Source organism: Sinohyriopsis cumingii, chromosome 12 (assembly GCF_028554795.1).
Source record: "Sinohyriopsis cumingii isolate HCF-2022 chromosome 12, ASM2855479v2, whole genome shotgun sequence".
NCBI lineage: Eukaryota > Metazoa > Mollusca > Bivalvia > Unionida > Unionidae > Sinohyriopsis > Sinohyriopsis cumingii.
The window spans coordinates 122,729,646-123,017,918 of NC_142972.1; the positions used below are offsets into that span (position 1 = coordinate 122,729,646).

Below are 288,273 nucleotides of genomic sequence, written 5' to 3' on the forward strand. Positions count from 1 at the left end.
GCTCGATTTAGTCCGTTACGTACCCCTGCACAACGTGTCATGCCTGTCCTCAAACTGATACGCCGTAAAGACAATCAATGGCGACGCGTTCCAGTATAAAAAAGGCCTGTGACCGAGTAGGATATCAGTGTTTTTTGGTGCTCCTGAAGACTCAAAGATGTCACCCTCCAGAAAACCCCAAGGAAAGAAAAGGAAAGGACTGCCACCACGTTTAGCCAAACATGGGGACATGTTATCTGTCCTGTCCAAAGCTTCTCCACCCCTACGAAAAAAACTCATTCAAACGGCCTCCAAAGAGGTCATCGATACCGTGTGCGAATGTTGTTTGAACGTCTTGAAAGGCACGATCCCTTTGTCCAAACACCAGAAACAATGCTTAGGCAAACATCGTCACGTTCTTCGGAAAATGGTTCAAAAGAAAATTCCCATTCGTCAAAAAAAGAAGATGTTGGTCCAACGTGGAGGCATTTTACCTCTCTTGTTAGGCCCCATACTGAAAGGAGTCTTGGGAACCATGTTGGGAGGACTGGTGGGAGCAAGATAAAAAGGCCCTCGGAAGTCCCAAGATCTCAGAATCGACCCCTGACAACCCCATGGAAGGACGAAAACTAGCTTTAGTGCCTTACAAACGATGGATGGAATACCATCGGTGGCAAGAACAACGCACCCCGCATTTACCTCCCAATCCCAATTTGAGCGAGATGTCCCAGTTACAACACGAATTGCAATCCTTGATGGATCGCCAAGATTTGTCCGAAACAGAAAAATCGCAAAAGTACGGTCAACTCTTGCAAAGACTGCAACTCTTTCACCAGAAAGCTTTAGACGAAACAGCTTTACCCACTCTGAAAGATTTTAAGACCTTGATGAAAAGTCCAGCACCATCATCATCATTACCACCACCACTACTGTCATCCCCAACCGTCACCAGAGATGCTACCCCACAAAGACCTGAGGAAGAAGAGACGCGCGAAGTGTTTCAAACACCGTCAGCAGCTTCCATTTCTAGTAAGATTGCAGCATCCTTGTTGACCCCGTCCCCCACACCCCAACGAGAAGAAATGAAAGCTTGGGTTAAAAAGATGATGTCCACACCTCCTTCGACAGAAGTGAAAAAGAAAGAAGGGAAACCAGAAGCGAAAAAAGAAAAGAAAACCAAAGCCATTCCATTGCCACCTCCACCACCACCACCACTACCTTCGACTTCTACTCCCGTAGCCCATCGGACACGTAAATCCGTTTCCAAACCACCCTTTCGACCCACCCAAAGTAGCATCACCGAAGAGTGGGTGACTTATTAACACACCAACCAACACAAAAAAAATGGAAAAAGTCTTAGCCAGCATTTACTACGATCCCTCCCATCCTGCAGGTTACGCAGGAGTTCAAAAATTGTATCGTGCTGCCAAAACTCGACTGAAAAGTCTCCGTTTACCTCAAGTGCAACGATGGTTACAAGAACAAGCTACCTACACTTTACACAAACCCATTCGACGCAAGTTTGCCAGAAGTCGCACCCGAGTGGAAGGCATCGATCATCAATGGCAAGCCGATTTAGCCGATGTCTCTCATTTGGCCAGCTACAATCGCGGCTACAAATATTTGTTTTGTGTCATCGACGTCTTTTCCAAATTTGCCTGGGTCGTGCCCTTGACTTCCAAATCGAGCAGCGAGTTAGTGCGAGCCCTGCAACGGGTGTTGAAACAAAGCGGTCGTCGCCCTCTTCGATGGCAAACGGACAAAGGCACCGAATTTCTGAACCAAGCTTTCCAAAAAGAATTAAAGAAACGTGACATTCATTTTTTTACCACCGAGAATCCCGAAACCAAAGCCAGCATCGTGGAACGTTTTCAACGTACTTTGAAAGAACGCATGTGGAAATATTTTACGCATCACCACACTCTGAAGTACATCGACATCTTACCGCACCTGGTGCAAGCGTACAACCAATCTTACCATCGAAGCATCGGACGTGCCCCGCAAGACGTGACTCCCGACAACGAAGTGCTGGTGTTCGAGCGCCTGTTCGGTACGTCCCCGACGAGGGCTGTCCCCAAGAAAAGTGGAGAGTTGACCGTAGGAGATTGGGTGCGCATTGGCAAAACCAAACGCACTTTCGACAAAGGTTACTTACCTAACTGGACGACCGAATTGTTTCGCGTCACTGGACGAGTGCATGGCCGTCATCCTGCCGTCTATAAATTGGAAGACATGAACGGAGAAGTACTCAAAGGAACGTTTTATTTGCCCGAGTTACAACGTGTGACCAAAAAAGAAGACGACGTGTACGACATCGAAAGCATTCTCGAACGCAGAACCCGTAAAGTGGGCAAACGACGTGTCAAAGAAGTCAAAGTACGTTGGAAAGGATATCCACCCAGTTTCGATTCTTGGATCGACGCTTCGCAAGTCATCGACTATAAAAAGAAGAAGTGACCATCATGCCCTTTCACACAGCAGACGCAGCTACGTCGACCACTCCTTCTTCCCCTAGTTCTTCTGTGCAAGATTTACAAAAACAACCCTTGTGGGTGTGGTGTGGAGAACGTGTGCCTAAAACGCAAATCGTCTTTTTCTGCCAAATCTTCGTGGTGTATTGTGTCATCGGGGCAGCCATTGCCAATTTGAGTTTGCAACAAGGAGACAAACAATTGTGGACCATTTTATTGAGCAGTTGCATCGGTTACCTGCTTCCCAATCCCTCCCTGAAATTCTCCTCGAACGGGAACGTTGTGTCCAGTGCCAGTGCCAGTCACCACTCCAACAACAACCACAACCAGAACCCCATTTTGGGCGGAGACACACCTCTGACATCCACTAATATTCCCTCGGACAGCCACAGAACTCTGGAATTATGAGTCACCAAAATCAATTTTACTTAACCTTACCCAGTGACAGTTCCATGGAGGTGTTTCCCAACAACACGTTGTGCTGTTACACGGCCAAATTACCTCAAGCCATCCCCTTAGATCACGAAGCCCATTGGGAAGTGGCTTTAGTGGAAATGATTCACCCAACCCAAGTCCACAATGTCATTCCCAATCAAAATTATTTTAAGGTAGAAGTTCATGACAAACAATTGCAAGATGAGTTGGATAAGATTGGCACATATAGCAATAAAACCTATGATGAGAAAACTAAAACGTGGACCTACAACTTGTCCATTCTCCCAGGCTATTATTTCAGTGGTCATCATTTGGTCAGCGCCATAGCCTCCAAGTTTAATGGCGTGTTCCATAAAGCTTTGGGGAATGTCCAAAAAAGTGTCACCCTGGAATACCACAAAATAGCTCGTCGCTTTCTGATGAAATTTTCTAAGGGGTCCAAAAAATTCATGTCTTTCTTATTTTGTCCTGAATTGTTTGACATATTGGGCGGTGACATGGAGATGAGGAAGATAGGAGAACAAAAAAAATCCCCCGAATTACCAGTCATTTATGACAACGACTCTTTTGCCAAGTATTTTCGTTTCCCGGTAGAACTGAACCAAGGACTGAATTTGATCTTTGTGTATTCCGATGTAGTGGAATACAACGTGGTGGGACATACCTCTGTGCCGTTACTGCGTGTCATTCCTTTCAAAGTGGATTCTGCCACAAACGCTGACGAGGAAGGTGGAAACACTTATCACGTCCACCGCGAATTTGTCCATCCTCACTATTTACCTGTCAGCAAGTCGTATTTGGACACGGTCAACATTACTATAAAAGGAGATTTGGGACAAAATATTCCATTCACCAAAGGAAACGTCACGGTGAAACTCCATTTTCGAAAACGGTTCTCTCACGATTAGTAAGTAAGTCATGTATCCAGTGTACCGAGGGGTGGCTCGACAACGAGGACACGGTTTAGGAGACATGTTAAAATCGGCCTTTCGTTCGGTGGCCCCAGTGTTGAAACCGATGGCGACACGAGGATTGCACGCCTTGAAAGATGCGGCACTGACACAAGGCAAAGAATTTCTCCAAAATGTCATCATCGACAAACAAAACCCTAAAGAAGCCTTCATGAGGGCAGGCAAAAATGTCTTGCTGCAAACGGGCAAAGACATTTTGGGCCGACGAGAGACACCTATAAATGCCCTGCACGCTACCGAGTCTGGCATTCAGCAAGGACAAGGCAGAAAGAGACGACGAATAAGAAAACACCCTTTCACCAGACTTCAAGCGAGAAAGGCCAAGAAAAGAAGAACCGTTCGAGACTTAGACGTTTTCGATTATTGAAACACAGAACAAAATGATGCACCGAGAGTCTTGCGCTTGTTCCAAGACGGAACTGGATCTGTTTGCCATGCCCCCTACCATGATGACGATGCAAGAATCCCAATGGGTGGAATTTAATCCCGTCTCCTCATTGATCGATTCCGCTCCCATCGAGTTTGAAATCAAAGGACAGCCCGAAGATTACATCGATCTGAATAGCAGTTACTTGTACTTGAAAGTCCAAGTTCTAAAAAATGATGATAAAGGAGTAGAAGACGCTGACGAAATAGCTCCCGTCAACAATTTCATGCATTCCTTGTTCAGCTCAGTGGATTTGTACTTGAATAACAAACTAGTCAGCAGCAGCATGGATACTTACCCTTACCGTGCCTACTTGGAAAATCTCTTGACGTACGGAATAGATGCCAAGGATAGTCATCTCAATGCCTGTGTGCTGTGGGTAGCTGACGAAGTGGGCAAGTTCGAAAACACAGATGGAAGCAATGAAGGCTTTGAGGCAAGAGAAAACAAAATCCTAGGTAAAAAGAGTTTAGAACTGATGGATCGTTTGCATTTGGACATGTGGTTGCAAGAGAAATATTTGCTGAACGGGGTGAATGTCCGCTTGAGACTGAATCGCAGCAGTGCCGCTTTCCATTTGCAGGCTGCTGATCCTGCTAAGGCTCCTAAAAGCAAAATCCTAGAAGCCAAACTCTACGTACGACGCGTAGAAGTGTTACCCAAAGTAGGTAACGACATCAGTCAAACGTTGAGCAGAACGACCGCCAAGTATCCCATACGACGTGTGGAAGTGAAAACGTTCACCATTCCCGCTAACCAGCAATCCATAACCGAAGATCATCTGTTTCAAGGACAGCTACCCAAGCGTTTAATCCTTGGTATGGTCTCGAATTCAGCCTTCAACGGAGCCATCAAAGAAAATCCTTTCAACTTTCAACACTTTTTAGTGAAGAAAATCGAAGTCAGTAGGGATGGCAAGACCTTGTGTACCCGACCTTTCGAACCTGACTTTAAAGAGAAGAATTACTTGAGATCGTACTTGTCCCTGTACGAAGCCACCGGCCAGTTAGGAACCAACACCAGTCACGGCATTGAGTACGACGATTATGAAGGAGGCTATGCTTTGTGGGCTTTCGATTTCACTCCAGACCAAGGCAGCGACGAGGGACATTTCCACCCTATAAAATCTGGCCAGATTCGTGTGGAACTTCAGTTTGCAGAAGAACTGAAACAGACAGTGAACGTCATCCTGTATGCAGAATTCGATAATACCATAGAAATCAACAGTTTGAGAGAAGTCATTCTAGATTATTAGAAGCTATGGAAGACTGTTATCCCTCTTTACCTAGTGGAGAAACTTTGGAGATGGAATGTGAGGAAACTGTGGAAGAAGAAGTGATCATGATGAAGTCGAGATGGCCAGAACAAGAAGCCCATTTAGTCTCCTGTTTTGCCAAACACTTGGTCGACAAAATGACGGAATTGATCAAGAAAAATTGCTATGGATGTCAAAACGATCATCCCAGTCAAATTCAACACGATAAATGCCTGATGTTAAGTCAAGAAGAAAAATTGGACGAGTATCTGGACGAAGCTTGGAGTCTCATCTCGGACAAAGACGTGTTGCACCAGTGGTATAAAGACTTGCGTGAACATTCTTGTCCACCATTAACCACTCAAGAGATCCATCGTATCGAAGCTCTCCTGAATCAGAGTGAGGAAACAGAACGAATAACCGTTTATTCGTCAGACATTTTCAAGCAAAAAGTCAGGATCGAATTGACGACGTATTATTACCTGTGAAGAAGAAAAAAACACACAAAACAATGGATACCTGGGAACTTTATTACCTTTTGAACCACAGTTCGTATACGTCTTCTTGGAATCCTGTCGTCTGTGCTAAAGATGAACTCCCTCATCGCAAACCTAAAGACCATCAAGCTTACGTGATCAACACGGACGACAGTCATCTCCCAGGAACCCACTGGGTAGCCGTCTACTTTCCTCAAGAAGGATGTGTGGAATATTTCGATTCGTACGGATTGCCCCCTTTGGAAGACGATATCATCGACTTTATGAGAAGAAATGCTCAAACCACCCGATTCAATAACGTGAAATTACAAGGCACAGATTCCTTGGTGTGTGGACAGTACTGTGTGTATTTTCTGCATCATCGCAGCCTGGGCTATTCCTTAGAACATTTAGTGACTCATTTCGATCCTCGTTCTTCTGCTAGAAACGATGTGAAAGTAGATCGATGGTTCTGTGACCATTATGCTTATCTTTTGTCTCAAGCTAGGAAACGTAGTGTCCATCAATGGCCTAATGATTTCCAACAGTGGAAATCACAATTTCATTCACAACGTTGTCAGCCCTGTTCAAAGTAGATTGTCCATTGAGAAAAAAATGTTTGTGATTTGAAAAATAATTGTTTGATGTTATAGTGTTGGATTATTGTTAAAAAATGTTAGAGTTGTTGTTGTTTAGTGTTAAGTGATTTTTGAATAAAAAATGTTGTGTTTTGAAAAAAATGCCTTTGTGGTTTGTTTAGCTATAAGAATGTTGAATTGATGCTCTTTCATTTCTTACTATCCCTCTCATGACACTCACTGAAACGTTGAGACTAGAAAACCGTGTGGGGGATGTTTTCCTTCACGTCCGCGCTTTGACTTTAAGAACCGGGTTGTTCCCAGTCTAACCATCCATTGTCGACTCATCCTCCTACGAAGATGTGCTCCAAACTAGCTAAACTCAACGAAGCCTACGTGAATTTGCATAGGGTCAGACACAGTCTGATACCGAAGCCAGAAGAAATAGAGAATGTGAGAATGTTAAAAATCACTGAAGACCTGATAGAAGAGCTCTTCAGAGAAGAAATGAACAGGGAAAAAGAAGAATGGACAGAGAAGTACAGACTTCAGAGACAGCAGCAACAGCAGCAGCAGCAACAGCAACAGCAGCAACAACCTGAAGCTGACAGAGGCTTTGTCGATTGCCGTATCGACACGAAAGAGTTCTTCTTCTCTTTTCGAAGAAGCAGACCTATCGCCAGAAAGTCTATCCTCAGAGGACATCGCATTCTTAGAAACTAAAAAAGAATGCCATAGCAAAACAAAAAAACAGCCCTTTTCAGGGCTACCCAATACTCTAGAAAAGAAATAACGATTAATTTGCCAATGTGTGTAGGTAGAGTAGTGTGAAAATAAACACTAACTCTTGCTTTTAAAAATGTGAGGGTATGTGTTGGTGTGTTTGTGTTTGTAAGAGCTCAAGTAAGTTGGTGTGGATAGTAGATTAAAATGATGTTTTTTGGTGTTTGAGGTGTATATTTGGAGTTAGATTGAATTGCTTTGACTATGTGGATAGTCTATTGAAGTGATTTATAAAAATTTTACAATAGTGATGGGTAGCATAAAAAGTGAGTGAGTGTTTCTTTTAGGTCCGCGCGTTGTTGTTTTTTTTTTGGTCATGATCTAGGTAAGATGAATTTTATGTTATTAGGGGGATGTTTTCCATCACGTCCGCGCTTTCAGTATAAATTGAAACTCGTTCGGCAGTCCAGCTACCCTTGTTGATTGATCAACACAGCCAGAAGAATGACTAGCAGAATAGTGAAACTGTTAGAACTCCAGATGCACCTGGAATATGCCAGGCGCATAGTAAACGAACTATCAGCGGAGGCTATAGTAGAAGAAGCAAGAGTAAAGAAGGAAGAGGAGGAGAGAAGAGAGAGGGAAGAAGAGGAAAAGAAAAGAGAAGAGAGGATGTCGTTCAATATTCCCGAGACAGAGGATTGGGGTGTTGAAGCGAATCATCCTCCCTCTGCGCTCCCCAGAAGAAAGGTGAAAGAAGACTGGGGAAGAAGATGCGTGTGTGGCGCAAGGCCAGGACGGTGCAACCATTAGATAGGTGCATCAGGAGTTCAAAAAACAGCCCTTTTCAGGGCTACCCAATACTCTAGAAAAGAAATAACGATCAATTTGCCAATGTGTGTAGGTAGAGTAGTGTGTATATAAACACTAACTCTTTTTTAAGATAGTGTGAGGGTATGAGTTTGTGTGTTTGTGTGTTTGTGTTTGTAAGAGCTAAGGTATGTTTGTGTGAATAGTAGATTATGGGTTTCTTAGCGTGTCTGAAGAGTATAGTTAGGGTTATATTATATGAAATGAGAAAAGTAGGGGATGTTTTCCTTCACGTACGCGCGTTGATGGGTCATGATCTAGGTAAGATGAATTTTATGTTTTTAGGGGATGTTTTCCATCACGTCCGCGCTTTCACTATAATAACCCACAGTATTCGTCGTTCAAACCATTCTGCAAAGAATAAAAAGAAGATGGCGTCAAACCAAATGGACAAAATACAAACCTTGCAAGACGTTTTAGACAACTTAGGAATAATGGAACAGATGCTATTAAGACTGGTTGAAGACCATTATTCCTATAGTCCCCATCGTGTGAAGATGGAAATTAATAACTTAAGGAAAGCAAAGGACAAGATTAGTGGTGTAATGAAAGAGATCAAGGAGGAGAAGGAGGATGAAGAGGAAAGAATAAGAATACGCAATTGGAACGAAAAAATTGAAAAAGAAGAAGAAAATGAAAAGAGGAAGAAAGAAGAGGAGGAAGAGAAGAAGAAAGAAGAGGAGGAGGAGAAGAAGAAAAAAAAGAAAGAGAAGAAGAGTGTAGGAGATAAAATAAGAACTTGGTGGAGGAAAAGAAGAAATTAGAAGAAGAAAACCCAAAGACCCTTTTCAGGGCCAGCCATATTTCTCGAAAAGAGATAGTCTTTGAATTGCCTACCCCTTTTTTTAAAAAAAATTTAAAAAAAAAAAAATCCCATGTTAAATTCCCCTTGTCCGTAGAGTGACCCACGATTTATCGCCATGTTAAATTCCCCTTGTCCGTAAAGTGGCCCACGATTTATTCCCATGTTAATTCCCCTTGTCCGTAGATTTGCCCACGATTTTTCTCCATGTTAATTTTCCATTGTCCGTAGATTTGCCCAAGGGGTTTTGTAATGCTAATTCCCATTGTCCGTAGGGTGCCCCCTTTCACTACTAAGGTGCATGCCTTGGAAAAAGAAAACTATATGGCAACACGTGCCAATTCAGGTGCTGGGCCACTCCTTAAACGTGCTATCGAAGTTCAATCACACAATAATATTTGCCGGACATGCGGATCTATTCGCAAGTATTGTCACGTTTGTCGAGACAGATATGCTAAATATGTGATTGCAGAAACACTCGACGCTGCTGAGAAAATAGACACAGAAGTAAATTAAATAATAATCAAAATTGAAGCGATTCAGTTTCTGATCCTATTAGAGTACAAAATTGAAACAATTTATTGACGAAATTTGCAACGAGAGAACGCTTTTCCTTTATATATAAACAAAACGACTGTGATTAAAAATAGATAAATCGCGCAAGCGCGTGGAAAACGAATACTAAGTCGCATGCCAAAATCCATCATGCTTGTGTTATTATCATTTATACTTCCAGAATTACCCCTGGATAGTTCACAACCGGTTGTAACGGTACAACAACTGCAGTAAGTTGCACGCGAGCGTAATAAATATATACCAAGAGGTACAAGGAAAGCAGACGTACTTGCATTATTAGGTATTACAGCTGAACCGCGTGAAATTACCCCACAAGTGGGCGAGGATTAAGAAAACCGTCGTCGTATTGTATTTTCTAATGCTTCAGAGGCTGCTGAGTCTGTTAGTGAACAAGAACGACGTGGCCATATCACATACACCATTACTACCGAGGGGGCCACCAAAACACAACAATTACAAGTACCCGAACTTAAGTTTCACAAGCGCAGTCGTGATTTTGAAAATTATGCGGCAATCATCCCACACACACACATAAACCAGGCAAGGAAATTTGACAACTTTTATCAAATATGATTCCTTGAATCATATCGGTGTTACAACGCTCTGCTACCTCAGGAGTCAAAGTGGATATTGCTCTTAATGAGCATTTAATTATGCCGCTTAATCCTGATAAGGATGGATTTAAAATCACAACACCTGATTCACAGTGGTTTGTGTACAATCCTGAACTGTAAAGACACCGAGGCTATCAATGCTGATCTGTTAATACTTCTCTTTTCCTCACCCACTTGTATCGCTCATCTGTCAATACTTCTCTTTTCCTCACCCACTTGTATCGCTCATCTGTTAATACTTCTCCTTTCCTTACTCACTTGTATCGCTCATCTGTCAATACTTCTCCTTTCCTTACTCACTTGTATCGCTCATCTGTCAATACTTCTCCTTTCCTCACCCACTTGTATCGCTCATCTGTTAATACTTCTCCTTTCCTTACTCACTTGTATCGCTCATCTGTCAATACTTCTCCTTTCCTTACTCACTTGTATCGCTCATCTGTCAATACTTCTCCTTTCCTCACCCACTTGTATCGCTCATCTGTTAATACTTCTCCTTTCCTTACTCACTTGTATCGCTCATCTGTCAATACTTCTCCTTTCCTTACTCACTTGTATCGCTCATCTGTCAATACTTCTCCTTTCCTTACTCACTTGTATCGCTCATCTGTCAATACTTCTCTTTTCCTCACCCACTTGTATCGCTCATCTGTTAATACTTCTCCTTTCCTTACTCACTTGTATCGCTCATCTGTCAATACTTCTCCTTTCCTTACTCACTTGTATCGCTCATCTGTCAATACTTCTCCTTTCCTTACTCACTTGTATCGCTCATCTGTCAATACTTCTCCTTTCCTTACTCACTTGTACGATTTAAATTCAGATTTTACAGATGTTACGTCATTGACAAGGTCAGCAGAGTCGCTTTCAGTTTTATCAAACTATTGCTAAACTTACATCGTCCATGCTAAGATTTTCGGGTGTTAGATGTTTTCGGCAACATTACTCGCTTGACGATATTTTTTTGAGACAACAACACCTAATATAACACCAAGTTTTTCTTGTAATATTTTATATTCTTCTGTAAATACCTTTTCGATTTCGTTGTAATAATTTCTTACTGACAATTCTCTAGAGCGTCTTATTGTTGGTAATGGAACATCGTCTTTTTTCTTGTTGAGTTTAATTATAGTAGCGTTCGCACAATTGTGCATGTGCCACTTTTTTCTGACTGCACCGCAGCCTGCTAGTTGTTCCTGGGGAAGGGATGGTGCCACCTCCCCCAGGCTTTGATGGATTCAAGGAACCCTGATAGTTTGGCCTCAATCTGTGGGTCCATAAAGGTCCCTACAGTTGAATGGTTGGCTGTCATTAGTGGGAAGGAGAGCTCAGGAACGGTCCTGCTTGCTTTACATCGCTGGTTTCTTGTTGCATTTGCCTTTTTTATTTATTTTTTTATTTTTTTTCGATTTTTTTTTTTTTTCGAGATTTTTTTTTTTTCTCTTCAAAATGTTCTAAAAGGAGGGGGGATGTTCTATGCTGTTTATAGAGGTTCTTAGTAGATATCATGTATGAAGAGAGATTTTCAAGATTATTATGGTATTACTAGTCGAGGTGTTTAGGGTGTGTTTCCTACGTTATGTTATTTATAAGTTTTTAGATATTACCTCTTTAAGTTATTTATTAATTGATGTTTTTAGAGATTGAATGTTATTTATACTTTATTTAGCAAGAGACCGGAGTCCTAGCCGATTACACGGTTCGTTAAGGACATCTAGGACAGGAATCCTAGCTGATTACTCGGTTCGTTAAGGACATCTAGGGCATCCGATTTTGCGGTTTCCTTAGTTTTTTATAGGTGCTTCGTAAGTGAATTATTTATTAATACTTTTATAAAATTGAATGATATGTTATGGTTTTTTATGTGGTGGCTTCTACATTTATTTAGCTAGTTACTGGGTCTTTTGGTTTTGTGGGGATAGTAATTATATTTTGTTCCTAAGTCCTGCTGAGTCTATGAATTGATTTATATTTTTATATGCTGATTGTTTATTTTTATTAGAGTCCATAAGTAACTCTGGGTATGTGTGTGGTAATCCAATCTCTTTTTGGTTTTTGATAAATATTTTCCGAGCGAGTTGATATTTTGGGCATATATTGAATACGTGGTGTAGATCTTCGGTGGTGTGCCAGTTAAAGCAGTTAATGGTTGCTGGTTTGGGTCCTATAAACCTTCCAAAACTGCTTGCTAGTTTAGTTTTTCCAGTTATTATCCTGTTTATGGTTTTCTGTTCTAAATAGGTACCCTTAGGTAGCTGTATGTTCCTATCTACGTTTTTTTTTTGGGTTTCATGGTGATTTTTCCCTTTTGTGGAGGAGTTCCAAAAATCTTGCCATGTTTGGTCTATATATGTTTGTGCGAAGCTTATTGCTTCTGTAGAGCTATAGTTAAGCTTGATAGAGTTTTGATCTCCTAGTTTGGTTTTTGCAACTTTGTCTGCTGTTTCGTTGTCAGAGATTCCAATGTGCGACGGTATCCACATGAGCTCGACTAATTGATGTGCTGTGGTGATATCGTCGATTAATTGGCATGCTCTGTCGAGGAATTGTTCCCTAGAGTGTGTATTGCGATTTTGGATCGATTTGATAACGCTTAGGGAATCGCTTATAATGACTGCTTTAGGTATTTGGTTGTCTTTGATCCATTATAGTGATTCAAGTATAGCCCAGAATTCAGTGGTGTAAATGGAGCAATAGTCAGGTAATCTGGATCCCGTTTGTATATTGAATTCACGGACGACTATTGCTGCTGCTGTTCTTGGTGGGTTGTTTGTTTTTGATCCATCGGTATATATTTTAACATAGTCCGGGTATTTTTGGTTGATTTCGTTTACCAGTACAGGTTTTAGTAAGTTTTCTTGTCCTTCTTTATTGCCTAATTTGGTAGCTTCAATGTTAATCCTTGGTGGTTTTTGTAACCATGGTGATTTGTTCTGGTCTGTATTGTTTGTTACCTGTTTTTTTAGTAGAGGTATCTTTTCTCTTAGTTCAAGGATTACTTTGCCACTTGGTGTGATAGGTATGATTTTGGGTTTGAAGACAACTTTACACTTATTTATAGCTATTTTGGTGGGATGGTTGTCTGGGTGGGTATCTAATCGAATGGAGTATCGGAGGAGCAGTTCTTGCCTACGTAATTTTAAGGGTAGTTCTCCTGTTAGTGTTTGTAGTTCGTCTAATGATGTTGAGGGGAGTGTTCCTGTGCATAATAGCAAGGCTTTTCTCTGGATAGTGTCAAGTTTTTGTAGTACAGGCTGCTTAGCCGAGTTATATGCTTGGCAACCGTAATCCAGTTTTGATCTAATTAGGCTTTTATATATCGTTAGGAGGGTTTCCTGGTTGGATCCCCAGTCAGTCCCTGTGATGTTCCTGAGTAAATTGAGATCTTTGTTACAATTCTGGGTGAGTTGTTCAATGTGCTGTTTCCATGTGAGGTGGTTGTCAAAGAACATTCCTAGGAATTTTACTACTGTTACGTATTTGATTAATTGATTTTGTATATAGAAGTTTGGATAGACTAGGTTGTTATTTCGTTTGGGGGTGAATATGATTGCCACAGTTTTTTCATGAGATATTTTGAAACCCCATTTGTCCGCCCATCTCCCTATGTTGTCTAGGCTCTGCTGGATTTCTTTAACTACTGTGTTATTGGCAGGATTTCCATTCCTCCATATGCCACTATCATCTGCAAATTGTGATAAGTTTATTTTTCTGGAGGCTACATTGAGGTCAAGGTCGTTTACCGTTGGGTTAAATAGTAACGGACTTATTACACTGCCTTGCGGTGTTCCATTTTCAAGTGAAAATTCTTCCGAATGGGTGTTGCCTATTCTTGTGGTAATTTTCCGGCCTGTGAGGAAATCGCCAATCCAGTTGAACAAGCGTCCAGTTATTCCAAATTGGTTTAATTTGGCCATTAGTCCATTGGTCCATACTAGGTCGAACGCTTTTTCTAGGTCTAAAAAAACCGCTATGAGGTTGCGATCGGTTTTCCTATGTGCGTTAAAAGCGAGTTTGATGTCTGTTTCCAATCTGAGAAGTTGGTCAGTTGTGGACCGTTTGTTCCGAAAGCCACATTGATTTATGGAGAGTAGGTTATTGGTTTCTAGGTGGTGTTTTAACCTATTTGCGATTATTGTCTCCATTATTTTCCAAATATTGTTTGTAAGGGAGATGGGTCGGTACGAATTTATGTTGTTGGGATCTTTACCTAGCTTGGGGATTGGTATTACTATGGCCTGTTTCCATTTGGTGGGTAGTTGGCCTTTATCCCATATCCTATTAAAGAGTTTGATTATGGCTCTTGTTATATTGATAGGTAGTTTTTTGTAGATAATGTAACCTAACTGATCCTTACCAGGGGATGTTTCGTTTTTGGATCGTAGGGCTATCTTCTATTCATGTACTGTGATGTCGCTATTTAGGTGAGATTCTTTTGTTCCTTGGTCTTGAAACATTTGAGGTTGGGTTCCCTCCATTAGTTTTTTGTGTTCTTGAAAGTTTTTGGTGTGATTATTGTTGCTACTCATGTTCGAAAAATGCTTCGCTAGGAGGTCTGCCTTATCTTTATTTGCTATGGCATTTTTAATTTTTGGGGCTGAGGTAGTTGCTTTCCCTTTTATGGCTTTTATCTTGTACCATATTTGTTTTGAGTTTGATTTTAGACTCAGTTTAGAGCAAAAGGTTTGCCATAGATTAATTTTAGCAGTTTTTATAGTTTGTTTTAGTGCTTTTTCTTTATCTTTATATTGCTGGAAGTAGATAGAATTTTTGGTGCGTTTATATTTATTTAAGGCCCTTTTTTTGTCTTTATGTGCTATAGTGCACTGTTTAGTCCACCATGGTACAGGGTTTTTATTTTGGATATTAGTTGTCTTTGGTATGCATCGGCTAGCTGCTTCTATAATTGTGTCTGTTATGTTATCATAATACATGTCAATACTTGGGCTTTCTAAGTTATCTGGATTTACTCTAGCTAGTAATAACTGGAATTGGTCCCAGTCTGCCTGTTGGTACCTCCATTTAGGTGGGGTTTCGTTAGGAATGTGTTGAGTTTTTGTTTGAATATTGATTGTGATGGGAAAATGGTCACTTCCTAACTTATCTTCCTGATCCACCCACCAATTTGTGATTTGAGCCAATTTTGGGGTAGTGATGGTTAGGTCTATGGCTGAGAGAGCGCCATCCTCAGGGTTTAATATAGTGTTCGACCCGTCATTTAAGATGACCAGATTGTTCTCAGTTATCCATTTTTCAACCATTTTTCCTCTTTGATCTTTCTTTTTACCTCCCCATAATTCACTGTGTGCGTTGAAGTCGCCACAGATCATTAGATTGTTGCTGTTGTTATTAGTGATTGCCTTTAGTGAGATTAGGTTGGTAGGGCAGAAGGTACCACCTGGGTCGTATGCGTTTATTATTTGAATGTTTGTGGTTCCTATATTTATCATTACTGACATTATTTCGATGCTATTATTGATGTTTAGGTTAGGGGGTACTTCTATTACTTCATAGTAGATTAGTGTATCTATTAAAAAAATTGCTAGTCCACCCCCTTTCTGCCCCATGGGTCTGTTTTTAAAGATTCCCTGGGTATAGCCTTGTAGTTTGGGCAGGCGTTTGTGTTCTTGTGTTATGAGGGTTTCCTGTAGGCAGATTACGTCTGGTTTTATGGCCGTATTATTCAGTTTGTTCTGCAGTTCTGATAGGTTTTTAAAGATTCCTCTGCAGTTCCATTACCAGATGGTGATTTTATTATTTTTTGTACTATTCATTTTTGACGTTGTCTTTATCTGTTAGTCTTGTGGTCCAATCAGCTAGTATGGTGAAAATGGTTTTGAGGGTTCTGATTATGCTACTGAGATCTTGCATTATGGTTCGTGTTGTTAGGTTCATTACTTCCTGTATTAATTTTGTGTTAGTGTGTGTGTTAGATTTGGGGATGTTTGGGGTGACAGTTTTGTTTGTATCTGGAGTGTTATCAGGGTGGTCATGGTTTGTTACAATGTGGGTTGTAGTTTTTGGTTCTTTTGTTTCCTGATTCGAGGGTATGTTTTGTGGTGCAATGTTTTCCCTTCTGATTCTGCGTGGAGAGTTTTGGTGCTCATTGATTGTTTCAGAGGTAGATTTTGGTGTGTTGGAGTTGTTTTTACAAATAATGTTTCTGGCAGAATGGTAGGTGAGGTGTTTTTCGTTCATTAAGTCCACTATTTGTTTCTCTTTTATTGCAAATTTGCATTCTGCCGATCTAGGATAATGATTTTCTTTACAGTTAGCACATTTTTGATTAATTGTGTGGCATTCAGCTTTGTGTTGACCTCCGCAGTACTTACATCTTGGTTTGAATCTACATCTGAGGGCATAGTGTCCCCAGTGCAGGCATTTGGTGCAAAATCTTGGCCTATTTATGTAGTTTTCCAGCTTATGGTACACTCCTGACTGTCCTAGTTTTATTATTGAGGGTATTGGCTCGGTAGCCTCTATAACTGCTTTGTTTGTTCCTTGTCCCATGTGATTTTTAAGACGATATACTTTGGTGGTCTGTGTTCCGTTTGCTGTGAGTTTATGAAGTAGGAGTTCATTGCTTATGCCCTTGTTGTATCCGTTTAGTGCTATTACTTTTTTAAAGATAGTGGTTTTAGTGGGTTCAGCCAGATTAGTTGTGGTTTCACTGTGTTTGGAGTTCGAAGTGACTCGTGGTTTCCTCTGAGTGCTATGGTGTCTCTCTACTTTGATCTTTATTGGGCCTATAGTTTCAATTAGGATGAATTTTTCCACCTGTTGAATTGTGCTGCATTGGACAATGAGGTAGTTTCGCCTTGGTCTTATCAGATTGAATTGTCCAGTGTGAATTTTGGCCAGTGCTGTCATAATACTATTGGTACTTAGACTAGTAATTCTGTTGCACCTGCTGCTTATGTATATGGTGTGTTCGATGGAATGATAACTGTACATTTTGTTTTGGGGGTTATGTTGTTGTTTTATTTCCTGTTTTGAGTTAACCTTACTTGTGGGGTTTTTTGGGTTGTTTTGGGGTTTTAGCGGGCCCTTGCCATTACCTAGGTATGTGTTTTGGGTTGTTTGGGGTCTTTGGGTTGCCATATTAGTGATGCTGCTGGGTCGTTTTGTAGTGTCTAATTCATTGGATTTGTTCCCATAGGTTGGTGGTTCCCTTGCTGTTATTATCCCAGATGGTCCAGGAGTTTGGCTTGAGTGTCTAGTTTCTTTCCTAATGTTTTGATTTATTGTTGTTTGCTTGATTTCCTTTTGTTGGTTTGTTTGCATGCTTCTAGAATTGGTTATTTCATTTTTGGTGAATTTTGGGGTGCTGGTTATGGTTATGTGGTCTAATTGTGGGGAGTTTAAGGTATGTAGGTTACTGTCAAATTCATTTGTTAGGTTTGGAATAGTGGTGTCTATATCTTCATTTGTGTTTGGTTTTTCCGCTTCCTTGAAGAGGATTGGCGATAGTATTGGCATTGTATTTGTATTGTTCCCTGGAGTGTAGTTTTGTATTTCTAGTAGTTTCTGTTGGTGGGGTGGGGGTGTTAATTATGTCTGCTGGTTTGTGGTTTGTTTGGTCTGTGTTTGAGACCAGAATTTGGGGTCCCAGTGTGATGTTGGTTGAATTCGAGTTTGCTGTGGTTGGTACTACTTGCGTTAATCTTGCTTGTTTTACATGCTTTATTGGTGCTGTTTGGAGTTGTGATACATCCAATATTTTTACTGATTTATTGATAGGGTTGTTTGGTGGTTTCTGTGTTTGCGTGTTTGGATTGAATACAGCCATTTGTTTGGACCTAGTTTGCATTCTTCTACTTAAATTGCGTATAGCATTGAATGATGACTTATCTTTTGTTTTTGTCCTAACCCAGTCTGCTCCTCTGCTAGAAGTATCTCCTTTGTTTTCTGTTACGTGTTCCTAACGTTCCTTTGTTTGATAGTTCCTTTGTTCTGTTCAATTCCTTTGTTCACGGCTTGGCGGTTTGCTAATCGTTTCCTCTTCTTGGTATTATTTCTTTGCTCTTGTTTTCCTGTTCCTTTATTCTATTTTAATCGGTGATGGTGGTGGCCGCACTCAGTAGAACTTTTAAAATTATACACGAAGCCGGTTTTACACAGTAAACAAATCAAGCAAATTCGAACATCGTCTAGAATATTGTAGTATGTTTTGATCATGTCGTGAACCTTTTTTCTCAGTGTCATCATAACCGTCAATAAGCAAATCAAGTTCCTAGATCACTTTAAATTATTTGTTGACATTAACTGGATCAAACGTTAGTCTTCATCAACAAGAGGTAATATCGGATTAGCGTACGAGTTAAACATTCGTTTAGCATCTGCTCCATCATCTACAACTTCGAGCAAAGTTTTTTCTCAAGATAATCCATACCAAACTCTAAAAATATTTGACGTTTACTAAATCGCTAGTTCAGATTAGGATTTGTTGATAAATTTTTTTTCCTTGTTTTATTTACCAAATCACAAAGTTTCTTATGTGCTCGCGTTATCAGATTTTCTTCAGGTTTTTTTCTCTCCATGCGCTCGCTCTTTTACAAGATTCGATTAAATGATCAAATCAATATTTTCTTTGCTTACTTCGGTTAATATTTTTTCATTAAATCTACTTTTTTCTGTTTTTCTCGACAGTCATCTGCATAACAGCATTTTCTGATTACGTAAAAATCCTTGATAGCTTTTCTAAGTTGTGGGGCTCTCATTCCAAGTACGCGAAGAAAATTGTCTGGGATCGCTGCCAGATCAGTTATTTTTTTAGCGGATTTGATAAATCAAAGAACTTTTTCATGTTGTTGATTTGGTTTTTAGCGTTTTCTTCTGCTATTTGATCGTCGGATAAATTACTAAGATTTCTGATTCCGATATCATTTTTGCTTTTACAAACATTATCATAAAATTCTTTTGCTGCAGTCATAATTGGTGGGTCTATTGTTGTGTCTGACATTATTCTTCATTGCATGATTAAATTTCAATCATAACGATCACATTTGATCCTCGACAGTCTATATTTGAAATGCAGTCAGACCAGGATACGGACTTTCCGCATCAACAGCGTATATTCGAAACTACAAGTACTTGTTTGCAGTTTGAATTTGAAAATATTGCTCTGTTGCAATACATGTATTTATTGTACTATACAAAGTTGTCCAGGTTACATTATCGTTTGACCCTTCTAGCCGCCAGTTATAAATACGACCGACACCGGAGTTTAATCGGCCGTGGAAATGAAATTGACAAATAGATACCGCCACCGGACATTTGATTTTTAACCAGAATTTGCGGTTTCTCTGTTTGTGGTTCACTCTTGACCACCAACACCGACAAAAGTAAAAAGAAAAGCACGATTTGGGTTATTGCCAGAATACTGAGTTGAAGTACTTGCAGCAAATCCAATTCGATTATCAGATGCCTCAACTAGTGTTGGAATATATCCGATATTGTTTTTGGTTCGCTTTACTACGCAACCGGTGATACTATCGATATCTTTTGTTTGTTAAATCTTCATTGGCGGTCGGAGTATATGTTGACGTTATTTTGTTAACACCCATTATCAATTCACCAGACATTTTCTCGCCGCTCAATTTGACGAAATTACTTTTACAAATTTAACATTAGTCAGCCAATCATCATTGGTCAATGTTGCGTTGTCAAGTTGTGTGTTATAGATTAACTTACCGCCCATGTCAATCCAGCCGGTCATTGTTCCACCAGACAAGTGAAAATATGACGTAAGTGCTCCTTTTAACTGAGCCTAACTTACTGCATCAGTGTCATCAGCCGGTGGTTTACTCATAACCGAATTACCTTTGCGATGTTTGACAAAGTTAAATTGCCGGACATTGTATCGCCGGTTTTCTTTACCGCAGCGTCATAGACAGACCTTAATTGGTTATAGCTTGCTGCTTGACTTGTGTTCACATTTGCTGGCGGGAAATCCTATTCCAACCCAATAATCTTTTCATACAGGACACATTAATGTTGCCGATAACGGTACCACCGGTCTTATCTAGTTTGATCTTGTCGACGTATTTCAAATGCAGCCAACTTACTGACTGAGTTTGATTTAATGTTGCTGGCGGATATGCAGTTTCAAAATTTATTATTTTTTTACTTGACATGTCCAAATCACCAGTCATTGTTTCGCCAGATTTATCTAGCTTGTTATCGTCAACATATTTGAGCTGAGCATAAATTACCGCTTGTGTTATTCACATTTTACTGGTGGGTATGTTATTTCAAGTCCTAACACACGCTGATTTGACATTGACAAATTACCTGTCATTGTATAACCGGACTTCTTTAGATACCCAGATAAATTAACTGTTCCATTTGTTGTCACGGTATTGGTAGAAACCGAGCCGCATAATGTTGTTCCGAATTTCGTGTAGTAATTCTTTGCTTCTGAAAGCCGCACAAATTTGCGATGTCCTTACAAAAAAGTGTCTGTCCTAAAAATATAACAATGTCAGTATTAAATTTTGATACTGAGTGATTAGTCAAGCATAGACATAACTATGAACTTACCGATTGTCATTATCTTATCGTTGTTCGTTCTGGATCTGGCAAAACAAACTTGCTAATGAATCTTTTGCAAAATGGCAACTTTAGTTACGATCGGGTGTATATTTACACAGTTAATCCACAACAAGACATATATGATTTTTTAAATGATTACGATGACATATTACAAGATGAATTTGATGCCGGCGAAGATATATTTTTAAACAAACAACCAGAAGATCTTTCTCCTGTAAACGAACTTGATTCGTCCGAACAAAACAAAAAATTGTGTTTGACAATATACCGTTAAATAACAGTGAAATGAACAAACTACGATCTTATTTGTCACGTAACAGAAAATGTAATGCGTTATATATTGCGCAAGGTTTTAATAACGTAGAAAGATTTATACGACGAAATACAGGATGTTTTATACGATTTCCCGGACTTAATGTCACCTGTTAATTCAAATGTGCAATTTTGCTGCATGCCAATCTTTCCGGAACGCTCCTGTGTATAATTTAGACACTTACCGGTATTTTGTAACAGCTATATCTAGCGCAAAATTCATAATGGCCACAGGACAGAAGGTTGTGCTATTCCACGTGGATTTAGAAGTCTCCAAACTCAGGAAATATAATGCACATGTCACCAAAAGAATCCTTCAGCTCACACTAGCTCCACATACGCGAGAAATACCGGTAAACAAATAAAATGTACACCGATGTATGCAGATAAAATTGTCTGTCTAATTTTGCAGGTTTTAATGAATAGGCGATATCAGCCCCTAAACCACGGTAAGGGGCTGATTAAGAGGCCTTCACCTTGGTGACCTTTTCCGCGCTTGCTAATTATTCAACAGTAGCTTCACCCTTAATATATTTTGATTAATGTCCGCTCAGAAACTATGTTTGTTTGTATCAATATGTTTTACCTCGTTGACTCCAATGAGTGGATTTTATTGGCTTCTAAAACAATCTTCGCCTTCAAATCGCCTTTGATGATCCAGTTAGCGATTTGTTCTCCTACTGTAGGATCAATTGCATTTAAGTAATGAATATGATTTATATCGGCACGTTGACGTACACGAATTTTAAGAAGGCACTTCAATCATCGTTGAGTGGCAGTGCGTCCATGGTTGACTTCTTTTCCACAATTGACGAAGCTCGTACCATTGACGACCATGATTAAAAGTGAAAATAATCTTTTTATGTACCATGATGTGATGATTCTTGAACACCAAATAAATACCCCAAGAATATTTTTCCGAGGCCGGTCTCAAATGTGTCAAGATAGGGTACAATCAATGACAAACTGTTCGAGAGGACCGCACTGTGGGCTTCAAATAAACATTTGCACCGCTAACGAAACCAACAAACATATGTAGCGAAAAATGTGGAACAAACCATGAAAGTCGCGGAAACCATTGCAGCACAACCTGGTCCGATAATTCGTGCACCAGGACAATTAGAACAATTCAAAACATGTTAGAGGACATGAAAGAGGATGTTGGAGAGACACTTGGAAATCTTTCAGAACAACAACCACCAGAATACCAATTAAAGCTGGAAACACCAGTTCAAAGTTTGAATGAAAAGGCACGGCAGATCATCTTTAGCTATCCACTAGACATTGCCGCTAATATAGCTGACCTAATACAATGAAAAGAATATACGTTGGAGCGGTAAATACCATCGGATATGCGACCAGGTTACATCAACAACGTTGGAATAGGATGCATGGATATTCAAGCAGAGGACTAGATCAGAAAAAGTAATAATCCTATGTGGACTGATTTTCAGAAGCCGCAAAGCAAAGGTGCAGAAAAGACCAAACCATATTACGATAATTTTAAGCGAACATACGAAAAATTCTTGCAAAGAATCTATGGGTTTGATTGACTCAGCAAGAGGATGTGCCTCCTAAGAAAGAAGAATAGTTCTACCCATCAGACGAGAAGTATGGAAAAGGCCTTGGTAGTAGTCTACACAAATGTAAACGTAAAACAACCAAACCCGTAGTGTTCTAATACCTGTCTGTAGACCAACAACATGTATATGAACTCGTGGATCTGTTGGAAACACGTGTGGGATCGGTTCCTGCAGGAAACAACGCACCAGATGTCAGTGACAAAGCCACATCGATTTTTTGTCAGTGATTGCTCACCAAAGACAAAGAAAGAAAACGCTTCGTACGTTGATGTATGAACTTTTTGAAGATATCGATGATGCATATAACGACATCGATGATGAATTGTGAGGTGATTGAGACGTTGCGTGTTGTACATGAAAATTATGTTCCAATGCAACATGTTGTAAATACAAGCCAGAGCGTTCACTGTCTCATCGACAAAACCAAACAGTGATATTACTTTTTCTACACAATTACCGCCAGGGAATCGCGCACACTTGATGTCGCACTAACGTCGTTACGAGTTTATTACAGTTAGCCTAATATCCGACAATGACCATTTGGTGGTCTTGGTATGAATAACTAATTTATGGTTTCGGCAGATAGTGGCACCTCTTGGAATAATATTGAACTTTCTGCAGGCACGTACGATATGGAATCGATCAATGAAGAAATTCAACAAAGAATCTCACTGTTAACTGGCGAATACTTTTTTTTTATACGTAAACACGAGCCCACATTCACTTCTGTCATTTCAATCGAACCACATGCGATTGACATTAAACGCTCGTTCGTAAGAATAATTCTCAGTTGGTCTGAAAACATCCCACATGACAAACTAGTTTTACGCATGGGATATCATATCGCGCCAAATATTGTTAACATTAACTTAATAATTTTTCAAATCAATTAAACCTGTGACGCTATCAGTGGCAGTTACGAAAGCAGCTCTGAGACGACAGGCATAGCGTCGCAGGGTTATATTCTGTTTGGTTTCTCACTGTGGAAAACAGATGATTTGTTATTGATTATTCCCGTGGCACCTTTGTATCTTCCAAATGATAACAGTTGGTTAACAAACACTCGTTTGACTCTTTTGGATCAAGATGGACACATTTTAGATCTGCGTAGATAAATATTGAGAATACAGCTGTACATTAGAGATCAACATGACATTTAAATATAATGACAGCCGTATGTGGACGTGTGATACCAATGCATGCTGTTAACGCGATAAGACGCTTTTACATCACATTTTACGGAACTGGTTTTGGTGATGTTGTCCAGGTATTGTGTACAGGGGCACCAAAGGTGTTCAATGCCTTCTCATCGCGCGCTGAAACAATCGCTAAAGAAGTTGCAATACTAGTCGTTGACATCATCAAAAACGTTGCTGCAGATCGATTAAAGAATTATTATTAAAAGTGTTTCAATCGATTCGAGATGAACTACAACGATTAGTGATTTAACAACCAAAGGTTGAACTTTTTGCGATTACACTGCTATCAACTGAAAACATGCCAGCCTCGGTTGGTAAAATCATCAATGAAGACGCTCAACAATGCAAATATGGCAATGGGGAGCGGCACTGAAAAGCGCCAAAGGTATTAGTCAAAACCACTAATGTACAGACAATGACCCATTTCGAAGGTAAATCTGATATAGCATTTTATATAGGATTGATAGATCAAAGCAAAAGAGATTTTCAGTATTGTTCATACCTGATTAAAGACATTAATATAAAATTTAAAAAAAATTACAAGTGCAGGACACGTCTATGTTTCTTCTTCCGTGTGAGGCGTTCTTAGAAAGTGAGGGAAAACTAAGCAGGACAATGAAATTATGGTGCCGATGCCCAAGTTTGATTTGTCAACAATGATATCATGACGTTGTTCAACAGCGCACGTTGTTCCATTGGTGGAAAGGATATCGAAGCAATTCTCGACAACGTTGACATTCCCACGACGATTCTTGGACTTGCCAGATACAGTGATAATTATGCGATATTAACTGGTCCAACTGTGACATTTTTATCAAGGATTCGTCAAATTATGCTGATATTAAAATGTATATTATTCGAAACGTTATGAACGTAGCAGAAGATGCTGGAATGCCCGCGTTAATTAACATTACCAAGAATTTTAACCTTGGATTTCTACAGTGACAGCTATGACTTCATAGAGACTCACTGAGGTTTTCATGTGCGATTTCTCTCAGTCACATATTTTGGGTTTTGCAGAGATGTTCCCAAGTTTGTTTTTGGAGCTAAACACAGTCATATTAGTTTCTAAGAACAGCGATGCACTTTGGTGTACAGGTTGTTAACCCCAAAACAACTTCAGCAGTCTTATGCGACCAAACGAATACTTTAGTGACATTAAACAACCCAAATAAATAAATAATGGAATATTTCCATTGCTCTCAACGAATCCAGCTTTGTCAAGCGGTTGCAAAGCGTTAGGGGTTGTACGAACATCATCCCGATGGCTTTAAAAAGACGGTTGGTGGACGTATAGCACAGCGTAAACAAATAAAAAAGGAAGGCCATCGACTACTAAGAACAAATCGCAGAATACCATCAGGCCGAGGTCTTAGATTACTCGATAAAACTCTCCAAATATCACGTGTCCATTAACCAATTGTGATTTTCTTGCAATCGTAAAACGAGGTGCTTTATGGCGAGTGAACTTCCATCGATGGTGCCACGCACACGTGCAACCGGTATTGTTAACCTGGGTTGACAACAGGACCTGCAACCGGTATTGCTAGCCTGGGTTGACAACAGGACCTGCAACCGGTATTGTTAACCTGGGTTGACAACAGGACCTGCAACCGGTATTGTTAACCTGGGTTGACAACAGGACCTATCACCAGTTGGGTTGTATACGCGGCGACACCCAAAGATTTATTTTATTTTTACTTGTATGGGCTTGCACCTCCATTTGAAGTTGTTGATTATTTAAGCAGAAACGCTAGCACCCACTGCGGACCATTTTTTTTATTCAACTATACCGAAGGTGTTGTACAGGTTGGAGTTCTGTTCCTGCCATTTCTTCTGGAGTTGACGAGGTGTGGTCCCTCGCCTTTCCTGCAGCACGGCGATTAAGCAAAATTCTTGGGATGATTGTGCTGGTTATTGACAGCTGGTTGTTGCAGAAGTGTCTGTTGCCGTTCCTCTTGTACACGTGGACGACGAATGCATCCTTATACTCCTGGGGATTCCACAGATATCCCACACTATCCCACAAACACTTCCCACACACATTCAAACTAGTATACATATACTACAGGATATATATTTTAATCATTTTGAAGCGCGCAACAGTTTGAAATAACTGAACAATGAAACTCCAAAATCTAATTTATAAGATATAACAGCAAATATGCATAGAAAAATTACTTTTTCAAATTTTATATGTAAAAGCAACATTGTTTCCAACTTTGCTTTTTATCTTTGACAATACAATTGTTGCTTTCATTCTGCCTTGTGGACATATAATTAGCATGCTTGGTTATTGTGGAAGCGGCCGTGAATTATTAATCAAATTGTGATTTCAAACAAAGAACAAATAGGGAAAGAAAGTAGGGCATACATGTACGAAATGAAAAAGCAAGCAATAAACATGGTTGATTCTTCATATTTCATATTTTAATTAACTTTTCTCTCGGTTGCTGGTAACCTAACTTTATGAAAAATTAAATTATATTAATCTGGTAAAATAAATCAGAACTAATTGGCCGTTTGCAGTTTATCATTCAACATAGAGCGAGTGTACATTTGCATCGAGTATACTGTCAGGTCGATTTGGCAAAACTTGATTATGAAAAATGCAGAGTTTTGGGTAGTTCATTTAAAAGTGTTTAGTTGAAAAAAATCGAATATTTACACCTTGTATTTCTTGAATAAAAATCACTGGCTCGGGTATAACTGGAAAAATCAGTTTATTATACTGTGTGCTCAATATGCAATTTGCCACTAACTGACATATCCGACTGGAAAAAATGATACAAGTATTTTCAAAACAACTTTAGAAAAATAGCTGATGATTGTGAGCTGAGCTAGATGCTAACATTAAGAAATTTGCCCGTTAACGCCAAAACGTGAAACGATTAAAGATATGCATGATTAGGCGAATAAAATGTCGCCAAAAAGTGAAATTAGTCATGAGTAGGCAAACAACTTGTCAAATATGGTCTAAATCTTTTTTTTATCAATGAACTTATGCAAGATTGCTAACGGAGAGTTCCACTGTAAATTGTATTAATATAATTAAACAAAAACAAGATTGCTAACGGAGACTTCCACTGTAAATTGTATTGATATAATTAAACAAAAACAAGATTGCTAACGGAGAGTTCCACTGTAAATTGTACTAATATAATTAAACAAAAACAATATTGCTAACGGAGAGTTCCACTGTAAATTGTATTAATATAATTAAACAAAAACAAGATTGCTAACGGAGAGTTCCACTGTAAATTGTATTAATATAATTAAACAAAAACAAGATTGCTAACGGAGAATTCCACTGTAAATTGTATTAATATAATTAAACAAAAACAAGATTGCTAACGGAGAGTTCCACTGTAAATTGTATTGATATAATTAAACAAAAACAAGATTGCTAACGGAGAGTTCCACTGTAAATTGTATTGATATAATTAAACAAAAACAAGATTGCTAACGGAGAGTTCCACTGTAAATTGTATTGATATAATTAAACAAAAACAAGATTGCTAACGGAGAGTTCCACTGTAAATTGTATTAATATAATTAAACAAAAACAAGATTGCTAACGGAGACTTCCACTGTAAATTGTATTAATATAATTAAACAAAAACAAGATTGCTAACGGAGAGTTCCACTGTAAATTGTATTGATATAATTAAACAAAAACAAGATTGCTAACGGAGAGTTCCACTGTAAATTGTATTAATATAATTAAACAAAAACAAGATTGCTAACGGAGAGTTCCACTGTAAATTGTATTGATATAATTAAACAAAAACAAGATTGCTAACGGAGACTTCCACTGTAAATTGTATTAATATAATTAAACAAAAACAAGATTGCTAACGGAGACTTCCACTGTAAATTGTATTGATATAATTAAACAAAAACAAGATTGCTAACGGAGAATTCCACTGTAAATTGTATTGATATAATTAAACAAAAACAAGATTGCTAACGGAGAATTCCACTGTAAATTGTATTAATATAATTAAACAAAAACAAGATTGCTAACGGAGAGTTCCACTGTAAATTGTATTGATATAATTAAACAAAAACAAGATTGCTAACGGAGAGTTCCACTGTAAATTGTATTGATATAATTAAACAAAAACAATATTGCTAACGGAGACTTCCACTGTAAATTGTATTGATATAATTAAACAAAAACAAGATTGCTAACGGAGAGTTCCACTGTAAATTGTATTAATATAATTAAACAAAAACAAGATTGCTAACGGAGAGTTCCACTGTAAATTGTATTAATATAATTAAACAAAAACAAGATTGCTAACGGAGACTTCCACTGTAAATTGTATTGATATAATTAAACAAAAACAAGATTGCTAACGGAGAGTTCCACTGTAAATTGTATTGATATAATTAAACAAAAACAAGATTGCTAACGGAGACTTCCACTGTAAATTGTATTAATATAATTAAACAAAAACAAGATTGCTAACGGAGAGTTCCACTGTAAATTGTATTAATATAATTAAACAAAAACAAGATTGCTAACAGAGAGTTCCACTGTAAATTGTATTGATATAATTAAACAAAAACAAGATTGCTAACAGAGAGTTCCACTGTAAATTGTATTGATATAATTAAACAAAAACAAGATTGCTAACGGAGAGTTCCACTGTAAATTGTATTGATATAATTAAACAAAAACAAGATTGCTAACGGAGAGTTCCACTGTAAATTGTATTAATATAATTAAACAAAAACAAGATTGCTAACGGAGACTTCCACTGTAAATTGTATTGATATAATTAAACAAAAACAAGATTGCTAACGGAGAGTTCCACTGTAAATTGTATTAATATAATTAAACAAAAACAAGATTGCTAACAGAGAGTTCCACTGTAAATTGTATTAATATAATTAAACAAAAACAAGATTGCTAACAGAGAGTTCCACTGTAAATTGTATTGATATAATTAAACAAAAACAAGATTGCTAACGGAGAATTCCACTGTAAATTTTATTGATATAATTAAACAAAAACAAGATTGCTAACGGAGACTTCCACTGTAAATTGTATTAATATAATTAAACAAAAACAAGATTGCTAACGGAGAGTTCCACTGTAAATTGTATTGATATAATTAAACAAAAACAAGATTGCTAACGGAGAGTTCCACTGTAAATTGTATTGATATAATTAAACAAAAACAAGATTGCTAACGGAGAGTTCCACTGTAAATTGTATTGATATAATTAAACAAAAACAATATTGCTAACGGAGAGTTCCACTGTAAATTGTATTGATATAATTAAACAAAAACAAGATTGCTAACGGAGAGTTCCACTGTAAATTGTATTGATATAATTAAACAAAAACAAGATTGCTAACGGAGAGTTCCACTGTAAATTGTATTGATATAGTTAAACAAAAACAAGATTGCTAACGGAGAGTTCCACTGTAAATTGTATTGATATAATTAAACAAAAACAATATTGCTAACGGAGAGTTCCACTGTAAATTGTATTGATATAATTAAACAAAAACAATATTGCTAACGGAGAGTTCCACTGTAAATTGTATTGATATAATTAAACAAAAACAAGATTGCTAACGGAGAGTTCCACTGTAAATTGTATTGATATAATTAAAGAAAAACAAGATTGCTAACAGAGAGTTCCACTGTAAATTGTATTAATATAATTAAACAAAAACAAGATTGCTAACGGAGAGTTCCACTGTAAATTGTATTGATATAATTAAACAAAAACAAGATTGCTAACGGAGACTTCCACTGTAAATTGTATTGATATAATTAAACAAAAACAAGATTGCTAACGGAGAATTCCACTGTAAATTGTATTAATATAATTAAACAAAAACAAGATTGCTAACGGAGAGTTCCACTGTAAATTGTATTGATATAATTAAACAAAAACAAGATTGCTAACAGAGAGTTCCACTGTAAATTGATTAATATAATTAAACAAAATCAAGATTGCTAACGGAGAGTTCCACTGTAAATTGTATTGATATAATTAAACAAAAACAAGATTGCTAACGGAGAATTCCACTGTAAATTGTATTGATATAATTAAACAAAAACAAGATTGCTAACGGAGACTTCCACTGTAAATTGTATTGATATAATTAAACAAAAACAAGATTGCTAACGGAGAATTCCACTGTAAATTGTATTGATATAATTAAACAAAAACAAGATTGCTAACGGAGACTTCCACTGTAAATTGTATTGATATAATTAAACAAAAACAAGATTGCTAACGGAGACTTCCACTGTAAATTGTATTGATATAATTAAACAAAAACAATATTGCTAACGGAGACTTCCACTGTAAATTGTATTGATATAATTAAACAAAAACAAGATTGCTAACGGAGAATTCCACTGTAAATTGTATTGATATAATTAAACAAAAACAAGATTGCTAACGGAGACTTCCACTGTAAATTGTATTAATATAATTAAACAAAAACAAGATTGCTAACGGAGAGTTCCACTGTTAATTGTATTGATATAATTAAACAAAATATGAATGGTATTAAAATGCTTACAAGTCATACAGATACTCTAAGTGAAATGAACCGTAAAAACAGGGAATATCATTTAAATCTGCCGATCGTCAAACTCAGCTGCTAAAGTTCAACTGCAATTTAATTAACATAGTTGTTGTTGTTGTTGGGTTTAACGCCATTTTTCAACACACGCTAGGCTATATATGGCGGCCAGTATTAATGTGGAGGAAGAACCCGGGAAAACCCCAGAAAGAACCACCGACCCACGAGAAGCTACTGGCATGCTTTCTCACATACCCACATTGGCTGAATCCGAGACTCGAACCGGCGCAGACAGAGGTGAGATGGCAGTGATCCGTAACGGAGAACGCTTTAGACCACTTGGCCACTCGGGGCCCCTAATTAACATAGAAAATAATCCATAGCTGAAACTTCAGAGCAAATTTAGTCGTATGGATGAATGGGTAGATGACGTTTAACAGTACATAAGCACAATCATGGCTATGCACTACCGAGAAAGTTAAACTCTTATCACTGTAGGGTGCATCTCCTACCCCGCAATGGGCTAGTGAGATGGATGCAAATTTAGAAACAAAATCACCCACCCACCCATCCACCCCAATCGATACCAAGTCTGAACAAGTCATCTGGTAGACCAACAAGTAGAGGTAACGTCAGATAAAAGCGGAGATAAACTTGTTGGTCCAGTCATCTGGATGCCTACCCTAAGCTGGGCAATGATATGGCTTTGTACCAAAATTCGTTGATCATCGAACTTAAGTTACAACTAATTTAACATTACTGCACATTTCATGAAATAAAAAATAAAATAGGAATGCAGGAGCATTTGAGATTCATCTGTATTCATATTATACAATCTGCTCAACGAAATCATCCAAGCTGTTCGTTGGCCTATGGAGAAAATTCACATAAAATCTGGCTAAAATCAAACATGAAACAAATACGATACACATGCAGCTTGTGTTAACAAACTTGTACACGGACAGACATGTATTCGGACACACCAACGGTCGGAAGAACGGACGCTGTTTCCATATCTCCAAGCCTATGCTACTCGGGAACCGTCAACTTTTATTTTCAATTTCAACTGTTCCAATTAATTAACTCGTATCATTTGACAAAGTCAAGAAATTTATTGTGAAGATATGTTTGATACTGGAATGGATTAGCATATATTTTTGTTACATTAGCAACCGATCCTGAAAAATGCTTATAAAGTGATATTTTGTGCATATACATCAATAGACTAAACAAAATCAAAACAAGTACGATAGAAACAAAAAGACTAAATAAATTGAAAAATAAGCTAGAAAGAAAAGTCAGAATGTTGAACCTCAACATTTTAAACAAAATGTGCGCCAGTATTTGTACAAGTCTATTGGGGAGGAGGGATATCATAATTATACAGCCGCCCGTACGTGAATATAGTTGGAGCCCATGGGGGGGGGGGCAAGGGGAAATACTAAGTTAAATTTGTCCACATGAATAACATTGGGGCTAAATGGTAAAATTGCTCCAAGTGTCTGACTGTAATTGGGTTACATAGTATCATTGTTAGAATTGACCTCAACATGCGCCACTCCAGGTACTTATGGAAAATCCTATGTTAAATTTGGCCGTGTGTTTAACGTGTGAATAATATATTATATGGACAAAAGTGTTTATAAGAACAAGGGAAAATATAATGTTAAAATGGTGAAGGGGAAAAGGATCGACATTTTGTAGGGAAAAGGGAAAATGTAATGTTAAAATGGTGAAGGAAAAAAGCGTGGACAGTTGATAGGGGTCTGGGAAATTGTAATGGTAACTTTAGGATCGTTATAGGATGAGGACGTAAAGGAAATGTTAAGTTGAAATTTGTTATTACTTTCCAAACACATCACATATACAATCCAGCACCTGCCCTATAATTATTGTGCAAACACACCGCACATACAATCCAGCACTCGCCTTTTGACTACTGTGCTACACTAACAGGAATCAAAGATAATTTTAAATGCGGGGGGGGGGGGGTAGAGTCAAGTTTATAGCTTCAAAAATGGTGGAAAGTGTTTGACGGTCTATGAGAATTTAACATGCGCATAGTAATCTATTGTCCAATTACTTAGATATCTATCATCCGATGATTTGTTCACTTCTATCAAAATGTTTAATAATCAACTAACCAAAACCCGTTACAAGCTATCCAAATCGCCTTTCGTAGTGTCTAAACCCACACCACCATCCACCACACACTATAAGACGAAAAGAATATCATGTAAAAGAAGGGGATGAAATCACAAAAACATACTATCCAACACACTACCGATACCATCGAACACGCTGTCCAAATCGTCGTGCGTAGTGTATAAAATCCAGACTCCTACTATCAAACGAAACTGGTGTGCTGTAAAAGAAGGGATGAAATCAGAAATATTCTATACACATTATACATAAGAACACGTATACTCTGCAACATCCTATATACTATCCAAAACGCCTTGTGTATTATCTAAATATCGACACCTACTATCACACGGAAAGAGTATGAAATAAAAGAAGGTGATAAAATCACAAAACAAACAATCCAACACACCACCTATACTACCAAACACTTTTTATATACTATCCGACAACAATATTTGTATTACTATCCACACACACTCAATACCACGTTTGAGTAATGTCAAACACAAACTTTATATACTATCCAACACCCACTTTTTATACACTATCCAACAGCCCCTTCTTGATTACCGTCTAACACGCTGTGATGGTGATCAATACCCGTTACACTTACTAATCACTGAAATGAGTAGGATAGCTTTACACATTAACCTTACATACACCCACAAATCAAGCATCATATACGAGTGGTAGGATGTAAAAGGAAACGACATATATTCAGTTTAGTACACATGCAATGGTAAAATGGCTATTCTGTCGAACGCACAGCTCCAAATGGAAAAAGCAAGAACAATGGAAAACATCCCCCACCCCGATTCGGAACGTGGAAGTGAAGAAAAACATTGCCATGATCGAATACTGTGAAATAGCATGTTACTACAATATTATTTTCAATAAAATAAACAAATCAAAACAACATTTCTTTCTAAAGAGTTAACATATTTAATTATAATATGAAGCTTCACCAACTTAATACAGAAATACAAACAAACAAGCAAACAAACAATATTTACTATGAACATATTTACAATGCTGACAACGTTGTGAAGTCAAATTTAAGTTCCGTTGATCTAATGCACTCTCGCGTTGCCATCGACGCACACTTCGTTTCTGAGCTAAAAGATAAGAGATACCCATAATAATCACAAAACCATCTTTCTAGTTTACCATAATTTCCAGAATAATCACGATCAAAACAGGTCAGAAATGTTCTAAGGGAAATTTCAGACTGTGCTGACGCAGAAAATATGCACAATAATGTCCACACACTATAGAATCTGATCCCTGTAATCTCAAATTATTGAATCTAGTCGATACAGCATTTCTTCTCATTAAATCAATGATGGTTTCTTCCAGAGTGGGTAATTCATAGGAATCTAAATAGCCCACACTGTGATCCTTGGGAAAACAGACTTTTACCCAATCGGTTCCTGGTCGATGACTGTTGCCTGTGTTAATGATATAGGCTTGAACGTCTTTAGGTTTGCAGTAAGGAGGTTCATCTTTAGCACACACCACATGATTCCATGAAGCGAGATGTGTGTGAGAACGTAATCAAGTCCCCAGGTATACATTCTTTGTTTCTAATGTACTACTTCGATTCAGTCTAATGCGTATATTTACTCCACTGAATAGATACTTGTCTAGCAATCAGATGCCGAAATGCTCATGATCCATTAGTTCTAACCTGCGTCCATTTTGTATGTTTGTTTCAATGGCCCTTAAATCAAAAAGCGTGACATGCATCATCATCTGGAATCATCGTTCAGCTTAATTAAAGTGTCAAGTTTCCATACGAATGAAAAATCTAGATGTGTGTTCTTGGCTTCTTTTCAGTTATAAAGCACATACTATCTCGTAACTTGTCTTTGATGTCACGTGATTGGTCTGAGCTGATTTTGAAAATAAATCAGTGACGCAAAGCAAATATTTTGTAAGTATGATTGTATGCTGCCAAAGGAGAGACATCAGCAAAACCTACTTGCTTTGATAATCGATACCAGCCACTTTGGTCTCACTTTTGTAAAGTTTTCGTCGATTGGGTTTGTGTAACATGTAAGTCGATTGTTCCTATAACCATTGTCGCACATCTGGCAAAAGTACACTTTTAAGTTTGATGTTAGCAGTATGATGCAATTTTTGAACAGCCCCGTAACCAGTAGCATCTCTGGACTGTAGTAAAATGGTTTCCAAAAGTGTATCACTCCGGGGTTCTCTGTCCACGCTCCTTAATAAGTCACCCACTATTGGCACTATTCTTATATTCGTGTGTATTGATTTGGACTATGATTGACGTGTCCAACAAGCAACACTAGTAGGAACCGGTTGAAGAGTGGTAACGTTTTCCTCTGTGTCTTTGTCACTTGTATCTTTCATTCGCTATTTTTACCTTCTGCTGAATAAAGTGTCGACACCATCTTTTTGACCCAAGCTTCCATTTCTTCTCATCTGGGAGTAGGGGGTGGTGTTAACAAGGAACTGGTAATCTGACTTGTTTTTGGAGCAGATGGAGTCTGAAAAACTTCTCATGTGTCTTCTTCCATCATTGCGGCTGTGTCTGTCTTTGTGACTTTTGTTTCGCTTTTCATGATCGCCTTGAAGTCTCTCAGATTATTTTTAGCTGTTTCGTCTAAAGTTATGTGGTAAAAAATTGAATACATTGCAATACTTAGCCGTACTGTGAAGATTCTTTTCTTACTTATGACGAAACGGATCGATCCATCAGCGATTAGAATTCTTTCTGTAACTGTGAGATCTCGATGGAATAAGGATTCGTATGTAAATGAGGTATTCATTGCTCGTATCAACGATGCAGCTAGATCCATCTTTTGTATGGAATTAAAGTGAATTTCGTCCGTGCATAGGATCAAAAGGATTATGTGTGCTGTCTTTCTTATATTCTTTTTATTCCTCTTTGTCTTACGAATCCCCCTAAACGTGCTCCATCAATTGATCATAAGAAAGGAGTTGACACTTTTAACAATAATCTTATTATCATGGGTAGAAAGTATTATCGCTGAACCTAATAGTTCTTTTTGTTTCTTGGACAAAGGGAATTGTAACAGGGTTGACCTGAATGGAAGCTTGAATGAAATTACAGCATAACACAATGTGACGAAAGATGGAAGTTTATGAAATGAATTAATAAAAATATGTATATACTCTACAAATACAGTATGATTCTTTCACGCTCTAAACATACGACTCATTCAATTACTTTACACAAACATTCACAAATGGGAAAACAAAAATGTAATACATATATTCAAAAATGAAGGTAAGATTCATATAATCTCATGTAATGAAAGTAAGATTCAAATAATCTTATGTAATGAAAGTAAGATTCAAATAATCTCATGTAATGAAAGTAAGATTCAAATAATCTCATGCTATGAAAGTAAGATTCAAATAATCTCATGCAATGAAAGTAAGATTCAAATAATCTCATACAGTGAAAGTGAGATTCAAATAATCTCATGCAATGAAAGTGAGATTCAAGTAATATCATGCAATGAAAGTAACTCAGTTGTACTCAGCTGAAACAACATCATTAATTGAAACAAATTTATTCAGTTGTAATCAACATAACAATTGTACCAAACATATGACTCGTGACTCATTCATTTGTACAACCCGTATGATTTACAACCTTGTAGACCGCTCCGGTGGCCTAGTGGATGGAGCGTCCGCTTCGGATGTGGTAGGTCGTGGGTTCGATCCCCGGCCTAGTCTTTCCAAAGTCTTATCAAAATAGCACTAACAGCTGCCTCGCTTGGCGCTCAGCATGAAGAGGTTACTGTTACGACTGGTCGGCCTGGTGTCACGATAATGTGACTGGGTGGGACATAAAGCTACATGTCTGAAGCATGATGCCCCAGTGCTAGACATCACTATAAAATGTCACACTGTAGACATCGTAGCGATATGACTGAAAAGTTGTTAAAGCTATGTTAAAAATCCAGATCACAAACACACACGCACACAACCATGTATGACTCATAAATACTTGTAAAAACTTGCAAACAAAACATTTTGACCTGGTTCACGTGTCTATTGTCAAAACACACATTTCTCCTGAATTCTAGGGTTGGCCCTCACTTGTATTAGCTACACACACCCATCATGAATCCAACATGCGCACAAGTTTACAAATCAGTAGTTCCGTCCTTGTATGGCCTTGATGGTCACACCTGCTTTCACCCCCATACCATATACAAATGGCCAGAACGACAGCCTGATATAACGCACACACATACGCACAGCTAAAATAAAACCAAACGGGTCATAATAATAGGTACGGAATTAAAATATATAGATACATGCTACTAAATTAAACTCTTAATAGCAACTTGTAACAATTCAAAAGTTCACAACGTTTCAAATCCGCGTAGTGGTAAAGCCAACATTTCACGCTATGACATTAAACATTGAATATGCTTCACATATCAAATAAAATAAAAATTTAACACTTACCCCTATGGCTGGAGAACAAAAATGGAGAACGTAGGCTCCTTGACGAGATCCAAAAGACCAGTGTGTCAATTAGAGAAGAAACTTGCCTTAAATCTACAGGAGAGTGAGTATTAGTAAGGGTAAAATACCCGTGCATACCGTACTGTTTGTGTGTCTCGCCGCAAGCGATCTACGACGGGATACGTGCTAGTTCAGTCGCTTAACTAGAAAAACGAGTATCCACCCTAGATTACGTTGTACGCATGTGCGACAAAAATGATCAAATCGTTCTAAGGCGAAACCAAGTCATTTCTTGCCTTATTCTGTGACAGGAATGGTCCTTTCAAAACAAGCAATCAACACTCACATACGGTATCGGTGATTTGTTTGGATGTTTTTTGAATAATGTGTTGTCGAATCGGGTGATTAAGTTTATTCAGTACAGACAAAACGCACTAATGTATCGCTAACCGACGAAGGAGTCCCTTCTTTTCCCATTTTTGAAATAAGGTTGTCGTGCGATGAAGAGGAGGGTGAAGGTATGCACCTCTTCTTGGTGACATCGTTTCTTTCAGGAGCAAACAAAATCACTGAAGGGAATCTTATCGGACGTTTTTTTATACTAGAATTCGTCTTCACTGATTGTCGGCTCGTCGTATCATCTTCGTTATGGACTCGACCATGAGGTGTTTTCAAGGGAATGGATCGTGGCAGTTCTTGTTTGGATACATCCAGCAAACTTTGTAACATTCCCGTTCTGTCTTGACTTTAGTTTTGGGTAAGGTCACTTTTTTAGTTGCAGCAACAGAGACTAAAGAAGAAGAGTAAGAAGACATAGTCGTCGCCAGAGAAGGAAAATTTCATTTAAAATGGATTTCCATTTGTTCAACATGTTTAGAAACACGGGTGTTAAATCATGTATGGCAGGCATCCTCCTAACAGCGAAGATGTGGAAGGAGTAGAAGACACCGACACCACACTTATTTGAGTCTTCTGCGTCTTTCAAGGAATTGAGCTTTTCTCTTCTCTGTTTTAGCTTCGGCATTAGCATCCAATTTAAAATCTAACAACTAATGACACTTCCTACGGATCAACTTCCACCAGGTTTCAAAATGACTTCTTTCTTGGTTTGAGTATCGCTTCTTGAATCTGCCAATTGTGACAACGTTACTTTATGGCTTTTTTTTATTTTATAAAAAGCGCTTGGTTTGAATCATCCCTTAAAGTAATTGACCTCCTGTCAAAGGAAGCTAACGTGATATTTCTTTAAGACTGGTATCTAACAAATGTGACAGGATTTGTGCATTCTTTTCGCGACTGAAGCCATATAGTGTACGAATCAATTTGGCAGGAGGAAACGATTGAAAGGAGGCCATGTCGGATACTGTTTGCAAAAAAAGAAGTGCTGGGTGTTTTTTATTAGTTTTTCTTTCCTCGGATAGACGCCAGAGGGGCATGTAAATAACAGGACATCGTTCTTCGAACCCATGGTAGAAAAAATTGGTAAAAAGTCTCAAATAATCGGGAGTGATGGGTTTTAAATCGTTGCGTAAATACGCAATAAGTGTTTTTGAGTGGCATCGTAGGTTAACACTTGCACCTGATATTTGTTTCTAAAACTTTTAAATATTATATATTGTGCACTGAGACTGATGGTGCAATGTGCTTTACTTTGTTGACATAAATTTTGTTCAATATAAATGATACTGATATTACAATAATATCATTTTCGTGTTTAAGGTTGATTTTCTTCTTCGTTTTCTCTTAACATGTCACCGAAGATGACAATATGTGTTTGACAAAGGTCATACACTACCCCATCGTCTTGGCAAGAAATATCTTCTACCAACGATTCTCCTTGACTTTCTAGCAGTATTGTATACGCCGATTGCTACTCTTTGTAAAACAGCACGTTACGATTGGTGGACGATCAAACAAGTTTGCTTTGTGTTCATTCAAACGACTGCTTAAATCGCTCAGACCAGCAATCAACATATTAAAGGAATGGCGAAGATACAAGGCCTCCCAGCTTTGACGATCTTACTTTTCCTCACTTACTTTGAGAGAAGATGGGGAGGAGAGGAGGGTGTAATCATGACTATAATGATGAGAATTATGAGACAATTATGAACGAAGCAAGATATTTGATATCTTTGCCTCACATTTTGTTTATTCAAAAAGTGTACATTTTAGTGTATGCATCAATGTGACACAAATTCAAATGACCAACGATTCACATAAATATGTCAGTGTGCAATATTCTCGATCTATGCTACTATTTTTAGATTAAAGTCGCGTGCACCATTCGGTATGTGCGACTGGTTGGTTTGTACACGTTTGTGTACTATTTGATTTTTGCAATTCACCGCTATTAGTACAATGCCTTCCAAGCAAGCAACGGATACCAGGGCTCCAAAAAGGGCACCTTACTGCTTCCAAGGCTGCCACCAAGTATACTTTACGATAAATATTATTTCAAATCTATACCCAGTTTCCGAATTTGTCGGGCAGTCCCTGACTTAATGCCAAACATGTAAAAGTCACATCCGAGTCAGATATTCCAGAGTTGTGAATTTGCATATTGTTCAGTGATATAATTTTCGTGTACAGTGCGTACTTGTGTTTTCCAACAAAAAACAATTCCAATCGGTTTGGCTCATAGTAGTCATGCCATTTTTGTGATCTCCATTAGGGTCGCGGTTCATGAGTTATTCAGCAGCTTGCCAATCAGGATCTTTTCAGGGCCAGAGTTTTCGCTTTAAAGGGCTTTCGGGGTTCAGAATGAAAGCCCTATGTAGGGATTTCGCCCCTAAGAGGCAATTTTGATTATGTCAGCAGTGTGAAGGTATTTCGGCGGTTCTCATAGTCCCAGGTTTCAGCCGCTGTATGTTGCTCCTGATACGTCTTGTGGTTATTGCCTCATACCCATACGTTTCTGCTAACGCTTGGGAAAAGTTCACCAGGTAAGTGAGCGGGATTCCTCAAGGGCATTTGGATAATACTGCGATAGTATAATTTGAGCGAACAACCACTGCTGGGGATAGGTTTTATCTTCTTTCTAAGTGACCTCCAGGCCATGTACTTTACAGAGCTAATAAAGTTCTTGGCCTTTTTGGAGTCACTTAGAGTGTCCTGCAAGCCTAGTTCTTCTGATCGCTGATCAATCGTAGTCTCCTCTCCGTTATCCTCACCAGTGTTTTTTTTTTGCCGCTGTAATAGTAGTAGCATCCTTGGTGTAATTTCCTTCTGCGTTTCTGCGTCCTTCAGGTTTCTTTGCTGCTGACTGCTAGTCTGGGTAGCTGTAGACATTCTAATTATTATGGGCGCCTGTGTCGGGTGTTGAAGTCCTTGTTTTCCGCTTCAGTTAGTAGCCGGGGTATCAGAGTGGCTAGCTGGTTTAAGCGCGGGTTTCCTCCTCTGGTTACGTTTCCTATTTCTACTTTTCCTTCTGGCTAAAACATGAGACTTGTTTTTTTTTTTACCAAGAGCCTTAATGGCTCTTAGCGCTGGAGCAGGGATTACTGTTACGGCTGACAGCCATCTTGGCACCTCGCCTTGCACGCTTTGTTTCGCAATGTTGAATCTCATCACTGTTGTGCTGTATAGCTCGGTCAACGTGAATCCTCTAGAACTACATCTCTCTCATGAAATATATGTAAATGCACTATTCTAGTTTGGGGTTGTCCATAAAGGACGTGCAAAGATAATACCTGTTTTCCTACACCACTCCCCATGTCCGCTTTTGTCCGCATGTGGCTTACACCCACCCCCACCCCACCCCCGCTGTGGACGTCCCCATCTAGCATTAAAAAATTGCTCTATGGTCTGGCAGTGTAATAGCTGGTACTCTCAAAATACAACGCTCACTGATCTCATCACAACATGTAGCTGAAAACAAAGAAAGAAATAAACAGAAGGTTACTTCTTTAAAAAAAGTCTTTATTCAGGACATAGAACTAAAGTCGTCATCTCACAGAAAGCTAAATTCGATAGACTGTCAATGTATTACTTCACTTCAACAAACGCAGAATGTAGCCAGTCAAATAAGTTATGAACAACTTGCAGACCATCATCACTGCTTTCAGATGCGGCAGTTGATGATGCACTTGACAGAATAGCGCTAGCAGATTTAGGCTCCACAGCGCCGACGTCTGCCACTTCAGCTTGTGTGCTCACTGCTATTACGCTTCGCAGCTTGAGATGGAAAGTACAGGCCACACGGATTACAAAAGCGCTTCTCAAAATCAGCAGTCACCGACGGACAGTAGAAATCAAATGGCATCCTCAAGAAGTCGTGTGAAGTCAGAAGATGTAAAAGAGCCAGTCGTTGATAAAGCGATCAAAACGTTCCACTGTTGCTGCCAACTGGTGCATAGGTAATCCCTTTATCTGTCATGTAGTGTGGAACAGGTGGAAGTAAAATTCGTCCAGGAAATATATCATTGTACTTAGTGAGACGCTGACCACAGCATGATTTACTGTTGCACTGCACAATCTGCAAGCAATACTACGACTGTTGAATGCGACGATTTGACCACTCATCTGACGGTGGACTGATGTCCATTTTTCCTGCATCACAGGATACAAAAGATGCGACCCCATCAAATCCATCAATAACCGTTGAGGTCCAGATTTCTGCCAGCACTTCACCGGCCTTCTGGAAATAGGCCCTTTCGGCTCTACATCGCATGTCTTGCCATTGTTGTCCAAATGAGATCCATAATGATTATAAGGCAGGATCAATCCTGATAGGTCGCACGACAGAGGAGCAACGCGTCCTTCGACGGTGCTGTAGGTAGAGTTCCCTGGCGCATGGCACGCAACAAAAATCTCATCCAGGTTGTTGTAATGGAAGGCTAGATAGGCTGCGGCTAGTGTTTTCGGAAATCGAGGGTTCTCATCCGGACCGCCATCTGCTGTTATGACCACAATCGGCTTCACTGATCCATTAATGCACATAACAGGCTGAAAATCAGGAAGTTGTTTGAGTTCTTCAAAATCAGCAGCGTGTGTCATTGGTGTGCTACTGTCATGTTTCCCACTGCAATAGAAGATATCAGTCGGCCCTGAATACGATACAGCCCCTGGTTTTATAACACATGCAACATAGACTGATGAGATCAGTTTTGGCGTTCAGCAATAACCCAGTCGTGATCTGTCAGCTGCACACGATACTCTATGTGCATCAGAATGGGCGCCTGCTTATTTGCTGCCAGTAATCCTAGTGGGACACGTGCCATATCAGCTGTCCACAGTCCAGTGTTTTTACCTGTAGAAGACTAGCCATTTGTGCGTTGACAGATTCTAACTCATTGCTTGCGGTGTCTTGTGCTGGTGTAGAACATTGGTTTCTTCTTCTCTAGACATGCTAGTTCTGTCGTTTGCATCTCGGCATCCGTCTCTCTTGCTGTTACGTCAGCAGAAGATGTGTCTTCCACCTCTGACTGAACGTTAATATTTATTATCACCACAGTTGACGAAACGTCCTGAGATGATGTGGTTAAAGTCGAAGTAGTTGAATCTGATCTTTGGCTTAGACTAGTCTTAGGTGTGGCAGCTTGGGCCCACTTGCTCATCAGACTACTTTTTCTTTCTGATGCTCTCGCATGCCAAACTCAAATCAAGGTTTTGAGTTCTTCCTTATTTCGTTTACAATTCTATATGTGCCCGATCTGCCTTCAGATCAGGGTTTGCAGCGATGAAAGCATCCTTAAAGTCGCTATACAGTTTATAACGCACATCCATTATTAGCATCGGTAGTATAAAGAATATTCTTAAATAATATATAATATTAGCTGGAAAAATATAAATATTAAAAACTCTATTAAAAAGTACGTTGCCTATGTCACTGATTAACACACACGTGTGCGGAAGGCAGCTGAAGTCGATGCTTTCAGATGTACTGTACGTAGCAGCAGTGTAGTGGTGGCTACTGCAGCCAGCCGCCTGCTTCAAGGCCAACCCATTCATATAAAGTATGTGGCATGAATCGTACAAATTAAAATTAACAAATAATTTATACTTAAGGATGTCTGCAAAAAATACTGGAATACACGCAATAGGCCTAATGCAGGTGTTCAACACAGAATATCATAACAAAAAAAATAATAGCTTGCGGACATCCGCAAGGTTCTTTACACCCCTCCCCCTTGTCCGCAGTTGACCGCATTTGAACAAACCCCTTCCCCATCTTTGTAGACGTACTTTATGGATGATCCCTTCCGACAAAATTCATCGTCTCTAATTTCCCCGGGAATGTCCTTTTTTCCTCCCTCGTTCTTTTCTATTTCTTCAACTGTACTCTCGTGGACTGTTAATTTTGTTTTCCTCTGTTTCGGGTTCTTCTTCTTCTACCACATTTTTTAAAATTATCTTTAACTTCATGTTCAATTCTTGCACTGGTGATGAGTGAACTTCTTTTCTTGGAATAAGACACACAATGTCTTTGGCTTAATTAGCCACTTCTTGTATCCAAGCATCGTAGCCAAGACATTTCCAGTCACGTACATCTTTCCCGTAGTGAATTGGATTGTGTAATCAGGTAGCTTTACACACTCTTTAGCAAGAATCAAGCGTGGATAAAGTTAGACAAAAGTCTTCGCCCAAAATTGAATAGAACCGTAGGTGGTGAAGAACGCTCTGGTAAAGGGGATGGTAATCCTCTAAGCCTTGAACACTTTCACTAATGAAATTTGTTATAACACTGAAGGCAAACTTTGTGGCATGTGAAGTTTTTATATTAGTCCTTCAATAAGGTTACTTTGAGGTAAAGAGTGGAACAAAAAGATTTTAGTCACTAACTCACATACTACACGTCTTGGAGTAGTTTCGTTTTGAGGCGACACTGCCTGTAAACAAGTTTTGTAATCCTGTAGGTCTGCATCGTGTAGAAGAATCCTTTATAGTGTTGAAACATTGCAACAGGATTACAACATTGCAGATATAAGTCATGGCATCCAAATCTTTCTGCGTAGCGCGTAGCTGAATAATGTTTCACCATTTTACACATTTAAGTAGACGAAACCGGCTCGGACTAACGTTTTTTACTTGTCATTCCTTGGATGTCTTTGGGCGATTGTTTTAATAAATACACATTATCGAACTTGAAGTCTGTTGAAGGTCCCTCACTTGGTTGCTTTGTCGAATTACTCATCATTTGTCTAGATCGGCGTTGGCAGTCACAATGAAGTGTTGGTCCTGAAAATTTCCCCTTATTATAATTGGAGATCGGCGTGTCTGTATGATAAAGTGTTGTGGTCTGAAAGTCACGTGCGTTTCTGGTACACAATTTGATGGACTTTTTCTAAACGTCGACAGACGATTTGGTGGTTTTCTAAACGTACAATTTTGTGTGGACCTTGAGTTGTCACGAGAAAGTCTTGATTTGTCCGGAATGTAATTGTGGGGGTGTAGTGGTTGTCTAGGGGTGGGGTTCTTCTTATAGACTTTAACAAATTATGAGAAGTTCCCCTGGTCCTTATTCAGAAGGTTAATTCTGGACACTATATTATTTATTGACTAAATATATTTATGGCTACGAGCCCCCAGTCAGCAATGCCGACAGTTAAATTAAAAGAAATACAAAGATGAAATTTAAACAATAACAATTTAATAAATGAAATTTAAAAGAATTTAAAGTAATCAATGTCTCTCTTTCACCCAATGATCCCTTTGATCATCATTTGAGTTCACAGTGTGAGGAGATTTTTCCCTTCTTGAGTGCTACTCATCTAAATCTCTTCGTTCCCTTGTCTTTCTCTCCTTTCGTGATCTCCACTTCCGCTTCCTCTTCTATAATCCTTGTTCCTTGCCGTTATCTTGACTTCCGGTTCCTCTTCTAGTATCCGGAACCCTTGACTGTATCCCTTGAGGTCACCCGAAATTCACTCGGTATCTCTCACCGTCACCCGAAATTCTCTGAACTTCTCTCGTCCCCCGAAATTCTCTGAAATTCTTTCGTCCCCCGAAAGCTTCCTGATCGAAGCTATTTCATGAATTTCCTAAATTCCGCCAATTTTTACGAATGGCTAACGGAGTGTGTGTCACTGCGACTCTTAAACACCAACTGACGAATTTCAGGCTTGTACAAGTCTTATGCCAGTTTCTCGAATCAAGTCCCACCTACAACGCATCCCGATTGGATGGCGACGGACTCTGGTCATTTGATCGAACTGTCAATCATAAAAATGTCAGTCTGTGTGTCCCCATGTACTGTCCAGCCTACCATTGTCGGCTTCCGGCTCTTTGAAGTTGTCTACGTCACGTGTTCCCATGTACAACGATTCCCGCCAGATTTCCACTCAAGAGCTCAAACAAAGACTGGATTACGTAAGAGGATTAGCCAACTTAGGTACTTGGAAAAACAAAGCTTACCTGGCTCCACTTACAGACTTATAAATACATGTATAATACAAGGGGTTGGGGTAAAACATCACAGTAATGCTTCTATCAGCACGTCAAAGGTTAACCACTTGACTCAATCGATAGTTGAGTGTCATAACTTGGACTTTGGTATTGGTATGAGTTTCTCCCTGTCGGTCTGTATATTGGTAATCGTAATTTGTGGGACCGACGCTAGAAAAATTAAAATAGTGTCTACTGGGTGCTCGTCCTTGCACGCATACAGTCTCCGTCGATGTTTGAATGATGGTTGTGGAAGCGATGGATGTAGATACAACTGTCGGCATTAAAGTAAAGGACTCCACCTCCTAAATATTCTCAGCCATGCAATTTTAAACGGCCATTGGCTGTCACGGTGACATTTCCAAACGATTCCGTCAGTGCAAACTCTGTCGCTTCTTCCGATGTGCTACGCACAAATTAGAGATGTGAATCCCAGTCTCTTGCGTGCATTCAAAGTAAAGAAAAAGATACAATCCGCTTGTTTCTTTTTCTTCTTGTGCTGGTCGTTTTTGTTATTTTTAAATCTTCTTCTAGTTCATTCATATTTTTGGATGTAACACTGATAATCAAAGTCCATGATCTGGTCACAAAAACGACATCTTTTCTTTCCTGGACAATCGTGTGCCTTTGAATTATTGGTTCCAATAAGATGTCCACAAGTGGAACACAATCTTAATTATCTGCAAGCATTTTTCTGTTGTTAATTAACCTGTTTCATGAGATGTTGCTAGTGAAAAGTCGGTTTGTCAGCAAGTCGAGCAATGAATTCTTATTTCTTCCTTGAGGAATGTATAGTTTTGGCGCTAAACATCCCCGACTTCTCTATGCAATAAATGTACTAGTTCTGACTGAAAAATCGTTGGTGGCCCCGAGTGGCCGAGTGGTCTAAAGCGCTCTCCGTTAAGGATCACTGCCATCTCACCTCTGTCTGCGTGGGTTCGAGTCTAGGATTCAGCCAATGTGGGTATGTGAGAAAGCTTGCCAGTAGCTTCTCGTGGGTCGGTGGTTCTTTCTGGGGTTTTCCCGGGTTCTTCCTCCACCATTAATACTGGCCGCCATGTATAGCCTATCGTGTGCTGAAAAATGGCGTTAAACCCTACAACAACAACAACAACAAAATCGTTGTTTACATTTCTCAGACTAATAATTGTATCAAAGAAATCCCGTGACACTAGTAATAGCATCAAAATGCTTTTGATAATGATACACGTGAATGTATTTTCCGTCTGGGAAATCAGGTACTCGAAACAAGAGAGCTCCTCGAAGACTTGAGGATACACTTTCAACGTATATATAGGAACCAACACGTCGTCAAGTTTTTGTATGTCAGGAATGCCACACACGGTCTCTTTGGATGCTTTAACAGAAGAGTATGCGTCTCTTCCTTGCTAGGCTCTGTCCGATAGTCAAATGCTCTCGCATGCTTTTTTCTATTCTGCGGTTTGATCTTCTTGGCATGCGTTCGCCTCACAACGATGAAACGGACTAATCACATTTGGTCTTATAAGTTTTCTGTCTGGACGATACTGCGTTTAATACTGCAAAAGATGTCCTCCAGTAACACTTTTCTACGTGACCCACTACCTCTTGGAGGTGAAAATTGCGTCATTTGAAGAGTGGCATTTCCATCTGTCATGTTAAACTCGTCTTGGGGTTGTTGTACATGTTGAATTTTGTCGATAACTTTGGACGGTGTAAATTCCAGGTCCCAACAAAAGACTTAACGATGTCGTGAGTAATGGATCATTTCCTTTATCTTGGCATTGTTATTTCAATAATTCTAAGAAGGAATTCCATGAATCTGAAATGAAACCTGCTGCTTCTTGGGTGGCACTTCAGGCTAGAACTCTTTAATTTCCATTGTGTAGGTGTAAGCCGTGGTTCTAAATTTTCTTGCCGTCAATTTCTGCGAATATGATAATATTTTCGTGTCTTTCATTCATGGTGGTTCTAGAATCTCTCGGTCTTGTAGCAGATGATATAGAGGATATTGTTTCAGGTTCACTCATGTCATCTTCGAAATCAATGTCATGTACTTGGGCTAACACTTCAGTCGTCGTCGCCTCTTTGTTTCTTCTTCTTCTTCCTGTTTCTCGCTGAACAGTGTAATTCCAAATTTTGATTTAACAAAGCTTTACACATACTCGTCACCAAACAAAGTGAGAGAGCTTCTCACCCTAAGAGTATATAATATAAACCCAGCTTTCTAACTAAAAAATAAGACGGAAGAGTAAAAGCAGACTGCCCTTTTCATCAGAGATTTACATAGAGTCGTTTGAAAGTATATTTGAGATAAGACTACGGACTACTTCTCTCGGAAAAAAGTCAAGATACTGGCTGTATCTGTCAAAAGAAAGAAAGAAAGAAAGAAAGAAAGAAAGAAGGAAAGAAAGAAAGAAAATATGGACTTTTATTATATCTTATGAAATTGTCATTGTGATTCAAGAGATTATACCAATAGATCTGTCTCTTTGTTTTCATTTATTATAGAATGGAAAAGTTACACACACACACACACACACACACACACACATTCACACCATCGAATCATGGTTGAATAGTAACAAAAAAGTGGGTGTTGTATAGTATATAGACAAGTGGGTGTTTGATAGTACGGATGAATTGTTGGAGAGTATGCTTGTGTGATTTCATCCCTTCTTTTACCTTATACCCTTTTTCCTTCGATGGTAGGTTTGGACATTTTTAGAAACAATACACAATGCGTGTTGGATAGTGTGTGGGGGGTGTTGGATAGTTTACTAGTGTGTTGGATAGTTTACTGGTGAGTTTGATATTATGTATAAGTGATTTCACCCCATTCGTTTATATTATATCCTTTTCGTCCAATAGTATGCGTGTGATTTTGGCTGTACGCAAAGCGTTTTGTACAGTGTATGGGGTGTTGGCTAGTAGATAACGGTTTATTGAATTTTATAAAACTTGCTGGTTTTCGCTTTGTTTAAGACTATAGAGTCGTAATATTGGACAGTAATCAAAATCGCATACGTTTCTATAAAATGTTCGCTTTCTATTACAGGGATATAAACTATTCATTGAATTTTACAAAACTTGGGGGGGGGGGGTTTCTTCTCTCTTTTATGTTACTTAGCACAAGACATTAGAGTCATAAGATGTGAAATAAAATCACTATCCCCAGCTTAGCATTGGAGATACTGTGAAATACTTGTCTCTTCGTCCATCTATACATCTGCTGTCCGTAACTCTATCTCCCACTAAATTACCCTCCTGTGGAAATATACTAAACTTGAGAGAGAAGTCGCCCAATCGTAACCATGTGCGAAAGGTTGATAATCTTTGGCCTCCTCTCCTGTGATCCCTGAGAAGCAGTTAAAAAGATCAAATACACATAAAATTAAATTCAGTAACCTTTTAATATTAGACACTGTACATCAGTCATAGCAGTGGCACACGTTATATATAGCGGATTCTGCGTCTTAATCAATGAGTCACGGGCCTGGGAGATGGTGAATACTATCTATTCATGGGTGAGGGTGTAGTCCTACATGTAAGACATAGCACATGTTGATTTTGTTTAGGTGCCATGTCTTACTCTCCAAATAACGGCCTTGTATAGCGTGTTCCGATGTCGTTGACATCGGAACGAGTAATCAAAGTTTCAGGAACATCTCACACACTTGGCAGCCTACACAGACACTCTTCCACTAATGTATGTGTAATTAATATACTTACTGCACTTTCATTATCCTGGCGGAATGAAAATATGATATAAGCAAATGGACGCATTTTTACATTCCGTTGACATACATTTGAATTTGTTGCAATGCGACAGTAGTCGAGGTATGCCGAAGTAAGTTCCAGTAGGTACATATTGGGGATAAGTTTCTTGAACGAAACGAACCGTTACTTACAGTTCCAATAGGCATGATATATTTTTATTCGTTTCGTTAAAGAATAATATTTCAACTTAACCCAATTTCGGCATTCCCGGCTTACTTCGCCAACTCAAATGTAGGCCAACGAAACTTGAAAGTAGGTCCATTTCTTTTGTGAGAATTTTAATTTATAAGAGAAAAGACATCATAGTAAGTAAAGTCTGAATAAAACATTATGACTTTACTTTGTAGAAAAGCGTCGTTATTTTAGTTGCCATTTGTTTGAAATATTCCTGAAAATTTTAACTTTCGTAACGATGTTAGTCGACATAAAAAAGCTACACAGCTCCCATAGTTAGGCTGTAAGACATTGACGCCCACAACATAAATATCAGCGTCAGGTCTTACATGTAGGACTAGGTGAGGGTGCGGATATTTAACATAAGGATGGGGACATGCCTTATTGAGTTGCGGAAGTAGCTGTTCATGCTAATATGCATCAGTTCCACTTATTTCATCCCAAATTTTATCATTTCCTGATTTTGTTAATTTTAATTTTAAAAATTAATGTGTGTGTGTGTGTGTGTGTCATTTCTTGAACATGTTTGTTCTCATACTGCGGACTGTGGTCTTAGAGAAAAATCTAACATGTGGAATACATTACCGCTTTCAGATAATCTTTTTATTAATATCCATTAATGTCTACGAATCATTCACAATAAAAACATCAAGGCAATGCTGCAAAAAAAGTTGTATTAAATATCCATGTTAGCATGAAAGGAAAACGTGTGTGTGTGTTGAAAGTCAAAGGGGGGTCATTATCTTTGTGCGGCTTTTAGATTGTTTCCCCTGATTTCTTTTTCAAACTACTTGTAAATGTAAGTAGATAAAACGCTATGCATCATTATCCAATTATATACCATAACTTAATAAAACATTAATGTCTTACAAATAACATTTAAAGATATATTTTGAACATGTCATGCGTAGATTCGTAATTTTGATATGTGAACATTTAATATATTTGATGTGTTTCTCAACATTTAAATCTACACAGACTTACAGCTGCGGTTTTATTTATCCTCTTCATTAAATAGGACTCGAATGGTATGTATCATTGCCCGAATGAACCTTAGTGGTCTAGGGTGCAGGCTTCAAACCTGTAGCTGACTAGCGTCAGAGTGGTTCAATTCCACCTTTCGGGCGGAATTTGACCTTGCACACTGCAAGATATACATTTTGTTGGCAAATAATGCTACGATAGTATTTGATACAATGGTCACCATTTCACAAATTCCCCACCTGTGCCTCTCAACGAATGTCCTTGTCGAAGTCGAAATATCCGTAGCACTCATTCAGTTGTTAAACAACTCTAATATTAAATAGTAATGAGATTTCGCGGACGTTCGTCGTCTTGTAAATTTCCCCCACAGAGAGCCTCGTTGTAACTGTCTACACCACACCGTCAATTACAGTAGTGACCCCTAAAATCGTAACAATATTGGGAGACTTTACATAGAAAACTGCATCCCTCCATGCACCAATGGACTTGAAAAATTTTACGTTTTTTTTTAATTTTTTTCTTCCGCGTTTTAGTTTTCGTACATTAAAACATAGTAATGTTGCACCTTTTGTTCTTGGTGTTTGTTTATTATGAAACAGACGGGAGCATAGCACCCAGTAGGGCATATACAGTAGGTTTGCTGGAAGTAAATTAAATTGTTATTATTGATCTACCAAGGGACTATATCAAAACAAAGAGGTATTCGAACCGCAAAATATGAATATGGCGTCATTTCTGTTTCGGGTTTCTCAGTTCTAATCAAATTTGGCAAAACTGGTGGATAGGAGTGGTTAGTTTTGCTACTCATAGAAAATACGCAAATTCTAGTAACGTAACAATCCACGAGAGAAATTCACACGTCAAAGGTAAAGCATCCTAATTTTATTCTTTAATTAACCTATAAAGGCTTTAGAAATTAAATAAGTTATTCCACAAGGGTATAAAAAAGGAACTGGGGGCAAACAAAATGTGTTGCATGCACGCGCGTGTAAGTAGTGGCGTTTCCCTTTCGCCTTGTGTAACTGACCACTCTTCAAAAGACGTATGGGAGGGTGGTGGTGGTCGGTAACTGGCATAAAACTGTTCTGTGTAGCAAAGCAGGTGCGCCACTAAAGATAATTTCCCCGATGCGCCTCGAACCCTCACGCAGCCACTTAAAGATTGACTTAAAAATAATAAAATCATAAATGTATACTACTATGGATGTGCACGAGGGGTAAACCTACAAAATACAGTATCTTTTCAATTTGGCTTTGTCCACCCCCACCCCTCATCCGACACTCTTTTGATACGCCCATTGGGAAATATGGCAAGGATCAATGATAGGGGTGGAGATGTAAACCGGGATTCTATAATCTTCATGAGGTTATATAATTGTATGGACATTAAGTGTTTGAAAATTAGAAACTGAACGTGGACCTCATAATCCATGATATCATAGTACTACACCGTAACTATAAACATGTTAGATTAACAGCCTTTAAAGTGTCGAAATTGCGAACAACTTCAATTCAACCATACAAGGTGTGTGTGTGTGTGGTGCTAAATAAACACGTGATAAAACGCAATAACAAAGTGAGTGAAAGCCTGTTACCCAGATGCGATGGGGGCGGGGGGGGGGGGGCCATAAAGCTTAAAGGAGCGCGCAAAAAACCGTAAAATAATGCCGTTCCCACGGCTCTACACCATTGCTTTATGTTGTCGAGATGAACAGCTCTGGCTCCTAAATTCAATGGTGTTAATTGATATTCAACAGTAATAAATAATAATTATTAAATTAATAGTATTTCCCTTCTTAGACAAGCATGACTATATATATATATATATATATATATATATATATATATATATATATATATATATATATATATATATATATTTTCCGGTATTTTATTCTCTCTCTCTCATTAAACTCATTAAACTATTACGAGAATATGCAGCTAGCAAGCAGTATTTTTAAGTATTTAGTCCTGCTACGATTGGCACTCAGCATTAGGAGGTTAGTGTAAGGACTGGTCGGCCTGATGTCAGGATAATAGGACTGTGAGACAACATGCTGCATATCTGCGGCCAGTGCCGGATTAAGCCCTGTGGAGGCCCTTGGGCCCTTAGACAGTCGACATTTTTGAGGCCCCCTTCGCAAATTATCTCTTAATATATATCATCAATATTATTTTGATCCATTGTCGCGGGGCCCCTAGACCGGTGCCTACTCTGCCAGGCTATTTGGTAACTCGGCACTGTCTGCGGCATGGTGCCCCAGTGCTTGACATCACAATTAACTGTCACACTGCGGACATCGTAGCAATACAAATGAATTTATGTAGTTGTTGTTGTTGTGGGGTTTAAAGCTACGTTAAAAATCCAACACACACACACACACTTAGTCTAATATGTCCAGTTTTCACTTAAAGTTGCAGAACGTCCGACTATAAAACACTATAATAAAACCCAGTCATTGCCATTTTTGTACATGTATAGATTACCAGTAAGTATGCTAGACACACTTGTGCTTCTGAATCGTGAAACACACATATCACCACTAACAACAACAACAACGAAGAAACAGGAAAATGGAGTGTTTTCTTACCAGGGTGAGTGCGGGTGGTTTATTTTCTGCGGCAGGAACTGTCTGTGAAAAGGGGTGAGGGTGGTTGACTCTAAAGTGCAAATTTTACACACACACACACACACACACACTAGTTCGTTCATGAGTACAATCCTGACTGTCGATCTGGTCTTCCAATATGAAGTAAACATTTCAACTCGGGATATAAGCACATTTCAAACCAAGACCGAGTAACCGGATGATTAAAAAAGGCGTGGCGAGGACCTGTTTGTAGGCACCATTTGAATGCCCTGGTATCGATGGAAAATCTTGTCAAGTACAAGTCGTGACATGTCACACTGAAAGCGACATTGTCTATCCTACTCCATCCCCACCTCATGTCGTGGTATCTTCACTTGCTTCCTCGTTGTTGTATTGGTAATATAAGGTAAATCTGAAAAACGATAGATGGGCATAAAGATGTAAAGATACCACTGGCTACTTCATCAAACGATCTCCTGCTTTTTTGACATCCCGCACCCTCCCAGCCCCCGTTTTACCCAACCCCTATTTCTTTAGAGAGAGACGAAGAACGTCAAAGCAAAACAAACCACTTACAATGTCCAAACCCACCTTCTTGTGCCGTCTCTTCTATTTTATTTATAGCGAAAAGACTGAATAGAAAATGGCAAGTAGAACATTTTATAAATAAATAAAAGTTATAAGTTTGAAAAACCGTGCGTGTCAACAATTCTCAGACACAGAACTATTGATGGCATAAAGCTTCCAATGCAAACGAAGCACTATATGTTAGCATTCATTGTTATGCGATCAAGAACGCTACCCCCTGTGAGGGCCCCTTTTGTGCATATGTATTTGCCATTCCGAGTAGGCGATCGGGATCTATATTGTGTACATGTAGCTAACTCTATCCGAAAGGCCGTTAATGCGTCGGTGAACTGAGTGCTGTACTGCAGTCGATGTTCTGGAAACTCGCGTATGAGTCATGCGCCGTAAGTGTGGCATTCAACTGACCTTGAGGTAACAATTCGCAGCCATTGCAAGTCGGGAACTCGAGCAGAAATAGGTCACGCGATCGCAACCTTAATTTGTGTTTCCTAATACTGTATGTTCTCCTCACACAAATAAATAGCACATCTTTAAAAAATATTTCAGATAACTTATTTGTAGGTATGCTTGTGTCCTATTGTATCACTGAAGTGAATAGAATGACCTTCACGTAGGCCTTTCAGAGACATGCGTAGTAAACTCAATGCTAACTATGTTTCAGCCTGCACAAATATCATTTGTTTGAAAAGTAAGAACATAAAAACGTTTTGGAAGGAAACTGTTGAGAATTATTTTTTAAAGCTTAGTTGTTGTTTTTTTATATAACATATTGTGTTTCACTATTGTTAACTAGTGTTATGTATGATAAGTTCCAATAGCAACTATGTGGAAATACGAAAAATATTTAATCATTCGTCCCGGTTCGAACGTTTTGCAGACTTAATTTTGTTTATGATCGTTGATGGACCATCAGTAACGCAGTGATTGTTTGCGCGGGAAGAAATTCACGTAAACGACCAGTTTTCGCGAAAGAAAAAAAAAAAGCATTTTTGTTCACCAAGAACGGTTTTCATTCGCGACTTTGTCTCAGGCTATTAATCTCATAATTCTTTTTGAAGAAAGTGACCACTTAATTTCATAAATAGTTTTATACTCGACGAAATCTGTGAAAGATGAAGTCATTTTTCCTGAAGATTCTTTGCCATAGGAGTCTTCTTTCTCCGCCCCAAAGCTGCAATTGTCATGAAACAATAATATTTCTCAATGAAGAAAATTACTGTTTGCGAAGATTTTGCCCTCTGCGTGAATAACATGATAACGTGACTTATTTTCACGAGAGAGTTCCTTTTATGAAGACTGCTATCCATGCTTTGTTCTGAAGAAAAAAAAGTCAACAAAACAATCATATTTCATCCTAAAAATCTTCACTTTTTGCTTCACGAAGAATGCAACTTTCTTCGGAAAATATTTACCCCGAACATGTTATTAATTTTGTCAGTGACAGATGTTTCCACGATATTGCTGACGTTATTAAATATTACAATATTTTTATCGTATTTTGTCGGTTGCATATAATGCTGCCAAACCATCATTCTAAATATATTAGGCAAATAAAATTTAGTTACACTTAAAAAGCTAGCACCTTTTTATTTATTTATTTATTTTCCTTCGCAATGGTTGGATATATTTTGGGAGAAGACATGGAGAAAATATGGATACTTGTAATAAAATTATGATCTTCCTGTTCATCTTACTCGTTATTGCAAGTTTACAATTAAGAAATATTGGACTAATTTGCTGCATCAGGCCCGGATGTGCGAGGCCCAAGGCAGTATGCGGAGCCCCAAGGCAGCAAACGATGAGAGAGGCCCCAACCAAAACAATTGCATTGAGGATTTATTTCCTGAAAGCTCGGGGCCCAAGGGGGTTGCCTCGTTCGCCTTGTCTTTAGGCCGGGGCTGTGCTGCATAGATTTGAATACAAATCTTTAAAGAAAATATTGATTACGTACCGTCAATCTTCGTCGTAGAATCCAGTTTGCTTTTATTAAAGTAACTTTTATACTGTATATAAAATATTTGAGTATATACGTAAGTAGGAACGTTTCAGTTAAAGGTCGGTATTCACATTCGCAAAATATATCCAATGATCTTCACTGGCTGATGAGCATTTTCTCGTGTCCCCAGAAATATTTCGCGTAAATTCCTGTACAATATATCAATGGTCAATTCACTGTAAACAAAACAATATCACAATTTCCGAAAACAAATATTTTTCTAATAGAATTCATGCTGTATATAATTTCAATTTTTAATTTTTTTTTAAATTAAAAATATAAAATAATTTGGATATTTCAAACGGGCTTCAGAGATTACCAAATTATACATGCCTCGGATTGTTATTTGAATACAGTCCATCAATGTTGTTCAACAATATAGATCGAAAACACCTTTCTACCATCACTGTCAGTTGTATGTAATTGCAGTAAGGATGTCGAAAAATAAAATACATTTTATGATATAATTGAATACATGATTACGAAATGTAAAGTGTTAAATGGAAAATGTTAAAATGTTAAGAGACACTTATCATACATTTATATGAATCAGAAGGATTATCTTGCGTTAAAAAAAAAAATTACAGTGGAAAAGACGAGATAGAAAATATATACAACTCTTTCAGATGAACTGAATAAAGGAAAAGAAAAGATGTTTCTTGTTAAATATCTTTTTGGAGATGGGTTCGGTTGTAAACGTTTGTTCTAGTGATGTTCCGGATAATTACCCTCTGTACTCAATTAATGATTTAAAGATCGAATGAAGAAACTTTCGGAAGGTGCCGAGCTTTGTTGTTAATACAGTGGACAAATTCAAGTCACAGATACAATTAGATGTTTCTGTTTTAAAAATCATCACAATCTGACCTTGAATAGTGAGTTGATACATAGTTTTCATTCGTATCTTTTATATCGTTTACACACACACACACACACACACACACACACACACAGATATATATATATATATATATATATATATATATATATATATATATATATATATATATATATATATATATATATATATATATATATATATATATATATATACATACATACATACATACATACATACATATATATTCACACACGCACACACTTCTGGAGCGTATACATGAAATGTGTTTTCATTATTGATATTTTATAATGTTAAATTAATAAAGACATACATTATACTAATCCCGGGGCGTGTGATCTTATTTTTTATTGTACGTGGAAGAAACCGTATAAAAATGTTCATTTGAAAACGGTCTCATAACTACTTCCTATCTATAAGCACGCCGATCTGTTTCCATTGCCATAACGGCTTTTATATCACCCTTTGCACGAGCAATCCGTGCAATGGCTGAAAAAAAAGTGCTATCAGGTGCCCATAACTCTGGTTATTTCAATTTGGCAAACTTAAGTATCTACAAAATAGAAATATATGCCATATATATTCGTACTGACGTTCAGTGTGCACATTTTACTGTTTTAAATCGTCCAATTCGAGCAGAACTTCTTAAATGACGTCATTTTAATGACGAAAGAGATAAAAAGATGTCACGTGACTTATTGTGCGTCACTACAGACTTCTTGCCCGTTTATACCAACTTGTAACCCCCTAAACAACGATTGGACAGAATTTTTCATTATGCATGACGGGCCTATGACGTCGCCCTCTTGCCAGTCACGTGAGCAACCGGTCGCCATTTTGTCGACTGGAACCTCAATCACCTCACGAGGGAAACCGAATGTAGCTCAGGTCTATCTTATACTTTGCAAAGTTATCAAAGGTTTTAACTAAAAAAATTTTAAAGGTAAGGTTATATCGCTAACATTTACAAGTTTAATTGCTTTCTAGTATAATTCAATATGGTAAAATTTTAGTTTTTTTATGTTTAAACTGGACTTCCCCATTGGAAGTGCGCGGTCTACTGAGCGATGCATAGTGGGTAATGTACAGCACAGTACGTTACAACAACTAGGCTACAGTCGTTAGGCTGTACGGGAAACGAGGGGGTTGGGGTGCTAAAAGGACATATTATTGTGTCCAGAATTCAAGTGAAATAATCTTCTAATACCACATTGGATATGTAACTTATCTATGTGTAGAAGCAGCCGTATGTTTGCATTGTGTCTGAATTTCGCGGGAAATGAAGGGATTTCCCACTTTCTCCATGTTGAGGACATGGGGGTTCCCCTTTGTTTTGTTGAAAGTACTCAGCATTTCTCTTATTCATAAACAATTTTCTTTCATGAAAAGTAAATAGAAGTGAAACCTGCATGAGATGATTTATTTTAGAATAAGATATTAATAAAAATAAAAAAGCTTGACAGATTAAATTTTACTTCATAGTTTTTGCGATTTATATTTGATGTGATTGTCTTAAATGGAGGCAGTTTGAGTACATTATATCTCAATAATTTCTTGTGTTGTACATGTTCATATGTTTGGTGTATGCTAATGTTCATTTGACTTCATGACATTGTTGTACTGAAATGCGCAATATAAATGAAACAAGAATGAAGATTAAAGGTTAGAATTAATGGGAGCAGCAAGTCTGATAGTATAAATTCCTAATTACAATTGCTAATGAGACAAGAAAACCATGTTTGAATCTGGAGTAAGTTTGACACGCGTAGATGAATTGGCTGCCCCAAAGAAATGTTTAAATAAAGTATTGGACATCAATAATGAAGTAAGTTTTTGCAACACAACCAGCTATTTCATGGGATGAAAATTATACAGGTATTGTAAGGGAATAGTCTTGCATTGAAAATTATTCAGTTAAGTAAATTTAATATTTCAGAGAAGAAAAATTAACACCATCTTGTGTATCAGAATGAAAATCATATTTGAAATAAACTCGCGAGAAATATCTTACCAAACTGAGTTTGACACAGTAATGCTGGTGACCTACTGTGCATGAAATATTTGAGGGATAACTTAGTCGATGTAATTTGCATATGGCTGACAGTAATTTGCAATTTCCTGAAAAGCCAAGTATGACTCCTGAATTGAGATTTCATAATAAAGGCTAACCAGAAATATGAACCAGACATTGATAAATTCAAAAGGGTTGGTAGCTTAAGCCCTCTTTATGTCTATTGTTACTGTTTAAGTGGTTAGAGTGTCTTGGATGCGGGAGGACACTTGTTTGAACCCTGGCTAAGTCATACCAAAGACTTTAAAACAATGGTATTAGCAGCTGTCTCACATGGTTAGTATTAGGACTGGTTGGCCTGGTGTTGGGATAATATGACTGGGTGGGATCTGATGCTGAATGCCTGTGGTGTGCTAGACATAAACTTCCACTCTGCAGACATCACAAAACAGCAAACAGTTTAAAAATTGTCAGGTCTTTTAATCAAACAAACTTAACAGTTCATTCCACGGGCCACTTAATTCATAAACATTTGTCCGGACACTTATTCTGTCTGGTTCAAATGTTCTAGAATTCCAGAAAGTTCAGATTTACATGAAAATATACTGTAAAAGCAGACATTGATCAGGAGCCTAAGCGGCAAGAGAAATCAGGAAGCCAGAAACTGTTATGTATCCCGACAGCCCAGTATCTATCCAAATACCATATTGCTCTTAAAATTGCACTACCTTCTATTTTCTAACTTACTGGAACAAGAAGAATAAAACCTGACAACATACATTAAATTGCCATCGGTTGGTGGTTTTTCCTTCCTTCACCAGTTATAGTGTTTGCCAAGTATAGCCTGGCATGTGCAGAAAGATTAAACCCACAACAACTACAGCTGTAATCACAAATTTGATATGAAGTTGTTAACTACATATATGTGGTTGAACCACTAAGGCCTAGATGATTTTTAAGACATGTTTGAACTATGGGGCCATCCATTTAGTATGTACACATGGAGGGGGAGGGGGTAACCCAAATGCTTACACTTTCGTATGTGGGGTCTACTGATAATGTACGTATGCATAGGTAACAGGTTGGTTGAAATCTCGATAATAATTTGTATAATATGTCACTTGTTTGACTGGGCTCAGTCAGCGTTTGAATTTTAGCAGACACTACAGGACTCAAAATTAGCGGTAGTCCGCTAGTCCGATGGGCTAGTAAGTTTCGGTTATCAATAATCAGCATTTGTTTATGCCGTTCCCTAATAAAGACTTGACTTAGCAGATGTTCTGTAGAATCAAAGCAGTGGACATTGTAAACACAGTCATAAAATATTAACATGAGAAGATGAAGTCAATTTCTGCCTCGGAAAGGTGCGTTTCTATAACAAGAATCCATCCGATTTTGTGCATTTCACTTAACAGCAAATTAAGGTCCTGTCATTAACAACAGAAGTTTGGTAAATTGATCCCAATTAATCTGATAACAAATTAAATGAAAAAAATGACGTATCACACTTGATTCACTTGACCACAGTAACTAGCTACAAAGTGGTATATCACACAAAAGAACATGGCAAAAACTATTCAAAGAAATTAGTTTGCATGTTTTTTTTTTTTGCTCGCAACCCAAACGCTCCAACAGTCACAAACAGGAAACGACATATTTTACATTTCCATCGAAATAATTATAAGAATTAGATCAATTTATTATGATTATGTTATTACACATCCTTTCCATACAACTACCTTTTCTATGAGGGGCCCCGAGTGGCCGAGTGGTCTAAAGCGCTGTCCGTTACGGATCACTGCCATCTCACCTCTGTCTGCGTGGGTTCGAGTTGCGGATTCAGCCAATGTGGGTATGTGAGAAAGCTTGCCAGTAGCTTCTCGTGGGTCGGTGGTTCTTTCCGGGGTTTTCCCGGGTTCTTCCTCCACCATTAATACTGGCCGCCATATATGGCCTATCGTGTGCTGAAAAATGGCGTTAAACCCTACAACAACAACAACAACAACAACCTTTTCTATGATAATAAGAATAGCTTTTATATTTTTCCCTTACAAGAATGAACAAATAATTGAATACACGTGGAGATATCCAAGCAGAATGCCTTACATTTGTTGGGAATTAAAATCTCTGAGCATAGGCATCTAAGATTTGAAAATTTTCCGCCTTATTATTAATTTCAACAATACGTTGAGGTTCGATTAATTAGGAACAATTACCAAACTTATGACTTGTGATACCGTAATTGGAGCTGTTAAATACAACGCGCCGAGTGTCAGATGGATTCGTATGATGGGAACACACCTTTCCCAAGCTGAAACTAACACAGTCTTCTGATGCTAATATTTTATAACAGTGTTCACAATAGCCACTGCTTTGATCATGCAGAACATCCACTGAAGTTACATCTTTGTTAGGGAGAGGCCGTTTAACTGTGGGAGGGGGCAAAGACAAGTGTTTTGAAATGGACAAAAGACAGGGAATGGCTGAATTATGACGAGGAAAGGAATGCTATGTAGTGTAACTGGTGTACGCAATTCGCAAAAGCAAACACACAGAAAACATCCAGTTTTGTTGTGTGTGCACTAGCCAAACTTTTTAAAGTTACGCAGCTCATTTCTTTGATGCAGCCAGACATTCAACGTCGGTGGACTATGTTTTATTAAACACGTTAATATTATTACTCCTTGATAGTTTTTGCTTGGATTAGATATAGGCAGTTCTATGAATTTGGAGATGTGTGTCAAGCGTACTTAGGTGGGGTAGGGGTAAAAACGCACATGTACAGGGAGGAGTCAAGCTTTGCCAGATTTTTGTGTACATGCTAAATGGATGGTCCCTTATTTGTAAAAAAAACAAAACAAAGGTACTGGTGAAATGTGATTGTAATTTTACCTCTATTTGCACTTGTAAGTATGAATATGATGAAATTAAATATGACTTAATGCCAATAATAAAATTCAGATTTAAATGATTTTTCATATAGATTTTGTATATCTGTTATTTACATTAATTAAAATACAATCTCAAAGCAGAGGACATATGTTTTTCTTTTTTCCCCAATGAATGTAATTTTTTAAATTGTTTGAAGCTCATGCCAGTTACTGACTTAAGGAAAAAATACTGAATGTAATTGATATTTTAAAGTACTTAAAGCTCATTTCCAATCACTGAATTAAGGCAAAATTAAATTTACTAGTAACATGCATCATGTATTATACTTTTTCTTCATAAATACAGTCCTTCACACATATCCAAGTAAGAAATATGAATTGTCAATTCTAATTTCTAGGGAATATAGAACACACTTATTTTTGTATTGCTTGATTCAGTTTTTAGTTCACCAGTCTGCAAGGCTAAATGTGTTTTGCATTCAGCAACTTCTTTTTCAGCAAAAAAAAAAAAATGTGGGACCAGTTTGAACTTGCAGATTTTACATAAATGATGTGAATCCATTGTAAAATATACTGCCATTACTGACGAGACAAATCTTGAGATGGCTTTTTTTCCCACTGAATAGACTTTTAAAAAATTGACACAGTGCCCCCCCCCCCCGTGCATCCTGGTATAAAGGGCTTTGAAATTTTTACATGTGATGCCTATCTGCATTCAGTTACAGCTGCCATTGCTAAGAATTGCTAAACTTGTGAAAGATCACTGAACAGAATTGGACCAAAATTGTCAAAAGTATGTTGACTTGAAAGGCTTTCAAATATTTCAAATGATAATTTGCTGTTGGTTATGAAAAGCCATTACTGAAAATATAAAAATTACTAAATTTATATTTAAGACAGAAATGGGCAGGGCTTTCTGATTTATATAAATGCTACTAACTTGCCATCTGATATGACCACTGTTACTATAAAAAGAAGAGAAAAATTCTAAACAGCTGCTTCTCAACAAATGGCTGGAATAATTTGACTAAATTTTCTAGACAGTATACTGGCAGTGAAAGATTTTAATTGTATACAGAGGTTGTTGATCGACCATTAATACATTAACCCCTGGACCTTTTTGTCATTTTTGCCTGAAAATCGAGTAGGAAACACATTTTGAAAGCTATTTCTGAATAGACTCCAAAACACCAAATCCCCAGTCATCTTTCAATAACATACTGCCGAGTGGTGTTAGAAACATCGATTTTCATTGGCTATTTGACTCGTGCATGAGCAGAAGGGTAAAAGTTGGACTTCTCTTCTTTTTTTTGTTGCTAAACGGAGCCATTATTTTTGTATGGAGACCACTCTTTATTCCATATGCCCATCTTATCCTACTTTTTGCAAAGGTTCATCTGTCTGTTTGCAGTTCATACCAGTTTTCCTTAGATCTGAGACCAAAAAGTCTAAAGTCCAGACACAAAAATCGGATTCCGACCAGGGGCAAATTTTGGGTAAATAAAAGTCAGGTCAAAAAAAATGAGGATTTTCTATCTGTATTTTGTAGTGCAACTAGATATTCCAGATTATTTGGTATCATTGTAGAGCTACATCTGTCTACCTTTCTATAATACCACCCACTTTAGTGTATCGTGCATGACCATGACGCTACAGAGCTCAGCAGTAGGCTACTACCTCCTGCCCTGTAAAGTTGTTGCTAGGGGTTAATGTGTTAAATATGGCCAGCCTGTTTAAAAATTGACCAACTTTAATGACTTGTCAAAATATCAAAGAACAGAATATTACTAAATTTTACTAAAAGCAAAGTGACATGAGTTCTGAAATTTTGGAAATTATTAAGATCCACAATTATAGCCACCATTAAAAAAAATATAAGTACCTTTAAATTTTTTTTTTTTTTTTTTTAACTGCTGTGCAGAATTTGACAAGACATTATTGTTAATTGACAGCTTTCAGTTTTGTACTGTACAGATCATGCCAATCCAGCATTAAATATAGCCACCATTATCAAAAATAGAAAATCCTTTAAACAATAGAACCCCTCTGTAGAAGTCGACCAGATTTGAAGGAAGACGATCTTTTTACGAATTTTTACGAGTTTGACAAGGATAAAATCAGCATTGGGTGAAAGGCTTTGAACTTATTACACAAGATGTCATTACCATCACTGTCACAGTGTAAAGCCTTATTGATAGGGCAGTCAACGGGTACCCGGGTACCCGACCGTATTGAAAAACCCGGGTATTGAAACATAAACGCGGGTACCCGTAAAAAAAAATCGCCACACTCGCCAACCACTTCAAACAGGTGTGACAGCTATGGCTTTAATTAGAAACCAGATCCCTGCTTAATATAAATAAACAATACATCAGAGAGTCTGTTTGGATTAATAAAATTCATTGGCATTGTGCAACAGGACAAACCGTTATCCCCGAGGCATTATATACCAAGGTTAAAACATAGCATTGTTCTACAGGTAATAAACCTCTTTGTAGATGATAACTATTGATTGTGGGTGCTAAATGATCGGTACATTGCGTACTCTTTTAATGAAATCCAGATGGATACCTTTGATTTCCAAACACACATGTCGAAGAAATCCCACAATTTATATTATGAACAATTATCACCTAGACACCTTGAAATCTTCATACACACACACACACACACACACAAAGACGGTTTTAACGCATTACTCTTGACATGTGGTAAAGCTGCTTTACACGCATGCGTGGGTAATTCAAATCTGCGGTCAAAAGCCGATGATTAAACGTGGTCTGTTCTAACAAGGACTTATACTTTAAAAAAAGGTGAGTGTTCTAAAGGATTTAACACGGCTGATCACAGTGATCATTAAAAGTTGGATTATACCTACCATCTGTGTACAAAGGTCATTCTAAATAAATTTATTAATTAATAGCGTGCGGTCAGATCATTCGCAGCTACATCGGTGCGGACGCATCAGACCGAGTAGTGCATTACACGGTTAGCCTCTATCGCCATATAAAATATTAAAGAAATGGGGATAACAATTAGTTGGTCTACGGTTGTACATGTCATTCAAGTGCTAACAGGTACCCGTTAAATTTCGCAATGGGTACCAGGGTTGGTTTTTCTTGATTTTTGACAGCCCTACTTATTGAATTTGTTATTTTTGAGATAAATTATTTTTGATATTGTAAAGTTTGCATTACACATAGGAAGCTATATTTGGAAAATGAACCCCATAAATGAACCTAGTCGGTGAAGTGGTAGATAATGGCTTGTATTATACATTCTTGACTTTGCAATGCATTCCTGCAGCAAAAGTCATTGAACTTGTTTAGTGTTTATACACTTTACAAAAGGCTCTAACTTTATAACTAAGTATGGGGGACGTTGGTCAGTTACTTTCCCCAGATAATGAAGGTGGTGCTTTAGTCAAGTAGGTTCCTTCTGGTTTACTTTGTCTTTGTTCAACCGATAATCATGACTTTCTGAAAAGTGACTGTCATGGCTCGATGAAAAAACTAGTTACCTATATGTTAGGCATTTCCATAAAAAAGATTATCAAATGATCAAGATGTGGATGTGGTGTTTCAATTTAAGTGACTATATCTGTCACTATAACAGCTTGCCTATGTTAGCTCTAGACTACAATCATTAAAAAAATATCTTGTTTTGTGTATTTTTTGCTGTTGTTCCAGTGCTTCTATTATTGTTACTGTTGCAAATAAGCCTGATATTTTTTGTCATAATTGCATGTATTAAGTTTGGTTATTGCTGCTGTTATTCTTTTTTTCTTCTATTTTTTAAAATTTATGGTCACTACTTAATGTTCATGTTGTTAGAATGCAAATACCACAATAAAACAATTGTATCTTGAAAACAGAAATAAATAAACATATCATGATAGATTACAGTTTCATAGTCCTCCTCGGTAAACTGTTGCTTGCAAATGTAACTAAATTTTCATGGTGGTGACCACTTTTTAAACCCTGCTCTGCCACACCTTGTTGCTTGTATCCACACTTTCCTACATTCTTTATATTTCAGAAGTTATGCCTGCCTTTTGCAAAGAGTTTGGCATGACACTTGTCATTTCAGGTATGAAGTTATACTTTTTGTTATTCAAATGTTAAATGCTTATTACACAACAATAGAGCTGTGATGTGAGATAAAATCAAAAGAATTTCATGCTTTATGGTCTCTATTTATGTAAAATTGAAGATTGTGTTTACTGGAACATACTATATTTGTTTTAATAAATGTTAAATATTTCTGGTTGTAGTTTATTTTTTTAAAATAATATAATTTTAGTGGTAAATATTTTGCACAAAAATAATGAAATAATCAAAATTTGTCTGGACATTGTTTGTTGGGGCTATATTGAAAGCTTGACTTGTAGAACTTGGATTTTTGATCAAATAAAAATGTCTTGTGCTGCCAAATTCACTAAAGTTTCAATCCATTATGTAACATAGTTGGTGTACCAAAAAAAAAAGAAAACAAAAAATAAATACAAAATTTAAAATGGCATTGGATGACGACAGAAACTGATACATATTAAACCAATTAAAAATAAAATTGAAGAGATGAGCATGTAAAGAAGGAACAAATTAGCACAAGACGGTCTCTGTACATAGACCAAAGTGCATATTGGTTTATGAGGTTAACTTTTGAGAAATCCCTCAAATATTTTAATAACAGCAGAAAAGGACGCAGTCAGTAAAAAGTATCCTGCATTGGCCTATTATAGTGCAACAGATAGAAGACCAAACAAAAGAAAAAGTAAACCACTTTGACATGTAACGAATCTTACCTTTCTTAGTCAATGATTTCTTGCAAACTTTGCAATTTGTCCTTCAATATCAAGATTATTCTTACCCTGACTCGGACCTAGCGTCTCAGTTTTGTAAGTAGTTCCATAACCGAGGTTTGGAAACATTTCCTGTGATGGATCTGCCATTACTGCGGTAACTGGAAATGTGCACTCTGTTTGAAAATAGTAACATGTATCGGTCGTTTTACACAAGAACCTAGTGGTATAAATAATATTTATTCGGAACCATTCGTATTAGAGAGTAATCTGTATAATAACAAATACACATAAAAAGTAAGTAACTGATCAGATATTGATCGTTTATGGGGGCAGTTCTAATTAAGAAAGTCTTTATCAGTTATGCCATTAAAATTATTGGAGGCAGTTTAGCTTTTATCGGATTTGATCGGAAATTTCCATTGTGTGTAATGAGCAATTTTTCTGTGTGACAAGATCAGATTGTGAACAAAAGTAAATGTATGTTTAAATTTGGGAGATTTATATGAAATGTGGGCCAATATTTAGTGTCAAAATGAAACAAATATGTATTTATAGAGGTTTATTTAAGCTATATGCCTTCTTAGGTCTTGATGTATTTTTGTGCAACAGTCAATAGTTGAGTCACAATTGATTGTTGCATTGTTTTACCCAACCCAACCTATTTTCTATTATAATCGATCATCAGCACAAAACTACATAAATGGGATTTCATTGTTGTGAAAAGGATGCCAGTCTACCATTAAATATGACTACAAATGCAGAAAATGGAAAAATGGATCAGACTTGATCAAAAACATCAAGATTCCTCTTGTTTTGTAAAATCTGCCTTACAATATTCCCACCATTAGTAAGAATAGAGAAACTTAACCACTTAAAAACTTTTCAACCGAGTTTGTCCAACATGGACCAAAAAACATCTTGACATAAAGGCTTTTTTTGTGATGGACCGATGATGCTCATCTACCAATAATCAGACATGATTTTTCTCCATTTTAAAAGCACAATTCCGCTTTTCTCCGAACTGGAATAAGATTTTTCTTGATATAGTCTTTTTTTTTTATATCATCTCAGATCCAGTTCTTTTAAAAATGGTTTATCCAGTCCCATTCTGCAATGACCCAAGTAAATTATTCGTTCCATATATTTGTTAGCACACGACTCGTAAAGAGTATTCTGATTGGTCAAAGGTTTAAATTAATCCAATGAAACTTCGTGTAAAGGAAACTGGTGGCAATGGAAACAAAAAGTATGCTTGCAAAACGTGGCGTTCCAGGTTGTTGAGACAGAGCATGACACACAAAGTTTACATACAGGTTTTTTTAAAAATGCATAAATTGGAATGGCTGGAGCGAAAATTGGAAGGAAATTTAGTTGGTCACTTTTTAAGAAAACTGAACGCTAGAGGACTGGCAATTTGTGACCTATGCAATAAAGAGCTGATTTAAGGTAATTATGGCTGGAAGAGTTTGGAACAGCACCGACAAAAGAAGCTGCATACAGAAAAATTGAAAATGTGTTTTTGGCTGGGGGTGGTGGTCTTTGGACACCCCCACCCCCCGATTAAGGGTGCTGCCCCTTGAGACCTTATATGGGGAGGACCCCCAAAGAACCCTTAGAATTTTTTCAGTTTTTTTTGTAGGGAAGACTAAAATCATGTCTGAATAATATGGATAAAGTATAGAGAGACCTTGAAACTGTTGTCATATCAGAAGTATTAATCTTTTTGTACTTGCACCACGTATTCAAGTGGAGTGGGGGCAGGGTCATCAGTGGCAAAGGGACACATTTCTCTTTTTTTTCTCCACCATGATCTTGGTAGAGCATATAGCGTTACCCATATCCATGACATAGAGGTTTGTTCATATTGTGCATTATGACTATAATTTGGGGACAGTGAGGGGCCGTTGGTATATTCCAAACTTTGTTTTATAGTTACAGATGCCGATATTAGGAAAACATAACTGCAATGGAAACAGTACAGGATTTGGTGGAATCATAAATCTCAAGAAATAAATCTTGTAGGTAAGACGAGTTTTTCAGTGTATGCTGTTATAATATTAACCATTTAGGTTTGTATACACCTTGAATATCCTTAAATTACATGGGTTTTGAAATCCTTTTTCATGTCCATGAATGTGCTTGAATTATGACCAAATGTTTACTTGAATATACTTGAATTTTTTTAAAATGAGAACAGAATAAGATACTTGAAGTATATGCTGATGCATTTCTTTGCTTTATTGTTTATATTTAAAAAATAAATGGCAAATGGTTTTAGTGGACAGCAAGTGAACTCGTCATCAGATAATTGCGTGCAAGTGATCTCCCTTGTACAGCATCCTGGAACATATGAATTCTATTTTGTATACTTCATCAGCTGTTTTTAAAGGGCCATCTTGTGAAACCAGGTGACTGATCAATAATAAACTGTCACTGTTAATGGGGTTCTTGTTCACAAAACATGAATTTATAATGGAGATTGGCTTGTAAAAGTGACAAAAGTGGTGCAATTTTGGACCATATTCTGGTGAATCATACAAGTCTGAAAGAAAAGAAACTTGATAGTTTGGATTGATTTGTTGAGGGAAAACACATCAGCAGTGTGGTTTCATGCAGTGTTGATTGTGTCCAATTTTCTGAATAAATTAATCTTTTACTAATAATTATTTCCAACTGTTGGAAACTTTCTGTATGTAGCTCCTCTGGTCTTTGGTCTCAAAAGTCAAACTGTAAAGGGATATAACTGAGTTCTAATCCAGAGAGGAAAGTATTGGCTGCAGTGGTTGCTGTCTGAATTATTTCAATAAAAAAAATGTTCCTTAAAAGTAATTCTGCCAAATAAAAAATACGTGGTTCTGATTAAAATTTAAAAAAAAAAAATTAAGATGGGTAGGTGAATACAAGTTTTTTATGTTTTGTTGGTCTGGATGGATTCGAAGGAAGCATAAACTAGGGAGGAAAAGCATTTTTTGTATTCTGAACTTAACTATGATCATAGATGCAGCCCTTTGTTATTTTTTTTTTTCTTCCCAAAAGTTGTTTCTGTTTATTCCCCTTTTTTGTTTGGTAAAGAATGGGCTAATTCGGGTAGCCTCTACTACACATACTTTATTTGGCCTTAACATTATTCTCAATAAATTAGATCATTTTCTGTGAAAAGATTAAAAGAATAACATTTCTAATTAAGTTGATATGCATTAGGAGGGATATCGATATTTGCTAATCATAAAAAAGATTGTCAGTATCTCACAAAATGTGTCCCTTTACCCATTTTAAAATAGCACTATCTTAACCATCCGGCCCAATACTTTAACTAAGGTACTTTTCTTCCTACCAGTGTCCACATAGACAACTCCAGCTCAAAATGCTTTCCTTTAGTTTCTGGAATTTGGTTGATATAATTTAGAATGCCAAATTTTTGCCACAGATTCTTAATAGTTGCATTAAATCTGGCATGTTTGCAATCTCAGATGCATCATGAACCAGTAAATGAAATAGGTAAAATGCTATTGAGGTGTACACTGCTCAGAATTAATGCTGATCCAATATTTCAAGATTAGTTCATTTGCAGATGGATCACTAACACCACTAACCTGTTAAATCACTACAAATTTCTCTGGTCACTAAAAAAAAATTGAGTGATTTTTTTGTGTGTGATATATGTAATGATATATGGGATGGCATTCCCTTGTATGATTAATGTATCTGCTGGGTTTGTATTGATTTTGATCAAGCTTGTTAATTAGTCGAATATACTCAAGATTTTGGACGGATTTGATCATGAGCAAGAGCTACACCTATTTTTTTTTGAGGTAATTTGCAGACTTTATTACCACCCAGGAAACGGAATCTCAGCCTGATTTTGCTACACCGTGGTAAACAAGCTTATATCATCATGGTTCCATATTAAGTTAGATCTGTGGATTGTACATAGTTCATTTTGAATCAGATTGGCTGAGCTTATTGGTATTCTAATTTTGATAAAAACTCTGTAAAAAGGTTTATAACATTGGATGGGTTGAAGTATGAGCAGGAAATATGCATATTGATTATACCTTTAGGCTTTATCTTCAGAGACAATTTTATTAGTTGGTAAAATAGGTCAGATTGATCCATCATCACATGTACTATTCTTGGATTAGTGGGTTAGCGTTAATTTTGAGCCAAGTACACCCTCAATATACCAATTAGAGATTGTTTTCCAAGCTCTAATAATTTGATTACCTTAGTAGTATTGCATACATGCCAACCATTATGCTTTGGCATAATCATTACGCCTTTTTCCACTAAATTACACCTTATGCGTAAATGTATTCGGATTACATGTTTTCTGTATATCCCCCTCCCAAACAAATTATTAATTTGTTTTCTCATTTTTATTAACATCCCCTTAATCCCACAGACCATTTTCTAGAAAAGACTGCTTCTATGTAACTACGACATAAGAGTACATTTGTCCGGAGACCTACATGCACTTTCTTAATTTAGAAGAAGTAGGCTGGTTCTGCTTTCAAACTTTTGACCTCATTTTCTATTTATAGCAGCTGTATGGCTTAGTTAAGAGAGAACAGAATGGTTTTCTAACTTGTAATCTTTGCTCGCAGATTCTTTGTTCAAATTGATAACTGGTACAGAACAAGTCTGTAGGTATTTGGCAATAAAAGTCGAGTTGGATTTATTCTAGTCGATGCGTGTGTTAGAGCAAAAATGTTTTTCAAATAATTTCACAGATTGATTAGAAAAGATGCAAAATCGTTTCAGAGATGAATACATGAACTACATATTTCTGCAGGCTGTTTGGAAAGGATTTTAATATTTGTCATGGTGGTAAAACAAAGAATCCTTGAATTAGCTCATTTTACTGACTACAATACTAAGGTAACTTTTTTTTTTACAGCAGAACTAAATTGTGGACACGAATTTTATAAATGCAGAGGTGTTATGTACCGAGTTCTTAAAAGAACACGGAATACCCCTAGCAGTAGATTACATATGTCCTTTGTTCAAACGGATCTTTCCTGATTCCAAAGTGCAGAAAATATGCATGTGCAAGAACAAAATCATCTAATATTGTTAGGTGTTTAGCAGAAGATGCTTCACTTAAAATGCAGAAGCCATGAAAATTGAGCCATTTTTATTTGCCAGCTAAAAGACCCAATAACTGGAAGATATAAATTTCCTCTACTTTGTCAGGTTATGAAAGGAATATTGGTTCTTTACCATTCTAATGCTGACTTTGAGAGATTGTTCAGCATTGTTAACAAAAGTAAAACTGAATTTAGATCCAGGCTCTTCAATAACTCAGCACTTAGTCCTCTGCTCGTGTGCAAAACATTTATAGTCTCCGCTGGTACAAAATTGTTTTGAAATGCAGTTATTGCAGTTTGAGAGTCTGTTGCTCTTTAAAGCTCAAAATGTTATATACGAAAACTTGAAGCAGTATTTGAGGGATAAATAAATCATTTTGTCAATATGCTGATTTAATTTTTATCATGTTATATGCGGATTACTCTTTGTCCACTTGGATTACACTTTTTCCTCGTCGGGGTTGGAATATATGGTATTGTCAAGGATCAGTTTATGAGGGGGTTGTATGAAAATTTAGGGATGTAGTAACATTCCACAAATAGGGTGCAATTAAAGTATTTGTGCAAATCCAGAATGATCACATGTTTGTACACAGGTGGCCTCTGTACAGAGATTACCCTTTTAAAACGAGTGTTTTAACAAATGCAATGTACTGAGTATCTTATTATTAAGATTGTTTTATTTGCTGTATTGAACAAATTCTTTAAATATGTGTATGATTTTCTCTCCCAAATTTATGTACCACATGAGATTACTGTACCCAGCTATGTTTAATCCATGCTTTAAATTAAATAATCACAGACATGAAGTAATCACCAATCCTGGATTATTTTGTGTACTATGATAAAACAATGATTCAACTACTGATTGACAGGGGACCTGGATGGCAGAAAGATCTTGGCTTTTGCCTTTGCGGGTAACAGCATCTCAGTTCAGTCCACATTGATTCATGTATCAGGCTCAGCCAGTGTGGGTATGTGAGAAATCTTGCCAATAACTTCCTGTTGGTTGGTGGTTCATGTGGGGACTTCCTGAGTTTTTCCTCTAGGAGTTGTACTGGTTGCCATGTGTAGACTATCATGTGCAGAAAAATGGTGCTAAATGGGACTTTCCTGAGTTTTTCCTCTAAGGGTTATACTGGTTGCCATGTATGTAAAATGCAACATATACACATGAAATATATGAATAATTAAAAGTAAATGAATCTAACACACACACGGACAATTCACAAAATAACGAGGTGTGGAATTAATATATAAAACTAGCACAATGTAGTTAAAAAGCTTTGTAGTGTTTTGGTGTGCAGTAGTCATTTTTTATAGAATTTGCAAAGTATTGAAAGCAGCAGTCATTTTTGATAGAATTTGCAAAGTATTGAATAGCATATTGCACCCAGAAGTTGACTCCTGGAGAGTTGGTGGAGGAGTGAACAATGGAACAGGGAACTTGTTAATGTAATTGGGTTTTGCCTGTTAGGCACGTGCAATGCAAGCAACTCGCATACTACTCCTTCACCATACGTATCACAGAAAAACATGTATATGGACACTGGACATCACTGTACTGAATCTGTGGCACCATACATGCACACAAACAATAACAAAGAATGGTTTACATACTCCTGGTCTGGGTTAAATGGACTCCGGACATGTAATCAAATTCTAACAATAAAATCAAATTAAAATTGCAAGATGATGTTATGTTAATGAAAAAGAGAAAAATCCAATTGAATTGAGAAGAGAAGTAATTGACATAGTATTTCTTGCATCACTGATAGTGAGCCTGTATGTTTTTAAAAAAAAAACACTTTTACAATTTTTAAATGTCTACAGGCATTTAACTAAACCATTTATGTATTGAGGATCTTGCAATGATCAGAAAATGTTTACATTTTCTCTTATGAGGATATTTATGCTTGGAATGACTCGATATAAAGACTCCTAAAGAGTTTGTTATGAACTGAAGCTTTTCTGCAAAACGCCATAATGAAATGATCCAAGATGTACTGTTTAAACCCGTAAGATGTCCAACAAGTTCATCTGCAAACTGCACAGACCCAGATCTGCCATCACGTAATGCACCTGCACCTGGTTTTATGCAGTTTGTTTGGAGTAATTAGTAGAATAAACATCGACCATGATCTGCAGGCACATAATGCCTTGGCAGTCAGGATCTGTTTTTTGCAGTTTGACTAGAGTTATAAGTGAGTACCTGTTGGAGTGCTAGACAGCAGCATGCATGTTCATGTAATTTATGTAAAAAGGTCAAATGAGCATGTTTGGTCTGTTGTTGGCTGTGCAGTATACATCATCTGTTTACATTTAACATATAGCAATTTGTCAAACACGTGCCTATACCTTTACTCTTTGATGCATCACTTGACTTAAAGGTATATTGGAAGCATGCATATATATGTGTGTGTATGTATGTATGTATGTGTATATATATATATATATAATGTTATAAAAAGCCACCTACCTACCCTAATTTTGCAACCCGTGCAGTAGACAACTTTTTTTGTTGTTGCCTCATCTAGTAAAATTTGAGCATATGATGTTTTTTGCTTTATTCAATTTTGGTTAATTTTCTACTGCATACTATGGATAGTGCTTTATTCAATTTTGGTTAATTTTCTACTGCATACTATGGATAGTGCTTTATTCAATTTTGGTTAATTTTCTACTGCATACTATGGATAGTACTTTATTCAATTTTGGTTAATTTCCTACTGCATACTGAGGATAGTGCTTTATTCAATTTTGGTTAATTTCCTACTGCATACTGAGGATAGTGCTTTATTCAATTTTGGTAAATTTTCTACTGCATACTATGGATAGTGCTTTATTCAATTTTGGTAAATTTCCTACTGCATACTGAGGATAGTGCTTTATTCAATTTTGGTTAATTTTCCTATTGCATACTATGGATAGTGCTTTATTCATTTTTGGTTAATTTTCATACTGCATACTATGGATAGTGCTTTATTCACTTTTGGTTAATTTTCCTATTGCATACTATGGATAGTGCTTTATTCATTTTTGGTTAATTTTCATACTGCATGCTATGGATAGTGCTTTATTCATTTTTGGTTAATTTTCATACTGCATACTATGGATAGTGCTTATTTATTTTTGGTTAATTTTCTACTGCATACTATGGATAGTGCTTTATTCATTTTTGGTAAATGTTCTACTGCATACTATGGATAGTGCTTTATTCATTTTTGGTAAATTTTCTACTGCATACTGAGGATAGTGCTTTATTCATTTTTGGTTAATTTTCATACTGCATACTATGGATAGTGCTTTATTCATTTTTGGTTAATTTTCTACTGCATACTATGGATAGTGATTTATTCATTTTTGGTTAATTTTCTACTGCATACTATGGATAGTGATTTATTCATTTTTGGTTAATTTTCCTACTGCATATTATGGATAGTGCAGAAAAATGAGATGACTATTCAGAAGCATTTCTAGATCATCAGCTGTTCTAGTAAAGTTTCTTCTCTCTCTGTTTTAAAGGTGGCACCATTTTGTCTTCAAGATTTAAGTGAAGACATGAAATTGGTAATAATGTTTGAAAAACATTTGTACAGTGCAGTTTCAAGGTCATGGTAACCGAGATGAGTCCTGCATCTGATCAAATGCAGCAGCCTGAAATTGCCTAAAATGTTGAATAAAAATCACTGACACCTAACAGGTGTCTGTTTTTGTCTTGTCAAGTATGAGGATGACGTATGAACAGATGAAGAATTTTTGTTGGTCTGTAATCTGCTTACAATAAATACAACCAATATGTCTACTCAAAATATGGCACCATCGCACAAGTGATCGATCTTCTAAAGATGAAAAGACAATGAAATTTGGTACGTGTATTGACAAAATATCATACTGTAGACTATCATGAAATTTGGTCTGTGTATCGATAATATATCATATAGTAGACTTTCATGAATTGTGCCTTTTCACCTCACTACTCTCCATTCATAGAACACTGGAGTACACACTTTTTTGATATCCCCTGAACATAAACTTTTAATTAATTTCCTTGCTTTCAAAAATATAGGAAGGTAAATTTTAAAGAATTATTTTATTAATATATGGATTAAATTCCCAGTGTTCAGATCTTCATGTAGGACAGTAGAGATCTGATTTTAATTGGATGAAGCTGCAGCTTTACAGTCATTTTACAGATTAATTTCAAGAGTTTTCTTGACAGCATACGGATGGTTATTGTTTTATGTTGCATGGCAAACCTTCACAGCAATTAAATAATCAGTTAAAATTCGTGATGGCTAAAGGATGATAGCTGCAAGTTGTATTTCCATTAAGAGTGAGAAGTTTTTGCTTTCCTGTTCCAATCAGATATTGCTTTTAATGTACCGCTAATTGACTTTACTCAGCTATGAGAATTACTTTCCCTCTAATTAAGGACTCCCAAGTTTTTTGTCAGCATCCTTCACTTGAGATGGAGTCTGGATCCAATGTAGTTCTCCTTGTTATGTTCACTTCTACCTTTATCTGTTGTTTTGCCTTTGTAAGCATTGGTGTCATTTCAACTACGAAAAATGAAAACGGATTTTGTTTACTTATTTTTAGTCCTAATACTTTACTGCACTCCTTTATAAAAGTGTTGACTGATACTCTTATGCCCCAATGTGTATTGAAATAGAAGTATTATTGTCGGTGTTGTATATTGATATAATCAATTTATATAATTAAAAGAACAAAATGGTCATTGTTTCTTTGCCAAACAATTGCATCTTTGTATACATGCACAATCCATTGAGACCGCTTCGGTTGCCTAGTGGTTAGAGCATCCATCTCAGATGTGGGAGGTCGTGCATTCGAACCCCGGCCGAGTCATACCAAAAACTTACAAAAAATGGTACTAACAGCTGCCTCGCTAGACCTCCGCATTAAGAGGTTAGTGTTATGACTGGTCGGCCTGGTGTCAGGATAATGTGACTGGGTGGGACATATGCTACATGTCTGCACTATGATGGCCCCAGTGCTGGACATCACTATAAACTGCCACACTGCAGACATCCTAGCAATATGACTGAAAAATTGTTAAAGCTACATTAAAAATCCTAATCACACATGCACACACAATCCATTGAACATCATTTTCTTGGAAGTCGCATTAGAGAAGGATAATTAATTACCCACACTAGCCGTATGCCTGTTATGCAGGGCTTGACAATTCTCCTGATCAGCCTTTGCAAGGGAAGGAAGGATTTTATCATCATTTTCGTTACCTTTCCTCTCAAAAGCTGTAGAGTCTTAGTAGGATGCATATAAGTTTAAATAATAGGCATTCTGTTGTAGGGATGAAGTGCACCTTTCCAGTGACTGGCTGTGCCCATGCACACTCAAGGAAGAATCAATACCCCACTCCCCATACAGTGATCCCATCTAAATATTAGAGGGAGAGGCTGCACCTTCTTTTTTTCAGTGGCACTTGTTAAAAGGCATTGTCTCAACAAAAAAATCTTGATTGTGCCTCCTTAAATCAAGAGAGGGACAGCACCTCCCGAAGTATGAGCACAAGGGTAGAACAATGCATAAATTGTTTCTGTTGTTTTTAATATGGATTAAAATGCATTCATCTTGCCTAACCTAGACAATGGATTGAAATTTTGGGACAAGTGAGAAGGTAGGTGGGACAAATTTTGGGGGGAAAAATTGATCAGGCCTGAATTATAACTTATTATTCGAGGCATCTGTGTTGTCAGGACAAAACGTTTAGCTTATACATGACTCTAATTTTGTGTAGAATTTAGGCCATGGCCTAAGAAATTTCATCTTACAAAAGTAAATAACTGGAAGATCTTGATTAAAGTACAGTTTTTGTTTTGACTGATCTTCCAGAGCAGTATCTGGCCTGTTTGAGCTTTTGTTCTCATGGCTTAGTTTGCATATAGCAAGAGACAAGTGTCACTTTTCCAAGCAGCAGTCGTTTTGTTTTTATCATCAATAGTATTAAAAGTCATCCTATAACAGACATCATAGCAGTGTTTACAGTGAGAAGTAGTCCTTAACAGAACCCTTGCTTTTCATTGAATTAGACAAGAGTATTAAAGGTTGTTCTCTGTTTTCAGGCTTTTGTCTGGGGAAGCTAAGAATGGCAGAAAATACTTTTGCCTCAGAAAAGTTTTGTAATGGTGATGACACTCTACAGGAGAATGGATCATCAGATGCACATGTTGAGGATGCAAAGTCAGACTTGGAAATCATTCGTAAAGGTATTGACGATCCTGATGAGAAGGATGACAAGGAAGACCACGGCCGTGGTCCATTTGTTCTTTTTAAACCTATAGATGAAGATTCTGATTCCGAGTGTGATGCCGTGGATAACTTCCGAGTGCAGCCTCATTCCAATGTGAAAAATATAAAGTCTTTGAACGACAACTCTGACTCTGAGGTGCACAAATCTCGGCTGGCTAAGGGAGATAACTGCAAATTTAATAAAGAGCCAGAAATTATTCCCTTTGAATTAATTGAAACTACAAAAAGCAATATTGATAAAGTTAAAGATGATTCAGGTTGTCAAAACACTGATGTTGAAAAGTTAGTGAATGGTAATATAGGTATAGACAGTGTTGTTGAAGCAAACAAAGCTGCAGACAAGGAAAGAACAGACACATGTGATGAGAACTCTGAAAAGAAGACTGTTAAAGAGAATGAAAACAATTCAGCAGTTAAAGAGAGTGAAGGTACCGTGAAAAAGGAGAATGAACAACATAGTAAAGTAGACAGTACATGGAACAATGAGAATGAACAGCATAATATACAGGAAAGAAAAGTGGAAAATGAAAATGAACAGCATGCTAGACTGGAAAAAGAGGAAAATGAACAGCATGCTAGACTGGAAAGAAAAGAGGAAAATGAAAATGAACGGCATGCTAGACTGGAAAGAAATGGGGAAAATGAAAATGAACGGCATGCTAGACTGGTAAAAGAGGAAAACGAAAATGAACGGCATACTAGACTGGAAAGAAAAGAGGAAAATGAAAATGAACGGCATGCTAGACTGGAAAGAAAAGAGGAAAATGAACGGCATGCTAGACTGGAAAAAGAGGAAAACGAAAATGAACGGCATACTAGACTGGAAAGAAAAGAGGGAAATGAAAATGAACAGCATGCTAGACTGGAAAGAAAAGGGGACAGTGAGAATAAAAAATATGACAGGGTAGAAATTACTATGTCTTGTGATAAACCAACAGAAATGGATCAGGAAGACAAGAGAATAAGATCCATGAAAACTAAGTTGGTAGAAGTGGAAGATCAAGAAAGCAAAAAGGAAGAAAGTCCAGAGGATAGAACAGAAAATTGTTCATACCATTTGGAAGAGGTGATGAATGTGGATGGATCAAAAGTTATCATCACCTTAAATGACAATGAAAGTGACCAGGAGAAAGATTACAAAAGAAAGAAAGATTCATTTCCTGATGAAAAAGTCAGAGAGACCAAAAAGGAGCTAAAAGGAAATAATGATGTGAAATCTGGACCATTTCCAGTTAGTAACAATAATGATTCCAACAAACCTTTGGTTTTGGATCCTTCTTCCAAATCTTCAGTTTCAAAAGACAAGGTGGCAGTTTTGACTACCCCTGGCAAGAGCTCTGGTCAGGGGAATGATTCTGTAATGGTTGTCAGTATCACACCACCTGGACCATCTGCAACAGTGCTCACAAATTCTTTAAAAGCAGGCACTTCAGTAGCTTCTACCATGTCTTCCCTAAACATGCCAATGCATTCAGGGATCCGCCTGATGCCACCAAATGTGGTCACAGTACCTAGTTTGTCACAACAAAATGCAGCTTTTATACCATATTACTTACCACAATCCAGTGTTCCATTTCCTCTGCAAAACAGGGTCACTACACCTCGTATGACAGTGTCACCCCATACCCAGCAGACAGGTTACATAACCAAGGTTGGGAACCAGACAATTTTTGTTCCATTAGCTAATTCAACTGGAAAACCTATTGCTCCTTTTCCTACAGTTGCCAACATGAGGGCATCTTACATGCCTCAGAATGCAGTAATGACAGCTGCAGTGCAGCATTCTACAACAGTCAAACCAGAAGTGAACAAAGTTACAGAGTTTGTCACACCCAAGTCCAGTATGGATATGATGGAAATGTGTAAGTGGGAAATCGCCAATAGAATGCCTGACAATTACAACTGGTCTGTGGTGTTTCATCCAAAGAAGGACATGGAGGTGAGTGCAATCACGGCATTTCTGCAGGAACTCGGCTCAGATATTGTAAAAGAGGCCGTGTACAAGGATATAATTCAGATTCAGACTAACAAAAAAGAAATGGGAAAGTTAACAGATGGTGAGATTGTAAGCTTGGAGAAGATGAAGACTGTTTACAAAGAGACAAAAGACAGAGTTGGGGATCTCAAATTGGATTATAAGAAGTGTAGAGCATGTAATTTTATCACAGAGTCTCGTAATGTGATGGCTTATCACAAAGAATTTGCTCATAATGGGCTCAAGGAAGGAGATCTTTTGTGTGCCCGCTGTAACTTTTCCACACGCAATAAAGAAGCATTTGTATTCCACATGGAATCAGAACATCAATTGCAAGGAAAAATAGTAGAGAAGCGTGCTTTTTATGAGTGTGAGCTGTGTCCTTTTGAAACAAACAACAAAAACAAGCTTACAAGACATAAATTTCGTTGTGCAAAACAATTCAAGCTTCAGCAAAACCTGCAACCTTACTATCATGATGTTAATTTTTGTATGAAGACGATGTATTTCAAGGTCAAGAAACCTGTCATTAAGAACCCAGTGCATGATACAAGGCATAGAAACCAGAATCTCTCCCAAAAAACGAAAGCTGCTCAACCAAGCCAGCAGCCTCAGAAGGTTGTAGCCATGCCAATGGTTAGTACCAGTATGAATATGATACGACAAGTTAGTCCCCAGACTGCCGCTCTCAGGATGCCATTTACGATTCCTTCAAACACCCCAACAACAAACATTGCTGCCAATAAACAGCATCTTGCCTCGGCTCTTCAAAAACCTGTCCAGAGTAATCTGTTTCCACATACGTCCCCTGTTGGACAGTTCAGCATCAATAAACCAGCAGCTCCTGCCCCCATCTCCTCTCCATCCACAACTATAGGCAGGATGGATATGTCCAAGTTTGAAGTTTGCGAACTTTGTGGTGGATATGTGAAGGATAGACAAGCACTGAGGATTCACTTTTACTATGCCCATAAAGTTGAGATGCCTCTCTCAATATTCAATCGTCCACAACCACCTTTAATATGTGAAGTTTGTCAAGCAAGATTCTGGACAACTCAAGGTCTTTCCAAGCATAAGACCAACACAAAACATTTTAGTGCTCCAAGCCCAGCTAGTTCTAAAGACCAACGGTGCTTTATGTGTTCTCGCACTGTTCCCAACTTGTTTGTCCATATCGAGCAAGTTCATGGAATAACTATGAAAGATCTTGTAGCCATGAAAAAATGCATCATGTGTGGCACAACCTCCAGCAATCGCAGAGAACTGGAGATTCATATGGCTGCATTGCATGGTGTTCTTATCAAAGCTAGTGAAATTGACAAACCTGCTCCAATTGGCACAGCATTTAAAGCAGTACCATCACCTGTACAGGGTGCTGCAGTCATTGCTGGCAAAAAACAGTCCTTAGTCCGCAACAATCTGTGTGTGTTCTGCCAGGTGCAGTTTAATGACAATATTCAACTGACAATGCACTGCATTAAGAATCATGCTACCTGTAGTGCATGTGGAATGGTTGTAGCAAGGAAAGCAGATCTTGAAAACCATCACTGTAAGAAACTGGCATCCAGAAGTTGCCCCCTTTGTAACTTGCGCAAGTTGACTCCAGAAGCTTACCTGAAACATGTAAAAACGCACATGAAAAAGTGCAGTGTTAATGTGAAACAGTTGTCAGAAGATGAACTGGCTAAATACCCAAAGCCAGTTAAGAAACCAGTGGAGGTTATAAACCTTTTGGATAGCGATGATGATGATAATGACAGTCAAGTGTCTTCTGATAAAGTTAAAACAGCAGCAGGAGTGAAACTGGAGGATAAAGAAGCAGAAGAGAACCATGAAAAAAAGACAGCACAAGAAGACAACACAGACGTGTCTAAGAATTCAGTTAAAGAACAAGAACCTGAGAGTGAGAATTGTAAGACCAGGAAACGTAAGCTGGATAGAAATGATAATGATGATTCCAGGAAGGAGAAGTCTGAGGATGATGGACAGCCAGCAGAAAAGGTTCCAAATCTAGAGTCTGAGAAGGAGCAGATTGAATCGGACAAAGCACAATAAGAATGTTTTGGATAATACTTACCTGTACTTGACTCTTCAAATTTTGCCAACTAAAAATCAAGTCAACATGCACCTCATTTTCTAACAGTCATATAAATGTTTGCTTTATATTCCACACTTTATCATAATTACAGTGCCCTGCACCTGTCCATTCAGACATCCATCTGTTTGTTACCACATCTCGTGAACTACAGGGTAAATATTCTCATAACATTTTAGTTACCTTGACCCAATGGTAACCATCTGTAAGAACATGTTATTCTTGGATCCTGCTCCTAGAGATCCTTGGAGTTGGATCCAGGATCTAATGTACACAAATTTTATATATTCATTTATATTCTGACAAACTTCATAAAGTTGCAACCGAAGGATGCATCATGTGTGATGGAGTACATGTTATAACCCTTGGGTCTCTGGGGGTGGGGATTGAGTGCCAGATAATGTTTGGATTATTTGCATTCAAGAGATCAGGCACCTGCAATCACGATACGTTAAAATTGCTGATGTTGTAATTGGAATTTTTTTAAATGTCATGACAGATCTGCAGTATTCTTGTTACAAGCTGGCAGTCAATAATATAGTTCTTAAACTGGAATCCTCGGCTTTTGCAACTGTTAACTTTGCTTGATCTACAGAAGTCGAGGGGAGCTGTGGTGGTTAAGTGTTTAACATGCCAGACTCTTGACCAAAGGTGTGTGGATTTAAATCCTTCCATCAGATCAGCCCATTTCGGCTATAGTGCTTTGTTTAGTCCTGTTGCCTTAGCACGTATTTAATACAATTGCTGCTATACCATAAAACACCAAACCAGATAAAGTAGAAGATAGCATTGGCATCTGTACACACATGTAAAGACATACCTATGTACAGCTTCACTGCAGTGTAACTTCTTTCTTGGTGTGGGCATCATAAAACCTACCCACAAGGGGTGGAGGCTAAGGGAAATGTGTACATTATTGTCCGTTCTTGGTAAAGTTTTTATGCTTGTGACTGCACAGGTTTTTTGCACTCTGTATACATATTAATATACCTGAAATCATGAAACTTGGTTACAGGGATGCATCTGCTACACCTTCATCTCAGAAGTTGGGTTGTGTGTACTTTTAGCTTTTTTCTCAAACATTGTTCTTGCAATCAGACAATTGTATGAATCTCTGTTATGATGACACCTGTACAATAAAAGGTCAATCTGTGACCCAGATAAGCAGCATATCCACATTGCTCATACAGCCAAATATCCATTTTTTTCTTCCAGTATTTATACCATATGCACATGTTCTGTCAAAGTTCAATATATCTGCTGATTTAAAGTGTTTGTTCATTTCTTGTATAAAATCAAGCAATCTGATAATGAGACTAAAAATGTTGGTGAAAAATGAGCGAGAAAATCGGTTAAACCTTGAAGTCGGTTGAAAACTTCACCAATCCTTAGCTTTTCCAAGCCAAGTGACACAAGGCTACAAAAAAAAATAATGCAGTTTTCTATTGCACTGTTAGTAAAGTTAGTGATGTAGGTTTTTTGAAAAAAATATTTTTTATATTATAATGATTTGTATGTATAATTTACTAAGTGCTTCAAGTACTGGGCATAACCAGCTCAGGTAGATGCACAAATCAATTTTGGGAATTTTTTTGGCTGAAATTCACGTTTATTTTATTTTATTTTTTTCATCCTGAGAGAAAAAGTGCTAGGGTTGGCAATGAAAAACAAAGACGGTTGGCCACGCGTAAAACTACTAATTTATTTGCCTGATTTGAGGACAATCAGTACCATACTTGGAAATAATTGATGCAAGTGATAAAAAGAAAAGGCTGAGATGTATGCACTGGACCAAATACAAAGTAAAAAATGTTTGTACATCTGGTGTATCCTGACCAGACACAATGTTGCTTAGTAAAGAGAGACCATCGACAAAAATCATTGGGTATGTTTCAGTTTTAAGAGTTGAATACCCATTAGGACCAAAATTTGTCTGGGTCACAGTGACCTAAAGTTGACATTTTACTGGTTTGTGTTAAGTGTTTGTGTTTAGCTCATGCCCACAGCTTGCTGTAATGCATACTATTCCATCTACTTTACGACAAGTAGGTAATTATGGCATGTATGTTGTTCTTTATTGACAACTTGAATTTTGTGTTTCTAGTTCACTTATCATAAATTGGTTCTTGCTAGAAGCAAAAAATTGCTAAGGATATGCCTCACTGTTAATGGCACTTACAATAATAAAAAGAAGATTTTAAAAAAAAGATAATTGTGACCTGTGTTTCAATGACTGGTTTTGGTCAAGTGTTTGCATATAACCACAGAGGTATTTTGCATGTTATCATACCTAGAATCATGAACCTTAGTGTGCATCTTGATAAGTACTACTCTTATTGGAATAAGAGGTCACTGTGACCGATATTTCCTACTTAAAAATTGTTGAAATTTGTATTAAAGGTTCATTGTTTGGCAGTGTTCATGTTGGAATCTCAGAATCTTGATAATTGTTGGTACTACACCCATATAAAGTAACTGTGACCTAAATTGTATGCTTTACTAACAAGGGTTAAGCATTTTTAGTTTAGCACATTACCATTGTTACTCAAAACCTGAGACATCACAAAGTTAAACAAGGCATCATGTGTGGACAATAATAGCATGTTTTGAAGTAGATTTTCAGTACATCAACATTAAAAAAAATTTAAAACTTAATCTGGTTTTATCAATCATTATAGTACCTGCACTTTGATATCATAGAAAAGTTTTTAAAAAAAACTGTTTTGTCTTTTATACCTAATCACATAGAACAATATTTTGTAGCTTAAGGTCACTTAAGGGTGAATGTTTTCAGCATGATTAATGTTTTCAGTGACCAGTGGAGACTTGTGAGCTTTATAGAGGTGAACTTTGTAATCATTGTTGACCAATGGAGACTTGTGAGCTTTATAGAGGTGAGCTTTGTAATCATTGTTTACATTCTAGTTTCATTGCCTTTTTTAGTATATAGTTTTCACATGTAGCCAGTTGTTTTATTTTTGCAACACATTTTGCAGACCAGGCTGTCCTTTTATTCACTACTGCATCTCTGTTTAAGGAATATTTAGGGACTGTCCAAGACTGCACCTTTGGTCCAGATGTTTGATTGTTTTGCAGGTCCAGGCTAGATGCTTGACCTGCCATGATGATGGTAAAATGTACAGTGCTTAAATTATGAAGTAAATACATTATATGCTTACATGCATTGCATTATGCTTTCTGCTTATCATTTTGGTTTGCTTGTTATAAGCAAATATATCTGCTGTTATTATTGATGATACTTTTGTTATTATATCCAGGATTCTGATTTCAGTACAACTTTGATATTTTTGACTTGGATACATGGCCTTATTTTAATGAATTTTTCAGCTGAAGGCCTTTTTTATTATTAGTCTTTGAAACTTTGGGGTGGGGGAATTGGTTTGCAGCACTCTGCTTTCATTGAAGTTCTCAGTACAAACCATTTTCTTTTTTTTAATTTTGGCATTTTTGCAGCAAACCCAGTATTACTTTTTTTGTAATGAGGTAGATTATTAACAAGAAATTTTTTTTCTCAAGTTTTATCATGACATTGAATTTGCAGAAATTGTCCATTACAGTTACAATTGTCAATTACAGTTCATTATACAGTAATTATTTTTTGCAAAATATGAAATAGGCAAGTGTCAACTTAACTAATATGCCAAATTGAAGTTTTTTTGTGCAATTTTGCAATTTCAGTTTAACAGTAGGATTAGAGATTTTAATGAGTTGCACACCTGAAATGTGCAACAGGCCATGCAAGTTCATAGCTTGGCCCAGTGTCCATAATTGCTAATATTTTCTCGTCAAAATCCATTGTTGGATTGAACTTCGCAGGAATGTTTCTAAAGAACTCTTTACCAAAATTATGAGGATGGTTCCATGATCAACAGTATGGCTAGCATTGCAACCAGTTGGAAAATACGTTTTCAGCTTCTCCAGAATTTTTATAAATACATCTTTGGACATTCTGTTAGAATTATGTTTGTGTTGGCTTTATTAGCAGTGAGTTTGGCTCCGTAGCAACTTTGTGGACAAATTATTTCCCACTTGGCTAAAACGGATGAACCTTTTTGGATCAAACCTGTTGGGATTTTTTTTCACGATCATGTCCGAGGTCTCTGTCCTATGATCAACATGGCTTTCAAAGCAACTGTGTGGAGACCCTATTGTAATCTTCTCCTGAACAGTTAGGCCATTAGATTCAACTCTGTATGAACATTTTGAATGACATGTCCTTCAGATTTATTTCCAGGGTGGCACACAAACAGTGTTCGGCTTGCATACTAGCAAGGTGGAAAACCAGTGTAACATCTTTTCCAGAACCATTTGACAAATTTTTATTCAAATTGAGCAGAATATTTATTTGGATGAGATGCACTTGAATTGTGTTTACGGTGGCAGTAATCTGGTTTCCATAGCAACCAGGTGAGAAACCTACAAATGATGTACTCCCCAATAAGAATTGTACATCTTGTATATGAATTGGTGACAAACAAAAGCTGTCTCCGTGTAATTATTAACATGTGTACAAGTTATCCTGTTTCTAAAATAGCAAGAGTGTTCATCTCCAGAGTAGTAGTTAAGAAAAATGAAATGTAAATTGTATACATTTGATACTACAAAATTTTATATATTCCCTTTAATGCCCCCTCCACAGACTCACTGAAAATATTCACAACAGTGCACAAGTATCTCATTGTATGATAAAAAAACAAGACAAATATTTTATATATGATGCAGAAGAACTGACAAATAAGTTTTATACATTTGACATCAACCACAAAACGCCTGTAATAAGCATAGGTGGGTAGTGATCACATTGGAGAGTGAAGGTACATCAGAAGATGGCATGAATACATTCTTGTATAGTATGCATTATGTTTGTAATACAGATTAACCAGATAACAAAAAAATAACCTTTCATGTTGAGGATAATGGAAATATAAAGACTTTAAAAACTGAGAAACAATGTGCTTATAGTCATTAATTTTGTTATTTTCCCAGGATTTAGTCTTTTAAAATTTATTCATTATCACTTTTGTGTGTACTTAATATATTGGTAATCTGTTTTGAATGGTCCTTACATAAACTTGGCAGGACTAACCTTAGATGAATGTTTTCTTTAGAAATGAAATGTGATATTAAAGAAACGAATCATGTTTTTTGGGGTGGGGGTGGGGGAGTAATATATATTCTGTGGTGGCCATAGTACAGCTCTTACGTTGTACCTAAATTAATTGGATTTTTTAAAAAAAGTTATTTATATCAAAGTTTGCTGAATAACACTGAATAACTCAATGTTCAATAATGATTATTTTATATTTTTTACAATACAGATGCTACAGAAATGTTGCTATGAAGGTGAGACAACAGTGACATTAATTTTTTTTAAAGAAAAAATGCATATTTTGACAAGAAACATGAAAATTAAGTAAATTTGTTTCTTATTACCAACTCTATTTAAAAAATATATATATATAATTTAATTTCTCAGTATACCATTTCTCACAAACAATACTTCACAGCAAATCTTTACATATTAAATTTGCTTGTCAGTACTCTGTAGGTGATCATCTTGGGAGTGCACTACTTAAAGTTTGGTTGATGGCTTGTTAAGGTAGTTAGTACAAGCTCATTTAACAAATTTATGTGTTGAATACAAAAGTCACAAGAATATGTCATATCGATAATGGAGATCAATCTCTAAGCACACTCTCTTATTTTGGGATATTTTTATTCCAAAACCTGCTTCCAAAACTCAATAGTTAAGCAGCCACTTCATCTTGAAGCTCCAGCTCTACAGCTGCTGCTGAATCCACAGCAGTTGGCTATGAGATGGGATAGCCAGTTTTCATAATGTCAACAAGAAAAGGATTATCTTTATATTTTAAAAAAATGACAGCTTAAGTGCTCTCAAATCATTGAATCTGTCTTTAATTTCTTGCCAGCCCATGTAATTTACATGCATAATCTTCAGTTACTGTTTCAACTCTAGGCAAATTGTGCCAAATTTTACTTGGACATGTGAAATGAGTGATGTTTTTGGATGCCAGGTCTTTCTGGAAGAGTCTTGCTTTGTTGTGGAAGCTGAATAGGGTCTGTTCCAGTAAGAAATCAGTTTTCCTTGTCCTTGCAGAGATACATTTAATGGTTGTAAATGTCTAACAAACATGTATGAAAATGCCATATCTAATAACAACTGAGCATCCTGAAGTTGAAGGAAGGATTTCCCTTTTTCTTCAACAAATTGCTTCATTGGCTTCATCAACTGAATTTTTTTATATATGAAGAACCAGGATAAAATGCATCAGCAGTTAAAAGTCCAATGAGCTTTTGCTTGACACCTCATTGCTGGGGTGCTGTCAGTTGCAATACTGACAATATCTTTAATCAGTACATATTCTTTACCAAGTGCAATGGCAAGAGCTCCTTTTATTTCTGAACATCAAGTGGTATCCTTTAATAAATGCAGTCAGGTCTTATAGTTCTTCATTCATGTCTGGGTTGTTTATTCCAAAAGAAACAAATATGGCTAGTTGTGATTTATCTTCAATGTCTGTAGATTTGTCCAAGGCCAGACTCCGTGCTCAGATCATGTTGATATTTAAAATTCAGTGCTGATTACACAAATTTTTCTTTCCATTGCGTGTCTGGGGGCAGGCATTATTTGTTCATTCATTTTGTGCAGTTTGCATTTTCTGGGTCTAAAATAGAAATTACTTGAAATGGTTTAATTTACAAACGTGTAAGGATACTTTGCCCGAGCAATATTGAAAGCTACGATGAACCCAAACCCAGCCTCTGCTGTTACATCTGCCTTTTTAGTAAATATTGCGATAAATTTGCTTTGGGTATGAAGTTTTTCTTTTAAAGATAATACTTTTTTTTGCCTTAACACTGAACTGGCAGGAAAATGTTGGCTGAAAGCACTGTGATGCAAGTCATAATGGCACTTAAGGTTAGTGGCCTTGAACTGCGGCTGTTATTTGGTACAAAGGACACATTGGTTTACAATTACTTCACAAAAACAAACTCCTCTTCACACACTTTCTTAAATCCTCTGTTCTCATCTTCATACATACATTTTTTAGATGGCATGGTAACACTGAAAGGATATCACCTAGAAACAAACTAATAATGTTCACTCATGTCAGCTCACACATTGTAACAAACTGTCTAAGCTTCAAGCAGCGCCTGGCTATGGCTTAGCATAGTAACTCAACGCAATGTTGCTAAATCGCACATCAAATATAAATGTTACACTGTTTTTGTGCCTATCCTCACCTTTCTTGTTTGCAAGTTGGATGACTCTTTGCCTCCAGAATGTTGGCTAGCAAAGGTGGTCTGGTTGGCTGCCCCTGATGTATTCCATCAGTTTTGATACAAATTGTGAATCATACAAATGTAAACCACAATTAATGCGAAAGGGGGGGGGGAGCAAGCTGCTGTTTAAAACTCCATCCAAATGATGATAATCCACTATCAAATATAGTAGCTGTTATTAAAAATAGAAAACCCCTTAAATGACATCTCAGAATGCACGCAACATAATTTGACCACATTTTCCAGAAAGCTTTATTGCTTAGACTGCTGTAAACTTTGTTCAGATTATGCCAGTCCACCCTAAATTTGGCAGCATTTAATAAAAATAAATTTTTTTACAAATTCACTTCTGAAACTGCTAACAAAATTTTACCAAATTTGGCAGAGCATCCTGACGTGAAGACCTTACATGTTACAAATGATGCCACTGTCATCAAATATAGCCAGCATTACTAAGTATCTAAAACCGTTTAATAACAAACCCATCTGAATAAAGTAAAACACAAGTTCTGATATTAAAGCACAGGAAGCAACTTACGTGACTCATTGTTTTGGAGTTGTTGAGTTCTCCCCCTTGACAAAAATCAGATGATTTTCATTAAAACAAGTTAGAATAATTTGCAAATAGTTGCGCTTTGGGAATTACATTGAATATGCAAGGATGTAACGTTTACACATGTAAATGGCTTAGATTATTGCATGTATATGTTTACAAAATAGGTAACCATGAAAAACAAACGTGCACTGGGCTGTCAGTGACACAAGAACTACATGCTCATATTAAATTATCTGTGCCCATATACATTTTTTCTGTGAATTCTCTTAAAGTATGGATCATTATCAGATCCAATGAGGCATCCTAAGGGAAAAGCCAATGGTAATAAGGGGTGATACATTTTCAGATCCAATGAGGCATCCTAAGGGAAAAGCCAATGGTAATAAGGGGTGATTCATGTCGGGTTGATTCACTGATAATACAAACAAAAATTTCTTTGAACTACATTGTTCATGTTTGAACAACATGTTCATTAACAGGACCTTTGATGAATTACATTTTATTTTAGCGCAGAACTCCTTGCTGACCACCGCAGAGTTTATTTTGTAGCTTTACCCTCCTCCCCCCACCCTTCGGCTGCTGATGTCTCCATCTAGCATTATATGCTGCTCTATGGTCTGGCAGTGTAATAGCTGGTGTTTTCAAAATACAATGGGCTAGCGTGGGTACGTGGGAAAGCCTGCCAGTAACTTCTCATGGGTCGGTGGTTCTTTCCTGGGTATTCCAGTGTTCTTCCTCCACCAGTTATACTGGCTGCCATGTATAGCCTATCTTGTGCTGAAAAATGGCATTAAACCCTAGAACAACAACAACAAAATACAATGCTCACTGATCTCATCACAACATGTAGCTCAAAACAAAGAAAAAAATAAAGTTATTTCTTTAAAAGAGTCTTTATTCAAGACATCGTACTAAAGTTGTCATCGCACAGAAAGCTAAATTCGATTGACTGTCGCTGTCTTACTTCACTTCAACAAATGCAGACTGTAGCCAGTCATATAAGTTGCGTACAACTGGCAGACCATCATCACTGCTTTCGGTTGTGAGGGTTGATGATGCATTTGACAGAATAGCACGAGGGTTTCTTGCAAGTCATCCACGTTTTGCAGCTACTAAGCTTCTCAGATTGTTGCCATGGATCAGCAGCTGCTCCACATGATACAATGTCCACAATTGTTGTTAGCAACTGTGGTTGGTCATCTTCTAAGTGGGACCTCCCTACTTTCCGCCATAACTTCAGTCAGCTTTCACTTGAAGTCTGGAGTTCTGTTTGCATGCTCATTCAGATGCAAGATGTTTTAACTTTTTCTCAGCTTTTCCTTTTTGCTGCCGAGTTCATCAGACTTTGTTTTCATACCACCTGTCCACAGTCCAGTGTTTTTACCTGTAGAAGACTTGCCATTTGTGCGTTGACAGATTCTAACTCATTGCTTTCTGTGTCTTGTGCTGGTGTAGAACGTTAGTTTTTTTTCTTCACTCGACATGCCACTGCTATCGTTTGCATCTCCGCATCCATCTCTCTTGCTGTTACATGAGCAGAAGATGTCTCTTCCACCTCTGACTGAATGTAAACATTCATCACCACCACAGTTGACTGAGATGACATGGTTAGCGTTGAAGTATAATCTGATGCTTTGCTTAGACTGGCTTAAGCATGACAGTGTCAGCCCACATACTCATCAGAAGACTTTTTCTTTCTGCTGCTCTCACATACTAAACTCAAATTAAGTATTTTATTTCTTCATCCTTAAAGTCGCTATACATGTTATAACGCACATCCATTATTAGCATCGGTAGTATACAGAATATTCTTAAATAATATGTACTATTAGCTGGAAAAATATAGATATTAAAAACTCTATTAAGCAGTACGTTGCCAATGTCACTGATTAACATGCACCTGTGTGGAAGGCAGCTGGAGACCATGCTTTCAGATGTACTTTACGTAGCAGCAGTGTAGTGGTGGCTACTGCAGGCAGCTGCCTGCTTCAAGGCCAGCCCATTCATACATATTCTGTGGCACGAATCGTATAAATTGAAATTAACAATTATTTATACTTAGGGATCACCCATAAAGGGCATCTGCAAAACATACTGGAATACATGCAGTAGGCCTAAAGCAGCTGTTCAACACGGAACATCAAAACAAAAATATGGTCACTCCGTCTCCCCCCCCCCCCCATCTGCATTTGGACAACCCCAAAACCTCCCCCCCCCCCCATCTCCCATCATTGCGGATGTCCTATATGAATGATCCCAAAGAATGTCCAGGCATTATGTTCAGTTGCATTATTGATTTTTTCATCAAGTACATATGTGAAGCAATATAAAACAATATTATGACAATCCTAAGATGTGATATATTCAACAAAAATGTTTTACAAACTGAATCCTATACTAGTAAAATGCAAAGGATGGAGAGCATATGAAACATTTGAAAGTTCAGTGATTTCCTCATGCATATTGGCAATGCCTTGCATAAAGAGCTGTCAACTTTTAAGCACCATATGTAGATACATAGAAAGGATTAGCATTGAATTTGTTTCATTAAACACCCTTTTAGCAAGTTTTGTTAACGTTGCAGACAACAATCCGTAACTCTAACGGCAGAAATTACTAATTATGTACATAATTGGTTGGGAAAAGAATGGAAGGTACAGGCTTTTGAATGGATTTGCTGTATTGTCCCATTCAGCGAGATCCTTGATTCACATTGCTGAACAACAACAAAAGAAAACCACTAACATGGCATTGCTGTATTAGAGCACCTGAAAGTTGGGGTTGCATGTAAATGCATCATTTTAGTGAATTTATATACAGTGCCATTATATTTTTGTATGTTTAGCTTTGGTGCAAAAAAACCCAGACAAAACAATGTCTATTTGATTGGAAACAGTTGCAGACTTGATGACTGTGAGCAAAAATAACCCATGGCTTTACAATAGAATCCTAAGAAATTTGGCTGTTATCTCGACTGGATTAAACCCATACCATTTTGGGCTTGGGTCTTTTTTAACCACTTATCCATCATGGCTACAAATAAGTAATTTATCTCGGTCATTTCCAAGTAAAGACCTTGATGGGCTAATGGCAAACCTAGGAATTCATGCTGACAGAATAAATTTACAACCTTTACGGTACCAGGTTATATATATATATATATATATATATATAAAAACCAGTAACTAGTATGGATGATATTGGATGTTAAGCATAATGTGTACATAAAACATGCAGTCTTGCATTATGAATGCCATTGTAAACAACACTGGAGATTAAGTATTAATGAATCTGCAATAAAAAATAACTTGAAATTTGAGTGCATCCAAATTCTTGATTATTTTAGTACCCTTTATTATTTGTTTTTGTTTGACAGTGAATACCAAAGCTAGTCATTTTTGATGTGAATTTCTGGTGTTGCTTAAGAACCTGTTATGGCACCATAATGTACAATGTACATCGAAACTGTTTGAATTAATTCTTTAAACTCTGCATCTTTGCACGAGTACATTTTGCCTGACCAACCACACATTATTCTAAGAATAATCTTGTGTACTAGCAAAAAATGTTTTTGTCACAGTGAACAATAACTGTTGCATAAATCATTAATTTCATTTCTGTCATGACATTATTTTTAATTAAATTATAATTCGTAAATTTCTTGATAGGTGCAGAAATGTTATTGTTGCCACATTTTGTCCAAGAAATATAGACATGTTTTATTATTGGGTGGACAAAAAAAGATGTGTACTTTGGTATTTTCAGTTTCTGCTCATGTGCTTATTAAATTTCAGTCCTACCCAATTAAGTAGTAACTATTAAGTGTTTTCTTTGATAATTTTATTCATTCTCACATTTTTATGCCACATATACATTACACATTTAGCTGTGTAACTTGTTACGGATGACATGAATTGCAACCAAATATGGTGTGAAGCTTTACATTAAGATGATCTAAGTTAGTTTGATTTTCTCCATTTGCCAGCAATTTTAATGGTGGTATGATGTCTGTTCAGCTTATTTCCTTAATTGCATCGTTGTAGTGAGGGTATCTCATTGAAACACATTTCTTGTTCTCTTTATGAAACTAGCCAGTATTTATTGAATGCTAAATGAAGCATTTTTTTTTTGCAGTTTATATTCTGACGAACTAAAGATCATGATAACATTGAGAAATATTTTCTACTTCTGGTTGGCAGTAAAAAACTGAAAATCTGAACGGCTTCGTCAACCTAAATATTTTATATTCTTGAAATTGTTTTCCTTGAAGTAATTGTGGTTTTAAAAGTTTTGGCAGCCAGCAGCACCAGCATATATATATATATTTTGATGAATTACTAATAAATGGCCAACTTCAGCTTGCTTCCATGGATACTTGAATGTTTGCTACCTCAAGTTTTCATACCCAATGTTTAGGCTTGTAGAAATTGGCCGGACTGTAAGAGCCTATGTTGTGTCCTGTCGTCATTGTCCATCCCTTCAAACACATATTGTCTTTACTACAAAGAAAACTACATGGAGGATTGCTGAGCATGCACTGCACACATCATCCCATGGTCTAGTTCAGGCGTGTGCCTTCTCCAGCACATGGGCTGGATAAGCTATTTTTAAAGCCACACACTATGTTGTAAATAAGCAGATAAAACCAGGCAATGGGTGCAAATGATTGGTCTAGTTAGTTCTAAATGAAAATGGTACTACTTAGACAAAGATATGCCCACTACAGTGGCCATCTAGAAAATCTTTATATAGCAACTTCTCAATAGATGATCATATCATCATGGATTTTCACAAAAATAAAACTGAGGTATAATGGCTGCTAAATAATCATTTTGACTATGTAGCAGCCATCTTGAAAATAGGTACCGTTAATCCTCAATTGAAAGTAGTATTGATATGGGGGTTTCACAGGTAGATGTGTGAGGTCTACCTGGTCCTTTAATCCTCAGTGGAAAGTCTTATTGACATGGGGAAGGGGGTTCACAGGGTGAAGTCTACCTGGTCCTTTAATCCTCAGTGGAAAGTCTTATTGACATGGGGAAGGGGGTTCACAGGGTGAAGTCTACCTGGTCCGTTAATCCTCAGTGGAAAGTCTTATTGACATGGGGGTTTTTCACAGGGAGATGTGTGATGTCTACTTGATCCTTTAATCCTCAGTGGAAAGTCATATTGACTGGGGGGTGGTTTTCACAGGTAGATGTGTGAGATCAGCCTGGTCCTTAGTTAAAATCTTGACAATCTGATATCCAACATGGCCACCACTGCAGCTACTTTGAAAATCTTGTTTTTGCAAAAAAATATCAAAGATGGTTTCAGCACTTGAAAGTTTCAAGAAAGAAATGGTCTTATCTTCAGTTCCAGGAGATTCTTTTCTCTAAGACCTTCAAGGTAGTCCCAATTTTATCAACTTTTTTTAAAATTCATTTTTCGTCATGGTAATAAAGTTGACATTTTTATTACAAGTTTTTCAGTGTCTTTCCTCCATATAAGTTGTTGTTTTTGGATACAGGGAAAACTTGTGATGGCATTATGAATCAAACTAAAACACTGGGCAAAGCTTTAGAAACGTTTTATAGGTCATGAGTGATATTGGAACATCATGTCAATGAATACTATTCTGTTAATCCATGTTTCACTCTTCTCCATCAAATGAAATTTCTGCTAGTTTAGGAAGTGTGTTTAGTATGTGTGAGTGGTGTAATTTTTAACATTTTACGGAGTATTACAATGTAGAGAGCCAATGTCTTGTCATATGCTGTATTTGACTGTTTGGCAATAATATAGACCATAATAAGATTTGCATTTATGCGGATGGCTGCAATACAGGTAGATTTTTATAAAAATCATGCTTTGGTGTTTTGTTGTACAAATGTACTTCTGTGAAGCAATTCATTGTTCATTTTTATACATAATCTTGTAACATATTGTATGGTTCTTATGTTGATTGTCCTGTTTGATGTAATTGAAGGTCTAGCAATTGAAAAAGTTATCCTTGCTGTAAAAAAAAAAAAAAACATTGAGTCCATACAAATCATTTGTCTAACAAGGCATTCCTTATAACAAAGAATTCTCTTAATGTACAAGTGCTCTTTGGAGGGTCCAGTATAGGAATTTGTAATAACAAGGTTATTAATTAACCTTGGTGATTATTTAAAATAACTAGGATTTACTGTTTTACTGCTGGCATTAAGCTAGCATTCATTGTATAATAATAGTGATGAAGTTAATGACGAGATAATATTCTTCTGTTTGAGAACTTAAAGATGATAATAGATTTCTTGCCATGTCATGTGACATGTAAGCACACTAGTTTGCAAAGCAGATTAGTCAACTTCATTAGTATCCTAAAATCTGACCCCCTCCCCTTATTTTGTCCCAAATCAACAGTTTTAAAAAGTAGATATGTTGGAAATCCATTTTGTATAACTCGTCACGACGTAACCATGTTTGACTTGAGTTTGTTAAACATACCATATATACTTGTGTATAAGCCCGTTCGCATATAAGCCGACCCCAAAACTGAACAGGTATAAACACTAAAAAGTGCATGACCCGCATATAAGCCGACTTACAACTCCGAGCTAGCTCAAGATGCACGAGGTATGTTCTAAATGCGTTTATTTAGGCAAACTTGTATTTTAAAAAATTACATTTATACTTCTCTCGAGATTGGCATGCATGATTATTAAAAAGAAGTGGTATAAACTTGTTTGAAAAGTAATTTATTTAATTTTCTGTTTTCTTATTGTTTCTTTCTAATTTAGATTTGTGTATAATTTGATCAAACAATAAGAATTTAGCAATCGCGAGTTCCTGTAACACTAACTCTCCCTTTTGACTCAGTTATTGCTTGTTTGCATTGGACATGTTATATCAATGCACCGGTAATTACGTTTTTACTTTGCTTTGAAATTGTAATACCTAATCTCATTAAAATGTAATCCCAGTATGACAGCACAACGAATAAACGGTTCGATTTAATGCTCACAATTAGGCTACTGAACGTATTTACATAATGGCGCCACCGTATGTACATTGTAGGTTTGATTATGCGCTGAATTAAGTACATCATTTGGAGTTGAATCCTGGGCACCATTGTGCTCAACTTTTATGATAACTCCAAAATAGAGTAATAAAGTTTTCAGAAATAGTGTTTCAAAAATTATGTTAATACCATAAAAGCTGAGTTGTAGTTTGCTTTGATGTAAGTGACCTTACACCGTACCCGTCAGCTTTCACACCGGGAGGGGAGAAACCTCTCGATTTTTGGGGTCACTTCACGCCTACCTCCTGATTTCATATCTTCGGATTTTTGCAGAGAACTACTGATTATTACATTATGTCTTCGGTTTTCATTTCTTCTAAACAAGAAAAGTCCTACATGTTCTGTTGTATCACCTGTGAATTATTGTTGTGACGAAATAATTATTTTACTATAAAGAACTCTCTTCTTCACTAAATAGAATGTTAAGTTTAAACCTTATAATGATTTTTTTTTACCTCTACAATAATACAAAAATAAAAATAAACCACAACAATAAAATCATCCACAATTTCAGTCCCAAGAATGATCACTACAAATGCTGTAACTTCATATGCTATAGCTCCATGAAAGAAACATGAGTGAAAACCTGGCATTTTTATACCTTATATAGCAATGTTAAACTGGTATAGTTACTGGTCAAAATTACTTCTTACCACAAGCCAGTTTCAGGGTTTTAATGATTAACTGGCCTGTACTGCTTTTGCAAAACAAAAAACATTCGCTGACTATCAACATAGGAGACACTGAAACATCAAGCTTTCCATTGTGTGGAAAGTTACGTTTGTTCAGCTAAAACAAAAGTAAAATTGATTGGTTGTTGATCTTAGTTGATCTATATAAGAATTTTAGCCTTTATTATTACCACGCTTCGTGAATATGTAAATTATGATGGTTATGTACCTTGTACAATTTGTTTGGATTGCTTATATCATTGAAAATGAGTATCTCCTGAGCACGTGATTCAACATAAATGAAACCGCTATTAAGGACTAGCTGAAATGTGATCTGGGAGAATGCAATTTGGTTGAAACAATGAATAAAGCAAAATCTTCATCTACGTTTCGGAATAAAAAAAGGATTTAAGTGTTGCTTTGCAGTGTAAGTACTGTATATTATAGTTCATCATGGTCTCTCAGTAAACTCAACCAGCCCACAAATTATGAAGTCTGTATTTACCTTTATTTAACTTCGTATTGGAGAAATCGGAAAATATGCACATGCAAAATAACAAAATCAATCATAGTACTTCATAACAGTTTAATAAATTATGGGTTTTTTTTGTTTTACATGCCTATGTCTTAGGACACGGAAAAATTGTTTCATGTCCCAAGATTTACAGCCATTACAGTAGTCAAGAAAAAGACCTAAAAACTAAAGTTTACATGTTGGCCAGCAGATAAGCTGACCCCCCTCCCCCTTCTTCCGGGTCTTTATTTTTTCCTAAATTATTCGACTTATACGCATTTATATATGGTACTACTATTTCTGAGTTAGATTTTCAGCCAATCAGATACTGTATTACATTTTCTTATGTATTACAATGTTAATCACATTATGTAATTATTCAGCCATGGATATTATAATAAACTTTTGTATCAGAGGAATATGGTCCTAATCATGGCATATATTTGAAATGAAACTTGGTTACACACTACTCTAAGCGAGCACAGTTTGTTGGTACTCTCATTAGCAACACAGTCAATTAATAGAAAATTGGAGTTTTCCATAGTACATGTAGTGAATAATCATTTCATAGAGCTGACATTAAGCTGCACATAAATAGTGAAAAAATATTAAACATGTTGCTGTTGTACATTTTTGTTAGAGATTTTCATTATGAGAAGAAAGTTTACCATATATATATTTGCATACAACTAAAAATGACACAGACTCTGGTCTGCCAGCACATTATGCAATTGCAGATCTTGGTCTTTGCCACTTGCAGTTGCACTGGACCTGTAAAGGAGTAATACGGTATTTCACCCTTCTGAAGATGTTCGGCTGCATAGCAGCTGATACCTTTACACTTGTGTAATTGAATGGTAATAGTACTGGTTAATTATTGTGTAGATGATACAGATAGGAATTCAAATGCAAAGTATATTATACAATTTTGCTTAATAGTTAGTCATTATTGATTGTGATAATGTTAAAGCATTTAATACAATATATGTAGTAACCTTGGAATGTTTTTGGATTTTTTTTGTTATTTCTTTCCTCGGCTTGTTGTCCCTTGCTTTTCTTTGAAAAGAGGCATGTTAAAGGAACATTATCATCTACTTTGATTTCTGCACAATTATTACAGGATTTCAGCTAAATTTGGCATGCAGTGTGATATTGATTAGACTTGGGGCAGTTTGATTATCACCATTCTGCATCATGTTGCAGAGTTATAGCCTCAGACCAGACAAAAACTCGCTTGCCTAATATTGGATTTCATCCAAATTCTGTTGCAGCTTAATATTAATGGATCCTTGGCTGAATGCAAATGTCAGTGTTCTGTTTCATTGTTTAATGGAGTTATGTCCCTGATTTTCAGAATCAGTCACTTCTGTTTTCACTCAGTAACTCCTTATGATCTCCTTCCCAACAAAGTTGGTAGTGTATATAGTGTTTTACCTGTTTGTTCATTTGTTAACCTCTTTAATATTCCATTACCAGTAGTATGGAAATAGCAGTTTCGGTTATTTTATCTGATGATGACGACTTAAGTTAAATGGAGTACATTGTCAGAAAAATTCATTGTAACCATCATTCCTGTGAAGACCATATTGAAACCTAAAGAAATGCTGAAAAATAATAATTTGAAAAATTGAATGTAATATATTGATAGGATATGAACGTAATACATGGATTTGGCTTAAAATGTGGACCAAAGACATGGACGAATGTGTATTATGAATATTGTAAAGCCTTTAATGTTGCATTCTGCACAGGTAATAAAGGACTTGCAAGAAAGCCATGTTTCAAATGTGGCGTTGGATATTGTTACTCTTAATAGTATACTTGGAGAATTGTCATGAAACATTGCATACATATTCACCTTGTGGTCTAGATGGTCCTAAATAAAAATGGTGTTTCTCACATCTAATATGGCTGCCACACAGGCCATCTTAAAAATCTTGTCACTGCCTTCCCTGAATGGGGCCCCGAGTGGCCGAGTGGTCTAAAGCGTTCGCCGTTACGGATCACTGCCATCTCACCTCTGTCTGCGCCGGTTCGAGTCTCAGATTCAGCCAATGTAGATATGTGAGAAAGCATGCCAGTAGCTTCTCGTGGGTCGGTGGTTCTTTCCGGGGTTTTCCCGGGTTCTTCCTCCACCATTAATACTGACCGCCATATATGGCCTATCGTGTGCTGAAAAATGGCGTTAAACCCTACAACAACAACAACCTTCCCTGAATGAATGGTAATATCAACATTGGGTTTCCACTAAGACTTATTATGATGTCTACTTGGTTGTAAATGAAAAAGGGACCCATCTGACATTCAGTATCAGTTGTTGTCTGTCCATCCATTGAGCAAAATTTGCTCCTCCTAGACTTCTTGAGGATTGGTATGATGGACGTTGGCTGATCGAAGTCTAAAAAATTAATTTGAGACAAGTGGATATCGGCTGATCATCCGATGACTAGTAATCATATTAAAGTCGTATAATTTAAAGATGAATGTTCTGGAAAACCTATCAAGAAGTTTGTTAGACTTGAAGCAAAAATGTTTTTGATAAATGTTGTAGCTGTGTAGGGTAGGCGGCAGCTACATTGGGGAATTTGCTGGTTGAGCAAACAAACAAATGTCTAGGCTACATATTTCTTTAATGGTTTCTTTTCACTGTACCAAATTCAAATTCAAAAGCTCCCACTAACAATCATCAATCAATAAAAAAAAAAGTATAGTTGCTTTTGCGACTTGTTAGATCCTGAAGGTCAGGATTATTAATTGGTCGGGGTTATAGGAATAGTGCCACTGTAACCCCGCATTTATGTGTGAATGTCACTTTTTATTTATGCTGTCTGGAAGAGGCAAGATGGAAAGGTGCCCAGCAAAAGGCGCAAACGTAACCATTTCTGCCTCAGTATATCAGCCTAGCGGACTTCACGGGAGACATCCTAATATCATATTTCTATAACTGGCTTGATTGTTTCTTGTTAACACATCTGTGTTTCCTTCATTAAACTAAACAGTTGATACCTCACTAATGAATTGTCCAGAAGCTGATTTGAAAACATGTAAATGATTGCAACATATCTGATCAGACTCGCACTCACTTTCAACCTCTCCCTCAAAATATAAATGTTAAATAAATGTAGTTTATATGTAAGGGCTGGTAAAGATTGTTAGAGCCCAAGTATAAAATATCTATTTACACGTAAAAAATGTTTCTTTTAATTATATATATATATATATATATATATATATATATATATATATATATATATATATATATGTGTGTGTGTGTGTGTGTGTGTGTGTGTTTGTTACTCTTGCTAATTATAGAAAATTTACTATCTTGTCTCTAATATCATCAGCATTTTTAAAATCAAAAACTAATTTTAAGTCCATGAAATAATCGTTTATTTAATTTACATAAACACAAATACCTGTTGTTCTCACTTATTAGAGACTATAGAGCTTGACCTGTTAAACCAAATGATTAATGTCCGTAAGACCAGGGGGTGAGTGTGCTGTAAAGGCTCTGCTTGTATTTTTTTAGACTGCAGAAGCAGAACATTTCTTGAAATGTGTATTAAGTCCATTATGACCATGTACAAGACTAGAAAATTTGAAAACAGTTGGATAATATCAAATGTCCCTACTACAAAAAGATCGTTGCCACAAAAACAATTAAAAACTAAAAATGCCAAAGGAGTCTTGAGTTTTGTACAAAATGATCACGGACATGAAATGTACATTGAATGCCTTCAAAAACGACGTGAATTTACATGCACAGCGAATCTTACTAGGAGAAACTGGAGCCAGATGGGAGTATGTCGCTGCGTTAAGGTTAGTTTATCTCCAGCAGACACCAATATATTAATTTCCAACTTCGGAATAATCACCATTGTGTATGGTCACAATCATACAGTGATGAGATCACTAACGACTATGTCACACATGATTGCGCCCAAGCCTTTGTAAAAATAGAACTTTGCATTAATTCCATACTTGCGGGAACTACTTGTCATTCCTTTCGCACAAATAATATACTTAGTGGCAGCAGCGACTTTGTCCCTGCCAGTAGCGCCAGACTGTAAAATGTTGGCTGGCCTGGAACATCATCAGTTCAGTCCGAGATTATAAGAAACGTCTACAGACCGTACCTGGTCAGTAGCACGACGTCGCACACCTTCTAACTCACTGGGGACACATAACTACTAAACTAAATTATTATCGACTAAATCAAACGATCAAAGTTTTTGTGGATTATTATTTAGTTTAATGGGTTACAATTCTGTGCTGTATTGCTGCAGGTGGTGCTAAGCCTGCCACACGTGTAATTTCATTATTTAAACGCATTCCAACGTTCGCCGATCCTTGAACCAACGCGAACAGAGGTGAAATGTCAGTGAACTGTAAAGGCGAGTGTCTAAGACCACTCGGCCGCCCAGAGACCAAAATTTTCCAATGGTCGCAACAGCTTTGCAATTCCCATGTGGACTGTAATAAACTGTGGTAAGCTTATAATCCATTACGGATGGTATTCTAGTGGTACCTTTGTATCTAGTGGTGCCACCGCGTCCAACTTAAGATTTCAAAGTATCGCTGATAACAAATTTTGCGTTCACCCATTGCCGGTGTCGTCTCGCGTTTAAATCACGAATAAGATTTACATCAGCGACGTACTGTAACATGCAGTTTTAGATGTTTTATATGCACTTGCCAAGCTTGATCAACACCGTTTACATGTTTTTCTCCACACCGTGGTATGTTGTTAGAATCTAACCATGTTCCAGGTCCGCATGAATTATATCCTGGAATGTTTTTCACCTGGATATTTAGCACCTGTCAATCCTGGAAGTTTCCAGAATGCGGATCACCGCCACGATGTATTAACACATCAAGATTATTATTATTATTATTATTCCACAGTGGACTTGATTTTAGCATGCTGCGGTGGCCGGTTTTGTCCAGTAGATAAATATGTATGATCCCACAGCGCGTTTATATTCATTTGATGACAAATCTTTCATTGGTTAGCATGACTGGCATTACTTTGTTGGTTTTTGCTTGTCTACGGCATGACACCCAATATGAAGTCATGTTAGTCGTAATGGCATCAAATCGACGACAACCTCAGCGTGTTAACATGTCTAGTAAATAAACAACATTAGATAGCCTTGATGTTTTTCCGCACATGTGTCTACGTTATAACGTTGAACATCATAGTTGTATGTGGCTACTGGGGATCATACAGGAATTAATATGGGCATATAGGTTTACATTAGACGGCACTTGGGAATCAAGGAGAAATCATGTTGTTGTTGTGGGGTTTAACGCCATATTTCAGCACACGATAGGCTATGCATGGCGGCCAGTATTAATGGTGGAGGAAGAACCCGGGAAAACCCCGTGAAGAACCACCGACCCACAAGAAGCTACTGGCAAGCTTTCTCACATACCCACGTTAGCCGAATCCTAGACTCCAACCAACGCAGACAGAGGTGAGATGGCAGTGATCCGTAACGGAGATCGCTTTAGACCACTCGGCGAGAAATCATGTGTTAAATTGGTCCATAGGTTTAAAATTGAGAGTAAATGGTAACAATGGTAGAAGTGGTTGACATCGACTGTGGTTACATGGTAACAGTGTTAGAGTTGACCTCAATATGCACCACTATGGGTATGTACGTGGAATTATATATTAAGCTTTTGCACAGGTTTAACATTGGAATGGTATTATAGGGCCAAAAATGTGTATGGTTGGACGTATAGTATTGTCCAAACACACCCATACAATCCAACGTAAATGGTACGAGTGCACGGTAACACCCAAAATAAAACCGACGATGACTCGAAAATTGCATGCTTTACAAGACTATCTTTGACGCAAGGAACAGAATTTCCCCAAAATGTACTCACTAACGTAAAGAAGTCTTGGTGAAAACAGGAAAATATATGTTGATCCAAACAGAAAACCATTTTGGGTCACTGATGCAACCCTATTAATCGCCTCGCACTTTTAGCCAAGACATTACTTTTTCTTCTACACCACAACAGCAAGAACGAGGCAGAAAGAGACGTCGAAAACCGTTCAAATGTCAAAACTCACTGAGAAAAAGAATAAAGAAAGAAGAACACGAAACAGTCATTTAATTTTACATATTTTGATTACTAACTGAAAAGGAAAATAAAAACGTGATGCACCGACATTACTGCTCATGTTCCAGGTCAGAACTCGATCTATTTGCCATGCCACCTACGATGATGACGATGCAAGAATCCCACTGGGTAGAATTTCATCAGTGTTGTCTTTGACAAGTTTAGCCCCTTTTGAATTTGAAAATCAAAGTACTCAAAGCGGACAGTAGCAATCCAGCCACCGATGCCAGAGTAACTCACGTCAACAATTTCATGCATTCGTTTTTCAGCGAAGTGGATTTATACTTGAATAGGAAACTATTCAGGAGCAGTTCGGATACATACCCGTACCGAGCCTAACTGGAAAATATCTTGACGTAAGGAAAAGAAACCAAGAATACACATCTGGATGCTTCCTTGGTATGAAAACCTGACATCTCGGACTAGTTAAATGATAACGAGTTGGCAGTAGCTGACGAACCTCACAATGTTGGATTTAAAGACCGTCGAAAGAAAGTTAAACAAGGACGCACTTAGAAAGAAATGATGGATCGTTTGTATTTGGACACGTGGTTGCAAAACAAGTATTTGTTAAATGACTGGGACTGAATCGATGTAGTAACGTGTTCCATTTAATGGCTAATGCTAACAAGTAGGCCTAAAAAAACAATCAGCGAAGACACCAGACGTTACGTGCGCTGTGTGGATGGCTGACATAAATTGGAAAAGATCAGTCAAACTCTGATCAGACAGCCAAGTATCAGGTACGACAAGTGGAAGTAAAAACCTTCACCATTGCCTCTGGCCTCTGATCCAAGATCAATGATCATGTTTTCCAATGACAACTGCCAAAACGTTTGCTCATTTACATTGTCAGCAATGCAATCAGCCCTAGCTGGAATATTGCATTGTGTCCAAGTCGCCCGAGATGGTTACACGTTGTGTACTAGACCTTTGAAACTAACTTTTCCCTGACAAATTGCTTGAGATCTTACTTGACACTGTTTTAATCCGCAGAACAGGTACCAACAGCAGCCACGGCTTTTGTACTACGATTGTACAGGTGAGCATGCTTTATGGGGTTTTGATTTCACTCCAGACTAAGGCAGCGACGAAAACATTTCTATCTACAAAATCAGGCCAACTTCGTTTTGGAACTTCAGTTTTTAGCCAACACAATGAACATCATCTTATAAATAGAATTTGTCAAGCAACATTTTGAAGTGATCCTAGACTATTAGAAAACGAAATGATGAGGAATCTATGGAGATAGTAATTAGATTTTTTGTTATTCAGACGAAGAAGCCAAAAACCCAGGCATGATATCAAGATAGCCAGGACAAGAAGAATGTTTAATCTCCTGTTTTGCTACAGACTAGGCTGTGGGGGGGGGGGGATCACAAACCTGACCAGAGAACATTGTTATGGATGTCAAATCGATCATCTGTCAGAAACAATACGAAAAATGATGAGTTCGGAAGAAATTATTGGAGAGTATCTGGAAGAGGCATGGACTCTAATCACATAAGATACGTTTGACAAATTGAAGTAGAGACTTGCGTGACCAATCCTTACTTCCTCTGACTTCTCAGGAGACGAATCGTGTGGGAGCCCTCTTGCAACAGAGGTCAGAGACTATTTGTTCCTCGACTTACTTGGCATAACTTTTCAAGGAAAACGTATGTAAGAATTAATGAATTATCATTACCTGTGAGAAAGAAGAAAACGAAAAAGGATAAAATGGATACATGGGAACTTCATTACCTTCTGAATCACAATTCATACAAAGATACACGGAATCCTGTGAAGTGTGCTAAAGATGACCTAAAGATGTCAAGGCCTGTGTCATCAACAAAGACAACATTGTCCATGATCACACTGGGTAGCTGTTTACTTTCCAAATGATCACAGTGTGGACTATTTTGAATCGTGTGGATTGCCTCTTCTGGAAGACGATATCATTGACTCTTTGAGAAGAAATGCTCAGTTCAATGAGATTACAATGATCAGATTTTATTGTGTTTAGATAATATTATGTATTTTCATCAGCCCAGTCTTGGATTTCCCTTAGAACAGTTAGTGAGTTATTTTGGAAGTGATTTCTCTAGAAAGATGGTAAAGTAGAAAGATCATTTTGTGAACATTATGGCTGTTTCTTTTTTTTTAAGCTCAGAAACGTAGTGTGCATCGATGGCAAAATGACAATATCTTAGATCATGAAAACTCAAGTTTGACTCAACAAAGTTGTCAACTTTGTAAATACGTTCATGTTAAACGTTTTATAAGAAACGTGCCCCAACTCCACTCTTCATGGACGATATTCCAGTTAGCGGCTTTATTCAGCAAAAAGTGTTGATTTAAAAAACAATGGTGATGTCTTGTTTTTTGTTTTTGTTTTTTTTTGTTTTTACAAAAAGATTTTATTTTTAAACATGCTCCTTCACCTTTTTTTCTATTGATCTTTGTAAAAAGAACATCTTTCACATCCGTGTACCAAACCTGAGGACTGTTTTCCTTTATGTCCGCGTAAATATCTTGAGCTTTGAAGTGTTATAGTATGTGTATGTGATTTCACCCCCCTTCTTCTACATCATACATTCTTGGTATATTAGGTGTGGGTAATTTAGACATCACAAGAGGCATTTTGGATCCTAAGTTGGTTGTTAGATAGTATGCAAAAGGTGGGTGTCAGATAGTTATCAAAAGTGGGTGCTGGATGCAATAGTTTTGTGATTTCTTCTTTTAAATAGTGCCCTTTTTGTTGGACAGTAGGTGTAGGGTGTTTAGATACTACTCAAATCATTTTGGATAGTATTTATGGGGTGTTGGATAGTACTCAAAATGCGATGGATAGTAAATGGTGGATTGTAATAAAAAAGCGGGTGTTGGATAGTAATCAAAAATTGTCTGTTGGATAGTGTGTTTGTTATTTCATCCCCCTTCTTTTGCATTTTACCCTTCTTGTGGGATAGATGCAGAGTTTCTAGACAGTACTCGAGGCATTTGGGATTGCATGAATGCAGTGTTAAACAGCACTCAAAGTATGGGTGTTGGATAGTAATAAAAAGTTTGTGATGTATAGCAGATGTGTGTGTTGATTGTAATCAAAAAGCAGGAGTTGGATAGTGCATCATATATATAGTAATTTCATTCTCCTTCTTTTATATCCTATCCCCACCCCTTGTGTGATAGTATGTTTGTATGCATTGTAAGTATACTTCCCGAGTATAAATCCTCCTACCATTTTTGTTAGAGTGTAGGTGGGGTGTGTGTGTCGGATCATAACAAAATTGTTGTAATAGATGGTAAGGCATGTGCAGGATTGTAATCATAAAGCAGTTGTTGGATGGTTTATGTGGTGTGTTTGATTGTAATGAAAGAATGGCTGTATCTAACAATTTAACAATACTATTCCCGTTTGTCCTCATAACTATCGACCATTTGTCGCATACATTTTTGACCTCATAATACCATCCCAATGTTAAACCTATGGACAATTTTAACATAGGATTTATTGTATGACCCTGTAACATGTTTTACTTCATAATACCATTTCTATGGATGATTTTGAGTCATTGTTGAATAATTTTCTGTTGGATGATGTAATGCATTATTGTCTACAAAAATCTTGGCCAACATAAAAATGCAAACATCAGTTGAGTTACTAGTTACTCAGAGATACACACATGTCCCCAAAATGACCTGTGATAACGCAAACATATTAATGGTATTCAATGACGTGGATGCGTAGGGGTTAGCAAATACTGACCCAAATACTGGTATGCGTTGATTTGTCAAGATCCATTTGATGAATACTCAAGGTCATTATCAAGCAGAATTAGATATCATTCATGGTTGATTCACTAGTGAATTGAGAAAACAAAAACAAAATAAAATAAAATATCCACAATTGTTTCTCGTGAAAAACTTCATATACTTCACCAAAATATCACAGTGCACAATTGAGTCAGAGATAAGTTTGATGCCAGATAAACTGCGTGAAAAACCACTCTGTGTATGATCATTTTGTAAGAGAAGCTGATAGTTATATCAATCAAAATTATCCTGGCATAAACCAAATGATAACCCCAGGAGAGAAAAGGAAACAGGCAGGGGTAATTCACATAATTCATAAGTTAATTGTAATTATCAACTCATACCTAAGAATTTGATCTTGCATGACAGTATGATGAAGTAATCAACATATATTTGTCAGTAATTACTTTTCCAAGACATCATAGTTATTAGTGAATAAAGTTGAAATTTGCAGCGACGATATATACATTGATTAACAAAAGTTATAACTGTATACTTACTTGACCATCATGGATGCAAGTATGTTGCGTGAAATGAATTCAACATTGAGCACATTCATGATAAATAAGACATGAAGTGCTATCAAAATGATATCCATAAGTTCAACCAGGCCTGAATTTATTGTGTTTTTTTCCTAAAATGATAGAATAGCCACACCAGAAATTGCACTTGCATCTTCATGTGCTTTATTACAGTTGGCCAAATATATGTCAAGAACCATTTGGAGTTAAACATATAACTAATTCATTCAAGTTTGAACGTAAGAAAAAATCCTGTGGATGGTAAGTAATTTCACTGCCAACAAGGGCATATGAAAAAGAATCTATCAACGAAATGATGAAACCCAGCAGAGAAGATGATTAAGTACAGGAAGAAATTCCAAAATCCTTATGAACCTATGTTAAGTTTCCATCATTGATAGACGTATGTTAGATTATTCCGTAGACCTCTTTGTCAAGTAACAGGATTGTGTTAGGCTGGCCTGCCTATATAAACCAAATTCCAGTATAAGATTGAATTTTACATCAATGTTAAGGATTTTCACAAAATCCAGGAAAGGTTGTCTCGATGACCACAACATACGCAACAACAACATTAAATATTTAAACCATTATCAAGTTAAAAAAAACATCAACACAGCAAAATTCAAAGAAATAGCTGATACTATGTTCGACATGGATAAAGAGGTGATACATCATCGTTGCTTACAAGATTTCCAATTTGATTCATAAGAAGCGTTTGATCCTCACAACTGTGGTCGAATAGAATTACAAATTCATGGTACAAGTCATTGTTTTGTTCCCTCTGAAGCTTTTAATGGTACTGTGTACAATACCAAAGATAAAGTTGGTTTTGTGAATAACGGTGTTATGGCACATTGTGATAGTGCAGGTTATGTTTTTAAAGGTAAAGCAATCAGAGTATGTCTTGACAACATTGATGTGGCAATGATGATATTGGGATTGACTAGATACAGTGATCATGCTCACAGTGTTGGAATGTCTTAATGTGATAAATCAACTCCCCAAATCTGTGTTGATACTGATGGATGATATGTGGATCTGATGTCACCTGTTCATTAAAATGTGCAATTTTACTGCATGCAGATCTTTCCAGATCACACCTGCATACAGTTTAGACACTTTGCATTATTTGATAACAGCCGTATGTAATGTGAAATTCACAATGACCATATAAGAGGGTTGTGCTATTCCACTTGGATTTACAAGTTGCCAAAACATACGATTTGATCCAGAAATTATATTTACATATCGCCAAAAGAATTCTTTGGCCAATGGTCGCTAAACAGTTGTAAGATATACTGGTAAGTGTATAAAATACACCTATGTGCACAGACAAAAATGGTGGCAGATTTTTGCAGGTTTTAATGAATAAGTGATATCACCCTTAAAATGCTAGTCAGTATATCATTACATATGTTGGGCTGATTTATCAGCCTAGGAGCATCTCTGATGCTTCAAAAAGATGCCATGAACAAGCCTTATTATGTTCCCTTTGATCACTGACAACCTAAAAATACAAAACAATCTACTGCAAATGATGATGTAAACAAGTAACTGTACTTGTCAACATAATAACAATTTTAACTTAGGATTTGCAATGCACCATGGACAAATTAAAATTGACATGTGCGAATGCTCATGTACAATTCTGATGCTGCATATATTTGGGTTTGTAGAGATGTCTGTATATGTAAGTTATTTCTGGTGCTAAACACACTGGTTTTAACTCAACATCTCTGAAACATGGTAACAACTTTGAAGCCATTTGGTGTACTCCACTGGCCCCAGCTGGACAAGTTATTGAAGACAAACTTATGCATGCCATTGATGATTCCATTACTGACCCCATAAAAGAGACTGTTATCATTTATGGAACTTTATGGTCATTGTATGTTATAGTGGTTGACAATGATTCAAATTTGGTACAATATAATATTGACAATTTAATGCCCAACAAGAGATATAAACACATTGGCACATATTTATAGCATTTCAGAACACTGAATGTCATCTAAATCGTCAAAAACATAATTATATGGCATTCAATAAATTGAGAGTAACTGAGATCTCATTACAGTTAAATGGTAAACATTTACCTTCCAAAGAAATTTTACTTGACTTTGATCACAATAATGTTGTGTGTATATTACATGTTGGATTGTTTTGAGATTGTGATAAAAATGCCAACATTGAGCTTCAAATTTACTCAAAAAGATTTCACAACATTGTATCCAGTTATTACATTTTGTCGGAACAGTTGGAATTGCTGAGGCAATCTGTGGTCAACATGTACAGCATTGAGACGCTGCCAACTATAGACGTATCACTGTAATTCTTTCAGATAAATCATGCTGACAGTCAAATGAAACTCATGATCTATTACTTACATGTAAATATTTGTGTTGAAAAAATTAATCATGTCTGGGTCAACTTCAACAATTAAATCACATGATAGCAAACAAATGCGAGTTAAGTTTAAAATTACCTCAGGAAAATCTGTCAGGGATGCAACCAATAATGTTAGCGGTAACACAAAGTAAAACAACTAGATAGAAAAGAATCAACATGGAGCTACACTTAATTTGTCTTTGTCCAAAGATCCCTTAGTGGAGTAAAATGATGGATTATTTCCATTAGTTACTGCAATTCCCACACTGATCGCTCAGCAGCACCATTGGCTGTTGCAAAAGCAGCTGCGTTAGGCTTAGTTGGAACATCTGCCAGGATGACATTGAAATAAAAAAGCAACTGGGACAGGAATTCAAAGAAGAAAAAAAATCAAAACCAAAAAAATTAAACAAAATAAGGATGATAATATTTTTTTTCAAACCAGGAATATTACAAATGTGTATGGACAAGGATTTCGACTAGGGCAAAAGTAGGTACAAAACTTACAAAATTTTGATTTACTTGAACACACAAGCAAAACCAAACATTTCAGATGTTTTTATGTAAATGAATTGCCTGTGACAACTCCATATACCTACAAACAGGAAAACAGGAATTATAACTTTAGATTTATCATCAGGACCAGGTACTTAATAGGTTGCATATGATAGCTCCATTACGTGAAATTATTGATTATATTGCTGAAAAAATTAAGACTTATTTTATTTTGCATTACCAACCCAGACCACATAAGATCACTTGGGATCCATACAAGTGGTCACAATGTCATAGACATGTCAAATGTGCAATCTAGGAAGAAATGTCTGAGTGACTTATTTAACTGTATCATCAGCGTTGACCCCATGGGAGGAGAGTTGTTGTTATTTTGAAATAGAGTGAGTCTGACAGTTGAAATCGTCCAGCTAAAAAGTTGATATATATCTCAAAACTGAAACTGTAGGCAGTTGTATACTGACCAATCAGATATTCTTTTAGTTCCATGTCGTAGATTTCAAAGAACAATAAATGAATGATTAAAGTGAACTAATGACAAAATGAATATTGACCCAATTATGAAAGGCAACTCCATCAACGGATTAAAAGATCCAGTTAAACCCTGACATACTGTGATAAAAAATATGTTGACGACATTGAGATTAAATTGTTTATAAAAAGCCTGTGACAGACAGACACTAAAAGTCTTCATATGATATCTAGTTGGTCCTACATATAAATGGTGCTGATCTGACATCCAATATGACCACCATGGTAGCCAAGTTAAAATCTTGTTGTTGCTACTCGTCCTGAATAGAAAGTTATATCAATATGTGGGTTTCACCAGAAGATTTCTTATGGTGTCTAGTCAGTCCTAGATTTCTTATGGTGTCTAGTCAGTCCTAGATTTCTTATGGTGTCTAGTCAGTCCTAAATCAAAATGATGCTGATCCAGTATGGCCACCATGAAGTCATCTTATCACTATAGCAACAGGGACTTTTCACCAAAATACTTCTTATCATATCTAGTTAGTTCTGAATGAAACTGATGTGGATGTTATGTCTTGAAAATCTTTTTTAATGCTGAAGAATATCAGAAATGGTTTCAACTTAAAAAGAAACACAGTCTCATCTTGGATTACTGTAAACTCTTTTCAGTCAGTAAAGCATCAGACCCTTTGAGATAATCTTGATATTGTTTTTTGTCTTTTTGCTCTGTCACAGGGGACAACATTAAATTGTCAATATCATTTTAATCTGAATTTATTTTCTGCATGATAATCAGTGTTTACAATGGCTACTGGACACTACTCAAAGCCTGATCAAGGAAAGGTAAGTAGTCATTGATTACTCTCTGGTTCTGTTTGTTATAATACTAAACCATGATTTTTTAAGCCTTTTTGCTGAAGGGGACTGGGATATTCATACCAGAAAAGCATGCACCTGTACAGAAACAAGTCTAATTTCATCAATGGAATGTACAGTCTCAAATGCAATAGAGAAGGAGAGTAGGATTTCATAGAATAAATAAGGACATCACAAGAATAGTTTTTCTTAAATTGTCAATAACAAATTAGTTTTTAAAATTTAATACTTTAGCTGTATATTGTATATTTTCAGGTAATCTACTGAAGAATATTCTCAAGTCTTTGGCCTATAAATACTGTTTACCAATGTTTACATTTGACACCTACAGGCTTAGATGATGCAAAAATAATTTTGGCTTCAAGTTTCATTAATATGGATAAGTTGTTAAATTTAATATAATTATGTGCCATTTTAATGTTTGCTTACATTTTTACAAACAAAGGCATAACCAAAATAAGTGTTGCTCTATACTGCGTGTATAAAGTGAAGAGACCACCATCTCACCACTTTAATTGAGCAGACAATGGAGCAGAAAACATCTTAAATCACAGATTTTATCATCGTGCAATGAATTTTTGACAATTCATTGCAGTTTAAGAAATGCTGTGAATATCTGGAACTGTTCTCATCATTGAGCTGTAGAATCAGCAGAAATAAAGTTTGATATTTTTTCCTGCCAAGACATTTTCAGATCCTAAACAATGTTTGTTATCAAATGCAAAGTGTTCAGGGCAATCTATAAAGAGCAAAGTTTGCTAAATTACATTCAAAAAGATGAACTTATAATTTTCACAGAACTATAAAGAGATTAAAAGTTTATTATACAATCAGGGCATGATTTTATTAAATAACACCAAAGTTTAGAACAACTAGAAACCAGAATAAAAACTGTATTCAGTTCTACCTATATTACTTACATGATTTTGTTTTTGTCTGTTACAACATTAAAATTGCATAATCTCGTATGTTTGCTTCAGATTCATATGTAAAATTAATAAGGCAGGTGCTAGAAACAATTAGGGTAAAAACAGATGTGATGTCAATATTCCTTAGATGTAAAAGCTGAACAATGGAGAATTCAAAGGGTCACAAAGACTGTATCTTTGTTTTATAGTGATTCTAAGAGATTCGCAGATTTCACAAAGTCTCACAAAAAATTTATTAATTTTCTCTGTCCACAGTCTTGCTTACAGCAGCATGCCACTAGATGTTAATGCCATTACGGCGCAAAAACTCTGCCTTCACACGTGCAATCCGGACATGTTTTCTGTCATGGTGATCAACAAACATATTCAGCCTGTGGCCATATTCAGAAGAAGACAAGGTTGGCACCTCCTTTTGTTTCTCCTGAAAATTAAAATTAAATTAATCTCAAGTAGTCATATGAAAAGAGTGCTAATTTCAAACTGAATTTAGAAAACTAGTCCAATTTTTTGGAGCCATGATATGCAAATGATTGAAATTGTTTTCTGAGTTTCACAAATTACTTTTGAAATGAGCACACATTCAAGATTCTGTTTATCATATAATAGTGTCAATTCATTTGTTTTTTGTAGGTATCAGTTGATAATTTTTTTATGTTTTCATTAGTATGTAAATCTGTGGTTTGAGAAAAGGAGTTGTGTCCACTGAAGAGTCATGGTTTCTTTTATTTTTAAAATCCTAGTTTTGTAAACTATAAAAATCCATGAAAATTGGTAGCTAACAAAAAATAGTGAACTTAAGGTAACTAATGTCAATGTTTTTACTTAACTATATTGCTCACACTTACATAGTGAATTGAAATCTTGTTCAGTTATTCTTCAATGAATTTCTTGGCTAAACTGCTTCTTTTTATAAAAAAATTTGTGGACCATAAATTGTGTGATTTGTATTCTACCTCATCATTGACTTTCAGTCCTTTTGACTTGGCATGCTCCCTGTCATCTCTGTGAAGTTTGTTGTTGTAATCCAATTCCTTTCTAAACAGTCTGTCATATGTGCTGGAGGGCTTCCTAATCTGCAGATTTAATGAAAAAACTGTGTATAATCTTTTTGAAAATTTGACATTTTAAATTCCAAAAGTTACTCCACAGCTTTCTTTTATTTTGTTGTTAGTTCTGCTGGTCACAGTCCATAAGAGCTTATGGGATGACTTGTTGACTATCACATGTATGTTAGCACACATATTTTTTAATCATTATACCTATTAAACTACTTGCCATGAAAATTTATATATACACTCATCCCAAGATCTAGTTCTAAAAAAAAATGATGTTGCTCCAACAACATACATCACTACAGTGGCCATCATGAAAATTGGTTTTCACCAGAAGACTTCTGCAATAAATTGCAGACCAGTGTCATGTTGTATATTTAATAATCCTATAAAATGCAGACCAGTGTTATTGTGTGTATTTAATAATGCTATAAAATGAAGACCAGTGTCATGCTGTATATTTAATAATGCTATAAAATGCAGACCATTGTCATGCTGTATATTTAATAATGCAATAAATTGCAGACCATTGTCATGCTGTATATTTAATAATGCTATAAAATGCAGACCAGTGTTATTGTGTGTATTTAATAATGCTATAAAATGAAGACCAGTGTCATGCTGTATATTTAATAATGCTATAAATTGCAGACCATTGTCATGCTGTATATTTAATAATGCTATAAAATGCAGACCAGTGTTATTGTGTGTATTTAATAATGCTATAAAATGCAGACCATTGTCATGCTGTATATGTAATAATGCTATAAAATGAAGACCATTGTCATGCTGTATATTTAATAATGCTATAAAATGCAGACCATTGTCATGCTGTATATTTAATAATGCTATAAAATGCAGACCAGTGTTATTGTGTGTATTTAATAATGCTATAAAATGCAGACCATTGTCATGCTGTATATTTAATAATGCTATAAAATGCAGACCATTGTCATGCTGTATATTTAATAATGCTATAAAATGCAGACCATTGTCATGCTGTATATTTAATAATGCTATAAAATGCAGACCAGTGTTATTGTGTGTATTTAATAATGCTATAAAATGAAGACCAGTGTCATGCTGTATATTTAATAATGCTATAAAATGCAGACCATTGTCATGCTGTATATTTAATAATGCTATAAAATGCAGACCAGTGTTATTGTGTGTATTTAATAATGCTATAAAATGAAGACCAGTGTCATGCTGTATATTTAATAATGCTATAAAATGCAGACCATTGTCATGCTGTATATTTAATAATGCTATAAAATGTAGACCAGTGTTATTGTGTGTATTTAATAATGCTATAAAATGCAGACCATTGTCATGCTGTATATGTAATAATGCTATAAAATGCAGACCAGTGTTATTGTGTGTATTTAATAATGCTATAAAATGCAGACCATTGTCATGCTGTATATGTAATAATGCTATAAAATGCAGACCAGTGTTATTGTGTGTATTTAATAATGCTATAAAATGCAGACCATTGTCATGCTGTATATGTAATAATGCTATAAAATGCAGACCAGTGTTATTGTGTGTATTTAATAATGCTATAAAATGCAGACCATTGTCATGCTGTATATGTAATAATGCTATAAAATGCAGACCAGTGTTATTGTGTGTATTTAATAATGCTATAAAATGCAGACCATTGTCATGCTGTATATGTAATAATGCTATAAAATGAAGACCATTGTCATGCTGTATATTTAATAATGCTATAAATTGCAGACCAGTGTCATGCTGTATATTTAATAATGCTATAAAATGCAGACCAGTGTCATGCTATATATTTAATAATGCTATAAAATGCAGACCATTGTCATGCTGTATATTTAATAATGCTATAAAATACAGACCATTGCTATTGTGTGTATTTAATAATGCTAATATTAAAATGCAAATGGGTTTGTATAATGATCACCTGATCTCATGAATGTGAAAAAGTGGTCTTAATAGAAGTTTCCTATCTGTATAAAATAAAGATATTGGTACAATACTATTCCACAAATCTATATACATGTAGATATAGTGAAAAACAACTGGCAATGCACACAATTAATCCTTACAACCATTCCTCCACAGATTGAATCACTACAATCAAACAAACTAAAACCATGGGTGAAATTTAAAACTCAACATGCACAATCAATAATGAAATGTTAAGTTTTAGATAATAACAATATGTGATGAATTACACTACATATAATGGTATTGGTAATCACAGATATTTTATAGGATATTTCATACAGATTGGTCAGTTGGGCATTGTACAAGACTGTGCTGTGTAATAATCAGTTCTTGTTACTTTGAAAACAACAAACCAGAGGTAACAAAGTTTTCTTGGAAAGAACCAACTTTGGATATAATTTTCCATACCATATTCTACCAGCAGTACTTGTATATGGTCATGTAAACTATTAGTAGGTCCTGACAACCCAGTGTTGTTTATGGTCATATCAACTATTAGTACGTCCTGACAACCCTGTGTTGTATATGGTCATGTCAACTATTAGTACGTCCTGACAATCCAGTGTTGTATATGGTCATGTCAACTATTAGTACGTCCTGACAATCCAGTGTTTTATATGGTCATGTCAACTATTAGTACGTCCTGACAATCCAGTGTTGTATATGGTCATGTCAACTATTAGTACGTCCTGACAACCCAGTGTTGTTTATGGTCATATCAACTATTAGTACGTCCTGACAACCCTGTGTTGTATATGGTCATGTCAACTATTAGTACGTCCTGACAACCCTGTGTTGTATATGGTCATGTCAACTATTAGTACATCCTGACAATCCAGTGTTGTATATGGTCATGTCAACTATTAGTACGTCCTGACAACCCAGTGTTGTTTATGGTCATGTCAACTATTAGTACGTCCTGACAACCCTGTGTTGTATATGGTCATGTCAACTATTAGTATGTCCTGACAACCCTGTGTTGTATATGGTCATGTCAACTATTAGTACGTCCTGACAATCCAGTGTTGTATATGGTCATGTCAACTATTAGTACGTCCTGATAACCCAGTGTTGTTTATGGTCATATCAACTATTAGTAGGTCCTGACAATCCAGTGTTGTTTATGGTCATATCAACTATTAGTAGGTCCTGACAATCCAGTGTTGTATACGGTCATATCAACTATTAGTAGGTCCTGACAATCCAGTGTTGTATATGGTCATGTCAACTATTAGTACGTCCTGACAATCCAGTGTTGTATATGGTCATGTCAACTATTAGTACGTCCTGACAATCCAGTGTTGTATATGGTCATGTCAACTATTAGTACGTCCTGACAATCCAGTGTTGTATATGGTCATGTCAACTATTAGTACGTCCTGACAATCCAGTGTTGTATATGGTCATGTCAACTTTTAGTATGTCCTGACAACCCAGTGTTGCACCCTGATTGTACCTATGTCCCCCTAGAATGATAAAAATATGTGAATCTATTAATTTAGCTTTTGGGTTGGAGAATGTCCCCTCGGCTTGCTTGTTGTATAACACTGCCATCTCTTACTGCACAATATAATGTCCTTTAATTGTGTACTTGAAAATTTCTGCTGAAATTGAATTTTGTTGTTGTTATGGGTATCAATTGTCATTGTTTTAAAAAAATGGCATTTTTTTCTGCACTTTAATATGTGGATCAAGAAAGGGGTCTACAGATGGATCATTGTTGACTAAATTTAAAATTCATACTTCTTAACTACTACTACTACAAATAGCTAATAAAAATATCATCAGGGCTATTGTGAGGGGTGGGTCTGACAGGTGACTGGGGGAAGGAGAGGCCATTTTGAGGATCACGTTCTTCTGTATTTTAATTAAATAACGTTCCAGGTTAAAATATCTATGTTTAATTAAATAACGTTACAGGTTAAAATATCTAGCTATTATTCCCATGACTATTAATACATTTAAAAACTAAACAGTTGTAGTGAGGTTATTTCCCGGGGTTGGGGGGAGGGGCAGAAGGTAATTCTAACCCGGGCACCATTCACAGTTTGTAAGCTGTTATCCATTTGTATGCCAAGTATCATGAAATTATTCACCATATATAAGCTATTATTCACTTGTACACCAAGTATTTTATCATTATTCATCATTTGTCAGCTATTATCCAATAATCCACTTGTACACCAAGTACCTTATCATTATTGACCATTTGTAAGCTATTATTCACTTGTACACCAAGTATCTTGTCTTTATTTGCCATTTGTAAGCTATTATTCACTTGTACACCAAGTATCTTGTCTTTATTCACCATTTGTAAGCTATTATTCACTTGTACACCAAGGATCTTGTCTTTATTTGCCATTTGTAAGTTATTATTCACCTGTACACTAAGGATCTTGTCTTTATTCGCCATTTGTAAGCTATTATTCACCTGTACACCAAGAATCTTGTCTTTATTTGCCATTTGTAAGCTATTAATTACTTGTACACCAAATATTGTCTTTATTCGCTTTTTGTAAGCTATTATTCACCTGTACACCAAGAATCTTGTCTTTATGCGCCAACTGTAAGCTATTATTCACCTGTACACCAAGAATCTTGTCTTTATTCGCCATTTGTAAGCTATTATTCACCTGTACACCAAGAATCTTGTCTTTATTTGCCATTTGTAAGCTATTAATTACTTGTACACCAGTCATGGTTCACTTCCAGCTGTTTTAAGTATGGCTAATATATCACCTGCAGCAAATGCATGGCTCAAAAGTGGGCCATGACCCAAAGTTTGAGAATCTATGATCTAAAACCTTGTCTACCATTGATAATAAGGCTAACTCACAAGAGTGGTTTGGTCTGAAATTGGATTGGTTTTCATGGATAAGTTAAGTTTTTGTAAAAACAAGAGTGGTTTGGTCTGAAATTGGATTGGTTTTCATGGATAAGTTAAGTTTTTGTAAAAACAAGAGTGGTTTGGTCTGAAATTGGATTGGTTTTCATGGATAAGTTAAGTTTTTGTAAAAACAAGAGTGGTTTGGTCTGAAATTGGACTGGTTTTCATGGATAAGTTAAGTTTTTGTAAAAACAAGAGTGGTTTGGTCTGAAATTGGATTGGTTTTCATGGATAAGTTAAGTTTTTGTAAAAACAAGAGTGGTTTGGTCTGAAATTGGACTGGTTTTCATGGATAAGTTAAGTTTTTGTAAAAACAAGAGTGGTTTGGTCTGAAATTGGACTGGTTTTCATGGATAAGTTAAGTTTTTGTAAAAACAAGAGTGGTTTGGTCTGAAATTGGATTGGTTTTCATGGATAAGTTAAGTTTTTGTAAAAACAAGAGTGGTTTGGTCTGAAATTGGATTGGTTTTCATGGATAAGTTAAGTTTTTGTAAAAACAAAATTACAGAATCATGTACAGTGAACCTCATTGATCCAGACACCTTTGTTCCCAGTAAATATGTCCGGATTAATTTTTTTCTCCAGATAACTGAATCACACATTTTATTTTATGTCATCATAATGTATATACTTACATGTATTTGTATACTGTACATGTATGCTCAATAATGGTTGAAATAAATTAATACATCCACTGTCCTGTGTCTATTTCACTTTATTATAACATGCAGCAGTATGTAAATATAATACGAAACTATTTTATGCTGGCTCTGCTCATCTATGCTTGCTTGATGGTGTTGCCATAACACATCGTAATATAAAATGGACAACAAACATATCTTGCAGTTAAATGCATTATGGTAAACTAATAAAATGCTGTCATTTTTGTAAGTCATATTTTACAACTGTTCTAGCTTCTAATGTCCCAAACATTGACAATGCTTTTTATTCTGAAATGAAGCCCTATCCTGTTCAAACCTTAAACCAATCAACTTCATTTTTACACCCATCAGCAAACAATGATTGCTATATACAATTGGCAAACAAGAAGAAAAAAAAGACCTAATGAAACAAAGAATTTGTTAACCATATATAATGTCAAAAGTGTAGACAATTTGATCCCAGTGTGTTTATTTAATTATTAACACCCCATCGGTGAGTAACAAAAACAGACATTGTTTATACAATCAATGGTTACAAATTGGTCATGCTACTTCAAGCTTTTCCACACACATGATCATGTGATCAATTTATAACTTTAATATGCCACTAAAATTTGACTAATCAGAGATTGATAAATTGACACACCTCCAAATTTGTGTAGGCAGATCAATGTTATCTGACAAACTGTATTTTCATAAATGATTTATTAAATTTTCTTATTTTTTGGACAGATTATTTCTGGATTATCAAGGCAAGTTTTAAAGTAATGTTATACCTTGGTCCACAATTATGACTTCTGGATCTGGATCATGGATTACTGGATTAACAGCAAATTAACATATGGAATTCCATAACTGTTCAAATATATCTGGAGAGCAAGGTTTCAGGATAAACAGGTTAACTAGGCTCTCTATACATGCTTTTCTATTAATTTTGACAATAAAGGACACCTCTGCTAGCCAGGTTCTGATGTATTAACCCTATCTACACCTTGGCTAGATTAACTAGGCTCCTCCATACATGTTTTTCTTTTCATTTTGACAATAAAGGACACCTTTGCTAGCCAGGTTCTGATGTATTAACCCTTTCTACAACTTGGCTAAATTAACTAGGCTCCTCTATACATGTTTTTCTATTAATTTTGACAATAAAGGACACCTTTGCTAGCCAGGTTCTGATGTATTAACCCTATCTACACCTTGGCTAGATTAACTAGGCTCCTCTATACATGTTTTTCTATTAATTTTGACAATAAAGGACATCTTTGCAAGCCAGGTTCTGATGTACTAACCCTATCTACACCTTTGTGGATGGATCAGATAATTAAGTCCTTCGGGTCTATGAATTTCACTGGATGTGGCAGCAAGCCACCACATCCAATCAAAATCAAGTTGTTCAAATCTGAACACTGTTACTACATGAATGATACAATGGCAAGCACACAAGTGGAACGGACTGATAAATAAGCAGTTTTCCACTGCTGGTCCATATTTGTACAAATACATCCTTTCTCTGAGGGCACTGAGTGGCTGAGTGGTCTAAAGTGCTCACCATTATGGATCACTGCCATTTCACCTCTGTCTGCGTGGGTTCGAGTCTCAGGCTTAGCCTATGTGGGTACATGAGAAAGCTTGCCAGTAGCTTCTCGTGGGTTGGTGGTTCTTTCTGGGGTTTTCTGGGTTCTTCCTCCACCATTAATACTGGCTGTCAAGTATAGCCTATCTTGCGCTGAAAAATGTCTTTAAACCCTACAACAACAACAACAACATCCTTCCCCTCAAATGCACCTGTAATGGCTTCTCTCTAGTACATTGTCATACTTTCAATGTTAAATTTAAAAAGTGTCCTTTTGAAGTCAATTGCCTCAACAATTTTTGGCTGATGTACAAGGTAACAAAGCATGCTGTTACATGCTATTGGTTAGCTGGCATTATGTGCTAAGGGAGACAACTCATGAAATCTAATAGAGGTTGATACGATAAAGCACTCAAATATCCAAAAGATCCACCAAGGTGTAGACAGGGTTGATGTATCGGAATCTTGGCTAGCAAAGATGAATAAAGAAAGGATGACAATGTGTCTGTTGTTGAAAATAACATTTTAAATTCACATCATTACATTTTTAAAGACCTATATCTTATTATAAGTCTTATTTTCATCTGAAGATATAACTTTTTATGATAGCTCATTATCACACGCATCAAAGAATGCATCTGAAATAGAATATATACACATTTACATACCATCGAACATTGGTTGGCAGACTTTAATCCTGCCAAAACAGAATCACTGCTAGTTTTGTATAAATTAGAACCAGCCATTCCTGAACTAAAATTTCAAAATGAGATCACACCTTTCATCAACAATCACTAAAACATTGGAGTCACTTTTAGAACCCTAATCAACTGGGCGAAACTTATTGATATCTTCTTTTCACCTGCCTTAAATATTCTTGATTCATTAAAACACGTAAATGTAAAACATTAGAAAAGCTTTTGCAAGATTTGTTTTGTTTTGTTGCTTTAAACTGCATTTTTATTGACTATATCATGGCAAGGAAGTGCCTTCTCAAGTACATACCAAGGTAGAGACCCCAAACTGGTCTGGGCGGGTACTGACCCCATGACCCATGGATCATGAGTCTGACACTCAGCCAAATAAACTACCAGTGCACCAACTATTGAAAGAATATATTTCATCTTTACTTTAATAATGTTCCAATGTTAAACGAGTTGGCTGAATTCAATTAAAAATACTGCAACTTCAGGTAGGGAAAACTGACTAGGCTGGTGAAAAGTGTATCTGATCAAAGTATACATGAAAAAAATCCTTGTTTTCATTAGCACTGACCAGCATGAATTTTACAAGCCTTGCTACCTTCATAAATTGTTTATAGCACAGCTCCATTGTATCAATCTGAACTGTTGCTACCATTAGTGGGTGAAACAAAAACTACATAATCTTAGAAATAACAACAGCTTCATGCATCTCCATTTAAAACCAACTAGGAAATCTTTAATTTTTTTTTTACTGTCCATAGAATAATCTCTCCAATTCAATAAATGATTACACAAATTATACAGTAAAGAAAGAGGTAAACAAAACCAGACAGTGCTCCACACCTTCTTCAAGCCAGGCTCTTGAACTGTGAACATCATGAATATAAGGAATATTTAAACATTATGGAGTATCATTCATAATTGTAATGGACTAAAACTATCTCATTCTTCTTGTCACAATAACTGTATTTTTATATCAACAACTGTACTTACTTATTTGACAGAATGTGATTTTCTGAAGGAACATATATATTGTTCTGCTAATTCGTACTTAAATACATGTAATAAAATGAAAAAACAGCTTTCTTTATTTGTTCACTAGTACACACACTGACACTGATGCTCACACTCATTTCAATTCTAACAGACAGAATCTTGTTCAATAAAAAATTATTATTACTATTATTATTATTATTATTATTATTATTATTAAACTGAAGCACACAATCAAAATATTTTACTTCATCTCTGGATAAATGTGTTAAGGATTAGACTGGCCACTAGTCAAACCAAAGCCAATGCAAAACATGTTTCAAACTCTCAAAAAGCAAGACAGGAATGACAGTTTTCTCACTCTTCTTTAAAAGGAGTCTTATTTAGTATCTTTCATAGGACCATGTATGACACATACATGAACAAATTTATTTAAAAATTATTGATTTAACTGTAATACTTAATAATAATGCTATAGAAATAAGAAAAATAAATAATAAGTTAGTATTTGTAATATATGCTGTGAAGAATAATTTAGATTCTGATGGAAAAAAAGCATTCTTTCCATAGTCTTTTTAAAAAAATACTACTTTATTTCTATAAACTCATTGATTTATTTATATCTTAAGAATATGAAAACTGACATTCCAATTTAACAACTTATTACACCATAGACGTTAAATGTAAAGGCAAACTTTGCTAAAATGGGATCAACAACCCAAATTATCTCATGGGGAACTATATCTTCTGTGTTTTATTAAAATTTCAAATAGAGACTGGAAAGTAAAAATTTGTTATCACCTAAAAGAACAAATATTGTCATATAAAATATCATGGATCACAAAGCTGCTCTGAAAATCACAATGTCTATGGACACTATTTTTATGAAATAAAAACTAGTACTTCAAACATAACACTAAATTACCTCTGCTTTTTTCTGCTTTTCCTGGAAAATATTTAATCTCTAAAATTGAACAAAACAGTGATATGTTCATAACCATACATGCCATTAAGCTGTGAAAAGTTGAAAGCAAAATTATACAAAAGGAGGTGTACAAAGCATTAAGAAAATAATGAACCTTCTTATTTCCCACAGAATGGGAAGTAAGTAGGTTTAAACTGTCACGATAAGTTTTCTTTAATCTGCACTGTGTAACAAAATGAATACATGTATTCAAATAAAACAAATATTCAAATCCACAACTTAACAATTTATTAATATAAACAATAACTGCTTGTATGAGTGTAATTTACTTGTGTTAAAACTTTGATCTTTTGGTGAAAAGATAAGCTACAAAACTGTATTATGGCTACATTATATGTGGATATACTGATCATACCAGTATTCTGATTACATATGTATTGGGCCAATCATTTACATTATATGTGGGTATACTGATCATACCAGTATTCTGACTACATATGTATTGGGCCAATCACTTACATTATATGTGGGTATACTGATCATACCAGTATTCTGACTACATATGTACTGGGCCAATCATTTACATTATATGTGGGTATACTGATCATACCAGTATTCTGGCTACATATTTATCAGGCCAATCATTTACATTATATGTGGGTATACTGATCATACCAGTATTCTGGCTACATATTTATCAGGCCAATCATTTACATTATATGTGGGTATACTGATCATACCAGTATTGCAACTACACATTTATCACGCCAATCATTTACATTATATGTGGGTATACTGATCATATCAGTGACTACATATGTATCAGGCTGACTTTCATACCTACATGGTTTAACCATATGCTTACAATCTGATCAATAAATACTGCTTGTACCTTGCATCTAATCGAAAAACAAACAAAAAACAAAGAGACAATCAAATAGTTTTAGACTTATAAATAAAATTAATAAAATTTTTATTTAGTTTTCAAAATAAATGTATTGTATTGTGTTCTGCTTGACCTTTACACTGATGTCACTATACCTTAAGCCATTTCCATTTGCTTTGCAATTGATGTACTTAGCATCATTAAGATTTACTATAATATCACTGCACATGTATTAAGAAGTATATCTCATTTGTGACTGTACCTTATCCTCATCAATAGTTTCAAAAATCTTAAATAGTTTATAAAATCTGACCCAAAACATCTGCAAACATCATACCGTGCCAAATGGATATACATTCTTTATACAGTCTAATATACATGTATGGTCTGGCCCATAAGCATATGGACAAAATACTGCTATGATTAGAAACAGCTATATCGTGGGAAAGCAGGAAGTAGTTACAAAAGAAAGCACATGAAGGTTGTTTACAGACCCACTCCCTTCCACTGAACCACCTTACTTTATGGAAGCTTTTGCAAAGTTCACAAAAGAAAGCACATGAAGGTTGTTTACAGACCCACTCCCTTCCACTGAACCACCTTACTTTATGGAAGTTTTTGTAGAGTTTCCTTATGAACAACGTAAACGTCTGCAGCATTACAGTTTCTTACTTTACCTTTACTCATGGGTCCCAAAACGCAACCCTTTGCAGTGGTATGTCACAACAACATGGCTAAAATTACATTCATCTTATTCACATTTATTTTCTATCAGTCCATAAATTAAAGAATATCAATGGATATATAGTGTTCATCTTATTCTGATATATTTGTGACAAACCATTATGAGTGATAGGGTTTATGAGTGATAGGTTTAGGTTTCAAAGATTGCACATCATTTTTTTATATGATCCTTTTCTACTGATCCAGAAATCACCATTTATCATGTTTCTGTCCATGTCAATATGCAAGCTCATTTAAAAATCAAAAATATTTAATAATCATACATTTCAGAAAGGCCTTTTTTTTAATCAAAGCTAGCAGTCTCACAGGGTTGGATAGTACAGGGTTTGGAGGCCCAGTAGTGAACTTCAGACCCTTAGCTGATAGAGTAATATTTCTCCAAATCTATGTCGGACATAGGGTTAATTTTTTTATAAGAAGTTAATAGAAAGTCTAATGAAAGTATTGGTCAAAAAATATAATGCAACAAAGATTTATTCAGTTTTGATAAGTAATTTTGTTTTCTTCCATAAAAGGCATGGGGTTTAGTGCAAAGTAGATCAACAAGTTGTACTTTACCACTTGACATTAGTTCCTGACATTAAGGGCCACTAGCCAGAGGCAAATTTAATGGTGGATGGCTGCCCCATAATAAGACTGTATTCAGTTGGCTCATACCTAACGAATTCAGTTATGTAGATTATTCTTTGTACAACACAGCAAGCCAAATTACTCGCCCATTGCTCCATTTTATTAAATTTTCCAAATATATACTGTATACTTGTAACCCAATTCTGAATGGACCACCTAACTATTCAGTGGCTGTCTAACACTTAAGCAAACTGAAAAGACATACATGCAGATCATCCACCACTGAGTTTGTTATTTTACATTTCTTCTCTACAACAGCCAGTAATGACTAAAACACGACAATTTGTAAGTCAAAGAGGGGAAAGTAGCTGCAACAGACTGAAATTTGGATAGGTCCACTGATGAAGGACTGTGGGAATACAAGCACAAGATGGCTTCTCTCCACCCCTATCGATTTTTTTATAGTATAGCCATTATTCATTACACAGGTATAATAACATGGATACAATGAAAGAAGAAAAATTAATCCCTGTTAAGATCCCAGGAGTAACCCTATTTTTTAACAAGATTATTTCCAGATTAAGAACAAAAACAAATTAGTCACCCTCTCTGGTGTGTTATAAAACGTTCTCTCCAACGGATCATTTCGATGTGTTGGTACAAAAGAAAACGCCGTATATTCGCATGTTCTTCCTTTTAAGGTAAATTTGTCTGTGTCTGTTTGCACTTCCAAAGTGTTTGCAGCCATCCCGGGAAAAATGTATCAATACCAATCTGTTTATCGCATCCGAACACTTCCGTTGTCAGGTGTCCAAAACAGTGTGATGGTATATTTGTACACAATGATTTCATATCCTACTCTAGTTGCGATCTTCCGTAAAACGAAGTTAATTTTTTCCATGTCTAGTAAAACGGAAATAGAAAATATGTCAGATAAATAATATGTATATAAAATTTGAAAATATTCACAGAAATGTTTTTGGATATTATTTGAAAGGAGAAAAAATATCTCACCACATGATAAAATTTGGAGCACTTTCAAGCATCTTGCACAGGTGAATCTGAAGAAAACAGCATGTTATTGGTATAAAGTAGCCATTTTTACTGTTATCATTTGAAGAATTATATAATACATAGGTTATTAATGTCTCCATTTAAATTTCCCAAGATCCTATAAAAATTCAAGATGGCAGCATGCAGTCTGCTGTTTTCGGCGAGATTGTAAATATTTCAATCTTCCGGCTTGTTGGTACTGTCATCCTATTAATCGAAAACTTCAGATATATTGTTTAGCCTATTTGAAATTGCTAGTTCAGAAAAACGCTTGATTATTTCAGAGTAGTCAAAGAATCGGGATTGCTAGATCGCATTTGCTGTGTAAGGAAATCTGTAAACACTGGTATTGACCGAACATTTAAACCGGGAAGGAGGGAGGGTTGATTTATTGTCCAATGGGGGTACTCTTTTTCGGTAATTCATGATATAAAAAATTTCCAGCAATATCATGGTTATAACAATATGTTCTTTTTCCCTATGAATTAGTCCTACAACTTAAGACACGTCACCCAATATTTTTGTTCTGTGGGGTGATAGGTCTTACCGCTGTGTAGCGTGTTTTGATGTCGACTAACAGTGTAACGAAAGTCAAATTTTCAGGAATGTCACACACCACTGGCAACTAACAACGACCCTTGTCTACAAAATAAAAGTATAGTGTTTTTGTGAGACTTTACTTGCCCTGGTGTATTTTCTGTAATAAATTAAAATTCTCACAAAAGAAATGGACCTGTTTTTCAAGTTTCACTGGCCTACATTTCAGTTGGCTGCAAAACGATGAAAGCCAGGAATGCTGAAATCATGTTAAGTTGAAATATTATTCTTTAACAAAATGAATAAAAAAATATTATGCCTGTTCGAACTGTAAGCAACATTTTGTTTCATTCAAGAAATGTATCCCCCAAATGAACCTACTTAAACATACTTCGGCATTGCCGTGGCATTGCAACAAATTAAAATGTATGTCAACAGAACATGAAAATGCATCCATTTTCCAGTGTCATATTTTCATTCCACCAGGATAAAGACAGCATAGTAAGTATATTAATTACACATAAATTAGTGGAAGAGTGTCAATATATGCTGCCAAGTGTGTGAGATATTCCTGAAACTTTGACTATTCATTCCAATGTCAACCGACATTGGAACATGCTATACAAGGCCGTTATATGGGTAGGAAGACATAGCATTAAAACAAAAACATGTGCCATGTCTTACATGGTAGGACTACCTATGAATCGGAGCTAAAATATTGGTCAAGTTATTTGTTTAGCAGCAGGGGATGAATTTTTCAGAATTTTAAAACAAAAATATTGAAATCAGAGGAACCGGGACTGTTTTGTCAGGAAATATTTGTCATTATTTTTTTTTTCTTTTGTTGAAATAAAGTGATATGGTACAGATCAATAGATTATTCTTATAATGCTAAAATTCAGAATAGACTGATATTCACAAGAATGCCATGAACTTGTTCTTTTCTTCAAAATATTTTTACCTTTTTATGACTATACTAAACAACATTTTTAATTAACTAGACCAACCAATGCTTTTAGATATCACCCATCGTGAGTAAATACAAGTCAGAGTCAAACCTAAAAAATACATTACATACCAAACATCAGGGGTCAAGCACGACTTGTATTTTAGGGAGAAGTGACTTATCGTTTTTGGACAGAACAGTGAGAAGTAGGAGCTAAACAGGGAGAAGTGGGAGCAAAGCAAGAAATGCAGTATATATATATATATATATATATATATATATATATATATACATTCTGCATTCTCTTGTTTTAATTATGTCCTCTATTTCTATTTCTCATTATGCATTTAACTTAATATTAAGCAATACTTTATTTTCAGGTTAAAAAATCTGTGTTATATCTTTATTGTCAACACATTCTGTACGTGTATAAACTTATTATATTCATACCCATTGTATTCAGACTTGTTGCCATATATGTATATTGGATTAAGGTAAATACAGTCTATTTTGGCCTTATGACTTAAAGCACAGCAGAAACTAAACATTGTAATTAACTTTAACTGATAGGTATAACAAAATTATTCTTGTAATTGCAAATAGGTAATAAACTACCACATAATATTTGTTATCATATTTTATATAAGTTTTGTGTAAAATTGCAGTCAAAAAGATTTCTAACATACTTTGAAACAACCCCTACATGTGTACATAGGAGCAGATGCACAAGTGACTTCAAACCATACTCTTCATCCTGATTTCATTGTTCTTGATAAAACATTACTGTAACTGTTCAGAGATAACACACCAAAGCATTGAAGATTGAGGTCAGTATTTGACTGAACTAGACCCTTTTTTCCACCTGAACACATCCAAGAACACGTATTACACGATATAAGTGCATCTACTTTTAGAAAGAGGGATTTAATTAATATAACCATTCACTTTCTAGTTTCCTTACAAAAACCCATTAATAGAACTGTATATTTATGGTTTAGTATTTGCCTATGTACTGGTAGTAATGATATGCATTGGTTAAAAATAGTATTTGCTTCATTATATAGTATTTCCACGAAATTGAATGATGTCAAAAAACAACCTTGACCGTACAACACTTTGTTGAATTCCACAAACAGTATTGTCCCATGTGTTTGACCTACATTATTAAATATTTAGGCTAAATCTTCTATCACATTTTTAAACTTTGTTTTCATTGAATTATTTATTTTCCTTGATCTGTTTGCCCAATTATTTATGAATACAGACAATCTAATGAAGTGGTATTTCATAGATGCAGCAATGTCCACCATTACAGGTTCACTTATGGTTTCAAATTGATTTTGTAAAGAAAATGACACAAAAAGGCAGATGAAAGCTCCTATTTTAAGAAAGAAATAGAAAATGCTCTTCACCGATTATATTTTTAAAAAAACAACTATTTACATATTGATGTTAAATTTCAAAACAGAATTTGATATTTTCATCATAGTACAGTAGGCCCAGCTTCAAGAAATTTTGCTTCTGAAAGGGTTAATGGTCAATTAACTATTAAAGCACACCTGTGAATGTGCAAGAATTTGTTTGTCAGCGTAGGCTAATTGGTATCAACACTACATAAATTTATACATTTCATCTTGGGTTACAACACTGCCAGAAACTCTGGATACAGCAAGGGAGAATCGCAAAATTCATAAACTACAGCCACTCTTTTTTCATCTGAAAAATCTGATGGCAAAGTCGTTTTCGCTTTCCTAACAGACAGGGGCAGAGTTTACATTATTCAGGTGACTTAGTCACCCACTGCGCCTGGTAGCGTCTCCTGCAAAAATTGTACCAAATATTTGTAAATTATTTAGTATAATGAATGAAAACACATGTCTATAATCTGATTCCTTGGTATAAATGTCCACTTTGTCATAAAATGATTTTTGTTTGTTTTTTAACTCAATTTATGCCATATTGTTGCCATTGTTTACGTTTTTATGGACCAATGTTCAAGGAAGAGTTACTGTTCTTGTTAGCTTGGGTGACCCATTAAAAGACAAAATTTGGGGTTTTCTGCAAATATTCTCACACCTTGAAGCATTATTTTTGTAAAATGATATCCAGTGTATTTAAAAAGTAGTCTTAGGTCAGCATATATATTTGTTTATTTAGTTTTAGTATAGTTTAAAAAATGATGTTCTCATTTATTTCCGCTTAATATGTTGTACAAAAGGCACAGTGTCGTATATGCTAAATATAGATAGTTGACCTTTTAAATCATGAATATATTCAAATGTAATAATATCAGCTCTTTACATAAGAAAACGAAGAAAGTACCACGGATAATGAGGTTGCCATTTTGAGAAAATCTAAATATTTATTGCAAATGCCTTCTAGCAATGTCCCCAGTTGCTAATTTGAGGGCCCGAAAATTAACACCACCACCCTTAAAACTGATAAGACATGAATGCTGACCGATTTGGACCATGGCAGATTCGGCGCAAATTACTGGCTGATTCGGATCAGCTTATATGCTGATTGGGACCAAATGCCAGCAGATTTGGACTGTGTGAAATATTTAAAAAATGCAATTGAATACATATTTAGGATTTATTTTTATAGTATTACCACAGCCTTCTGTTTGTACCCCTACCTATTTTCATTCATATATATACATATATCACTTGACCTAAGACACAATAGGATTTCTGTGGGAAAACCCCAGGTCTTCCAAGTAAGCAGCTTCGTGACATAGGTAGGTACTACCTTCAATTTCAGACAAAAATAAAGCACACAGTTCAGATGTATATGACAATATCTGAAAACATTTTGAAACTTTTAATTAATCTGGCCAACATGGTTGACTTTCAATGCTATCAAACAGTAATGCATGCATATCTACCCATTGTTTTTATTGATTTCTGTGCAAATAGTGTTTTTTTCTCATTGTGCATGTATTTACCAAAAATAAGTTGAATAAAGACTTATTGCTTAGTTGTTGTTGTGGGGTTTAATGCCATTTTTCAGCACACGATAGGCTATGCATGGCGGCCAGTATTAATATTGGGGGAAGAACCTGGGAAAACCCCATGAAGAACCACCGACCCACAAGAAGCTACTGGCAAGCTTTCTCACATACCCACATTGGCCGAATCATAGACTCGAACCCACGCAGACAGAGGTGAGATGGCAGTGATCCGTAACAGAGAGGGCTTTAGACCACTCGGCCACTCGGGGCCCCTATTGCTTAGTAATACAATAGTATAACATATTTTGCTGTTATCATTTAAGTTCTGTCATTTGAGTAAAACCTTTGAAACATTTGAAAAAGCACATATTAAGTCCATTAAGTATAGATTTCTGAACAGATATTATATTAGTATATGTATATTTTAATAACACCTGTGTAACTAAAGATCAAAAATTATTTCAAGTCAGAATTATATTTTGTGTTTTGATTGGTATTAAATGCAGTAAATTTGCAAATGACATCATAAGTGCTTTAATTATGGCAGTATTGATCAAACAGGTTTTGCAATGGCATTGTCAGATGCCTACCTGTGTGTTGGTACCTTGTAGTGGTCAGGAGGCTTGTGTGTCCCAGAAATCTTGAAAGCTATACGGGGGGACGGGCTTGACCATAGGTAGGTTCAACTAAGCTGGGCAGGTTTTGATGGAGGGGCCTGACAAAACCCAGCATCTGATCCTCCAGGTTGGGGGTTGGGCATGGTGCCAACAACTTCACCCTACATAAAACCGTTACGAACTGCGACAACTTAACAACAACTAGAAGACAAGTAAAGAACTCCATTTAGCCATTAGGTATGATGCCAACTTCTGGTGAAAACCAGTCCCGTAGAGTCAAGAGATTGACAAGGAGTTTTGTGGACCCCAAAACTACATTTCATCTTGGTGCATAGGATGTCCATACCATGTTTGAAACATCAAAAACAGCACAAGTCAGCAATGGACTGAGCTAGAAAAGATGGGACTTCCCTGGGGCAAGTCACAAGCCATTGCTCGAGACCAACCTAGATGATGGAAGATATCTGCAACCTTATGTCCTGGATGGGATGAAGGGGACTAGCTATAGTCAGATGATCCCATTCTTAGTGTTTGCAATTTAAAAAATTAGGGACACTGTTTAAACAAAGTACATGTATTAAACAGTGATAATATGTTGTTTAATTATAGCAGCATAAATCAGAGAGGTTTTGCACACCACTTCACTATTTGGATATTTGTTGTTCTGTAAAAGTCTCTCTTTATGTCTATTTAAGTTTGTTTTTGTCCTCATGGGAAAACCATGATGTAGGTCAAAATCTAAGGGAACAATTATTTTCTTCTTCCCTTAACCATTTTCCAGTATTGGTGTTATTATATAACATTTGTACTGTTGGTTTTTATTCCCCGTTTGAGAATCCAGAACCTATCAAAGCCTAGGTCACTGGCTGTGACTTAAAAGTGTGTCCATATTGAGTTTTGGGGAATGTCTCACACTTAATGTCCTTTTGGTACAGTAGACAATGTAGTTGTCTTCAGAAGAATTCAAAAATGCCCATGCAGTTATAAAATTCTAGTATTGCTTTTTTCACTGATAAATGAATAAAACAGATCATGTTTATGTATGTTCATAATTTATTTTATTTTACTGTTTCAGGTGGAACAAAAACCATCATGACTTGAGAATTAGCAGTTTTGGACTCAGTCTCTGTGTATCATTTGTTATAGTGCAAGTGATAGCTTGTCTCTATTGACTGGAACTTTCATTGTTTGGAGATTACCTAATTTATTATTGTTATGAAGTAATGATAGTTTCTGTTTGGCTTCTGATCTTATTAAGGAGAGAGATTTTCCACTTATTAAAAGCATCAGGTGCCTGGATCCCCTGTTTGTGGGGAGCATTGGCAAGAAGAATGGGTTCCTGTATATGTAAAGAGAAGACATCTACTGGAAGAGAAGTGGGGAGAGTAGTAACACAGCAGAATGTTGTAATTGATGGTCATGATAGCATAGATACAGTTCATCAAGTAACTAATAGGACACAGCATTCCTCTGTTGTTTCAAGTGTCACAAGTTTGCGGTCAGGATATTCAAGAACACCGAGAAAAAATGTTAATATCTTGGTGGAAGAGACTCTGAATTTGATAAGGACCCTCATTGACAAGTAAGTGCAAACCAGCAAGTTTGTTGATTCTGTGATTTCAATGTTTCATATCTTACAGTAGTCTCAAATAAGATAAAATATTTATTGAAAAATTAGATATAATGCTACGTGTACAATTTTGTCACTTTTTTGTTTTTTTATAGCTGCTTTGTTTTCAAATTCTAATACAAACTGGTCCAGATAACGCACTGTCCCAATAGATACATGTGCAACAGCTATTGCACTCTTATGTTGGCCACTGACCTGCATGAAGTTTGGTAAATGTTTTGAATGTAGAAATTTGTAAACATTCTTCTTTGAATCGTAAGGCACATGGAACACTCAAAAGATTGAAGTTTCAGGTTCAGCTGGTAACCTTTTGGTACCTGTTATGGTATTCGTGGAGAACAGAATGCAGTTTAACATTTTTCAAGCTCAATAAATCTGTTCTTGCTTAAAAGCTGGAGATATTCTGTTAAAATCATCTTTTCTGTTCCTTTAAAGCCACTTGGAGGTGTATCATATACCATAAAAACTGTGATAGTGACTTCTGGGGAGAGGGAGACTAAGTTACATAGGGGATGGTGCTCTTGGCTTCTATCTTAATGTCTCCAAAGCAAAAAGAAAAGGTAGGAAACGTCTCTTTCTCCCTATTAAGGGCTCTATAGACATTTCAGCTGCCACTATCCTCTGGTGGAATGTCATTGCAATCAAACGAGTGGTTGAGTCTCTCACTGATTGAGACCTCACCTTTATTAAACTTAAAACCCACAAGGTTCGAGCCGTTGCTACTTCATGGGTCTACTTTAATCATTCCTGTCTGGATGATATTATGAAAGCAGCATTTTGGGTCTTCCATAATTCCTTTCCCTCCTTTTACCTCTGCTCATTAGACAACAGAGCTCAGGCATTGTTTCTCTGGGTCCCATTGTTATAAAAGTGTACCTCTCACTCTATGGTGAGTATATTTAATTTCTGTTTTTGATCAGTGTGACATCAGCCTGCCTACCTTACTGACAACTTCAACTAAGCAATAGCGACAGGATAGGTAATTGCTATTAAAATGTAGTTTGGGGGTGGGTAAAACTAACTTTAATTATGCAATACTTACCTCTCGCTTTTGCTGAATATCCTCCTCCCACCCGTTCTAATATCTTGCATAATTGTTGTGTGTGAAAAGATGACATATAGGTACATATACCTTCTGTGTATGACCATGTGACAGAGTGGTGTGCAAAAGGTCAGAGGGTGGTATATTTTTGGCATGAAAATAGATTAGCTAAGCAATAGTGACAAGTCAGTATTGCATAATTAAAATTAGTTCTAGCCCCACCCACCCACTACATTTTAAGATAGTTTGTAGAGTTATTTGGTTATTCCTTTTAACTGTGACAATGATGATGCATTATAAATCACAAGCCTGTGGATTTGTAGTAGTTTTATTGTGATCCTGAACCATAAAGATACTGAAACGGTTCTTGAGGAAATCAACAAAGCTTTTGCAATGATTCTCAAAATGTTGGAAAATTATACCAATACAGGATCAGGATGGACTGTTGACACATGGATAGAAGTTCAACTATTTCCCCATTAAAGCCTTTTTGCTTGTCAAATTATATTGAACTCTTTCCCTACCACTGTTGTGTATATCTGCTGATTGCATGTGCGTTGCCTCTGCAGTGACTGATAAATCAGCTTGTAAACAAGCACTGCTATCTGCCATAGCAGATATATCCACTTGCCTGTTATGTGCCTTAGACTTCAGTGTGGGCCTCGAGTGGCTGAGTGGTCAAAAGCACTCTCAGTTACGGATCACTGCCATCTCACATCTGTCTGCATGGGTTCAGCTCTTGGGCTTGACCAATGCGAGTACATGAGAAAGCTGCCGGTAGCTTCCTGTAAGTCGGTGGTTCTTTCCAGGGTCTTCCCAGGTTCTTCCTCCAACAGTCATAATGGCTGCCATGTATGGCCTATCTTGTGCTGAAAAATGGTGTTAATTCTCAAACAACTTAGATCTCAATGACAGAAAGATCTGCTCTATATGTTCATTCTACAGATTATCTAATTCGTCAGCAGTGGACAGTAAACGAACATTTTTAAAAACAGAGCTTACAAATGATGGTTCTTGTTGTGGACTGTGTCATATACTAAATATGGCTACTTATGGCAATGAGCCACTACAGCTGTTAAAGAGTTAAACACCAGCATGCATTTCACATTGAGTAATAATCAATGTGAAAAAAATGATAATTGATATTTCAGTGTGCAATAATAAAGACCAACCTAGACAGTACAAAAAATGCCTGGGTGAACTTAAGCTTGGCAGTATCAAATCTCTTGTACAAGTTACTGACATTACAAGTTTTGCCAGCTCGGCCCTGACATCACAGTTGATGCATGCGTTTGCAATAAAGACCTGCATCTGATTTGACTATTCATGGGGTGAAGCTCACGGTACGATGATGATTTGTTATTGTTGCATGTTCCAGAGTCATGGCACCATTACTTGTGGATAAAAGATTTTCCATAAATGGTACACTGGCACAGTAAGTGCAAGGGAAGGAAATTTTCATACAGATGTTGCATGCATGTCTGTAATATCCAACAGTTGCTTTTGGATCGGGATTTTTTACTGCAGTGGAATCAGTAAAAAAAAATCAGTGCACTCTCAGCCAGAGCCTGGTTAAAACATTTTGAAATTTACTGATATTCAATGAAAAATGAAAGCCCCATATGTAATCTGTGTGAATTTCAAATGTCTTAACATTCCAGTGGACACTCCTGAGGTTTTAATAAACACTTTTCCAGTTGCAGAAAAAAATCCAATGTGGCTTTTATTACATGTTGTTAATAGTTATGGGCAAACTGGACACATTAGGGGTGTTTTTTTACATCACTTGAGGTCACAGCAAAATAGATCTGACAGTAGCTCTCCTCACCAGCAGAAATGATTATTACCTGTGATAACTCATAAGTTTTACATCACCACTCATTGTGATAGTCGTTTTGGTACTGATGCTAAATTACGTGATCACTGTCACATCACTGGTGAATACAAAGGAGTTGCATACAGCTCATGCAGTATTTAACATGGAAACAAAAAAGGAAGTTCACCATCATCAACTTCTTTTGGCATGCAAAGCCCAAATCACTCAAGCATGTTGACATGCTTTCAAAACTGGGTTGTACATCAATCATTGTCACGGATGATTCTAGAAAACCCCAGCTGTTGATGAATCTGATCATGAGATGGTTAATGTGGGATTAGTTTTCCATAAAGGATCAGATGTGTTATGATGTACTCGAGGATTGCAAGTAAGCACTTGTATCGTTGAAGATGTCATCATTGTCCATTGTTAATTTCTTTTGTACAATTGATGAAGCCTCTGCCATTGGTGACCTTGATCTCAGTATGAATAATCTTATCCATGACAGTTTGATGCTTGAACACCAAGACAGTCCCATGAGAATATTTTCCTAAGGCCGACAGAAAAACACAGACATGAGACATGTGCCACAACAATATGCATACATGCCTAAAGTGATCCAGGACCACCATAATATGTTTATGATATATCATGGTATTGATGTGCATGGTCTTGCAAACATTCATTGGAATTGACCACTCATGGGATTACTTTTGGAATATGATTGCAGAGGTTACCCAGGACCTGTATAGCTTGCTATAATGATAATAATAATAATAATAGACTGCTCCAGTGGCCTAGTGGTTAGAGCATCCGTCTTGGATGCAGGAGGTCGTGGGTTCGATCCCCGGCTGACTGGTCAGCCTGGTGTCAGGATAATGTGACTAGGTGGGACATCATGCTATATGTCTGTGGCATGATACCCCAGTGCTAGACATCACTATAAACTGTCACACTGCAGACACCGTAGCGATATGACTGAAAAATTGTTAAAGCTACGTTAAAAATCCAAATCACACACACACATAATAATAATAATAATAATAAAGACTTTATTTAGAGAAGGTAACTCAATTAGTTACAGAACTAATCTACCTCGAGGCCTTCTATCTGTTATGTACAATATATACAGTATATACAGCATGATGTGAAGAATCTGGCTTGACACTAGGTAATTAAGTGATTTCAAAAATCAAAAATATCAAGCCAGGAACGTATGCACAGGCATTTGTGAATGCATAAACATATATAAAATATCATCCTGCATTGTAAAATTCAACTGTTTAAATAATGTAAAATGAGGTCGCCAGTGGATCTTTGAAAATCCCAAATATGTTCTCTTAACATAACCCCAAGTGAAAATATTTTGTGTTAAAAATACCATCAAGATCATTAAATGAAACATTGCCCCGGTGGGTATACAGGGAGATTACAGGGTTTCAACAAACCCCTTTGTGAACCTTGTGGATTTTATAATAATGTATTTGATAAATATCAATCTGGAGACTTACACAGAGGCAAAGCAAAGTTGCAGAATTTAAGAAAAAAAATGATGATGGGAAAATCTAGAAGACAATGTCCCCGGTGATAAGCATGTCTACCTGAACCCCCATATGAATCATTTTCCCAGCCACAAGTTGAGCAACAATTATCTGCACCTCCACACAAACTTATACTTCTGCTGTCACAAGTCTCAAGCCCAGGATTGAAGAAAAGAGCAACAGCCAGAGAAAGAAGGTCTTGGTGGACTGTGTGATACCCTCACGACCATGTGAATTGGTTGGAAACTCTTGTGGGATTTGTTCACACAGGCAACATTGCACCAGAAGTTAATAATGGGGCCACATCAATTTGTCAGCAATTGCTTGCCACTGACATTTTGTATATAATATTGTGTATCTAGAAATTATTCATTCTTGAGGCAGAATCATTTGTTGCGTTCAGTGTTTGATTTGGGCTGAAATTATAATTCTCTGGAAATACAAAGTGCTCTATAAAGAAACATTAACTGGGAATTATAGTGAATTAAGCTTGATTATAATTCAGTGATTCAACAATGCATCATTACAATTCAGGCCATTGATACCTTAGTACATTAGGGTCTTCTGGCCACTCCTGACACATCAACACCTTCAGCACTGGAAATTATTAGAAATACCACTAAAGTTTATTCAGTACTTTCTTTATCAGGACTTATGTTAGTAATTGTAGGATTGTTTGGCATTTAATTCTCAATACTGTAATTTCTTTTCACATTTTCACATTGTATTGTTAGTAATTCTAGGATTGTTTGGGATTTAATTCTCAATACTGTAATTTCTTTTCACATTTTCACATTGTATTTTAGGGAAATAAATTATTTGTTGAATTTTGCAAAGCTCGTTGCTTCTCACTCTTTTCTATAACTTATTGTAAGACCATAGAGTTGTAATACATTATTCCCAATTATTTTCATTGGAATGCTTGGAGTTGTTTAAATAGTCTGTGGTTGATATGTACATTAATACATACGGAAATGGGCCTGTTTTCTCCAACAATGCTGCTACTACTCCCCCAACACTCTTGTTAGAGGGCACAGTTGGCCAAATAAAGGCTTATTGATGGAGAATTTATAGTTGTAACATAGTAATTTAATCTGTTACATTTTCAGATTGTAATGTCTTACCATGAAGTTAAAGTTGGCATTAGCTTAAAGCACATTGCAAAAAAAAAAAGTGGAAGACAAAACAATTGACAATTGCAGGTTCACATTGAAACTCATTGAGAGTTTTGTTTTTGTTTTAATCCTCCTAATAAGTTGACCATTAGGTCAGGGAACACCATCCCAAGGCCACCTTAAAATCATAAACTATGGACAATATATGTAATGTACAGAAAGAGAGAAAAAGAAAAAACATGCATGCACACATGTATATAGTATGCAATCTCTTGTTTGATGCACAATTTAGATGTATACAGTACACAATCTCTTGTTTGATGCACAATTTAGATGTATACAGTACACAATCTCTTTTATTATGCACAATTTAGATAGACAAATACAAATAGTGTCCTGGTGACAGACTTTGTGTTATTATAGTCTTTTGTTTCTTTGTACTGTCAAATCAGACCCCGATACTATAATTATTAAAATTATTTTTAGCTTATATTACAGACACATTATACACTATGACATGATGCTATTAAAAATGCTTTTGAATTACAACACATCTTTCTTTACCAGTGGAATAATGGTTCCCACTCCACTTTTCACAAATCGTCATAAATGCTTCTGTCCTTTTGTATTTGATTGCAGTATATGTTTCTGAATTATTTACATTACATATAATAATACAGAAAGGCAACAAACAATACAAATTAAATACATATTGAAACTGAAAACTTCACTGATTGGGCTACAATTGTATGGTTTCAGGATATGGAACCAAAATCATCACTTGTATGGTTTGTTAACTGAGTAGTATAATAATAGTTGTTTTATTTGGGCTCCACCCTCCCACCCCCCACCCTGACTTATCCTCACATTACACACAAGCCTACCAAAGTTACCATGAGGTGGTTATGGGGTTGCACAAGTGTGAAAATATCTTTACTGGGAAGAAGAAAAAAAACACAGGGGTGTAGAAGGCTTTGAATTAGATGAGTACCAACTAATCCACTAAAGTCCAAAAGCCCTTTTTCACGCTATTTTTTGAATTTCTGGAAATTCTTTCCAGTGTATCCCCTAGGTGTGCAAGACTGAGAGTCAAAAATCTCCTTGGTGTCAAAACTGGGGGTCAGACTGAGTAAAAATCAAACTTTGTTATCAAAACTGGGGGTCAGATTAAAAATTTGGGCATCTCTGAAGCACAAATAAGGGTAAAGGAAAACGCTGTCTTTCGTTCAGTAGAGTGTCAATCCTTTGTTTCTTCACAAGCATAACACAAACTTAGCACTAAAGCTACTATTCACAGCTTCAAAAAGTTCTGCACAGAACCAAGATAAGCAACAATTGTGCAGTATTTGGTTCATGCAGCAATATGCTGTCCTTTTATACGGCATGAATGTTTCCATAAACTACTTCCTTAAAAAATGTTTTGGCAGCTATTTACACTTATAAATCAAGTTAAGGCTGTTTAGCTACAGTGACTCACTTGTAAAGGGATAGAACTTGGATTGGGACTCCTGATTTTCACATATGTCTTGGACCAACAGTTCTAAAATCCTAGCAGATGTTTGATGTCCATATTTTCTTGACAATGTTTCTGGATGACATCAAATAAGGATGTTCTGGATTTTTTGAGCATATGGCTTTTTTTCCTCATATTTACTCAGTGTTACTTGCAGGATCTTCTAAAGGATAATTTACAGTCAGGGATGTGCTTCTTCTTCTGAAGCATCAGTGTTTATTGTTTTTGTTTGTTCTTTGTTTTGTATTGGCCAGGAGATGCTTGAAGAGCGGTTTTATCGGAGAGAAAATACTTGTCTCTAAGATACGCAGAGCCATACATTTCTTTTCTTCCATTTTTCCATTTTGATACCTGTTCATATGCTTAATTTTGCATAAATAATATTACTAAAATGTTTATAAACAATAAGAATTGGATTTATCTTTTTTATTCACAGTGAGCAGGAGCCTCCACAGGCTATGATCCAGCTACATAAGATTGCAGAGACAGAAGAGGGCTGGATGGATGTTGCCAAGTCTCTCATCCTGTCTATTCCCCTAGATGATCCTCTTGGACCTGCTGTCATCACACTGTTGCTTGATGAGTGCCCCCTTCCAACAAAGGTTTGGTTATCTTTTGCAAACTTTAGCAGATACTGGACATATTTCAGGTGGCGTTGGTGGCCTAAGGATATAAAAATGTTAGGAATTGTGTTCAAGTTTCTGACATAATTGTTGGTTAGGAATTGTTTGTAATTGCTATTCCTGCTAAACTATGTGGAGGAAGGTCGTGCAACATCATGAGGTCTGTTTAGTCTTAAATGAAAATGTGCCCTGTGTACATCTAATATGCCTGCCATGGTGACCATTTATAAATCTTGTTATTTATTCTCCTTCACAGTGTTTGGTTATATCAGCATGGGAATTTGACTAAAAGACTTTTTATGAAGAAAGAAGTCATATGACATAGAGATGGTCCTATATAAAAATGGTGAATTTGACTGAAAGACTATTTATGAAGAAAGAAGTCATATGACATAGAGATGGTCCTATATAAAAATGGTGAATTTGACTGAAAGACTATTTATGAAGAAAGAAGTCATATGACATAGAGATGGTCCTATATAAAAATGGTGAATTTGACTGAAAGACTATTTATGAAAAAAGAAGTCATATGACATAGAGATGGTCCTATATAAAAATGGTGAATTTGACTGAAAGACTATTTATGAAGAAAGAAGTCATATGACATAGAGATGGTCCTATATAAAAATGGTGAATTTGACTGAAAGACTATTTATGAAAAAAGAAGTCATATGACATAGAGATGGTCCTATATAAAAATGGTGAATTTGACTAAAAGACTTTTTATGAAGAAAGAAGTCATATGACATAGAGATGGTCCTATATAAAAATGGTGAATTTGACTAAAAGACTTTTTATGAAGAAAGAAGTCATATGACATAGAGATGGTCCTATATAAAAATGGTGAATTTGACTGAAAGACTATTTATGAAAAAAGAAGTCATATGACATAGAGATGGTCCTATATAAAAATGGTGAATTTGACTAAAAGACTATTTATGAAGAAAGAAGTCATATGACATAGAGATGGTCCTATATAAAAATGGTGAATTTGACTGAAAGACTATTTATGAAGAAAGAAGTCATATGACATAGAGATGGTCCTATATAAAAATGGTGAATTTGACTAAAAGACTTTTTATGATATATAGATGGTATTATCTAAAGGATGGCCACAGTGGTCAAAATTTGTTTTTATTCCTGCTACTCTTGAGAAAGACTTCATATGACATATAAATGGTCCTATATAAAAATGGTTCCAATCTGACTTTCAACATAGTCATCTCAGTGGCCATCTTGAAAATCTTATTATCACTGCTCGTGGAAGGAATGTCACATCCACATATAGTTTTCACTTAAAGACTTCTTAGTTGATCCCAAATGAAAATGGTTCTGATCTGCCATGCAGCCATCTTGAAGTTTTTTTTATAGCTTGACAAATTTTGTATGTTGTGGACATCTAGTTGGTCCTAAATGAAAATGGTACCAATCTAACATCTAAATTTAGCAGTCACTGTTATGAAAATCTTGTTATTACTTCTGGATGGCTGGTCATATTAACATGGGATTTTCACTTCGGACCAAAAATTTGCCAATTTTCATCCAATATGGCCAACATGGTAACCATAATGAAAGTCTTCTTATCACTACTCGTCCTGGATTGATGGTCATATTGTCATGGGGTTTTCACCATGACACTTCCTTTTAGTAACTAGTTGGGCATAAATGAAATGATGCAAATTTGATGTCCAGTATGGTTACCATGGAGCTATCTTGAAAATCTTGTTACCATTACACCTACAAATTATAAGTTTTTATTGATATGAAGTATTAACCAGAAGTCTTCTTATGTTGTCTAGTTGGCCAAGAATGAAAATAATACTGATTTGACAGCTAATATGACCACTATGATGACCATCTTGAAAATCTTCTCATTGCTTCTCCTTCTGAATGGATGGGGATCACATCAACATGGAGTCTAATCGTTCCTTCAACGAAAATGGTGCTAATCTTGCATCCATTGTGGTCACCACAGAAACCATCTTGAAAATCTTGTTCTTGCTTCTCTGTCAGAATATATAGGGGTCACATCAACATGGGTTTTTGTCGTTCATTCATTGAAAATGGTGCTAATCTCGCATCCAGTATGGGCATCACAGCAACCATCTTGAAAATTTTGTTATCACTGAAGAATATTAGAAATCATTCATTACTCAACAGTTAATAAGAAGAAATGGTCTTATCTTGAATTCATGGACATTCTTTTGGGTAGTAAAGTATCAGCACCTGTGAGGGAATAGAACCACACTGTTCATTAGGTTGCTGATAATGTTATTATGAATGCCATTTATATATTCTAGAGGATAAATTTTATCCATGAAAGCATTAGAAAGACATCTGTCACACTAGACTTGAATTTTATGGAGATTAAGTAAATGCCCATTATATATATATATATATATATATATATATATATATATATACATACATACATACATAGTGTGACCCCGCTGTAGCACACTTTGTTATAACACAATTTCAGATATAAATGGTTGTGGTGTGGCTCCCAAAATTTCATATACATGTATTTTTCTCGTACACAAAAAAAAATCTTTTTTAAAAGTGCGAAAAAAACATAAAACATTTGTTATCATTTTGGGGAAGAGATCACATATGAATATTACAAGACGATCGTGCAATACAGTTATTTGATGTTGCTGCCACAGTAAGAAATGGGCATTTTGTTTGGTTCTCCAAAGCTGGCCTTTAGAGACGACTTCAGTAATGCATGCAGCCTTCATCAAAGAAAGCCAACTACAAGCTTCAATAAAAACGAAGAACTTTTCTTCAAAGGAAGTCAGTACCAAACTTAAATAAAAGTAATGGAATCTGATGGATTTTTGCATTTTCCACCATGACTGGAACACATTAACTGTGCCGTGAAGCTTTCCTTTTTGCAGGGAAAAAGTTTATGCTTACAGATGCTACCAATGTCGGCTTAAAACACAAACTAACTTTTACTGACTTGGGACGTATTGAAAAGTAAATGTGCTTTGTCATTCATTACATGAATGTGTTATGTTTTTCCACTGAATTCAGACCAATATGACCTGTCACAAAATTTCTGAATATTTTAAATCTGTGCGTGTGCATATTTTTGATGGAATCACTTGTGGATTCAATGTATATGATGAGATTCGCAAGTGAGTACAGTGTTGATACTCTATTCATGCTATACATTAGACATGTATATATAAACAGTATTCATGTATATGTACCAATTCGTGGTTCTCTAAATAAAGTAAACTATTATATATGCCTTCTCTGTTTTCATTTCAGGTGTATTTCTCATTTAATATGCATCAATTTAAAATGGTAACTGTGCCAATGAAGCACATATTTTACCGCCCGCATTTATTACCTCCCCCTCCCCCTTTGCAATATTTTGGGGTACATGCATCATTTTCTTCAGCTAACTGAGACCTGGTTGCTTATAACATGGTTCATTCTATAACACAGTCGGGTTCTATCGTTCCCAACTACCTTGTTATAGTGGGGTCACACTGTATATATGGAGTGTATTCATACTTAAAACTTTTGTTTCTAATGTGCTTATATGAATTTTTATGGCCAAAATAAATGGTACCGAGACCAAGGTAAATCAACTTTACGTGAAGGACAGGTCATATAATAACATAAAAATTTTGATATTTAATTTCATTGTTGCAAATAAAACCTGACAGTAGCTATTGATCAAATATGAACTGAAGCAATAAAATGGATATATCATCTGAATGAGCAATATCATTCTTTTCAAGTGAATCATCACTTATCCAATAACAAATATGGTGCCATGCATGCCTTGTGGGTGCATCTATTTTGGAAACATGGATTTTCTTAATATGATGGCACATGCTTTTTAACTTTGGTACAACAATTCAATGATAGTATTTCAGATTTATGCATTTAATATTTGGCTGTGTCATCATAATAGTATTGTGCATTGGTTACGGTAGATATTGTCTACCTTGCTGTATTTTTCAAATGGTCACAAAAAGAGCAATGTAAAAAACCTCAAACTTGCATGTGCTTTTCGAATTCCACATCATAGCATTATCTGATACATTTTTGATCTAAAATGTTTTTATGCTAAATCTTCTGTCGTTATATTTTCCTTAACTCTTTACCTTCTGCAAGTACTGAGCGCCTTGGCTACTAAGCTGGTTAAGTAGCCTGTTTCCTAGCAGCAATTGCTAGGTTGAACCCCAGGTCAATATAATTGCTGTGCAAGTGAGAGCTACTTAAGTTAGTGCACATCAATCTTGTCCTATACAAACTATCTAATTTAATGAGAAATAAAATTTAAAACACTCATAAAAGTTTTGTGCCACTCATTTCCACCAACAAATGTAATCTTCAGAAATTAATGTTTATATTCACATAGTTGGGATCAGCATGTCACTAATTTGTTTTTTAGCATATATATTCATTTCTGCTACCAATGACTGAATATTTTTTCAGAAAAATCGTTACAAGGTAATCTGTCCCTCTTTCATTTTCATCTAAATGAAATGTTGGCCCTGAAGCTGCTGTAAAATTGTCAAAATTTACTGGCATCACATGTTCCGACCATACAAGATTGTCATGTGTTTCATCCTCTGGCCCTTCAGAATTTATTTCATGGAGCGTTTGCTACAGTTATGAGTAGCTTTATTTTGCATAATTGTCCATGGCAAATGTTTGAAATTATTTAAAATAATTTAATATTGAAAAACAATAGCTTATAACTTCTTGGGTAGCAGAAAATCAAGAATGTTCAAGAACAGCCTTAACATTGCAACTTTTGTATTTAAATTAATTTTTCTTATATGCCTGCCACATGTTCATCTGTTTAAAATTTTGTGTCTGCACAATAAAATAAATTATCCATGTACAGTCACAATAAAATAAATTATCCATGTACAGTTACCAATCTTTATAGATGGCTTGCAGTTGGGGTAAGGTTGAACTCTATTGATCTCCAGTGGTCTAAGTGATTAGTGTGTATGCCTTAGATGTAGGAAGTCACAGGTTTCAACCCCAGTCAAGTCATATCAGAGATATAAAAGTGGCACTAGCTACAGCTTTGCTTGGTGCTTTGCATTAAGAGGTTAGTGTTCAGACTGGATAACCTATTGTCAGATTAATCTGATTGAGCGGAACATGTTACACCAGTGCTAGACATCACTATTCACTACCACACTGCAGACTTCTTAGTGCTATGACTTAAATTGTTAAAGCTACATTAAAAATCGCAATCACATACACACACATTGACTTCCGCATCCACTTATCAGTGTTACTGTATCAGAAAGATGATAAATGGTTTCCATACAATAATTTGTTTTATTATATTCTCATTTTTTTCTGTATTAACTTTACATTGTCAGAATCGTGCAATATTTTATGATAATGCACTCATGTTTACTTCATACTGCACTCACATGTGCCCAGTAGTGTTTTAGGAGCTACTTTGTAAACAAATTATGTACACTCACGTAGTAGACCCTTTACGTTTTGGTTGATTAAATTTGTTTCTGAATGAACTATAGCAGATCTTTCATGGACTGCAACATACCAGATGATTTGCCACATTTCGCGTTAACTTTTTTGATACAATGTTTCGGATTTAGGCTAGAGATAGATGCCAGACAGGTCTGGGTTCCTACAAATAACGTGCAAGTGACAAGGCATAAAATGTCTTCTTTAGCTGGTACTAAGAATGACAAAAAATATACTTAAAGTTTTACATCCTGAAATTGAATTTCCTCAAAATGTACTTTCTTAGTTCTGCAAATCCAGATTACACATTTTGAAATTGTACTGTAATTTTGACTATATTCCAAGTGCAATTACATCCTCCTTACTGCACTCAAAATGAAATAAACATTATATTCCATTGCATCTTTTTGATAATTGCAATTGAAAGACTTGATATTTTTCCCACATTATGGTTTCAAACATTCAATGACAGAAACAGAAACACACTTGCAGATGTCAACACGCTGCTGAAGTCTGATATACATCGTTTAGAATTGGCACAGATAAATCCAGTCCTTAATCACAAAATTTCATAGAATCAACAAAAATACCAAAATCTATTCATTCCAGATCACATGGAAAAGTTGTTGCATTGCACATTCATTCACAATATGACTCCAAATTTTAATTTTAAGTGGACCAAAATGCCATTTTCTTTTCAAAGTTGATGTCTAGCGCATGACTAAGTTCAAATTTGTCTGGGCGGAGTTATGTGCGCATTAATAATGTTGTTGTTATGTAATGATGAATCTGTGCTTGTGTATTTAGTTTGGAATATGGTATACATTCAGTTACTATGTTTCTTGTAGTGTATTTTCATTTATATATTTAAGCCTTAGGAAGAATAAGAAAATGAGCATATAATGAAAAGGTTACTGCATTTGTATGGGAAAAGTTGAACTCATTTTGTCAGATGAATATACTGCACTCCCAAGGTCTTGCAGTATTTCCATCCAAAAAACTTGTTCATATTTTCCCATACAAATGCAGTAACCTATAATTCCTCCATCTTCTGTTACCACGCTTTGTTGATACCTTTAACTTTGAGTAAAAAAGTAGATTATTAATTCTGAGTTTACAAAGGTCAAAGGTCAAAGTCACTTGGCTTGAGAAAAAAAATGGTTTCTACACAATATCATTATTACTGCTTGTGATACCTGGACCAAAACTCTGTGGAATGCTTGTACTTGGGTAAAAGAAGAAGCCAGTTAATGTTGGGGTCAAAAGGTTAAAGATATGATTGGAAAAATAAATAATGTTTTATGCATAATAACTTTAGTTCTAGACCCAGAATCTTGGCCAAAGTTTGTGGAGAGTTTGCACTTCAGATATAGTAGAGGCATAGTGATTGGGGGGTCTAGAAGCCAATGTCATTGTTGCTCCAATCAGCGTGGGTTTTGCAAAATAATTTTTTTGTTCTAGAGTTAGTTTTTTGACTAGACTTTGCAAATAACATGCACTTGGGATAATGAAAAAACCTATTTCTCTTTGAGGTCTTATGGCCAGATATTACTATCAATTCAAGTCTTATATGCAAATATGGTTTCTGCATGACAAGTTTAGCTCAGTACCTTATTCCTTGATCAAACGTGTAGGTCATTAAGACCCATTGATTCTCTTCTTACAAGATGTTTTGGGTTGAAAGTCAGAGAAATGAAGTTTGGAATCCAATTCTAAAGTTTATATTAGGAATAATAAATACAACATTTCATGAACAATATCTTAAATCTACCTTAAATCATTTCTTATATTTGAAAGTTAAGAGTGGCATATTTTAGTCATGGAATTTTGTTTTGTCAGAAATCATGTATATTATAATCAAATCAACAGTATTACTTAGTTGCATACAAACATTGCTAACTGTTTAGCAGGCATATTTATTGTTTGTTGCAGTTACCCAAAGATTTTAATATCTTTTATTAATGCTTACAGTTGTATATCTTATTATAACTTAAAATATTTCATACTTGTGGTTGTTGCTGTGCTTATGTACACATGCAGTTTCATTTGTTTTTCAGTGAATGTCAAAAATGCGAAATTTCCAAAATTGGCATTTTGCAGGGGGCTTGATTAAATTGCCAGATTTGAAGTGTTACATATCAGCAGCCATACTTAATTCAGTATTGTAGTATTTATGTTGCTTATTCAAATAATATTGATAATATTACTATGTACAAGTAACAAAACATTATCTTTCTTTTTCTTAGGAAGCCATTGCTGAACTGCGTGAAACCTTGTGTCTTTCCAAAAGTGGGCCAACCAAACTATTTTCTGGGTGTTCCAGTCAGAGGAATATCTGTGTTCTACTGGGATGTCTGGCAGAAAAATTGGCTGGTGAGGAACACAATCATATTCTTATACTGTAAATTCACTATTATTTGTGGAATACCCATTATTTTGGATCTCATGATTTTTACAAAGTACATATTTCAAGACCCAACAAACAGTATTGTCAGGTAAAGAGCTCATACTTTCGTAAAAGTTATGCTAATCAGTCATCAGATATGACTAAATATATTTTGAATTGATTTTTTGGCTATTAATTTTTGTTGTTTGGTAGAACCTAACATTTTTTGTTCAATCTGATTGCAGTTGAGATCTGATGGACACCGATATGAAGTTATATTCTGTTTACATTCTGATTTATTAATCAAATTGCATCATTTATATTTATGTAAGTGAAAAACATAATTCAAAGAATGCTGATACTAATGATGTATCTTCCTAACACAAAATGGAACACTATCTGATGGGTTACTAAAAGTAAGTGGACCACATAAACATTAACTTTTATAAGTACTGGTGAGATTAACTTTTATAAGTACTAGTGAGATCCATTTCCATCAGGACTTAAAGAAGTGGATTAGAAAAGAGATCATATTGTGTCCAAAGAAGAATCATTGTTTTTTGGATTTTTAAGTGTCTTGGTTTATAGCAGCAATGAAAATCATGAAAATTGATGCTTAATGAAAAATAGTAAATTCCCATTAGTATCAATGGCAGAATAACCTTCCAACAAGTTTTTTTTTTTAATGCAAATCATCAAAATTTGAAGAAAATTTTACGTTATTCTACTTAACCAAAATTTTGGCCAAATGTCAGGTGAGAGCTTTATGGCCTAAATTGGCCTCTTGTTCATTCATGTAAAACCACTTTACAGTTATCCCAAGGGTTTGGGGTTGGTCCAGGGTGATATGTCTCATCACAAGTTCCTTAACGATAACTATTGCTTATACATCAGTCAACTCTTTTTCTTATGTACGTAAATGACTTGACCTTATATGCACAACATTTCATACTTATGCAGAAAAGCAAATCAGTAATGTGAATTGTCATTTGAATTTATCCATTTAGGCATGAGAAGGAACCAATAGCAATTATATGTAAGGAGGAAAAATGTTTGGCCTTGTACTAGTTTTCTTTAAGTTAAAAATGTCTGTACTCCCATTTGGACCAAGATGTTAATCCTTACTGGCTGTAAAGTATGTATGTCTGATATTTAACACAGTCTGTGTTGTGATCAGGTAAATTAAAATACTTAGACACAGGGGAATTTTTATGATTATGGATATCCCTCAAGTGCTTTTTTGTTATCACTTGGAATTCCTTTTTGTTGTTTACCACATTTTGTGTAGGTGAGTAAATAGATTATATTGCATGTGGTTCAGTGTCCTCTTAGTTTTGATTTATATTTGAGTTTAGTAAATGAACTTCTAAATATTTTAAAGATTGTACTAGTTTTCCTTGATAGAGCAGAAAAACCATGCTGATCTTTAGCAAAGCAAATTATTATTATGTTCCTAATATTTTTCATAAACAGCAGATTTTCAAAATTGATCTTAATGTAAAACACAGTGAGTAAAAATATCTATTCTGTGTTTCCTTTGTTTTATTGGCATTTGTTACATTCTCAAGCTCTTTTAATGGCTAGGTACATTACATCTAAAGGTAGTTCTAATAGTTTCAAATCTTCACACTGCAAGAAGGAAATACAGGTCACAGTTATCTAGCTGTCTCAGGTCCAAATTAATGTGAATTTAATTTTTGTGTCTTTGTAACGACAGTATACTAATTACATTCATGTTATACTAACTACATTCATGTTATACTAATTACATTCATGTTATGCTAATTACATTCATGTTATACTAATTACATTCATGTTATACAAATTACATTCGTGTTATACTAATTACATTCATGTTATGCTAATTACATTCATGTTATGCTAATTACATTCATGTTATATTAATTACATTCATGTTATACTAATTACATTCATGTTATACTAATTACACTCATGTGACTTAATTCCAGATTTAATTTGATCATTCTAAAGCCAGTGTGATTGACTTTTCTACAATAAATGTTTTGCAGGAGCATATGAGTGGTATGTTCTCATTTCCACAAATATTCAACAATAATCGTGTTATTGTTGTTTTTTTTTTCAGGTCCAAACAGTCTGGCTCTATTGACCCATGAGGTTCTTGAGTATCTTATTACAAATCTCGTAAGCTGAAGACCTTTTACCTTAAATACCTTTTACATTAAATATTGCAATGTATACAGTCAAACCTGTCTATAAAGGACAGTCAAGGGACATGGAAATTGTGTTTATTATAGACAGGTATCTTTTATATAAAGGAAACTTTCTGGTGCGCTCTGAAATTTTCTTGTATATTTACTCATGTGTTTTACGGTTGTGGGTTTGAATCTTACCATGGGATGAGCCTGTGTATGCTAGTTAAAGCAATTTTTTTTTACATTCTTAAATCAGGATCAGGCAAAAAACATTTTATAGATACCCTCACTTGTAATAAATATTTGAGCAAGACACCCCCTCCCAGTCTGTTTGATAATAGTCTAAATTTGCTAGTGCCCTATGTCCTTTATATACAGGGCATTTGCACTTTGTAACTTTTTCTAGGGATTCCTGAAAGTTTCCTTTTCTATAGATGTGACCTTAAAAATGTGACATTTTTAAATAAATGGCAAAGCTATGAGTTTAAAAAAAAATGTTGTGTCATAAGTTTGTATAGAGTATTTTTGCAGAAAAAGAGCAATCTTTTTATTATGTACCAGTCTTGTTTCTGAACTGAAGTTTGGAAGCTCACGCTTGCCCTTCATACCCAACCCGTAAAGGGTCACATCAAGTTTATTATACTCAGCAGCTTTTAAAAATAGAGCCATCTTAAGAATGTTGAAATAAACTACATTTTTTTTCCCTTCATCTCCCACCAAAAAAAAGTTGTATCTAATAACATGGCATGTAAGTTTTAACATTGTTGACAAAGTAATAAAGGTTCCATAACCTAGTTGAGAAGCAGTGGTAATGAATTCGATACCATCCACAGACAATACATTTTATGCCTGTTTACTGCTGAAGGTTACAAGTGCTCGTTTTTCTTGCTGCCAGTATTACTTCGGTTGGAACACATATTCAGGCATTGCTTGGCATGATGGGATATCATGTATTTTCATGTGTTAATAATATTTAACATGTGAAAAAATAAGAACAAAAAATGTGCACAGTATTTCACCAATAGTTGGAATTCAAAATTCTTTTGATCATTGCTGACCAAATTTAATCCATGAGAACCATTTCTTAAAAGTAATATTAATTTGAATTTATGTAAAATTTTATCTTTCAGTCAGTGCATAACCCACCTGTCATTATACTGCATTCCTTAGTGGCTCTGGAAAAATTTGCACAAACAAGTAAGTTGTTTTCAGTCTTCATTTTTGTACCAGAATATAAAGATTCCAGTAGAAGTATACTCAGATTATTGACACCCCAAAATTATTCACATTGAAATAAGTTAAAAATATGACCCTAGTAAATTTAGGTGTAAAAAGTATGGGTCACAAAACTAGTTTTGTCACAGTGATGGCTATGTAGTGCCAACTACAAGTGAAGTCTAAACAGTGACATCTATCTGCATGTCTGTTATCCGTTTCTGTCAATACTTTGGTTTACACTGTCTGCCTTTACCAGATTTTGTTAATGGCTTGTACATGTGGCATAGAAGAAGACTATTGATTTGGGTCAAGGTCCAAGGTCAATTTCATTGTGACTGAAAGAAGAAACGTCTGTCCCCACAAAAACAAGATTGTGCATGGCTATACACATTGGGGAAGAAAGAAGTGTCTGTCCCCACAAAAACAAAGATTGTGCATGGCTTTACACATTGAGGAAGGGGCCCCGATTGGCCAAGTGGTCTAAAGTGCTCTCTGTTACGGATCACTGCCATCTCACTAACGCATGGGTTCGAGTATAGGATTTGGCAAATGTGGGTACATGAGAAAGCTTGCCACTAGCTTCTCATGGGTCAGTGGTTCTTCCCGGAGTTTTCCCGGGTTCTTCCTCCACCATTAATACTGGCCACCATGCATAGCCTATCGTGTGCTGAAAAATGGCGTTAAACCCCACAACAACAACGACACACAGGGGAAGAAAGAAATGTCTGTCCCAACAAAAACAAAGATTGTGCATGGCTTTACACATTGGGGAAGAAAGAAATATCTGTCCCTACAAAAACAAAGATTGGCTTTACACATTGGGGAAGAAAGAAGCCAGTTTGGTTTCAGAATGTCAGAGTCACTGACCAAAATAAGAATAATGCTTTTTCTTTATAACTTCAGTTCTAGATCACATAGATAATTTATATATGAGTTTGAGGTTAATATATACAGTATATAGATAATTTATATTGAGCATGTCCATATATGTTATTATATTGAGTATGTCCGTATATGTTATTATATTGAGCATGTCCGTATATGTTATTATATTGAGCATGTCCGTATATGTTATTATATTGAGCATGTCCGTATATGTTATTATATTGAGCATGTCCGTATATGTTATTATATTGAGTATGTCCATATATGTTATTAAACTAACTTACTTGAAGTGAATAATGTCAACAGAGTAAAACGTTTTTTATCACTAATACCAACATCTTCACCACAGTCATTATCAGGGTCATGTCACTTTGTCACTATCATCACCATCACCATCACTGTTGTTACTATAATCATCATCTTACACAAGCAATCAACACATGATGATTGATTGATTGATTGGATTTACATCGCGTGCGCCCAGAGTACACGATGAATATGCATCAGATTGGTAACAGAGACATAAGAGCCAATGAAACTGTGCTTATTATAAATTTTATTTTCTTTCAAAGAAACAATACATATTTTGTATTATTTTGGACCTACATAAGTGTTTTGCTGTAAGTGCACATTTTCTTAATGTCAGTTACTTATAAACATCAACTATATGTAAATTGTGCTAACATTTTGTTATTAAAGTGTTCACTTCTATTTTCAATACTGTCTAGGTGAAAACAAAACCACAATAACCCGTGCTCTACAGATGTCCAGTCCTAGGCCTCTGGAAAAGCTGGAAACCTGGTGGCACAGTGATGACTTTCTCCGCAGGGAAGTTGGTTTCTGTTCTCAATGGTGCTTAGACAATCTTTGTAAGTATTATTGAATTCTCTAAGATTAGATGTCACTTTTTGAGTTGTAATAAATATCCACAAGTAGATTCACATATACAAAAACATTTCTTTATTATATAGACCCCATAATCATATTAAACTTTTAACACTGAAATTCACTTTTTCACTGATTTAAATTTAAACTTCTGTATTTTATGGCTGTAGTGCAACATTTTCTCCAGTCTGCCTGCTTAAACTATCTTCATCATTTATTTTTGTACCTTAATTTTGATTGCCATTAGATATCAAATAAATGTCGTGTGAAAATATCATCTTCATAGGGTATATATCGACACTCTGAAAGGAACACCAGATTCTGCTTCATCCATGTAGCATAAAAACTCCTCCAGTATCCTCAGATTTTGGTTGATTTTATGATCATTTCTTATAGTTGAAGGTTTAATGGATATATTAAAATTGCGCTTACTAAAAAATATTATTTATGAAAACTGCATATTTGACTGTGTAATTGCATGAAGAACACATACCATTGCTGCAATTTCTTTTTACTGAATTCGAGAGAAGCTTAAATCTTTCATGACTGCTTTAACATCGATGTGATTTTCATTACCATATATCTTGTTCAAAATCATGTAGACTTGCATGTGATATCATTATTGCCTTGCTATGATGGCTGAGTCAGTTTTGATTAAACTTGGTTTTTACAATTTTTTTTAAGATTATGAACATAGTAGGAAGAATTCATAAATTGTGTTCTTGATTATGATTCCCTATCATTGGTGTGGATTCCTCAGTAGCTAGGTGGAAAACCTATTTTCAGCTTAGAACAGCAGAGCCGATTTAAATTCCACTTGGTAAGAACAATGAAATTTCAGAAGGACCAAATTTATTTAACCTTGTATCTCATGCAAGTGCCTTTGGATGCCTCTACTCCATTCACATGGAAGCGCCTTTTGACACCTCTACAACATTCTCATGGAAGCACCTTTCAACGCCTGCTGTAAACATCAGCCATTTTGAACAGGTTTTCACAGAGACACCTTTAGGGAAAACCCCTTATTAGATACTACATTCATTGGTGTGAATGACCATTATGTCTGATCATGTGGTCACTGTTTATGCTTTGGTCGAAATCTGCTATTTTAAGTAACTGGGTCATATTCTCCACTCTCCAAAATGAAGGCCACGGATTTCGTTCTGTACTTACTTGAGTTTTCACAATTAGAGTCACAACTATGAAATCTTCAATAACTTAGGTAAAGGCTCTGATATTGATATAGGCAGCAATTATTTTTTGTAAATTTTCAAATTCAGATGATTTAGTGATGTAGACACAGACAAAGAACTTGTCAATTTCGAGTATGAGAAATGGCAGCTACGGTTGGTCATGTGGCTTGACTGACTTGGCGGTGAACAAGTTCTCTCAAGATTTTAAAGCACATAAAAAATTCTTCCATGTAAAATCATTTTACAGCTATAACAATCGGATTTTACTCTTAAATCTTTCCACACATAATATATGTGTACCAAAAATGTAAAATGGTTAAAATTGCTGTTAAACATAATATACGCTGGACTGCCTAACAGTTAACAGGCAGGCCTGTGTGTATGGATTCGAATAAATAACAGGTATTCTTTTTATAGCGCACTGCACTGGGTAACTTTGCTACATGTATATCAAAGCTCTAAAAAAAAAAACATACACTCTATGAGGTAAAGTGTTAAAGAGAGATATATTTTCCTGGTAATCATCATTTAATTTGGAGGATTAAAAAATTTCCAAGCATGGGTCTAATGACAGAGGATGATATATGACAATATTATTGTGAACAACGTTACATCTTTTTGCTTATATAATTGTCCATCCTTGTTTGAAATTCATAAACTTTTTATATTTTTTTTTCATGTTTCATTCACTATCTGGATACCAGTCACACCTGAGGTATGTTTCAATAGTATATGTTATAAAATAATGTGTATCTACATTGTTTACTTTGTTGTAGATGTAAGCATAACTTTGATAGTAACTTACTGGAGGCACCTGTTTTCTGCATGGCTTCAGACACTATGTTTATAGACCCGGGGGGGGGGGTGCAAAATAATTTTGTGATGCCTCGTAATAGTCAGACATTATTTTAAAACAGTTATTTTATGCTCTGATGTTTTCAGACACAATCGTAGTTCTGCATTGATAAGACCAGAGAGACGGACTAATATCTCTTTTAGAAACTGGAAGAATGTCTTGCTTATAATCAGCAGTCGCCTTGACAAATTACATGTATGGATAAAATTGTTTAGATATTTTAAGAACCACACTTCATTGAATAGTTGTCACTGATATAGCAAGTAACATTTGTTTCAAACTCTATCTCTCTGATCTGTATAGGTAAGATCTCAAATATAAAATCATTAAAAGAATGTCACCCATTATTAAAAGAGAAGTCATTGAAGTCAAAGCCTTCATCTCGAAAATTTTGTTTATTGCTTTGATTTTGACTAATACTAAAACCTGCACGCAGTCACAGACCAGTTGCATATAGAAATTAGTTTCAGTGGGTAAGAAATTATTTTTGGAGAAAAAAAAACTGGTGCAAAATAGATCTGTATTTCATGTGTTTTAGATACTGTTATGAAGTTATAAGTATTGGAACATAATTTAATTAACTATTAGTCTTTTATCATTTGCTGTACTGAAGCTCATAAACTGTTCATTGGTTCCAACATGCTACAGAAATACATTGCCTCTTTAACTATCTAGAAAATTACAACAAAAATTCATCATTCATCTTTCTTAAATTTTAAAATTTTTAATCACAAACTTTGCAACCAACCCAAGCTAAATATATGCAGGATTTCATTGGTGCTGTATGATGATAAGAGATACAAATAATGAGTCTTTTCCTTCAGTGTAAATTTGTGATTTTCATTATGCTTGAATTTTCTTGTGGACTAAATACACCAAAAGCACCAAGGCACTAAAGGTTTTCATTAATTAATATAAATGTAAAGTTGGAAAATTTTTACTGTGTGAGTTACATGAGAGCCAAATATAGTATTTGTGAGTTTGGTTGTCTTTGCTTTGATTTTTTTTGGTTCATTTGTTTATTGGACACTGAAATAAATAGTATTGTTTGTTTTGGACAGAAAAAAGTTTTTATATTTTGCCCTCCACCGACAGAAAATATAGTAGCAAAAAATCAGAAAAATAAGATCTTTGAGAACTTGAAGTGCCTCAAGACCAAAATTTTGGTTTGATCATTTGGCTGTTTTACGTTTTCCATGGTAGCAGACTAGATAATGTAATATACTGGGACTGACTCATTTGATTAGTGCCTCATATTCAAGCAACTGAAGTCTTACCATAATTAAAAACAAAAGGGAGATCACTACCTTAAGGTTTGGAAATGTTGCTGTGGTTAAACTTTATAAGGTTTTTCATGTAACTTAAGTCAAAATAAAAGTTTCAAAACTATTATATGCTGGCTTGTATTGTTACAAAATGTTAGCAGTACAAAGTGTTGTATGTTTTCACAGGATGGCAACATTATCACTGAATAGATATTTAGGAAAATTTAGCCAAACATTTTAAAATATGCTGAGTGTTGTTTTAAATGTAAATTTTTTTATGGAAATACTTTCATAATCTCAAATTCTGAATGAATTAAAGTTTGTAATAAATTATAACCCTGTTTTGTTCTAATACAACATGAAGCTATTGTTCCTCTACAGGCATACATTTTAGTTCACTGCCACATATTAGGGGAGAGTTATTGTACTGCCCCAGGTTGCCAGTGTCTGCACATAAAACATATGCATGTGTACATGCCTTTGTATTCTCTCTTTCAAGACCCTAGACAACAATTTGGAATAAATTTTATAGCATTTAACTGGTTCCACCCAGGAAGGGAGCAAAGGGGGTCTAACTTTGTGCATAAATGTAAATTAGTTGTACGTACTTGGTTAAGCTTTTGTGTTTAACTCTGTTTTTCTTTTGCACCATGTATAATCCTGTTATACCTGGAATCATGAAACTTGGTGAGGGAATGCATCTTGACAAATTACTTTACCCTCATCACAAAAGTAGGTCTCTGTGACCCATATTTCACACTTTTGGGTTAAATTTTGTGTTTTAAGTTTATTTCTCAAACTCTGTTCATGCTAGCATCATCAAAGTACTGTATACATTCCTGTTAGAAACCACATCCTTACAGCAGTATGTCATTGTGCCCTGTTTCACGTTTTATTGACTCAGCTTTTTGCAGTTAGCTCATGATTGCATGTTAAACCTGGGATCATGAAATCTGGTGAGCAGATGCATCTTGATGGGTTATCATCACTAAGTAGATCACTGTGACCCATATTATACTTTAACTTTGGTCAAATTGTTTTGATTGTTCGTGCTAGAATTAATAAACTAAATGATTATATGCATCATTAGTACTACAGAGAGAAGAACACGGGCTTGATTTCACATTTTACTGGTGTAGATTAAGTTTTTGCATTTGCTCAGGACCATGTAGGTATTTTTCATATGCTGTGTACATACTGCCCAATTTAGAATTGCAAATCTTGGTGAGAGGATGTATCTTGATGAGTACTGCTCCCTCATTGCTGAGGATGTATCTTGATGAGTACTACTCCCTCATTGCTGAGGATGTATCTTGATGAGTACTACTCTCTCATTGCTGAGGAATTATCTTGATGAGTACTACTCTCTCATTGCTGAGGAATTATCTTGATGAGTACTACTCTCTCATTGCTGAGGATGTATCTTGATGAATACTACTATATCATTGCTGAGGATGTATCTTGATGAGTTGGGTCCCTGAATGGTCTAAAGCACTCACCATTACGGATCACTGCCATCTCACCTCTGTCTGTGTGAGTTTGAGTCTCAGCCTCAGCTAACGTTGGTACATGAGAAAGCCTGTCAGTAGCTTCTCGTGGGTCGGTGGTTCTTCCCGGGGTTTTCCAGGGTTCTTCCTCCACCAATTATACTGGCCGCCATGTATAGACTATCTTGTGCTGAAAAATGGCGTTAAACCCTACAACAACTTCTTGATGAGTACTACTCTCTCATTGCTGAAGAATTATCTTGATGAGTACTATTCTCTCATTGCTGATGAATTCACTTGATGAGTACTACTCTTTCATTGCTGAGGATGTATCTTGATGAGTACTATTCTCTCTGCTGAGGAATTATGTTCATGAGTACTACTCTCTCATTGCTGAGGATGTATCTTGATGAGTACTGCTCACTCATTGCTGAGGAATTCTCTTGATGAGTATTACTCTCATTGCTGAGGATGTAACTTGATGAATACTGCTCTTATTGCTGAAGATGTATCTTGATGAGCACTACTCATTGCTGAGGATGTATCTTGATGAGTACTATTCTCTCATTGCTGAGGAATTGATGAGTATTACTCTCTCATTGCTGAGGATGTATCTTGATGAGTACTGCTCTCTCATTGCTGAGGAATTACCTTGATGAGTACTGCTCTCTCATTGCTGAGGATGTAACTTGATGAGTACTGCTCTTTCATTGCTGAGGATGTATCTATTTATTGTTTTATATATTTATATGGCCTGTTACAGTGTGTATGTATGACTGTTGTGCTTGCATAGATGACTGTTAACACTTGGTGGGTGTGTAAGTGACTGTTAAACACTTGTTCGGGGGTACAAGAAGTGACTTAAATACTTGGTGGGTGTCTAAATGACTGTTAAACACTTGGTGGGTGTGTAATGTGCTATTCATACCACTCTTGTCCCTACTCAGTTTTGTACATTTTTTTCTGACCCCTCAGTGTCAAAATTTAACCTCAGTTGTGGGGTCAATTCCTTCTCAGCAAAGGACTTTGTTAAAGAAAGGGTTTTTTTTATTTCCAAAGCTGAACAGTTTATGATAGGATAATGAAACAAGAAAACAACACTTTTAAAAAATATGTTTAGTTCATTTTATAGTCAGTCGATCAAATATTTGCTATCGAAGCATTTTATTTTTATAGTGATGAAATGCAGAAACTGATAATTTAGTAAATTTGCCATCTGAAAATTGACATGAGCTAGTTTTAGCAAATTGGTACATGTCCCATATTCCTTCAAAATAAAGACAGCATGTGTCATACAATAAACACTGGCATATTTTGTTTCCTAATAATTGCTGGCATTCTCTATTTTTCACCAGTTTTCCTGGATTCTGTGGACAAACAGTGTCTCTTCTCTGGGTATATAAAGACCACAGTATGAATAAAATGCCTATTTTTACAAAAAAAAGCACAAAAGGTAATACCAACAGAAATTATTTTATCAAATTCTGTTTTTCAGGGTCGACATTATTCTTATCTAAAAGAAGATCTAACTAATATTAATGTGATGTTGAATTCAAATGATGTTAGCGAATACTTGAAAATCTCCGCTGATGGGTTAGAGGTAAGTCCAAAGTTATTATCATTTTGCCACTATATGTACTTAGCATCTTTGAACTTTTACATGCAGACACTTTGTACATAACAGAGGGAGATTGGTTTTTATAAACTAATTTGATTACCCTCTGAAAATAATTTATTAAGATTATTATTATTATTTCTTGTGAAGAAGGAATAGATGTACAGACAACTTACTTTCATGTAGTTGATATAGTATACAAGGTTTGAAAAATCTCTTGTCTGGCAGTCTCACCTGTGTGAAAAATTTGCAGGGCGCACAACAGTCACTTGCCCAGTAGTTGCTACAGAATTTGAAGGAAAAATCTGGATTAACTTTCAGTTTTATGACAACATAAAAATGAAATTGTTTTGAGTTTTCAAGTTTTTATTAAAAAGATAGCCTCCAAGTTATATATGCGATAAAACAGGCTCTGATTTGATGTGTATTTACAAAACATTCACTTATTGTTTTATTTTTTGCACTAGTCATTGAACTATCTGTGTGACTAAAAATATGGTTCAAACATGATATTTTTGTATTCACATAGATGACAGGCCTAAATATAACTGTATGTGCTGATCCAAATAGATCATCTTTAATATGCATGCTAAACACAAAAAACTGGGCTCAGATCATTACATACATATAAGTCACAAGAAAACCAATAATTAAATAATCAGCTTTATTACCCCAACATTTTAGCACCAGGGATATTGTGATACCCTCTATCCGTGTGTTTATCCATTGAATCTCTACGTACTTCATAGATCTGTTGCCCATATGATAACCATCAGTGGGGCAGCTGTAATTTTTGGCCTCCACCCTTATAGTCCCTGGAAGGGTTGAAGGTCACTGCACAGAAATTATTTTAAATTGTTAGATTCATATTTCAAGTGGACAGTCATGTGTGGTACTATGTTTTTACAGATATTACAGCTGGTGTCATGCAAATTGGTTGGGCAAGCAAAGATAATAGTTTTCTTAACCATGTAACTAGATCATAAACAGGGCCTTTTATAAGATATATTTGTAGACATTCTTGAAATCATAAATCGTTGATCAGAAGGGAGAAGAAAAAAATAATCAGTTTATCCTCCATACTTAAAATTTACTTATTTTTAGTTGATGATATGCAATTAACATGTCAGAAAGGGTTATCCTCCTTGCTAAAAATATTAAATTGGTCTTCTGTGGTTTACTCATAAAGTAATAACCAAAGTATAATTGAGTATTTAATGTTAAATTGTTGGATAAAATTGCCAAAAGCTTATAAAAAGCTAACTATCTGTCTCAAATTGACATGTGCAAATTATTGTTTGATGTGTTCAAAGTTTGGGAAGCCTTGTGTGACTTGAGGAGCTTTTCTTACAGCCTGGAATGAGATATTTAGATATAGGCTAATTTTATATTTCAATTTAATGGATATATGTTGTTCATATTGCATCTGTAGAACAGTAAATTTTTGCTTCGTACATTTTGGTCCCTGGAAGGTTTTTATAGGTCAGTTGCAGTTACTTTGTCATTTTTTGCTTGCCTATACGAAATATAGGAAAGTCAACATCTATACATATAAAAGCATATACTTATATACAGGCTTACAGCATTAAAGTCATTATTTCTTTTTTAAATACGTTACCCAGCCTTAATACCTCGGGAGAACTAATGCTAGCTCACAAATCCAGCCCTCCCAGATAACACTTTTAGCTAAAAAGAGCTTAAAGTTATCTGCCCACATAGGCGATGGTCAGGAAGAGTGATCTCTCCTTAATATAGAAATTGGTGGCAAAACATGTGAATATCACAATTACTACTTCCACTTGTGCCAAGAAGTATGCTGTCATCACGAGAGACCTCGCAAAAGCCAGAATCAACTTTCATGCAAGTTGGAGGAGTTCTCACTTCTAAGGAAAGTATACACCATTTATATTTTAACTTTTCTTTCTTTCTATATTGATAGAGCTCTGCCTTTGCAATATTACCACACTTTGTGATCTGTACACATTTAATTGTACTTGCACTGGGAACCTATGCAACTTCACGATAATTTCAGGCTGTAATTTTTATTTTATGTTCATGCATGACCCTTAGACCTATCGGAAACTCTTTATATATATATATATATATATATATATATATATATATATATATATATATATATATATATATATATATATATACAGTGGAGCCTTGTTAATCCGGACTCCATTTATCCGGAAACCTCGCTATCCGGACATAATTCAACGGGAACAGAATTCCTAAATGTTAATTTGCTCCGTTAATCAAGAAATCCGCATTCCGGATCCAGAAATCAAAATCGGGGACCAAAGTGTAAAATTACATTAAAACTTGTCTCAATAATCTGGAAATAATCTGTCCAGAAATAAGAAAATTCAAAAAATCATATGTGAAAATACAATCAGAAGAATAATACATAAAACACAGTAGTGAAGCCCTTGAGAATCTATGGCCACTATCAATAACTAAGTAGCGTGACCATATTGTAACCAGCGATTGTATAAACAATGTCTGTTTTAGCTAGTCGCCGACGGGGGTGTTAATAATTAAATAAACACACTGGGATCAAATCGTCCACGCTTTTTGACATAACATATGTTTTATTTAAAATTAAAAGTGTCATTAAGCCTCTTTGTTGTTTACCAATTGTATGTAACAATCACAGTTTATTGTTTGCTGTGCAAATACAGTTGACATTTTTAAGCTGTGGACAGTATAGGGCTTCAAAGAATCCAGGCAAACAAAGGTTACAGACTTCTTCAGGAAATTGACATAATAAATGTATGTACAGTACATACATGTACATGGACATAGTGTGATGTGTTAGATGTGTTAATTGTCTAAACTTCTATTTACTGTATATGTACGTACAAGCACATGTTATAATAATGTGAAATAAACACAGATTAATAGATGTATTCATTAATTTATTTCAACCATTATTGAATATACAGTACATTACATTTAAAGCTAGCATATACATGTACATATAAACGGTGTAATGATATCGTAAAATAAAACATGTGCATGATTCAATTATCCGGAAAACTCGTTAATCCGGACATATTCGCTGGGAACGAATGTGTCCGGATTAATGAGGCTCCACTGTATATAGTCTTATTAAATTCGTCTGCTATTTACCAGGCATAGCTCTGCACTGACTTTGTGTGTAATAATAAGAGACAGATGCAGAGCTACAATAGGTTTATGTGTTCTGCTCTATTTGTCTTTGAGAATAGAGCATGGGCAAAGCACAGAAACTCAAGACTGAGGACAAAGACACCACAAGCATACATGCTGACATATCCTCATTGTGGGATTTTTTTTGCAGATGATGGAAATAAATCAACAAAGGACTCTTCAGTTACAAAACACCAGAATTCTGTATGATCAGAGACAGCCCCAGCACCTATGTCACAGAACTCCTCATTGTTAGCTATAGGCCTGTCCTCCCCATCCTGTCCAACGCTACATCTTTTAATGATCAACAAAGGAATAAGCAAAACAAAATATCATCCCTCACAGCTGAATCACAGACCAGTCAAATTGATCAAACATCCCATAACCTGTCCCAACATTATGACTTGGATGACATAATCCCTACAGACATGGCTTATTTTTGTTTCAAGTGGCCTAGACCTGCTAATAGGGATCATAAGGAACAAAGACTTCAACACATACATGATAAGTTCCAGGAAGTCAATCGGTCATCCAGTCTGTTGAACCTAGTGTAAACAGGCAATTATGGTGATCAGTCTAACCCACATACGTCTTCAGAGTACTCTATTTGTGATGCCAAGATTAGTATCTCAAAGTGATCAATGGACCTGATAAAAGTGGTTTCCGAGGGACTCTGTATCACTTTAAAAACACTCCTCCTCTGTCCAGAGTCCCATCAGTTACATACATTCTAAAAGACCCATTTAAAAGCCACAACTTTGCAGCAAGAAATAAACAACCTTCTCCAGAAAAGAGCACTAAGATTGTTCGAAATATAAATTATCCAGGATTTTATTCCAGACTTTTCTTGGTCCCAAAGGCAAATGGCACTCTGCACCCTGTCATTGACATTAGCACCTTCAATCAATTTATTAACTCTCCTTGATTCTCAATGGAAACACCCTGTTGCAGTTTGAATGCTTGTTCAAGAGAGAGACTTTACAGTCAGTGTGGACTTAAAATATGGACATCTTCACGTCCCTATTCACAAGGCTTCCAGGAAGTTCCTGTGATTCACCGACAGTGACATTGTTTATCAATTCCATTTGCTTCCACTTGGAATCAACATCAGTTCCTTGGTCTTCACTCGTCTGATGAACCATGTTATGGCTCATGTCCAAGGCAGTGAAATCAAGTTACCAGGATGACATTCTGCAAAAACATAAGGTAAGTTATATCTTAGAACACAATATGAAAACCTTCATTACACTCCTTACAAATCTGGGTTTCCTCATCAACAAGGACAAATCCTACCTAGTACCATTTCAACAATTTGTTCATCTAGGTATGGAATTCATTACATGGGTTAACAGAGTACGTCTCCCTCAGGGACAGGCATTGAAAATCCAGACTATGGTTGCTTCATTACTCTCGAGGGAAATCCTTCACCATCAAGGCTGGCTGAACTTGGCAGCAGACCTCACCATCGTGTGTTACTTTGATACGCTCCCAATACAGATGATTCTTTTATCCCAATGGAGGCAAAATGTTTGCCCACTGGACCAACTTTCTGCCATTTGTACAAATATGTAGTACCATCGGCGGAACTGGAGCAACCTAACTTGGCTCACAGGGCTTATACCTCTGCAAGTACAACCTCCAGAGATCACAGTCTGTATGGATGTAAGTATTGAAGGCTCTCCGACTTTTCAGGAAGCCAGTGGAGTGTGGTCTCCCCAGGACTGGCATTAACATACTGGAGATGAATGCCATTTTGAAAACCTTTCACTGGTGGCAGGAATTTTTAACTGGAAAGGGAGTACTCATTTTATCCAACAACTCTACGGTGGTGACTTACTTGAAACAGCAAGGCGGAATGAAGTCCCCAGACTTTGCATAGTCATGTGGGACTTTCTTAGGTGGTGTCGTCAACAACAAATCCATGTCCAAGTTCGTCATATTCCAAACAACCAGATATAGCTAGCTTTGTTTCTGAACAATCAACTTGTTCAGATGGAATGGTCTCTCCATCCCTTGGTTTTCAATCAGATATCTACTAGATGGGACCGATCATTGGTGGACCTGTTTGCATCAAGGTGAAAGGCAAAGCTTCCAACCTTTGTCTAGTCAGTCCCAGATCCCAAAGTGGGGGAAGTGGCACACTATTCCTAGATTGGAAATGCCTGGACGCATATGCCTACCTTCCAACACCTCTGATTCTAAAGGTGATACAAAAAGCAAGAGAACAGGAATGTTGCCTCATCCTTATTGCACCACTCAGATGAAAGAAGTCATGGATAAATGACCCCATCAATCTCAGAACAGAATTTCCCCAGAAAAAAAAGAATTTCCATCATCTACTCAAACAACCATGAAGGCAGTTGTTTCACCCCAATCCAGAGATAACTGAACCTGCATATCTGGACCATATTAAGCAGGCCTTTAAAAATAAACAGTTCTCGCAACCAGTCATGAAGAGAAGTACTCAAGCAAGAAGGTCCTCCACTCCGGAACCATACAAGAGCAAAATTTTGCACACAAGAACTCATTATGCCCCTAATGGCATCAATACCTGAAATAGCTGACTTCCTCTTGTAGATTTTCAAAGATACAAAGTTAGCATCAAGCACAATCAAAGGTTTCATCATCATGGAAGAGAGATATCAGATAAAACAAAGACTTATCCAACCTCCTCTCCAACTTCGAACTTACACAGCCAAAAATGTAGGCTCTGTGCCCAAAGTTGAACCTATCATAGGTACTAACCTGGTTGAACAAAACACCAACTGAACCACTTTCAAGGACATCTTTAACTCACCTTTCATACAAGACCTGCTTCCTCATCATGATAGTGATGGTAGGCAGAATCAGTGAATTACATGCAGTTCCAACAAGATGGATCAGTTTCATTTATGACAGTTCCCTCTTTCATTTGCCAAGAACAGGCTCCTGTCTTTGGGTAACCAGACCTTTGTACTGAAATCATCTTCAACTTTGGCAGCTTCCATTCAAGGCCACCTGCAAGACACAGTATGAGCTTTGAAGTGGTATCTTAGAAAGACAGAGCCATTGCATAGAAGAAAATCACACCTATTTTTACCTCTCAAACAGAGACAGGATGATATAATAGCAAAGACCCTTTTATAGTGGATTGAGTAGATTTTTTGCCCTGTATATCAGAAGTCAGATGAATTTGTTCTGCATTTTGGGTCACCAGGTTAGAGAAATTGCAACTTGAATTACCTTTAACTGGAACTGTTCTCTAGCTGATACTATCTATGCCGTGGGATGGAGATTGGAGTCCACATTCTCCAGTTTTTACGTCAGAGATCTTCCTTTCCAAAGGGCTCATTTTGGGACCTATAGCCATGGCACAACAGGTCACCTTTCAGCCTTCTTCGAAAGCTTTATAAGACCCAGCCTCATGACTTCTGCTGGATTCGTGGGAATTAAACTTTTTCCATTTTGAAGCTGCTCCCTGACAAATGGAGTCTTCTCCAGTCGTGTAACCTAGAAACAGTCTTATATACTTTAGGGGACTAAAGGTGGCTTCTCTTGGGTAAGGCGATGTACCTCCCTCCATCTCTTATCTATTCTCCTAAGGTATTTTGATTTGGTAACGTATTTAAGGAAGAAACTAATTTTTGCTAGTAAAATGTTTCTTTGCAAATACTTACCCAATCATGATACACATACACGCTTCCAGCCTCCCCCCAGTTATATCTATATAGAGAGTGTGCTTTACGCTCCAGTAGTTACTGAGATATTCTTAGGTTTTACCACCAGTCCTATATCAAGGGGAGATCACTCTGCCTGACTGCCATCTAATTGGGGAGATAACCTATAACTCAGTTTAGCAAAAGTGTTATCTGGGATTGTTGCATTCATGAGGTAATAATAGTTCTAAAGTATTATGATTGGGTAAGTGTTTGTGAAAAAACATATTTTACTAGAAAAAATTAGTTTCTTCCTAGGTTTTGGGTAGCAGTTTGGAGTGGGTTTCAGGACACCTTCCCTCAGGAAAGGGGCTAAAGGGGCTAACCAGGCCCGGCCCTAGGATATGTGGGGCCCAGGACAGCATGTGGGGCCCAAGGCAGCAAGCGATGAGCTTGGGGCCCCACGCAAAAAAATTGAATTGCCTGAAAGCACCGGGTCCAAGGTAGTTGCCTCATTTGCCTTGCCCTAGGGCTGGGCTTGGGGCTAACTTTGCACATTTAAATTAATTGTACATTCTTATTAAAATTTTGTATTTATCTCAGATTTTTGCATCTTGTATACATACTGTCATACCTGAAACATGGTGAGGGGATGCATCTTGATAAATCTCGTTATGCATTACTGAGTTGTATTTCAGAATTATTGAACTTGGTGAGGAAATGCCTCTTGATGAGTTGCACAGAATTCAACTGTGTGCAGTAAAATATGTATGCATTATATATGAACAAAATGTTTTGGGTTTCAATTCCATATATAGTGTTTCTGAATGACCCAATGAATCGTCATTTTTTGAAGCATATTTGTGTCTTGCCTGAATCGGATTTTCTAGAGACAACTTTTTGTGCAAAAACGACATGTTAACCTGAAAGCCACACTCAGCTTTGATCGTTTTTCAGTATGTTGTAAAATGACTAGCTAAGTTAAATTCATGTACTGTAGGGGTATATCATTTAGTTAAGACAACTGTTTGTATATATAATTATGTTTTGTCAACAATTTGAAAGCTAAAATGTATTTTCGTCCTTGTATTGATGTCATAAAATCTGCTATAAACTGGTCATTGATTTACTTGTAAAATGGAATAGTCTCTACATTTAGTTTTGGACTTAAAGCTTTCATTATATTGCATAAAGGTCATCACCTAAATGCATTCAAAACAGTTTTTTCATTTCTTGTCTTCAGGCCAGGTGTGATGCCTCCTCATTTGAAAGTGTCAGGTCAACATTTCAAGTGGACTCTGGTGTGTGGTACTATGAGGTTACAGTTATTACAGCTGGTGTCATGCAGATCGGCTGGGCAACCAAAGATAGTAGTTTCCTTAACCATGTAAGCTGAGATCATAAAAAGGGCCTCATACAACATATGTTTGCAGACAATCTTAAAATCGTTGAAAAAGTGAAGAAAAAATTCGCTTTGCCCTTGATATATAAGTTTTACCTGTTTGGCGTTGCAGTTGATAATATACAATTAACATGTCATGAAAGGTTATTTGCTCTTGTCAGATAATAATAAATTTGTCTGTCACAGTTTACTCAAAAATTAAATTTAAAAGTAAGGTCTATTTATTATTTAGTGCTAAAATTTAATGATAGAATTTACATGAATGGAATTTCATGTGGGTCATTTTGTTAAGAAGACAGTTGCCTGGTTGAGTTTCAGTCTATTTATTATTTAGTGCTAAAATGTAATGACGGAATTTACATAATCCAAATTTCATGTGGGTCGTTTTGTTAAGAAGACAGTTGCCTGGTTGAGTTTCAGTCTATTTATTATTTAGTGTTAAAATGTAATGATGGAATTTACATGATTCAAATTTCATGTGGGTTGTTTTGTTAAGAAGACATTTGCCTGGTTGAGTTTCAGTTTTTTCACTGATCAGAATGTTTCAGAATGAAGTCCCCTTTCAGCTTAGAATTTTGCTTATGACTCTCCATAACTTGTGAAGTACGCCATTGTTTAAACATGATCATCGTAAAGGTTTTAACATAAATAGATGCCAGGTCAGGTTTAATACATTTTAGTGAGATGTGGTCCTGATTGACCTAAAATGTTTGCTGTTACATCTGCAACGTAGGCTTCTTATGTTTTTACTAGTTAGGCAGAAATATTTATGTCCTCTGAATTAATTTCTTGTTTATTTTTTATTTAGCTCCTCTCAGGTAACAAAAATAATATGAAAAATATTTTGTTGTACTATCTAGTTTTTTTCTTTCTGCCAGATGACATGATCTACCCACCAACCCATCCCATTGATCCATTTATTCACTGACCCATCCATCCATCCTTAAATCTGTTAATCAGTGTATCCATCAATCATTCAAATACCATACCTTGAGACAGTGTTTGTAGGATATACAGATAGACATATGTTATCAAGCAAATGCTACCAGAACTGGATAGCCACTAATAAACAGACTGTTCCAGTTTCAACCCTGCTGAAAGTTTTGAAGAAAAAAAAGCCATCTAATTTTATGGCCAACGTTTTATATAAATGAGTTAAATTATACACATTTACATATTTTGCTGTGCATTCAATATGCTAAATTTTACACAGGTACAGATTTACTTATGCAGATTTGTTTTGTACCAATAAGCAGATATACATATGTGTGCAAATCTGTTCACATGACAAAATTTGCATAAAGATGTAAGTATAAATATGCATGTACATTTAAACACTAGTACTGAGAACTGGGCAATATTAACTGTTCATAACCCAACTCTATAAACACTTATTTGGCATGACAAGGGGAAATGACTCTTGCAGTGTTCATTGGTTTCTTGCATTGCTCTTGATTCCAAGAGATCAGTCTCTGTATAATAACTTCAAAACAGTTGAGATCCCAATATAATAACTTTACATACACTTTCATTGCATAAAAGTGTCCAATCACTCATGCAGCTACCACTTGGTTTCATCTGTCTCCACAGGCACTGGCATAACTTGAAAACTGCAGAACCACACCCAATAACTACAATGCTCCCTGACTATTCTTAGAGTTGACCTAATCCATCCTTATCTATCGAGAAAAATGATTCTGTATTAATAATTCACCAAATCCATCCTTTTCTTTGGAAAAATGCTAATATACCCAAGTATTTACCTCATCTATCCTTTTCACTTTAAAAAAATGCTTGTATTCTTGACTTAAATAATGCTAATATATCAGAAATTCACTTAATCCATTCTTTTCACTTGAAAAAATGTGTCCCTACTAAGTGCTAATCTAATCCAGCCATTTCTCTTGAAAAAAGCTACTATGCTACAAGTAGACTTAATCCATCCTTTTTACTTGAAAAAAATTGTGTCTGTACTTGGAGCTGACCTAATTCATCATTTATTCAAGAAGAAAATGCTTTTATATTCAGTCATTGCCTTTTCACAATTTTTACATTATTAAGTACCATATGACAAGTTGTTATGCAATTAGACATGAAGATATTAAATGTAGCTTGACATACTTTTAGATATGGCTTTCCTTTAGGAAGGGGAGATGCATAGATGTATATTAAGGATGTTTGTTTTGAAGTTTTTAAAACTTGTGTAACTTACACCCTTGTATAAGCACATAATATCTCACAAGCACTCATACAGTCACTACCTGGAATATACATCTGTAATATACATCTGTTCATTTTTTCTGTTGCAGGAAGGATATGGTATTGGTGATGATGAGTTCTCCATAGCCTATGATGGCTGCAGGCAGCGAATCTGGTATGGAGCTCATAGTCATTCCCAAGCTCACCCCTGCTGGAAATCAGGTCTGTCACAACTTTGTTCTTGTATGCCCTTACTGCAAGTGCAGATTTGAGTGGGTGGGGTTGGGGTATCTTGATCATCCTCCTGCCCCTCCAGGATAGTCCAGATTACTTGATGGCGACAAATGAAATATTGCAATGCATAAGTAGATGCCCTGATAGATCTTCATGCTAATTTAGCAGAATTTGGTCCATGTATCAGACTGTTGTTGATTGAGCATCTTGATTTGCTCTTGTCTGTACATTGGTATGTCAATCCTTTCCAAGAAGCCTGTTGTGCAAAAATAGCTAAACATAGAGGGGTGAAATTTGGCTAGCATATTTCTGTGCCTATGTAGATGACCTCATTAGATTTTGTAGGTTTATTACGCATTTTGAACATGTGGGTCATGGCTATTTTTATGATCATGATTAAGTAAAAACCACTTCAAACAAAATAAAATGGCAGGCTTATTTTTAATTAAGTGTAGAGGAACTGGTTTTGATGTTCAGGCAGTTACAGCAATTTTTCAGTTGTTTACACATCTTTATACACCCACCATCAGGCAAAGCATTTCGTGTCTGTCTGTCCATCTATCTGTACATCTTTCAGATACCAGTTTAATTTCTGCACAATAACTCAAGTCACCAAACTGTTTGTATGGCTTGTATTTGAGGGAAAGAAAAACCCTATAGATTTGGGGTCAGAAGGTCATAGGTCAGGGTTGCAATTTCTGAAAGCAGAAAAATGGTTTCTGCACAATAACTCAAGTTATCTAATAATTAATTACCAGTGTTATGGCTCAGTGATTATAAACTGAGTAACAGAAAGAAGCAAAACCAACAAGTTTTGTAAAACTCAACAAATAATTTAATTATCAGTGTTGTAAAATTAAAAGTTTAAAGGAACTTAAAGGATTATGAACTGAATCCAAAATAATCCTGAAAAAGTTATATTAAAATCAAGAGGAAGGAAATTTTCCGTATAAATTTCAGATCCAGAAGTGTACTGGTTTACCAAGAATTGTGATATTGTCAAAATGACGTTGTCCAGAACTCCTTTGAGTAAATAACAATAGTTCCAAAATAATATTGTACTCTAGTGAGCACTTTCTGTTTCCACCAAATAATCCAAACAAATGTTTTCCTCTCAGATGATACCTAAATACATCACAAAATATGCCCACAGACTTGATGTAACAACAAGAACACAATAAATAAGATTAAGAAAACTTCCCAGTCCAAGCTACTTATATATAGTTACAAAGCTAAACATGCATATTATCACTACTACCTATGTGACAAATCACAAATTTCCATCATCATAGAAGAACTCGCATGATTCCATCCAGTGGGGATTAACTTAATTATTCTAAGATACTGACTGATCTGTCCAGTGGGAAAAAGTCTGAATCTCATAAACATATTTACTAATGATTTTATTATTAGAAAAGATTACAGATAAAATTATATGCCAGGAGTTACCAGAAAAATAGATATACATAACACCAGACTTGTTGGATGGCTTGCACTTGGGGTAAGGAAGGATCCTTTCAATTTGAGGATTAAAAAAGGTGAAAAGTCAAGGTCACTGACGTAAAGAAGAATAATGGTTTCTGTATATTACCTTGAGTTGTCCATCATCTACAGTTATCAAGCCATGTGGATGGCAGGTAATGAGGCAAGGTAGAAGCCTACCATTTTTGTGGTTATAAGTTCAGAGGTCAAGGATACTGACTGAAAAAGGGAAAATTGGCTTTTTTACAACAATATTAGTGTCTTTGTTGAGAAATATTAAACATGTAGTGGGCATAAAATAAGCCACTCATGTTACTCTTGTCAGCCTTGTTGGACTTTGTTGGGCTCAAAACTGTTAGAACAATTAAACAAAAACCACTTGGGAAATTTATTGCCTATTTTCAGAATTAACTTTTATATGAACTGAGTACAATTTCAGGCTATTACAGCAAAACAGTTTCACATTTTATACTTATTGGACTTCCTTCTGACACAAACCTTGTTGGCATGATTAAACAAAATCCACTAAGGGTAGACAAATAGAATTTATTTTGCCATATTTATGTTTTTTTTTGTTGTTGACCTGATTTGATTTTCAGACCATTACAGTAATTTCTATCTCACCTGACTATAATGTGCCATATTGGTACTCTTCTTCTTACATTGTTCTAGAATGCCTCTTTTGACAGTGGTATGCCTTACTTAGAATATCGACATTTTTGTGAGTTTCCTTAAAGAAAGAATAATTGCAATGCCAGTAGTGGTACAGGAAAGTAACATTTCCATTGGTCAGAATGTTACCACGTGATCAAAATGAATTCCGTTCATTTCTGTATGAACTGTAAGGAGAACTACTTTTCCACTTCTATAAATAGAGTCACGTGTACAGCATAAGATAAACACCGCCAGTTAAGGCAGACATGAAGTAACCATTAAAGAAAAACAACATTCTAACAAACAAAAAAAAAATAATTTAAAAAATTTGGCTTCCATTGGTTGAAGGACTGGTATTATGATGATCTTATTTGTGATCAAGCTGGACATCCTAAGTGCTGTAAATAGCTACGTAACAGAAAAACCACAAACATGTATTACTACGCTCAATTAAGATTTCTGTTTTTTAATGATGCAAACAAAATAACATAACAAATAATTACAGTTTCAGTTATAAGAGTTTAACGTTTTTTCTGAGTTCATCGTGGTATAAACTGTCAGTTGCCGACTCACACAGCTTACATAACGCCCTTTGGGCATTATTTGCTGTGTGAGTCGGCAACTGACAGTTTATATCACGATGAACTCAGAAAAAACCACGTTAAACTCTTACTAGTCTGGTGACATGCTGTTTTTATTTAGTATCCTGGCCATATGGCCCATCAAGATTATGGCATGGTGCTGATGTCCATCATCTATTATCCATCTATTGACATTGGCTTGTTTGCACACAGGCCTCGTGTTTTATATCTATTTTAATCCAACTTGGAATATATGCGTATATCATCAAGATCTCAAACAAGTTCAGTAATGACTGAAATCCATGCATATTAATGAGGAGAACTTGCATCTGATTGGCAGAGTTTGTTAGCCTTTATTTCAGATCCAGTTTGATCAAACGTGGAATATATGTATGGCTTATATCAGGAAGATCTGAGACAGACTGGATAATGAATGAGATCCATCATGTATCGGAATAACCTGGAAACCATTTTTCTACTCTGATTTTAATCAAGCGTTGAAATGAGCTTTTTATCATTAGTAACAAGCACAATCCATGTATATTAATGAGTTGATCATGCATTTAATTGGCTGACTTGTTACTTCATGGAAGAGTATATTCCTGATCAGATTTCAATCAGACTTGGAATATTGGCTTCTGTGACTTTGTACAAGTTTAGTAATAAGTGTTATTGGTACCTATTAGGAACCTGATACTGCATTTGATTTGCTCAACTTGGATGAACTGTATCTTTGGTTTGAGTGGTCAGTAGATTGAAATCACCAGGATGTCCAGTGAGTTTTATTATGTGCAAGATCTGTGCATATTATTGAAATTTACCACAGTTATAATTTTCAGATAGCATTCAGTGTAATCATTTTTTATTATTCTGTCTATAGGAAAGCAAGAAAAGTAAAATCTCAAGATATTGATTTTTGAGAATTACTGTTATAAGTTGCATAGAGTTCTTCCCCTTGCAAAAATTATGCAAACCAGATACAAAGTTTTTTGAAGACAAATAGATTTCAATAGAACAACAAAAGTCTGAAAATTAATATACTTCAGGGATTACAATGAATAATTTGTCGTATATAACTGAAAATAAAAACAGTATCAAGATATTGTTTTGGAAGATGTGCATTTGCAGGCTGGCATAAATTGTGTGCATTGTTGTTAAGGATCAGAATTTCTTTACACAGTTATAGATATATTGTTTTGGAAGATGTGCATTTGCAGGCTATTTGCATAAATTGCGTGTGTTGTTGTTAAGGATCAGAATTTCTTTACACAGTTATAGATATATTGTTTTGGAATATGTGCATTTGCAGGCTATTTGCATAAATTGCGTGCATTGTTGTTAAGGATCAGAATTTCTTTACACAGTTATAGATATATTGTTTTGGAATATGTGCATTTGCAGGCTATTTGCATAAATTGTGTGCATTGTTGTTAAGGATCAGAATTTCTTTACACAGTTATAGATATATTGTTTTGGAATATGTGCATTTGCAGGCTGGCATAAATTGTGTACATTGTTGTTAAGGATCAGAATTTCTTTACAAAGTTATAGATATAATGTTTTGGAAGATGTGCATTTGCAGGCTGGCATAAATAGCTGGATATTCATAATAGGCCCTATATAATTTCCAAGTCATTTTTAATAAAAATTTAAAAACTGTATGAAATAAATGCATTAATTCATGTATTACAGAATTTTCTCCAAAAATCAAATCTTGAGCCACTTTCTGATTATGATAACCACTGAATACCATGTTTAGGAAAAAGATAATGTTGAGTTCTAATTGGTTATGCCACAGTAATGATGGTCAGTGATAAAATCATGGATGGGAGAGCATTGTTTTCTGGAACAAATACATTTGTATCAATCTGTCTTACTATATTTTTTGTTTTCATTGCGTTCTGGAGACCCATTTGATATAAAATAAGAAACCGGTACCTGTTCACTCATCATCTTGACAGTAAATGTATCAAAACTGATATCCTTGCTTGATGAAGTAATAAAACTCCTATATGTGTTGATCAAGTGCCTCATGTACTGCATGGTTTATAGCTATTGCACACACAGTCTCTCCTCTCTGTTTCTGACTTTCTTAGTCTCTCACTCTCAGGAGTGAAATATTTAAGACTAATGATCATAAGGAATTCATTTTCTAGAATTATTAATAATAGAAAGTAAGCTTTTCCTCAAAATGATCCATAAACAAAACAGATTTTATTATTAGAGTTTTTTAATTCTTCTCTATATGCAGTATCATCACTCAACTATTATTAATATACAATGCATATGAACTGCATTTGTTTGAAGAAATTGATCAAGAAATACATAAATTGCTGTTTCTGTGGTACTTCTGGCAAGATTTTGACAGCAAGTCAGTGCTAAACATAATCATGTGCAAAATGTTTTAATTGAAGATCAAAGTAAGTTTTAGAGATAATCAGCCAAACTTAATGGAAATGTACACATTATTTAAACATTGTTTCAAAACAGAAATAAAGTTTTATAAATCTTGTCACTGACTATTACATGTATGTACATTGCATGAAAATTCACAATTTAGGAAATATACTTTTTGGCAATATGTGTAGTTGAAGCATTTTAGCCAGTGTATATATAAGCAATGAATATAGGTACCACAGTGGAGAAGAGAACCATTGGCTGTTTAATAGCTAATTTCCTTTATTAAATGCTGTCCTGGATAGAATTAAAAAATGCATATTTAATGAAGAGAGACAGGCTCATATTTTATCTGGATCCGATTAGGTGCCAAAATTGACTCTTACAGTTCTTACACCTTTGAAAGCAAGTTTGATATGTTGAGGGAAATAGAGTTTGACAATTGCTAGCACTGCCACATTAAAATGTCGGAAAGATTTGCCGTTTGCTTTTATTACATATATCTTGCATTATTGTTTTGAATTTTATATATCCTGAATTGTTTTGAAATTTTTGTTTTTAATTTTAGCTTTACTGGGCATAGACTAGAAGGGTTTATGGGATGTCTGTTGTGTGTCATCTATTAACACAAATTAATTATTGCTACACCTCCTAAACTAGGATTGCCTTGAAACTTTTACACACATTCATCCCATGATCTAGTTGGTCCTAAATGAAAATGGTGCTGCTCAGTTGTCCATATGCAGTTTTAAGCACTTGACTTCTTATGATACCTAATTGGTCCTAAATGGAATTGGTGTGAGTGATACATCCAGTATAGCTTCCATGATAATTGTCTTTAAAATCACACTCCCCATGAATGGATATCTTCATGACATGGGGATTTTTTAACGATGCCCACTTTGTCAGGCTGACATCAAGTATATGTACCACAGCAGCTACTTTGAAAATCCTCCTATTGCTGGAGAATGTCAGAGATGGTTAAAACACTCCGCAGCTAAAAGGAAAAAAATGGTCTTATCCTGAATTCCTGGAAATTCTTTTTGCCCAGTAGAGTGTCAGTCACTTTGAGGGACTTTTGTTTATTTTTGAAGCTTTTATTTCAAAGAGTTTCCTCAGTATGCCTTGCCATTGAAACACTTTCAGTTATAATTACCAAGGGTGTAGAAGCCAATGGCCATAACAAAAAACACTTGTGAACTATAGTATCAGTTTGAATGAAAGCCATTTAATTCTGTAGACAACTAATTAAAGCTTATTTGGATGACATGGATTATGAGCAAGGGACTATGCATATTGGGGGCCCCGAGTGGTCTAAAGTGCTGTCCGTTACGGATCACTGCCATCTCACCTCTGTCTGTGTGGGTTCGAGTCTCGGATTCAGCCAGTGTGGGCATGTGAGAAAGCTTGCCAGTAGCTTCTCGTGGGATGCTGGTTCTTTCCGGGGTTTTCCTGAGTTATTCCTCAATCATTAATACTGGCCGCCATATGCTGAAAAATGGTGTTAAACCCTACAACAGCAACAGCTATACATATTAATTCAAGCTTTATCTTTGAAAAGACTTTGTATCAGACTGTATAGGTAGTATTGACTTGATTTAAAGTTTGGGTCTTAGTTTACATCGGCTTACAATACTACACAAGTCTGTTAAATTTTGAAACCAGGTGAATGATGTCAGACCTGTTTGAGCTTCTTGTTTATTATTTCAGCCATATACATCTTCTTCCTCACATGGAAAAACTCTCAAACAAATCTTTGGTAGATCAATGCATATCCCTTGTCCTTAAGTAATAACATAGAGCACTAGACATTACACTCAAAGACAGAAAACATTAATGAGGTGATCTTGCATCTGATTGGCTGGACAGGTTACCATGCTAGAGTCCATATTTTTGATCCAGTTTTGATGTCATCAAGATTTCTGACATGTTTGATAATGAGCAAGATACACACATACAAATGATTAGTCTTACATCTGATTGGCTAATCTTGTTATCATATTCGGGAGTCATATTTCTGATCTAATTTTGATTATTAAACTCAGAAGAATATGAGCTGATATGATCAGAATTGACGATGAGTGAGATTCAAGCTTAATAATCTTGCTGAGCTTGTTATCAATCTCGAAGTCATACTTTTTTATGTGACGTTGAGCAGACTTGGATTAAATGGTTATATCTATAAGTAGTGTTGTTCCAATTATTGATTATAATCGATCATCGATTATTTGAACGAACCAATAAGATAATTGATTGTGAAAGTCCATAATCGATTGTGGAAAGGGAGAGTACTTCTTTTTAGTTGCATGCAAAACACAAAGGTTAGTAAAACTCCTGTGTAAATGGTTTGCTATATATAGGAGTTCCAATTCACTACAATCAATATGAATTATTTGTTCCCTTCATAACTTACAAATATAAAACCATACCATACTCTGTAGGTACAGACTTTCATAATTTGGAATGTAAAGTCATTACAGTCAAACCCACTTATCTCGACCTCGGTTATCTCGACAACCCGCTTATGTCGAGCGTTTTGGTCCGGTCCCGAAAAAATTCTTCTTTGTTATGCTATTTTTTACCCGCTTATCTCGACCTCTGTTAAGTCGATAACCCGGTTATGTCGGGCATAAGTTTCGGTCCGAAGTAACATGTGGACCCGCTTAATTCGACGAAATGCAACTTTTTAACGTTAATCTCACAGAAATTGTACAAGAAATAGTCAGCAAAAGCGATCGATTTGTAGAAAATATGAAGTAATATCAGTCTGCTTTTGTTTACTCCGGTGCTGATCTGTAACGAACGATTCAAAAGCACTTACGTTTTCATACATATGCTCGGCACCGTCGACACTTGCCACAAACAATTTCATTTTTTTAATGCATTCAGCCATTTCACTGTAGCTTGGGATAGTGATAGGCTGATCATCATCATCATCATCATCATCTTGCTTGCATGATTGTATCTGCTTCGTTGTCACCGATTGGATTATTTCCTCATCAGTAAGTTCACCATAGGCATTGGCATCATCATCCACGTGAACATAATTAGAAAATTCATCCCGAGCAATGCCTATGGAGTCCGCAATCTCATCAGCCATCGCTTCAAGACCTATTTCTGATTGAGGCTCTTTAATTTCTTGTGCAATTAAACACTGCTGGTGAAATTCTTCATCAGAAATTTCCGGAAAAATACAATGGAACCAGCAGTTTTGAATGGTTTTCGGCGATACACTGTTCCAAGCTGCACGGGCATACATGATGGCGTCTAGCAGAGTTGGTTTATAGGATCCCTTTTCCTCATTTGCACTCACAGTCAATGTACATGTACATGTACATGTATTTTCAAAAACATTTATTGATCTTTATCTGCGAGATACTGTCATATATTAACCTGGATATAATACAATCTTGGTTATTTTGCACCTAACACCGCGTTATGCGTGAATGGCGGGTGCCTGAAAGCAATCGGTGGATGTTTCTCTCTCACTCTCTCGTTTGTGATTTTCTTTGATCCATTTTTCAATCTGATAACATATTCAAACCTCTGAGTACAACCAAACATGATTTGTTTTTCAATATTCACATCAATTATAAAAATGCGTCGTGTGTTATCTGACATAAGTGATGCACACTACAGTAATGGATGCATACGCTACATGTGATATAAGGAGTTCATAGATATATTTTTTCTTTAATAAATTACTTATGATGATAAAAAAGGAATAAATGATAACAACACCAGGTTAGTTCATTTCATTTTATTATCAATTAAGCGTTTTGTTTATTTTATTGTAACATGCAGTGGGAGGGGATTCCAGTAAACACCAGCAAGAGACAGGAGTAATGCTCAAGGACATTTTTAAAATTACCGGTTTTTATGAACCCGGATATCTAGGGACCCGGTTATGTCGACGATTTTTTTACACCCCCGACGTAATCGAGATAACCGGGTTTGACTGTATTACATGATTTTGCTGTTAAAATGTTGAGCTAATAAATTTAATCAAATTTTGATGATTTGTTTCAGTTTAAATGTAAAATCCATGATATTATTTGTAGATAATGACAAGAAAACCCTGTTCTTCTATACTTTAAATAACAGACATGTGTATGAATGAAAGGGTTTGTTGGGGAGTGTGAAAATTCAATTACATAAATCTGATCAGCCATAAAAAGTTGCTTTCATTTATCAAAGTTGTTAACAAAAATAACAATAGAATTTTTTTAAAATTTTAAAAGGTTAAAGTATGAATGTCATTCAAGAGATTACTCCTGTTTAAGTATTAACATTTTGAACTCTTGAGCAAAGATATAACTGAAACAAAAATTAAAATTTACTCTTTATAACCAATTGTAATGGAATATCAGTTAGGTGGAACTGATTATTGATTTTATACTGGACCTTCCTTAAACTCAGAAAATAATTCTTAATTTATAATCAGGTTTTTTTTCTCTACATTGTTACCTACATTTCTTTTCTCTGTAAAGGGAAGTAACACATGATATTCATTATTCAGAATCACATGTTTTTGGATTATACGGAGCTCTTCTGCTTGCTAAAAATTGCAAAATAGATGAAAAAATAAATGTTAAAATATAAGATGGAAACATTTCAATAAATCGTTTTTACAGATTTGCAAAGTAAACTTCTTAGTGATTAAAATGAATAATTTATTGTTTATAACTGAATAAAAAGTATGAAGTAGAAGTATAACAAGTAACACTCTCAGTAGATACAATAATTGGCTTTAAGATAACGTTTAAAACAATGAATTATTACAGTCAAGAGACACTATTACACTGACATGTTGTGAGTGGTGAGTGGATGAAAAGAACTGAAAAAACATTTGATTAGATATTCATGTTAGCAACAATGAAAAGTTGCAAGCTAGCATAAACAAAAATAAAAATATAGACATTGGTTTGCAAGCAGTTGGGGGGGGGGTGCCTTTTTTTTCTTCTGATATTGATTTTAGTCTAGTAAGACCATATTTGTTGCAGATTCTGAAATGTTTGGAAGCAAAGTTTAATATATTTGGTGAAATAGAGTTTGACAGTTCTTAAAGTGCCTGAAACATTTGTCATTTATGTTATCACATATGAGGGTTATTTGAAAAGTTCTGAATATTTTTAGTTTAATTCTTTTATTTTTGTAAAGATGTCACTAAATTTAATTCAGATTGAAAGACAAAAAAATGTCAAAGAAGAAGAACAATTCTACTACTGAGCAAAGAGCATGCTTTAAAATCTGGATGCTCTTAAACTGATATCAAGGCTGACTAGTCTCAAACTGATATCAAGGCTGACTTGGATGAAGATTACATATGTAGTTCTCTCTCATATACTACAATTTTGAGGTATTTTTGTGAAGATGGTCACAAGTCCATGGAACATGTTTTGAAAGAAAATTGCGTGGAGTTGGTGAACTGGAAGTGGCTGCTGTGGTGGTTGAAACAGATTTCTAGTATCACATGCATAAATTGTTCATTTTAAGCTCAGAATGATATCTGCAACAGGTGTCCTGCATTTGTTGACAGCTAATCCAAAACAGACTTGCATTGAAATAGCCAAACAACTACCCACCAAACATAAAACAAGTGACCAGGGACGTATGAAAGAGGTTGTCATGGTGATGAAACATGGGGTTACATTTTTTAACCAGACTTAAGAGAAAATAATGAGCTTAGATAAAAAAAATCAATGAATGTCGATGGACTGTCAAGAGTTTTTATGCATTTTTTTTTATGCAAAAAGCCTGGCCATCCCTGTACCTGACTTGACTAGTGTCAGTGGACATTTTTATGCTTCCAAAGTGTTGCAAAAAGTTGTGGAACACTACTGAACCACCTGCCATGCACTGTTACCTGAGGTATGCATCTGCTCCATGATAATTTACAAACACAAAATCTGCTGTCACGACAGACTTCCTGGAGGAATAGAGAATGCAAATTTTTCCAAACCCTTCATACAACTCTGATTTAGATCCAGGTGATTTTTGGCAAAAGATTCACTTAGAGGCTGACGCTTTCCAGTATAGGAATAACATTACTAGAAGTGGATACAAAATGGCGTATTAATTGGATAACCAGATTGATTGAGAAAGTGTGTAGTGGTGCATGGGTAGTACCTTGAGGGGGATGCACTGTTACACTTACTGTTCACTAATAAAGAACTTGATTGTACAGTATACTAATATTCAGAACTTTTTAAATGACTTTATTATATTGTGCATTATTTTTGGTACTTATATCCACTGCCATGACTCACAGGTTATTTTAAGTGTGTATTTTATACCTAGTGTTTTTATATATAAAAAAGCACAAATATACCCTGATATGCTTTTCTTCTGAAGCACTGGCAGATTTAAATTTCCAAGAGCAATGAAACCCATGGCCTTTTCAGACAAAATGAATTAAAATTTCAGTTCATTTGAAATCTGTTGGACATATAAACTGCAGATTTCAGGTTTTGTCTATGAACTTAACTTTTAAAGATCTTGGATGACATTGATTATACGAGTAACAGATAGATTAATGTTGCCTTTGGAAAGAACTTTTATCTGACTATACCAAAATAGACAAAGTCAGTATCATGTTAACACATTAACCCCTAGCGACTACTTTATGGGGCAGGAGTTAGTAGCCTACTGACGAGCTGTATAGCATCATGGTCATGCACGATACACTAAAGTGGGTGGTATTATAGAAAGGTAGACAGATGTAGCTCTGCAGTGATGCCAGATAATCTGGAATATCTAGTTGCACTACAAAATACAGATAGAAAAACCTCATTTTTTGGACCCGACTTTTTTTTACCCAAAATTCGCGCGTGATCGGAATCTGATTTTGTGTCCGGATTTTAGACTTTTTGGTCTCAGATCTAAGGCAAACTGGTATGAACTGCAAACAGACAGATGAGCCTTTGCAAAAAGTAGGATAAGATGGGCATTTGGAATAAAGAGTGGTCTCCATACAAAAATAATGGCTCTGTTTAGCCACAAAAAAAAAAACATAAAAAAAAATACCCAACTTTTACACTTCTGCTCATGCACACGTCAAATAGCCAATGAAAAACGATGTTTCTAACACAACTAGGCAGTATGTTATTGAAAGATGACTGGGGATTTTGTGTTTTCGAGTCTGTTCAGCCATAGCTTTCAAAATGTGTTTCCTACTCGATTTTTAGGCAAAAATGACAAAAAGCTCCAGGGGTTAATGTGTTAAATTAAAGAGATGGTTTACAAAGCTTATATTCTTTAACTACTATATAGGTCTGCTTAGTGAAATGGTCACCATCAAAGTCATATAAGTTATTTGAGTGATATAAGATGTTACATGTCGTGGTATGTTTAGATGAGCTTCTTGGACACTGCTTGTACAACTGTGATACCTGATACATGTATGTCTGTGCAAAATAATACACTATTATATTTAAAGTAGGTCACCATTGCTACTTTTTTACACTGCTGTGACCTTTACACCTTTAATGTTTTGGTGAATTTCTTTGACCCTGTTACCTGTACAGTCATCAAACTGGATACGAGCATGTGTGTTAAGAAGTGCAGCATCAGCATTTTGAAATAAAGTAACTTTGACCTAAATCAACAACTTGGTTTGTCTTCATAATCACTTGGTGTTGGTCACCTTAGTCTTGCCAAATACATAACTCTTGTTTCTGAATAAATATGTGCAGGTGAACTGTGCTGTTGTCTGATACCTTCATTTCTTTTTTATTCATTGCTTGACATTGCCATACAAACCCAGTGACACTGAATACATGTACAATCTAATCTCGTTATAATAAGTTACCAAATTATTACCACATTGCCAGATATGTGGACTTAAAAAGACTTAAACAATGAATGATGTCACATTAAAGAATCCAAAGATTTAGATCAGTTTATTGGAACATAACTTTAATTGTCATTCTCATTTTGTTTAATATGTTCTCCTATGTTAAAGGCCAAACAAAAGTCCCCTGAGCAATAACATTCAACCCATTGAGTCATCTTTGTTCATGCTTTAGTGTTCAGTTCCTTATCTACTAATCATGTGTAATGTAAAGTATTGATAATTATTCTGGCAGTTTTGATAATTGTGTTATATATGTGGTCACACACTAGTAATCTATATGATCTCACACATTGAATTCAAATTGTTTTGCACTATCACAGGTTGTCCTATTCATAGAATTAATTGTTGAGTCGGCACTGATTATTTGAGTCATAATTGTGCCCTGAATTGCATATCATCTTCGTTAGTGAAGAGACTTTGATCCACATCAGCCATTTGCATATGTAACTAGCCAAAACAGTTTACTACTCTGCAATCTGATTTGATGCTGCTGAAAGAAACTGATCCATTCAGATTGCTCATTACATTTACCTAGTTATATTAGTTATGAATAAACAAAGTGGCCTCCATAGACAACAAGAAATGTCACATGCTTGTTTCTCACAATTAAAATTTTCACACACATTTGTTTAAATTTTTACACTCAATTTGTTGCATTAGCAACAGGGCATTTGTTCAGTATGTTGTTATAGCTAGATACAGACAAAAAGGATGAACATGGGAAAAAGTGGATTAGTGACCCTTGGCTAGCAAATATGACAAGCTGCACCTAGTTCTGCCATTCATTGTGTAATGCAGTAGTCAAAATCAATGTCTGTGTTTTCATCCATTGTTCAAAACCATTTGTAAAAGACAGCATAGAGTTGGATCTGCAAGTGTATTACTGTCTAAATACATAAGTTAGCTTGCTTAAAAACCCTCGTTCAAATCTGCATAATTACAAATTGACTGTAAACCCTTTTTGAAGTTGTGTGTACTTTGCCATGAAAATCTGCCTGGACTGGATACTGGATATAATCAAACCTGTTTATAAAGATCACTCAGGGCACCATATAAAAGCATGAGCAAATTCTCTGTATATACAAGTAAAAATCCATTGGTTTATGTATAAAAAGGACTACTGGAACTGGATTTTTATACTCTGGTGGTTCTTAAATGCTGAGGAGGGTTGGGTGTTTTGTATGTCAATACAGGGCTTTCCCTTAAAGCTGGTAGATGGTGAATTTTGCTGCTTATTTTGACACCTGTAGCTGATTGAGTAGCCACTTGTTTTTTATGAACAGCCACCTGTTTTGAAAATTATGGAGAGTCCTTTTATTATAATGTAAATCTAAAATTTTTCTAGTAATATAAAATTTGAAACACTTTTGTCATTGATCAGTAACTACAGTCAAGTTAAAAAATGCTCACATTGTTTGACAGACTTTCGGTGTATTTTACTTTCCCTCCAGTTGCATATATGATGAAATAAGTTAATATGACAATAACTTGTTTTATCTGAAATGTTATTACCCGGTAATGAGGTTCAGAGGAATGCATTAAATGAGCACTACAATGCTTTTGGACCCGTGCCGTTTTTGGAAGAAAAGTGGGAGACATATTATCAGTGTGTCCGTCTGTTAATCCTTCACCCTTTGCATTCTATTCTAACATTTTTTTTGCTTTTTGAGATAAGGGATGAAACTTAGTATGCTTGTACACCAGCATTAGAAGGTGTGTCACATTTTAGCAAAGGGGTCCTGTCTTCAAAATCAAGGTCATGGCTCAGTATTTTGCATTTCCATTGCACTTTACCTTGTACTCTATAACCTTAAAGCCATTTCATATTAAGGATGAAATTAGGTTGTTGTTGTTGTTGTGGGGTTTAACGCCATTTTTCAGCACACGATAGGCTATACATGGCAGCCAGTATTAATGGTGAAGGAAGAACCCGGGAAAACCCCGGAAAGAACCACTGACCTACGAGAAGCTACTGGCAAGCTTTCTCACATACCCACATTGGCTGAATCTTAGACTCGAACTGCCGCAGACAGAGGTGAGATGGCAGTGATCCGTAACGAAGAGCGTTTTAGACCACTCAGCCACTCAGGGCCCCTATGAAATTTTGTATATTTGTATATCATCACTAGGATGTGTATTCTCACATTCCCATATTTGTATGATCATATCTTCAAGCGTGGAACACTAGTGCAGAATAGCTTTATCCTATCTCTGATGCGACCTTTATCCAGACTCCTGGATTACTTTGACTTTTGCATAAAGTAGCAAAAACTTCCAATTTCAATCGTCACATGGACATTCTTTCACAGCATTCAAGATAAACATAATTGTAACACATTTGTATATGAAAATGAGAACCGTTGTAGCTGGTATGGGACGGGGGAATTGTTATGAGAAACTGATATGAGAGAAAAACATAGTTATCTGAGATGTGACTTTTGGGAGATTATCACAGTAAAATTAGGGTTGCATTTCACTTACTGGTGTATAGTAGAGATTTTCTTTCATTGCATATCATAAGAGTTTACATACATATGATGTAAGTCATCACAATGGGCTTATGTTGCCTTACCAGCTGTGAATTGACCTATTACATTCATCTCAGATTCTATGGTTAACATCTTTCTGTATCCTGGGATTTTTTTTTGGTGAGGATTCAATGTAATTTTTCAGCACATGATAGGCTGTATGTAGCAACCAGTATAACTCATTAACCCCTGGAGCCACGTTTGTGCATCAGGAGGTAGTACCGTGCGTCCGAGCTCTGTAGTGTCAAGGTCATTTAAGATATGTCAAAGTGGGTCAAAGTGGGTGGTATTACAGAAAAGTAGATAGATGTAGCTCTACAATGATACCAAATAATTTGGACCTTCTACTCACATTACAAAATACAGAGGGAAACAAGTTTAGTTAGAGACCCGATTTTTGTGCACAAAAAATTCACCCATTGTCCGAATCGGATTTTGTGTCGATATTTTCGACTTTTTGGTCCCAGATCTAAGACAGACCAGTCTGAACTGCACAAAGATAGGCAGACCTATGCAAAAAGTAGTATAAGTTGGGGATTTGGTGTAAAAAGAAGTGGCCTGGTCATGAAAATGATGGGTTCAGTAAGCAAATGAAGAAAAAAAGTCCACCTTTCACCCCTCTGCACGTGCACGAGTGAAATAGCCAATAGAAAATGACATTTCTAATCCAGCTAGCCATCAGGCTAAATGAAAATCTCTTGGAAGCATATTTGGAGGATGTATTCAGAAGTAACCCCCAAAATGTGCTTCCTACTCACATTTCAGGCGAAAATGACATAAATCTCCATTGGTTAATGAGATAATTAGTGATGGACGAACAGTGGAAAACCCCAGTAAGAACCACTGATCCACAGGAAGCTACTGGCAAGCTTTCTCACATACCCACACTAACTGAGCTGAGACTCAAACCCAGGCAGAGAGAGATGAGGTGTCAGCGATCTGTAAAGGCAAATGCCTTAGACCACTTGGGCCCCTGCCCCCCACCCCCCAACCCTGTCAAGTTGATCCATTCCAAAGGTTGGCAGAAAAATGCAGATCTTGATAGTCATGTTTTAGGCTCCAGGAGCTGATAAAACTATTTTTTCAGTAAATTTTTATTTATTTTCTTAATTAATACACAAATTACACAAAATATTAGTCAGTATTATCTTAACTAACAACCTTAGATCTGACTGAGTTTGATTGTTGTATTTTATGGAGAAAACAGGGTTTTGTATTTTGTTTTATGTCTTGGTACTTTTCTTTTGTTGTTTATGTAATAATAATAATAATAATAATAATAATAATAATAATAACTATTATTATTATTATTGTTGTTGTTTTTGTTCTTATTACTGTATTATTGTTTGCATGTTTATTTGGGAAGATTATAGAGACATTACTTCAGGTATGATTGCACTGCAATCATCATTAAGTAGAACCAATCATAGCTAAATATACAGTAATTCATGAATAATATGAACTTTGGCAAGTTATTGAGTCACTCGCTTCTTTCTCAAATCCAAATTACAGTATGGAATGACTTTAAGGTTAGTAATGTAGAAGGACATTTTGAAATCCTATTTCATCTGTATGGTCCTTTTCCCAAAGTTATCAAATATTCTCAGACTCAGATTCAGTGCAAAACCATGATGTCTTCAGGGGCTGTGCTTTAATCTTAATTGATCAGATTCTGAGTTGAGTGACTCTGAGCAAGCAAATGTTTATATAGCCCCTTATCTCATGAAACATAATGAGTACAACATTTCAAATAAAACTTCCAAGTATAGAAACAGTTGATTTTCAGTAACTTCACTCAAATTGAAGGTTGCATTGTCCAAATTTAAGAATGAATTTGATATTGTTTTCTCTAGATATTTGCAAAACTGCACACAAATCAAGATTTGAAATACATTTTCCAGTTTGAAAGTTACTAGTAAGAGTTCAGTTTTTGTGCTCACAATTATAACTGTTTTCATACTTAACACAGACTCAACTAAAACTTCTGATGTCTGATTGGTCACCTGTATATCATGTTAGCCAATCACATGTCAGACATTTCAATAGAGCATGATCATAGTTTTATAATGTTGGGGCAAGTTAATGCTAATCCAGATTAGTCTGACAGATTAGGACATTAATACAACACAATGGATTGAGTTTAGTAGGTCATTGCAGAGAACTTAAACTGTCAGATAGATAATCCAATTTTTAAATGCAGATGGCAAGGATTAGATTAATGTAACTAGTCTTTTTTGCCCAGATTATGTACTTGAATTGGATCAAAACAGATGTATTACCCTTAAGTGTTTTTACACAGTGTCAATAATGTACTTACAATCAAGGCACTTTGATAGTACTTGAATTCATTAAACTACATGAGTGCTTTAGTTTCATATTATTTTGTATTTGTTCTTAGCCTAGTTGTAGAAGTATGGCATAGCTCAGTTGATAGAATGTCCATCTGATAGCCTTAGATCACATGTTTGAATCTAAGTACCACTGGCTGTGTCAAGTACACTTGAGCAAGGTACCTTGTCTCCTGTCAGCTAGTTAGGCCTGTTATTTATTGCCAGAAAAATCCTGATTACAGCTCATGTTACATAAATAATGACACTGCAAGTTGAATAAAGATTTCATTTCAACTCTTTAGCATGGGATATTGTGATACCTCATCCGTCTGTCCAGAGCTCTATCTTCTCGTAAACTGCGGGGTAGAAATTCACTGAATTCTATAAATAGGTTGCACAGATGATAACCATCTGCAGGAGGAATATAGTTTTTTACCCTCCCTCCAAGGGTCTTGGGAAGTTGTTCAGAGGTCACATATTAAAAACAGTTGCAGTTACAGTAACATTTTAAAATAGTTTTTGGACCAGACTTTACGCATTCATATTGCAAACACACATAACTTATGTAATATAATTTGGGCCATGACCCATGTGTCATGGTTGGAATTGTGATTAAATGGAATGTGTAATATAATTTGGGTCATGACCCCTGTGTCATGGTTGGAATTGTGATTAAATGGAATATGTTATATCATTTGGGTCGTGACCCCTGTGTCAGGGTCAGGGGTGGAAGTTGTGATTAGATTGAATATGTCATATGATTTGGGTCTGACCCCTCTGTCAGGGTCAGGGGTGAAAGTTGTGATTAGATTGAATATGTCATATGATTTGGATTATGACCACCGATGTGTCAAGGGTTAGGTGTGGAGATTGTCGTTGGGGGGAATTATGTAATACAGTTTGATTTATGACCCATGTGTCAAGATCAGGGTGGAGTTTCTGGTTGGGAGAAATGTTTAATAAGAAGTGTGAGGATTTGTCATGGCAAGCAATGAAAGTATCTCTTATTATTATTATTATTATTATTATTATTATTATTATTATTATTATTATTGTTGTTGTTGTTGTTATTGTTGTTGTTGTTGTTATTATTATTATTATTATTATTATTATTTAAAGATAGGCAGAGGAAAAGTGTACAGTAAATTAAACTAGAATTATATCCACATCACAGATTTCTTTTACTGTTCCAAATAAATTAACAGTAGCAATTTCCAAACAGTCATCAAATAACAGTAATTGCAAATATTTTCATGATATCAACACAAGTTAACAAGATTTCATTTGTTACTAATTTACATAATGATTTCCAATTGCACATTATTTTTTACCTGCTAGCATTGAATTGGTTATTTAAGGAGTCAGTTGGTGAAATAAATTAATATGCATTTTTAGCATTATTAACATAAGTTTTTGGAGATTATGCAAATTAGTTTGCCAGTAAAGGAATAATTAAGATCAGAAGGCATCACAAGATTTGAATCATACCAACAGGTTGTTTTGTGGGCTTGAAATGCACACACAGTAACTGATCATTTCTAGGCAATCATAGTATTTCACAATGTTTCCAACTGATCCCCTCATGCCTGAAAACAGTTTTCATTTGCATACCAGTTCAATATTTTACTGGACACAAAAGGACTACCATATATGCACACTTATAAGATAAGTCCAACTACAAGCTGCACAGATCCAGATCTACCGTTGCATAATATTTTGGCCGATCCTGATCTGCAGGCCCATTATGCTGTGGCAGAGCAGGATTTTAGTTGTTTGCAGTATGATTCGACTTACAAGCAAGTATACATGGTAATTGCATAATATCAGATCTCTCTTTGAATTCAAAGCAGGAAACAAGAGGCACACATCTCTCAGGGTCCCAGATCATGACTACTTGTATAGTCAATATGTACCATTTATATCCGTAAGTTGAGTCCAACTGCATATCATATCATAATGTGCCTGCAGATCAAGGTCTATGGACAGATCAGGAGATTTGCAGAATTTGGTCAGGAGTTTTGATTTCAGATCAGGAGGATTTCATTTACATGAAATTTAGTATGTGGATGGACAAAAATGACAGCTATTGTACAAATTTAGCATGTGGATGGACAAAAATGACAGCTATTGTACAAATTTAGCATGTGGATGGACAAAAATGACAGCTATTGTACAAATTTCTTTTTTGTGTATTAAAATATGTACATCAACATCATCTCATCACTTAGTTCTTTCACAGTTACATGTTACCTTTCACAGTGTCATTATACGCAGCAGAAGTATTTTATCCCATCTTAGTATATCATTGCCCAGTATATATTTCTGGCATTCTTCATAATTGTTGATCTCATCACTTAGGAGATGATGTATCATTACTGATCCAAGTTTCCTCTGGAGTCCCTCAACCTGAATTTTCCTCAGAATAGAAAATATCCTTTCACTGTCTGCTTCGAAATATGGAAATGTTAGTACAACTCCAATGAGTCCACCAAGAGGTTTAAATGGTTTCTGCCTGTGGGTAGATTCGGTTTTACTGACTGACCGCATGAAATGCTCACAATTGGTGCTGTCTAGGCCAAAGTTTGGAAGTTTATATTAAAATCAACTTTACAAGAATGTCAGAATGCATACACATGCCCCTTTGAACTTTATTCCAACCATTGGAATTCTTGTTTCCCTCCATTAATGTGTTTTGTATAATGTGGTTGTTTAGATTTTTGTTTTAGCTTTGAAGGATAATGCATGCTTAGATCTCAGTAAACTTTGAAATACCAAAATCAAACCAACCTGTTTTATGCTGCTTAAGCTGTTTAGTAATGACTAATCTGACCTTAATCCATTACTGGTTTTTTTATCCTTTCCAAATTATTTCAGATCACACTCAATATAAGCCATTTTGCCAAACTTGAAACAGTGAAACCATGCCATCTGAAGGAATCAAAGTAAATGGTTATTGCTCTCTGCTGCTTGAACTCTTTTTGGTAACTGAGCTATTATCATTCAACGCCATTAATCCTTTTAAATTACTACTGATCAACTTTAGTAGAATGCAGTGATAACTCTTAGGTTACTGTCTGTCAAATTAGCAATTAAAGTTTAATACTTGCCCTGTGCAAGCCAGTTCACAATCACATGAAGTCTTTACACTGGAAGCAAGGTATGAAATAAATTGAAGAAAACAAATCTGCTCCAGATTTTTTAAATAATAATTTTGAGTACATAGGAAATTTTAATGAGTGATGGGAGACATCCTTCATCTAGGGAGGAAAACCTCCCATCTGAGAGGTTTACATGTATGTATATATTCCAAGGAAGCAATTGTCAAAACTGGCACAGAACATAATGAAGAACTGACAGATTTTTTTGAAAACATACTGTTTTCTGCCTGTCTGTTCAAATCGATTAATGATGTTTCAGTATTCCCTCATTATAAAGTCATTCATTTTAGCACACTTCCAGCTGTAAGGTTGCTATGGTCATGAACCATTATAATGAGGGAGTACTTAATCATGTACTTCATTATAAGTTGGTCTTATAAGTCAGTATACTTTATGGCTTCCATGGACAGCATTATAATGAGGGAGCATTGAGCAATAAAATCATTAAAAGCTCTTTTGAATCAACAAATGACTAATATTTAACATGTCAAGTGTTTTCTGTATAAGAACTAGCCCTGCATGTTCAAATGTAAAATATATAGAATCTTCATCTGCACTTTTAGTCACAAGGTAGAACAGATTACATGGGATATAATTTGTTTCAGTTCTGCTTTGATTCATTTAAAACACTTTTCTTTTTTTATTTTATTTTTATGTGTGCTTAACTCTCTCCTTGTATGTTTGAAATCCTGATAAGACTAGATCAGATGATTTAACATGAATATCCTTAGAAACACAAAACAATGAAGTGTCTAGAAGATTTTAAATTTTAACTTTTGATAATTTTTATAGTAAAAACTCACCAATAATGTACAGCCACCTGAGAATTTGTCTCAGGGAAATTACTAGCTGACAATAAATGGAGACTGGCTTTTTTACATGTAAAATTTCCCATGAAGAATAATTTTCATCAAATGCATAATTATAAACATTTTTGTAGAATTTCTAAAATTGTATCGGAAACTAGAAATACTGTGAGGCTTTGTTGATTCAGTCTCAGAATTTAAATGACATTTGTTTGGAACATGATAGAGTGGGAACAAGAGAGTTCCAGTTAAATGTGTTACACTGTAAAAAAATTCATCATCATGACAGCCATTGCTAGGAGTCATTGTTCTCTTCCTCTTTCAGTTCATGAGGCGGTTGATGGGGTTCTTGTACCCCCTCCTCAGTTTTATCTTGCTTACCATCCTCCTCCTCTTCAGTAAATATTCCACCCTCTTCATGTTTCTTTTTCAACTCATTCACTTCTAATTGTTCATACTTCGTTCTTTGTTTTATAAGGTCTTGTAGTACTTGCTGCATTCTGAATGTTGGCGTATATCTTAAGGCCCTGCTAGCACTGTTTAGGGGTATTACAGATTTGCGCCCCCCACCAACCATTAATCCTGTGATTTGCTGAAGTAAAAGGTCATTTGGAGTATATTTTTCCCTCAGATTCACAGTTTTCATCCTTCCTCGAATAAATTCCCACATATTTCTATTTTCCTTTGTAGACTTTGCAGACTTGGTTGACTTGGACTTGCCGCTGCTTGATCTGTCACTGGATTTCTCTTTTTCTTTCGCAGATTCATTCTCAGGAGGGGGCACATAACCCCATGTTAAGGAAGGGTCTAGTGGTTTTGAGAAAATCTTCAACATTAAATTTGCCTTTTCCTTCTTCTCGTTTCCATTCACAAGAGGACTGACATCCTCTTCCTCCACAGTGTTTGCTTGTTCTTCATCCTCTGCTGGCTCCTCCCTACGAATATTGCCAAGAAAATTGTCAATTTTTCCTCTAAGTACTTGATTTTCTTGTTTTAAATGTTCTTGAGTAGGTGGCCTTAGTGATGGTGGTCTTCTACTGTGTGTGTCAGAACTATGCCCAGTTAATGTACGAGGGGTAGTTAAGTTACTCATGCTATCAGGTTGGTCTTTGTACTTATCTTTGAATAACAAAGCACGAAGGTCAATTCTTTCATAAGGTTCATTTAAATCTTCATCATCAGAATCCCACAGACCACTGCTTGTGTAGGTTAATCTCCTTTCCATTCCAGGATAGTAAGTTTTGGCACGAAAAAGTGGTTCAGGTGTATTCTGTCTGAAAGGACCTGATGCATGCTCAACAAATTTTACATGGGATGGTTTATTTTTGGCTGACATTTGGCCTCCATGTATAGATGGCAATTTATCGGACTCAAAGTCAGCTCTTAAGCTCATCATTTTTCCTCCTGGTGGTGCAGACTTGGATCCTCTTCTTAGCACCATTGACCCTTGTCGTGAGGACGAAGCAGACAGCCCTGAAGTAGATGTTGTTCTTGCAGTTTGGGCTCTCTCTTCTTCTTTTTGTTGCCTCATTGCCTTCCTAGCCTTTCGAACAAAAGGAGTAACAACACGTTCATGTCCAGGCTGAGCTCGTAAAGGATATGTAAGTTTTTTGTCCAAATAAAATGAGTCTTCTTTAGTCACACCAAGGCGTTTCTCTGTGTTTTCTATTTGGTTTTCATCGTATGTAAGATCTTTATTAGGGTCCATTCTCTGTTGAAGTTCAAGCCCGTGTCTTCTCTTATCAATGTCCAGTAACTTTACCTCAAATCTCATCTTACTAGAAGTGTCATGAATTCTTTTTAGTTGAGATGACTTTTCTTTTTCAATCTTTTTGGATGCCATTTTAAGGGCATGTTCACATACATTGTTCTTGACTGATGTGATCTTTTCTGTTGTGGAAACCTTTTTGACACTCTCGATTGCCTCTTGCTGTAGCTCTTGTAGAGGTCTGGATACTAGCTGCTCCGAGTCCATGATAAAATAGTTCCCTGTAAGTAACGTGAAATTATGGTCAGCAGACTTATTTTACTTTAATTAAAATTGTGCAGATTCAGTAAATTCCAAAGAATTGCCACACATTAATGAAACTAATGAATGACAAATGCTGTAGAGGCATGAGGAGAATACAAGGGTTGTGTAAAGTTATATGAAAAAAATTCTGACTTCCAATATTTCAAAACAAGAAAATCTTGCTTTTTATACCAGAAAATGATTATTTAGTTTTGGAATGATGATAACCCTTGAAAACTTTGTGTGAGGAAAAATAATGATTGCTTTTAACTTTGTTGGGACAAATTCATAAAATATTAGCAAGGGACAAAATTGTTTCAATCATACAACTTTCAAACTTATAAGAAATATAAATAATAAAACCTCTTCTTATGAACATCTCTGAGATGAAACCACCCCAAATAACAACCATGTTACATATTCCCATTTTTTTTGTATAGTGGTACAGTGTAATGAAATGCAGTTAAATTAAGTCATCTCCCAATTCAGACTGATTTCTTCTGGTATAACAAGTTGTCAATATTGAAAATTTTGCTGTTTTCAACACAAAATGAGACAAAGCTGAAACCATCACCATTTCATTATAATGGCTGTTTCACAATTTTTTACTCTTTGTCATGGTGCTTAAACACTCAGATCAAAGGGGCACTATTTATCCTCTATTGCTTCTTTAATAATTGCACATTTTTGCAGAACAAGGTGGCTGTAACAAAACAAAATTCATAACAGAATTTACCGACATCATGAAATCGTGGAGTATAGCTCATACAATAGAATGGAGCCCCTTTAATTGGCCTGTTAATATATACATTTGAGTGAAGTTCCTTTTTATTTATTCTTCATTGGAAAATTGTAGCCTCGGCTCAGCCTCACCAATGTGGGACCAGAATTAATGAAAGTAATGCTGTACTCTGTCCCTAGAGATTGAATATTAATAGAACAAAGAATATTCGAATTACGTAACTATAATTTTCCCTTCACATTACAGTTATCTTATAATCTTTAATTTCTTTTCATGTACTTTTTATTGTATTAGTATGACACCTACCCCTTGGCAGAACAGTAAGAGTTAAGTCCTCTTGTAAATCTTCAGCAGCAGCAACTACTGCACCACAGAATGCCTTTCTTTGAAAATTCAGTTAAATATTCTTAGACTTACCTCTGCCCTCCATTAACACCCAAGTCCCTATTTCTACATGTTCAAAGAAAATTACTTCCAACTCTTTTGCTCAATATGCCATCCAGTTCTAGATACAATGTCATTCCAGGAATCCACCTCTTGTTTTTTTCTTAAGTTGATTTTCATTCTTCATTGAGTAATAAATATTTGAAATCATTTCTTTTATAGAAATTGTCATTTCTGAATCACTAGTCCATTCAGTGCCTTCATTTTCTCTTGCATGAAATCCCCTTTTCTGACAATATTCTGGTGATGCAATGTACTCTCATACACATAAATCCTGTAGCAGGTGACAGTTTATTGAACAATTTTTCCATTTACGTTTTTATGCATCTCCAGTCCATTAACTGATGGCCAGTTGACAAAAGAACCGGTCTGTACAGATGGAACCTAGATTTAATGTGTTTGTGATAGAATAAACCATTGTTTATATACTCTAGAAAATAGTTACTCCAGAAAAGAGTACTTGATGCACCAAAACAAATCAAGAATCAAGGTTTCGAGTCTTTGAAAACTAAGTAAGTTGTACAAGAAATGCACCTCACAAACCACATTTTGCCAACAACTAGTTACTGTTGTAAATTTATGCCATACTTTATCCTATCTCTGGACACATTGACAACAGTTTTCTTATAATCCAAAGACTTGAATCACAAATACACATCTGTTTTAGGTTTATTATCATGTATCATCAATAAATATTTGCTGTGATTGAACAAAAGTATAGGTTGATTTACATCTTCGTTAAGATAGACATGACATAAATTGCCTCAGGGTCACTAATTTGTTGACCTGATGCCGTGGTCACACAAAATTAAGTCTAAACATGTCTTTTTTAAATAACTTTATTATTTGTAATCTGAAAACAAAAAAAGACTATCAGTGACGAGGTTTGTTCAGAATGACTGCTACCAAATTCTCAAAAATGTCCCATCTTAAAGAAATGTAACTTGCTGTGATGATCAGATATTTTTGCAGAAAAACTAAGTCGGTAGACCATGACTGTGAGGAATAATGATTTTTTTCAAGAAATATCACAAAGTTCAAGAAAACTTCTTCTCACTGCAGTGTTAAAAATTGGGATTTGCCTGCTTCGTTTCTAAGTCGTGTAGAAAGCCCAAATGAATGGATAATGACCATATAGTATAGACACACAAACATGGGTGTTGGTAAATTAAGGGTTATTTGTATGAATTTATTGCAAACCATGTAAGTATTTGGCATGATTACAGAATTTATTCTTTAAAATAATCTCATGCTTAAATAACATGATTTTACTGTTGTATTGTATGAGTTTTCTGAGGCTGTTATTATTTTGTGGAAGATTTAGTTTTGTTGCGATCACATAACTCAAATTTTGATAAGAATTGCTTTAAAATATCTTTTGATTAAATTTTTAGTAAAATGTAAGGAAAGATTTTGAGACAACATCCAGATATTAATCTTATTTCACCTGATTTCTGATTTTAAAAAAAATGAGAACAGTGTTTCTACTAATCTCCTACCTTGTTCCTCTAGGTTTGCCATGTTGGTGGAAAATGTCTGTCTTCAGAATTAAATGCAAATATCATTGTATATTTTATTGACACATTAGCCCCAAATTGGCAACAGTTGTAGCTTCAATGAATGCCACTTCTGCATGAATAAGTGGTGGAAGTAAATATATACAGAGAGTGTATGGACAACTGCATGCAGTAGTCCCTGTCCCAATCCAACCATTATAGATACAATCATTTAATACAGCAAAACTAATTAATCATGATGGTATGGAAAGCTGTTTGAGGAAGTCCAAGTTTGATTGTCTTGTCTTGTTTTAGTGGTTGTAGGGCTCAGTCAAGTTTGATTGTCTTGTCTTGTTTTAGTGGTTGTAGGGCTCAGTTGATGCTTTTTAGTGTTTTGAAGAGCATATCTTAACATACAGTGGGATGGGATCTGGATTGTTTTGTTTTTTGTTTTTATTTGTATGTTTTTCTTGTCTTATAATTGTGACCCCCATTATTTAGAAAAAATGTTCCTCTGTTGTGTAGAAAAAGGACTTTTTATATCCATTATGTCAGTTGAAAATAAATTATCTTGGGGTAAAAGAAAAATATCCCAGTTCAGAAATCCTAGGTCTTTCCCCACCCCACCCCACCCCACCCTGAAAATTAATTGGTTGGACCCTAATGGGTATTACAATTGGTTACCTGCATTTCCAAATAATTCTTTGAATTATGACAGCTTTATTTAAAAATACCTTTTGATGAAACTGCCTTTATTTATTTATAAATTTATTTATTTATTTTGTTTTCTTTTTAGTTACACCTATAACCATCCATCCACCCACCCATCTATCCATCCATCCATCCATCCATCCATCCATCTTTCAACAAGCATTTAAAAACGCATTGGGGTAAATCTGTTAAAAGGATATAGCCAACACCTGCATCCAGTAATTATTTCTGTTTTATCTTGTCATGTTTTGTATCATTTCACAATTTTAATCAAAGATGCAGCAGTTTTATTCACCATTTTCACTCCCAGGGATTTTAACAGGAAATGGATTCCAGTAGTTTTAATACAAATCTCTTTCTTTCTATCATTGTAATCTGTTGATGATCTGGACCAAGATACTCTTCCAGTGGCAGGTAATTTGCATGAATGACTGACAATTTAAACACTCCTGTGCTTAATTATACATTGTCAGACAGGTTTGAACAGGCAGTCTTGTAAGCATCTGTGGTTAACTGGCTTTAATGACAGTGTCAGATTTCACAAATATGTTTATAAAATGAGCCTTGCCATAGAGCCAAGATATTTTGCAGCTGTTTACCAACCTTGAATAAGATAATTTAAAGATCATAAAGAACTCTGTATTGATCGTGGTATTTATTTTTAATAATTGGTTCCTCTTAATAATAATTGCTCAATTATTTTATTTACTGGTGTTTAGTAGCCATCCAAGTGCCAACAGCATAGACTAGTACAGTGTTACCATTTAACAACTGCTTCATATTGTGTAAATCACAACATTGTTGCCATTTACTTTTAAAACATTAACATTTTTTTGGGTGACAGTGTTTGAATTGACCCAGCCTTGTACCTAAGAATTGTCCTGGCTTCTTGTAAAGATAATAGAAAACTGCCGTATCTCCTGTTATATAATGCAACCACAAATCTGGGTCTACAGTGCTTATAGTTGGGTGCACATTATGTTTATACACAGCAAATACAGTGTCATTTTGTCACATTTTATATTAGCCTCCCATGTATGGTAAATACTTTATGTAAATACACAGCTTACAGCACACCCAGTATCTGTATGAATACATGTACATACCTATATGTATCTATTGAAAATTTGCTTTAAGTTTTATATTTGATAGGGGCCATAATTTTCAAGAGTGCATTGGGTCTGCAAATTATAATAATAAGCAGAAGAAGAAGAAGGAAAAAGATGTATATTAATAAATAAAGAAAGAAATAAAGAAATGAAAAATAAATAAATATTCCAGCCCCCAATTAGCTTAAGAAATATGTTTGCTCAGATTTGTAGAAAGTTAGATCTAATTTTATCCATGACAATTTTGTGAACAAATTATCCTGGTGGGAAAGAAAAGTGCAGGCCCTATTCCCCCACCTCTTCCACCACCTACAAAGAAATGACTTTATCAAGTTTTGCATTTAAATATAAGGTTTCAAGAAATAATTTGGAAACCACTGCTGTCTGTATATAGATTTGCTGAGCACTGTTGGAAGTACATAACACTACAAATTGTAGAAGCACAGAACAAAGCCTGTACACCTGAACTGTATTTGGCACTATTTTTCATGGTAATATAATTAATATATATGAAAATATGTTAAAAGAAGTATTGCATGTTGAAAATCATAAATCATAAATTGCCAAGTCATTGCCATTGAATTTTCATTACAGCACAGGTAGTCAGAAGATATAATCTAATACTTATCAAATAGATAAGGAAATAGGTGTTGGATTAGATGCTATCATTATCATTATATTGATACTTTGACGAACTTGGATGTATTAGTATGACAATTAATTTGTGTACAGTAAAGCATACAATTTTAGCTTCATTACATTTTTGAGTCTAGGACAATCAGCCATATTTGCATCATGACATTTTCAAAAATGACTTTACTGATTCAGTAATATTATTCTACCATATTCTGCCATATAGATGCATAAGGCATATAAAAGTAAGTGAGGACGATGTATCTATTTAACACCACAGCAGCGTCTGTATCTGTCAGAATGCACCTTTAGGAATGTACATTTCAGAGTTGTTGATGTGACCCACTTATGACAACAGCACACAAAAAGTCAGACAGTGGGAACTAATACATCATGTTGTGATGTCATTCTCACCACCAAAATTTGAATGGTTCCTACAAGATCTTGTTTTGTTTTGAATTCTACTATCAGTACAGTGTTTTCTCCAGTATGCATGGGTGCTTGAATTTAATAATTCAATTTAATAAGCTGCATACAGTTTATTTGCTGTGAGTTTAGTGAAGTCTGTAACACATGTGTATGTTCAATCATGTAAGCACTTCTAGATCATCATATATAATCAAGTGCTTAATTAGTGACTTTTGGTAAATGAGGCAATTTAATGAATTATCTAGTTATTAAAAGTGTTTTACCTACTGCACCTGGTGAGGTTGTATAATGGCAGACATGTATTTTTTTGTTATTTGATTGTTGTCATAACACATGATCACTGCTACAGTGCTTGATAATGAACTGTTCAGTTTTATCTTTATTCATTTAAAAGTATTTATCACACATTTGTTGCGTTACAGTGTGCTTCAATAAAAACTGCCTCGAGAACATGTTATAGAACTGCAAGTACCCAGAAATGCAGCCTATTTAACTTGGGTCCAAAATCAGTTGATGCAAATTGGACAGCTTCATTTGGACAGTTCAGGTTGAAACTTACAGTCTCTTGGGACAACAAATTTTGGGGGGAAAAAGGAGCAGGGACAGGCAATCGTGCTATATTGAAATACATCATATACCAAGTCAGTCATCTTACTGCCACTTTCTGGCATATATCATATAGGTTCTGCGGTCCAAATGTCTGTTGTGTCTGTGAAATAGCCATTCAGTAAAACTTGTCTTGGAAGAACACTGCTATGATAGACCACCTGTCTTGAGAGACCAAATTCTCTACACAGATTTATTGATTATATAGTGTTATGATCTGTAATGAAAGACAATCTGTCCTGAGAGACCGTGAGTTTTGGGCAGAAAGATGGTACATATATTGCATTCAGTGATGACAGTTCATCTCTTCTAACACTGCATGGAGCATATTGGTCAAATACAATGTAACTCCTCTCAAACATAAAATCACATTGGGTATTTACTCAGTGACTTGTCTTTCTGAAAAAGAATAGTACAATCCAATTGATTTTTTGTGTGCAGAGGTTCAGTTTTTGTAATGATTTATATAAATTTCTAGCACACTATATTGAATATATTGAGTCTTATTTTATAATTAATACAGTACTCCCTCTCTATAAGGAACCTCAGTATAAAGTGTATTGGGCAGGTATGGTCATGGATCCCATTTAATTGTAATGCTGGTAATATGTATAAAACACTTCAATATACTGTGACCTGACCTATGAGAAAGTTGACTTTTATGAACAGCTTTATAGTGAGAGAATATTGTAGAAATGACATATTCATCTGGCAAGCCATGCAGGCTTACAAATGCATGAGGGACTAATTACCAATAGTCTGATTTGTTTATCACATTTTTATTTCCATCATTAATGTAATATATATTCTTGTAGGTGCTCAAGTAATTATTGATTCGAAGAAATTTCTTTCTTTTTCATAGGCACTTAAAAGCTAAGGCATTTTAATGAAAAAAATACATGTCTTTACATAAAGCTTCAGGACAAAAATGAATTAATTTTTTTTTAATTTGATAATAACTTAGATGGTAGGAAAAATTAGAGACAGTGCAATCTTTCATGGCATGTGTCATGAATCATAAGTGTATTAGCAACTGACACTTGAAAAATAATGAGATTTGTAACCGTGCTTCTTGCTGAATGATTCAGTACTGTTGTACGTAGATATCATTGAAATTATGTGTACTGTTTGTATAACAAATATACATGTGTCCGACTAGCTCATCATCTATTGAAAGTCCAAGGAGCAACCTTTACAATCAAAATTTTAAATTATTTTCAAATCATATGTTTCTTTGAATTTTTTTATTAAACAGTATCAATTAAATATTTTTCTTGAGATTCAACTTTTCATTTTTTTGACTTAACTGCAAATCATGAATTCTCATTGAATAATGATAATCGCATGGAAACAGTGGGGCCAATTACCCAGTCCACAGTATACATGCCAATAAAAAATTAGACTTTTTGCAAAGCCATGAAAATTCATTCATTTACTGTATTCTTAACATTTTTAACATATTATCATTGTCTATTCTTGTTGTCCAATATCTCTTACCTGCCTGCTGTATGGGAGAAATCACAGAATTCTCAGATGAGAGATGTTCAAAGAATGCGGACATCATTTCGTCAAAAAACTGCACAATTTCTTTCAAAACAATTGACAAATTACAACTGCTTTTTTATCTGAGCATATTGTAATTTCTATATAATATGACATCTGATTTCAACTGTCCAATTTTTTCTTCCATCTTGTGTTTCATCGGTGAATGTGGTGTCTCAATTCTTTACCTAGATACTAATGGAACATGTACACACAGTGGCACTGTGCAATCTTTCATGAAGTTAGGGATATTATCAACCAATGCTGGCGCATATTAGATGACCCATGCCATGGATTGTTGCTGCCATTGTCACAAAATTAATGGCTTCAATGTAATTTAATTTAAGCAGTCCATTCATCTGTAACTGTAGTAGAATCCTTCAATACACTATTGTCTTAATCCTGATTTGCCAGTCATGAACAACTCAAGAAAACATGTGCTATTATATTCCTGGTCCCTAACCTCACTCAGTAGGCGATATGCAGCTATTTGGAGATAAAGGTGTATTTATCGGGCAAGATTGGCTGTGGATGGCACAGAAATCAGTGGAAAAGAGACCTTACTGATTGAAGACAGCTATTATCATTTTTTGTTGACTGAGTGAAGATGAGATGGATATTTGTTTAAAGATAAGATATGTCTAGTACAAGTTTTCCCAAATGGCATGCATCTTTCTTTCTCTGACCTATTCTTAGAAGAATGACAATTTATGTTAGAAAGACCAAATGATGAAAATGGTGTTTTATATATGGCTTGTTCTTTAAATTAAAGGATAAAAGAGAACAATCTAACCATTGCTAAGAAATCATTCATGGGAAATATTAAAATGTTGTCAATTATTGTTAAAACAGATGACTAGTTCATTGCTTCTTTGAACATATTTTGGAGCCTCAAGTTATATAGTGCCAGTTTTAAAATCAAGTTCTAGAAAAATAAAAAGGAAAATATGCTGTTAAGATATATTTTTAAAAATTGTATGACTTGTACATCATAACATTTAAGGTTTATGTATTTCCATAATTGGGATAAGAAAATTCTCCCATGATGTTTGTCCATAAGTGGGCTCAAGAGGCCAAGTGGTCTAAGGCCCCTTGCTTTTACAATGAATGTATACCGCATGATGTTTGTCCATAAGTGGGCTCAAGAGGCCAAGTGGTCTAAGGCCCCTTGCTTTTACAATGAATGTATACCTCATGATGTTTGTCCATAAGTGGACTCACGAGGCCAAGTGGTCTAAGGCCCCTTGCTTTTACAATGAATGTATACCTCATGATGTTTGTCCATAAGTGGGCTCAAGAGGCCAAGTTGTCTAAGGCCCCTTACTTTTACAATGAATGTATACCTCATGATGTTTGTCCATAAGTGGGCTCAAGAGGCCAAGTGGTCTAAGGCCCCTTACTTTTACAATGAATGTATACCTCATGATGTTTGTCCATAAGTGGACTCAAGAGGCCAAGTTGTCTAAGGCCCCTTGCTTTTACAATGAATGTATACCTCATGATGTTTGTCCATAAGTGGGCTCAAGAGGCCAAGTTGTCTAAGGCCCCTTACTTTTACAATGAATGTATACCTCATGATGTTTGTCCATAAGTGGGCTCAAGAGGCCAAGTGGTCTAAGGCCCCTTGCTTTTACAATGAATGTATACCTCATGATGTTTGTCCATAAGTGGGCTCAAGAGGCCAAGTTGTCTAAGGTCCCTTACTTTTACAATGAATGTATACCTCATGATGTTTGTCCATAAGTGGGGTCAAGAGGCCAAGTGGTCTAAGGCCCCTTGCTTTTACAGATCACTCACACATCTCACTTCTGTCCATATTAGTTTGAGACTAAGCAACAACAAAGTGGTTATGTAAAAAAAGTTTGCCGATAACATCCCTTGGGTCAGTGGTTCTTCCGGAGGTCTTCCCCAGTTCATCCTCCACCAGATATACTGGCCGACATATATTGCCTATCATGTGCTGGAAAAGTTGTTAAACCCCACAAACCAAATTTTTCCACAAAGGGAGATAATTCAGAGACAACTGAGTTCACCCGTCGATATATTTGACATAAACAATATGTGTACATTATAAAATTTAAGTAAATATTTTTTTAAAAATTCTATGGGCTACATATAAGTTATTGAAACTGTCAACATATATCAATATTATGAAATTGCAAAAAGATACAAGTGTGTGAAATACAGCAGCCATACTAATAATGAGAACTTTCCATTTTTTCTCTGTGTATGGAGTCCATTGTGACATAAAAAATGAAGGGGATGCAAATTTAATCAAATATAAATTCTAGTATCGCCTTTCCTCTTTGATGGATACAAATGATCAATGTTAGAATAGTGTACCTGCAAGTCAGGTATATTATGTAATGACATTTTCTATCCATTTTTCCACCCTTCTACATTTGCTTTTTTCTGGCCATTACTTTGTAATATTTTCATGAAACGTTTCCCAAAGTATATATCATGACTAGATGGTTTGTTACTTACCAGGTCAAGGTCACAGTAGGGAAAATGTTATTCTATGACTTGTGTTCCCTTTTTTTCCAGGCAATAACCTTTGAACCACTGAATTTATTTAATGCAACATCACCTGCCTCAACGAGTCAATGTCAAGATCATGGCAAGGGAATTTTTAATTTCAGTATATAATTGCAATTTACACATAAGCTGTATTTTCAAGTTTACTAGGCCCTGCACAGTGATTAAAAGGGCAATATTTTCATTTGACATTTCAGTCTAAAGGAAAGTGTATGGATTTGAGGATAGAGTTAGGTTAACATTGCATGGTAGCAGAGACACTGGTACAATGGTCCCCTTTAGGGCTTCTGTTTCATTTTAAGTTGCTTGTTAAGGTAACATTCCAATACTGTAAATAGCTTGTTGTATACAGATAACTGAAGGCTGTATCAAACACACACACACACACACACACACACATGCACATGCAAACACACACCATATCTGTTGGTCTAATACTGGGGTCGGGAATGTCAGTATGTAAATAATGGACCTTTTATTGTCAAGGATAACAAAATCGAACAAGTTTGTGACAGAATTCAAATCAGTTGTTAAGGTGATTAAAGGCAATCCTTGTATGAGTTACAAATATGTCATTCAAATTGCACCTCTGTGTTATGCTGTGTTAAGAAACAGGTATATCATAATAGAATTTGCCTACTTGAAACTTGCACATTTTTTTAAATCAAAAGTAATAATTGTAAAGTATGAGAAAGCATTTATATAAAAAATTCAAATTTACACAGATCAGTAAATATATAATGATAAAGTTTTCATTTTTCTTAGATATTCATAAACATATATCTTCAACTCCAAAGGATGGTGATTCCACTGCCCAGACTAGTACTCTTGAAATTAGCTAATATTGGCATTTCTCCCAAATAATTTAATCCATAAAGTAATGTTTCATTAATAAAACAGATATACATTAATCAAACAAGTTACCACTTTCTATTTTGGAAGTGAATATTTGTACTAAATCAATCATCCAGAAATTACTTTAAGAATTGAAAAAAAGTAACCAATGAATTTAAGGTGTGCCTTTTTTATTACTCTTATATAACAATAAAACAAAATTATTGTGAAAGAAAACCAATGGTATTGGTTAATCACATGCATATTGTGTTAATATAATTTTCCCGATGCTTTCTTCTGTAAATATAAAGAAAAACAATGAAATATATAGAATTTGGAGATTATTGTCTCTGCTGGACTACAAGGCAAAAATTGGGATTATTTTTGCACTCATTTTTCCCATAATGTTCCTGTAGTCTATCAATCAACCAAATACTGTCTCATCCTTACATATAGAGTATTACAGGCATCAATCAACCAAATACTGCCTCATCCTTACATATAGAGTATTACAGGCATCAATCAACCAAATACTGTCTCATCCTTACATATAGAGTATTACAGGCATCAATAAACCAAATACTGTCTCATCCTTACATATAGAGTATTACAGGCAGCTGTCCTTATGTGCACCCTGGGATACTGAGGTGACCTCAGTGGTGGAAAATGGTACCTACTTGTTTTTCAATACCACAAGTGGAATCATCTACCTACACAGGGTGCAACTTTCTCTGCACAGGGAACTGCCATTTAATGCCCCCATCTGATGAATGGTACACTGTTTAACAGCACACCCACCAATGGTGCCAACCATGACTTCATGCCCACCACCACAACCAGGATTTGAACCTGGGATCTATGCTACTAGAAGTCAGTGTGGTAATCACTAGGCCACTACCTTCTGTAAGTAACTAATCAATGTAATGATCACATTATGTAACATGGAACTATGTTGTTCAGTAATTTACCTAATTTATAAGTCATTCATTTACAAAACTGGATAATTACATTTAGTTTTTATATTGTATAGCATTGTCATGACACTGGGTGTTGATACAATGCTGTGAATTTGTTCATTTGCCTGGGTATCAATTTTCTTGGATTTGTGAATGGTGAAGTTTTTGTCAGTACTTGAATTAATAAGTTGGGAAAGAGAGTTCATTGGATATTTAAGTTTATGGTTGGGACAATAAAAATGTATCGACGAAATCCATGAAAATTGTGACGCTAAATATAAATATGAAATCCAGAAAAATTGGAACACTATAAATATCAATAAATTCAATGGTATATAGCAGGCTCATATATCCTATGGCCTACAGGCTGCATATGACAAATGACCTAGTTTTATCTGGTTAAATTTACATCAAATAAGTCAATTTAAAAATTTCTAACAAGCCCTGAAGGAAGCTACATATGGCTGGTATTTAGTTTGTCCTTCGCAAATGCATTGCATGGGATGTTTCAGTAAATTTTCCACTTATTGCACATTGCCAGGCACGTGACATATATATTCGCTTATAGGTGGAATCAAACTGCAAACAGCAAAGATCCTGATCTGCCGTAGCATAATGTACCTGCAGATTAGGGTCTGTGTTATTTGTTGTACTGATTACTCCTAACAAACTGCACAGACCCAGACTTGCTGGCACATTATGTGATGGCAGATCTGGATTGGTGCAGTTTGGAGTTGGACTCATAAGTGAGTATATACAGTATTACATAACAAATTGTATTATTTGTACTGTTGGACATTATGATCTCATGTGATGTACATGGGGCTCACATCCTCACACTGTTGTACTTTGGTTTTGCCAATTTCGTCCAATATTTTTAACACTGATTTCTAAATATTAATAATTTCTGCATATATCAATATATCATTAATGGTCTGGTTATTATTTGTAACCAGTATGACACTAAGCCAATTTTGGCAGCTTTTACATTTGTTCAAAGAAGCAGTTCTTCCATAATTGCATGAAAGAATATCAAATAAATATATTAATGATAAATTATACAATAAAAAGGAGGCCTTGTTGGAAAAGAAACAGCTATCAATACCGAGCAGGTGGCCAAAACTCTTGTCTGATTGAATCTAGAATTCCTCCATGTAAAATATGAAGCAATAATAATTGATATGATTACCTTGGTTTTTATTGACAAGAACTGATATAATTTACCTAGATTTGTATCAATCAGTTCATTAAAATTTCATATTGGCTAGTATTCAAAACCACTTGTGTCATCTGTTGCAAGAATTTATATGGTTTTGTGCCCCCCCCCCCCGAACTTGCATATTGATGTTTGAATATTTAAAATTGGCAGCTTAAAATTTACTCAAAGTTCAAGTTATTGAATAGAAAGGAAAGTTCAAGTTATTGAATAGAAAGGAAATTATGGAACCTAAAAAAATTGTGTTTGAATTTTTACATAGTAGTTTTTACATGGTTTACCACTTTTTACATAGTTTATCCCAGATGATGTCCAAAATTCTGACTGGCAAACCAGCATATGGCAATTATGGGCTTTTTATAAATTATCGGTGGAATCTATTTTGTTCAGCAGGCAGGGAAAAGATGAATATTCTCACCACCCTACAAAGCCAGTCGTACAAACAGTGAACTAAGTGAAACATTTTCTGTTGTAAATAAAATTTTAAATGTTTAGATCTAAGAAACTTTGCTAGTATATATAACAGAAATATTTAAATATCAAGGTTAAAAGTTGCCTCTTGGACTTCATAAAAAAAAATTCTGCAGGAGAATTGTCAGGTAATGTGTGGCTTGATATCTAGATGGACTGATTACTTTAATTGACAGGTACAGTGAAGCATTGATTATCAGGACTCTGGGAGACATATTTTGTAATCAATCATCTGGATGTTTGAAATTTGGTCCAAAAACAAACTGTGACTGGAAATATTGATCAGGTCCAGTAACTGTACATTTGGACTCTGTGTGTGTGTGTGTGTGTGTGTGTGTGTGTGTGTGTGTGTGTGTGTGCAACAAACTGACTACAAACAGTGTGAAACTAGTATCTAGATAACCTGAGTGCTTTTGACTGTAATGAGTCTTTTTCAAAGACACACAAAACGTAGACAAGACAAACAAATAAAACAGAAAAACAGTTATGTTTGCAACACTTTACATGGCTGTTTCTACAGGAAGTCAACTGTTTAACTCTGTTATGTGTCAGCTAGTTTATTTCAGTTTGTTGCTGATACTGGAAAATATTTGTATTGACCTAGAAATTTTTGAGCCATAACGACATCTGTTATTTTATGTAAATTTATGTAAGCGCAGATTATATCCCGCGACCTCCCACATCCGAGGCGGCCGCTCTAACTACTAGGCCACTAGAGTGGTTTGAATATTGAGCGGTCAGGATGGATGGTCATTTCATATGTGTGTTAATGTACAAGTACATTTGTAGGATGGATGGTCATTTTATATGTGTGTTGTGAACAAAAGTGGCAACTCTGGTGACCTGGATTCTTTTTACACCTGTGATAGTAGGTGATTAAAGTTTATTGCACATTAAGTCACCTTTGATCAACACTTAATCATGTAGGCTTGGACTATTGGACAGCCATGAGTCTTCAGTGATACTTAATTTGCTGGGAGTTGTGTATTTTAAATGACATAGTGGCAAAGTGGCATTCACTAGCAACAATTGGGTGTAAAAATAAACATATCTTTATATCTGCTGCTCTCCTAACTACATTTATATTTACTTTCAAAATATTATTTAGCTATCAAAATACATTTACCATTGCAATTATAATTGTTTGGTTGTTGTTGTTGTTGTAGGGTTTAATGCCATTTTTCAGCACACGATAGGCTATACATTGTGGCCAGTTTAATGGTGGAGGAAGAATCCAGGAAAACCCCGGAAAGAACCACCAACCCACGAGAAGCTACTGGCAAGCTTTCTCACATACCCACATTGGCTGAATCTGAGATAACTGTTTGGTATTATATTTGTGTTTGTTTCTGATTTATGTTACTATGTTGGCATTGTGGTCAGCAAATTAGTTTCATTTATAGCTGCATGTACATTTTAATAAATTTTAAAAAAACCGAGTAGACGTTGTAGTTAGTAGTATATAGGAATGAATGAGCCAGATATCCAGATTACCAACATTTTACTGTATTGTAAATGATAGACACATTAATTCACTATACATTTATGGTCATACGTTTTTCACAAAGAAAATTAAATGAATTTGGTTAAATATTTTTTCCATGAAGACTAATGATTAATATCATACGTACGTTCAGTAATTATTTTTTACAATTATGTTATCACAAAGATTGTGCATCCACTAAATTTGCAAATATTTTATGATGCCAAATATTATTTACTGAATGTTTTTGTTTTTGTATCCAATTCTTTCAGACAGAACTAATTCACAACAAAAATTCCTTATTTTTAAATAAACTAATTTGTATACTTGCCAGAAAGTGGGGGTGATTGTAGATGTTGACGCAGACGAATGAGATTTTTCTTTGTAACATGCTCTTCTGTCTCCATGTCTACTTCCATATATGCTTTTGACTTGACGCCTTGCTTTAGTTCCTATTCATTTGTACTTGGCCTTGTGCAGTAAAGATACATAATGTTATAACTCATATAAGTAACATGCCACTAATAATGCCATATTCATTTCTTCATCAAATATGCTCAGAAAAAAGACTGAATTGGTACTCTGAGGTATTGATATTTAATTGGAATCAAGTTGCATTCTCAAAATGGTAGGCCTTTAGATGTAATTGGTATGGGTCAGGTCTACTGTGAAGGACTGAAACTTAGAACTGCTGTTGAAGTCCTTGCGGGGGCTACATTGGGGGCATTGATTCACATGGAAATAATGTTACCAGTAACACATTTTTGGGTGGTAAATAGGGATGGAGTTGAAACTGGATCCTAAGCAATAGTATACTGTTTTACATTTTAGGTTCATTGTGCAGATTTATTAACTGGGTATATTATGCCATATAACAGGTACTGTCCATAATTAGTGTAATAATTCTTTCTGAATGCTGTCAGTGTTTCAGTTGTAGACAACAGTATCTGCATTGTGTAAGAGGATCAACTTACTAAATAATTATCACAGATGTATTTGTTTTTCCCAAAGTCAAGGCAGCAAATTTTGATGGGATTGGAGTGATTATATTTTCTAAAGTATGTGTGTATTGGATTTAATGGCACGTCAGCACAATACTGGGTATACAGTGTCAATTAAAGTTAAATTTTAAATATGTAATGATAAAGAATTGTAACGAATCTTTAGAAAGATTAACCCTTCCAATTCAACAGACATGTTGCACTTACTTTTTAGTGAAAACTTTCTTAGTAAAATTAATCAAAGCTTGCCTGACCATGTTTATAAACAAAATATGAAACAATATTAAATGTTTGTACTTTTAAAACAAATTTTGCAGTTGTTTTTGCTTTAGTACTGGCACATTTTGGACTTGGATTTTTATGGCTTTAATTTGTTGAATTTGATATATTTTTTATTATTGTCGATGAAAGCGGAATTCCCAGTGGTGCCCCCTTTATGATTGAAAAATTTCAATTTAACCTTGATGTCACTATTCAGTAAGTAGAGATCATTGTTCCCCAAGAGGACTCACAGAATTCTCCCAAGATAAATGTCAGTTGACCTTTGTCTATAAGTGGTGGCTATTTACAATCATATCATTTTCAATGCAGAAGTTTTTATTTTGTTTGTTAAGCAGCACGCCCTAGATTTCCAAACAGGAAGAATGTATGTGTTTCTACAGTAAGACATTAACTGCTGGTTTATGTGTAATTAATTTGAGACATTAACTATTCAATCTTTCAAATGAAATCAGATAGGTACAAACTTTTAGATCCTGACCTTGGTTACTCCTGTAACTATAGAGCAATTGAGGGTTCAAGACCGTGACAGTTGATAATGCAAGAAGAGTTTTAGTTGAAGTGCTTGCCTAGTTCTTTAATTGGTAAACGATTGCAATTTTTTTTTCTTTCTACTCCTCCACATAAACGTAAGACAAGGTCAGTTTTAAAGAGTCATGGATTTTTAAGTGGAAATAATGAGATACTGTGTAGCTGACTTCATTATTTTTGGTTCATTAATTTAATAGATGAGTTTCTTTGGGGTTTTTTGTGTGTGCTTCTGTGAGTTGGATTTTTAATGTAGCTTTAACAATTTTCCAGTCATGTCGCTATGGTGTCTTCAGTGGGGGAGTTTACAGTGATGTCTAGAAATGGGCCATCATGCCACAGACATGTAGCATCATGTCCCACCCAGTCACATTATATTGACACCAGGCCAGCCAGTCCTAACAGTAACCTTGTAATACTGAGTGCCTAGTATGGCAGCTGCTAGTACCATTTTTATAAGTCTTTGGTATGACTTGCCATGAGGGGTTTGAACCTGTGACCACCCGCATCTGAAGCAGACACTCTAACCACTAGACCACCAGAGCAGTATAACTCTTAAAATACTGTGAAGAAAAAGAAAACTGCACTGTCTTTCTGCATCCACAGTATTCTGTAATAGCACAGTTTGTAGAGCATCAGCCTTGTGATAAAGGTTCCAGGTTCAATACCACCACAAGGCCAGTCCAGGTTAGCTGCCCTGGTGTGTTTTAGGGACAAGCACCTACCTCCCATTCTGTGGCACAATATAACCAAAAATGTGCTTAAAGTGATATTAAAAGCCAACTAACCAATTATGTATCTATATTGGAATATCTACTGTAGCTGGGTACCATGAAAATTTAAACTGCAGAATTTCTGAACATACTGTGAAAAGTACCACGGTATGGAAGAATTGTATTCGGGACTTGCTCTGAATTATTTTTTCCGAAGCAAAATATTTTTTCCAAATCAAATCCGTGCCCCCTGTAAAATTAAAAGGTTGAACCCTTACTGAGCTTTACACAAACTTAGATTGGTTAGTAGTCAAGCAAACTGAGCAGAATTTCAAATAACACTGCCTCAAAATAAGGTCACACACTTGCAACAAATGACCAACACTGACCAGTTGATCCAAGACATTTCATAGGTAGTATAGATATAAATTGATATGTGTCTTCATTTCAGTTCTGTACATCACAGGTGTGTGGTGCATTAGTTTATATCATGCAGAATAGTTACAATTCAGTTTGTTCAGAATACATGCAATCATACTTGCTTTATTATTCTGTGATTCATTGATTGGGGGAGGCATCTTGTTGTTTCTACAAAAGGATTCCAGCTCCAGTGGTCTTTGTATTTGTGATTTGCTGTGGCAACAAAATCCACACAAACTTTTATATTCCACAAAAAATAGTGAATTCACAATATCCATATTTAAATATTCTTGTACAAGAAGTCATATTTATCAAATATCCTATTCATAACCAGGTCAGAGTAGAGCAGGGTACCACAAAAAAAATTGTTGTTGTTGTAGGGTTTAATGCCATTTTTCAGCACAAGATAGGCTATACATGGCGGCCAGTATTAATGGTGGAGGAAGAACCTGGGAAAACCCTGGAAAGAACCACCGACTCACCAGAAGCTACTGGCAGGCTTTCTCACATACCAACATAGGCCGAACCCGCGACTCTAACCACGCAGACAGAGGTGAGATGGCAGTGATCCGCACCGGTGAGCACTTTAGACCACTCTGCCACTCGTGGCCCCCGAAAAACTTTGTACTATGGTATTTCTGAACCCACCACAATATGTAGCAAGATATACTCCATACCTTTCATTTTTTGAATGCTGATGTTATGAAGGTAGAACCAAGAGGAAGCCAACACTAGGAGTACATGTACAAAAGCAGTGAAGCCGACATATTAGCATGGATTGGTCATTATGCTGGATTAAAGAGTTATGAGTTGACAGGTGATGGGTACAGTGAAATTTAGAAGAATGGCATGTGTGTCATCATTGATGTGTGTTTCATGGCAACATCTTAGAAAGAGCACCTGTTCAGTATGTGCTTGCTACAGGTGTATAGAGCATGTAATGGATGGTGAATTATTGCATCAGCAGTATGCCATCTGATCCAGACAATAAGATTACTTTCAGGGGCCTTCATGCCATCAGATCCAGACAATAAGATTACTTTCAGGGGCCTTCATGCCATCAGATCAGAACTATAAAACAACTTTCAGGGGCCTTTAAGTTTCTTGGTGAATCCAATAAACAGAAATAATGTAATTAAAAAAATATCAAGAAAGCATTCTTCTTAAGGCTTCACAATGTATTCATTTTTCTTCTGAGCCTTCTATTTCTTTATCCCCATTTTTGGATTCTGTTGATACATTTGATATCTGATTTTGTAGTAAACATCCTCACACCTTTGAGGTAATTGTTTCAGACATACATTTTCATTAAGGTTTTTGTTAAAGTTTTCCATTTGTCTATATATTTCCTTAACCCCTTGATGGTTCTCTTCATTCATATCTTGGCACAAAACAAACATTTTCTGACACATATACCCTATCTGTTTGATCATGGGTCAATGTCACAACATAGTAGATCTTGATTCAAATTTTTCATTCACTTATATCTCTGTAGCTGCTCTTTGGATTCTTTTTATACTTGAAATACATAATTGTTAGGCAAATTTGATTTATATTCTTGGGCACAATACTTTACGTTCTTACCTTTAGGCCAGAGTGGTAGAACAGACCTTGAAACATGGTATTAAGGTTTTGGTGGAAGTTTTTCATAATTTTATTCCCTTGGTTCATGCCTGAATTGTCACATTGTTAAACAAGGACAGTTTTTTCTGTGGCATGATAAATTATGCACTTGTTCACTCTTTTGACTTTTAGGTCAAAGTCACAAGGTTTCTGTTTGGATTGTGGGCACAACATAGTTTCTGGCCTTCTTGCCATCTGTGAGATATGGGATATCAAATCTGAATATAAGGAACATTATTAACAGTGGCGTCGCTAGGGGGGTGCGGACCACACCAGGTGACACCATCTCAGAAGGGTGACACCAAAATTAAAAATTGCAAATTTTACAGAGCACACACTGCTCGGTCTAGTTGGATTTCATAAGCGGATAACCGATCATAGTTAAATACATGACTAGCAGGCACAGCAGTGGCGTCGCTAGGGAGATGCGGGGGGTGCGGACTGCACCGGGTGACACCATCAGAGGGGGTGACACCAAAATGACATTACTAAGGATTCTGTATGGTCTGTTACAGAAGGAGGACCATGGGGGTGACACCATGAGCTACTGCACTGGGTGACACCAACCCGAGTGACGCCACTGATTATTAATAATGTTTGGGACATTTAACTTTCAACCATTTTGGGATCTGGGATGTTGTATGGTACCATATATTAATAAAGGGATATGCAGTATTTGGTTATAGTCTCTTCAATATTTACTTATGACATTAATGAAGTTAAGATGTCCATCCAAATTTGGTGCTTTTCTTTGGATTAGCTCTTGTTTTCTCTACCTAAAGGGATCATCCCACACCTGAGTGATACAGAATACGTAGAATAAGTTGTCCGACTTGTACAAGGAATGCAAAGTAAGGAAAATTTGATTTTAGAAAACTCTCTGTCCTTATTCTTGACTCATATTTTCCTCAACAGTAACATTACAGTGCTTCTATTTAAAAGCAGCTAACATCTTAGGTCACTAAAAATGTAATATATTACAGTATTGGTGTTCGTACACTCTACACATAGATAATTGTTTGTGTGTGTGTATGTATATGTATATATATAGATATCTTGTACAGAGTTGGAATTACATCTGCATACTGTAATATGAAACAATAATGTAACCATTAACTTGCACACAAACACATACATACATGCATGCATGCATGCATGCATGCATGCATACATACATACATACATACATGCATGCATACATACATACATACATACATACATACATACATACATACATACATACATACTGTTTAATTATGTGACTAGTTAAAATGTTAAAAGATCATGCAAATATGCTATTAATAAATTCCACTCTCCACACAGAGTTTATAATATTCATTATATTTTTTAAATTAGGGAAACCAAGTCAGTGCTAGTTCTATATCAGTCATGCATTTCCATTTACCATGATTTGTTGTTGTAGGGTTTAACGCCATTTTTCAGCACATGGTAGGCTATACATGGCGGCCAGTATTAATGGTGGAGGAAGAACCCGGGAAAACCCTGGAAAGAACCACCGACCCACGAGAAGCTACTGGCAAGCTTTCTCACATACCCACATTAGCCGAATCCGAGACTCGAACCCACGCAGACAGAGGTGAGATGGCAGTGATCTGTAACGGAGAGCGCTTTAGACCACTTGGCCACTCGGGGCCCGTCCATTTACCATGAAGGATATGTGATAGAAATATGTCATTACACTCAGTCTTTAAAATTTGTTTATAGCTTTTACATTCAGAAGAGTCAGGGCATTCTGTATCTCTCCCTTTTTGTGTAAATAGAAAATGTCAACAAAATAATGGTTCTGTCACTAATGGATATGAAGTGCCACAATGAATTAGTCTTCTTCTTCCATAGTCATTCCACATTCTCTATTGTCAGATCATAGCAGGTGCTTGTCAGAGTGTGTGTACACTTTGTAATTATTGTCTGTTCGTGGTTTTGAGATGTCAGGTGCCTTTCAAAACATAGTAAGATTTGTAAGTTCTTATAGTGCCAGATAATACAGGTACAAACTCTTTTGTAGCTTAGAACTGTACATTTACATTACACCTCTGTAGCTTAGAACTGTACATTTACATTACACCTCTGTACCTTAGAACTGTACATTTACATTACACCTCTGGTCGTAGGCACAACTTTGCTAAACATTTAAAAATTTCATCCTCAAATTGTGATTTATGAATACCATTCTTATTGCTTGGTTGGTAACCATGATTTTTTTCACAGAATATTCAGTGGGTTAAAATACAGTCATACAATGTCGAACTTCCTTTTAAGGAGCCTTTATTTATATTTCAGGAAATTTTGTGGATTTCCTAAACAATTTTAAACATTTTTGACTTTTTTTTAAATGAAAAAATGTTTCAGTATGTTAAATTTTAAAAGTAAAAAGTGATTCTTTGAATTTTCTTCCTTTCCAGTATGTCTGCATCTGAAAACAAAATTGATACTGTTTGAAATATCATTTAATTCTCAATCTGAAGAAAAACTTTATAGAAACCAGGGCCAGGGGTCAGTCTCCAGTTCAGCCATATACACCATTAATTTTGTTTACTCAGCAACCATATCATGTCAACTACAGAGCCACAGAATGTTTTTTTTATAAAGAAAGTTGGATTATAATTTTTTTTACTGAGCAGTTATAATAAAAATGAAAAAATGAAATTCATTTTGGCACCTTGAATATAGTTGTAGGTTTCTTGAAAATGAGGTCGTTGTCATCCATTTGCCAATGGTGCTGGATTTGCAACTTAATAGCTCACTTCTTACTCTGGTACAAAAAAGGTGAAGCACAGTTTGCTGAAGATTTGGGGATCTCTTTAGAAAGACAATCTTAAGATTAGCAGTGAGAATATTGAGCTTTTCTTTGCTCCTGTGAGTAGATCAGAAATTATCTTATATCCTTTTTGATCTGTTCCAGTAAGTAATGTGTTTAAACCTGTTTATCATTGCGCTTTCTAAGTATACAGGTCACCTGTCATCTAATCTTATTGCACACATACTTATCGTGGGCTAAGCAACATTTTTCCTCACAAGATAGTCTTTACATGGTGGCCAGTATATCTGGTGAAGGAAAAAGCCAGGAAAAAATCCAGGAAAAACCACCAGCCGATGGGAAGCTACTGGCAAACTTTCTCACATACATGCATTAGCCAAGCCTGGGACTCAAACCCACAGGGACACAAGTGAGATGTCAGTGATCTTGTAAAGTCAAGTGCCCAGACCACTTGGCCACCCTGGTCCCCACTTTTGCATAGAGAGAAGTCTAACATAGTAAAACCAGAAGCAAGTAATGAGCTAAACAAACCAGTGGGAATTGAGAATCTGCCCTCACCAAACTTGTCTCAACACCTGCATTTGAGGAGTCCCAAAGTTATCTTTACAGGTGATTTTTTTTTTTTTTTTGGCTTGTTGAAAATAGTGTTCGACTGTAAATATCTGTCAGAATTTATGGTCCTCTTCAACTGCCTTCGTCTTGAGTTCTGTTGTACTTTCTTTCCTTTTCCTCCTATCATAGTAGGATTTTTGAAACATTTTCTGACATTTACTGCACTATTCAATGTCTTTAAGACAAACCTCAACAAATAAACACTTGCCCTGCCAAGATATTAATGTTAGGACTGGTCGGCCTGGTGTCAGGATAATGTGACTGGGTGGGACATCATGCTACATTTCTGCGGCATGATGCCCCAGTGCTAGACATCACTATAAACTGACACACTGCAGACATCATAGCGATATGACTGAAAAATTGTTAAAGCTACATTAAAAATCCAAATCACACACACACACCATTATTTGGAAAGGTGGGAGAAAATACTGACTATACTGCAATATGTACTATGGCATAATGCAGTTATTTTAGGGACTGGCAACTTAATGTTCTTTCTGTAAATAAGTGAAAAAGTTATCTTGCTCTGATTTATTGCAGAGTAACACCATCTTATATTCATTATATTATTTTAAATAAAATTAATTATATTGAGATAAAAGAAAAGAAAATATCTCAGATCACAGCCTATACCCACTCCCAAAAATAAATTGTCAGTACCTTGTAATAGATGCATGCTCTTTGTCTGTGTTAATTGTTGTATAAATTGTCATTTAAAAACTCTGTCTAAAAATGAGATGATTAAGAAAAGCATTGTGCTGACATTGGAGAGCTTGTTGATAAAAAAAACTGTGTTGATACAATTTGAATTTGCTAGGTACATTAATGATATAGTACACATGGAAACGTTTGAGTAGGATGACATCACCCAGGCAAGATATTTATCTGAGAGGGTCAGTAAACAATAAGCACAGCAAACGAGAAAATATTTAGTGGACTTGAGGAATAATGTAAATTTAAAGAGAAAATAATTGGTCTATGACAATTTTATGATTATTCACAGTCATACAAAGAATTACATGTGCTTAACACATTAACATACACTAGTAAATAGCTAAAAAAAAATAACATTTTCCCCAAAAAGTTTCCTAAGATTTGAATATGGCCTGAAAATCATTAACAATATGCCATTACTGATGAAAACTTACGAAATAACAGAACAGTGAAATGGTACCTTCATACTTACCAGTGGAAAAAATGCAGTAGTATTCAGTGCACCTCTAGGACAGATACATTCTCATTTCAAGTTAGTATCTCTGGTGGGAACAGGAAGGGGAATGCCTTTTATTTAAAATTTTACCCCTGTGCAAAATTTCAACACTCTGTAACACAACCTAAGCTGTATGCTTGCTGGACTCTGGACTGAAGGGTCTGGATTGAAATCCTACTATCAGATTAGCCAGGGTTGTCTACTATGATGCCTCCTTAGGCAAGACACTTTACTTTGATTGCCTTATTACTAAAATACTGCTGTTCTATACAACATGAAGCTAGACCAAACCAATTTTCATAGTCATGCATGAAAGTGTACATGTTGATGTTGTTGATGTTTGTTTTGGCAGGGAAGTGGTGGGGATGTTGCTTTGGGTTTAATGCCATTTCTCAGCACAAAATAGGCTATACATGACAGCCTTGGTGAGAACCACTGACCCACAGGAAGCTACTGGCAAGCTAAGGGACATGTTTGCATGTAGTATTGTGTGTTCTGAGCAACCAGCTGTTAAAAAATGTCCAAGAGTGCTACCAGAAGTTATTTCTGTATACAGTGTTTATATATAGTATTCCCAACTACAATTAGTGTAAAACTGGATCTATCATCATATAATCCACTCCAAGCAGATCTATCATCATGTAATCCACTCCAAGCAGATCTATCATCATGTAATCCATTCCAAGCAGATCTATCATCATGTAGTCCACTCCAAGCAGATCAGGCTATTGGTTGTTCATTTTACTTATAGTTTCAGGTAAATAGCAGAGATGGTGAATATAGATCACAAATGACTGAACTTGAGTTTGAGACTGACTTTTCAGTCTGAGCTAGATTTGAGACTGAGTTTTAAGTTTTAAGTTTTAGCAAATCAAAAGTTACCTTTAAAATCTAAAGTCATCTGTGTAAATAAACTGACTAAAAATTCAAAAACCAAAGGTTTTATTATCACAGGTCCTGGTGCAGAACTGTTTGCAGCTGTGTTCACCTTGTACACCATTAAAAGATGATTCATGGCATGATTGGTTTGGTTTGGGCTTGTTTTTCTCTGCTTATCAAAACTTTAAAGGTTATTTCAATATGAGTCGAGTAGAGTAAAGTGCCTTGCCCAATTACACAACATGGTAGTAAATCTTGGTTGATCCAGTGGTGGTGGTTATGATATCCATACCTACTGGTCATGGCCAGTCAGATGATCACTTTACGATAAGAAAATGGGACTACTGAAATGTGATCCATCACCCTCAAGTGAAATGTTAAAAGGGAAGTATGTTTTCTGTTGCAGGTGATGTTCTAGGTCTTTTACTGGACTTAGACCAGCAACAGATTGTATTTTCTCTCAATGGAGATAGCTTACCTCCAGAATCAGATCTGTTCATTTGTGCAAGGTAAGTTGTTTTAATCTATTGATCTCCTTTACACCTAAGTTGACTGTAAAAGTGTAAAACTGTGACATGATATTATAACTGTTCAATTTTCCACCATATTGTTTGCCGCTTTATTCTTTTATTGCTTTACTTTTCATGTTATATGTAAATGACATTGCATATGATATATACTGCCATATAAGTTTATTTTGTAGATGATACAAGTCTCTTTCTGTTCATAGATAATCCAGTCATAACAGCTCATAACCTCAACTCTGACTGGGAAAAAAATTCTCACTGGGCAAATAAATGGCTTGTATCTTTCAACCCATTTGAAACTGAATCCCTGACAATTTATAGGAAAATGATTAAATCCTTCCGTTCTCTGCTATATATGTTCAGCCATAGAATTAAGGAAGTTGACACACACAAATAGCTTGGAGCTTTTCTTTCAAAAGACTGTTCATGGTACAAACAAATAGATAACATAAGTGAAAAGGCATGGTCAAAAGACTGTTCATGGTACAAACAAATAGACTACATAAGTGAAAAGGCATGGTCAAAAGACTGTTCATGGTACAAACAAATAGACTAAATAAGTGAAAAGGCATGGTCAAAAGACTGTACATGGTACAAACAAAAAGACTATATAAGTGAAAAGGCGTGGTCAAAAGACTGTTCATGGTACAAACAAATAGACTATATAAGTGAAAAGGCATGGTCAAAAGACTGTTCATGGTACAAACAAATAGACTATATAAGTGAAAAGGCATGGTCAAAAGACTGTTCATGGTACAAACAAATAGACTATGTAAGTGAAAAGGCATGGTCAAAAATTAATGCAATAAATAAACTCAGATTCCAAGTTGACATGAAATGTTTAGAAATTATATTTACATCTTTAATATGATCTGTTCTAGAATATGGTAATGTGGTTTGGGACAACTGCACATAATCAGAGAAAGAGAACTGATAAAATACAAAATGAGGCAGCCAGAAATGTGACTGGTGCAACAGAATTATTATATATTGAATAACTACACCAAGAAATAGGATGGGAAAGTTTTGAATTCAGATGTGTGTGTGATCTGGATTTTTAATGTAGCTTTAACAATTTTTCAGTCATATTGCTACAATGTCTGCAATGTGACAGTTTATAGTGATGTCTAGCACTGGGCCATCATGATGCAGACATGTAGCATGATGTCCCACCCAGTCACATTATCCTGACACAAGGCCGACCAGTCTAAATACTAATATCTTAACGCTGAGCACCTAGCGAGGCAGCTGTTAGTACCATTTTTGTAAGTCTTTGGTATGACTCGGCCTGGGATCAAACCCATGACCTACTGCATCCGAGGCAGATGCTCTAACCACTAGGCCACTGGAGCAATCAAATCCAGATGACAACAACACAATCTTACACTCTTGTATAAAGTGACAGCTGGTTCAAGCCCTCACTATCTCACATCTCTAATTCCATCAGTGATATTACTTGCTATGATTTATGTAATGTAAACAATTTCCAATTAGTATAGGCTAGATGAAGTCTTTATTACAACTCATTTCTTCCTTTGACCATATAAGAATGGAACACATTATATGTTAAAATTTGTCAAATAGACTCCATTAACAACTTCAAAAGCAATTATGTTCCAAAACAACTTTTATTTGGGTAGAAGGAAATGTTTAATTCTTCATGCCTGACTTAGAACAAATTGCATATCACTTAATTAATATTTATTTACAAAGAATATAATTGGAGCACTGCTTTGTGGATGTGGATCTGTCTGTACACAGTACTACTTCTTACCTTGCATTGTTACCAAGAACAATCCCTCACACCATATGGTAGTTTAACTTTAAATACGTTCTTGTGTGGTGATACAAATGCATCAGTTCAATCCCTCACACCATATAGTAATTTAACTTTAAATACGTTCTTGTGTGGTGATACAAATGCATCAGTTCAATCCCTCACACCATATGGTAGTTCAACTTTAAATACGTTCTTGTGTGGTGATACAAATGCTTGTTTATTAAGTAAATGTTTCTATTTTTGATGCCCTTGAAAAGTAAAAAAGATTTACTTAAGCACCCATATTACTTATTACGCATGATATTCCATGGTTCACAAACAGCTGCAAACAGCTATCTCCCTTATTTTTCCAAATGATTTGAAATTGCCTCCAAAACAACATGCTCTAGAAGGAAGCAGTTTACTTTTAATCTTGTTTCTTTGTTCCAATTCATTTTATTATTTATATGTTTTTGTCCTCCACTTTCTTTTCTCACATTACACAACTTTCTTTTTCTCACGCTACCACAATATAGTTAGTGATTCTTTGATGGGATGGATAAATCCTGGTATGAACCAAAATCACAAGTCTATAATTGTTTTATTACCCTGTATTGTTGGACTCAGCTTAAAAGTGAGTACATACAGTATATGACTTTACTGTAGTCTAAAGAAAACACTTGATGACGTTTAAAATGTTTACCAAATAAAACTGAATTAGGAATACTGTACTTAAAAAGATAGGCTCTTAGTTCATCATGCAAGACATCGGTATGAATTGAAATTGATGGAATCTTGTAAATCAGGCATGTACAAGTTCCTCCCAGGCATAGACTGTTAAAGCACCCTATGATGTGAATAAATGGATAAAACCAGGTCACGGGTTGGATCCTGTCCCTGGGCCATAGGTTGCACATGTTTATTGTAAATTGACACAAAAAAAGAAATTAAAGATACACAGTAAATATTTGTTAAAGTGTTTGTTCTTCCCCAAACCTTTCACAGTGCCAAAACTTTCCTTTGACATGAACAAAGCAGTCACAAGGATGGCTGGACTGCAGGATGAACATAGAGACACTTAAGAAAACCCTGGAATGTTTGTCACTTTGTGATGGTGGTAAATACACAAGCACTGTTGAACACCCAAAACAGAACAACTTGCATTTAGCCTTGAGCAGTCTGAGTTTCGGATGCCACTTCCATCTTGGACTTCATAGGCAGATTGGTGCTCTAAACTTGTCAAGTGACCATTTGGAATGTTTTATCACCCTTGTGTGCCTTGATTGCTAGATCACATAAAAAATTGATATGTATAAAACATGTCATTCTAGCAAAAAAACAGCTTCTAGCAATTTAACCAATGGTTACACATGAAAATGACAAGTCATATTTCTGATTGTTGTCGTTAATGTATAGAAATATCATACACAGTATTGAATGATTACATTATGTGACATTATTACCTCTTTTTAATTTAAATACTTAAATACAATCGAATACTGCCCACCAATGAAAACTTGTCACCATCTAAACTTGTTCAGATGAAAGAAAGATACAGTACTCATTTGTTTGAATGCAAATTTTGCTCAGATGAAGAAAAATACAGTATCCACTTCTTGAATACTGTCCATGGGAACCACAGAGTACACCCTCTTTCAGTGAGAATACCATGTAATGAAGTACATTATATACACACAGTACTCAACTATTACAGTACTGTCCATGGGAACCACAGAGTACACCCTCTTACAGTGACAGTACCATGTAATTAATTACATTATACACACATAGTACTTACCCATTACAGTACTGTCCATGGGAACCACAGAGTACACCCCCTTACAGTGACAGTACCATGTAATTAATTACATTATACACACATAGTACTCACCCATTACAGTACTGTCCATGGAAACCATAGAGTATACCCCCTTACAGTGACAGTACCATGTAATTAATTACATTATACACACATAGTACTCACCCATTACAGTACTGTTCATTGAAACCATAGAGTATACCCCCTTACAGTGATAGTACCATGTAATTAATTACATTATACACACATAGTACTTACCCATTACAGTACAATCCATGGGAACCATAGAGTATACCCCCTTACAGTGACAGTACCATGTAATTAATTACATTATACACACATAGTACTTACCCATTACAGTACTATCCATGGGAACCACAGAGTACACCCTCTTTCAGTGAGAGTACCATGTAATGAAGTACATTATATACACACAGTACTCAACTATTACAGTACTGTCCTTGGGAACCATAGAGTATACCCCCTTACAGTGACAGTACCATGTAATTAATTACATTATACACACATAGTACTTACCCATTACAGTACTGTTCATGGAAACCATAGAGTATACCCCCTTACAGTGATAGTACCATGTAATTAATTACATTATACACACATAGTACTTACCCATTACAGTACAATCCATGGGAACCATAGAGTATACCCCCTTACAGTGACAGTACCATGTAATTAATTACATTATACACACATAGTACTTACCCATTACAGTACTATCCATGGGAACCACAGAGTACACCCTCTTTCAGTGAGAGTACCATGTAATGAAGTACATTATATACACACAGTACTCAACTATTACAGTACTGTCCTTGGGAACCATAGAGTATACCCCCTTACAGTGACAGTACCATGTAATTAATTACATTATACACACATAGTACTTACCCATTACAGTATTGTCCATGGGAACCATAGAGTATACCCCCTTACAGTGACAGTACCATGTAATTAATTACATTAGACACACATAGTACTTACCCATTACAGTACTGTTCATGGAAACCATAGAGTATACCCCCTTACAGTGACAGTACCATGTAATTAATTACATTATACACACATAGTACTTACCCATTACAGTATTGTCCATGGGAACCATAGAGTATACCCCCTTACAGTGACAGTACCATGTAATTAATTACATTATACACACATAGTACTTACCCATTACAGTACTGTCCATGGGAACCATAGAGTATACCCCCTTACAGTGACAGTACCATGTAATTAATTACATTATACACACATAGTACTCACCCATTACAGTACTGTTCATGGAAACCATAGAGTATACCCCTTACAGTGAGAATACCATGTAAATCATGTGCATTATACATATAAATTATTCTCATCAAAATGTTGTTCATAGGAGTGATGGCGTATACCCCTTAGAATGAGACCACCATGTAATGAATTAAATTATACACATAATACTCCCTTGTAACAGTACTGTCCATGAGAACCATAGAGTATACCCCCCTTACAGTGAGAGTACCATGTAATGAATTACATTATACACACAGTACTCACCCATTACTGTACTGTCCATGAGAACCATAGAGTATACCCCCTTACAATGAGAGTACCATGTAATGAATTACATTATACACAGTATTACTGTGCTGTCCATGAGAGCCATAGAGTATACCCCCTTACAGTGAGAGTACCATGTAATGAATTACATTATACACACACAGTACTCACTCATTACTGTACTGGTCATGGAAACCATAGAGTATGCTGTGTTATAGTGAGACCACCTTATAATGAAATACATCATGGATTTCATGATGTTACTTTGTAATTTGGAATGGTGTTGTAATGTGGGACCTTATAGTGAGGGAGTGTAGTAGTAGTTTCCCATATTTTATACATCCATAACTTTATGTAAAATAAAGAGATGAAAAGTTTAAATTTAATTTCTTGTCAGTCTAACAAGTTTTATTAATTTACACAAAGTACTCTTCCTGGAATATATGTTGTTATAAGGTGGTCTTTGACATCAAGAGAACTGGAGAAGTTTGTGAAAACTACCAGTCTTGGATAAGAGATATTGTACCTTTGCACGTGCTTTAATCATGGCATTGAACCGTGGACAAAAGAGGAGCCAAGCAAGTGTGCTGCTGCTATGTCATCAGGGCTTTTATTGACAAGATGATGTACCACCTTCACAAACTCATTTTCCATTTACAGTATTTGCTAATAGGCATCAAATACCCATCTATAAACAGTATGAATACAGATCCACCATTGATGCAAAAGAGTCCACACTCCTCATTATTAAGTCTATTTGCTAATATACATCCGATACCCATCTATAAACAGTATGAATACAGATCCACCATTGATGCAAAAGAGTCCACACTCTGCATTATTAAGTCTGTTTGCTGTACTATGTCTGGCCGTAAAATAGAGTTTTATGCAAGTATTTAAGGTCTAGAGAGTTATAACCCACTATTTAAATTCTTTTTTATGAACTACTATATGATTTTTCCATCATTTTTTCCTGATTTTCTATATATAAAAAAGTTGTACCACATACTTCACTAGTTCACAAACAAACACTGTGAAGGAATTGCCACACAGGTGTTACTCAGATTTAACAGCACAAAGACAGCATGTGATAGGCTGTCACCTTGAGATTTACCTGCCATGACATGCATGGGATTGAAGTGTTCACAGTTCATGCAGAAAAAGCACATGGATATTATAAATAGTCTGGGTAATCCATATTGCTGACTTTTCCCTCTGAATGGACAACATGTTGTTTGGGACGCATTTTAAAAAAGATAATTATAAAGAACATAATTTGTTAAACAAGAATTTTAATCACTTTTAATATGTATGCACTAAGAATGTATTTACACGTCAACTCAATAAACTTTAGAATGTTTATATTTGTCTTTCAAGATTTCAAGGTACAGTAGATAGTCTATACTTGTACATTTCAAGATTTCAAGGTACAGTAGATAGCCTATACTTGTACATTTCAAGATTTTAAGGTACAGTAGATAGCCTATACTTGTAATTTCAAGATTTCAAGGTACAGTAGATAGCCTATACTTGTACATTTCAAGATTTCAAGGTACAGTAGATAGCCTATACTTGTAATTTCAAGATTTCAAGGTACAGTAAATAGCCTATACTTGTACATTTCAAGATTTCAAGGAACAGTTGATAGCCTATACTTGTACATTTCAAGATTTCAAGGTACAGTAGATAGCCTATACTTGTACATTTCAAGATTTCAAGGTACAGTAGATAGCCTATACTTGTACATTTCAAGATTTCAAGGTACAGTAGATAGCCTATACTTGTAATTTCAAGATTTCAAGGTACAGTTGATAGCCTATACTTGTACATTTCAAGATTTCAAGGTACAGTAGATAGCCTATACTTGTACATTTCAAGATTTCAAGGTACAGTAGATAGCCTATACTTGTACATTTCAAAATTTCAAGGTACAGTAGATAGCCTATACTTGTACATTTCAAGATTTCAAGATACAGTTGATAGCCTATACTTGTACATTTCAAAATTTCAAGGTACAGTAGATAGCCTATACTTGTACATTTCAAGATTTCAAGGTACAGTAGATAGCCTATACTTGTACATTTCAAGATTTCAAGGTACAGTAGATAGCCTATACTTGTACATTTCAAGATTTCAAGGTACAGTAGATAGCCTATACTTGTACATTTCAAGATTTCAAGGTACAGTTGATAGCCTATACTTGTACATTTCAAGATTTCAAGGTACAGTTGATAGCCTATACTTGTACATTTCTAGCAACATGGCATACAGCCTGATAGTGCACTTATACAGCAGCATATATTGATTACGTACTGCTGTTTGTTTTATCTTTTCTTGCCATGCAAACAATGAAGTTTCTCATTTGCTTGCTCATTATACAATGTTAGATCTCAGTCTCTGCTGTTTGTTTTATCTTTTCTTGCCACGCAAACAATGAAGTTTCTCATTTGCTTGCTCATTATACAATGTTAGATCTCAGTCTCTGCTGTTGGTTTTGTTTGTTATGTGGAGCAAAAACAGAGACGTTTCTTGATCATTATACAATAGCAAATCTGGATTTTTATGCTGTTTACAGTTGTTTGTACCTTTTTATGCAGATAAATATGGTAATCTCTTTTCAGAAATAAATATGGTAATCTCTTTTCAGAAATGGCTTCTTTGCAGCAGCTAGTTTTATGTCCTATCAGCAATGTGAATTCAACTTTGGTGCCAAACCTTTCAAGTATCCTCCCAAAAATGTGAAATACTGCTGTTTTAATGACTATGGTCACCTGACAGATGAGGAGAAAAAGATCATTCCAAGGTTTTTGTCAGATTTTATTTCTATCCTTCTGACCAAAGGTGTGTAGTTGTTTTGGGTTTAATGCCATTTTTCTGTACATGGTAGGCTGTATATGGTGGAGGAAGAACCCAGGAAAACCCCAGTAAGACTCACCAGCTGGCAAGCTTTCTTACATACCCACATTGGCTGAGCCCAAGACTCAAACCCACACAGACAGGTGAGATGGCATTTACTGTTACAGGCAAGCATTTAAGATCACTTGGCCACCTGGGGCCCCCCAAAGGTGTGTTGATAAAGCAGTAGTTGCATTAGTAATGTCTGTCAGTCTACATCCATATATCCATACATCCATAAATGAGGTGGTTTTTGCCACATAACTGTTCTTTGCTGTCCATTTTTCTCCACAAACTTCATAGGTGCCATATATGGGGGTAGAGACTGTAGCCAGTTGATTTGGGGACCATTAGGTCTAACTTCAAGGTCACTGGGGCCGAAAATATAATTTTCCTTACTGAATGACATGTCAGATTCCCTTGGTCAGAGTTTCATAAACTTTCATTAGTATGTGATACATGGGTATCTCTCTAATGAATCTGAGGCTAAGATGAGAGGTCAAGGTCAGTATAGTAACCATGGTAATTCTTTGGTTTCTACTACTACTAATACTACTAACTTTATACAGAGAAGGTAGCTTGATTAGTTACAAGAAGTTATCTACCCTGAGGTCTTCTGTTATCTACAATATATACAGCATATACAGTACATTGTGATACATTTTGCTTAACACTGAAGAAGTGAAATGTTCTGAAAATTGAACAACCTTTCAGTCTCATAACATATTCAAGTGTCATTGAGCACATAAACATATATAAAATATCATATTGTATTGAAAATTCATCTGTGAACAAAAATGTATAAGCAGAGAAAATCAGATTGTATTTATATAACCTTGAACTGTTTGATAGGAGTTATCAGGAAGAATCAGTCATTGGGATGTGCTATTTTTCTGATGGCTGTTTTGTTGTCAGGAGGAATCAGTGAAGGGTATGTCCATTTTTCTGATTACTGTTGTCAGGAAGAATCAGTAAAGGGGATGTGCCATTTTTCTGATTGCTGTTGTCAAGAAGAATCAGTCAAAGGGATATTCCATTTTTTCTGATTGCTGCTGTCAGGAAGAATCAGACAAGGGAATGTGCCATTTTTCTGATGGCTGTTTTATTTTCAGGAAGAACCAGTGAAGAGGATGTGCCATTTTTCTGATTGCTGTTTTGTTTTAGGAAGAATCAGTCATGGGGATGTGCCATTTTTCTGATTGCTGTTTTGTTGTGTGGAAGAAAGACAGTAAAAGATGATACACATATGTTAACTTTCATTCAAGATGGCATATCATCAGCAGAATATTTTTTATGCCCCCCTTCTTACATTGGGTTGTTGATCTTGATCGGTCCACTATGTCCTTTTGTCCATCAATCCATAATAAAATACTCATTAGTACAGTTATTGAATATTTTGTATTCCTCCTTCTTACATTGGGGTGTTGATCTTGATCGGTCAGCTGTGTCCTGTCCATCAATCCATAATAAAATACTCATTAGTACAGTTATTGAATATTTTGTATGCCTCCTTCTTACATTGGGGTGTTGATCTTGATCGGTCAGCTGTGTCCTGTCCATCAATCCATAATAAGATACTCATTAGTACAGTTATTGAATATTTTTTATGACTCCTTACATTGGGTTGTTGATCTTGATCGGTCCACTGTGTCCTTTTGTCCATCAGTCCATAATGAGATACTCATTAGTACAGTTATTGAATATTTTGTATGCCTCCTTCTTACATTGGGTTGTTGATCTTGATCGGTCCACTGTGTCCTTTTGTCCATCAGTCCATAATGAGATACTCATTAGTACAGTTATTTAATATTTTTTATGCCTGCACTTCTTACATTGGGGTGTTGATCTTGATTGGTCAACTATGTCCTTCTGTCCATCAATCCATAATGAGATACTCATTAATACAGTTATTGAAAAAAATCACTTGATGTGACAAATGAAATTTGGTAGGCATATATATGCATACACACACACACACAAACACACACCTGATGAGATATCATGCCTCTACAGCATTTTGTTTTTCATTTTTGCATACTGTCATCACAATTCATAGAATAAGAAAGTAATTTATTTTTTTATCTTGTACATTGATCAGGGATAATTTGCCTAGGCAATGTAACATTTGGTAATTAAAAGTGCTATGAAATTCATGTTTGAAGAAAATGCACCTATCACAGAATAAACCTTGTTACTAATTCTTTTCTTTCTATTAGTCCATATGGTCTTGATGTAGTTTTTTTCATTATTACTGGCCATGTAGATACACAATATATTTTGTTAATGTACTCTGATTTTTTAATGTTTGCTTTTCAGACATCAAAAGCTAGCAGAGTTGAGGAATGTGCATTTTAAGGAAGATTCATGTACTTTGTGTTTTGACAAGCAGGCCTCAGTTCAGCTTCTTCCATGTCGTCACAAGTATGCTCTCTCTCTCTCTCTCTCTTGCTCTCTCTCTCTTTCAAAATTGGTATTTGAGCTTGATGCCCACTTTGGTCGTTTAATCACAACCTTCCTGGTTAGCTGCAAGTAAATATAGGCTTATTTTTTGTGACAGTCTAATATGTTTGAAGAATTTTCTTGTCTAATTGTCTACACCTCCATGTTTTTTTATTTTGTTTGCTGTTTAATCTTTAAGAGAAGGGAAGAACCTCTATTCTCACAGTATGTAGAAGAAAGACACCACCTGAGAAAATCTTAGCCTTTTTAAAGGAATGCAGTTTGTACCAAAACATTTTAATCCTGTGTAAGGATTCTTTTTCGAATACATGCCCCAGTCACATTACATTTGGAATATTAGCCTGCTAACTCGCAAATTCAGCCCTACTAAAAGAAGAAAATCATCTTATCCTGTCTATTTTAAATAGACAAAAGGCAGTAACTCATGCTCATTTCCTCCCCTTCGTACCACCAGGTGTTGCTAATTTTTAGCTTTTCTGCTTTACAGAGCACACATCGTACAGTTGCCCTCTGACAATCCAGCCATTTTATGTTCCTGTGGGCTCATCTAACATTCATTTTGGTTGTATGCATTATTTTACAATTCCTGTCAATTTTTGAGTGATTTTGTCACCATTCAGGACTTCATCTTTTAAGACCACCATCCTACCATGCTATCGTTGACCTTATACAAGGTCATTATGCGTTAATGTACCTTTGACTTGTTTGCTTACTCTGTCCATTACAGAGTTCTTGTTAGCAAAATTCTGAAGTGCTGCTTGATATTTATGTTTAGTTTAATTTGTATTTCACACTATTTTGATAGAATTATGGTTTAATTATTAACTAAGCATTCTGCATAAGTTCATAACAGGGCCATAGGTTTCTGATACAACACTTTCACTTCTCTCTTAGTTATGACAGTGTTTTAGTGACTTAGTAATTTCAATACATTACTAGTTTCCGCTTTAATTTGTGTTTTTGTGTTGTTTAAGCAGATGTCATTTTAAATGATTCATATGCAACTTCAGAGCATGGAAGCCTACAATGACTCTTTTTTATGCTATGTATACACCTTTTATGATATGCAGTGTCTATAATATGTAGTCAGTAGAAGTCTGAGCTGCATTTTAGGTAATTAGTCATATACTGTTTTGCTGATTTATGCTAGTAGCTAATTAGTCACATTCTAATTTGCTAATCTATGCTTTGTCTTCTCTTCTTGTGTCATTTCCAGAGGAACAAATGTTTACTATACACATGAAATGCACGTTCATAGTGATTGTCCTTTCAGCTTTGAAGGGAAGGAAAGACTAATAAATCAAGGAAGACAACCTACAGTTTGTTGTTGGGGATACTGATTCATTGGTTATTATGCCCCAAATTTAAGCAGCCTACGAGGTGTAAGTCTCCCCCCCCCTCCATTACGTATTTCCAAGCATGGCCTTTGAGCCTCTAAGTCTGGGCACAAGGGATTCATGCCAGATCCGTTGGATCCAACTCTTAATGCTGCCGTACCATTACCAGATGTCCAGCAGTCACCGGCCATCCCAACATCGCCAACCACCAACGGACACTAGGAGTCCAGCCATCCCAGCATGTTGACCTTTCCATTGAAATGGTCCAGCCATATAGGGATCTTAGTGATAGATCTGCCCGTCTAGCCATGGCATCGACATCTTATCATTACTATACTGGAGATTTAAATGAGAAATCTGTCCGTTCAGCCAGTCCTTTTGGTGCGGCCAGTACCGGTGTTTGCCAGACTGTCTTACGTACTGCCAGCAACCGGACCACGCACATGTCATTCTCACTGGATCCATTGGATCTAATGCATATTAAAACCGCACCATCACCAGCCAGCCAGCCAGCCATTTCAACATGATTTATTGGGATCATAGTGACAGATCTATCCGTCCATCCATACTGTCGGTGACAAGCCTTTTCTGTGACATAGATTTCAGTGAGAAATCTGTCCAGCCTGACCTTTGTAGCAGCTGGTACTGATGATAGCCAGACCATCTTCTATACTGCCAGCTTCCAGGCTGACCATTCAATGGCAGACAGTACTGGCAGTGCCAGACTTCCATACGATCACTGCTTGTCCACAAGGGAGAACTAGTGACATTTTCATAAGGATGGAATTGAGTCTTCATACCACCAGGTATGTCTTCTCTAGCACTGCAAGTAGATCCAGTTGGGCCTCCATGCACAGTGAGTGCAACAGAATTACTTCAAATCCACCATCCTTCACATCTTACTCAGAACCAACCATGGAACAGACTGAAGTTTGGCTTTCAAGCCACCATCGAGGACATTTCTAGGGTGTTGGTTATTTCAGAATGCCCTCCACCCGATCTACTCAATGTAGCAATAGATATACCCAGGAAGATCACAGCCAACCAAATCTCCTGTGTTCATCCCTGTTTGGGCTGTCTTCTTCTGCATGCTTGACTCTTTATCAGGACAGCCTTGCAAGATTGTTGAGAGAATCTCGAGAGCAAGAAGACCCTTCACTCTGAAGGCTTATGAGGGGTAGTGGCACATGTTGTGGGACTGGTATTAGATCCATCACATCATTGAGAGCCTCAGTCCCTCAACTGGCCGACTTTTTTCTCTGGCTCTTTTAGGAGAAATATTTGGCCCAGATCACTATCAAAGGCTTCCTATCTATGATATCAGACATATTTCGACATCTTGATTGATATGAATTTGAGGCATGATAAAGACCTTTCATATCTTTGAGACAATTTTGATCTCCATTGACTGAAATCAATAACCCAGTTTCCCAAATGGAATCTGCCCTGGATTCTACCATGGCTCAACTGAAGTAAGTTTGAGCCTCTAGCCCACACTTCGGTAAAGTTTCTATCATACAAAACATTTTTCCTGATGCAAGGTGAGCAAGCTACATGCCCTTTCAGTCAACCCAGACTATCTTCATTTCAGTTCAGATGGTTCAGTAGTCCTCCTGACACAACCACGCATTTTACCTAGAATCCAGTTACCATCCACCGGTAACCAAAGAGTTGTCATTCGCTCTCTTCCATAGACAAGTTGAGAGCAGCAACCATGCAAGTTCATATCTGGGCTCTCATTCACCAGCTGAAATGCACAGAGACATGTCATGGCCGTGCAAACACCTCTTCCTCCTGGTGAAGACCAGAAAACAAGACATCACTCCTCAAGCCCTTGCTTTGCGGCATACTCTGAGATCTCTCAAGATCAGAGTCAAATCATGCAGATTAGAGACATCTCTGCAAGCCTCGCGTTTAAACGTAATGTTTCAGTCCAGATATTGTAAAAACTGTTTGCTGGCATGCAGAGTCAACCTTCTCAAGTTTTTACCTCAGACCCAACTAGATGAATCATCACAGCCTGTTAGCTTCGCTGGATTCGCCAGTTAAACATTTGTAGGTAAGAAGTTCTCAACTTCATCTTTGCATCCATTGATAAGAGTCCCAGGTCAATGGATCCCAGGCTGTGCTGCTTGTGTCATTAGGATAATGGGTTATCTTTCACATGGGAAATTCAGTTATTCATCCACAGAAGGATACCCAAGGTAGAGGTCGGATGCTCAGCATCCCCTCCTCCTTTTACTTATTGAAAGGAGAAAGCAAATTTTTAAGTAAATTAGGTTTCTCCAAGAATACTTACCCAATCACATTACTTAAAAGCCCTCCTAACCACCCCGCCATATGTGCATCCACATTAGTATTCCACTCAGTTAAATACTGGGCACACCTGGTGGTATCAAGGGGAGGTAATGGGTAAGAGTTATTGCTCCTTGTCTATTTAAAATAGACCAGATAGGATGATTTTCATCTTTTAGTATGGCTGGATTTGTGAGGTAATGTGATTGGGAAAGTATTCTCAGAGAAACATAATTACCTAAAACTTTGCTTTTTACATGTGTTATTTTTTGTCTGTTATTTTATATACATTTTACAGCATTTTAACATCTTACGTTTTATATTTTCTGGTTTTATTTAATGTATAGAATATATTTATGAGACTTTCTTAAATTTTGTGCGGTTTAATTACATTATTCAGATTCATCCTTTTGTTGGCTCTGCATAACATGATTTTGCTGAGGTGTCGTAAAACACTACTATAGACATACATACTCCTCCATGAATATTTGGTCGCCTCTGTTACAGTGACCATCTGTATATAAGGAACACCTGTGTGTATTGTCAAAGTTTCACAAGTCTCATCTATCTGTAAACCTTTCCAAATTTGCCATTATGCAAAGACTACTTACTCGTAAAGACCACTTTTAGTTGTCCCCAAAATATTCTTATGTACAGATTTTGACTACCTGGTATGTTTTAACTTTATTACCCAAGTCTCCATTCAATGAATATTTTATTTTTATCCAAATTCATTGAAATTTGATTGATGTATAATTAAATAGTTTAAATAATAGAAATATTTTGATATCTAACAGATACCTGTTTTATCAATTATATTTAGTTTTAGTAAGCTTGTTAACATAAATTTTTTATGTCTTATAGGGGAATGTGCTTACATTGTGCCATACAGCTGGAAACTTGTCCCATATGTAGACAAGTTATTGTGGAGAGAAAAGAAATCCTAGTGAAATCTCTGCCAAATTCAGAGAGGCAGGATGCCTCCAGACCAGACTTGGCTAGGCCAGATCCACCTAGGTCAGACAAAGGAATCAAATCTAAGTCACCAGAGCAAGATGTTAGGTTAGACTCAAGAGGCAAACCTTCAACATCCAGGCCAGATTCAGGAGACAACACAGGAACACCCAGGTCAGACACAGGAGTCAAAAGTTGGTCACAATATTCAGATTCTTTGTCAGATTCAGAAGGAGAACCTTCAGCATCAATGCTGGATTCAGGAGACAAATCTGCAACACCTGGATTAGATGCAGGAAACAAATCCAGATCACCACAGTCGGATTTCAGGCCAGATTCAAGTGGGAAATCTACATCCTCAAGAGACAGACCCCAGCAAATATCAGGAAAAACAAGAGATAACAGTCATACAAACAATTTCGTATCCTAGCAAAGCAACTAGTGGCTCTATTTTCAATAAAAATAACTATTAGCTTAATGTAGATTTTGAACTGACTTTCCTGCAAATCTAAAGCAGCTGAACCAAATTTAGATATACAATCAAACCTATCTATAAATTTCATCCACTGGACTGGCATGAATGTGACTTTTAGACCAGATTACCTGCATGTACAGGTAAATGGGCAACTAAGCTCAAATAGGGCTTGCTGTAAATTAATTTTCTTTACTGATGTCTGCTATATAGAGATGACCAGTATAGCAGGTTTTACTGTAATTTACTGACTGACAAATCGTCATCTCTTTTAATTCACTGTGGTCAGAGTAAATTCATTTTTGTGTCTGTGTTGCTTCACTATGTTCAAATTGACTTTATGAATGTAGGGTAGTTAAAATGACTAACTGCATACCATATTTACCTACTTGCAAGTCCATTTGCCTACTTGTAAGTCCATTTACCTACTTGCAAGTCAAGACCATATGCTTATAGAACAGCTTTGTCATCAGAAAAACTTATTTTGTTTTTGTGCTAAATACTTACAAAGGTTGAAACATTTACCTAGATCCTTTTGTTTCCCATGCAGTTTCACACTAAATTCTCCTTTATTTCAGAGATTTATTTATGGGACATTTTGGACATATTTGATTCAAGCACATGTTTTATAGAGTTTTCCAATAAAACTTTAAATTTCTGTATTAATTTAGCATGATTTTAATTCATACCATTATGGCAACTCCACATATTGTTCTGAAATCTAATAGTTTTACTAATTGCACCATCTAAACAAAAAAGGAGAATGTCACAGTTTTTTCTCACTGTCAGGCTCAAAATGGTCTCCCCATTTTCTCTTGAACAGCTAAGAATCTCACATTGACAAGTTGCCTAATGTGAGAAAACATGAAAGCAATTTGAAAAATATCTGCTCTTTTGTGTTATGGACAGAAATTTAAATATTGACTAGTTTGGGGATAAGTGGAATTTCTGCAGTATTGTATGGCACTCATCTTTTATTTTATGCATTGTATTGGATTGTGCAGTGCCCTTGATTGAACTGGGCTGGACACTGCACTTCTTGAATCACATGCAGCCATAAGATACTCAAACTAAGGGGAGGTAAATTTTGTGTGTCACTGGTCAAAACCAGGTTTATGCACTATCATTTTTCTTTCAGAAATATGTGTACTAATGACTGAATTATTACTTGATTTACTTAATTTTACTGTACTACTTTATGTTACAAATTCATGTAATGACTGTTTTGAATGAATTCCAAGAAACCGCCATGAAATGTATAATAATAAAATATAGATAATTATCTTTCATATGTTATAAAAGTTTTAGGTAGAAATTAGGTAGTCCAGCAGTTCAGATAATTAGCATATAATGCTTTATTTTCTTTTTTTCAAACTAGTCTTACTGGAAAGATATGTATCAATCACTTTCCTGCCAGCAGCACTCATGTCAACAGTTTTGGTAAAGTTTTGGTTCAAATTTTTAAATTCTATATTTGTCCCCAAACCCTTTAGGTGATTCTTTTTCTACTTTGGCATCAATCATTATCAGGCTTAGACAGTCCATTCTGTGACACATTCCCATGCCCCTTTGACCTTGGAGTCAAGATCACCAACAGAGGAAATGTAAAGATTTTAGATAAAGGTATTGTTTGCTTACATTTTGTAAATCCCTTATAAATTCTTATCATACTTGGAAGGATTCCTCAAGAAACTAAGACAGTTCCTTCTGTACACTTTCAATTGTCCCTTTGACATCAAGATCACAATTATACAAGTTTCCATTATAGTGTTCATTGAATGTTCCATTTGCCAATATTTCCTAAACCCATTAATGCATTCTCTTCATTCCTGAGGTGAAATGTAATGAAATTAAGGCATTTATTCTGCAACACATGTTTCTGATGTTTTGGCCTTAAGGTCCATGTCACAATCATACATGATTCGTGTTAAGGTTTTTGGTTAAATATGTTTTGTTAACCTTCTCACAGATTATGTCAGTATTAAGAATGTCACATTGTAAGGCAAAGACAATTATTCATTATGAAACACATTTGCTCATTTTTTTGTCCATATGATCAAGGTTCCATGGTTTGTTTGAATTCTTTGATAATGAATTCATTATGAATACCCAGGCATTGTATTATTCTGCCTCTTTGCAAGGAAACCTTTTATTTTTTACAGTGTTACATATTATTTTCTGTTACCAAGCAGCATTTACAATTTCTACAACCACTCCGTTGGCCTTGTGGTTGGAGTGTCTGTCCTGGATGCGGTAGGTTGTGGGTTCGAACCCCAGCCAAGTCATACCAAAGACTTATAAGAATGGTCCTAACAGCTGCCTCACTAGGAGCTCAGCATTAAGAGGTTAGTGTTAGGACTGGTCAGTCTGGTGTCAGGATAATGTGACTGGGTGGGACATCATACTACATGTCTGCGGCATGATGTCCTAGTGCTAGACATCACTTTAAACTGTTACACTGCAGACATCATAATGATATGACTGGGAAATTGTTAAAGCTACATTAAAAATCTAAATCACACACACAGACACAATTTCTACTGTTTGTTTTACAACCTAATATTGGTATTAAAAACCTTTGTGCTTTCATTTTGAAACACATTTCACTTATTTTTTATCTTCCATAGGGTCAAAGTTGCATGGTTTGCTACAATGATTTGATCATGAATTCACATTATATTATTCTGTCTCTTTGCTAGGAAACCTTTTATATTTTTTACATTGTTACAAATTAAAGTCAGTGTGAACAATTTTTTGATAGAACTCAGTGTTAAAGTTTTTACTATCTTCACCTGCCCAAAAGATAATTTATTTTAGGATTGACTGTTTATTTTTTAAAAACATTCGATGAAGTATGAACCGAAAAATGACATGCGCACTGTAAATCAAATCGTACAAGGTTTGTGCATCATTTTTTGGGTTCATACTTAATAATTTTTTTTTAAAAAAAGCTGTCAACCCTTATAATTAAATTCAATGGCATAAATAGTCAAATAAACTCATAGTTTAATAACATTCTTTTATTTAATCATATTTTGAATTTAATTCATAAGGCACAATGATATAGAACATTGAAGATTCGTGATATATATACAACCAATCAGAGAAAAGCATTGTTTTTTAAACCATGTCCACTTATTAGTTGAAGACGAGGCCACCACTTAACTTAACAAATCAAAATCCATACTTGCATAATAGAAATCATCATCCACAAAGACTGCTTCATTGTTTTCAGGCAAAACACAATATTGTTCTTCAGTTTCATCAATGTTTAGGAATATATACAAATTAGGATGCAAAATGCCATTTCATACAGTACCATTTTGTCTTCGCATCATGATATGTAAGTAGACTGTTTATTTATTCATTTAAAGTGTATTTCATTTGTAGCATTAGCAAAGATATCTCATTTATTTGAAAACAAAAGGTCCAGTATTTGGTTCATATTTGAAATATTTTGTAAGATGTCTGAGTGATCCTATATGCTAAATATAGCCGTCATTGAGTTTAGATTTAGTTAGTTCAGATCAAGACAGTTTTATTATCATTTTGGCTTGTAATCAATACCATAATCAGCTGACAGCAGGAAACTTTCTATATCGTGTAGAGTTTGAAAAAATAACTAACTCTTGACATTTTAGCAAGTAGACCTACCCTTGCCTGGGTTTGCATATGGAAGGCCATCTGTCTCACCTTGGTCAAGTTTTGTCTTTAGGTCAGTTTGTAAGGAAGTGTTAGTCCCAGAATGATATAGCTTGGTATGTAAATGTGTCTTGGTGAGTACTACACCTTCTACCAAAAGTGGTCACAGTGACCTTAATTTCACACTTAAGTGACATCAAGTAGAGTTTTGTTAGAATGAGTTTCTCATGCATATTGTAAGAAAAGGGGGAGGCATGACATTTGGATCAGACACAGTTGTTAACTATACAATATTAGATTAGTGAGACATGTTTGTCATTCAGTTTACAGATGGTGTTCGAATGAAAGTTTTGTTTCAATATAAATATATTTACTAGTAAGCTGAATAGTTGCTTGTAAATTAATGGTAATGACAGGGGTATTGAATGATTTTGTAATTGGGGTGGGCCCTTCTGGGCCTGGAAGGAATGTTTAGTATTGGTAATTAATTTACACCTATATATTGCCACTAGTTTTTGTACTGATCTGCAATTATAAATGACAATAAGCAAGAATTGATTACTGATAAAAAGCTAGATGTTTTTTAATGTAGTAACTTTGGAATCAACTGCAGGGTTTGCTATTTTTATCCAGTTTGTTTTATTTTATATTTTTCACCTAAGATTTGAGCTGCACAAAGCACCATTTCATTGATTTAATTCACTAATGTTTTGCCTGACTAAATTTAAGACGTCATATTTCTGTAAGGACTTTATTTTGCTTAAGGCATTGTGATTTTTAGTTTTGCTGTATATGACCTGGCTCTCTGTTCTTTAAACTTTTTAGCATAAAAGTCTAAGTCAGCAAATTTTGATAATCTGATCTTTTAATCAATGAACTTTTAGGATTATTTTTTACTTGTGGTCCTGCTAGAGGTCAGTGTTGATAATGTACTCCAAATATCATTATCTAATTTGAGGTCTTGAGCCTTGAGTTTCATTATCAAAAAATGTAGAGAATACAAGATTTGAAATTATCACTTGAGATAGCTTCCTTTTTCACAGAGGTTTCTTTAGACATTGTCCACCCAAACCTTGATATCTGGACTGGTCTTCACAAAAATTAGTTTTATGTACCGGCATCAGTGAAAGACTGACAAAGGGAAATCACTACCTTTCCATTGAAAATTAAATTTATAGAGCTGTGAATTAATTTTAATTGTTGTAATCAGTAACAGTCCTGGAAAAATCATTTTCCTGGATGCCCTGGACAAGTCGGAAATCTGGCAGGCAACTGTTCTTTACTAGGAGCACACCTAGCAAGGCACATGTTTTTTCCATGAAAAATTTACATGTGGTTTTTTTTTTAGACAACATCTGTCACCATCAATAGCAGTACTCCTTGGATTGCAGTCTGACTTTTTATTCCCACCAATTGCTATGATCAACAGGCTTATGTTCATTACTCAAGTGGGAGATGATGAGAATCATGTGTTACAGAAATTTTACACTGTTTCACATTGATAATACTGAAAAAAATTAAGGATATTTTTATACAGTTGGTAATCAGAGAAGGTATTTTCATCAGATAAATATTAGATGAATTGCTCATTTATCTCATTTCAGTTGTGTAAACCATTGTAATCTTTCTCTTAACAGCAAGGTCCTACAAAATTGCTGAGGTTACGTGCTGGTCGCGGACCAATCAAAACCTGTTCATTGAGACTTTTTTAGTTATTTATAAAATAAACAATTCATTATATGTGCATTTATTTTGTATTTATTTTACATGCAGTTATATGTAAATACTCTTAGATGTGTTGCCTTGAATGATTTGGTTGATACTGATTTCAGTACTAGACAGCCTAAAATGGGATAAATTCATTAAGCAATATTTAGGTTGACTGGAAACATGTTTTCTGTTAAAGTGCATTGTTGCAAACAGAAAATAAATACCCTTGATGATCTACACATCCCACTTTAATATATGAATAATAAACAAAAATAATCAAAAGGGTCTTTAGCTAAAGCAGAGATAATCCTTTTGCTGAGCTTTTTTTTAAATACAAATTAATGACATTGGTATCTTCATGATTAGAGACAAACTTGTTCCTAATGCCCTATTCAGTTTTAGAAACTCAAACAAAATTCAAAAATGTGCCGTAAATTGATGGATAATTATAGCCTACAATAAAGACAACAATAACAATAACCACTACCACTATTGGACCCCCCCCCCCCCAAGTCAGGTTAATAAATCATTTGTACTATTAAGAGTAAAGTACTGTACTTACTTACAGGTCGAGTCCAGCTACAAACACCAGAGACCCAGATCTGCCAAGTATATGGTAATACATATAATCCTCTTGTTTATTAAGCCTTAACAATTGCACTTTCTTAACACCTTATTGAAATCCCATCAAGTTGTTTCCTCCAACCTGAATAATTTACAGGGTACTTCATGTCAAGACGCTTCCCAGTTTAAAATTGCCATTTTAGGAAATGTTGCAATATAAGAATAATTATGCTTTTATTGCATGGAAAAAGGCCATTATATACAAAGAGATTTTTTTTTGTTGGGAAAGTTGATTTTGTTGTTTGTCTAGTAAAATTTATTTTATTTAGTTTGTGGGCAAAAGGGGAAAACATTAAATGTTTCCAGTTCTGAGTAAGTTTAATAAATTCTAAATGGATTTATAGGCCCATTTGTGATGAGAAATAGCCATGGCCCAAAGAAGATTGTAATTTTTAACAACTTGAAGGTTAAAACTGATGGTAGCTAAAGCTTGGATATGCACTTTAGAATCTATCTAAACATACAGGATTGGCCTTCACTCCTATGTGTAGTGCTCTCAGAGTACTATGTCTAAGCATACAGGATTGGCCTTCACTCCTATGTGTAGTGCTGTCAGATTACTATGTCTAAGCATACAGGATTGGCCTTCACTCCTATGTTTAGTGCTCTCAGAGTACTATGTCTAAGCATACAGGATTGGTTTTCACTCCTATGTGTAGTGCTCTCAGAGTACTATGTCTAAGCATACAGGATTGGCCTTCACTCCTATGTTTAGTGCTCTCAGAGTACTATGTCTAAGCATACAGGATTGGCCTTCACTCCTGTGTGTAGTGCTGTCAGAGTACTATGTCTAAGCATACAGGATTGGCCTTCACTCCTATGTGTAGTGCTCTCAGAGTACTATGTTCACTAGTTCCATCCAAACATGCAGCTCTTAAATCTTGTTCTACACCAATTAAGGTTTTCAGTGTATTCCTGTCACAATTATTCTGATAGAAGTTTTAATTGTTTAATCAAGTAATATTAATTATTAGCTATTATCAGAATAAAGTAGAGTATATAATGACACAGTATGGGAGTTACCTTTAAAAATAAAACTATAGTATATAGTGGTATAATGCAGCAGTTCCCTCACAGTGCAAAGTGTAAGATGTAATGGCACAATATGGGAGCTCCCCTGTCAAGAATTAATTAGTTCAGGTCTGTGTCACAAACACAGGAGACTTGGTGATGATTATGCGTTACTTTCTTGTACATGTTCTTGCAATAAAAGAAAGAAACCCAGAAAAGTACTTGCTGTTTTAACACTATTTATATATAAGAAATATGCAACATTAAATTAAATTAATAATAAATTAAATTAAATTAAATTAAATCATCACATTTCATATGTGAATATTGCTATAATACAAATTATGACCTAATTCCAAATACAAAATGTGACCTTATTTATTGATACAAAATATGACCTAATTTCTTTATACATATGTTATCTGATTTCTTGGTACAAAACATACCTGATTTCTACTGTAAACTGTGAATTAGACATTTTTAAGTGCTTTAAATAGCACGACTTGTATTACTCTGGGAAAAACTGTCATAAAAACTTTATAAGTTGTTGTGTTCTTTATTGTAATGTAAGTGTAAAATATATTAATTTTTTGATGTAAGAAATCTCTCCCTGCTTGATGGTAAGAGTATTTCCAACCATTTAAAATGAACAAAATTTCATTGCTTCAAAAAACATGGAATCATTTATTATTTTACTGTCCTGTACAAGGTTTTTTTCATCTGATATACATTATTTTGCAGCTTGTATTGAATGTTTGTGAGTATCAGTAGTTAGAATGGAATTGTGTGTTTGGTTGTGAAGTTCAAATTAAAGCACATGGCTTTGTTTCAAGCATAACATTAAATAATCTAACTGTGATAGTCACATCATTTGTTATCTTTATTATTTTTCTACAGCTTTTATCATGTATCCAGCTTGCATTCATTTCAAACCAGATTTGATGTCTGATGTATCTTCTAAATATAATATAAATCTTCTGCTGGAGGATAAATGTTTCTGTTCTTATTTTCTCCATCCTTAAGTTATTAAATCAGTATGATAATATAAACTTACATAATGCTCAACATGCAATTTATAATGACGTATCAATTTTTGTGCCCATGCCATGTTAGATTTGCCTGTCCATCCATCCTACACCTTTCCATCAAATGTGTTGAATTTCAAAGATATGCAACATATGTAACTACAGAGCACCAGACTGGGCAAAGGATTCTATTTGGTTCAGTAATCATGCTGTGATAATGTTTCCAGAGTTATGCCCCTTCTTAGTGTGAAATGTTTATCCAATAATATGCTTCATTGCAGAGAACCAGACTATGAAATTGTGCATTGCATTCTGTGAGATTTCAGTTAAATTTATGAGATCTCATTTTTAGGTCGACTGGTCAGAAGAGTTTTTGTGATGTTGTGTTATCCACTGTGTGTCATGCAATGTAGGTTAATCCATTAGCACAAGTTTGTTATCACTACTAAACTACATGGAGGATTACCATGAAACTTTAAACTTATATTCATCCGAAGGTCTAGTTGGTTCTAAATGAAAATGGTTGCTCTTGGTCATTCAGTAAGACCACCACAGTGGCCATCTTAAAAATCTTGTTATTACTACTACTGATTGGATCATCTTGTCAGTGTGTGCATTTCACAAAAAGACTTGTTACGATGTATTTGCTGATCATCAGGCAAATATGGGTGCCATGGTAGCCTTCTTTAAAATCTTCTTATCACTTATCTTCCTGAACAGAAAGTCATATCAACATGGGGTTTTCACCAGATGACTTTATATAATGTTTAGTTTGTCCTAAGTGAAAATGGTGCAACCCAGATATCCAGTATGGCCATCACAGCAACCATCTTGAAACTCTTATTATGTTTTTCAGAATAGAGTCCTAGGTGTCCAGAATTAAAATCTTGTTATTGCTACTCCTCCTGAATGGAAAGTCAAATTGACATGGAGCTTTCACCAGAAGACCAGTTATAATATTTGGTTAATCTGGAATGAAAATGTTGCCAACCTGACCTCAGATTTGGCTGCTGCAATCACCAGTTTTCAAAGGTGGACTTTTGTTTTGACCAAAAGTCTTAAAATGGTGTCTGGTTGTCATCAATGAAAAAGGTGCCAATCTTGCATCTAATATGGCTGCCACAATGGCTGATAGTGAAAATCTTTTCACTCAAGAATATCAAAAATAGCTTAAGTACTCGGCAGTTAAAAGACTCAATGGTCTTATTTTGAAATTCCTGGATAAAAATTATTTTAAGACATAAAGCATCAGTTAAATGACTCTTTGTTTTCTTACTTATTCCATGTGAATTGCTGCAAAATACAGACAAACTGTAATTTGGGTTTGCTTTTGCGATAAGTTGCAGATTGTGTGCTGACTAGTGTTACAGCCTTTGATTAATAGCTCTGATATTGTCATCTGATGAAAATGTGCATATGTTACTGCTGTCATGCTCTGATGAGTTTTTCTAGAGTTGTGCCCCTTTTGGGTTATCAATGTTTATGTTGTCATTGTTGATTTGGGATTTTACACCATTTCTCAGCACAGGATAGGCTGTATATAGCAACCAGTATACTTGATGGAAGAACCCGGGAAAACCCTGGTAAGAATTACCAATACATGGGAAGCTACTGGCAGCAAATGTTTATGTATCTAGTTAGTTACAATATAATTCATTTCTGTGCAATTAGTTTAGCAGCTTTTCATGAATTGTTCTGAAATAGGCAGTATTATTTACATCAGGTGAACATATGTGGCTTTGTATTCTTACGCATCTGATTTTTTGCACCTGCCATAAGGTGAAGCATAATTATGATATGATATTGTCCATCCAACCATCCATCCATCCATCGATCCATCCAACTACCATTCCTAAATTCAAACTTGAGAAGTAGGATCAAAAGTTGAATTTGCCTTCAGGCTAAAAACCTAGTAGCACTTACATAATTGACATGTTAAAGGTAGTTGCAACAATATTCTGTTGGAAGGCAACTTGCATTTTCTACCTTTTCTTTATTTTAATATTCTGCTACTGTACCAAGAGAAAACTCAATGTTTCCTCACCATTCTGATATATTTGTTGTAATTTTATGATATTGACAGGACAATGTCAGTGAAAAGAACTCCTTTTGCTATTCTTCAGTTAACCTTTATTTTTAATCTTAAAGATTCAAAATAAGTACAGGTAAAACCCATTATAATGCAATTTGTTATAATGCAATGCCTTTTATAAGGCGATGGCAGCATGGCTCCCATTTTTAAATTTCAGGTGACCTCTCTTTTTAACATCCTAAATACATGCTCTCGAAAAAGCTGATTATTTGTATCCCTAGCAGATTTTTAATCCCAGGACTGCATTTAATGTTGCCTTAACTTATGAAATTTTCTAAAACATACTGCACTGTTATATTTGTTTAAAAAAATATTGAAAACCTATCAAATTCAGACAAGTTGAAAGATTTTTTAATACAGTCCGCACTGTTTAATGTTTGGAGAAAGTAAACCCGGCAAACAAAACAAACAATATATGATCAAGAGGTTAGTTAAAACTGATGACATTGAAATTTCACTGCATATTTTCTATGTGGAAACTTTTTGAAAAAAATTTTGAACACGGTCCCGCTTATATCACGATGTTATTCTTTAGACCCTGTGCATCGCGTTATAATGGGTTTTACCTCTAAATGACTTAAAATTGAGAATTGCACATTTCACTTTACCTTTGAGAGTAAACATTTCTTTTTGTTTCCTGCATATACATTTTTTAAAGTGGTTCACAAACAAAAAGACATCTTTGAATGTTCTACGTAAATTTCCTCATTATAAGTACCAAAAACAATTTTTATATATGTAGTGCTATCTGGCTACTCCTGACATGGCACAACAAGAACATTATAAAGCAAGTTACATCCAGCATTCGTTTTATTTTATCTTCAAATTCTTTCTGTTAATCTCAATTTGCTTTTTTAATATGTCTGTTTTCAAACCAAAAGCAAGACTTTATGCAGATTTCCATGTTAAATTCAGTTTTGAGTGTCTCTTTGATTTCATTTATTTTGGCTGTACTATGTACGTTCTGCCACTTAATGTGAGACTTTTTAAAATCTTTTTTTCCTTTTTTAATGTCTCTGTCTCGGTTGTTAACGTTTGTTCCAAAATCATTTAAACATAGTTACATTCTATTTTATCTCTGTGTATATCATTTGCACTCTTGTACCACATCGATGTTATTAGTAAGTTATCAATCAACATATTCTTTTGTATTTGCTTTCAATTTCAATGTGAGCTTTTGTAAAATTCCGCTAATTTGCACTTTTTTATCTTCTCACTCAAATCTGAAGTTAAAAAATTGTAAGTTATTTTCATAGCTTTTATCATGCTTTCACGCACATTTATTTTGCTTTTGTTATCGTCTTTGTTTTTTGGTCATCTCCTTCAAAGCAATTTTTTCTGAAGCTCAGTTTATGTATTAGCTGTTAATTTATTCTTCAAGTCAGTAGTTTTTGTCTTAAAATCACTTCTTGGATTTTATAATCTCATGGTTTTTTTTTTTTCCTGAAAGAATTATTCAGTTTTTTGATGTCATTCTCCAGGGCAACAATCAAATTGTTTCTCTTCTATTTATTTGATTGTCAATATTGTCGAATATTTGGTATTTCCCTCCTCCTGCTCTAGGATCACATACAATAGCTGATGGCTCTTTATAAACAACAATAATTATAAATAATACATTTATTTAGGTGGAATCAGCAAATCACACAAGTACATATAACAAGTAAAGAAAGTCACGAAACATTGACACACTATTTAATACATATATAAATACATAATAACAGTTGTAGCACAAACAGAAAACTTCGTGATAAAAGTTAGAACGGTTCATACAAGCATAAAGTTTGTTATTTTCTGGTCTTTTTTTAAAATCTAATGTCATCTGAAATTCCAGAGCATGTAAAATATTTTGTTTGTTCTCGTAAATCTGTTTTGAATATCTGAGATTTTGTTACCTCTATCAGTACCACTTCTGATAATTCATTGACAACTTGTTCAATGTTCTGATATCTTTCAAGTTATTGAAAGTTGAAAGTCATGGTTCTGTATACTTCTGTGCCTATACATCTTGGTACCAACAAACTAAAAGCTGTTTCAGTTAATTTGTGATACGGATATCGTTGAGGTCTAAGCTACTGCTAACTGTATCGCAGAGCAAGAGACCTCCATCAGTATCACCTGTTGGTGTACTTTCTTTTATTTATTTACTGTACATCAGAAGCATAGTATGCAGGCATGCCATGAAAGTCTATTACTCTACTGGCCTAGTGTTGTTATGCTGATGTTTAAGCTGATCAGTGTTTGGTTTGGTGCTCTATGGCACAACGACACAAGTAGTTGTTGAGTACCGAGGCAATTGCCACCACATTTCGCAGATATAGGTACTGTTCTGAAATTGCTACAACCACAACTAACTTTGTATGAAATAAGTTCAAGTCAATATGAAAAACATTTTTTCACAGGTAACAAACACAAATAATAGCCATTAGAGTAATTGTATTATTATTATTATTATTATTATTATTTTAACAATTAATATCTGCATTTGTACAGTTTGAAAACCAACAAAATGTACCCCATTTGGTAGATGTCTGTATTCAGCTGTGGTTATTTGATGCTGATACGTTGTCATTGTAGGTAGTGATATAGGCTATATTATTGCTACGTACAGTGATCTGAATTGGGTGTAAAGTATTCATTTTCATTTACAGTCATTCCCTCATTGACGTTTTTGAAGTACATATCAAGGTTATAGAAACCAATCAAACTTTCAGGAATAAAAAAGTAATAGTTTCATTTTTTAAAAAAGAAAGTGTTCTGAGCTCACCAGAAGTATCTAAATATCCAACAAGAAAATATATTCTCTACAATGATATTGATAAACACTTGGATTGGGAAAATATATTTTTTCTCAAGGATTATGTCACCATAGGTGAGGTTTTTCTTCCAAAGATCGTTGATTGTAATATAGGACTCCATTTATCTAGCAATAAGATATTCACCTATGCGAACCATTTGTACTGGAAAACTTGAAACATCTTGTTGCTATGAAGGTACATACTGCCATGTATAATGATATTTTTTGGTAGGATGGGGATGTCTAGGGACAATGGCACTTACCAGTAAAAACAGTCCCGGCACTCTGGGGACAGTGGGAATTACCATTAAAACAGCGTCTCGGAACTCTGAGGACAGAACTCTGAGGACAATGGGAAATTTATCATTGTGGGCCAGTCTAGGGACAATGGGAATTTAACATAGGGAATTTTAACATGGGTGGGTCTATAGAGGGACAAAAGTATTGTTCCTGTCTAGGAACAATGGGAAAATACATTACAGGTAAGGTAACGTTACAGGACTGGAGATGGGTAACAATGTTGCAAGGAGCTGACCTCAATCTGACCAAAGATCAGGAAAAAACCTAAAACGCTTGGTGGAACATAGAGATAACCCATACAACAGACAACATACAATATATATAACACAAACAACTATACAAACGATAAAAAAATTTTTTGTCAAGAAAGCAAACTTTTTTGAGGCATATGAGTGGCCCTGAATAGGGCCTTTGTCTTCTTCTTCTTCTTCTTCTTCTTCTTCTATTTTTTCCAGTTCTTCCACCATTTCCTTACTTTCTCAATAATTCCTTTCTTCTTTTTCTCTTTTTCTGGCATCCAGTCAGGATGCCCCATCGATCTAAATTTCTCCTGCACCTTCATCCTGTTGTTATTCATTCTTTCAAACTCCTCTTTTTTCTTTCTATTTTCTTTGTCCTTGGTGTTTTATTTTTCTTTTCTCTCCTTTGCCCAGGTATCTTAAATCTTTGTGCATGTTGCCATTGATTCCATAGTGGTTCAATTTGGCAATGAGACCATCAGTCCAGAATAGATTGAAGGCTTTCTCAAGGTCTAAGAAAATAGCTTTGAGGTGTCTATTGCATTTTCATTTAGCATTGAAAGCTACCGCTAGTTTTGATATGTGACTCGAGCCTTTTAGTTGGTCTACAGTAGATCTTTTATAGTGGAATTCACTTTGGTTTTGTGAGAGAAGATTGTTGCTTTCAAGGTAATGTTTGAGTCTTTTGTATATCATTGTCTCCATCACCTTTCACACAGTATCAGTGAGAGAGATTGGTCTGTTGGAGGATATTTCTGTAGGGTCCTTGCCAGCTTTTGGGATTGGGATAACTATAGCATGTTTCCATTTGTGTGGAATTTGTCATGTCTGCCATGATTGATTAATCATATCTAATATGATTTTTTCCATATTGGTTCCTATGTTCTTATATATTTCCTATTCAAGATTGTCTTCTCCTGGCGAGGTGGATTCTTATTTCTAAGTACTGATCTCCATTTATCCAAGCTGAACAGGTCATTTAGGGGAGAAATCCTTGGGTCTAGGTCAGTAAAGAGGTATGGATATTTATACTCTATCGTTGCTCTATGCGCTTCAAATTTGGCTGTATGGTTATCATTTTTGCTCATTCCAGCAAAGTATTTTGCTAGATGCTCTGTTTTTTCTTTGTTTGTTGATGCACCCTTGATATTTGGAATATAGGTGTACTATTTTTGCCTCGCATTGCTTTTAGTCTGTTCACAACCAGTTTTTAATTGCAATGCTTGATTTTAAGGGTGGAGCAATATTTTTGCCAAGATTTTTCCTTTGCTCTTTTGATGATATTCTTCACTTGTTTTCCTTTTGTTTTACAGTCTGTATTGATTGTCCTGTATGGTGAAATTTATTGAGGGCTTTCTTTTTCTCCTTGATTATATTTTTGCAGTCGTCATTCCACCATGGGATCGGTTGTTTTGCATTTGGGGTGATATCAGTTCCAGTAGTGGGGATGCTTTCAGTGGAGGCTGCATTTATCATTTCAAGGATTTTTTGGTTGTATTTGGCGAGGTCGTCTTCCTGTAGTTGGCTTTAGTTATTCCAGCGAGCAAGGAATTGAATGAATGACAATTGTCTTTGTCTAGTTTCCATTTGGAAACTTTTGAGGAAGTGGCACCTGGATTGGAAAGGTTAATGGTAATAATTATGGGGAAATGGTTGCTGCCCAACATGGAGTCTCTATCTACTTCCCAAGTAGTCATAGATGCTAATTTGGGTGTGCAAATTGTTAGATCAATTGCCAATAGTGATCCATTCTCTGGTGACATTCTGGTTTTAGTACCATAAATGACCAGATTGTTGTTGAGGACCCATTCTTCGATTAATTTGCCTCTCTTGTTTTTGGTGCTTTCCTCCCCATTTTTTGCTATGTGTGTTGAAATCACCACATATCATGTATTCACTCATTGTGCTGATTAGTTGGGCATAGTTAAGAGGGGAGATGGCATGTGGCTTGCCAGGGTCATAGATATAAAATATTTTGAATAAAATTTACCCACTGTGGATGAGTATTGATTGATACTCAAGGGGTATGGGATTGTTAGGGTCATTTGTAGCTACAGAGTGCTGTTGGAATGATGTATTTGGGAGTGTGTCGCTGACAAAGACGGCTAAACTACCCACCCCCTTTTCTCATTGTCTCTCATAGTGAATTTACTGGTTGAATAACCTGGGATGTTTGGTATATTTTTAGATTTTTGGTGAATGAGGGTTTCTTGGATAACTATCAAATCAGGTTTGAGTTTAGATTGTTGAGGTGTAATCATTATTTCTGGTTTATTGGTACTTAATCCCCGACTGTTCCATTGCCAGGTAGCCAGACTGACGAGAGCTCCCTTTATATGGATTAAGCACAGACATGAGGGAAAACATCCCATGTCACCAAAACTTACATTGCCCATATCATTACCCCAAGAAATATGGATCGCACGGACTTAAAAGAAACATTCACTCACTTTTTACTTAAAAACACTAATTGCAATAAAAAACTCACTATTTGACAAGCTACAGAAATGAAGTGCTTATAGACAAACTTCTAACAGTCAAACAAACGAATTGCTTATAGACACACTTCTATTTTTCAACTTACTACCATACCATTGGCAATTGAATTAGTATTTCTTTTCTAGAGTATTGGGTAGCCCTGATAAGGGCTGTTATTTTGTGGACAGGGAGTTATGTCAATCTTTTATTGTCTAAGATTGCGTCCCCGTCCGGTGGCAGGCTTTCCCACAGGATAGAGTCTGCTTCTTCGGAAAGAGAAGGAGAACTCTTTTTTTTTTTTTTCTACACGGCAGTCGACAAATCCTCTGTCTGGTTGCTGCTGCTGGTATCTCTCTGTTTCTGAAGTCTGTACTTCTCCATCCATTCTTCTTTCTCTTTCTTGGTTTCCTCTCTGAAGAGCTCTTCTTTCAGATCTTCAGTCACTTTCAACATTCTGACATTCTCTGTCTCTGCAGGCTTCAGTATGTTTTGCCTGACACGATGTAAATTCACGTAAGCTTCGTTCAGCTTGGCTAGTCTTGAGGACATCTTCATAGGAGGATGAGTCAACAATGGATGGTTAGACTGGAGACTACCCATCTTTATATGGTTCAAGCACAGACGCGATAGAAAACATCATTACAATCTTTAGAGTCGGAATGCTAGGATAGTTTGATTTGAGGGTGAGGGACAGAGAAAAGTCAAAGAGCATGGTTCATCATACAAATGGCAAACAAATGACAGATGCTTTTTTCTTTCTTTCAAAACACATTTTTTAACAACCAACATTTTTATCTAACAGTCTAAACACAAATTATTTTGGATTGACAATGTTGTGAACTGAAGCTAGACTTCCACTGTTGGAAGTCATTGGGCAATTGATTTACAATACGTTTCCTAGCTAAAGAAAAAAGATAACCATAATGGTCACAAAACCATCAATCTACTTTGTCATCGTTTCCTGATGAGTGACAATCGAAATAAGTAACTAAATGTTCTAAAGAATATCCAAGACTGCATTGATGAAGAAAATACACACAATATTGTCCCTACAAATCAAAATACTCCACACAACCTTCTTTAGGAAAGTAGATGGCTACCCAGTGGGTTCCTGGGAGATGACTGCCATCCGTGGTTGATGACATACGCTTGATGGTCTTGAGGTTTGCGATTAGGCAGTTCATCTTTACCACACACGACAGGATTACAAGAAGCAGTGTACGAACTGTGGTTTAAAAGGTAATAAAGTTTTTTCTTCTTGTTTTTTCTTCACAGGTAATGATAAGTGATCAATTCAATCCTGACTTTTTGCTTGAAAATGTCTGACAAGTAACCGTTTCTTCGTTTCATCTCTGCACTCTGAACCAAGAGAACTTCGATGTGATATATCTCTAGAGTCATCAGTGCAGGAGAGGAATGATCACACAAGTGTTTATATCACTGATACAACATGGCTTCTTCCCAGATGAGACTCCAAGCTTCGTCCAGATACTCGTCCAATTTTTCTTCTTGACTCAGCATCAGACATTTATCGTGTTGAATTTGACTGGGATTATCCTTTTGACATCCATAGCAATCCTTCTTATCAATCCATAATTTTTTCTGCCAAGTGTTTGGCAAAACAGGAGACTAAATGTTCTTGTTCTGGCCATCTGGACTTATGACTATGTCCTTTTCGTCTTTGTCTTGGGTGTTCTGCTTCCATGGTATCCTCCCATTCCAAAGATTTTCCATGTTTCAAAGAGGGATAACAGTCGTCCATTGCTTCTAATAGTCTAGAATGACTTCTCTCAAACTGTCGATTTCTATGGTAATATCGAATTTGGCATACAGGATGACGTTGCCGTCTTAGGTAGAGCTTTAGCAAACTGAAGTATCCTGATTTTATAGGGTGGAAATGTCCCTCGTCACTGCCTTGGTCTGGAATGAAATCTAAAGTCCACAAAGTGTAGCCTCCTGCATAATCCTCGTACGTAATGCCATGACTGGTGTTGGTCCCTAACTGTCCAGTGGCTTTTTACAGGGATAAGTATTCATCTTGACACTAAAGTCAGGTTCGAAGGGTCTGGTACACAAGGTCTTGCCATCGCAACTGACCTACATCTTGGACACGTAGTCTTGAAACTCGAAAGGCTTTTGATTGTGGGATCCGTTGAAGGCTGCATTGGTCACGATACCAATGATTAATCGCTTGGGTAACTGTCCTTGGAACAGATGATCTTCGATCTTGGATCGGAGTCCAGTGGCAATGGTGATGGTTTTCACTTCCACGCGTCGTATCGGATACTTGGCGGTCGTTCTGCTCAAAGTGTGACTGATGTCATTTCCAACTTAAGGTAACACTTCTACAAGTTGCGTGTAGAGTCTTTCATCCTCGATGTAGGTTTTGTAATCGGCAGCACCAGCCATCAAATGGAAAGTGGTACTGCTGAGATTCAGTCTCAGGCGAACATCCACGCCGTTCAGCAAATACTTCTCTTGTAACCACATGTCCAAATGCAAGCGGTCCATCAATTCTAAACTTCGGCTACCAGCAAGTTTCTTTTGACGTGCGTCAAATCCCTTATTGTTGCAATCTTTATCTGCCACCTCATCGAACTTGCCCGCTGTTTCATTTTTTCATACCACGCAAGCATCCAGATGGGTGTTTTTGACTTCTTTTCCGTACGTCAAGAGAATTCCCAGGTACGCTCGATACGGGTAAGTATCCATGCTGCTTTTGACCAGTTTGTTATTCCAGTGCAAGTCCACTTTGCTGAACAAGGAATGCATGAAACTGTTGACGGGAGCTACTGCCTCATCGGCATCTAGAAAGCTACCATCCGAATCGTTCACTTTGACTTTCAAATAAAGTAACTACTGTTCAGATCGATATAATCTTCTGGCTGTCCTTTGATTTCAAACTTAATGGGAGATGAGGCCGCCAAAGTGGAGACGGGATGAAATTAGACCCATTGGGATTCTTTCATTGTCATCATGGTGGGTGGCATGGCAAACAGATCCAGTTCCGACTTGGAACAGGCGAAGGACTCTAGGTGCATCATTTTTTATTTTGTCTCTATGATTTAATAATCAAAAACGTCTAAGTCGCGAGCAGTTCTTCTTTTCTTAGTCTTTCTAGCTTTATGAGTGTGAAGTCTTCTGAAAGGGTGTTTTCGTCGTCTCTTTCTGCCATGTCCTTGCTGTGGCGTCAGGGAAGCGGAAATGCCTGACTCAGTAGCGCCCATGGCATTTATAGGAGTTTCTCGTCCGCCCAAAATGTCTTTGCCCGCTTGAAGCAAGACATTTTTGCCTGCTCTCAGGAAAGCTTCTTTGGGGTTTTGTTTGTCGATGATGACATTTTGGAGAAATTCTTTGCCGTGCGTTAATACGGCATCTTTCAAAGCTTGCATTCTTCGTATCACCATCGGTTTCAACAATGAAGCCACCAAACGAAAGGCCGATTTCAACATATCCCCTAAATCATGCACTCGCTGTCGAGCGACTCCTCGGTATACTGGACACATGAATTACAATTCGTTAGAGAATCGTTTTCGAAAATGGAGTTTCACCGTGACTTTTCTTTTGGAGAATGGAATATTTTGTCCCAGATCTCCTTCTATAGTAATGTGTCGAAATACGACTTACTGACCGGTAAATAGTGAGAATGTACAAATTCGCGGTGAACGTGATAGGTATTTCCACCTTTCTGGTCACTGGTCGTGTCGAATCCACTTTGAAAGGAATGATACGCAGTATCGGTACGGAGGTGTGTCCCACCACAATGTACTCTACCACATCGGAGTACACAAAGATCAAATTGAGTCCTTCGTTCAGTTCTACGGGGATCCAAAAGCCCTGTAAAAATCCATATTACTGTTGATCTTTGGGCCCAGATTGTGTGCTACCATCTATGGATGTCCACCCAAAATTTCAAACTAACTACCATAAAACCTGAGGGACAATGTGTCGGTATCCCGAAATTTTGTCAGTAGGCCAAGAGCCACTTTATGAACCTCAATCATAACACTTCTTTTGGCTCTGTTCAGGGCTTTGCCAAATGCTAACTCGAACCTGCAAGAAATGGTGTCCACCAAATGTTCATCACTGAGATAATAGTCTGACGAATGTTCAACGTGTAGATACTGAATGATGGATTGCTTGCTGACTTTGTGTCACCTGAAAGCCCGATTGTATTTACTTCTTCTTGCAAATGGGCGTTCAGGATTTCGACCTGAAAAGTGTTTTGCTTTTCAGTGATGTTTTTGATTTGTGTAGGGTAAATCATTTGCACCAAAGCCACTTCCCAATGGACTTCATGATCTAATTGGATGGCCTGAGGTAATTTGGCCGTGTAACAACACAAAGTGTTGTTGGGAAACACCTCCATGGAACTGTCACTGGGTAAGGTTAAGTAAAATTGGTTGTTGTTGTTCATAATTCCAGAGTTCTGCTGTCTGAGGGGTCACTGGAAGTCAGAGGAGTGTTTCCGTCCAAAATGTTGTTGTTGGAGTGGTAACTGACGTTGGACGGAAGACACCCGTTGTTTTCGTTCGAGGAGTATTTCAGTGAAGGATTAGGAAGAAGGTACCCGATGCAACTGCTCAATAAAATGATCCACAATTGTTTGTCTCCTAGCTGAAAACTCAAATTGGCAATGGCCGCACCGATGACACAATATACCACAAAGATTTGGCAGAAAAAGACGATTTGCGTTTTAGTCACACGTTCTCCACACCAAACCCACAAAGGTTATTTTTGTAGATCTTGCAGAGAAGAACTCTGTGAAGGAGTGGTCACTGCGGTGGTAGCGGTAGCTGAGGCTGTGTGTAAGGGCATGATGGTCACTTCTTTTTGCAGTCAATGACTTGCGAAGCGAAGCGTCGATCCAAGAATCAAAACTGGGAGGATATTCTTTCCAACGCAATTTGACTTCTTTGACGCGTCGTTTTCCCACTTTTCTTCTTTGGGCATCGTTTGGTTTTTGGGGGAGTGTTTTTTTTCTTGGGGAGGATTTTGGGAGCATTATGATCCCATTTTAAGAGGGAACGAATGATGGCACCTCCTACAGAACCGCTCCCTCCAGGTTTCAAAATGGTTTGCTTTTTGGTTTGAGTGTCGATGCGGGGATCAGCCAGTTGCGTCAAGGCTACTTTGATTCTGTCAAAAAAGCATTTGGTTTGATGAGGAATGTGAATGATGCCTTGCAGTAATTGACGTGCTGTCACCGTAAACCTTGTAAGACTTCTTTGGACTGCCTTCTAAGACACGAGAACGTATTTGTGGATTTTTTTCGCAACTGATGCCGTACAAGGCACGAATCAATTTGACGGGAAGATGAGACTGAAGGGACGTCGTGTTGACGCTGTGCGAGACAGACCCAAAGTGTCAAGTTTTTTTATATAGATTTTGTTTGTTAAGTCAACGACGGGGACGTGTACAGGACAGGCCCTCCGTTGGTGAAACAAATCGGTGCGAAATCGCAAATAATCAAGGGGTGGGGTAAATCGACAAGTAGATAGGCGTGTGAGGTTTGATTGGCATCGGCGTACCCATGAGTCAGCCAAGGCGTTCCTAACTGTTTGGCAAAGACTTGCACTTGCGATTTATCTCTGTGGTTTTTAAACAAGACCACGTAATGAGCATTGAGACTGATGGTGCGATGGGTTTTACTTTGTTGAAACAAAGTTTGGGAAATGTAAATGACACTGGCATTACGATGATGCCCTTTGCGCGTAAAACAGTTTAATTTCTTCTTCGTCTTCTCCTAACATGTCGTCCAAAATGACCAGATGGGTTTGGCTAGGATCAGCCACGATTCCATCGTCTTCGCTAGGATTACCTTCCACAAACACGATGGAATCGCCTTGGCTTTTTCGCAGGAGACAGTACGCCGATTGCCACTATTTGTAACACCACACGATTCGATGAGGTGGACGATTGATCAAATGATGTTCATGTTCGATCAATCGTTTGACAAAATCAATTTTGCCTGAACCGCTAGGTCCGGCAATTAACATGTTAAGGGGATGGCGAAGATACAAGGCCTCCCAACAGGCACGATCTAAGTGTTCGTCGATGACTTTGAAAGTGAAGGAAGAGGGAGCAGAGACAGCAGAAGCAGCCATGGTACAAGGAATGTCACTTTTGACACGAAAACAGACAAGACAAGAGTTTCTATACTTTTTCAGGACATGTTTATTGCTAGTAAAAATGGAACAGTACGAAAGACAAAAATACATAAAAGCTAAGTGGTTAAGTACAGCAATAAAAAAAACATCAAAACAATCAAAGTGTAATATGAACAAGTCACTGCACAACACGTTTTTGGTAACCAATGTGTCTTAGGGACAATGTGTCATGTTCTTAGAGTCTCTACATTGGGTAATTTCACACAGGTGTCTCCCCGGAATGGTCTTTCGGGAATGTCCATGAGAGTCCTCTCCTGAAGGGAGTGGTTGTCCTCGGTGACTCCTGGGCATAATTGGCCACTTCTTTGGTCCAAGCCTCAAAACCCCAATTTGTCCAGTCACGTACATCTGTCCAATGAGGATGTAAGTCACAAGCTACAAACACATCGTCATACACATCTTCGGTAAGTAAAAGTTGACGAATCTTTTTTTCCCATAGAGACCGAGAAGTATCCAGCTGAAAGCGCAATGCTTTGAACAAAATGAGTCTCTCTTGGACATTTAAAGGGACCACTTTATATGGTGGCAACTACTGTTCGTACAGAGTCCACAAGGAATCGATTGGTAAACGAAATCCAGAGAGCAAGTTACTAAGACACACACCACACGACGGTCCCAATTCAATCTACACAGTTCCTGTAATAAATGTTGGTAATCCTCCAACGTCTGAATAGTGTCATTGATTTCCTTCCACGGAATGTGTTGTATCACGAGTGATAAAGGTTGTGGCATGCTAGCCCGTTTTTATACCCTCTTTTGTCGGAGGTAATAAGTGCAGTTTCTGCAAAGAGATGGTCGTATGATCAGAGATGATCCAATGGCGAATATAAATGATTTAGTCACTAACTTGCACGTCACACTTCAGTTTAGAAGTTTACTCTTCAACTAAATTTACGTTGTGTGAAAGATTTTGGTAACCCTCTAACTCTTCTTCTGGAATTCGCTGCAGTAAGTTTACCTTGTAGCAAATAGAATCAGCAGTAACAAAACAATCCTTTGTGCCAATGGGTAGCTGATCAATGTATGACCGCTTGAACACTTTCATTTGAATCATTCCTCTTAAACCATTCAGGTACTAGTGATTTCAACACCGGTGACGTAACGGATGCAATTGTTCTTTGCGTTTCACTTGTGTTTTGACCAGCTCTCGGTAAATGCATTCTCTCAACTCCACAGGCAAACCACGAATGTTCTCTTGTAAAGTATCCATGATCATGTCAGTCAGTATTATTTTACTTAAAATCTTCTCCTAGAGCGAAAGTAATAAACATAGTGAATAATTTCTGACCACTGTCATTCAGGGTAACGGTCAAGAATGTCAATAAAAGCTTCTGATGTAAACGGTCTAAAGCGGAATAATAGGATGAACGCACACTTGATCCAGAGAAATCTGACCCGTTTGTTGACTTCTTTCACTTTCCTCTTGTGAATTTCTCGACACAAAAGCTCTACAGTCAAACATTGAAATTTTGCTCTGGCATGTCCCTGCCAAAACGTCCTTGTCAATCTTCTCTTGCAGTTCGTTTGGTAATCCATGAATATTTTTTTTCAAATGGGGCTTAAATACTTGTCTAGATGTTGTCCAACGTTTGACTCCTAACCAAGCTGGTTTCTTAAACGCCATTGTATGTCACTTCAATGATTCGGTCCCACTAAAGGTAGGTAGTGACAATCCGGAGACCATCGAGCATGTCCCAGGTAAGCCGAATTTGTATGCTCCCACTGGTGTAGGGACACACCACAACTGAAGCACTTGTCTTTTAGATATTTAGACCATCCTCTTTGGAAGGTTTGGAAACGACATTCAAAGTCTCAGTATTCAGGCAAACGCACTGGGAACGAATATTCGCCTTTCACAGGTTCATTTCGATGAAGGTAGGATAAAATCCGCAGGAGTTTGCTCAGTTTCGGATGACATCCGTAGGGTGGTAGCTGAATGGTGTCACGTGAAGGTTGACATCCGCAATGAAAACCAGTAAAGAGTCCACGATAACGAGTGGCATCGCATTCATATCCGTCAGGTTTGACAGTACAGCATCCATGTTAGGTGTAGTGGTAGCAGTAGTAGTTATAGCAAAGTTTCCATGATGCTTTACTACATCGCTGAGGTCACAGCGTACGGTATCGCTCTCATTGCAAGGCACAGCATCCAACTCCACTTGAGAATCGCCGAACTTGAATGATGTCTGTTTAAAAGGATTCATCTTTCTTGCTTGATCTTGGTAGTTACAATGAACTATCGGTCTTGGACGTTGTCTCTATATGCTGACCAATATCGACGTGACCGTACAATAAAGTGAAGTGTTTGGGAAACCGCACTTGCTTCTGGTACACAATTTGATATAGTTTTCCAAGGGTCGACTGACAGTTTGGTGACTGGGTAGACGTACAATCTTATGCGGTTCGTAGGTGGTCACTGTAAAATTTCCATCCTGTCCAGACTAAGGTTTCTTTCAATACCTCAAAGTTCACCACTCGACTAGTACGATAATTAAGAGTCAACCCTTTCACTTCACAATCGGTGTGCACTTCTCCGGTAATCTTTAGGTCTGTCCAGGCTCCTAAACGGTCTCCTTCGATGTCAGGGAGACGCTGACCCGGGCGATCGATGTAGATGCAACTGTCCGTGTCAATGTACAGGACACGATCACCTAACAGTTCTAAAACTTCGTACAATTTTAAGCGAGCATAGGCTGTCACGTAAGCCGCAATTATGACATTTCCAATTTCGTCAGCTTGTACAAAGTCCAGTTCTTCTTCTTCGTAATTGACTTAGAGCAAGTCCTCACGAACGACGTCCGCGTGTTTCATGTATTTGGTTTTGTCGTGAATCATCTGGAAGTACCGGGAGGGTTCTGTCAAATACTCTGTCTTGGGGAAGCACGGTCGTTGTGCCATTTTGCCCCACAAGCAATTTAACATCACTTTAGCAAACGATCGCCTGCCTTCATTTTTCTCGATATGGTCTAAAGTGATACCTTCCTGCTTCTAGTATTTATATTTGAATTTAATTTGGTCTTCGGGAGTGTGGCATCAGGAAGGATAGTCGCTAGCTTCTTGTTTCAGTTTTAAAAAGGTATCCTTGTAGCCCGCAAAAATGCCTTCTGTGTCTTGCCGTCCTTGTGGAATTTTTCTGTCTTGGGAAAGTGGTAATTTCGTACACTTCTAACAGTTGGTATCCCATGTCCAGAACTTTGAACAATTCCACGCTAACCCGCGTTTCCGTCAAAGAGCTTTCTTCCTGGGTGTGCTGACAAGATTGGTTTTGGTTACACGTTCGGCACAAGTGCGGCACAAGGGATTTTTTGTTGCTGTTGTTGTTGCTGTGGGATTTAACGCCATTTTTCAGCACACGATAGGCTATACATGGCGGCCAGTATTAATGATGGAGGAAGAACCCGTGAAAACCCCGGAAAGAACCACCGACCCACGAGAAGCTACTAGCAAGCTTTCTCACATACCCACATTTGCCGAATCCAGCGGCACAAGGGAAACATCAGTTTTCCTTGGCAATGTTGAGGTAAAACGGGATGGTCAAGTCCATGAGAGGCAAAACTTTACATTTAATCACTCCTTCGAATGTTGTCCAGGTCGATGTGTTCCGTCAGCAATTGCGATTGTCCTGTGGGAAAGCGACAATATTTGCACACGTAAGGATACAGCGAACACACGTCCAAGTATTTGATTTCTTCTCCCTTCTCCATTTCGATTTGGTAGAGTAAACAGGTGGCATTTGTCCGTCCTCCGTACAAACTAATCCGCGGGTTCAATGGGTCCACCAACTTCCACGATGCGTTAAAGCTCGGGATCGGTTTTCAAACGGTGATCGTACTCGTGTTCCCACATTTCCACAACTTGGTATCCTTCCTGTTCTTACTTCAACTGCCGCTGACAAGTGGTCTTGTACAAGTATTCCACGCTCCGTTGTAAAAACTGAATTTTAGTGTCAAGTTCAGGATAGCAGAGGGGACATCCGTGAAATAAGCAGCCGTTAAACTTGTACACGTTCTTGGGGTTTTCTAAGTCTTAACCATCCACTGAATACGTTCCGATGGCCTTTTCGCCTCCTCCGTTGCGGGCATGTTTGATCAACTTGTCTTCCTTGTCGCACACGTAATGTAGCCAGCGTAGAGCTTTGACCGAGTATTGACGTTTGACATAGTTGGTCGTTTGAGGACTGATGACAGCCAGGGTGTTTTCGGGCATGTATCGTTGGCGGTACACTAAAGAACTCGCTTTGGCAATGGTGCAGGCTTCTTTCAAAGGATCGACCCCTCTGTGTTCCATGAACAGTTTTCGAACATTTCCATAACAACGCCGTAAAATTTTCCACAACAACAGCGTAAAATGTCCACATCGGAACGACAATACTTTAACATTTCTTCCTGAAAGTCGAAGGGGTCCGAGGTGTGAGCCTGGTACCAAGCGTAGAAGGCTTCTCGTTGTTCAGTACGCATGTTGTCGGGGTCGTAGTCGTAAGCCTCAGGAAAATAGAGTAGAACGGTGTGTTGATTGGCTTCAGTATTGAAAAAGTGCGGAAAATAACCTTTGACCATTTCTGTCATTCCAGACGTTTTAGGCATTCAACTCAAAAGCATGACCAAGTAACTCATCGAATCATTAAACTGCACTTGACCCACTTGCATGTAAATGATTTTGGCTCTGTTCGAAGTCACTTTAGGACTTTCGATGCCTTGTTCCGTATAGTATCTCAAAAGAAACTGTCCATCGTATCCCGAGAAATTGTAAGCCATCACACTGGCATGGCGATGACAATCTCCGTAACGTTCGATGGTCTCTTGGCTCCAAGTCTCGTCGATGGGGTCTAAGATCCATTGGGCGAAATCGGCTAGCGTGTTCGTTCCCGGAAAGATTTTTTCACGTCCTCCAGGAATCTTGCTGCAGTGACTAAAGATAGGCTCTTGGATGCTCTTCTCGCACGCTCAATGAGCCACACAGAAATTAGGACTGTAATTGACAGTCTCTTGCATGCATTCAAAATAAAAAAAGACGAAATTCCCTTTCTTTTGGTCATCTTCCTCCTCTTGTTTGGAATGGTATTTTTTAATGTAGCATTCGTGTTCCAAGTCCACGATTTGGTGACAAATGTGACAGTTTCTTTCCTGAGCATACGCGTGCCATTGCATTAGTGGTACGTATGTCTTGTCCACAAGTAGGGCACAATCTCAAGAGTTGACAAGCACTTTTCTGCTGTGAACCTTGCGCCTTCAAATGTTGTTGGTAACAGGTTGGGCTGACAATTGCGCTGACAGGGTTGAGAGGCCAAACATCCTGAGCATTTCGATCCACAATGTTGCTCTCGATTGTTATAGCCATAGTCACATTTCTCACAGTAATAACTGTATCCCAGGAATGGGACGATACTGTTAATGGCATCGAAATGTTCATCGTGATGATAGACGTGAATGTATTTTCCGTCTTTGAAATATTTGCCTCTAAATGATAGCGGTCCGCGCACTTCTTGAGGGTGCACTTTCAAGGTGTAGCTAGGACATCTTGCAATTTTTGCATTTCAGGAATACCACCGTGTCTTTGGATATCCACGCTTGCTGTGACAGGAGTTCTGCTTCACTTCGTTGTTCGACTGTTCGATTTTCGAATGTTCTACCAATCACTTTTCCATTCTACCGTGTCATTCTTGTTGGCACACGTTCGTCCCACCACGATGGCCCTGGCTAAACACATCTGGTCTTGAGGGTTGTTAATTCGGATGGGACTCATTTTAGTGCTACGAAAGTTGTCCACCAATGACACCTTTTTGCGTCCGGTCCCTTGGGGAAGAGACGCGTGGGTCATGAACAGAGTCGCTTTTCCATCGGTGGTGTGAAGCTTGTCGTTGGATTGTTAAACGTGTTAAATCTTGTCGATGACTTTGGAAGTTGTTAATTCTGCTGGGCTGCTAAACTCGATCCAAACTGTCGTGATGAATAGAAAGTCTCAAGCGATCGTCTTCTTTGGCTTGACATTGTCAGAGAAAAGAGAAGAAAAGAAGAGGAGAAGGTGAGGAAGAAGAAGTGGAAAAAACAAAGTGAAGAAATTCAAAAACAAAACAGTGAACAAAGACACAGAAGAAGTCTATGAACTTTCAAAGAGTTGTGTTATGAATTGGATTGTAAATTTTGTACCAGAATAGACCAGGCAGAAAACGTAAGTGTCTCTTGGTTTTGATTTTTTAGAATATGGACCTACACTCACGCACTCACTCACTCATACACGTACATCATGGGTTAAAAGGGGCTTTTGAGTTTTAATTGATTTTGGCAATTGAAGTAATATCCATTTTCGAGAGAAGTGGGTGGCTTTGAAAAGGACCTTTGGGTATTTGTTTAAAAAACAAACTCAGGAACAGGATGTAATCATCTTTAACTGCCTTAAGCCTTTGTCACGGCCAAGGCCTATTTCTGGACTGGCTCCTGTCGATGATGATTTGGTAGAATCACATGGGGTGATATGGCTGGCGTAATAACAGGGCTTGGTTGTTTGGCTCGGGAAGGTCTTTTTCTCTTGGGTCGTAATAAAGAAGTCTGATATATTTGTTTCAGACTCCTTAACTCTGCTAAAATGTCTAAGAGTACCGTCACCATTTGGCTTTCAATATTCTTCTCTCGAGACATTGTTTCTTCTTCTCGCTGTTGCTGTTGAAGGGGAAAAGCTTTTCTCACTCATGCGACAGAGAAATCTACTTGTTTTGCTAACCTTACTTTTCTTGTCTCAGTCTAGTCATCTCAGTCCAGTCGTCTCAGTCAAGGTGTCCACGCGCTCAGAACTACTTTAAAAAAAAGAAACCCTTGTCTTCTGTTCTGCCTGACGTAGTTGTACTACGATCATACAACAACAACAACAACAGCAACAAATATATAACAAAAACGTAGTAACTTATGGTAAATCCATCTTTGAGAACACACAATAAAAACCATTTCGAGAGAGACAAAGACACACACGCACACGATGTCGAACGTTTTGGTATTATGCTATTTCGTTCCACACATGGTCAATTTTATCTATACGCAGGCCTAGCTCAGTACATTGTTCAGGCCAGCGTCATTGAATGTAGCTAAAGCTACCTGACTAGTTTTAAATACTTTGTGTGAAACAAATGATATACTGTTAGCTGCATTTAATGACTCTGACCTGAAAAATGACTGCTACAGATAGGATACAATTTTCAATGCTTTGTGAAATGAACTATAACAGAAAACACTGATCCATGCACATAGACTATAGACCTATACACTTCATAGCCTCCCAACTCTCTTAACAACTACGGAAAACTTAGTAACAGCCATGAAAGTGTTATATAAAACATGCTTTATTCTAATTTTGTTAAGCATCACCATTGTGCCCCTGTTGAATCAAAAATATACCTACACTATTTAATGACAAATAATGCACTTACCAGACAGAAGGAATCATTCATCCGTCAACACATTAATCCATAAGCAAATTTCACTATAGCTCTTGCCATATTTCCAGGACAGAAAAAATAAATGTTCAAAGAATCCGTGAACTTGAAAATTTAGCACATGGTTATCCGCTAGAGTCCGTTTTTGGAGGGACTATTATACACGGGTGTAATTTTACAATCAATATTAAGGACAATACAAGTATGTCACACACAGTTTCACCTCCTCCAAAGAAAAGAATAGTTATATACGATAGTGACACAGATCTCTAATTACCCATGAATAATCTAAAGAAAGATGTTACCTCTTCGTTACAGATTGTACCAAGTATTAACTACAGTAGACCTGAGTAGCCAATATCGTTTTATTATTTACAATATAACTTTTCAAAATTGGAACTGAGGAAAATAAAGCAGTTTCTTGTAATAAATATTAATTTATTGTCAATTTCATAAAACATCCATATATTAAATGTGATAATACCTCATTATTATTCGACGTTTTATGTTATTTTTCTTTGCTCACGCGTATAAACTGTTCTTGTAACGTAATCGAGCTAACACCCTTTGAGACTGAGTTGGTATTTAAGAAATAACAAACACGTATGCAAGTGACAATAAGAAGATGTATTATTCCCTTACACTAATGATGAAGTAACAGGACATCAAAACAAATACAAAGGTACGTTATATGGATCCAATGGAAAACCATGATGAACAGATATAATTATTTGAAATGTTCAATAATTATAAAGCTGTCTCAGATAATTAAACACTACCATGCTTTTTGTCTCTGGTCAACCAATATGCTGACCTTTCCCTATATAGTCAAACACTAATGGCATTCTTATAGTCAAACACTATAATGAAATTCTCTTAGTCAAACACTATGACCTTCTTGTAGTCAAACACTATAATGAAATTCTTATATGTATGTCCAATGTTTACTTGACATTTCATATGCCATTTGACCCGCTTCCCGGCTCGGTCACTTCAACCATGCAGACTTTTCATGCACATATACGTTGGCACTTTCCTGGCTGTCTTTCATCACTATTGCTGCGGCCTCTGGCTACACATAGTCAGTCCGCACACAGTTATCCGCAGCTAGACACTCATACCTAGTTATCCACAACTAGTAATCCACGCCTAGTTATCCACACCTAGTTGGCTGAATATGAAAAGAAACAACTTTCCAAATAGTCTGCTTTCTGTGTATCTAGATTAAAATATCTGAGCATTTCAAATGGATTAATACTAACACACCTGAAATACTATTTATGTACGACTATGACGTACGAATGGCATACCAAAAAATTAGAAATATGATATACTAAAACTCCAATACATACATAATACGTCTTCAATATTAGTTAAAATAACGACAAGATAACCTACCAACAGGAGTATTGCATATGTGTTCATATCCCTGTTAATAATCCGAATCGTACCATCTCTCGCTACCAAATTACATAAGCCATACAGTCTTGATGAATTAAACTACAAGTACGATAAAACAACGCAAACGTATGTCAATTGAACGTGTTTTGCGAAACTGAACATTAATTAAAAAGAGTTGATTAAAAAGAATATAACTCACCCAACTCGTTGGCTCAAACTAAGTAAGACATAGTGGCGATCTCGCCCCGACAGCTAAACACATAAAGAGCTTCCCTCTAATGGCTGTGTCAGTCAAGATCCCTAAGTAATATATATATATATATAGTCGCGCGAGTTAACATGTATTATGCACGTGCCGCGCAAGCAATGAAGGCGTAACGCGATGCAAAGAAAAAGTAGATTTACAATATACTATGGCGCGCAAAACACGTCAAATACTGAAATTTATGGTGGTCTAAGCAAACCATATCAGGTATTTCGTAACAGTACTTCGGACGCAACGGTCACACCACAGCCTCATTAACATATTTATATTCATGAGCCGCATGTAAACATTGGACGTGAACACTATTGAAGAATTCTTTTTACTTTAAAGGAAAATATTGGGTGAGAAAAATAATCCTCGTGGGGAGACAAATAAAATAAACCCTTGACTGGGATTTCCTTGTCTCGGTCCAAACCCCAACATAGATTCTATCTTACTGCGCACAGACGATATCACATCTATATAGGGAAAGTGACGTCATAGTCCGGTCTCTTCGGATTGGAAGACCGACTCCTTGCTGTGGCTGAATTTTGTAACGCGTGTTTCGATTGGTGAATAAACTCAATCCGTTCCGATCCGCACTTCCAATATAAATAACCGCAGTTCACTGCATTCCCTTCACCTGTTCTTATCTCAAGATGTGGACAAACTTAGAATTATCTACTCTCGTATCGTCAATGCTGTTCCGTACGGACTTACCCACGCATGTGAAATCATCATGGACAATTATCAGGATCACCGATACGAGCGTTTGGAAAGGAAGAATTTATGTGGAGAGACAAGGCTGTTTGAAGAGAGTCCTTATCTACGGACCAGCAGTCAGAAGAAGTTTGAGGAAGAGAAGATAACCTATGCGATGTCCTCTGTGTTAACGGAATGATGTTAACATAAACACAAAAGCCCTTTTCAAGGTCACCCATATGCCAAAAAAGATTTGTTTCCTTACCTAAAATCTTTTTTAGTCGGTTGTATAGTTGTTTGTGTTATATATGTTGTATGTTGTCTGTTGTATGGGTTATCTCTGTCTATGTTCCACCAAGCGTTTTAGGTTTTTTCCTGATCTTTGGTCAGATTGAGGTCAGCTCCTTGCAACATTGTTACCAATCTCCAGTCCTATAACATTACCTTACCTGTAATGTATTTTCCCATTGTCCCTAAACAGGCCCAACACTTTTTGTCCCTCTATAGACCCACCCATGTTAAAATTCCCTATGTTAAATTCCCATTGTCCCTAGACAGCCCCACAATGATAAATTTCCCATTGTCCCCAGAGTACCGGGATCCTGTTTTAATGGTAAGTTCCATTGTCCCTAGACAGACCCACCATACTACTGATGTCAATTTCTTAACATTGCAAAACATAGTTCTCTCCAAACGCTTCTGGCGTCTCTTTCTCTTCTTTCAATGTATTGGTCTAAAAAAAATTTATTCACTCTATTGACTTTCCGCATTTCTTAATTTCTTTCGTCTGTGTGTAACTCCTTGTTTGATTTCCCAGATCACCTTGCTTAATATCTTGTCGATTCTGTTAAACGTTCTTGCGGTATATATTACAATTTCATCTGCTTTAAAAATATATTGTTGATCAATGTTCCGACGTAAGCGACCGCTCCAGTGGCCTAGTGGTTAGAGTGTCCGCCTCGGATACGTGAGGTCGCGGGTTCGAACCCCGGCCGAGTCATACCAAAGACTTATAAAAATGCTACTTACAGCTGCATCCCTGGGCGTTCAGCGTTAAGAGGTTAATGTTAGGACTGGTGTCAGGAAACGGTGTCTGGATGGAACATCATGTTATATGTCTGCGGCATGATGCACAGTGTTAGAGAATCACAATAAACTGCCACACTGCAGACATTGTAGCGATACGACTGAAAAATTGTTAAAACTATGTTAAAAATACACACACACACACACACACACACAAACACACACACACACACGCACACACACATGTAACTGTTATGCACAGAACAGAGTCATTTCATTCATCAGTGTCTAATTCCTAACCAGATTGTAGCTAGGGGCCCCAAACGCTGACAACTTGTTGGCGTTTCCATATGTTTTCAATCAATAGATGTAATGTATAGTTCACCCTCACAGATGACCTTGGTAAGTTTGGAGTTACATCTCTGAACTCATGGCATACAAGAGTTCTATTTTTTATTCGTTCAGTTTGTTTTTAGAAATATTAAAATAGACATTGCAAATATTGGAAGTAGGCGAGATTATTTTCTGAAATGGACTATTCTACTAAGCAGAGAAGGACAGATAGCAGTCGGTCTGCTTGTTTACATCGAGAACTTCCGTTTGGTTTGAAACGACAGCAAGTTGACAGTGTTATGGACCCCCCCGGCGACAGTCGGGTTAGAAATAAAATTGATGAATGAAATGACCAGATTGTGTGCATTTTTATATCATTATTGCTTTTCGATTTAAACATCGGTAAGAGATACAAACAAACGGGAGGGCGTGCAAATACAATAGTTACATATACTATAGATTGTAAGAATGTATGATGGCTAAGCATGATTGAATTTTGTGGGTTGTCTCGACTTATTACCTCACCTGTATGAGTGACTGAATCATCAAGCACACCAATTAATCATGTTTATAGTAATAAATCAGGGAATATCATTGATGTATATGTTCCTTATGTCTCAGGAAGTGACCATTATCCAAAATGTATTTTAGGCATAGTAAATAGTAAGAATACATGTGATGCAAAGCATAAGGTTTTCTCCCAAAGATGCTTCAAAATGTTGATAACTTGTTGATATCTGCTTTAGTAAACTCCCACTTTTTTGTGTAGAAAATGCAAAAGATCCACTGAAGCACTTGAAACTGTGCATGCTATTATGAATTCTGTTTTAGATCAACATGCTCGGCACACCTACTTAGCTCAAAACAGATATAAATGATACCAGAGAGAATAGAAACTATTTTTCTAAAACCAAGGATTAGCGCAAGTATAAACTCTGGCGTAACAGATGTACTGCTATAATTCAATCAGCTAAGAGAAATCTGTATAAAATATATATTAAAAATGCGGAAATTCCAAACGAAATTTGTACAATTCTGAAAGATTTTACTCCAAGTAAAAGCAGTATGATCCCAAATCAGTAGCGTACTAACAGGGGGGGGGGGGGGGCGGTGGACGAAGCAATTGATCCGGGCGCCAGAGGTCTTGTAGCACCAAAACTGCGGGAGCCAGAGGTCCTGGGGCGCCAAAACCTCTTTGAGCCTTCATAGTCGTCCATTTATCCTTCGTACGCCACTGCTCCAAGTCAACAAAGAATTGATAAGATTCAATTATCACTACATTCATGTAAAACACGTGAATTCAAAGATATCAAATGCTAATATAAAAAGCAAAAAACTAAAAGATTTTATTAAGTCAAAATTTACAGAAGATTTACAATTCACTGTTCCATTTATGTCATGTGTAGATGTAGTGAGAGAGCTGAAGAAATTAAATATTAAGAAATCAGCTGGATTGGACCAAAATAGGGATATTCGTTTCAAATAAATGTATGGACAGTGTTGCTCCATTTCCTATCTACATAATCCCAAAACGAATTAAGCAATCAAGGCAGCAAGTTTAGGCTTATTTATAAAATGGGTTCAAGGTCATATCCAGATAATTATAGGCCAATACCTAGTATGCCAACCATATCTAACATTTTGGAAATGCTCATTTCCAGACATCTCCACTTGGCTCTCTTTTAGGTCCTGCATTATTAATATCGTTCATAAATGGCTTTCCCTGTATCTGCAATATTGAAAAACTGATATATATGCTGATGATTCTACTTTGCGTAAGTCTGATTCTAACGTTATAACTTTGAGCAACAAAAATTGGATTTTTAACGTAGCTTTAACAATGTTACAGTCATATCGATACGATGTCTGCAGTGTGACAGTTTATGATGTCTTGCACGGGGGCATCATGCCGCAGACGCGTTGCATCATGTCCCACCCAGTCACATTATCCTGACGCCAGGACGACCAGCCCTAATACTAACCTCTTAATGCTGAGCCCCTTGCTAGGCAGCTTTTAGTACCATTTTATAAGTCTTTGGTATGACTGGTTCGAACCCGCGACCTCCCACATCCGAGGCGGCCGCTATAACCACTAGGCTACCGGAGTGGTTTGAATATTGATGCTAACTAAATAACAAGTTTATCAATCCCCTTAAAACCAATGCAGTAATAACTGGAACTAGGCAAAAATCATCAGTGTATGGAAATCAATACCTTGAGCTGTATATCTTCAATATTCTAATTAAAAATGTTGATGAGTTTGTGTTGATATGACTCTAGACTTTATGTCTGCAAGTTTAAAACTTTTGAAATTTCACGTTATTCAGATTCTAGACTGGTGTTTATAAGTTTAACACGCTTGTTCTGTAGCTAAACTCAAGAATATATCTTGTACAGGGGATAAAATGTTATTTACTACTAATCTATCGGAAATTATTTCACAATACATTCATTTTTCCTCTTTTTGCCTTGTAAGGGGCAGTCTGGGGAAATACAACTGACATCAACATTTTAACGATCCACAAACTTCAAGAAAAAGCAGCAAGAATTATTTTAGATTTACCATTAGCTAACAATCCAAAAACTTATTGTAGATTTACCATTAGCTAACAATCCAAAGAATTATTGTAGATTTACCATTAGCTAACAATCCAAAATCTCTTTTGTCGGAATTGAAGTGTATGAAATTTGAATGCATCTTAGACTACCTAAGTCCATTTTAATGTTCAGAGTCACGAGTGTCCATAATACTTACATGGCATGTTTAAATTTAAGTCAGGATGACAATAACAAAGACCTTAATTGCAGAACTCCATTTCCCAAAACAAATACTTTAACAAAAATGATTTGCTTACTCTGGTGCTGTTCTATGGAATCGACTCCTAAAATCATTAGATCAGAAAAAAATGTAAATGTGTTAAAAACAAAATAGCATGACTGTTATCTCAAAAGGCAATTTTCATTGCAAATGCTGAAATATATGCACTCCATATTTTGTTACGTATATCATATACACATTTTAAAGTTAGTATATTGAAGTACGCTTTACTATTGTTCTTTTTTTTTATTTTTTTTATTTACAATATTTTGTTCATGACCTCGGGAGAGTATTTTATTAGCCTCATAAAATAAAATATGTATTATTATTATTATTATTATTATTCGGTATCATTATTATTATTATTATTATTATTATAGTGGTGTTGGATATAAGATTTAACGGTGGAATACTTGTGTCTTTTCAATATTACATGATTTATAATTGTATAATTTTTCTTCCTACTGCTTTTCAAAAGATAAATGTAATTATCATTTGTCCCAAAAGTATTTATTCTTCTTTGTAGATCATATTACGCTGTTATCGGCCCAGAAGTATTTTTATCCAGTTTTGAAGATCATATTTCGCTGTTTTCGGCCCAGAAGTACTTATTCTGTTTTGAAGATCCTATTACGCTGTTATCGGCCCAGAAGTAATTATCCAGTTTTGTAGATCATATTACGATGTTATCGGCCCAGAACTACTTATTCAGTTTTGAAGATCATATTACGCTGTTATCGGCCCAGAACTACTTATTCTGTTTTGAAGATCCTATTACGCTGTTATCGGCCCAGAACTACTTATTCTGTTTTGAAGATCCTATTACGCTGTTATCGGCCCAGAAGTACTTGTCCAGTTTTGTAGATCATATTACGATGTTATCGGCCCAGAACTACTTATTCTGTTTTGAAGATCATATTACGCTGTTATCGGCCCAGAACTACTTATTCTGTTTTGAAGATCCTATTTCGCTGTTATCGGCCCAGAAATACTTATTCTGTTTTGAAGATCCTATTACGCTGTTATCAGCCCAGAAGTACTTATCCAGTTTTGTAGATCATATTACGATGTTATCGGCCCAGAACTACTTATTCTGTTTTGAAGATCCTATTACGCTGTTATCGGCCCAGAAGTACTTATCCAGTTTTGAAGATCATATTTCGCTGTTATCGGCCTAGAAGTACTTATCCAGTTTTGTAGATCATATTACGATGTTATCGGCCCAGAACTACTTATTCTGTTTTGAAGATCATATTACGCTGTTATCGGCCCAGAACTACTTATTCTGTTTTGAAGATCCTATTTCGCTGTTATCGGCCCAGAAGTACTTATTCTGTTTTGAAGATCCTATTACGCTGTTATCGGCCCAGAAGTACTTATCCAGTTTTGTAGATCATATTACGATGTTATCGGCCCATAAATACTTATTCTGTTTTGAAGATCCTATTACGCTGTTATCGGCCCAGAAGTAATTATCCAGTTTTGAAGATCATGTTATGCTGTTATTGGCCCAGAAGTACTTATTCTGTTTTGAAGATCCTATTACGCTGTTATCGGCCCAGAACTACTCCTTCTGATTTGAAGACAACGTTACGCTCTTTATTGACAAAATATTTTATCTTTTAAAAGTCCATTAGCCATAACGTAGTCATTTGTGAAACAGCTAAAGAAAAAGGAATTATTAACTTTAAAACATCGTCAATATCTGTATTTGATAGTGAGCCACCATACGAGCAGATTTTAATGTTGCGTGATTAATTGTGTTGATTGTGTGTGTGTATGTGTGTGTGTGTGTGTGTGTGTGTGTGTGTGTGTGGAGACATGTGTTTGCAGTTATAAAGCTGCAATTATTGGACAAGACTCGAGATCTCGATCAATGCGAATAAAATTATGTAAGACATTATATAGCGGAAATTCTCTGGTAGGTGGTTTGGCGGAGGAACATCTCGTCACTTGAAATTAGCTAAAATGATGTTAAGCTCCCCTTCTGTGTGAATCCTTCCGTGCGATTCAACCACGAAGTGTAATTGGCTCAACATATTATATGACCTTAAATGTCTAAATTAATTGGTCTTTAATAGACGGCCATGTACCAAACACTTCCCATAAATCTTCTCTCTCTCTCTCTCTCTCAATCTCTCTCTCTCTCTCTCTCTCTCTCTCTCTCTCTCTCACACACACACACACACACACACACACACACACTGACACAGAGCATATCACATCAAAAGTAAATTTAGCTCAGGTCATGGAATCGGAGCGGCAAAAAGCAACATAAATGGCGAGCCTAGGTGTAAAATTACTCCACAGGATAATATACACCCATTGTATCTTGATGAAATGTAACCTATCTGTTCTGCGATATGCAGCTATTTTATTTATAACGAGACAAACAAACAAAAATTCAATAAGAGATTTTAGTTAAGGTTTTTATTTCAGTTGAGCTGGGATTTATTTCGGTACAAGTCAAATAGAATTTGAACCAACACTGCACACGTTCGTTTTAGGTTTATAAATTCAAAACTTACGTCAATGTTTCTTGATTTTTCTGAAATAAATTTCAGTGTAAAATGAACAAACGTTATGAAATTGTAAAGCATTTAGTATTTGCAGAAAACAGTTATATTCAAAATGCTTACACTCCTCAGTCAAAAACTCGAAGAAAAGAGCTAAAATTTAAATTAAAAAAATAAATGAATAAGAAACAAACAAAAAATCTTTAAATTAATTTGCATTTGGTTACTAATTTTAACCGTAAACGTACCATTAAAAGACAATGCATTGGACTGGATACCAAAGTCTGCTAACTGTATGAACAGATAAGAAAAGCGAAGATATTTTAACAATCATTATTGAAAGCAAACTCTCTCTCTCTCTCTCTCTCTCTCTCTCTCTCTCTCTTTCTGCGTTCACTTAAGAGCATTCACAATCGTCTGCAGTGTCTGGCTCAAACAATGTTCAATTGCAATTACGTCATCAATTGTTTGCCAGTTTATAACAAAAGTGTAATATTTGGTCTGGTTTAATTAAGGATCCATTACTTGCTCAGATGTATCCCTGTGCGTTTGTGTGTGTGTGTGTGTGTCAGCAGATCCAAAACCATTAAATATCTGCGGAATGTATATATGTCTGTAGGAGGTAGGTAGGTAGGCAGGTAGATAGGTAGGTAGAAAAGTAGGTTATCAACTTAAAATTTTGATTGTCTGTATGAGTCTAGCTTGTGCTCAAAAACCAAGGTTGCAATTGACTCGTATTCTGGCTGTCATGCGCAATATCTGTCAGATTCAAGTCAGATCTCCGAAGCCCTACGTGAACTCTGACATCGACAGCTTAAAGGTCATGTTTGGTGAACTATGTTATTATCATATTCGCTAATTTTATCAGCCAATCAGATGAAGTCTTGTACCTCTGCATTTGGGTGACTGTGCAGTGTGGCTGAAAAGTACCAATGTGTGCCGAACGATCTGATTCGCTTTCAAATTTCTAAAACCTGAATTACTATTGGCTAATTTAAAGGCCGCTAGAACATGACCCCCTAAGCGGTCTCTGTCAGATGTTCGCGTAAGACTGTTGAGATCTGGCTTTGATAAGACTGGTGCAATTTAAACATCGCTTGGACTGATAAAATGAGATTTTGTTAAATTAATTCATTTAATTTTATTTCTCTATGGTCGATATGCAAGTAAAGTAGGAGACAAAGCATACACATAGTTGATAGTCAAGAACACGGTGATTAAAAATGCAATAAATTATATATATATATATATATATATATATATATATATATATATATATATATATATATATATATATATATATATATATATATATATATATATTGTGAAGTGGCAACTTTTATGTCGATCTAACAAGAATACATTAGTTGAGACCAGACAACCATTAATTAGATTTATTGAGACAGGCGCGTATCATATCGCCATACTACCGTGTACGGTAATGTCCTTTAGAGGGAGAATTTCGTTCCTAATTAAACATTTGTTTATACAGCAGCCAGGCGGACAATTTAGGACAAGGAAAACTTCATTTTCATGGTAAAGTTGTCACAATTGAGAGAACGCAGAAACTCTGTTACTCAAACTACCAGGGTCAAGTTGACCCTGACTTTGGCGCCTCTGGAAAAAAGCGGCAGAGATATTTGATTCTGATTGGTACGTTAAATGAGAGGGCGTGTTCCAACACAAAATTTCATAGGTTTTAATATCGCCCGCATCGAATTTTAATCAGTCTAAGCTTTTCCTACACGAGGGGACCCAAAGGTTAGGACTCCGGGAATTTGCAAGAAATTTCCGTAAAACTGTTGTCCAAAAAGGGGACGATTGTCGAAAGGAACCAACGAACTAATTTACCGATTAGAGGGAGGAACGCTGAAAGCAAAGGTAGTGTGACAATTCTATGTAATTTGTTGATGCCATATATAATGCTTTGCTGAAGTTATTTACTTGTAACTGCATGAATGTTTTTTCTACATTCGTGTAATAAATTGCTTTATGAAGTATAACTGTGTTGAGTTTATGCATAGGAAGTTGTACATTAATCTTCTTTAGATAAGTTTGACGAATTGTTTGAATTTTTCGTCTTGTTTGCATAAGGATTATGTTCTAAGAATTTAACGCATTATATTAGTTAATATGATTACAAGAATCCGTGTGAATTCGCCGAATTTAGAAGATTTCACGTATGATTAAGAATAAGTGTGTATTGACGGAAATGATCTAGTAATTGATTGACGTGATGTAACCTATTTATTCACTGTGTAAATTGAGGGTGGCTCAGAACCCCAGGCCTCGCGTATGTGTTAATGTGTAAGGTCAAGGCGTAACGAATTAGCCATTTGACTAACTAGGGTCATTATAGGACATGTGGAGTCGATTGATAGCCTTAGCGTCTGTTTAGCACTGATAGTGAAATCTGATAACGAGGGAGAATAATGAAGAATTAACCGTTTCATAAATAACGGGAAATTTAGGTTGTCTCTATTTATATTTATCTAAAAGGGATAAAATAGCTCCAGAGACGTATGGGACGAATGAGGGATGTTATTCTGAGACCTATACGGAGAAGCATAGAGAAGAGTGCAGTGAGACGTATAATCCTGTGACGCAATCCTGCGACGTATTAATTTCTGAAGACTTATTCTGAGAGTGTCCTGAGACGGATGGTAGAAAGTATCATCCTGAGATCCAAGGGTCTGAACAGCGACAGAGCGAGCAAAAACAGACTGAGGACGAGCAGGTTATGAAATCGTACAAGACGTTGACTTCGATTGTTCACTCGATCCTATGATGGACTAAATCTATCAGTAACAGATCGGCCATCTTATTTAGATCTATTTGCGTTTTCTTTGTATTTCGGTGAAAGTTAAATTTCTAAAAGCAGAGTACATTCCTGATGTAATGAATTTTCACAGTGTTTGTATGTAATTGATTAAATTGTTTGTTTACATGTACGGGGGCTCGCGTTGGTTTGTTCTATATACCTGCTCAGATCTCTATCTATTCCACCTATAAGTTTCACCACTTATATTTATATTTACTCGAACCGGGCAATAACATCGAGGGCGGTCAACCCCTAGATAACGAAAACCAAATACGGAGGAACATTCACTCCCCCCGTGTAACATATATATATATATATATATATATATATATATATATATATATATATATATATATATATATATATATCAGAAATATTGCGTGCAAAAATTAATTGTGGACGAAAGTCAGTTCAAAGGTTTATAAATTTGGATAAGCATGTACAGACTACAAAGCAATCTTTTTCTCTTGGTTCTTTTTTGTCCAGCTGTTGCTACTTTGTTATTATTAGGATGTCAATCTTTCTTGACACTGTTTTCTTGAGCACATGAATTTCAGTGTATGAAGTTTTATTTGCCTCTACGGAAAGATGGGTCAATTGCAATTTAAGGTTGATAAAATCAGTTTGGAAAAAACAACAAGTTAATCATTTGATCAATTAGTGGATAAATCAGCCTATAATTCATATCCATACAACTTAATTGCATTTATAACATTCTTTTTATCTCTCTCCGATCGTCGGATAAATATTCTAAATACGGACCATCATGACGACTTACACTAAGGATTATGCCCCATGCAAGATAGTTCAATGACGTTTGACCTTTTTAACGAATATAGTTACTGTCAATACTACTGAATAGATCCTCTTTGTGTGTGCTCCTGAAAATAGATTAATTGTAGGCTCGTGATGTTTGACCGTGTATTTATTGCATAAATTGATAGAAATGGTGGCTAAGATTGATGATGTATGATATGTCACGAAATAGTCATATTGGTTTTACTTAATGGCGATACTTAGAAACTGTTATCATCCTTCTGACTCTAAACCTCTTCCATATTCCTCTTCTTCCTCTTTTAGAGTTGATAATAACATTCTTTTATTTTTGCTGAAGGTCTTCTGTCATCATTCTGACTCACGTGACTCAACAAAAATCCGTATTTTGACTGGGTCTCTATTAAAGTTATGAAAATAAGCACCCTCACGGTTGGTGTGAGATTTTAACCAGTATTACCGATTCCAAGCTAGAAACGTACCGTTGGTTGAATGCAGGAACAGAAAAGGGAATAAAACATCCATTGTAGGATGGAAAATGGCATTTCTTTGTCAATAAATATTAAAGCGAATATAAAGGAGAGACTATAAATAGAATTTAGCTCGAAAGGTATTATTTACAGGATATAGGAAAATTCTAAGTATGGCCTCCATTAGTGAATGAAGTAAACTCCTGAATCCAGATGGCATTGTGCTGTTATGTACAGAATTTAGACAGCAGTGTGCAGTTGGTTCGAACCCCGGCCGAGTGATATGAAAGACTTGTACAAACGGTACTAACAGCTGCATCGCTAGGCGCTCATCGTTAAGGGGTTAGTGTTAGGACTAGTCCGCCTGGTGTCAGGATAATGTCACTGGGTGAGACATTGCGTTACATGTCTGCGGCATGCCTAAGTGGTAGACATGATCATAAACTGTCACACTGCAGACATCGCAGCGATATGACTGAAAAATTGTTAAAGCTATGTTACGAATCCAAATCTCTCTCTCTCTCTCTCTCACACACACACACACACACACACGCGCGCGCGCGCGCGCACGCACACACACACACACACACACACACAGAGTTGGTAAAGAAATTAAATTTCCATCAATCACACAAACCACAGATCTAAACTAAAAAATGTGGAGAAAATTAACTGATTATGTCTGTATGGATGCATGGATGGATGAATTGATATTTAGGTCACTGTTTATATATATACACACATCAATCAGTCATACATACGTATATACTAGATGGGAGTGAGCGTATAATTACATTTTTTAAAAATAGCAAAAAAACACCAAGAACATATTTAAAAATTCCCGATTATGAATGAAAACATTCCTGTTAGGACAGTAAGGCCTGAATCAAGTCCAATACTTACTTATAACAGGTCATAAGACAAATGACATGAATTGAAGGTACTGTTATGCTGAAAGGAATAATTTGACAGGTTGGTAAGAACAGCGTGCAGATCAAACATTATCGATTCCATCAAAGATTTAACTTCTGTTTTTTTTTTTTTTTTTCATGTTCGGGTGAAATTATTGTGTGATCAAGGCTAATTGTGTTACAAAATATAAAAAAGCCAAGATATCCTACAATGTTTTAGAAAAGATGAACATTTTCGTGTTACATTTAAAGTCGATATCATCTTGACGGCAAGGATGATAAAGCAGATTTGTACGGACACGGTATAAATGACGTGAGTAAATATATATAAAGTTCATTTCCTTTGAATTTACAGTACATTACGAAAATCCCGCAATCTTTACCTGGTAATCTACAAGGATTTAACAAAGACAGAGAAGTTATTCATGAGAAACAAACTGAATTTTAAAAAAACAATCAATCACCACGTGGTGTTTCATTGTATGATCTAACTGAATATGAATTAATCATAGTAATGGTGAAATATGACATACATACGAAATCGTTCATATGTTTGAAAGGTTTAAAATACAAACTTTAAAAAAAATTAACGTTGCAAATTGCTGAAAATAAAAGTTCCAGTTATATGTGGATTTCCGGTTCGATTCTTGATAGGGCCTCGGTATAGTTGAGAAGCTTAACTATTCTCTCCTCTGTTTTTTTTTTTTTTTTTTTTTTTGTAATAACTGAAAAAGAGAAGTATTTCATGCTTCTTTATAGTAGTCCGATGAATGAGCTTCTAAACCTGTGTTGATACTAACTGACGATTTTGGGGGTATGATGTCACCAGTTCAACTTAATGTGCAATTTTGCAGCGTACAGATTTGTACGGAACACACCATCATACAGTTTAGACACTTACCAGCATTTAGCAGCATTCGCATGTAACCAAGAAATTTAAATGGTCACATGAAACAGGGTTGTGCTATTCCATGTAGATTTCCAAGTAGTCAAACATAGAATTTGATTCTGATGTATTCTGTACATGCTGCTAAAAGGACCCTTCAACCAACGGTAGCTCAAGAGACTGTGTCCAAAATGTACACCGATGTGTTGCAGACAGATCTGTCTGCGAAAATTCCTATATTTTATAAATAAGTAACATTTTGGGACTAGTTTAGTGGTATCTAAAAGTTTAGTTTATTACTGAAATATTAATCAGTTGTGGAAACAAATTAAACAGATCGATCCAGAATGTACGTAGAATTTAAAGATTGGTTAACTGCGCAATTTAACTTACCTACACTTGCCACATGCAAATAAGAAAAAGATTTCCATGCAAAATTATATATGTTACTCGCGTGGATGACACGTGGCAGGCAGACGTTATAGGTATGCAAACACATGAAACATAAAACGAAGGACTCAAATGTATCTTGAAAGTGATCCATGATGTTCACAGGATGTATGTAAGAAATTATACAGTATGATGAGGGAAAGAAGTGTAAACTAAACGAAGAGCGTACAAGAAAAAATAGAAGAGGAGTCGACGGTTAACGCAGGGTAACTTCACGAAAGCTAGAAGATCTGTGAATTTGTGAAAGCAAAGTGGTTTCAAAACAGCTGTTTAAGAATAATTAAATTATTGAATCACCGTCTAAACACAAATCAAAAGTCAAAACCACTCCTAGTTTATAATTACACAGTTCGCATCAGGAACTAGTACGATTCATTGCTAGAATTCATTAGTGAGATCTACGTAATCTAATACAACTTGCGGATTTTTAGAACACACAAGTACATTTATCTTAATCATACCGATTCAAAATTACAATAACGATCATCGTTCGTGTTTCTTGGGTCTTTACCAGATAGAAATGTTTATAATCGTTATATTATTAAATCCGATTGTAACGGATATTAAAAGCAATTACAAAGGGTACAATTAACAGAAGATGGAAAAATATTATATTTTCATGGTAAGTATGTTCGAATGTCTTCCAAGTAAAATAAATAATGGACATAATATATAAAATGATTTGTAAAATATCTCTTCTTTGTACCTGTAAACATTGAGTCACACCGATGGAGCCCTGACTCAGATAATTAACGCCCACCTTTTAATTAACAACGGCGGCATTACCAGTTCAGCATTAGAACAATATACGATGTGCTTAATACAAATTTTGTTGATAGTCAAATGCGTAATATACTGGAAGATTACAATTTGAGAGCTATCACAATATGGAGGGGATAGTTGAACAAGAAATTAACTGCTATTGAATATCGTTCTACTGAAAGGGCCAGCAAAACGTCAGAGTTACAAAAACTGACTGATGATAACAGAAAAGGGATTGTAACTGCACAGGATATATGCATAAGAATTGTTCAGACAAAGATTCGGACACGTATCTACTTCGACACAAACCTTAAAAACAGACAATATGTAGAACCGATCGAGCATTTGATAAATTCTTTGAAGAGCGCTTTAGTAGAGAGAAGGAAATCTTTGTAAAACAATGGCACTCTATAATCTTACCAAAAATATCTACGGAGAGATTTGAATAATACGATCCAACAGAATGATCAATAAATTAGAAAGATAATGATTGATTTTGGTACACTGTTTCTGACCTGAACACAATATTGCGGCTATTATTAACATATTGTCCAAGTTTCAGACAAAGAATGATTGAACAGAGGTAACCTAAACAGGTAGATGCTATAAAAAAGAAAATGAATTTGAATAAAGCACAATTAGATATGTGATTTATGTATTACAGATTTGAGTGAGAAGATAAAATCAATAAAAAGATGTTACATTCGCTGAGTTTTACAACCAATTACACTCTAAGTTGAACAATTTAAAACATGTAGCAAAACAATGATCCGTAAGTAATCATTAATATTGGTGTGGTTCAAGTTAGTGTTCATGAAATAGATAAAAGATGAAACGAATGAGAAAATATTTAAATCATTTGGAACAAACATATATACACGTATATACGACAGATTCAGGTGACTTCAAAGCTGAAGGAGATAAAAGGCACTCGCATTACTTGGTAGCTCTAGTGCAGTTAAAATCGAAATAAATGAATACATAAAAGCATTAAAAAATGAACACTGAAATTGGCACGAAGAGTATTTAGAAAGGAAATTGACACAGACAAGAAGGAATTAATGAAAAGTAATAAAATTTTCACAAGATACAATATATAAGTTAAAACAAACAAAACTAACTAAGGTATCATGAGTGGCAACTTAAGAAATTTGAGATCAGGACCAGGAAAACTTTACTGTTTATAAACCACTTGACTTCCAAATGCTAACATAAAATTGTGATGTGTTCTTACTCAAGATTTCCGATTTATAATTACACTTTAAAAAGCATATACAGCAATCGAAAGAGGAACCCAGAACATGAAATGGAAAGCTATTACCACTTAATCAATTGCTCAGTCGGTAAACGATAAGTACATTAACGGAATTGTCTTCTTGTACGACTACGTCATTACTGAGAGAATCGTTGACATATCAGACAATACAGTTTTAACTAACCTCACGCTTAATTTCTCCTCGGAGGATCTAGTAGGGTGTTTTGATATTCTTCAAAACGTGTGGAGAGAGTGATTTTGAGCAGTTTTTCAACTTCTGTAGTTGGTGAAGATTTGCCTAACATTGTTTATTATCAGGGGTTGCTATGAAGACATCATTTTGTACAAGTTACTAAGAATTTTTTTCTATGAGAACATAAACATGCACACAAATTAGGAATGTAAATGTTACTTTCCCAATCTTATTTACTCTCCGAGGTTTTATTTGGTTTATCTTCATGTTCCTCTCTTACCATCCAGTATTTCATACACTTTAACAGCCACATCAAATTATTTTTTCAAATTTGATTAAATCTTACATTTTACATCCAGTATTTCATACACTTTAACAGCCCCATCAAATTATTTTTCAAATTTGACTAAATCTTACATTTTCAAAGGACATCGTGTAAAACAACATTAGTGCTTGATCAAAACTGTATTTTCATGGTCAATCTACGTGACTTCTTGCAGTGATAAATATAAATAAATTTCAAGGTCAATCTATATTAGCTTTTGGCGTCATAAATAGAAATAATGTGGCATATACAATAAAAATGTAAAATTAGTTATCTTTATATTTGCGTAGTTGCAAACTTTTTTCAATGTACACCCATTCAGTCAAATGTATATATGTGCAAATTTAAATATTGACCTTTTATCAATCATCCATTTCGCACTTGTCCTTATTTCGTATAATTTGGTTTGTAAAATGTGAACTAAACGTTCAGTAACATCATTTATATCACCTACATTCATTATGTTCCCAGTGGCATAATTTATAACACCTGCATTTATTATGTTCCCAGTGGCATCGTTTATATCGCCTCCATTCATTATGTTCCCAGTGGCATCATTTATATCACATCCATTCATTATGTTCCCAGTGGCATCATTTGTATAACCTCCATTCAATATGTTCCCAGTGGCATCATTTGTATCACCTCCATTCATTATGTTCCCAGTGGCATCATTTGTATCACATCCATTCATTATGCTCCCAGTGACATAATTTGTATCACCTCCATTCGTTATGTTCCCAGTGGCATCATTTATATCACATCCATTCATTATGTTCCCAGTGGCATCATTTATATCACCTGCATTCTTTATGTTCCCAGTGGCATAATTTATATCACCTCCATTCATTATTGTCCATGGTAAAAGCCTCTGCACTAAATTATTTTCACTTCTTTAATTGGACATTTCAGAAGTCGGATGATTAAATCTAATTGGATACTTACTGAATAAACTGGTCTAATGTTCCGAATTATGACCTGTTTATTTGTGTCCCGAAAACCATTGACGTCGTCCGAACGTATATTCGTTAACATACACTGGAGGGAAAAATAACTTTTTAATTTCAACATATTATACCGAAGTCCCAGCAAATTATGGGTGACAGAATCAATCAAACGTTCATTGTAACCAATGAAACCTACGCTACGTATGCAATTGCAGCGATGTGGAACGGACTGGATTAATTGCTCAAGACAATTGCATAAATGGCTCTTACTTTCGTACGAGCTGAATAAGTGCGACATCTTGTCTATACATGAGAATTAAGAGTAGAACAAGTCACTACTGACGAATCAACTATGTTCCACCTACTCATCAACATACATAATTCTGTCAAATTTACAGACTGTCTTGTAAAAAAACAACAAAAAACAACCTGTATATATACTTCGACAGCAACATAGGCTTAAATGCTAAAAACTGCACTGAACTTGGGAAAGAATGGGACAAGCACGGTGACTTTGCGTGTTACATACACAAAAATACCAAAGTCGTGATGTTTCTGAACCCTAGTTTTAGCTTGAGATTTTGCCTCCGCTAATAATAACGAACTTTACGCTTTTGAAAAATTACGTTTTATTGGCTATGAGTGAAACTCGGGGTTTCATGATCTCCTGGCAATGTGTCATATATCAGTCGCCGAGGACTCGGGCAAACTAGACATCATTGTCCAGTAACGTCTAGATTGCCTGAAGTGGTTTTAGTGACAGCACACTCGGATTATCGATTAGCAGCTTTTGAATGACACTGTCGAATGGTCATTTAAGTCGACAATAATAGTCACGAACGAATAAATACAAACGTTGTTGTTGTTGTTGTAGGGTTTAACGCCACTTTTCAGCACAAGATAGACCATACATGGCGGCCAGTATTAATGGTGGAGGAAGAACCCGGAAAAACCCCGGAAAGAACCACCAACCCACGAGAAGCTACTGGCAAGCTTTCTCACATAACCACATTAGCCGAATCCGAGACTCGAACCGACGCGGACAGAAAATACAACCGTAATACGGATCATACAGAGGGAAAGGTTGTTAGTCCAGTCGCGATATGAACCGATGACATAGCAAGTAATCTGAAACTAAACCGATTGGGATCAAGTTTATTATTTTAATTTGAATTGTTCGACATTTGTGCGTCTATATTGTGATTAGTCATATCAGACTGTCCGTCTTTCTCTGACCTTGTGGCCTGAACTCTGTCAAGACCGACTGAAAGAGAGTGATCATCTATATTAACATGATGTTACACTATGACGGTAGATAGCAATGAAGGTTTCGGATCCTGGATCCAACCCTACAGTCGGGTGAGGGTGGGTGGGGATGAGATGAAATGAAGATATTTGACAGTAGACATACTTTTTAACACACCGTCTGTACTCGCTTATAAGACCAGTCCAACTGCAAACTGCATAGACCCATATCTGATGTCGCATAATGCGCCGGCAGATCTGGCTCTATGCAGTTTGTTAGGAATAATTAGTAAAACATAAAACATAGACTCTGATTTGCAGGCGCATTATGCTACAGCAGACCAGGGTTTTTGTTGTCTGCAGTTGACTCATCTTAAATGCGAGTGCATACGGTACCTTTTCCTGCATGAAATTTAGGTTCTTTAGATTATTCCCGTGCTCCATCAATTATCACTAACATTTATACCAATGATTTAAAAAAAAATATTTTACTTCTTTGTAAAGTGTACCGCTGCCGCAGAGCTAAATTGTTAGCAAAACATCTATGAATTGTCTCTACCTCGATTTGTTTTAACATGTGTCCATTAATACACCGTGACGTTCTCAAATAATACACGTGAACACCACGGCGACCACAAATATATGTGAGGGAAAAAAGGCATTTTTTGTTGCGAATTCGAATCAAAAGTGGCAATCTTCTTCCTAGTATGTTTTACTGACTCACTCACTTTTTATTTCCTCATACAGTTATTTTCAGTATTCCATGATAGTAATATAAACATTAAAGTGACATTAATGAATAAACAACACACTAAACATTGTAAATATATTTACAAAGTACAATGATTGTCGTCAGACATCCACATTAAGATTATACGCCAATTTCATTAATATCGTATCCAGCAAGGAAAGCAAGGGAAATACCAAAATATGTGTCTTGTCTTGAAAACAAGACCTTTTTTTGAAAGAACATCCAACAATTTAGAAATTAGTACGCCATATAATTAATATTTGCAGTATACCGTATATTTGATTAGAAACATAGCCTTCAAAAACTAGTAATGCATATTAAACATGAAACCAGCAAATACATAACACAGTATAAGCATACAAGGACAGAAACATATGTGTAGGTATTAAAAATATTTAGACCGCTCCGGTGGCCTAGTGGTTAGAGCGTCCGTCCCGGATGCGGGAGGTCGTAGTTCGAACCCCGGCCAAGTCATAACAAAGACTTTGTAAAAAATGGTACTAAACGCTCAGCATTAAGAGGTTAGTGTTAGGAGTGGTCGGCCTGGTGTCAGGATAATGTGACTGGGTGGGACATCATGCTACATGTCTGCGGCATGATGCCCCAATGCTAGACATCACTTTAAACTGCCACACTGCAGACATAGTAGCGATATGACTGTAAAATTGTTAAAGCTACGCTAAAAAATCTAAATCTCTCTCTCTCTCACACACACACACACACACACACACACACAGGCACACACAATATTTATTGTATTGTTGTTGGTATGTATGTGCAGAAGTAAGGGTATAAAAGTAACATTGAAAAAGAAATCTTTGAGGAAAGCACACCGGAAATTAAACATAAAAGGAAAAAGTACAAGAATAACATACTGTACTAAAGAAAAATCAAACATCTTTTGAGGAATTTAAAGCATTTACCTTGCGATGAATAAACCATCGTGCTGGCTCTCCCTATGAATCGGACATAGGTCATAGGATGACCCAAATATCACTATATTAAATCTTTTTATTTGTTCATCCATTAAACTGTAAGTAAAGACCATAGAGAAGTAGATGTCTAGTTTACAAGTACTTTATTTGTCCCTTAATATATAAAGAT

At 36.0% G+C, this 288,273-nt stretch overlaps 4 protein-coding genes and 1 non-coding gene across 9 annotated transcripts; 3 read left to right on the forward strand and 2 right to left on the reverse strand.

The window, feature by feature from the left end:
* Positions 1–50,357: 50,357 nt before the first annotated feature.
* On the forward strand, positions 50,358–50,444 carry Trnastop-uca (transfer RNA opal suppressor (anticodon UCA)). Its single transcript has one exon. It is a non-coding gene; the product is annotated as a tRNA-Sec (tRNA).
* Positions 50,445–57,151: 6,707 nt separating this feature from the next.
* On the forward strand, positions 57,152–98,605 carry LOC149787377 (uncharacterized). 4 transcript variants are annotated; one of them, XM_089977958.1, is made up of 4 exons: positions 57,152–57,277; positions 65,275–65,325; positions 67,973–68,062; positions 77,235–98,605. In XM_089977958.1, the coding sequence occupies exon 4, from the start codon at positions 77,258–77,260 to the stop codon at positions 81,449–81,451; it is 4,194 nt and encodes a 1,397-aa protein (XP_089834084.1). In that variant the 5' UTR covers positions 57,152–57,277; positions 65,275–65,325; positions 67,973–68,062; positions 77,235–77,257; the 3' UTR covers positions 81,452–98,605. The 4 variants fall into 4 exon arrangements, with proteins under 4 accessions (XP_089834084.1, XP_089834086.1, XP_089834087.1 ...); XM_089977960.1 differs by having other exon boundaries at positions 67,973–68,058; XM_089977961.1 differs by having other exon boundaries at positions 57,164–57,277; positions 65,278–65,325.
* Positions 98,606–112,476: 13,871 nt separating this feature from the next.
* On the reverse strand, positions 112,477–127,052 carry LOC149787378 (cilia- and flagella-associated protein 90-like). 2 transcript variants are annotated; one of them, XM_089977964.1, is made up of 4 exons: positions 126,821–127,052; positions 124,017–124,037; positions 114,188–114,307; positions 112,477–113,655 (listed from the first exon to the last, which is right to left on the reverse strand). In XM_089977964.1, exons 1-4 carry the CDS (start codon positions 126,962–126,964, stop codon positions 113,512–113,514), a joined length of 429 nt encoding a protein of 142 aa, XP_089834090.1. In that variant the 5' UTR covers positions 126,965–127,052; the 3' UTR covers positions 112,477–113,511. The 2 variants fall into 2 exon arrangements, with proteins under 2 accessions (XP_089834090.1, XP_089834091.1); XM_089977965.1 differs by lacking the exon at positions 124,017–124,037 and having other exon boundaries at positions 126,821–127,051.
* Positions 127,053–127,235: 183 nt separating this feature from the next.
* Positions 127,236–241,567, forward strand: LOC149787379 (RING finger and SPRY domain-containing protein 1-like). The gene is made up of 15 exons (XM_089977966.1): positions 127,236–127,465; positions 133,398–133,904; positions 141,416–141,581; positions 149,330–149,456; positions 151,574–151,632; positions 152,774–152,840; positions 154,475–154,615; positions 156,529–156,539; positions 160,928–161,032; positions 169,103–169,246; positions 171,571–171,682; positions 221,160–221,262; positions 229,063–229,218; positions 231,627–231,731; positions 236,267–241,567. Exons 2-15 carry the CDS (start codon positions 133,546–133,548, stop codon positions 236,784–236,786), a joined length of 2,175 nt encoding a protein of 724 aa, XP_089834092.1. The 5' UTR covers positions 127,236–127,465; positions 133,398–133,545; the 3' UTR covers positions 236,787–241,567.
* On the reverse strand, positions 190,685–203,656 carry LOC149787380 (uncharacterized). The gene is made up of 2 exons (XM_089977963.1): positions 203,164–203,656; positions 190,685–195,474 (listed from the first exon to the last, which is right to left on the reverse strand). The coding sequence occupies exons 1-2, from the start codon at positions 203,228–203,230 to the stop codon at positions 193,781–193,783; spliced, it is 1,761 nt and encodes a 586-aa protein (XP_089834089.1). The 5' UTR covers positions 203,231–203,656; the 3' UTR covers positions 190,685–193,780.
* Positions 241,568–288,273: the final 46,706 nt, after the last annotated feature.

Coding starts and splice junctions, on each gene's coding strand:
- LOC149787379 (XM_089977966.1), top strand. CDS start 133,546: ATGATAGTTTCTGTTTGGCTTCTGATCTTATTAAGGAGAGAGATTTTC. Junction 133,905..141,415: donor ATAAGGACCCTCATTGACAA/GTAAGTGCAAAC, acceptor TTTTATTCACAG/TGAGCAGGAGCCTCCACAGG. Junction 151,633..152,773: donor AGTATCTTATTACAAATCTC/GTAAGCTGAAGA, acceptor TTTATCTTTCAG/TCAGTGCATAACCCACCTGT.
- LOC149787378 (XM_089977964.1), bottom strand. CDS start 126,964: ATGGCTGCAAACACTTTGGAAGTGCAAACAGACACAGACAAATTTACC. Junction 124,038..126,820: donor TTTATAACACACCAGAGAGG/GTGACTAATTTG, acceptor AATATTTTCCAG/GAAAAGCAGAAAAAAGCAGA. Junction 114,308..124,016: donor AAAAGCAGAAAAAAGCAGAG/GTAATTTAGTGT, acceptor TTAAATCTGCAG/ATTAGGAAGCCCTCCAGCAC.
- LOC149787377 (XM_089977958.1), top strand. CDS start 77,258: ATGGCAGAAAATACTTTTGCCTCAGAAAAGTTTTGTAATGGTGATGAC.
- LOC149787380 (XM_089977963.1), bottom strand. CDS start 203,230: ATGATGTCCGCATTCTTTGAACATCTCTCATCTGAGAATTCTGTGATT. Junction 195,475..203,163: donor TTCTCCCATACAGCAGGCAG/GTAAGAGATATT, acceptor CGTTACTTACAG/GGAACTATTTTATCATGGAC.